The sequence below is a fragment of the Muscardinus avellanarius genome, assembly GCF_963383645.1.
Source record: "Muscardinus avellanarius genome assembly, chromosome: 4".
In the NCBI taxonomy this organism is placed as follows: domain Eukaryota; kingdom Metazoa; phylum Chordata; class Mammalia; order Rodentia; family Gliridae; genus Muscardinus; species Muscardinus avellanarius.
In genome coordinates, this window is record NC_137789.1 from 21,437,619 (window position 1) to 21,700,183 (window position 262,565).

The 262,565-nt window shown below is 42.6% G+C and overlaps 3 protein-coding genes across 3 annotated transcripts in view; 2 read left to right on the forward strand and 1 right to left on the reverse strand.

Annotated features, from left to right (window-relative positions):
• Positions 1-42,147: 42,147 nt before the first annotated feature.
• DEPTOR (DEP domain containing MTOR interacting protein) lies at positions 42,148-216,998 on the reverse strand (the record flags this gene model as incomplete). Its single annotated transcript, XM_080693525.1, has 9 exons — positions 42,148-42,276; positions 88,888-88,992; positions 92,451-92,521; positions 96,895-97,029; positions 99,279-99,464; positions 127,455-127,633; positions 159,009-159,132; positions 161,101-161,279; positions 216,868-216,998. 9 exons carry the CDS (start codon positions 216,996-216,998, stop codon positions 42,148-42,150), a joined length of 1,239 nt encoding a protein of 412 aa, XP_080549651.1.
• A 24,365-nt stretch (positions 216,999-241,363) lies between these two features.
• Positions 241,364-255,432, forward strand: DSCC1 (DNA replication and sister chromatid cohesion 1; the record flags this gene model as incomplete). Its single annotated transcript, XM_080693960.1, has 9 exons — positions 241,364-241,545; positions 244,509-244,677; positions 247,253-247,387; positions 248,924-249,014; positions 250,071-250,209; positions 250,911-250,963; positions 251,407-251,561; positions 253,740-253,888; positions 255,324-255,432. The coding sequence occupies 9 exons, from the start codon at positions 241,364-241,366 to the stop codon at positions 255,430-255,432; spliced, it is 1,182 nt and encodes a 393-aa protein (XP_080550086.1).
• A 2,749-nt stretch (positions 255,433-258,181) lies between these two features.
• Positions 258,182-262,565, forward strand: part of TAF2 (TATA-box binding protein associated factor 2) — a gene marked incomplete at both ends in the record, with an annotated part of 69,924 nt that continues 65,540 nt past the window's right edge. Inside the window, 3 exons of the mRNA XM_080695233.1 lie at positions 258,182-258,264; positions 258,936-258,990; positions 260,417-260,577. Coding sequence (XP_080551359.1) covers positions 258,182-258,264; positions 258,936-258,990; positions 260,417-260,577 — 299 coding nt within the window. The remainder of the gene's footprint in view (positions 258,265-258,935; positions 258,991-260,416; positions 260,578-262,565) is intronic.

A 262,565-nucleotide genomic window follows, 5' to 3' on the forward strand; every position in this document is an offset into this window, starting at 1 on the left:
AATAAAAGCCTAGAGCTAAATTCTTCCCTATATTGTCAAGTTATTTTTGACAAGGTTTCCACGAACATTTGGTGGTGGAAATAATAATCTTTTAACTAAATATTGTTGAAACATAATAATTACATGGAAAAGAATAAAGTTGGACCCTTACCTAATCCCATATACAAATATTAACTCAAAATAGATAAAAGACCTACATATAAATCTTAAGACTATAAACTTTTAGGAGAAAATCTGGGTCATAAAACCTCACAACATTGAAATTGGCAGTGATTTCTTGGATATGATTTCAATGGCACAGGCAACAGAAGAGTATACAAACTCCCTAAAAAAAAAAAAAAATTGTATATCCAAAGACAATGTAAACAGAGTTAACAGTTACTAATAGAATGGGATCAAATATTTCCAAATGCTATATCTGAAGGTATATTAATATTCCAACTAGAAATCCTAAAAATTAACAACAATAAAGGCAAACAATACCATTTAGAGATAGGTAAAAAGACTAACATAAATAATGAATCTCCACAGATAACCAATCTTAGTTGTCTGTTGGATGGAAAATCTTGTTTCTCTGGTTCTGGTGTGTGTTACCTATTTCTTCTTTGTAGTTAATCTCTTTGAGTATTTTCTCTAGTGCTGGTTTTGAAGACAAAAATTCCTTCGGTTTCTGTTTGTCATGGAAGCTTCTTATTTCTCCATCTAATTTGATAGAAAGTTTTGCTGGGTAGGAAATTTTTGGCTGGAAGTTGTTTTCTTTCAGAGTTTGGAATATGTTACTCCAAGCCCTTCTGGCTCTCATGACTTGGTTTGGGAAGTCTGGAGTGATTCTAATTGGTTTGCCTCTGAATGTCACTTGGCCCTTTGTTTTTGTTGCCTTTAAGATTCTCTGCTTGGCTTCCACATTGGTCATTTTGACAATTATGTGGCGTGGGGATCCTCTTCTCCGATCCTGTCTAAAGGGAGTTCTATAAGTTTCCTGGACCTGTGTATCAACCTCTTGCTCTATGTTTGGAAAATTTTCTGCTATTACTTCCTTGAAGAGATTGTTGATCCCTTTGGTTTCACTTTCTTTTCCCTCCTCTATTCTAATTATTCTTAGGTTAGCTCTCTTAAAATGGGCCCATATTTCTTCAATATCAGATTCCTGCTGTTGGATATTTTTTCCTAGATTAGAAACTATGCATTCATTTTTGGAATGATCATCTTCTAAGAGCGAGATTCTGTTCTCCATGTGGTCTAATCGGTTGTTTGTGCTTTGAATTGAGGCCTTTACTTCATTAATTGCATCCTTGATCTCTTTTTGGCTCTCTCTGAGTTCTTTTCGCAGCACCTCTATTATTTCTACAGTTATTTTCCTGATTTGATCTTCTAGAAATCTTTGATTTTCTGTTTTATCGGGTTCTGATGTTGTGGGGTTGTGTGCATTCATTGCTCCAGTATTATTCCTCTTTCCCATGATTTAGGAAGTTTGTGCCTTCTCTGGGTTCTTCCCTTGGGTCACTATGACTTCACTTAAGGTGTTCTGGATCTCGAGTCTATAGTATCTCAGACCCCACTACTCCTTTACTGGGTTGTATCACAGAGTCTCCGACCCAGAGAGTCGATAGAGGCTGCTTTAGACTGTGGGGGGTGCCAGGTTGCAAGTTCTCCTATGGTGTGATATCTCTGCCACCGCCTCTCCCCCACTGGGTCAAGTCCCAGGGAGTACAGTACTGGGATTTCTCCTCTGTGGCCCGCAATTTGACTCACTGTTCTTGAGTACGCAGATGTAGCTGTACTGGATTCGGTGAATTCTCTGCTGCTGCCGCCGGTGGCAATATGGTGCCGCCATTACGCCCTTGGCCGTGAGGCTGGCGTATTTCTTCTTGGTTTTGATTTCCACTCTGAATCCCTGCAGTGTGTGCTGAGCTCAGACACTGGGAGCTTTAGATTTTACCTGCAGCGAGAAATCCCGCCTGGCTGTTCCTCAGCGGCTCACCTCGGCTTACTGTAGCTGTCGGTGAAGTTGCTGCTGCCACTGGCAGTATGGAGCTGCTACCATGGCCTTGGGCGTGAGGCCAGTGTATCTCCTCTGTGGTTCTGAGCTCTGTTCTCAATCCGCTTTCTCTCTGGAGTCTGGTGATTTTTTTGTATCTCTGGTGATGGTGTTTTCTGGCTATGAAAGGCACTGATTTTGTGGTAATGGAGATTAGTTGTTAGCGGGGCTTTTAAGCCCCGCTTTTCTCGGTCACCATCTTCCCGGAAGTCTCAATTTTTATTTCTTTAGATCTGTGCCTTTTCTGAGTTTGAAATCATTTTGAAATGTTCTCTACTCCAGGAGCAGGAGTTAAAATTCCTGGGAAGACTAGTTGCAGAAGAGGGGTTTAGAGAAGCATCCTCAGACTATCTCTCCTGATATTTAGCCAGGTCTCATCCAGGCTGCTTTCCTGCCATGAAATGACTCCCACTATGTCATCCGGACACCTGCAAGAGGCAGACTGAATCTGGACAGCAACCCTGGGGGGAAAATGAAGGATTGCTGCCAAAAAGGAATTCAAGCTCCTTCTGAGTCTGTTTCCCATTTTCCCATGAGTAGATGACACTCCCATCTTCTTCTTCCCAAGAACCTCCCTAAAGCTTGGCCACTTAATCGGGTCTTAGGGATGAAACATTTGGAAAGAAAGTTCTGACAATAGACATTTTCCATACCAGAGACGTGTCAACCTCTGAGTCAGAGGTTGGCTTGGTCCCTCCACGGCACTCAGATGTCCCCGGTGTGGAGAGAATGAGAAAGATGCTGTGGTGGAGGGTAGGTGAGAAGGACCAGCGGGAAGGTGGGCGGAGTCCAGTCCATGATGGACAAGAAGAAACCTGAGAGACTCTTAAAACTTCTTCCAGGAAATTCTCCCACTGGAGAGAGCCGGTGAGCAGGCCGACTTGACGAGGACTCTTACAAAAATTATAGTTGAGCAAGGGTCACACTACCTCTGACTATACCCGCAAACCTTTTTACTTTTGTTTTGAAACAGGGTTTCCCTAGGTTGCTGAGTCTCTCTTAGTTGCTGAGGCTGGCTTCAAACCTGGCATCCTCCTGTCTCAGCCTCCCAAGTACTGGGTTTACAGGGATGTGCCATCATGTCCAGCTAGAAAACTCTTTAAAATTACAGTAAAAACATACATATCATTACCTCATATATATTCACAAACAAGAAAAACCTCCCAAAACTATGCACACTTCTCTTATATGCAAATAGATAATTGCTATTCTATCAATTTGATTCTGGTTTTAATCCACTACATATTTTCATAACCCAATGGACAGACATCTACCTACATTGTTTATATAAGCTGCTTCAGGAATTTTAAAAAATTAGACTTTAACTCTTCATGGGTTAACTTCCCACAAAAATTATCTTTTAACTATTATTTTTTCTTTTTTGTTGGTGCATTATGATTATACATAATAGTAGGATGCATTGTTATATATTGTTATTTGTGCATAAAATAACATAATTTGATCAATTTTTTGGTACTACCTTTATCACTACAAAAAGCAAGTTTTCTCGGTGTTTGTCCATACTGTTAATAAGTTTCTCGTTCAAACAAAACCTCCTCAACTTTTTGTCATGAAATAGTCTTTCACTGCTTGTGCAAAATCCCGATTGCATGGACATCACAGCTATTGCACATCTAAGTCATTAATATTTGTGAAGCCAGGAAGCAGCAAGGTCTCTAAGGAATCTTATGTAAAATAGGTTTGAATAACAGCATGTTCCTAAAATAAAGCATCCCACACGTTGTATGATCTTAAGGAAGTCATAGACCATCTCTGAGTAACCATTTCCCCATCTGCAAGATAAGACCATCTCATGGAGTCATCAGGAAGTTTACATAAGATAATCCAGGGAGAAAGGGGTTGGTTCAGTGTCGGCAACAATCTAAGTTCATTTGGAGACATGAGCTATTACTATTATTGTCATAAACAAATCTCTTGTGTCAAAATAGCTCCTCTAAAAAATAGGCCTGAGACAAAAATTAAGATCCTAATATTGCTTTGGAGAAGTACAATCCCAGAGCAATGGAACTGGATAAAGAAAAGAAGTAGGGCAAGAAAAATTGCAAAGTTTATGATGGGCTCTGTTCTACACTGGCCACTATTTATTTTACTACACTTTACAGAGACATAGCAAGTTGTCTTTGCATGTGGGACATCTCTAAGAGAGTTGCAAAGATGGGGTAGTCTTGAGAAAAGAGAATGGTTGGGGAATGTCTTCATCTTCCTCTCCTGCCTCCTTCTGTTTCCATTTGTCATGTTTTGCCCTATAGAAAGCGAATTTCTGTGTGCTTCCTGGTGGTGCCATCTAGCTCCTGGAATGCTCCTGAGGAAGCCAGATCCCTGCCCTGTTTGTGTTTGTTTTATTGGTCTTAAAAGGAAGGGCCAACCGGGCTCAAGTGAGGGATTATTAAGAGAGAAAAGTGGAGGCAATTGAATAGGGTACCTAAGGAGGTACAGAAAGGCTTGCTGCACCTTGAGCACCTTATTGGAGTCATCTTAATTCTTAGTTCATGGCACACTACTGCCAGTGTTCCTTGCTCATCCATTTTTCCTTAATATGATGTAATATGATAAAATGACATCTGTGAATCATCACCAAGCTAAGAATAAGAATACTGACAATTAATTACAAGTATATATATACACATACATATGTACATATATAATTACATGCAGACATATATGTGAGTATATGTATAATATAGTTTTAGTTATTTTGAACTTTAGAATTAATATTATAAGCATTTGTTCATATTGATACATGTAGTTATACTGTAATTGGTTTTCAATGATGTGTAGCAATCAATTGTGGATCTAAAATGTTTATTCATTCTCTGAACAATAAGACTTTAGATTGTCGTCATTTTTTTCTCTTGAGAATAGTAATGTCAGCCCAGATATGGAATTGATGGATCATAAGGCTTAAAAAATATTAACTTTATCAGACATTGCTACACTCTCTTCAAAGTGGTTGTGCTAATTTATACCTCCTCCAGAAATTTATAAGAGATTTTTCTCATCACATCTTTCTAATGTTTGATATTATGCTTTTAATAAAGACAACTAGAAACCAGGCATGGTGGTTCAGACCTGTAATCACAATACTTGAGAGGCTGGGACAGGAGGATTCCAGGTTTGAGGTCAGCCTCAGCAACTTTAGCACGGCCCTCGGCAATTTAGTGAGACCCTACTTTAAAAATATAAAATAAAATAGGGCTGAAAGTGTAGCACAGAGGTAGAGTGCTCTTGGGTTCAATTCCTAGTACCAAAAAATAACCAATATAGTCATTCTATCAAAAATAAAACAAATGCATTTTAGTATCATAGTTGAGTGTTAGTCATTATTACAAAACAATATTTATAATTATTTATATACATATATAATGAAATGAATTGACAAAGAAACAATGTTTTGCAATAATAACTATAAAAGTAGATAATAATTATGACTGCTTGCTACACCCAGGCTCTCTAATGTTTTCTATAGAATACTAATATATACAATACATAATACATATATGTTAGCATATATATTTTATATGTAATAGTAATATATATAATACATATATAGTATATATACATATATGCATTAGCCTTAAATTTCATATGCAAGGAAGGGTTTGAGTCACATTACAGAAAATTAAAGTCTAGAATGACCAACACCTTGAAGCCACTTACACCAGGAACTAGAACTAAGTCAGCCCAGCTCTAAATTCACAATGAAAAGAACAAGTAAGACAGTTTTAGTGGTCTAAATGTTTCTTAAGGGCGAAAAAACTAGGAATCTGGACAAGGCTTCCACACATTTCTAATCAACCCTGCAGGATTTTACTGAGAGAGGATAGGAAAGGAATAAGACACATTGCTAGGATCAGAAAGATAATTTAAAAATGGGATATTTTTATGTTTGTCTATCTTAAATTGAGTGCAATTTTTTACACTTGATCTTAGCCAAAAGACTGAGAAGCGATTGAGGGCAATTTTTTAAAAAAATTTCAGCCTCTCGATCCCCAAACTTTGACCAGTGACTTTTGAGTGGACGGGGACGCGGGCCATTTCTGAGTGAGAACATGGAGAGGCTCTAGCTCAGCATCGCCCATAAATGTGCCCACAATGATGGGAGACACTCCCTCGTCCACCCCAGGCAATGTGGTAGCCGGAAACAGCACTGAAATGTGGTTAGTGCAGCTAAGGGACTGAAACTTTAATTTTATTTTAATGACTTCTAAATTAAGGATAAATAACCAGGAGAGCTAGAGGCTATGTGTTGGACGTCCCATTTCTAGGGTTTTCTTTTCATTGTGACGATAAATGTTGCTCCCTCCAGTGGCTGCTCCATCAATCTGAAGAAGGACACTTCAGAACGGAGCTTCTCAGCTGACGCTTGAAATACAGTGCTTGTTGTTTAAAGCCTTTCCTGCAGTAAAGCCCCACCTATCCTAAGCCATACAGGAGTAGTTAGATGAGAGCTTTAATGGCAGGGTTGGAGCTGAGTCTCCACTGTTCTTATGATGGGGGAGACTGGTAGTCAAGTGTTATAAGCACAGACACTGCCCCTCCAGCACCGCCCTCCTGGTACACTGTAGTATCTCTAGGCCTGGGCGCTGCCCCAAGGAATGAGAGTAAAGCGCATGGGCTTGACCATTAACTGATCTAATTTGCACCACTGCTTAATAACTGTGATTTGGGGCAACTTACATCAGCCTGTGAGCGCCAGTCCCACTGTCTGTTAAATAGGCATAAAGGTAGACTTTGATTTCTAGGGTGGTTATGAGGACTAAATATGATAATACATAAGAACCGAGTGACATGTAGTGAGTGTTCCTACTTACTATCTACCTTATTCTCTACGCTCTTATTCTTATATTGTCATTCTCATTATGTTCATAGAAGCACAGAGGTGCAAAAGCAGTTGTATGGTAAATCTGTATGCACATGACACGTTCTGACACTAGGCTGTCTGACCTTAAATTACTTAGGTGCTCTCAGTTTTCTCACCTGCCCCTTCCAAAGAAATTATATACCTGGATGAAGTTTCAGAGAGGGTTAAATGAGACAGTTTGCATAAAGTGCCCAGAACACAGCAGGTGTTTAGTGCATCATCATTTTGTGTCCAACCTGCTGCCATTTTTTTTTTTTGCCCTTCTTCTCACTCACCATTCACCAGTCTTTCTCAAATCCATATTTTCTTCCCACCATCCTATTTAACCTGGCCATAAATGAGTGGGCAGATTCTGGCTACAGCAATGACATCTAAGCTATCCCAAGCCCATCATGGTCTGCCACGTGTCCACTGACAAAGGGACCCAGGAGTGAGGTGCAGGACATCAGAACCACTCTTGGCCAGCCTCGCAGGGGGAGTGAAGATGTCTCTTGAATCTCTAAGCTTACAGAATGGAGACAAAGTCCAGGGGCGAGTGGAGTCAGCCTCCCCCAGCACAGCTACTCCTTGAGAGAAGCAATGAGACCTGGGGATGGGACCACATCTTTTTGGTGACTATAATGGGACAAAAAGGAGCTTAAAGAGAAAAGCCTAGTGAGATGGTGGAAATCCAGGGTCCAAACTCCGGAGAAGCTGGTAAACATCATGCAACTCCAGGTGTGAGTGGATTTGTGGGTCTGAAAAATAAGATATGAGAAGCTCTGCTTCCAGGTGGAACAGGATGAAGAGACTGAGGAGAAATAACAGGCAGGTGTAATGTGGAACCTTGGAAGAGAAATAGGACAACAGTTGAAAGACCAGCTGAATTGGAATCGAGTCTGCAGTTTATACTCTAGCGTAACTTGAATTACCTTGGTTTTTTTTTGTTGTTGTTGTTTCTGTTTGTTTTGTTTTGTTTTGCTTTTGGTGGTACTGGGGATGGAACCCTTCTACCTCCAGGCTACACTCCCAGACCTATTACATACATACATATATATATATATATATATATATATATATATATATATATTTTTTTTTTTTTTTAAACAGGGTCTCTTAAGCCAGTGTGGCTGGCTTCGAACCTCCTGCCTCCCAAGCGCTGGGGGATTACAAGCGTGTGCCACCACACCTGGCAAATAACCTTGTTTTGATATCTGGACTGGGCACACCTCTAATCCCAGTACTTGGGAGGTTGAGAGAGGAAGATTGCAGGTTCAAGGCCATCCTGGTCAAAATGATGTTTCAAAATAAGAAATAAAATATGATATGGGGTGTGGTTCAGAGAGAGAATACCCTAGATTTCAATCTCTCACACAAGAGAGAAAAGGAAAGAAAGAAAAAAGAAAATGAGTTAACATAGAGTGAGTTATTTGGGCCCAACTCTACCATTAGGAATAACCGAACCACTTATGCTGAAGTATATGCTGAATAACTGAATGATTCCACTATGCTGAAATAAGTGATTGAGGTATAATTTGCATACAGCAAAATGCATGAATTTTAAGCACAGAGCTCAATGTATTTCATGTATGTAACATGCCCACATATGTGGCATCCCCTTACATGTTTAAAACAGATTAAGGCTCAGACTCCCTTGCTTACCTTCGTAGCATGAGTCTAAGCTGTTAGAAATCAAGACAAAACTGAGTGTGGTGGTACATACCTATAATCCCAGGACTTGGTAGGTTGAGAAAAAAGACAATGTGCCCCTAAGTGCTACAGGGGGCTATGGCAGGTTCGAGGCCAGCCTAGACAACTTAGCAGAGACTTTGATTCAAAATAAGAATAAAATAGGGCTGGGGGGGGGTAAGGCTCAGAGATAAAATGCCCACCCTGGGTTCAGTCCCCAGTATGAAAAGAAGGAAGGAAGGAAAGAAGGAAGGGAGAGAGGGAGGGGGGGAGAGAGGAAGGGGGAGAGGAAGAAAGGGAGAATCAAGACATGCCTGCCATAGGGAAAAAAGATGGCGTAGTGATTTAAAGGGAACCCAGGGGTCTTCTGGGGCCCTGGTAATGTTATTATTTTTTCTGACCCAGATGGTGGTTACGAGGTTAGGTTTATTATTTTGATAATTTATTGATTGTATACTCACTGTTTTTGTTTTTGTCCTAGATGTGGGTTTTACTTCTATTGAAACATTTGTGTTTAAGTTATTTTGGTGAAAGTTTTTAAGAAAGAAAGAAGGACTGGAGCTTCACTGAGAGTGTAACTCGGGAACAGAGTGGCAGAAATCATTTAAAGTCTTGAGTGTTCTTACACAATGGAATTTGTTTCTGGATCATGTTTTTCATAATTCTCTAAGAGACTATGTGCCCCTAAGTGCTACAGGGGCTACGGCAGGGTAGTTGTTCTAGACAGATTCAGCTCTCCGAATGAAGGGACAGCCACTTTGGCAGAATGACACTGGCATGTGAGAAGGGGTCTTTGTTCTTTTCTAAACCAAAGATACAACCAGAGCTGATTGGGACCACATCCATGTTTCAGATCCTGGGACAAATCTCTTAGCAATGAGGAACAGTGATTGTTGTCTTTCTTTACTGTTGAAATGAAATTAATTGCATTTATACTTCTTGTAATATTGTAGAGTTTTCCACTAGATCGGGTGCCTCAGTAACTATGAACTACTGCTTTTGAAGACTTTGAAACTGCAGCTACTTTCAAAGCTGAAAATATGGGTAAACTATTACATCATACTCAAACTGAAGTTATGTCAAGGCGTTTACAATTTAAGAATTTATTTTAAAATAAAAACAGAAATTTAGCAAACCCTACAAGAACACTAGGGGGCAGCATTTCATAACGCTTGTGAAGAATGCCGATTGTTTTTCTTTTAGAAAGCTACATAGATTAGCAATGAGCCTTAAAGAAAGCATTTTATCTAAAAAGGAAACTAAAGTCCAAAGAGTTTATTGAGTCACCCTAAGCAACCCTAAATACAAGAGCTCAAGAGCAGAAAAACAAGGTTTCTAGTGATTGCTTTCCTGAGGTCTACTAATTATTTTTCAACCCATACGGTCTTCCTCGGTCACTTGCTGAAAATGATTGATTTCTCACCAAAAGAGACATGGGCAAGACCTCCATTTCCTGTAAGCACAAATTAGGGCATCAGCGCAGCACCCAACACCTTGTCATTAAAGATAAATAGTCAATTTGGATATAATAGGAATCGAATCCAGAGAGGAAGCATGCTTCCAATGGAATTACGTGCTCATCTTCAACATCTAGGAGGTCTGAAGAGAATGGTTAGGCTAATAACAGTTTCAAAATGTTTTTAAAATGCTAAAGCTATGCATTTAAATTTCTCCCTTGAATCATACTTTACTGCATTCTCATCTCTGAAGAAGAGCCATTCTGAAGCCTCAGAGAGATAGATGGATGGATGGATGGATGGATGGATGGATGGATGGATGGATGATAGATGATAGAGATATATAGATAGACAGATAGATAGGTAGATAGACAGACAGACAGACAGACAGATAGATAGATATGATAAAGATATATGCCCTCTTTAGAAAGATAATACAATTAGGCTTTCCAAGGACAGAAAATGAGCGCTTGATATAGATCTATTTTTTAATATACCATTTTTGGTGCATTATAGTTTTACATTATAATGAAATTCAGAGTAATAGGGACACACATGCACACGGCACTTGATGAGCTTCCCTCCCGCCCTCAGCTGCTATAGTCCTTTATCTATAGAGCCCACTACTCTATCTGGAGTAATTTGCAGAATTTCTTCTAGAAGTGCCCCTAAAAATGGAGGAAAAAAAAATCTCCCTCCCTCTCTCTCTCCCTCCCTTCTCTCTCTCTCTCTCTCTCTCTCTCTCTCTCTCTCTCTCTCTCTCTCTCCATTGAGGGTCCAGCTGCTCCCGTGGTTCCAGAAGACCTCAGAAGGCAGCCGAGTGGAGAGTGAAAGCCTGCGTACTCCAACCTGCAAAAGGGTGAGGCGGCCTCAAGGCAGACACCTAGCATGGACGGCCTGGGCCGGCTAGAGGGCTTGGGAAGAGATGTGCTGGGAACCAGGGCATCTGTGTGGCCAGGAATAGCCCCAGTGAGAGCATGGCAGCCTAGGAGCAGCCCCGCCCTAGCCAGGCAGAGAGAAAATGGATCACAAATGACAACAGCCGCAGCCTATTTAAAAGCTGAAGACACAGAAACGTCCTCCCCCTTGGTCCAAGCTCCTTTATTAAGCCACAAACTGGACAACTTGTTACTTCCCCTTAACAAGGGTGCCTATTAGCCTATCTTTTCTGTTCTGCTGAATTCACTAATAGTCTCTGCATGTCCCTTTTTTTCCAACGGGGAAAAAAAGTCCCTTTGGTCGTGAAACAGAAAACAACTAGAATGGCATTAGACTCAAAAACTTCCCTTTGTTAGTTTCAGATGCTGTCCCCAAATTCTGTACCCTGAAATATCCTTATCCCTTAGAGTACGTATCTTGCATGTCTGACATGTAACCTGGGGGGTCGAAAGAAAGTCATTGGTTCCCGCCTTTTTAGTCTGAGTCCTGGAGTCCAGCCTTTAGTCCTACTCATTGCCCTAAGTGTGCTGTGCATTCATGGAAGCAAGACTCTCAGCTGCCTGCCCCCACCCCCCACCCCGTGCACAACGTAGACATGCTCTAAAAAGCCAAGTGAGATAAATGGCCAGGCGGCTAGACTTCTACCAGGAATCCCTCCCCAACCATTGTCCTGGGGCACTTCAGCGGAGATAACTCCATGTGGAACCAAGCTGAAGGGACTATACAGAACGTGCTGACTGAGGAAGCCCGGGGCATGTGAGGGTGTTTTATTTCACATTCTGTTTTAGCACTTGGATGTTTTAGGAGGAGCATACATTCAACATCACACACACACACACACACACACCCCTGCGTGTGCCTATCACCCTCATCTGATCTCTTCACACAGCTCCATATCCACCTGCTGCTGCAGCAACTAAGTTTACCACTTCTTCAGAAAAATCTATGGCCCAGGGCCGCCTGGATTTCTACAACCAGTCTCCTCCTTGTTGCAGAAAGACTGCCGTTCCTCCTGTCTCAGTAACAGAATCCACATACAGCAAGGGCCACCGATCCCCAGGCCTGCCCTTGGCTCTCCTCCTTCTGCTCTCCAACCAGCTTGCGGGGTTGAATTCAGCCATGGGCAGAATCTCCGTTAATCTCTTCAATGTTTCCCACCCTTGAAGTAGGGAAGACAGATTGCTGGCTTCTTTTCATGATTCTTTGATAAGATGAATCTTGACTTGTGTTTATCTAAGTCAACAATGTGGCAACTGGCAGATCCAAGCCTTCAGGTGGCTTCTGATTTGCTGGGACGGCTATCAGGGCAAAGAAACCACCAGCTGCAGGCCACGGGGAAGAGGCTTCTGGTTTATAAGACACTTCTTACTTCCATGTTCTTGCAAATAGAGCAGAAGTTCTTGCTAGTGGTCCTTTTAAGTTTTGTGTTCATGTATAGTAAGCCATGTTGAGTTCTGAAATTGAACTGATACACTCACTGAGAATTTAGGCAGTTATTCTGTCTTACATACCTGTCCCTTCTTCAAATGTATATTGCCAGTTGTTTTTTTTTTTCCTTTCCCTATTCTTTTCTCCCTCTCTCCCTCCCTCATCATCTCCTCCTCCTCCTCCTCCTCCTCCTCCTCCTTCTTTCTTCTCCTTCTTCTTCTTCTTCTTCTTCTTCTTCTTCTTCTTCTTCTTCTTCTTCTTCTTCCTCTTCTTCTTCTTCTTCTTCCTCTTCTTCTTCTTCTTCTTCTTCTCTTCTTCTTCTTCTTCTTCTTCTTCTTCTTCTTCTTCTTCTTCTTCTTCTTCTTCTTCTTCTTCTTCTTCTTCTTCTTCTTCTTCTTCTTCTTCCTCTCTCTCTCTCTCTCTCTCTCTCTCTCTCTCTCTCTCTCTCTCTCTCTCCCTCTCTCTCTCTCTCTCCTTTAATAAGGAGTAAGCAGTAAGCAGGAGAGTAGATGGAAACGCAAAGCACTGGTCTGCTGGATGTGGTGGTACACACTTGCAATCCCAGTACTTGGGAAGCTGAGACAGGAGGATCACAGGTTCTCAGCCAGGCTCATCCATCTAGGGAAACCCTCAGCAACTTAGAGTCTGCTTCAAATTTAAAAAAACAGGGCTGTAGGTAGCTCAGAGTTAGAATGCTTCTGGGTTCAATTCCAAGTACCATAAAGCAACAAAATAGCAACAACAACAACAACAACAACAACAACAATAACACACACACACACACACACACACACACACACACACACCTGGTCTGAATTAAAATAATGTAGCAGGGGTTGTTTCAGCTGTGATACTTTCATGGTCTCCTCCAGGACAGTCTCACAAAATCCCATCTCCTACACATGTAGCTAAGTCAGCTAATATTTTTGAGACCATCACCTTGTTGTAAGATCTTTTGTTGCCTATAGAATCAAGGGGAAATAAAGCAAAAACTCATGAGGCACATTCTATAAGGAAGAAGGCTAGTTGTGCAATTCCAGGATATGTCATTCTCCATAATGTGAGGATTTTGTCCCTTACAGTTGTGCTGTACACAACCTGCATGACCTCCAGGTGTTTGCCATGTAAAATGTAGTTTTATCTATCCTACGTCTGAATCAATCTGTGTGTGTGTGTGTGTGTGTGTGTGTGTGTGTGTGTGTGTGTGTTATTGTTGGGGATTCAACCCACCAGCATTCTACCTCCAAACCACACCTCCAGCCCTATTTTATTTTTTATTTGAAAATAGGTTTCACTAAATTTCTGAGGCTGTCTTTAATCCTCCTATCCCAGCCTCCCAAGTACTGGGATTACAGGTACACACCACTGTGCCCAGCTGAATAAATCTATTTTAAATGGCAAGGTCACCAGAGGTGGGGGCACATGCCTGTAATCCCAGTACTTGAGAGGCTGAGAGAGGAATATGGCATATCCAAGGCCAGCCTCAGAAAATTAGTGAGGCCTTGTTTCAAAGTAAAAATTTTTATAAAAAAAATCAGACATGAGATACAGCTCAGGCGTAGAACACCTTTAGGTTCAAGCCCCAGTACCATACATACATACATATATACAAACATATGGAAGAGCTGTCTGCTCCATAAATCTATTTATAATGACTCCTAGAGAGTTTTTTTTAATTTAGGACTTTATGAAATAGCAATAGAGTTCATTAAGCTTTCTTGGATAATTGAGATAATTCATAAAAAGTTCCTTGCACAAGACCTTTCGATACCTTGACCCACAGTAAAAACTAATCAACTGTTAGTAGTGAGAGCCAGAAATTAACAGGGTTTCTTGACTACAGAAATCCGGGAATTGGGGGCCAGATACTTCTCTGATGTGTATAGGGCAGGTGGGTAGATTGTCCTGTGAACTGTAGAATATTATGGGATGATATTAAAGCTTTACCCACATGGTATAGGTCAAGGTTTCTAAACCTTGTATTGCAGACATAGTAAGCTGAACTGCTCTGTTGTGGAGGGCAGTCCTGTATATTAGAAAAGGTTTAGCTGTGTCCCTGGGCTCTGCCTACTAGTTGCTAGTAGCACCTGGTTGTGATAACCAAATATCTTTCCAGACATTGTCAAATGTCCCTTGAGTGCAAAATCAGTCCCAGTCAAGGACCACTGGTGAAGAAATGATGCTTTGAATTTTTCAATAACTTCTTCCTATAAAAACAGGAAAGTAAAAGCATTCCCCAAGCTTACACTCTGAGAGAGAGGTGTCTGAACTTCGCTGTTGTTACACTTTATCAAAGCTGGTTCCCATCCACCTTACCCACTGGAATAAAAACATGAAATTCCTATGTCTGCCCTGTTTTCTGCTGTGTCTCCAAGGTGCAAATCACCAAGCAGGTGCTCAATCAAAATATCCTTAAATAAATAAAGTAACTTTAAAATTTTTCTTTTGGTAGTCACTCTCTACTAAGTAGCAGGCACAAGGTCACCACAGGATCAATAGGTTAGACCAGGTTTGTGTAAAATATCTCTCTCACTCCCATACCTAAAATAAAGAGATTCTCTCCAGAGAATCTATTTATGCAAAGCCCTGAGATCTTTTTCTGGAATACTGGTCTTCAGATGGAGGTCTGCAGAGGATGAAAAAGGATCCAAGTTTTTAGGTTCATCCATGGAAGCCTGTGAGACAGTATGAGAAACCCATTCATTCAAGATCAAACGGACATAGAAGCGGGATCCTGCATGGCTTTGAAGTCTCTGCAGCAGGTAAAGAGGGGCCCAATGCTGAAGCTGGGGTAGGAGGAGCGGATTGAGTCCATGGATGGGCAGGAGGGGGAAAAAGCCACAAAGTCACCATGGAGTCGCTGCCAAGAGCTCCTGCTAGTCAGGCTGCGGGCAGCTCCCAGGAACAGCTGGCTGGATAGCAATGTTTTGGTATTCTAGGTCACTGTGCCCTTGTTATTTCTTCCACGTGGCAGTCGAGTGGGCCTGAAAGATGTTTGTACCTTCCCTTTTGTTCTGAGACCATGCTCACCACTTGCTCGTCACATAATTATGCCTGCAAACACGAGACCAACAACAACCACTCTGTTTCATCTAATCTCTTTTTTGGACACCATCCAGGAAACACAGGCTTTTCTAACCATTCTGGCAATTGTGAACAGGTTTCTCATGGACACCGTCTCAGTGGCTCAGTGGGTTCTTGTGATTTCTGCTGGCAATTGCCCCAAGCTAAACCCCATCTGTGTCCCCGGCTTCCTCTCCTCCACCTCAATTTATTTCCCCCCAGGTGAGTCTATGGCTTTGCTTTTGTGGATGAGTCTCACCTCTACTTCTCTTTAGTAGCAGCTTCAACACCCGCCTTTCTCATCTACATATTTCCCTGCACACTTTCTTTGCCCATTTGCTACTTTTGTTCTTCAACAACATACCACTCCTCTTTCCCTCTCTACCAAAAGTGGTTCCCAACAGCCAATGGCAAAGAAAGGGATTATCTTGACAACTCAACGGAAAATAGGTAAAGACTTGAACTATCCCAATGGCCAACGAATACACGAAAGTACGCTCATTGCCACTGGCTGGAGGGAACTTGCAAATCAGTACCCCAATGTACAGCCATCACATACTCATAATGGTGGCTGCAATGAAAAGGAAGAGAGACACTGTACTGGTCTTCATGCTCTTGTACTGCAAATGGCAGAATAAGCTGGTAAAAACACTTTGGAAAATTCTGTCGGGAGAGCTATGTATGCTAAAATTATGTGTATGTAATCTTCTATAGCAAGAAGTGCTTATGCCCCACCAAAGTATTTTCTGGAATGTTCACTGTGGTGCCACTCATAATTGGCTCAAACTGGAACTATTCAAATACTTGTCAACCTAAAAAAGTGCTTAAAAGGAAACTATTATATTCTCACAGTAGAATACTAGATAGCCACAGAAATAAGTTTTGTGTGCCCTCATGTAATAACATAAACCCATCTCAAAAAAAATTTGGAGCAATGGAAGCCTGGTGGAAAAATTATATACTATCTGATACTATCTGATACTATTAGATGAAGGACTAATGCAGACAAAACATATCCATGCTGTTAGAAATGATAACAGTGGTTACCTTGGTGATGATAAGAAAGCCTGGGAGATGCTTCTTGGTTTGGATGCTGGTTGTACAGGTAGGTTCACAACATAAAAGTTCGTAAGTCCCACAGTGATGGTCAATGCATGCTTTAGTGTGCATTACATGGTATGTGAGGATCAGGTTGCCCAGAAGATGACTGAATTGGATATCCATGTAAAAGAAGCTTCTTGGGCAGGTGTTCTTGAGAAAAGGTATCTGTGAGAAAAGGAAGGCTTACATAGACAGAGAGCAGGTGGCCTATGAAATGGACCCACAGAGGCTGCAGACTATCTCACAGGGAGATCGAGAGTTATGACTGATAGGTCAGGTCCAGTCCCACTCCATGCCTTCCCCTTCCCTCATGGGACTCTGCAGCTGGGCCAGGAGGCAGAACCCCAAATGCCAGAAGCGGAGTTGGGGCAGACTCCAGCTATCGCAAGAGGACCGGCATTTTCCCACGCCACTAGCCCCCACCCCAAGACCCCGGCAACATAAATGCCCTCACTTCCTCTCTGCACCCAGGTTGGCAGACCTCGCCCAAAGGTGCCAGTTAATTAAATAAGACTTGTCTCACACAAAAACTCGGCTGGTTTTTGCCTTCTTTGTGACCTCTGACTCAGTTTCAATGTTACAATGATGTCCTTCAGGGTCATTCTACATTGGAGACGAGGGACTGGGTCTTTACATGCCCCCTTGATCTCATGTTCTCTTTTAGGCAGGGTCTTTTCAAACCTTTGAAATTTCTGTCCAGTACGTCAGTCTTTTCATTTATTCATTTATTTAGTGGTATTGGGGATGGAACCCAAGGGCATTCTACCTCTGAGCTATAGCTGTAGCCCTATTTTATTCTTTTATTTTGAAACAGGATTTCATTAGGTTGCAAATGGCCTAAGTTGCTGAGGCTGGCTGCAAACCTATAATCCTCCTGTCTCTGATTACCAAGTACTGGGATTACAAACATGTGCCACCATGCCCGGCTCTTTCTTTTAAAATATGGACTACAAAGTTAGATACAGTGGAGTATGCCTGTAATCCCAATACTTGGGAGGTTGAGACAGAAAAATTACAGGTTCAAGGCCAGTCTTAGCAATTTAGTGATACTCTCAGCAACTTAGTAAAGGTTTTAAAATAAAAAAAAAACTTTTTTAAAAAAGGGGCTGGGGTATAGCTAGAAGTAGCATGCCCTTTAACTCAACCCATACAGAGAGAGAGAGAGAGAGAGAGAGAGAGAGAGAGAGAGAGAGAGAGAGAGAGAGAGAGAGAGAGAGAGAGAGAGAGAGAGAGAGAGAGAGAGAGAGATGTAGTGATTTCACAATCCACAGAAACGCAATGCTTGCTGGAGAGACCTTTTCAATCTCCCAGACAACTGCAGGCCTAACTCTAATAAATACTCAACCAGCTCAGCCCACACCTTGCTGGAGCAGATAGAGTTATCTATATATGCGTGTGTGTGCGTATTAAATATATATAAAATATATTAATATATATAGAGAGATGTATGTATATGTATATATCTATATATGTATACATACACATATATTCATGCCAGGTAAATGAATGTTTCAGTCCAGGAGCAGACATCCTTGAATAAAAAGTTAAAAAAAAAAACACAAAGATTGTTACTTGACCAGTGAAAAGAGGAAGAAACATTTGAAAGAAGAAATGAACAAGACAGGGCAGGCAATGTATACACTGACCACACCGTAGCACGGGAACGATTATACCAACTACCAGTAATTTGCCTCCTTATCCTAACCTCTGAGCCAAGGTGGGTCATGGCCTATTTTGTGAGCAACTTACCACAAACCAAATGCTAGCATGTGTTTCTTTATTCAAACACTACTTAGTTGCAAGAGGAATGTCTGTGGTTTGCCCAGATACTTAAAACTCAGGAAGAGAGAATTTTCTTAGTAGTCGCCCACTGTGGAACCTCCGGTGTACAATGCAAAGCTCCAAAGAATGGCTACAGCTTCGAACACGTTCAGCTTTGCTGGCTACTTCTGCAGGGCAGGGCTTGCGGGAGACCCGCCCATTTTTCAGTTCTGTGGCACAGCTCACCCTGCCTGCCCCAGCAAGGCTTGGCCTGAGCTGGTTGATTATTTATTGGAGTTCACGCTGCAGCTGGAAGGCGCAGCTGCCTTGGACACTGAAGAGCTCTCCCAGCATGCACTGCGTTCCCGTGGGTTGCGAAATCAAAATCACTACTGCTGGATCTCCTTCTCTTCCTGGACTGAGCCAGGTTTTGGGCGCGGGATGGGGGTGGCCATCATCCTTACTCAGTCAGCCTCCCGCACATTTATCCAGGGAGCTGAGGAAAAGAGATTTCTCGTGAGTTTTTAGCCTTGAAGACATGCTTTACATGGCAGAGATCCTAAAAGGAGGGAAAGTAGACTGTTTTCCCATTCCAGGTTTCATCATCAACATTGTGTTTTCCAATAGTGAAGCTCACGGGGGACCCAGCAAAGGCAGCACCAGGAGCTTGGCTGATCTGGGATGGGAAGGAAATGTGCTTCTGGCAATTCTTATTCTGGGCCTTTTTCTAGTCTTCTCTTTCCTTCCTGTTCTCTAGTGTCCCACTTAAAACTCAAGGTGCCCAGGGCCTTTATGGCTCTGCCAACGACTGTTCCTGGCAGAGTCAAATGGGAAAAGTAGTGCAGCAACCAGATCCCCTGAGGATGGAACATGCTTCCTAACTGCTGCATTTGAAAGGTGGGTCATAGCGCTGAGCCCTGGGGCCGCGCATGTCTCCAGTGGAATATTACATACTAGATTACAAGCAGGTAAAGCAGCCCTGTGGCTCTTCAGTAAGGCTAATTGAAGGGCTGGGGGTGAAGCTCAATGGCAGAGTAGATCATGTATGAGGCTCTGAATTCAGTCCCCAGCATCCTCCCCAAAGAAAGATTACAAAGTGACTCCAGGATCACACGGTTTTTATCCTTGTCTCAGGTAGCTGCGTTTTGTTTTATGTAACAGTTAGCAGTTCCCGTGTGATCACTGGACCTGGCAATAGCCAGTCTATAAAAAGACTATCTTAAGTTGGGTGTGGGGGTGCACACCTGTAATCCCAGTACTTGGGAGGCTGATAAAGGAGGGTTGCAGGTCAGAGGACAGCCTCAGCAATGTAGGGAGACTCAGCAACCTAGCAAGACTTTGTTTCAAAACAAACAAACAAACAAAAAGACTGGGGGTATAGCTCAGAGGTAGAATGGCCTTGGGTTCAATCCCTAGAACCACAAAACAAAAGAGGCCAATGTTTTAATGGTTATTTACAGTTTTGTCTCCCAGAACAGCTTTTCTCTTTGGAAAAATGCTGCTCCAAATGTTCAAACAACTGCAACTAGTGAGTCACAGTACTCATATGTCTTCAACACGGGAAAGACATGTGACCCAAGATGAACCAAAATGTTTGTAATCCATCTTTTCATCACTGATATTGGTCCAGGCATGGTCACGTGATGTAGAACAGACTCCTTGGGATTTGTGGACAAGGTATTTCACACTGGAACAAATAGAACAGCATTGTTTTCTCTCTGATTGGCAAGCTATAGGAATTTGAGCCTAGAGATTCCACCAGCTGTGTCCCCTGCTTATGTAAAGCCCACGCAAGACACACCAAAAAGCAACAAGGGAGAGAAGGAGAGAGAAGAAGAAAGGAGAGAACTATCCCTGGCAACCTTTGGGTTGTATTCACCCTGATTTCCTAACAGGATGAGCAGACCTCCCAGTTTGCATAAGCTGTCCCAGTTCACACCCTGTTACCCCAGCTTAATCATTAACAGTTGCCTCTTTCAGGCACAGAAGTGTTCCAGGTGGTTGACAAGTTATTTAATCATTATCCCTATTACAGTATGATTAAGGCAATAAAGTCTGGGTTTTTTCCTCGTAAGTTAGTTTAAACTGGTTTTCTGTCACTTGCGACAACAACGAACTTTCTCACGTATCTATCATTCTTTTCTAACTAACCAAGAAATCTTTCCACTGTACAGCTTCTGAATGCAGTTGCTTATAACAGGGAGAGTCAATTTTCTTGAACTCTTTGGCACAGATCTGCTTGTGTATCTGGTGCTTGATCTGCATTCGCTTTGTGGACTTGACACCTTGGGCTCTTCCAACTTTTCCAACCACCATGGCCTGATGTTGAACAGTCAACTTCACCCCTTACCCAAGGCCAGCATAGTGCACAGGCTCCATCAGGAGGCTCCGGGACCATGGTTAGAGAAGGGAGGATCCAGGGCAGGCGTGAGGGACCACCAACATGAGTAAACTTCAATTGTGTTCCCATTGCTGCATTATTCTGTTCAAAATTCAAAGTCCTAAAATAGACGGCCAACTTACGTGTGAGGCCCATTTATTTGTTCTACAGGATAGCAACCTATTATAACTGTTTAAAATGTGGGAGAGGCGGCCGGGCGTGGTGGTGCACGCTTGTAATCCCCGCACTTGGGAGGCAGAAACAGTAGGATCGTGCAGGTTCGAAGCCAGCCGCGCACGCTAGCTTACGAGACCCTGTTTCCAAATAAAAATGTAAAAATAAGTCTGGGAGTGCAGCCCGGAGGTAGAAGGGCTTCCAGGAACTCCAGTACCACCAAAAAAAAAAAAAAAATGTGGGAGAGGCATAGACATATGTTGCTAGCAAAGAATGGGAAAGGATGCCAGGAAGCTGGGAGTGGTGGCGCACGCTTGTAATCCCAGCATTTGGGAGGCTGAGGCAGGAGGATTGAGGTTCAAGGACAGCCTCAGCTACTTAGTGAGGCCCTTTGCAACTCATTTTTTTACTCATTTTTTACTTTTTACATGGGTTATCTCATTTCAGTTTATGATAACTTTTTGAGATTTTGTAAGGATTAAATAAGGCAAATCTCAATGGTTTGACACATAGAAGTTTGTTTTCTGCTTTACATCATAGCCTAATGTGAGTCAGTAAGCGCTCCTCTGTGCATGACCCAGGGATCCAAGCCCTTCCATAATGTTCTCCTGCATGACAGAATCCTTCTCATCCAGCCCCACATAAGGAAAGAAAGTGTAAAATCTCATAGGATATTCTATAGCCAGCCTCATATACATAACCACATAACATTTAGAGAACTGAATCACATGTCCCACCCAGATGTCAGGAGAGCAGGGAAATGCACAATTCTTATATGTCCAGAGAGAGGCAAAGGTATTGGTGAACAAGCATCTAGTTAGTCCACTACAATCTCTTTTTACTGTTGTAGTGTGCTGAAAATAAAACTACATGATATTATATACTTATTATAACAAGTATAGTGATACTATGCATTTATATGCCAAACATGTAGTAAGCTTTTTACATGGGTTATCTCATTTCAGTTTATGATAACTTTTTGAGATTTTGTAAGGATTAAATAAGGCAAATTTGAAAACAGCAGGTACCGACAATTGCTCATTGCATTTTTGTACATTTCGCATTCTATGGAGAAACTGCCCCAAGAAAAGACATTAAAATAACTCTTGGGTACTGTCTTTAATTCATATAAGATGAATTATTTTGTTATGTAGTTATATGCTAGAGATTGTTGGGCATATCAAGACATGTCTGCTAGGGTCTTTAATTATAAGACACACAACTAAGTAGTGTGGTAGGGTGTGGTGGTGCATGCCTGTAATCCCATCACTTGGGAGGCTGAGACAGGAAGATAGCAGGTTCGAGGCTAACCTCAGCAACTTAGCAAGACCTTGTTTTTAAATTAAAAATACTGGGGTGTAGCTCATATGTAGAATGTCCCTGGAATAAATCCTCAGTAACACACACACACACACACACACACACACTAACACAACTGAACAACATAGATACAACTATGTAAGTAGAGTTAATACAAAAATGGAAGAGACACGACTGCTTACATTTTGTGACCTAACTCTCACAGGGTTGATCAGCACTACCTAGCTGATAAGGAGTAGAAATGAGTTTTGGATTATGTTGCTCATGACAAAAGACCTTGTGTCCTCTGCCATCTTTCTTTTTTTCCTCCCAGTGAATTTTCCCCTTTTCTAGACTGACTTTTTGCTCCATCTCCAACTCGGCAGAACATGAGCACCCGGACTTGCCCCTAGATCCCCTTTCTGTTGTCTTTGTTCAGCTCCGTGCGCCGTCCCTTGCGAACCTGCCACAGACACAGCCCTGCATGCGGACTCCTTAGGGCTTCTCCCTCTACTAACTTCTGCACCCAAGCTCATATTTATTCTGCTCCTGCAGCCTGCACACCAGAGAGAGTCCAGCATCCATTGAGCGTTGGGAGACGGCTGCTAGAAGTTGATAAGAAAACATAACAGATTTCGAGTTAAAATGGGGAAGGAAAAGGTGAGAGAGGGGCCCAGTCAGTTGATGGTCAAGGAGAAAAAAAAGCAAGAATCAAAAGAAAGTGGTTTTATGCTCTAACTCCCAGACCATGTGTGTGTGTGTGTGTGTGTGTGTGTGTGTGTGTGTGTGTGTGTGTGTGTATTTTCTTTAGTGATTCTGGAGATTGAACCCAGTATATTCTACCTCTGATCTACATTCCCAGACCAATCATATATATATATATATTTTTTTTAATTTTTTTTGAAATAGGGTCTTATTACATTTCTGAGGCCAGCTTTGGCTGTTTCATGAGACCCTTATCAAATTAGCAAGACCCTGTTTCATAATTTAAAAAATAACTTTTAAAAGGGTCTGGGCAGTCACAGAAAGTGAAGGGTCTAATATGTAGAAGCTGGAGACTAATCGGGATGCCAGAGGGACTTGAGATAATGCAGGAGAAACCTCAGCGGAGCCAGGGAGGTGGTCCAAAGGAAGGGGAGGGGAGAGGGAGGAACCGTGAAGGAAACACTTCCACCACCGACACCACGTACACATGTGAGAATACCAGGGACGATCTCAATGTCCCGTAAGGGGAAGGGGGAGAATGGGGGGAGGCCAGGAAAAGCCCACCAAGTACCGTGTGCATGTATGTCACCATCCATATGACTACATTATAATATGAGACTATAATGCACCAATAAAACTACTCAGCCATTTTTAAAAAGAAAGGCTGGGGCATAGCTCAGAACTAGAATGCCCCTGGGTTCAATCCTTGGTACCAAAAATAAAATAAAATAAAAGGAAGCTTTACTTGAACTTTATCTAGAGTCTGTAAACTAACCGAAAGGAACATTTCCCCCAAGAAAGGATCATGTGGAAGGAGAAGCTGCATGAGCTCTTTGTTTCTGCAGTAGAATTCTCTTTGGGGTGGCAGGGCCAGGGCTGGGGAAGGCTCTGGCCGGGCACGTGAGAGGCCGTCTCTGTTTCCACAAATGGTGGTCTCAGCCCTGACAAGAGCCCTCCCGTTGTCTGACTCCACAAGACTTGCCGGGCAAACCAATGCATTCTTTGTTTCTGAACTTACTCTTTCATAGTAAGAGGTTTATATCATCCCAAGTCATCCACGATGTAACTGATATGAAGAGTCATTTCAAGGAGTGAAAAAGGCACTTTAGCCCCCCGCCCCCCATTGGAATTGGCTGACAGGCGATGTGGGCATTCTGCTCCCCTTCATGTAGTTCAGGCTGGAGTCAGGACGCCCCCTGACAATTGTGTGCATTGTGTAAGAAATTGTAAATAGGCAAAGCCATTGAGGGTGGGTTTTTTTTTTTTTTTTTTTTTTTTTTGGTGTGGGCATTACTATTTTGGGCTAGATTTTTCATAGCCACTTTTCTCCTGATAAAAACTCTGTGGTAGTCAATAACTGAGCTAGAATACTGGCACAGCCTTCAAGAGCTCTTTGACAGCCAGGCATGGTGGCCAAGGCCTGTAATCCCAGTACTTGGGAAACTGAGACTGAACAGGAGGATCACAGGTTCAAGGCCAGCCTCAGCAACTTAGTAAGACCCTCAGCAAACTAGCAAGACCCTGTTTCAAAACAAAAAATTAAAATTAAAAAAAGGTTGAGGGGTAGAGTATAGGTTGGAGGTAGAACGCTGCCACTGGGTTCAGTCCCTAATACCACACACAAAAAGAGGGGGGACTTTCATTTCTAAATGAAAACTAAAACATATTCTTCCTGACCCCAATTTCATGTAAAAAAATAAGAAAAAATTCAAGAAAGAAGAATTTTCCAAGAGTTTAAAAAAAACCAACAGTTCTTATAACCTAGATTAAGAAAATTTCTCTCTTCAAGTGTGTGTGTGTGTGTGTGTGTGTGTGTGTGTGTGTGTCTGTGTGTGTAAAATGAGAGAGAGAGAGAGAAAGAGAGAGAGAGAGAGAGAGAGAGAGAGAGAGAGAGAGAGAGAGAGAAAGAAAGAGAGTGCACACATACACATGTGCATGCAGGTGAGGGCAAATTCTAGCTTTCCAATGTAGTCCTGGCCTCATGACCTAGTTATTTTGCATTTTGGAGGTCAATAATGTGGTAGAAGGTCAATTATTATAGTGGAATTGAAGCGCTGTGAGAAGCATTAGAAAGTATTTGCATTGAAAGTGATAACTTGGGGAAATGTACACAAATAAAACAGTTAATCACATTCATTAGATACTAAGCATTCCAGGTATGGTGTAATCCCAGTACTTGGGAGGCTGAGACAGGGGCATTGCAGGTTTGAAGTAAGCCTCAACAACTTAGGCTCTCAGCAACTTAGTGAGATCCTCCTTCAAACAAACAAATAAACAAACCCTGGAAGCATGTGTGTTGCATATAATGAGCACTCAATAATTATTTCTACTACAAATGAAAAAAAAAAAAACCTCTTTCTAGAAGCCTAAACTTTTGGAGATTTATTTGCCTTGAGTCATTTTTTGTTTGGATGAGTGATCCTAAATATCTGTTCTTAAAAAAAAGAGGAACTCCCTTCCTTGCTTTTCCTCTGTCTTTGCTAAGCATACTTTATTGTCTCTAAACTCCAAGGTATATTGTGCCCCACCAGATGTCATTTGGGCTTTGTTGGTGCCTTAGTGAGACCCAGAGAAAGCCAGAGACACACAGGTACACTTTCAAAGGGTGGAGTCTCTGCCTAAGGCCATTTAAGAAAGAAGGCTAGAAGAGCCAGGTGTGGTGGTGCACACTTGTAATCCCAGCATTTGGGAGGCTGAGACAGGAGGATCTGGGTTCAGAGACAGCTTCAACTACTTAGTGAGGCCCTTTTCAACTCAGTGAGATCCTGTTTCAAAATAAATAATAAAAAATAGAGCTGGGGGTATAGCTCAGAGGTAGAATGTCCCTGGGTTCTATCCCCAGTACTGCAAAAAAAAAAAAAAAATGTAGGCTGGAAATAGGCATCACCAAGACATTTCAGGGAAAGACCGGATCACTGCACATCTAGGCCCTGGGAACATAAGGACGCATCAGTGCAGTTCCCATTCTCTAGAGCTCTGGACTTGCCAGACTACTTTTTGGTGTCCCCCATAATGATTAGCATTTAATATTTAATGCAGCGATGGGGTTCAGCAAATAGCAGGTATTCATTATTGTGTTGGACCAGATGAAATGAATCGTATCTGCAAAGGAAGCTGGAGGAAAAGCGAGCATGCTCCCAGTTTTGGAGCAAAGGAGACCTTGGGAGTGAGCCAAGTGATAGTGATGTTGAGGAGAAGAAAGCGGAAAAAGCAGGTAAATTAACTCACGTGTGTGTGAGAGAAACAAGGATCTCATGACAGCTGCTGGGTGAGGGAATCAGATGCTAACTGCTCAGGAAGGGACTGGGTGGAAGTGGGGTGCCCCAGGAAGTGGGTTCTCATTCTAGACTGTTCTTTCCCACCTTAGGCACGTGTCACCTTGTCTTCCTGAGAAAACCGGATGGCCATAGGAGGCAGACGGCCTCAGTACTCAGTGACTGGGTTCCAAGATTGGCCACCGCTTGACCGGTACGTGACCTCCTGCCACTGTGCATAGAGATGCAGTCCTGGCCATAAAAGGGGGATTTTACTAGTATCTACATTATGGAGTTCTTGTGAAGATTAAAGGAGAGCATCCATAGAAAACATTTAGCAGAGTAGCTGGTACATATTTAGAGTGCAATAAGTAACAGCTAGTAGCATGCGTGCATGTGTGAACATGCTTGGGCTTGAATGCAGGCTAGGGATGGAACCCAGGCCTCGAGCAGGCTAAGAGACTCTACATCCTCAGCTCTAATATTAGCTATTATTAGTAGTAGTGATTTCTAATATTGTTTTTCATTCATAAAATGACAGCTTAAACCAGCAAATTTAAAAGGTCTCAGACATTAAAAATTGTTCTATTATTTCATACATTTCTTTCTGCTTATGGAATAAATCAGTAGTGTATGCAGTTCTGATGAGGAGAAAGCAAAAATCGGTGGATGGAGGGAAAGAAATGACTGATTATCCTGTGCTTGACAGTGCGCTCTAAGGAAGAAAGACGATGTCCTACCCCTCCCATTCCATGTCAATCATGAAATGCGCTAGAAAGTTTTTACAACTGATAAAGCTCAGACTGGCTGAGAGAAAATCGAGAGAGAGAGAGAGAGAGAGAGAGAGAGAGAGAGAGAGAGAGAGAGAGAGAGAGAGAGAGAGAGAGAGGAGGGAGAAAGAGAAAGCAGGTCTCTTCGTCCTACACACAGGCTGGTTGGAACTTCTCAGACTTCCATCTTCCTTAGAGTTCCTCAAGTTCCACTCCTTTCCTCCCTTCCTTCCTTCTTCCTTCCTTCTTTCCTTCCTTCCTTCCTTTCTTTTTCTTTCTGTTCCTACGTATCAGATCTAGGAGTCCCTTGCTTAGTAGTTAAGTAGCCTTGATAGCCCCATGCCACACAGTTAATAGGTTTTATTCTGCTTATTTGCCTTTCACAATGGAAGAAACATCCAGGTCTTTAAAAATCTGGGCTGGCAAAGTTTGGGGTACACCTATACACACACATGTTCAAAGTCCAGGTGACAGAGGCGTCTTCAGCAGCTAAGAGTGCTAGTCACCTGATGTCCTGTGCAGTCAGATCAGCCCTTGAGAGGTGTCAGCCACCCATCTCCATCTACTCTTATTATGAATTGGCCTTTGTGGCATCTCAGACTTCCAAAAATGGGCTTCATATTTAACCCCCAGGAAGCAAAAGAGCATTTAAAAATAAGACATGGCAACCTAAGAGGCAAAGAGAAGTTAAATAGGCAGGAGGCCATGCCAAAGAAAAAGAGTTGTCAAGTCCTGGAAATAAGGCAAATGAGACACTTGAGCCAAGTTCTTCACAGAGAAGTCTTTATGCAGCTCAGCGCCTCCTTCGTCAGCCCTGCACGGCAAGCAGCATCCTGTGCTGCGACCGCAGATAGCTGTGCTAACAGAAGTGCAAGGAGGTGGTGTTACTTACATAATTCGAGCACAAATCTCCAAAACCTCTATGCTTAGGCTTAGGGGGCTGACCCAAAAGAATGATGGCTTAATTCAGGTGTGTTTGGGAATAAATCTCTAATATGTTGTGAGAGTGTTACTTTAGGATATGATGTCCTACAACATTACAGATATGTTTATTTCTTTTATTGCTTTTTGCCAAGATATAAAACTTTTGGGAGTGTGGCAGGATAAGTAGATGTTATTGCACAGTTTTGTGAAAATATTCTATATAAAATTTTAATCCTTAAGGATTATGTTTCAGCTGGACGTGGGGGTGCACGCTTGTAATCCCCTACTTGGGAGGGTGAGACAGGAGGATCCCAGGTTCATGGCCAGTCTCAGCTACTTAGTGAAGCCCTCTGCAACTTAGTGAGACTCTGTTTCAAAATAAAGAATAAAGGGGGGAGAGAGGGCACCAAGCACAGTCTAAATGTATACTGTTTTCAATATGTTCCACATGTAAATAAAATTTTAAAAAATCCCTCAAAAATAAAGAAAGAATAAATACTAGAACTAGGGGTGTAGCTTGGAAGAACAATACCCCTGGGTTCTATCCCCAGTTCTGATAAAAAGAGATTATGTTTCATATAATACTAAATTTCAAAAGCTAAGTATCCGAGTAAGACAAGGACCCAATACAAAATTATTGTTTTGCCTTTTTTTTTTAACCCAGCTCCATTTTATTTTTGAAACAGAGGTCTTACTAAATTATTGAGGCTGGCCTTGAATTTGTGATCTTTCTGTTTCAGCCTCCCAAGTACTGGAATTACAAGTTTGCCATCACCATTCCTGGTACAACAACAAATCCAGAGCTATATTTTCTACTGACTTGTGAATCTCCTTGTTCCTCAGTACCTTAGAAAAATAGTGAAGTGACAGAATGGGTCTTTTTAATGTACTCAATTCAGCCAGGCAAGGTGGCACACGCTTGTAATCCCAGTACTTGGGAGGCTGAGACAGAATGATCACATGTTCAAAGCCAGCCTCAGCAATGTAGGGAGGCTCTCAGAAACCTAATGAGACCCTGTTTCCAGATAAAGAAATAAAATCAGGTTGAGGGTATAGCCTCTATATTCAATCCTCAAAACACACACACACACACACACACACACACACACACACACACACAATTGGTTATAAAGTAATAAATTATTTGCTAGAGATTCACAGACTCATAGGATAAAAAGTTTCAAGATGTCTTGTGTATTACGATGGCATGAATGTTATAAACTAGAATGGCAAACTTCTTAGATTTTTCTGTTTTAGTTCATGAGCCTTGCAGCATCTTAGAAACCTCAGTTCATTGACCATTTATTTAACAAAAATCAACAAATCTCAAAACATTAAGTGCTGGGGAAAATACTGATCAACATGTATCCTTTTATATTTTGGGTTAACCAATTATAGAAGCTGGTTAGATGTGACTTCATAGAGTTGTTGATCATTCATATTTCCTATGACTCAACAATTTTTCCCAAGTGGATACCTAAGAGAAACTCTTTCAATTTTGTCCTCAGGTGATGGCATGAGGATGTCTGGAGTAATCCCATTTAGGATAAAAACAACAGAAGTAGGAAGGAACCAAATGCCCACTGACAGGAAAACAGACAAATAATTTAGGGTCTAGAATTTATGAAGGTGTTTAAAAAATGGATGAACTTACAACTATACACAGAAGTCTCAAAGAAAATAATATAATATTGGATAAAAATAAGCAAACTATAGAGTATATAAAGCTTGATTTTTTTAGGTAAAGTTCATTTTTTAAAAAGCCTAAACAATTATTAAGGACAACAACAAAAACAGAAGAATGGTAAACTTCATGTTTACTATTGTGTTAACATGAGGGAAACTAAGGCCCGGGGTAGAAAGAAGAACAGTTAAGTATATCTTGCTGTAGCATACTGGTTCTTGAATCGGATGGTCGTTTCTAGCATGAAACCACCTGTTTTGTTTTGTTTGGTGCTGGGGATTGAACCCTGGGCTTTAGGTGTGCTAGGCAATGTTTCTGGCACTAAGCTATGTCCTTGACCCTAACTCCTCTATTTTAACACCACAATTTACTACTCCCCCTATCTATCTACAGAGAAAATGCTTTTAAGAGACAGTCCCAAATGTGATTCTTGAAGGTTGAGCTGGATTCAGGCACATGCTGTGTCTAGAACCAAAGCCCTCAGTAAGGTTTTATGAATGAATAAACACGTGAGAGAACAGTGAATAAATGACAGATACTTTAAAAGTCCTTCTGGACTTCTGGGAAGATGGTGACCCAGTGAACCAGCCCATACCAGTTCTGCTGACACCTGACACCTTAAAAACAGCCTTCTACAAAGCCAGAAAATACTATCAGTAGAGGAATACAACGACAGATACAAGGCATCAGGGAAATAAAAGGTTAGACGACTGATCAGAGAACAGAAAAGAAACCTGCTCACCTTGAGGCAGCGGGAGTCACAATGGGACCATCTTGCCTCACTGTGCCAGACTCCAGAGACAAGCAGGAAGACAACCAAGGACCTGAAGTGAGCAGCTGCAGATCATTGGAATTGTAAGCCATCAGTTCCTCCTGCGCAAATATCAGCTAAAAGTTCCAGCAGTAGTGGCGGAGTTCATCATGTCCTCCAGGGTCCAGAGCAGTGCTCAACACCAGAAAAGAAACCCGCCTGCCTTGCGGCCGTGGGTACAACAGTGGCGCCATCTTGCCTCACTGCACCCAACTCCAGGGACAATTAGGAAAACAACCAAGGACCTAAAGTAGGCACCTGCAGATCATCAGAATTGTAAATCATCAGTTCCTCCTGCGCAAACACCAGCTACAACTTGCAGCAGTTGTGGACAAGCTCACCACGCCCTTCAGAGATCCAGACTGGTGGGTACACACAGGAGAATGCCCAGTGAGGTGCCCCCAGGGACTCATGCAGTGTCTATAAACTCCCTGACTCAGAGCCTTTGCAGTTCAATTCGGTGAAGGAGAGGTTAGAGTCTACAACTTGTAGCAGTGGTGGACGAGCTTACCACTCCCTCCAGAGATCCAAAGCAGTGCTCAACAATACCATAAGTGAAGCCACATTCCCCATGGAGAATGTCCAGCATGGCACCCCCAGGGACTCATGCAGCCATGATAAACTCCCTGGCTCTGACATTTTGCAGTTCAACCCAGAGAAAGTGGAGATTGAGTCTGCTGTTGGACATAGCAGAGGCTCAGACAGACTCAGGCTCTGATCGGTGGAAAGTTTAGCCTTTGCAGTTCAATTCGGTGAAGGAGAGGTTAGAGTCTACAACTTGTAGCAGTGGTGGCCGAGCTTACCACTCCCTCCAGAGATCCAAAGCAGTGCTCAACAATACCATAAGCGAAGCCACAGTCCCCATGGAGAATGTCCAGCATGGCGCCCCCAGGGACTCATGCAGCCATGATAAACTCCCTGGCTCTGACATTTTGCAGTTCAACCCAGAGAAAGTGGAGATTGAGTCTGCTGTTGGACATAGCAGAGGCTCAGACAGACTCAGGCTCTGATCGGTGGAAAGTTTTGGGAGGAGACCGATGCTTAACAGTACACTCAACTTGTAGGATCTCTGGGATCACCACAGACCACCCAATCATGGTGAATGGAGAGAAATCAGACCAGTCCTGCACTAGATATGGAGAACAGAGACTCTTATATTGAGTTTGGTCTCAGAGGCGTACATCACCTACAGAGGCAGGGAGAAAGACCAAGACTCTACATCTGTGGAAAGCAAGGAGGGTGACCTGTGCTTAACACTAGATGCAGTCCCAGTGATACTGGCCATCTGCATGGACTGAGAAAGACCCAGAGAACCAGACTCGTAGCAGGAAAGGTGCCTCTACCAATAAAATTATAAAACATTGCAAAAAGAAATCAAAGACCTTAGAAGATGGAAAGATTTTCCATGTTCATGGGTAGGCAGAATAAATAACAAAATGGCCATATGTCCAAAACTGATCTACAGATTTAACACAATACCCATTAAGTTACCAAGATAATTCCTCACAAACATAGAAAAATCAGTCCTTAAATTCATTGGGAACAACAAAAACCCCGGAATAGCCAAAGTGGTTCTCAGCAACAAAAACCATGCAGAAGGAACCACAATACCTGTCTTTATACTACAAAGCCATAGTATTAAAAACAGCATGGTATTGGCACAAAAACAGATACACAGACCAGTGGAGCAGAATAGAATACTCAGAAACAAATCCACACACTTAGAGCCAATTGATTTTTGACAAAGGGGCCAAAAACATACACTGGAAAAAAGATAGTCTGTTCAACAAGTGGTATTGGCAAAACTGTTTAATCAAATGCAGAAAAATGGAAATTAATCCCGTTTTCTCACCCTGCAAAAAGAATCAATTCAAGATGGATCAAAGACTTAGAAAATTAGACTTTAGACTCCACGAGGAGGGCATAGGTCCAACACTGCAACACGTAGGAACAGGTAAAAACGTTCTAAACAAGACCCCAAAGACACAAGAAACTAAAAGGTGAATCAAATGTGGGATTGCATTAAACCGAAGAGCTTCTGTAAGCAAAGGAATCTATCAAGAACTTCAACCTTGAGCCGACAGAGTGGGAGAAGATTTTTGCCAACTACTCCTCCAATAGAGGACTAATATCTAAAATATACAGAGAACTAAAAAAACTCAGCACTAAGCAAACAAATAACCCAATCAAAAATGGGCGATGAACTAAATAGACACTTCATGAATAAAGAAATTCAAATGGCCAATAAATTCATGAAAAAGTGCTCAACATCATTAGTAACCAGAGAGATGTGAATCAAAACTACCCTGAGATTTCACCTAACTCCAACTAGAATGGCCATCATTCAAAATACAAACAACAACAAATGCTGGCGAGGATGTGGAGAAGTGGGAACTCTAAAACATTGATGGTGGGATTGCAAATTAGTGCAACCACTTTGGAAAACAGTATGGAGAATCCTCAGAAGAATGGGAACAAACTTTCCATATGATCCAGCAATACCATTTCTGGGTATCTACCCAAAAGAAAGGAAACCAAACTATCAAACTAATGCCTGTATATCTATGTTCATAGCTTCACAATTCACCATTGCCAAACTATGGAACCAGCCAAGATGCCCATCAATAAATGAATGTATTTAAAAACTATGGGATATGTACACAAGGGAATTTTACTCAGCCATAAAGAAAAACACAATTACATCATTTAGAGGGAAATGGATGGAACTGGAGGACATTATGCTAAGTGAGATTAGTAAGTCACAAAAAATGAGAAATTAGATGGTCTCCCTAATATGTGGAAGGTAGGGATAAAATGGGTCATTAGGAGGAGCTCTAGACAAAGAAAGAGATACTATAGATGAGCAAATAAGGCAACCTAAGCAAGGGGACGGGAAGGGGGGAAGAAGGAAATTCCCTAATACACATGATGTACTTTAACAAACATATCAGTGTCAATCACCATGCCAAACATGAGAAAGAGGGAGAGGGAGGGAATGGGGGTGGGAATTGGGTGAGGTGTGCATGTATGTCTCCACCATCTTGTATCCCATTAAGATGTATGACTACTGCCAGGCGTGGTGGAGCATGCTTGTAATCCTTGCGCTTGGGAGGCTGAGACAGGAGGATCGCACAGGTTCGAAGCCAGCCTCAGCTACTTAGTGAGGCTCCCAGCAACTTAGTGAGATCCTGTTTCCAAATTTAAAAAAATATAAAAATAGGTCTGGGAGTATAGCCCAGAGGTAGAAAGCCTCTGGGTTCCACCCCCAGTACCACCACAATAAATAAATAAGTAAGTAAATAAATAAATAAATAAAATGTATGACTACAATGCACCAATAAAAAAGTCAATAAAAAATACCTTACACACATACAAAAAGTCTTTTTAGTTAATACTGAGTCTAGTTTGAATAACCACTCACCCCTATACTTTACACCATTTTCTCCCCAACATATAATTCAACCTATTTTCTAAATCATTAAAAATTTTTAAAATCACAAGCTGACAGTATTTTTCTATATAGAATATTATCTAATATCCATCAATACTGACCTGCTTAGGAAGAAAATAATTCTGAATCAAATATAGTACAGAAAAAAAAAACCTTTTTAATGCATTTTCCCCTCAGGCAAAAGACCTTCAAAAAACTTCCATCATTAAGTAGATTTAAAAATGGCATTTTAGGGACTTCCGGGAAGATGGCGACCGAGAAAAGCGGGGCTTAAGAGTCCCGCTAACAACCAATCTCCATTACCACAAAAAGAGCGCCTTTCATAGCCAGAAAACACCATCACCAGAAAAACAAAAAAACCACCAGGCTCCAGAGAGAAAGCGGACTGAGAACAGAGCTCAGGGCCACAGAGGAGACACACGCGCCCGAGGACGCGGCAGCAGCGCCATACTGCCGGCGGCAGCGGCGAACTCAGCGGCCGGCTACAGCAAGCCGAGGTGAGCCGATGCGGAACAGCCAGGCGGGATCTTTCGGCGCAGACAGCATTTAAAGCTCCCAGTGGCTGAGCTCAGCACACGCTGCAGGGATTCAGAGTAGAAATCAAAACCAGAGAAGAAAAAATACGCCAGCCTCATGGCCGAGGGCGTGGCAGAGGCGCCATATTGCCACCGGCGGCGGCAGCAGCAGTGAATTCACCGAGTCCAGTACAGCTACATCTGCGTACTCAAGAACAGTGAGTCAAATTGCGGGCCACAGAGGAGAAATCGCAGTATTGTGCCTCCTGGGACTTGACCCAGTGAGGGAGTGGTGGTGGCAGAGATATCACACCATAGGAGAGCGTGCAACCTGGCACCCCCCGTAGTTTAAAGCAGCCTCTATCGACTCCCTGGGTCGGAGACTCTGTGATACAACCCAGTAAAGGAGTAGTAGGGTCTGAGATAATACAGACTCGAGATCCAGAGCACCTTAAGTGAAGCCATAGTGACCCAAGGGAAGAACCCAGAGAAGGCACAAACCTCCGAAATCATGGGAAAGAGGAATAACACTGAAGTAATGAATGTGCACAACCCCACAACATCAGAACCTGATAAAACAGAAAATCAGAGATTTCTAGAAGATCAAATCAGGAAAATAACTGTAGAAATAATAGAGGTGCTTCGAAAAGAACTCAGAGAGAGCCAAAAAGAGATAAAGGATGCAATTAATGAAGTAAAGGCCTCAATTCAAAGCACAAACAACCGATTAGACCACATGGAGAACAGAATCTCGCTCTTAGAAGATGAGCAATCCAAAAATGAATGCATAGTTTCTAATCTAGAAAAAGATATCCAACAGCAGGAATCTGACATTGAAGAAATATGGGCCCATCTTAAGAGAGCTAACCTAAGAATAATTGGAATAGAGGAGGGAAAAGAAAGTGATACCAAAGGGATCAACAATCTCTTCAAGGAAGTAATAGCAGAAAATTTTCCAAATATAGAGCAAGAGGTTGATACACAGATCCAGGAAACTTATAGAACTCCCTTTAGACAGGATCGGAGAAGAGGATCCCCACGCCATATAATTGTCAAAATGACCAATGTGGAAACCAAGCAGAGAATCTTAAAGGCAACAAAAACAAAGGGCCAAGTGACATTCAGAGGCAAACCAATTAGAATCACTCCAGACTTCCCAAACCAAGTCATGAGAGCCAGAAGGGCTTGGAGTAACATATTCCAAACTCTGAAAGAAAACAACTTCCAGCCAAAAATTTCCTATCCAGCAAAACTTTCTATCAAATTAGATGGAGAAATAAGAAGCTTCCATGACAAACAGAAACTGAAGGAATTTATGTCTTCAAAACCAGCGCTAGAGAAAATACTCAAAGAGATTAACTACAAAGAAGAAATAGGTAACACTCACCAGAACCAGAGAAACAAGAGTTTCCATCCAACAGACAACTAAGATTGGTTATCTGTGGAGATTCATTATTTATGTTAGTCTTTTACCTATCTCTAAATTGTATTGTTTGCCTTTATTGTTGTTAATTTTTAGGATTTCTAGTTGGAATATTAATATATCTTCAGATATAGCATTTGGAAATATTTTATCCAATTCTATTAGTAACTTTTAACTCTGTTTACATTGTCTTTGGATATACAATATTTTCTTTTATTTTTTAGGGAGTTTGTATCCCCTTTTGTTGCCTGTGCCATTGAAATCATATCCAAGAAATCACTGCCAATTTCAATGTTGTGAGGTTTTATGACCCAGATTTTCTCCTAAAAGTTTATAGTCTTAAGATTTATATTTAGGTCTTTTATCTATTTTGAGTTAATACTTGTATATGGGATTAGGTAAGGGTCCAATTTTATTCTTTTCCATGTAATTATTATTTTTCAACAATATTTAGTTAAAAGAGTATTATTTCTACCACCAAATCTTCGTGGAAACCTTGTCAAAAATAACTTGACAATATAGGGAAGAATTTAGCTCTAGGCTTGTATTTAACTCCAATGGTCTATATATCTGCCTTTAGAACAGTACTACACTGTTTCAATTATTGTAGCTTTATATGGTTTGAAATCAGAAAATATACATCTTCTAGCTTTGTTTTTGCTTCGAGATTGTTTTGGGTATCTAGAGTCCATATTCCATATCAGGATAGATTTTTTTCTGAAAAATAAATATATGATAGTTTCACCTAAAAAAAAGAAAAAAATATTCTCTGGTAAGAAAGAAAGCAAAAAGAAATATTGAAATGTTATCTTTAAGTCATCAAAAGCTTGGTATCAGACAAATGAAACTGTTATGTGAGATTATCATTTTTAATTTTGGATAAATTGCTATAATACTAGATGTCAACCACTAAGCCAAGCATGGGAGGGAGGGATGGGGAGAGAATGGGGTGGGGATCGGGTGGGGGCTGACTGGGCGATGTGTGCATGTATGTCTACAAAAGTTTGTATCCCACTATGATGTATGAATACAGTGCACCAATAAAATAAAATTAAAAAAAAAATGGCATTTTAGGCTCTATTAAAGAATTAGATATGAGTCCCATGTGTTTTCTCTGATAAGTAACTGGTATATCAGCTTATAATGCAGCCCTTTCTTTTAACAAAAATTGGCTAATTTGTTTTTAGAGACAGGAAAAGCTAAAACCCTAAACCCATTGTTTTTAAAAATGTACCATTTATTTCACTGCTATTCCCTTGTGTTTTCATACAGTAGTTTAAAGTATGTACACCTTTTGATAAAGAAAGTACAGAAATCTCAACCCAATTTTAAAATAAAGATATATATACTAAATACATTTATTAATTCATTTAACAATACCATATGCTATCTTTGACGATGAATTTTATTTTGGTTCATAGCATATTTGTCTTTTTGGTATTAAAATGAAAAAAAGACATCAATCCTAAAATTCTGCCCTAAATGGTTAAAATCCTGGTCAGCGACAGCAGTAGATTTCAACTAATTAATAAAACTGAAACGTTCTGATCATTTGTAATCAAAATGAAGCAGGATTAATACTCAACAGGAGAGGAGTTAATGTCAACAGTTTAAAACATGTCTTGAAAGCAGATTATTTTCACTATATATTTGAAAGAAAATAGTACTTGGAAATGTAAGACTCCAATTTGAACTAAAAGCAATGACATTAATTCTTGTCCTTACAATACAGCCACCTTTTACAAGATGGTGTGAGGTTGACCGTATCTAATTTATGCAGCTGCAAATCTTCATATAACCCACCATTTCTCAACTAGTCTTCCTTTGAATTTACAGTTATTTACAGAGTTTAAAAATAAAACCTCAGACTCAACCCAGAAGTCAACTGCATTTTTCTCTCTGTAACAAAACATGGCTTTTCAAATTTACACACATGATGCTAATGAGAAAAACAAAAACTACTTTCATTTCCATCATCGAAATATAAACATATCATACAAACACCTGAAAACCCCAAAGTGTTTTCTCAGGGAGCAAAGACATGTCGGAGGTTCTCAGTTTCCCGATGAGTCAAATTGCACACAAAATACATGTCCTATTTGAAGACAAAACACACCAGACACGCTCATATATATGACACAAAAGCTCTTAAAACACTGATTATTTTCAGATAATTTTGATGTTACATTTAGAAATGAGATTTTTACATTTCAAAGCCGGACAACTATGAAAATATCACACAGAATACTTACTTTTTATGATATGACTTAATGACTTAAGACCAGATCAATTATAACCATATTCCTTTATCTTCATGAGGGCATGGTACCACTTTCATTTTGTGAATACCCCAAAGTCAAAGTGGTTAGTAATTTGCATTTAGATAGTCTAAAGCTTTCAATAACAAGGTATCCTCTTGGGCCTTTATTCAACAAGTAGTGGGTACCTACTTGTGATGGATTAAAAATGGCCACAAATTCTTTGAAATTCCTCCCCTCAAAAGGTGACATTTATTTCCCCACCCCTTGCTTCTGTGCTGGCTTTATGACTTTCTTTGGCTCACAAAACAGTAAGAAAGCAAAACTATGTAGTTTCTAAGCAAATTGAGAAAGGGTCTTGCAGTTCCTATTCTTGCCCTATTGATCATGGTCTTGGGTAGCTCTGGGGAATGGCCAAATGGAGTGGAATTCGGGCAGCTCATCCATAGTCCCTCCCAGTCAGTTTCACATTATGTATGCGGGCATCTGTGTTCATTCTCCATCACCCTAACAAAATACCTGAGGTAATCAGCTTATAAAGACAAAGGGCCATTTTAGCTCACAGTTTTAAAGATTCCAGGCCATGATCAATTGGCCCCAGAACAAACTGCTCATCTCATGGCTAGGAAGCAAAAGAAAGGAAGAGGAGGGCTGGGGTCCTACAGTCCCCTTTACAGGCGTACTCCAGTGACCTAGGGACCTCCCATTAGGTCCCACCTCCTAAAGTTTTCACCACCTCCCACTCTGGGGATCAAATTTTTAACACGTGGGCCTTCAGAGGACATTCAAGATAGAAACTACAGCACCATCCATGATCTGCCTCCAACCCTCCTACACAAAAATGTGTGTGTAGACCCCAAGTGGCACTGATGGAGTGGTGGTGAGCTAAATCCAATTAATTCTTTCCAAACTGACAACCCATCGGGTCAGGAGCAAAGAAATGGTGTTCCTATAAGCCACGAGTTGGGTGGCTTCTTAGGCAACAATGGATAGGTGATATTGTACTCTGGGTCAGAAACAGTGTTAGGTAAAGGGACATTCTGGATATCAAGACATGGTCCCTGCTCTGCAGATACTTAGAGTCTAGTTAGGGACACAGATTTATGATACGGCGATTTCAAAGGAAATGTCATCAGTGCTATAACGGGAAGGGGTGGGAACTAAGGGCCCATGGGAATTCTGAGAAGGGGCATCAACCCCAGAAAACTGGGAATCTGGCAAAGGCTTCTCAAAATCAGAAGAAGGAATTTTCTGAACAAAGAGGGAGAGAGAACATTTAAAGGAGACAAAACTGCATGTGCAAATCTGAAGGGAGCGAGGCAGGATCCCTAGGGAAATGGGGGCCTTCACTTCAATTGCTGTGTGAGGAAGGTGGCGTAGGCTGGAGGAGTAGCTAAGGTAACGCTCTCATGGCCTTGAGAGATTCCCTGGCATTTGGCTTTTAATTTGAGGTTGATGTGAACCAAAGAAGGAAAAAAATCAACCTACTCTTCCTCCCTTCCTCCCTTCCTTCCTTCTTTCCTTCTCCCTCCCTCCATCCCTCCCTTTTTTCATGGGCAGGAGGAGGCTGTGTGGAGTACAGAGAGATACTTCTCTGGTGCTTAGATTGACAAAAGTGAAGCTCTATTACCCTGGGATCAAGATAATGGGTATTAGAATGTGAGCAAATAGTAGAAGCACTGGGCAAGAAGAGGATGGCATTTTTGAAAGGCATTCCTTCTTCTCTTGTCAACTGATGAAGAACCAGAGACAGAAAGCATCCAAGACTCGTCTTTTAAAGATGGTATGAAACCCCAGCATGGTGACACATACCTGAAATCCCATAACTTGGGAGGCTGAAATAGGAGGATCTCTGGTTTGAAGCCAGCCTCAGGAACTTAGGGCCCTCGGCAATTTAGCAAGACCTCATTTCCAAATTAAAAAAAAAAAAAGAAAACATACAAAGAGCTATAGATATAGCTCAGTGGTAAAATACCCCTGGGTTCAATCCCTAGTACTGTAAAATATTATTATTAATAATAATAATGTTAAGAAATATCTTTAAAGCCCGGTGGTAAGATCTCCACTTAACTAGTCGTGTTGTCTTCAGCATCTGACTAACCTCTTTACGGAAGAGTGTCTTCATTTGTACAACGGGGATGATGCTGGAATTGACCTCACTGGTCAGTAAGCACGAAGGTCAGAAAGTCTTTGCACAGTACTGTCACAGAAGGGCCCTCAGTATAAGGTCCTTACGTAAGAAATGATTGGAGGAGAGGAATAAACATGGGCTCTAATGTTAAACAGACTCATATTTCAACTCAGGATGTTATCATGTAGTAGCTCCTGAAGCTGTTTGAACCTAGAGAATGCCTTCAACCTTGCTCAGACTGAGTTTCCACATTTGAAAAACTGTGGATGATAATATCTGCCTTGCAAAGTTTTAACAAGGATTAAAGGAGATCATGTATGTGAAATGCCATGGCCCGGAGCCTAGCACAGTATGAATGCACACACGGAAAGGCAAGGACATTTCTCAAATGCACACTGACAATATTCACGTTACACATTCAACATTACTTCAAATTCCGATTCTCTGACTAAAGCTAGAAAAGCTAAGTTACCAGAAATATATATATGTATAAAATCTTTAGCATGGTTTGTCTACGCCCCAGTATCAATACAGTATGAAAAATTATCACCAAGAAAAAACTGAGGTACAGCACTCATATCTTATTCTGTTAATGAATATTAAGAAAGTAACTCATTGTTCAGAATTCATTATATAAAGTGAAAAAGAATTCACCATTCCCTGACTCCCTAATTTGGCACTTTGAGGAATTTCCTCTACACACTGACACCTAAGATGCATTCTTTTCTAAACCAAAACAAAAATCATGCATATATACAAGTGAGACCAAAAATTATAAGACGGTGATTTCAGTGAAAAATAATCTAAGTAAGCAGCATGTCATGTCCTTAGAATATATTATAATAGAAAGCTAGTCAAAATTCCAGGCTAAGAAGGCAATTTAGAGTTTCAAGTTTCATCACACGTGGGCCACTTTCTAGAATTCTTCCCTGTAAGGTGGACACTTTCAAAGTGAAATCTTGCCAGAAGGTTCGATTTTGAGCTTTATGTGTGTCTATGCAAACTTCTTTGTTTTCACAGTCAATATTATAGGATTAATTCTAGAAAGCTGCTATAGCTGGTTTATAGAACAATGATTTAGACTCAGAAAGGGGAAATAGGAGCAAACAGTTCTGATTAGTATCTCTTTACCCACCCCCACCCACAGCATGACAAAGTCCTGGGATTTTGCTTGGTTTGGGTTTTTTTTATCTGTCATAATTGGAGCATGTTATGTTAAAAGTCAACATCAAAGGTGAGGATTAAGAAACAGTCGTTATTTTGACAGCTTTAAAGCACTTAAATGCTTTAGAACTATCTTGGAAATGTTGGCTAATAAGTCATATTCCTACAAATGTTGCTTTAATTTGAAGCCTAGTAAAATCTATTAACCTTTATTAATCAGCTCTATGCTAATTTTGATGTGTGTGTGTGTGTGTGTGTGTGTGTGTGTGTATGTGTGTGTGTTTTCCATGTGTGTGTGTATATTTTTTTTCTTGGGTAGGGGTATATGGGTCTTACTTTGCCCAGGCTGGCCTCAAAACCTGGGGTTCAAGTGATTCTCTCGCCTCAGTCTCCCAAATAGCAGGGACTACAGGTGTAAACTAATACACCCAGCCTGAAAGAACAATCTAAAGTCTTTGACAGCTACTCCAATGACTCCTAAAAAGGGGATTTCACCCATGTTGCCATTTTGGCTAGAAAAGCCTTTCAACAACTTTCTGCAAACTAAGATTAAAAAAAAAAAAAAAAAAAAACAACGAATGAGAATTACAAATAGAATCTACTAAGGCAATTCTATCATGTAAGAAAACTGTGATTCTCAAATGTTTTCTGCACTGACTCTTTTTTTTTTTTTTTTTTTTTAAGATGTGCTACCCGGTTCTTCCACATTCAGTGTATTAAACTCAACTTAAGATGTGTATGTACAGGGAACAGATGCCTAGGTCCAAGGCCATCCATTCGCATGGAAGTCCTGCATCGCTTTGCTGGGTCCTTCTGGCTCTGATGGCTCCTGGGCCACTGGAGGGCTGGAAGGGATGGCTGCTCAGCTCAGCATTCCAACTCTTCCATGACTTCCATGACAATCGTCCGTGGGCCTGTCAGAATCAGATTGCTCACGGTCCTGTAGTCCACGTGCAACACATTGAGCCCATTGACAGAGACGACAAACTGACAGACCTGAAGAAATGACAGGAAGGAAGAATGTCAGTCATAGCGGTAGGTTTTACACCGACCTTTGATAAAGTGTGTAGCCCTAATGGGTGGCTACATTTATTAAAATTCTCACCCAAACCCAGCCGATGACTCCAACTCAACAGTCTCTAAAAAGCCACACTTTTTCTGGCATAATGGAAAAAGCATTTATTTTAGTGTTGCACTAAAGTCCCAACTCAGAACCTTATTAGCTTAAGCTAGGTATTTAAGTATCTGAGCTTTCTATCCTTCAGCTACAAAGTAAGGATGATACCTACCTTATAAAATTATTGTAAGAATTAAATAAAATGAAGTACAGAAAACTACTGCAGTGTCCCCAACCTATGGAGATGCAACACGTCCTTATTTTTATTATTTGTAGCACTGGGGATAAAACCAGAGGCATTCTTCCTCCATGCTATATTCTCAGTCCTTTTTTCTTTTTTCTTTTGGAACAGGGTCTCAGTAGGTTGCTGAGAGTCTTGGTAAGTGGCTGAGGCTAGTCTCAAGCCATTGATGCTTCTGGTCTCAGCCTTCCAAGTACTGGGATTACAAGCACGCGCTGCTGTGGCTGGCGAACACGTGCTTACAGTCACAGTGTTTATGACCATAATTATCTATATGGACTCAGCAGACAGGGAGACGTTATGACCCTCTGATCCCTATTATGGCTGCTACATAACTGTTAACAGTGCCTCCTTTCACTCCACAAAGTGCCCCAATTGTGATCACAAATATGGCACATTTCCCTATTTCCCATCCTTATGAAAATGAATGAGGCCAGCGAAGCTTAGCTTTTATGCTGGAGGTCAACCTGAGGTAGGAAAAAGGGCTATGGCACAATGACAAGCATCATTCAGTTCCCAGTGCCCACTCTGGGTACGCCACGGCGAGCTGGGAAAATCTGTCTTGCTTTGTTACAGAAGCAAGAGGAAATTAATGAAGTACTCAATACTCAGTGCTGAATGAACTGGACAACTAAATACATAAACAAAAAAGCATCTCGGGGATTGAGTCTGAAAGCTTTCTTGCTCCTTACAATGATTCCCCCTCTTATTAGGCAAAAAAAAAGAAAACCCAAAAAACAAAAAGCAACAACAACAACAACAACAACAACAACAAACAAACCCAGGAAGAGGGAAAGGAGAGCAAGTGGGTAGAAGGGAGAGAAGTTAAGGAGAAGGGAAAGAAGAGAGGTAGACTGGTTGATATGGATTAGTTTAGCGATGACTTCTAGCTTGGTTGTTCTCACCATTGAGTGTGTGTGTGTGTGTGTGTGTGTGTGCGTGTGTATGTGTGTGTTGGGGAGTGAATCTAGGGGCATTCTACTTCTGACCTACACCACCATCCCTATTTATCTTTTATTTTGAAACAAGGTCTTGCTAAGTTGCTGAGGGCTTCACTAAGTTGCTGAGGCTGGTCTTGAAACTGTGATTCTCCCATCCTGTGCCATCACGCCTGGCAACATCATATTCCTTTAATGATAATATCTGAGTACCTAATGAGTACTCCTACTCCCAACTATTTATCTATTTATTAATCAAGACCAATCAAAGAATTTGGAAAATATTAAAACATCTTGAAAACCATTTCCTTTTATTGTCTTCTGAGTGGGTAACAGAAATTTATTTATTTATTTATTTTATTTACTTACTTATTTTTTTTTTTTTTTTTGTGGTACTGGGGTTCCTGGAAGCCCTTCTATCTCCGGACTACACTCCCAGACCTATTTTTACATTTTTATTTGGAAACAGGGTCTCCTAAGCCAGCGCGCGAGGCTGGCTTCGAACCTGCGCAATCCTCCTGTCTCTGCCTCCCAAGCGCGGGGATTACAAGCGTGCGCCACCACACCTGGCAGAAATTTAAACATTATATTAACTCCAAAACATCTATACCCATTACTTAAATATACCAAACATTGAAAAGTATTAGGAGCAAAGTTTTTATATCCATGAAAAAGATGTAGGTTTTGGTATTCAAAGATCTGATGGATGACCTCAATCAAGTTCCTTTTTCTCTTCTGTGTCTCATGATATAAATATGTCTCATTTTTAAAGCAGTTAGGTAACCTGGGAGTGATGGCACATATCTGTAATCCCAGTATTAAGGAGGCTATGAAAGGAGGTTCACAGGTTTGAGGACAGCCTCAGCAACTTAGCAAGACCTTTAAAAACTTAGCAGGACTCTGTTTCAAAAAAAATTAAAAATAGAAATGGTTGGAACTACAGTTCAGAGGTAGAATGTTTCTGGGTTCAATTTCCAGTACTCCAAAATAACAAACAAACAAACACAAAACTAAAAGTTAGCTAAACATGGCTTTCCTTCCAGGCTCAAACTAGAAAATAAATATACAAACTTTTTCAAATATCAAGCATACACCAGTACTAGGTTATGTTAATTTCTTTCTCTTTATTTTAAATTTTTTTTTGTGTGTGTGTGGTATTGGGGATTGAACCCAGGGGCATTCTACCTGTGAGCTACACATGTAGCCTTATTTTTTATTTTTTATTTTTTGGTGGTACTGGGGTTCCTGGAAGCCCTTCTATCTCCAGGCTACACTCCCAGACCTATTTTTACATTTTTATTTGGAAACAGGGTCTCCTAAGCCAGCGCGCGCGGCTAGCTTCGAACCTGCGCGATCCTCCTGTCTCTGCCTCCCAAGCGTGGGGATTACAAGCGTGCACCACCACGCCCGGCGTAGCCTTATTTTTTTTTTAGCCTTATTTTTTTATTCTTTATTTTGAAACAGGGTCTCACTAAGTTGCAGAGAGCCTTACTAAGTAGCTAAGGCTGGCTGTGAACCTTGATCCTCCTGTCTCAGCCTCCCAAGTACTGGGATTACAAACTGTGCCACCACGCCTGATTCAAGTTCTTTTACTTAAAAAACCCTCACTGTCTTCATGGCCATATGCAAAGCAGCATCAAAAGTGGAAAGTAGTAAAAGGGGTGGTTATTCACTCAATCAACACTTGCTGATGTCATAACTCAGTATTTTCCAGTCTTCAACCTACATTACTAGGCTGCTTTACCTGTCACACAAGGAGACAAAGAGACCCTCCGTTTTCACCTTTCATGGGTTCAAGGCACATTTTGTACAAAAATCAGCAGTTTTCTATGATGGTGAAGGTCACATTCATAATGAAGGTCATGTCAGAAGGTCACAATCCATCCCAAATGGCCCACAGTAATTCACAGGGCAATTGAGCACTAATTTAATGTAGGCACTGGCCTGTGCTTTGTTTTTGTTTTTTCTTTCTGCAGCAAGTAGGCTCCAGAGCCAAGGAATGAGAGGAATTTCACCCTCTCTTAACCCGGAGGGTTGGACCTTAGACTGGGTTCTTCTTTCCTCCAAACGGAAGGTCTTTGTGTTGCCCAGTGAGAAGGCAGGAGTTGCTGGGAAGTCCCAAGATTACATGTGTGTCTGCATCGCTCAGGAACCACACTCAGCAGTTAGCCTTCGCCACAACTGCATTTTGTCTGTGGTCCTATGTGGTTTGTTTAAATTGCCCAACATTTAAAAATCAGGAAGATTATGCATACAAATCAGATTCCGGCCTCTCGGGGGCGACGTGAAGACCTGGCCACCCAGGTCTGGATGGCCTCCTGGCAGCGGGGCCATGCCCTCTTGTTTGCCACAACCCTATTTGCTAATTTTCTTACTCCAAGCTGATGGGCATTTGAGTTTGTAGTCTCTCATCTGGATCCGGCAGAGGGAAAGCGAGGAACGGAGGTGGTTTTGAAGCTTCAAGAACTGAAGGACTCCAAATATTTATCAAATGATGACAGTAAGAATGAAATGTGGCATATCCACACAATGGAATATTATTCAACAATACAATAGAACAAATTCCATGCTGCCACGTGGACAAGCTTTGAAGATGTGCTAAGTAAAATAAGCCAGCCATAATAGAGCACATATTGTGAGAGCCTGTTTGTATGAAACACCTAGGATGGCCATGATCACCCCAACAGTAGATTACTGGTTGCTTAGGGCTAAGGAGCAGGAAAGGAGTTGAGTATAAGAGTGACAGCTAAGGGGTAGGGTATTTTTTTTTTTAATTGTGGTGATAGCCGGGTGTGGTGGCACATGCTTGTAATCCCAGCATTTGGGAGGCTGAGACTGCAAGATTGCAGTTCGCGGACAGCCTCAGCTACTTAGGGAGGCCCTTTGCAACTCAGTGAGACCCTGTTTCAAAATAAAGAATAAAAATATGGCAGGGGGTAAAGCTCGGAGGTCGAATGCCTCTGGGTTCCATCCCCAGACCTGCAAAAAAAAAAAATTGTGGTGATGGTTGCCTTACTGTGACACAGACACACAGACACACAGGCACACAGACACACACACAGACACACAGACACACACACACATCTTTTTTTGGGGGTACTGGGCTATATGACCCCATATATGTGTATACTATATGAAATATATATATATATATATGTATACACACACACACACACACACACACACACACACATACATACATATATGGGCTGGAGGTGAGGCTCAGTGGTAGAATGATCTGGGTGATTCAATTTCAAGTACCATATACATACACACACATACACACACACACACACTATATATATATATATATATATATATATATATATATATATATATATATATTTCATATAGTATACACACATATGGGGTCATATAGCCCAGTACCCCCAAAAAAAGATGTGTGTGTGTGTGTGTGTGTGTGTCTGTGTCTGTGTGTGTGTGTGTGTGTGTGTGTGGTGCTGGGGATTGAACCCAAGGGCATTCTACCTCCATGCTACATCCCCAGCCCAATTTTTTATTTTTTATTTTGAAACAGGCTCTCACTAAGTTGCAGAGGTCCTCCCTAAGTAGCTGAGGCTGGCCACAAACCCGGATCCTCTTGTATCAGCCTCCCAAGTACTGGGATTACAAGCGTGCACCACCATGCCTGACTCCAATTTTACATTTTCTTTTGAAACGTGGTCTCACTAAGTTGCTGAAGCTGGTTTTGAACCTGAGATCCTCCTGTCTTAGTCTCCCAAGTACTGGGATTATAAGCATGTGCCACCACACTCAGCTGTAACTATATTAAAAAACCATTAACTTGTTCATTTTACATGGGTAAATTGTATGATATGTGAATTATATCTCAACAAAAATTTTAGTTTAAAAAAAAATGAAACTGGGTGTAATACCAGTAAGTGGTAGGCTGAGATGAGAAGACAGCAGATTCAAGGTCAACCTCAGTAACTCAGTGAAACCCTGTTTCAAAATAAATAAAAACATAAAAGGGTTGGGGGTGTAGCTCAGAGGTAGAATGCTGCTGGGTTTAATCCAAGAAAGGAAGGAAACCTGAAGGGAGAAAGGGCGGCTCTGAGGAGATACTTGTAGGCTGTAGGGAGATGCTTCAGGTTTAATTCAAAGCAGGGTCTTGTGACCCTCCTGACTGCAGGAATGTTGGGTGCTACAGAACCTTGGATGGTAAAGGCTGTGTGCTTGGGAGGATGGCATTCAATGACATCTGCTCAGGACCTGTGCCCAGGTGTTCAGAGCTGAGTAAGGGACAACAAGTAGAGCCAACTGGGCGGAAATCAATTGCCTCAGTAACTAACACTGGCCCAGCGCTGGGCTGAGGACTGAGGCACGACTGAAATGCATCTGATGTTAAAGGAGAAGAGCATGGGCAGACATCTCTAATTCAGATTTTCATAAATCTTCGTGAGTGGTGACTTGAACTGAATTTAATTTTAGAAATACACAAGAAGAGAAGATCATGTCTTGGTTTTGGTTTGTATGCATGTGCCTACGTACACACATTTCTCAAGTACTAAAGTTTGTGACTGATTTACTCTCTTCTAAAATAAGGCTGTTTCAAGGCTACCATGGGCATTAAGATAATCTCACTGCCCTACAATCTCACATGGTCTCCAGAGTGGCAGAGAACAAGAACGGGGTTAGAGCAAGTCCCAGTCCCCCCTACCTATGCTGACACCTGGGTACACTCTGGGCATATAAAGATGGATTAATCAGCAGGTCATTAAAACCTGTCAGAGGTGTTATGGGGGGAAGGGTGTTATCTTGAGCCAACTTGTATGTGAAAAACTTAAAGACTTAACTACCAGAGTCCTTGCTTTCATGAAGTTCATATTTAATTTGGGAAATAGAGTATCATATTTCAAAATGGTTGGCAAAGTTTCCATAGATAACTAACTAAAAACCTATTGTTTTGGGCTGGAGATATAGCTCAGTGGTAGAATGCTTGCCTAACATGTCTGAGGACCAGGGTTCAATCCCTAGCACTGCAAAACAAAAATTAATTAAATTAAGAAATAAGAAAATCTATTCTTTTGCAAGCACTAATCCAGGTACTTTACATACTTAATCAAAATCTTCCAAAGAGCCCTGTGGTGACTGATATCTGTGGGGCTTGGCTATCCAGCTGTCATTCTGCTAACCTCAAATGGATATCCTTTTCAGAGATCACCTTCCCTGTGCTGTGGGGAGCATGGATCAAAATACCAACCAAGCTGCTCTGTCCTCCATGGCCATCCACAGAATCACATGACCAGAGCTTAGCCAATCAGAATCAGTCTTCCTGGAACACTAACTCTGGAGCTAACAGGAGAGAAACTTCATTTGCTGTGTGTGGTACTTAAATCCCCAGATCTGCCCTGGCTCCTGTCATTTATCAACGATGGTGCTACCCACATGCTTCTGGTTGTCTTACATACTCGGTACTTTGTAATCAATTCTTTTTTTTTCTCTTAAAAGCTATATTCTTTCATTGGAAACTCATGGTCCCCATTACAATCCTTCTGGACAGGCTGAATGTTGGGGAAATCAAACTGCGTGCTCAGGGCCACACAACTAATTTCCACCTCTGGAATGTGAACCATATGACTTCACAGCTTTACATAAATACAAACTTTTTTGTATATGGTACTGAGGATTGAATCCAGGGGCATTCTACCTCCAAGTTATACCCTCAGCCCCATTTTTTACTTATTTATTTATTTATTTATTTATTATTTATGGTATTGGGGTTCCTGGAAACCCTTCTACCTCCGGGCTACACTCCCAGACCTATTTTTATATTTTTTATTTGGAAACAGGGTATCTTAAGCCAGCGAGGCTGGCTTCAAATCTGCGTGATCCTTCTGTCTCCACCTCCCAAGCACAGGGATTACAAGCATGCGCCACCACACCTGGCTTTATTCTTTATTTTTGAAACAGGGTCTCAAATTTGCAGAAGGCCTCACTAAGTAGCTGAGGCTGTCCGCAAACCGTGATCCTCCTGTCTCAGCCTCCCAAGTATTGGGATTACAAGCATGCACCACCATGTCTGGCTACATGAATACAAACTTTTTTTCCAATTAGCCCTCATCCAGTCCCCATACCATTCCCTCCCCCTCCCTCAATCCCATGCTTGCTTGGTAATTAACTTTGATACATATGTTTATGTACCTCCTGCTTTTTAAAGAGGCTCCATCGTCTGCTTTTCCATACCTTCTGATTGGTCACCTTAATTGCTTCACTATAGGGCCCTTTCTATAGCTCGACCACTTCCTGTTGCCCCTTTCCTCCTAGTTATTGCTGATTAAGGGAAGCATCTGGTTTTAATTTTCTGCGATATTTCTCTGTACATGCCGCGTTGCAAATACCGATCCCACTCTTCACGGCCCCAGTAGTGGCCTGGCTACCCGGTGGACTGATCCAGACCTCAATGGCTCAAGCAGCAGCCTTGCCTCATGGGGGGCCCCAAATCTGGTCTCGCTGGCCCCGACACCAGCCTAACCCCTCAGCTGGCTCTGATCCCAGCCTCGGAGGCCCCAGCACTGGCCTTGTCTCATGGCAGGCTCCGATGCCGGCCTCGCTAGATCCAGCACTGGCCTAACCCCTCGGCAGGCTCTGATCCCGGCCTCAGAGGCCTCAATAGCGGCCTTGCCTCATGGAAGGCTCCGATGCCGGCCGCTGGTCCCGGCACCGGCCTAACCCCTCAGCAGGCTCTGATCCCGCCCTCGGAGGCCCCAGCACCAGCCTTGCCTCACGGCAGGCTCCGATCCCAGCCTCGCTGGCCCCGTCACCGGCCTAACCCCTTGGCAGGCTCTGATCCCGGCCTTGAAGGCCCTAGCACCAGCCTTGCCTCACAGCATGATACGATCCCGTCTTCACTGGCCCCAGGACCGGCCTAACCACTCGGCAGGCTCTGATCCCAGCCTCGGAGTCTCCAGCACCAGCCTTGCCTCATGACAGGCTCTAATCCCAGCTTTGCTGTGTCTGTCGCTGGCCTCACCCCTTGGCATGCTCTAATCCGAACACCCTCTTTGCCCAACCATTTGTCCCACGTTCTCGAGGGTGCATGGTGGTAGCATTCTGCCTCTGGGGTCATTACTTCAAAGGTTCCAGGTATAATGCATCAGATCTCTGCCTCCCCTGAGTACTGGCCACTGCCATTGCCACTGCCTCCACCATTTCAAATCTTTCCCAAGTTCTTTTTCCACTCTGAATGTTGTCCAGTGTTCCTAAGCATGCGCGACGGTAGCATTCGACCTTTGGTGTAATTTCTCAAAAAAAAAAAAAAATAAGGTTGGTAGGCTCTGATTTCTGCTTCTTCTGAATACAAGTCTCCACCGCCAACGCGGAGACCGCTTTCAGCACTGCCTTTCTCCTTGGTCTCCGCTAAAGTCTCTCTCCTTACAGGTGATGTCCAAGATTCTTAACAATGTAGAGAAGAAGCAGTCCTCCTTAGCGGGGAATTTTTCCAATAATTCCAGTTAATTTGGATATGTTTTGTCTGCATCTCCAGTATCCTGGCATCTGCCACGGCCTCCTTGACCCCTCTCCGATATTTTCCTTTTTTCATTTTCTTTTCCTTTTTTACATGGTCCTTCCAGGTGGAAAGGAGGTGCCTAGGGGTGCCCCACTAGCGCCTGCCCACCTGCCCAGGGTCGGGGCCAGGGGCCCGGACCACAGGGCCCTTTCGGGTGGGGAGGGGATTGCTTTAGGGTGCCCTGCCAGCGCCTGCCCACTCGCCCAGGGCCGGGGCCAGGGGCCGGACCACAGGGTCCTACCGGGTGGAGAGGGGGTCGCTGAAGGGTGCCCCGCCAGCACCTGCCCACCCGCCCAGGGTCGGGGCCAGGGGCCCGGACCACAGGGCCCTTTCGGGTGGGGAGGGGATCGCCTAGGGGTGCCCCGCCAGCACCTGCCCACCCGCTCAGGGTCAGGGTCAGAGGCCCGGACCACAGGGTCCTTCCGGGTGGGGAGGGGGTTGCCTAGGGGTGCCCCACCAGCGCCTGCCCACCCGCCCAGGGTCGGGGCCAGAGACCCGGACCACAGGGTCCTTCCGGGTGGAGAGGGGGTCGCCTAGGGTGAATACAAACTTTTAAAGTACAGCATGTATATGCAAACTTTAAGAGAAGAGTGGAAGACAGGTGGTTTTGTTTTTCCTCATCTATTGTGTGTGAGACAGTCGTAAGTCACTCAAATATCTTGTAGTGTTGATGTTCAGTCTCCTTCAACTTCCTAAGGAGTTTATTTAATTATGATTGGGTTGGGTTTTTTTGGTCACTTAACATCCTCAATAATACATAAACTTCAGACATTACGACAAGTGTTTTCCTTGAACAAAAAGGAGAAATAAGCTTTCAAAACCTTGTTCAGATTCAAGGTAGTATTTTTAGAGTCAGGCTGTTAGGAAAGACGTCATCTCTCCCTAAGTGGTCTCAGCACCACCATGGATCCAACTGTTCCAATGTCCTGTTACTAAAAATGTACAAAATAATCTAGAATTGCAGGTCTTACTCTATAACATGCTCAGTTATAATGGACTTTCAATTAGCATCTATGGTACACCATGTTTTCCAAATCAAAACACATTATGAGTACCACAGGAAATACACAGCCTGGGGCAAAATTACTTCTCTCTCTTGAAAAACACACAGACACAAATACATAGAGCACATGACTACTTCTGCATGGGCCCACGGATTACCTCCCACTTGGACTGGGCAGGGCTTAGTTGCCATCTCTGCTGGTAATGAGAATATCCAAGTGCAGTTGTAATGCTTTTCTTCTGCTTATAATTGTTTTTATCATCTCTCTTTTTTTACAGATGGAGTTGCAATTCTCTCATTTCCCCAATTCTTAGAAAAGGAATCAGTCATGTGCTCTCTAGCTGCTCTGAAACTCATCTCTCAGGAGGGGTAGTACCACGGCTCTGCATTGTGCTTTTGTTTGGCAGCACTGGGATTGAACCCAGGGTCTTGCATGTGCCAGGCAAGTATTCTACCTTTGAGCTACATTTCCAGCTCCTTTTATTTTATTTTGATCTACATTCTAATTAAATTGCCTAGGCTGGCCTCAAACTTGTAATCCTCCTACCTCAGCCTCTGGAGTAGATAGACTTAGAGGTATGCACAGCAAAATGTTGCCTCCAGTCTCTTTGTTGGCTAATTTTCAAATGGAAAGACATGTAGCACATTCTCATTCATGACAAGAAAGAAGAACACCTTCACCAGTCATATTAAGCCCACGTAAGAATGTCTTTGAGCAAGCAGGCAGCGGAGAAGAGTCCTAAGCACCAAAAACTGGCCTTGTGAGAGTTAACAGGAAGAGGAAGACAGGATTCGGCACATTTCAGGGTGTGAACAGGTTAAATTAAACACTTAGGCAGAAATCCAGCCTTTCTCCTGATAAGAAGCCAAATCAACCAAATAATCATGCCTGTAATTGCTCGCCCTGCACCAGCGCTAGCAGATGGACGATAACCCTCCGGACAGTCTGAGTGCCCGTGGGATTGTGGCACATTTGTTCTTAGATGGCTGGAGTCCCACCCGTTACTCAACTGTTTCATCCAGAGTGGGAGTGAGGCTGGAGAGAAACAAAACACCCACGATTACATAAGTGTCTCCTCCATGCCCTGGAAATCTGCATTCACCAAGAACCATCCATCCCTATATAATTGGTGCATTGATGGGAAATGCCACCTTGACTTATCTTTGTCTCTATATTTCCTTATGATTTTGAAAGATTAGGAAGAGCTAGGTCTCTGTTAGTCGGGTAGGCAAGACTGATCAATTGAATGATAAGGCAGAAACAATATGCTAAGTAGCAAGCCACCACAAAACTTCACAATAAAGCGGAAAGCACATGTGTGTTCTGGAGATCACCAATTAACGCAGAAGGCCTTTGGAAGACCAGGTGCATGGTAGAAATTCCAGCTATGCATGTGGTCAACATTATTAAAGCCGTTTTCGTTGCTCGTTTGTTTAAGTGAAAAGCACACGCAAATATAAAAGGGTGTGGCCCTTGAACTGCAGTGCAAACACAAGGCACTTTGGGAGTGTGGATTCTCAGGTCTCACCCAAATTCTACCAAATCAGACTCACTGGGGTGGGTCCCAAGAATTTGCATTTTCATTGAGCATATGAGGTGATTCTGATCTAGTACTATGTTGAAAACAGTGCTGTAAAGTATCTGGTACAATATTTTCTACCCAAAGTTACTTAAATGATCATCTAATTAGATGTGGAAGCTAGAGAGAAAAAAGGAAAAAAAAAATTGTGGTAGTGGAGTCTCATGGAAATAGAAGGGAGACCAGTAGAGTAGAAAAAGAGGGTTAGGGTAGGGAGAAGGAAAAGGTATTGGGGAAACTAAGTGGACCAAATTATAGTATGTGCATGTGCAAATATGTATAATCATAATACACCAATAAAATAAAATAATAAAAAATAAGCAAAATAGCTTTTTATCTTCGGTAAAAATATACTTCTTCCATACCTAATAGTATATTGATCATTAGTATTAATAGCTTCATGAAAGATAAAAGATGGCATTTCCATTTTTATTAAAATTATTACTTGCTGGGCGTGGTGGCGCACGCTTGTAATCCCCGCGCTTGGGAGGCGGAGACAGGAGGATCGCGCTGGTTCGGAGCCAGCCGTGCTGGCATAAGAGACCCTGTTTCCAAATAAAAATATAAAAATAGGTCTGGGAGTGTAGCCCGGGCGTAGAAGGGCTTCCAGGAACCCCAGTACCACCAAAAAATAAAAATAAAAATAAAAATAAAATTATTACTTGCTTGAGTCAAATTCTGCTGTCTTATAGACTTCAAAACTAACAACCTGTAAAATGCCTAAGTTTAGAGCTGTTAACAGAGATTAATATCCAAGTTGCCTAAAACACAACACTAAAAATAATACCTGCTGCCACATTGGCACACATGGACCTTTAATATCATTTGTGAGCATTAAAATAAAAAATAATAATAAGGAGCCTGAGGTGAGCAAAGGAAGCCATGAGTAGATTAAAATATACTTGAAACTGGCTTGAAATTTAAAGTTCAGAAAGAAAAAAAGAAAAAGAGTGAGTGGTGTATGTTGGTTGTCCTACTTCCTTCATCCTCTCTCCAAATCACCCATCTGGTTTTCACACCACGACATCAGAGGATATGAAAGATGGCACACGGAGAGGTGAAGCGCCATCTTGCCGTGGGCGGTTTTCTGTCTTTCCTCTCATGATCACCTGTGAAAGCCTCGCCATCTAGTCCATGTCCTCGTGTGTCTGGGAAGCTCTAACAAACCATCAACGGGGTAGCTAATACACAATAAATAGTAATTTTTTTTTCCTGAAGGGTAGGGAATGTAAGATCTAGGCACCAACAGGGAAAGTGTATGGTAAGAGTTGTCAGATTCCTCATGAATGATGTCTTCTATGTCTCATGAGGCAGAAGAGACAAGGGGTCTCTTTCAAGACACTTTTAAAAGGACATAGCCCCATTCATGAAGGCGCTGCTGCCATAACCTAATCTACCAAAGGTACCATTTTCAAAGACCATCTTCTTGAGGGCTATTATGGGCACTGTGAGGCCTGACTGTGAGGTCTGGTCATGAGGTCTGGCTGGAAGAGGACTGAAAACAAAGAAACAAAGAAAGGAAAAGAAAAAGGCTCCCTGGCCATTTCCCTATGCCACCATGACCTGGTCACTCGCACACCAACCAGCCACTCACACAGCCGCTCCTGTACCTCCCCTTCCTTGCCCCATAAAAAGCCCCTAGCCTGTAAGGAGGGGCGCTCCTGACTCTTGTGGGCTCTCTCCTTGGTTAGATGACTCCTTCCCAGGTTTTATTCCTGAATAAAGCCTCTTCCCTGCTGTTGGGTTGTATTTTCTTTGCTCCCATGTTCCTCAAGAGCTAGGATTTTAAATATGAATTTTGGGGAGATGCATTCAGACGACAGCAGTCTACACCCCAAACCACCCTCTAGGTCACAACATGCTAGTCAGCAATGGGCTGTGCTATAAGAGTTAAAAACACCCCACCTGGGCCGGGCGTGGTGGCGCACGCTTGTCATCCCCACGCTTGGGAGGCAGAGACAGGAGGATCGCGCAGGTTCGAAGCCAGTTGCGTGCGCTGGCTTAGAAGACCCTGTTTCCAAATAAAAATGTAAAAATAGGTCTGGGAGTGTAGGCCGGAGGTAGAAGGGCTTCCAGGAACCCCAGTACCACACACACACACACACACAAAAAAAAAAAACCCCACCTTACAAAGCTCCTGACCTTCCCCAGGCTCTCTAGGAGGAAGATAAGATTACTTGTATCCTCACTTTACACTCTAGATGGTACCATCAAAGAAGTAAAGCAGCAGGCCCAGGTTCACATAGCTATGAAGTCAAACCAGGATGCTGACTTCAGACTTTACACTGAAGCCCTCGGCTACCCTGCCTCCCAAGTAACAGGTAACTGCCCTAAGAGTGGCATTAACGCCACATGGATGAGCGCCCTGACCTGGCATCGATACACCCTTTACACACGATACATTTCTTGAGAACCCTGCATTTGCTTTTTCCTTCTACGATCCTGAAAATGAGCTAATGCCCACTTGATGGTCACCATTACCAACCCGTTATCTTTATCCAATAGGGAAGAAAACAATAAGGAATTGGGAGGGGGGATTTTTATTCTTTGAAGAGTAACTCTGGTTAATTTATATATCTAGGCCAGATACAACTAGAAGATATGGGGTCTTCAGAATGCAAATTACCACGATTCCTTATAACCCCAAGGAGGACAAAGGTCCCACTCACTTTTGATAGCTTCTCTGTTCAGATAGAATGATACTAGGATGCAGTAAGCAGGTGAAGATTAATGGCTTTTGGATGAAACATATAAAGGTTCCTGGAAGGAAGGACAGAGCAGGACTATTTGGTGCATAACTGCCTCTCCTAACAAAGCCAGCAAGTTCCCCAAGCCGCATCATTTGTCTCGGTGATTGATTATATTACCTAATCTCTGCCCTGAAGCAGCATTACCAATTCCACTCACAAGCCTTCTTTGTTGCTGCAATCTTTGCTTCCTAATAGAAACAGAACGGCAGAGGATTAACCACACCATCTGTCCTGTGTAGGTGGGTGAGAAATGTGCTGTAAGGTGATCAGCACAGCATAGCTGTTATCACACTCAGTGAAAAGCACCCTTTCCTTGCCTGTCAGACTTGGCTTATCCACATCAAAAGTGAATTGATGAGTTTATCTCCCCCTCCCCTTCTTTCCTCTCTCTCCACTGAAGGTTTCTCCAAGGGCAAAGTTAAGAATAGAGAAAGATAGTAAGTACTGTCCTGGAGTAGGGAGTTCAGTTCTAGTCTGAACTCTGCACCCAGTAAGATGAGTCACTTTGAGCCTGCCTCAACACTTCTCTAAGCATTAGAGTCCTCCACAAACTGGACAGAAAAACAAATGATGTTTGGGGGACTTTAAAGTACATTTCAAGCCAGGCGTGGTGGCGCACACTTGTAATGCCAGTACTTGGGAGGCTGAGACAGGAGGATCAGGGTTCATCGCCAGCTTCAGCTACTTAGTAAGGCCTGCCACAACTTAGTGAGACTCTGTTTTAAAATAAAGAATAAAAAATAGGGCTGGGGATGTAGCTCAGAGGTAAAATGTCCCTGGGTTCAATCTCCAGTACTGCAAAAAGGAAGGAAGGAAGAAAGAAAGAAAGAAAGAAAGAAAGAAAGAAAGAAAGAAAGAAAGAAAGGAAGGAAGGGAGGGAGGGAGGGAGAGAGTACATTTCAGCTGGGCATTGTGGCACATATCTGTACTCTAGGGGGTCACAGGTTCAAGGCTATCCTCAACAACTTAGTAAAACCCTGTATCAAAAAATAAAATAAAATAGGCTGTGGGTACAGATCTGAGGTATAATGCCCCTGGGTTAAATCCTCAGTACCAAAATAAGAAATAAATTTCAGCTCTAAAATCTTAAGTGAAAAAAAAAAAAACACCAAAATGCTTCCACTTAGAGAATGAACAACATTTTTCCTATTAAGAATGCCTTTAGTTTACCTTTAGTTTACTGAATACTTATTTATGTTCCAAGAAGTAGGGCAGGCATTTGCTTCTATTAAATTCACATAGAGAATGCTATTCTTAGCTATGTAAACTGAGTTTTCTTTTTAATTTTACTTTTTGCAGTACTGGGGATGGAACCCGGGGGCATTCTACCTCCAAGCTACACCCCAGCCATTGTTTTTATTATTCACTTGGAAACAGGACCTTACTAAGTTGGGAAGAGCCTCACTAAGCAGCTGAGGCTGACCTCGAACCTGAGATCCTTCTGTCTCAGCCTCCCAAGTACTGGGATTATAAGTATGCACCACCACGCCTGACTAAACTGGGTTTTAAAATAATACAGATAAAAGAACATGAAATGAGAGTCCCCTTCATGTGTTTATGTGTTTTAGATTTATAAACAAAGCCAAAAGATGTATTATAAAGCCATATTTCATTAATATGGTAGTGTATTAGTACAGGTCACACATTAATATGACAGAATCAGGAGTTCAGAAACTGACCCCCATACATGGGCACTTGACTTATGACAAAAGGAGCGCTAGAAAAAGAGAAATATCTTAATCCCAGCATGGTTGCCCATACCTGTAATCCCAGTACAGGGCCTGGAGTAACATATTCCAAACTCTGAAAGAAAACAACTTCCAGCCAAAAATTTCCTACCCAGCAAAACTTTCTATCAAATTAGATGAGGAAATAAGAAACTTCCACGACAAACAGAAACTGAAGGAATTTATGTCTTCAAAACCAGCGCTAGAGAAAATACTCAAAGAGATTAACTACAAAGAAGAAATAGGTAACACACATCAGAACCAGAGAAACAAGAGTTTCCATCCAACAGACAACTAAGATTGGTTATCTGTGGAGATTCATTATTTATGTTAGTCTTTTACCTATCTCTAAATTGTATTGTTTGCTTTTATTGTTGCTAATTTTTAGGATTTCTAATTGGAATATTAATATACCTTCAGATATAGCATTTGGAAATATTTTATCCCATTCTATCAGAAACTTTTAACTCTGTTTACATTGTTTTTGGATATACAATATGCTTTTATTTTTTAGGGAGTTTGTTTACCCTTTTGTTGCCTGTGCCATTGAAATCATATCCAAGAAATCACTGCCAATTTCAATGTTGTGAGGTTTTATGACCCAGATTTTCTTCTAAAAGTTTATAGTTTTAAGATTTATATTTAGGTCTTTTATCTATTTTGAGTTAATATTTGTATATGGTGTTAGGTAAGGGTCCAATTTTATTCTTTTTCATGTAATTATTATTTTTCAACAATATTTAGTTAAAAGATAATTATTTCCTCCACCAAATGTTCGTGGAAACCTTGTCAAAAATAACCTGACAATATAGGGAAGAATTTATCTCTAGGCTTTTATTTAACTCCAATGGTTTATATATCTGCCTTTAGAACAGTACTACACTGTTTCAATTATTGTAGCTTTATATGGTTTGAAATCAGAAAATATACATCTTCTAGCTTTGTTCTTTTTTGAGATCATTTTGGGTATCTAGAGTCCATATTTCATATTAGGATAGATTTTTTGTGAAAAATAAATAAATAAATATATGATAGTTTCACCTTAAAAAAGAAAAAGAAAGAAATATTCTCTGGTAAGAAAGAAAGCAAAAAGAAATACTGAAATGTTATCTTTAAGTCATCAAAAGCTTGGTATCAGACAAATGAAACTGTTCTGTGAGATTATCATTTTTAATTCTGGATAAATTGCTGTAATACTAGATGTCAACCACTAAGCCAAGCATGGGAAGGAGGGATGGGGAGGGAACAGGGTGGGGATCAGGTCGGGGCTAACTGGGCGATATGTGCATGTATGTTTACAAAAGTATTATTTTTATCCCATTATGATGTATGAATACAGTGCACCAATAAAATAAATTAAAAAAAAAGAAATATTGGCTTTCTTCCTCTATTCCTCTTCATATACAATCTTCCTCTGACCCCAGACAAGTCCGGGAAAGCTGACTGTCAAAGGGGCGATAAACTCTCTCCTGGGCCTACACTCAGGAAAGCTGGTTTTGATTCTAGTTTGGGAAATGCAAATAGATGTCAAGCAATGGTGTTATTCATTCACAGGAAGAATGAAAAAAAATTTTTTTGGTACTAAAGTTTGGATCCAGCGGCATTTTACCTCCCAGCTACATCCCTAGTTTTATTCTGAAACAGGGTCTCTTGTTTACTAAAATGACCAGCTGAAAAAATTTTAGAAAAAGTCATGAGAAAGAATTTGCTCCAGTCTGCGAGAACTGCACAAAAATAGAAGATCTGGAAGCCACTGTAAACCATTAGCCTAATTTTAAAGTAAATAGAGAAGTCTGTGAAGGCATCTCTGGTCCTGTCCCTATGGCATTCACACCAACAACGTTATTTCAGAACCTAAACGGCCGTACGGTGTAATGAGACTCAGAGATGATCCTTCAAAAGAGACGTGGGCCGAGTCAAGATGTACTAGGAAGTAGGAATTCATCACCTCCATAAAATGTTTTATGCTTTAAAAAACATTTACGTTCATCAAGGATTACTACCGAGGAGTTTCCCATGTTGCTGTAGTTAAATGAGTTGTGTGTTAAAAGAGTTTGCACCGGACTCAGTTTATGTCCGGTGCAAAACAGCTAAGACAGCAGAACATTGTTCTTAGTGGGGGGGGGGGAGTAAAAGAGAGAGAGAGAGGGAGAGAGGGAGAGAGGGAGAGAGAGAGAGAGAGAGAGAGAGAGAAGAGAAGGGAGAGAGGAGAGAGAGAGGAGAGAAGGGAGAGAGAGAAGAGAGAGAGAGAGAGAGAAGAGGAGAAGAGAGAGGAGAGAGAGAGAGGAGAGAAGGGGGAGAGAGAGAAAAGAGAAAGAGAAGAGAGAGAGAGAGAGAGAGAGAGAGAGAGAGAGAGAGAGCAAACTTGCAGCTGTATGTTCAGCTCCATAAATCTCTTCCCCAAGTATGCAACAGACTGGAGAGTGACCCGTGTGGGAGGAGGCGCACACAACACCAGTTCCTGAACAAACAGGATTCTCCCTCCAGAGATGCAGCCTTTTTCCAGCTTTATTCACTTACACATGCTCTCTGCCTATGCGGTGTTCCCAAAGAATGGACTGCACCACTGGCCTTGAAGGAGAGTGTGAGAGCAACTATCTGTCACAAAACAACAACAATAACATAAAAGCACACAAGCATTTTTTTTTTTAAATTGAGAAATCAAAGTGCCCGCTTGTTCTACACACAATCAGCTCCCTTTGGACCCAATCAACCACTTGTGTGTTTCAGATCCAGGCTGGCCCTCGGTCACTCTACTCAGCTGGGCGAATCAATCATAGGGGCCGTCTGGTGCCCTTAAAGGAGACGCAGGTGTGGGGAACCCTAGCTCGTTTTGTAGAACTTGATTATCAAAAAGTTAGGACAAACACTGTCTTCCTGGGAATTCTGGGGAATGTGGACCAGGCTGAACGGAAGATCTGTGACCCCTACTGATGGTTTATGTGGCCTTCCTACCAGCAGTTCATGACTGCTCTAGGAACAGGTCCGAGGTCTGCTTGCACACAGGACAGACAGCACACTTTCAGCTGGGGGTTTCCCAAGGCTATAAGATGTGTTCAGTTGCTGAAAAGACGCAGTGTATGCATGCTATGGCCACAGGTTCTATGGACTTTTTCTCTTTCTAAAGCAAAGGAGAGTCAGCTCTGCTTACTCTGCGGCTATAGAGGCTCCTCAGAACGTCCCCCAATTTTGAATGGGTGGGGGCTGGTTCCAGAATCAGGGGACACATTATCTACACATGTATCAACTCCCACACAGAGCTCCACTGGCCACCCTTCCTCCTGATCCCAAATTCTTTTTACCACGAGAACCTTTCACCCAATTATCTATTTGCCTTTAAAATTTTTATTAACCCTTCAACAGCCAGAAGTTACTATATTTTTCCTGCATTATGCTAAAAATGCAAAATTAATATTCAAAAGATTTAAAAAAATGATTACTAAGGAAGATGCTGTATGTTAAGGTTATTCATCGAGCCACCAATTGCGTTATAACTTTGTTTTCATTGATACAAGGCATTCTTTTTATATTATTTCATTCATAAGGGATGATCTGTGGTGTGTTGGTGACATTATCTAACCTCTAAAGGTGACTCAACATTTCTGATTCCCCATTCAGTATTCTTTCTACATGGCAGTGGTGATCTGGTGTGTGTGTGTGTGTGTGTGTGTGTGTGTGTGTGTGTGTGTGTGTGTACACATATGCATTCATGTTGCAGGGACACATAGTAATGTCACAATGTAGTTGGTAATGTTTTGGTGGGAAAGGTAAAAGGATTAGAAATAAAACTGGCCACAAGATACCCTCATTTTGAGTAGAGTGAGATATGGATAAACTTTTACACAGCCTTTGCTGGATGCCCCCGGGGGAGGGAGCAAGGCAGCTGGTTTCTGCTCCAGAGTGCCTCCCTTAACATAGCTAAGGACTAAGAAACTGGTGCAGGGGATGGGTTGCTACCCAGGCTTCTCAGGACTCTCTCAGTTCAATAATTTATGCTTGTAAGTCAGCAGAGCCCGACACGCTGACTTGGCTGCAGACTGGGAGTATAGCTTTGTCTAGATTTAAAAATTGACACAGCCAGCCCGTGTCATCTGGGTCTTATCATCTTTGGGAGCCTTGCTCAGCAGTTACAGAGAAGTATATGGGTTTGGAGACTGAAATCCTTCCCATCTCCATTCCTACCAAATACTTGACCTTTGGCTGAGTGGGTAATATATCTTGTCAGTATTAACAAGATAGAAGCCGGGCATGGTGGTGCACACTTGTAATCCCAGCATTTGGGAGGCTGAAAGAGGACGATCGCAGTTTGTGGCCAGCCTCAGCTACTTAGTGAGGCCCTTTGCAACTCAGTGAGACCCTGTTTCAAAATAAAGAATAAAATATAAAATAGGGCTTGGGGTGTAACTTGTAGGTAGAATGTCCCTGGGTTTCGGATCCAGTACCACACACATACACACAAATTAACACACACACACACACACACACACACACACACACACACACACAAAGGATAAATCAACTGATGACCATAAAAGTAAAATAATTTTAATGTATTTAAAGGGCACCAAGATATAATGTAAGGACCATAGACTCTGGAGCCAGATGGACCCAGGTCAGCTTGGCTTCTGGCTCTGTCGCTGGGTTGCATAACCAGAGGCTATGACTCAGACTTTCAGCCTCAACAATAAAATACAGCTAATATCTAGCTATTAAAGATTACAGAAGATAATGCCCATTAACTACCTAGCACAGCGCTTGCACAACAAACACTGACTCCTCCTTCCCTCCACCCCTGTAGGATCTTCCGGACAGGACACTACGTTACATTAAGTGCCCTTCCTCTCCAGGCTAGCTCCCAGGTCATTGATATCTACTTCAAAGGCAAAGCCACTAGGTTCTTAGCCAGCACCAAATTCCTTTACTAGTTCTTTATGGGAGAAAGTGATTAATTCAAAGACCAACCCTGAGAAACTGACTTTATTTTGGACATTCCAAAATATTTCCCAGGGCTATGACCAAGCCATATTCGTCTTGGTCATATTTCTTCTGTATCTTATTAAGTAGCTGGAACAAACCATGCTGAGTACACAACTAAGGTTTGCTAGGATGCGTTCTTTTTAAAAGTTAGAGAGAAAATACTGAGCAGAGGACATTTATCTTAAACAAATTGTCCATTTTGTATTCATGCCTCAAGAAACTAGAGAGAATTAGACAGAGATCATTTCAGCTTGTAGAGACAACAGTGGAAGCAGCCTCACCCTGGAGAGAGAATTCTGCCTCTGGTATTAGTACAAGGGCTGATGCTAAAACAAAACAAAACAAACAAACAAAAAAAAAACCTCTCTCCTCCCTTGATGAGGGTAGCCTGCCCTCTGCTCCCTGGATAAAACTTACATCTACTCTCCCTCCCTTCCTTCTACCTGCACTGAACACATTTTGTGGACGGGCTATTAGAAAGAGCGTGAATGTAAGTAAGAGGACGGAGCTTTGTGGTGTCGATTTGGCTAAGTTGGAACTGATTCCCAGATTCCCTTTCCTGTACAGTTCCAGGTTCAAGTTGGTCACAGGAGAATTGTGCATACTACCTGAAAGGTGGGAGACAAGTAGCCACCATTGCTCATGGCTGTGTGGTTAAATGCAGTGAGGCCCAGACACAAAGGTGCTTGCCCTCCCTCTCGGCGGTTCCACGTCCAGTTCTTCTCATCAGCGGACGGTGCTACTGACCAGTAGTGGCTTCAGGACTCCCATCAGCCAATGAGGCCACAGCCTTCCAAGGACTCTGCCATTAGCTTCCCTGTGAACCCATCCAACAGCCTTCAGGAATCAGAGTTAAAGTTACCCACAATGAAGAATGAAGGTCTGAGAACCATCAATAACCCAGGCGCTTGGTAGAGCTCAGGGAATATGTAAGAAGTATTAGCAAAAGGAGCTCATTTATTTCTTTATTTTTATTTTTTTGTGGGTCTGGGGATGGAACCCAGGGCCATTCGACCTCCAAGCTATACCCTCAGCCCTATTTTTCATTCTTTATTATGAAACAGGGTCTCACTAAATTGTGGACAGCCTCACTAAGTAGCTGAGGCTGTCCACGAACCACGATCCTCTGGTCTCAGCCTCCCGAATGTTGGGATTACAAGCGTGTGTCAGCACGCCTGGCTGCATTTATTTATTTATTTATTTATTTATTTATTTATTTATTTATATTATTATTTTTTTGTGTGTGTGGTACTGGGGGTTGAACCCAGGGGCATTCTACCTCTAAGCTACACTCGCAGCCCTATTTTTTAAAATTTATTTTGAAATAGCTCTCACTGAGTTGCAAAGGGTCTCAGTAAGTAGCTGAGGCTGTCTGCAAACCACAATCCTCCCGTCTCGCCTCCCGAATGCTGGGATTACAAGCATGTGTCACCACGTTCCACAAAAAGGGAGGATTTTAACACAGATGCAGAGGTCCTGCCAGGTGACAACTTGGGCTCACGCTTCTCTGAGGCAAGAGATAAATGCCAAAGTGCTGGTAGTTTCCAATTTGTTCTTATTCTCCTGCACTCTATACCCTGCTCTTCATACCACCTGCTACCTGTGGTAAGAAGAAGGAAAAATCTCAGGCCCTTTAAAAAAGGAACTTAGCCTTCCCTTGCAGCACCAGGCCCCAGAGAGGAGGGGGACTCAGAACAGAGCTCAGAGACACAGAGGAGATATGCTGGCCTCACGCCCGAGGACGCAGCAGCAGCGCCTTACTGCCAGCGGCAGCGGTGAGCTCACCGGACGGCACCAGACCAATGCACTCAACAGCCCACCAGGCTCCAGAGAGGAGCGGTGGACAGCGAGTCGAGGTGAGCCGCTGTGGATCAGCCGGGAGGAATTTGGCAGATTTCTTGGCGCAGGGAGCATCTAAAGCTCCAAGGGGCTGGGCTCGGCACACCCAGCAGGGACTCAGAGCGAAGCTCATAAACAGAGAAAAAATACCCCAGCCTCACAGCCGAGGGCGTGGCATCAGCGCCATATTGCCACCAGCAGCAGCAGCAGCAGTGAATTCACCAAGTCCACTAGAGCTCCATCTGCACACTCAACAACAGCGAGTCAAACTGCGGGCCCCAGAGGAGAAATCCCAGTACTGTATTCCCTGGGACTTGACCCAGTGGGGAAGTGGCGGGGGCAGAGATATCACACCATAGGAGAACGCCCAACCTGGCACCCCCAAGGTCTAAAGCAGCCTTGATTGACTCCCAGGGTCTGAGAATCTGCGATACAACCCAGTAAAGGAGTAATAGGGACCGAGATACCACAGACTCGAGATCCAGAGCACCTTAAGTGAAGTCGTAATGACCCAAGGGAAGAACCCAGAGAAAGCACAAACTTCCTAAATCATGGGAAAGAGGAATAACAATGGAGCAATGAATGCTCACAACCCCACAACATCAGAACCTGATAAAACAGAAATTCAGAGATTTCTAGAAGATCTAATCAGGAAAATAACTGTAGAAATAATAGAAGTGTTTTGAAAAGAATTCAGAGAGAGCCAAAAAGAGATAAAGGATGCAATTAATGAAATAAAGGCCTCAATTCAAAGTACAAACAACCAATTAGACCACATGGAGAATAGAATCTCGCTCTTAGAAGATGACCATTCAAAAAAAGAACGCATAGTTTCTAATCTAGAAAAAAAATCTGACAGCAAGAATCTGACATTGAAGAAATATGGGCCCATTTTAAGAGAGCTAACCAAAGAATAATTGGAATAGAGGAAGGAAAAGAAGGTGAAACCAAAGGGATCAACAATCTCCTCAAGGAAGTAATAGCAGAAAATTTTCCAAACATAGAGCAAGAGGTCAATACACAGGTCCAGGAAACTTATAGAACTCCCTTTAGACAGGATCAGAGAAGAGGATCCCCACGCCACATAATTGTCAAAATGACCAATGTGGAAGCCAAGCAGAGAATCTTTTTTTTTTTTTTTGGCGGGTCTGGGGATGGAACCCAGGGGCATTTGACCTCCGAGCTACAGCCCCTGCCCTATTTCTTATTCTTTATTTTGAAACCGGGTCTCACTGAGTTGCAGAGGCCTCACTAAGTAGCTGAGGCTGTCCGCGAACCGTGATCCTCCAGGTCTCAGCCTCCCGAATGCTGTGATTACAAGCGTGCGCCACCATGCCCGGCTCCAAGCAGAGAATCTTAAAGGCAACAAAAACAAAGGGTCAAGCGACATTCAGAGGCAAACCAATTAGAATCACTCCAGACTTCCCAAACCAAGTCATGAGAGCCAGAAGGGCTTGGAGTAACATATTCCAAACTCTAAAGAAAACAACTTCCAGCCAAAAATTTCCTACCCAGCAAAACTTTCTATCAAATTAGATGGGGAAATAAGAAACTTCCATGACAAACAGAAACTGAAGGAATTTATGTCCTCAAAACCAGCACTAGAGAAAATACTCAAAGAGATTAACTACAAAGAAGAAATAGGTAACACACACCAGAACCAGAGAAACAAGATTTTCCATCCAACAGACAACTAAGATTGGTTATCTGTGGAGATTCATTATTTATGTTAGTCTTTTACCTATCTCTAAATTGTATTGTTTGCTTTTATTGTTGCTAATTTTTAGGATTTCTAGTTGGAATATTAATATACCTTCAGATATAGCATTTGGAAATATTTTATCCCATTCTATCAGAAACTTTTAATTCTGTTTACATTGTTTTTGGATATACAATATTTTTTAATTTTTTAGGGAGTTTACTTACCCTTTTGTTGCCTGTGCCATGGAAATCACATCCAAGAAATCACTGCCAATTTCAATGTTGTGAGGTTTTATGACCCAGATTTTCTTCTAAAAGTTTATAGTCTTAAGATTTATATTTAGGTCTTTTATCTATTTTGAGTTAATATTTGTATATGGTGTTAGGTAAGGGTCCAATTTTATTCTTTTTCATGTAATTATTATTTTTCGACAATATTTAGTTAAAAGATTATTATTTCCTCCACCAAATGTTCGTGGAAACCTTGTCAAAAATAACTTGACAATATAGGGAAGAATTTATCTCTAGGCTTTTATTTAACTCCAATGGTTTATATATCTGCCTTTAGAACAGTACTACACTGTTTCAATTATTGTAGCTTTATATGGTTTGAAATCAGAAAATATACATCTTCTAGCTTTGTTCTTCTTTGAGATCGTTTTGGGTATCTAGAGTCCATATTCCATATTAGGATAGATTTTTTCTGAAAAATAATAAATAAATGTATGACAGTTTCACCTAAAAAAAATTAAAAAAAATATTCTCTGGTAAGAAAGAAAGCAAAAAGAAATACTGAAATGTTATCTTTAAGTCATCAAAATCTTGGTATCAGACAAATGAAACTGTTATGTGAGATTATCATTGTTAATTTTGGATAAATTGCTATAATACTAGATGTTAACCACTAAGCCAAGCATGGGAAGGAGGGATGGGGAGGGAACGGGGTGGGGATCGGGTAGGGGCCAACTGGGCAATGTGTGCATGTATGTCTACAAAAGTATTTTTATCCCATTATGATGTATGAATACAGTGCACCAATAAAAAAAAATTTAAACAAAAAAGGAACTTGCTATTCAGACTGGAGATGGAGGACGAAAGAGCTCGACCTGAGCTGCAATGGTGGAAACTGGAAGGAGGTGTGAAAATGGAAGGTCTCTGCATGGGCAGCGCTAATGGGTTGGAGGAGAGAGGCCAAGGGCACAGAGAGCTCCAGGGACCAAGCCTGGCTGCCCAGAAGAACAACCCTGGCAATCACAGAAATGGAGAAGGGAACTAACAGAGGATGCAAGTTTAGGCAAGAATGAAGAAGGGCTTGGAAACCTGCCCGTGCTGATGAGAGATGCTGGCACTGCATCCAGGGTAAGATGAAATATGGGCTGGGAGCTCCCGGAGAGCTTGGTTTGAAGGTGGACTGGCTTGGAGTCACTGACATAAAGGTGAAGGGTGAAGCAGTGGGGGATGGACATGGAATCATAACAGCAACATAAAACACTGAAATACACACACACACACACACACACACACACACACACATCTTTTTTTTTGGCACTAGGGCATTCTACCTCTGAGCAACATCCCTATACATACTTAATTTTTTATTCTTGAAATAGGATTTCTCCAAGTTGCTAAATTGATGAGGTTGGCTTTGAACCTGCAATCCTCCTGTCTTAGCCTCCCAAGTACTGGGATTACAGACATGCACTACTATGCCTGGCTCGACCATGTTTTTCTAGCAGAAAAAGCAATCATAGAATCACAGCAAAACTGAGAGGAAAGCAGAGACCCACATTCACATTGCCCACATTCCCCCGTGCATAGTGGCTCCCGTTTTCAACATCTCCACTTACATGGTATAACTGTTAGAAGTGATGGACCTACACTGAAGCATCGATATTGCCCTGGGTCCACAGTCCACACTCGGGTTTGTTCCCACTGTTGTATGTTCTATGGCTCTGGACAAACATATGATGAGCATGTACCCATTACAGTGTAAGCAAAATCCACATGGAGCTGAGTGTGGTGGCACATACCTGTAATCCCAGTATTTAGGAAGCTGAGACGGGAAGGTCCCAGCTTCACTGCCAGCCTCAGAAATTTAGCATGGATCTCTGCAACCCAGTGAAACCCCATTTCAAAATAAAAATAAAATAAAATAAAATAGGGATGAGATAAATCTCAGAGACAGAATGCCCCGGTACCACCAAATAAGAAGGCTTCTGACTCTCCATAGAATGTGAAGCCCATAAGTCTGTGCTCCACCGATGGGCCCAGGATTCCAGTTTACACACATGTGCCTCTCCTGTGGGACAGAGCCTCCCCTGGCATAGCCAAGGCAGGGGACAGTCATGTACTCTGAGCTTACAAAGATAAGGTCTTTATTTTTCCTTATGAACTGCAGTCAAGGTCCTGTGGTCTCCACACTGGTTTACAAAGCTGTCACAAGTGACTGCCATAAAGACAGCTTTACCTTCTGAGGTGCAGAGGGCTCCGTGGGCCCTCCTTATCCAGATGGCTGGCATTCCACACCTTCCCTGCCCAGGACTGAGCCCCATTTCAAATCCTGCCCTGTGAACTTTCCATCGGTCAGCAGGAACTCCTGCCAAAACTGAGTGGGAATGGGTTTGGGTATAAATGAGAAGAGGGAAAGTCAATATTTTCTCTACTGTGGAGAAACATCTATATTTTAAAACTAAAGATCCTAAGCATATTTGAATTAATAAGATATTGACCTCCTGAACCAGCTGTAAACTTCTCTGGGGATGGGTGTGAAGGATATTTCGCTTGTCTTTATAAAATGCTCTACTGCTCAGAAAAAGCAGGACACAGTGGAACATTTTCCAGAGTTACAAGACCACAGCTCCTCACTTACGTGAGGTAAGTGCAGCAAGAACTGCATTTTATTCTGGTAGTTAAGGCAGGCTAGGTTTATTACATGCCGCAACCCCAGCTATCATGCTTTAGAGCAAACAAGATCAGGTCCTGAGCACTATTAGGCTCTAAGAAACTGTTCCTAGGAGGTCAAAGTCTTTTCTTTGCTTGGTTTGCTCTGTGTGAATTTTGAGATCAAGTAAAATGCATACATTTCCAAATGTCTGTAACTGATTCGTTGCAAGGAAATATCCCAGTGCCCAAAGTACACCATTCAAATCTTTCCCGATATATTTCCAAAACAAATGGTAGAACAAAGCCTTCCATTTGAACTTGAGGCATGAAAATCGACGCAGCCCTTTGTCCAACAACATGACGAGCTTGCAGCCTCATGTCCGCCTTTTAAGAGCTCAGGGACCATCTTCTCACTCTCGGCTGCGCATAAAAATCACCCAGGAGTTTGCAAATTGTGCCGATGTCTGGGCCTCAACCCAGACCAACTGAGTGTATCTATTCATATATTTCAAGAGTTTCCCGAGTGACTTTGATGCACAGTGAAAGTTGAGAAGCCCCAGTCTGGGCATTTCTTCAAGGTTCTCTGTGTTCTTGTTTATGCCTGATTAAAACAAGACGATTCTATTCTAGTATCCCCACATGGAATTCATGGCATGAAAGAGCTGGAATTTACCCTCAACTTAGCCCTGAACAATTCACTTAAGTCTTTGTTTCCTTATGTGTAAAATGGAGTTTATAGGATTTACTTTTATTTCAGGAAGCTGTGAGAACACAAGGAGAATAACATCCCCAGATATGTTTTTACAAAATCAAGGCATTATTATTATTATTATTATTATTATTATTATTATTGGAGTTGAACATAATATAAGCTTAAAACATCCTGGGTTATATTAGTTACTGAAATGACTACGGTGGTAGACGTCAGGTAGAGAAGGGATTGAAATAATATAAATTGACTGCTCAATGGGCCGGGCACTGAGGTTGATCTATTTTACACATTTCATTTAACAAGGTCAGGAATGATCATGTCCCACTTCTGGTACCTTCACTTGATGCTGGATAAGACATGACCCTCTGCAGGCCTTACTTTTGTTACCAATAAATGGAAGAGGTTAAACAAGGAAACTCTTATCCCAGGATCCATAGATAAGCTTTACACACACTTTCCTCTGGAAATAGGGTATAGGGTCTATGCCATCACTGATTTTTTTTTCCATACTGGGGGCTGAACCCAGGGGCATTCTACCTTCAACTATACCCCCAGCCCTTTTTTTTATTATTTAGTTTGAAACAGGGTCTCATAAGTTGCAGAGGGCTTCACTAAGTAGCTGAGGCTAGCCACGAACCAGGATCCTCCTGTCTCAGCCTCCCAAGTACTGGGAATACAAGTGTGTGCCACCATATCCAGCTCCATCACTGAATTTTTTTTTTTTTTTTTTTTTTTTTGGTGGTACTGGGGTTCCTGGAAGCCCTTCTACCTCCGGGCTGCACTCCCAGACCTATTTTTATATTTTTATTGGGAAATAGGGTCTCTTAAGCCAGCTCGGCTGGCTTCAAACCTGCGCGATCCTCCTGTCTCCGCCTTTCAAGCACGGGGATTACAAGCGTGCGCCACCACCTCCATCACTGAATTTTAAAAGAGGAATATGACCTCCATATAATGTTAAGAATCAGAAGAATCTTTCTGATCTCAAGCTTCTGATTGTTAGTAGTGGAAATAACACTTTGAAGACTCAAAAGACCTTTATTTATGAGTGGATTTCAAACACAGTTTTGACAATACTATCATTACCCTAATATATTTTTCATAAAGCTACTCAGAAGCACCCAGACCAAAAGCTGAGGCAATCCATCCATCCATCGTCAATGGCTCCCTTCATTTCCTAAAAGAAGGTGATCTCAAAAGACCAGCAAGTCCACAGTGGCCCTGTGGGATTCAGGACATCCTTGGTCCCTGACAATCTGGATCCCTGTTATACACTGTGACCCTGCATGCCATCCTGTTGGAAGGAGTACATCTGTGCATGGGACTGGAGGACAGATGGCCTCTGTATACATTTTTAATAATATAGATAGACTCAGTACTGTCTGTTGCTTCTGTATCTGCCATAATATATTTTCTGGACATACGCTTGACATACTTGAATTCTTTAAGAGAATAAAAATGAGAGTCACTCTTTCAAGATACATTTTGGAAGCATCTTAAACTAGAGAAAAAGAGTAAAGCAAGCCTGATGCCTAGGTCTCTGGCCCTAAGCAACCGGATAGAGGGAGATGCTATTTACTATGATGGAAAAGACTAGAGGAGAAACGGGAATGTGCAAAACAAAGCCTTCAACCATCAGCACCCAAATTCCTGCTCCAGCCAATCATCGGTACCCAGAGTTCCTGCTCTAGTCATCTGAACTAATGTCTCCTATTTCAGCTTTCTACCAATTCATTTCATCTTATAGGCTGTCCTGGGAGGACCATCAGCTATAACTGCAAAAGCAATCATATTTGATTTCACCTGGCAAAAAAAATAGTGTAAAGATTTAAGAGACACTGAGCCGGGTGTGGTGGCGCACCCTTGTAATCCCAGCATTCAGGAGGCTGAGACAGGAGGATCACAGTTCACGGACAGCCTCAGCTACTTAGTTACTTAGTGAAGCCCTTTGCAACTCAGTGAGACCCTATTTCAAAGTAAAGAATAAAAAATAGGGCTGGGGGTATAGCTAGGCAGTAGAATGTCCCTGGGTTCCATCCCCAGCATCGCAGGGAGAGGGGGGGGTGGAGGGAGGGGGGGGAAGAGACTCTGAAGCTGAAAACAACAAAAATAACAGATTTAGCCAGGTGTGGTGGCGCACGCTTGTAATCCCAGTACTTGGGAAGCTGAGAAAAGGAGGATCGAAGTTCGAGGACAGCCTCAGCTACTTAGTGAGGCCTTCTGCAACTTAGACCCTGTTTCAAAGTAAAAAAAAAAAAAAAAAGAGCTGGGGATATAGCTTGAAAGTAGAATGTTCCTGAGTTTCACCCCTAGTACCGCCAAAAAAAAAAAAAAAAAAAGACAGATTCAACACATGCTCTCATAGTCTTCACCATGGAATCCTAAAACTAAGTGAAATGTGTCATCACACAAAAATTTATATGTGAGAACCCCAGCTTTGCCTTTGGCAAAGTTCCTATCAGATGTATGTACCATAGTTAGGTATTTGCATGTAATTAATATCTTCATGTAGCATAGCTTGTAATTAAATATTTGTAGGTAACTAATATCTGCCTTATCACTAGACCCAAAGTCCCAAAGGCAGGGACCCTGTTAGCTTTGCTCTTCAGTGCCTGTCATAGGGCATCATAGGAGGTAGACACTGAGTAAATATTTGTTGAAAGATGTTTTTGCAGGTTTTTTTCTTTTCCTGGTCAATGACAGAAACTAGCCAGGTATGGTGATACGTACCTATAATCCCAGTACTTAGAAGGCTGAGACAGGAGGATTGCAGATAAAAGACCAGCTCTAGTAAGTAGTGCAACTCTCATCAAACTAGTGAGACCCTGCTTCAAAAATAAATAAGCCAGGTGTGGTGGTGCACGCTTGTAATCCCTGCGCTTGGGAGGCGGAGACAGGAGGATCGTGCGGGTTCAAAGCCAGCCACGCTGTTTCCAAATAAAATATAAAAAATAGGTCTTGGAGTGTAGCTTGGAGGTAGAAAGGTTCCATCTCCAGTACCACCAAAATAAATAAATAAATAAATAAATAAATAAATAAATAAATAAATAAAGTTGGGAGTATACCACCTAAATAAATAAATAAATAAATAAATAAATAAATAAATAAAGTTGGGCGTATATCAGAGAGGTAGAATGCCTCTGGGTTCAATTCCCAGTACCACACACACACACAAAAGACAGAAACTATTAGATCTCCACCATGTCTATTGTCTCTCTCCCTTTATTAATAGAACCTCCACCCTTTTCCTAGAGACAGCACCACTATAATAGTTTACTAGGGCTACTGCAACAAAGCCCCCCAAACTGGATAGCTTAATACAACAGAAACATTTGGTCTTACAGCTCTGGATGCTACCAGTGTGAAATTAAGGTGTCACCAGAGCCACGCTCTCCCGGAAGGTTCTAGAGGTGAATCCTTCCTTGTGTCTCCTGCTTCCTTCTATTCTGCCAGCATCCCTTGGCTTGTCGATCCATCTCTCCCTTCACATGGACATCTTTCCCCTGTGCGGTCAACATAAAGACAACACTTTATGTTGTCTTTTTTCTTGAGTGTGTTTATTCTTGTGTCTAATTTTCTTGTCTTAGGAGGACCAGTCATATTGGATTGGGGATGTTCTAATAGCCTCATCTTGCCTACCTGTGTAAAGCCCCTATTTCCAAATAAGTCACACTGTTGAGGAGCTCGGGGTCATGATTTCAAGTTATCTTTTTGGGGAGACTCAAACCCACAGCAAAACCCAGAACAACTTCTACATTCCCTATATCTCCTTGCATCAAAGAGTAGCCATGTGTGAGTATGTTCCAGCCAATGAGATAGAAGAGAATATTATGTGCAAGACCTGGGAAAATATTTTAAAGCAGGGATAGTTTCCGTCTGATTTTCTTCCTTGATGATTGGTTGGAATAAAAACCTAATTATTGGCGCTAGGCGTGGTGGCACACGCTTGTAATCCCCGCGCTTGGGAGGCGGAGACAGGAGGATCGCGCAGGTTCGAAGCCAGCCTCGCTGGCTTAAGAGACCCTGTTTCCAAATAAAAAAATATAAAAACAGGTCTGGGAGTGTAGCCCGGAGGTAGAAGGGTTTCCGAGACCCCCCCGCCAAAAAAATAAAAAATAAACCCTAATCATTACTGTTGCTGCATATTTCAGACCATGAAGTGAATGGAAAGGATGGAAACTGAATCCACAGAGAAAGAAATAAAATTAGGTGATAAAAATCAGAGAAACAGCTCGGCCCTGGGCTTTTTCCTTCCAATTCATGCATAACAGCAACAAGAAAATAGATATACATGTGCATTCATTCACACACACACACACACACACACACACACACACACACACAATCTTAACTACTTTTGGGAAGAATTTTATGTCACCCATAAATTAACCTAATTGTAACTGATAAATAGCCCCAAACTCTAGAGTCTTCTCCCAGCCACATGTCTCATCCTAGTAGATACAGTAAAAAGACCAACATGCTTGTCTATTTCCAAGATAGCTGGGTTGGTCATTGCTGTGGGTGGTGTGCCCTCTCCTCACCCTGCCCTGTTTGTACGTGGAAGTCCTGTCCCCCTGTGCATCTGCAGGTATAGTAAGGGAGTCATTTAAGTTAAGAAGGTCATAAAAGGAAACCTGGAGAGGGTTAGTGGCCTTAAAAGAAGAGACGCTGGAGAGCTGGCTCTGTCTCTCTGCCCTGTGAGGACATAACAAGAGGTGGCCATCTCTCAACCAGATAGAAGGCTCTTACAAGGCCCTGACCATGCTGGCACCCCGATCTCAGAATTCCAGCCTCCAGACCTGTGAGAAGATACATGTCTGTTGTTTAGGTCAGTTTGTGGTATTCTGTTATAGCCCTAATTAACTAGTCAGGGATAAATGGAAGAATGTGGCTTCGGAAATAGATGTTGCTGTGGTTTGAATGTGTCAGCCCCAAATTGATGTGTTGGACACTTAATCCCTAAATTTGTGTGCTAATGGTTATGTGGAGGTAGAGCCTTTGGAAGGTAATTAGGATTAGATGAAGGCACAAGTGGGGGCCCTGCATGATGGCATTAGTGGCTTTATAAGAAGAAGAGAGACTGGAGCAGTACACTTGCTCCGTGCCCTCATGTGATGCCTCTTCATGTTAGGATGTAGGAAGAAGGCCCCACCAGACACCGGCTTCCAAGTGTCTTCCAAGCCACCAGACCATGAGCTGTATAAACTTACACTGTGTACGTGTGTGTGTATTCACATTGTGTGTGTGTGTGTGTGTGTGTGTGTGTGTGTGTGTGTGTGTGTGTTACTGGGGATTGAATCCAGGGGCATTCAACTTCTGAGCCCTTTTTATTTTGAAACAGGGTCTTGCTAAGTTGCTGAGGCTGAACTTGAATCTGTAATACTCCTGTGTCAGCCTCAAAGTCCTAGTATTATAGGCATGTGACACTTCACCTGGCATAAACTTCTATTCTCCATAATTCTTTTTATTGTGAGCCAGGCTTGGTGGCGCACGCATGTAATCCCAGCATTTGAGAGGTCGAGACAGGAGGATCGCGGTTCACAGACAGCCTTAGCTACTTAGTGAGGCCCTTTGCAACTCAGTGAGACCCTGTTTCAAAATAAAGAATAATAAAAAAAAAAGGTTGGGGGTATAGGTCAGAGGTAGAATGCCCCTGAGTTCCATCGCCAATATGACAAAATTAAAAAACAAATAATTCTTTTTATGTACTGGAGATTGAACAAAGGAGTATTCTAGCTCCAAACTATACCCTATGCCCTATCTATCTATCTATCTATCTATTTATTTATTTATTTTTGTTTGTTTTATTTATTTGTTTGTTTCAAACAGGGTCTTGCTAGGTGACTGAGATTCACTGTTTGCTAAAGCTGTCCTCGAACCTGTGATCCTCCTGTCTCAGCCACCCAAATACTGAGATTATAGGCATGTATCACCACTCCTGGCTTCTTCATAATTCTTTATGATTCTCAAGTGCTTTGCTATAGCAACATAAAATGGACAAGACACACACTTTCTTATTTAACCTCACAGTTATACAGTGAAGCAATTGCCGTTGCTTTTTCAAGATGAGAAAGTGAAATCACATATTTCTAAGACTAGAAAGAACTGGAATAGTATGCTGCAGAAGGAAATAAATGAGATTACATAGACCTTCTCCCCACAAGAACCTCTTTTAGCCACTGTTTTGTTACTTTATATTTTGTTTATAAATATAAACTTATTTAAGAAACCATCTGCCAGAACACTTGGCATAACATAATAATTGCAAAAAAGCAATATAATAAGGAGATAGCTACAAAAATATTTTCTGTTTATTATGAACCAGTTACTGGCTACATTTAATTGTGACTATTTTAAGCCCCTTTTCAAAAATGATGTGTTAAGGGCTTAGAGTTCGGGCCGTTATCCTTGGTCCTAACAGAAGTGGTGTGGTTGGGATTCAAACCTCAGGGACCAGACACCTATGCCTGGGCTCCTCAGCATATGACCTAGTGCCAAGAACAAACCACAGCCTCAGGCCCTAGATGATACTAGAAAGGGGCCACAAGATGGAGAGAAATCTGAGGGGTGGGATGAAGAGAATGTGGATGACTGGCCAGGAGACGCAGAGAAGGTTCCAGACATTTCTGGAAGAGCAACATCGTGCTGGAGTCAGAGCTAAGATGAAACGAGTCAGATAAGACCTTGTGTCCTCAGAGCCAGGACAATGTGGTGGTGGCTTTCTCCATGAGTTTAGGAGCAGAAACAGGTTGGGAATAAAGGGCATGGCCAGGACTCTGGGGCAACAAGCCTGAGAAAAACAGACAGGAAAGAGAAGCTCAAGCACACCAAGACAAAGTCTGGGACTAAAGAAATCTCCAGATTTATGTTATAAACCAGACACAACCGGGCACCTCTTAGAGACACGCCCATGTATTCACAGGTGGGAGACAGGGACGGACGCGGCTGCCACAGCGGCTCTGCATACAGTGCTCTCTTCAACTTCTTACCCACCCTGGGAGGAGAACGCCACAGACATCCTCAGTTAACAGATAAGAAAAAGGGGCAAGAAGTGAAATAATTTTCCAAAAGTTACACAGGCATGAGGAGTAGAGCCAAGATTCTGATTCTAGAAACCTAACCTAAATTCTTATGGTAGAAATCAGATCAGTGGTTGCCTCTGCAGGAGAGGCTGAGAGGAAAGACACATGAGGAGCTTTCTAGAGTGACAGACCCATCCTGTGATCTGACTGGGGATTGACGCAGGTGTGTACCTCTGACAAAAACTACCAAATTATACACTTAACATCTGTACACTTTATTGTATAAAAATTATGACTCAATTTTCTTTGTTGGTGGTACTAGGGGTGGAACCTAGGGGCTTTCTACCTCCGGGCTATACTCCCATACCTATTTTATACTTTATTTTGAAACAGGGTCTCACTAAGTTGCTGAGAGCCTCCTAAATAGCTAAGGCTGGCTTTGAACCTGTGCTATCCTCCCGTCTCAGCCTCCCAAGCACTTGGGATTACAAGTATGCGCCAACACGCCTGGCTATGCCTCAATTTAAATCACAGTTTCATAAAGATCTTGAGGGTCTTGCTTCCACTAACTCTACATTCTCATAGATGGAGGGACATGGCCGAATAAAGGAAAAAAATTGCTTTTGGGGGCATAAAAATTGTCCTGTAATAAGGTATAGAGCATATATATATATTTGCATGTATGTATAAAATAGGTACAATAGATGAGTGGGTAAGCTGTAAATCAGTTGTATCCTAATTTCATAAGGAGAATTGCCTGGAAACAAACATGTCTTAGAAAGACTCCTCAGGACTGGGCGTGGTGGTGCATGTCTATGATACTAGTACCTAGGAGGTTGAAAAAGAAGGATCTTAGGTTCAAGGGCAACAAGATCTTTAGCTACTTAGTGAGATCCTATTTCAAAATAATTTTTAAAAACAGCCAGAGTGGTGTGCGCTTGTAATCACAGCATTTGGGAGGCTGAGACAGGAGAATCACAGTTCATGGACAGCCTCAGCTACTTAGTGAGGCCCTTTGCAACTCAGTGAGACCCTGTTTCAAAATAAAGAATAAAACACAGGATGGGGGTAGAATGTCCCTGGGTTCCATCCCCAGTACCACAAAAAATATAATATAATATAATAATAATAATAATAATAATAAGGAGGAGGAGGAGGAGGCGACAGCTGGGGGTATCAATATGCTTAGAGATAGAATGCCCCAGGGTTTAATCTTCAGTATAAAATAAAATAATAAAATACAATAGAAAGGCTGCTTCTCAGGGGACTAAGAATAAAAACAGGCAGAGAACCTGCCCTAGCGTGTGGCTCTCCCACTTGCTCCAATTCTTATACTTCAGTCTGGTCATGACTTTCATTCTTTTCTTCCAAGGCACCATATTCCCTCTGGGTTCCTACCACATAGAAAGTCCTGCATGTGCACACACACATGCACACTTGTGTATATACATGTGCAGGCGTGAGCACAGATACATACAGTGTGCAGACACACACTCAGCCGATTGCTACTCATTGTTTAGTCTCAGCTCAAGCCTTCTTCCCTCAGAGAGGTCAAGGAAGCATTCCTTCTTATACCCCCCCCTCTACCGTGCAAAAGTAGAAGCACTGCTTTTTTTTCCTTCGTAATTATTCTTTCAGGTTGTAATTACACATGCGATAGAAAGATTCATTTCTTAGTGTCTCTCTTCTTCTCTCAACTGTAAACCTTGAGATGGCCTAACTTAACGCCCAGTAAGTGGAATGGTCAACAAATGTTGGCTGATCAATGAACTTTAATAGCTTTGGGGCTGTCAGACCCTGCCACAGTTAAGGCTTGCTGGAGCCAGCTGGCAAAGTACGGGTTCCAAAGAGAGGCATGAGGATGAAGAATTCAACTCTTAAGAATTTGATTCCAAGAACTTTTTAATTCTAACGTGGGGGAGGCGCCAGCCTACTATCTCTACTGGCCGACCTCTGCTCCTGGGTCAGTATCTCTACTGGCCAACCCCTACTCCTGGGTCAATATTTCCTACTGGCCGACAATGGGTTCATTTCTCTTGAGGTATTTATACATTTACAGGTCAATCAATATCCTTGTGCTATCATCACCAGAATACAATAAAAACCCATCCAAAGCACATATATTATAGGTAGGTCAATCAATACCCTTGTGCCATCACCACCTGATCTTCTCTCAGACCGTTTACTTTGAAACTTCTATGGCCCCAAACCTTGTTGACTCTGGGCGAAGGACAGTCAGCTGAGTCAGAAATATTCTTTTAGGGGAAAACCTTAATGGCTTCCCACAAAGGCTCTGCTAAGGGAAGGAACGGAGCAGAAGAGGGATTGGAACTGAGCCCCTGGGCAGTGGCCCTCTCCTGCTGTCAGGGTTCCTCACAGGTCAAATAGTCCTCTCTCCCTCCCAGCCCAGCCCAACAGGCAGCAAGCTGAGGATCATGAACCCAACTGCTTCCTGTTACCTGAGAAGCAACTCTCTGCAAGGGGGGAAGGTGTGGCACTGCACCCCCAAATAACATCTGCACCCTGACCTCCACTGGAAAGGAACGACTACATCGCCAAAGGTATTTTTAAAAATCTGTTGATGGGCATGCCACGATTTGCTTCAGTGCCCAAATTGTCTTGGCTAGCTAGTTAGGAACCCAGCCTCTCTTGGTACAGGAGGAAAATTCCATGAAATGTACAGAGTTGTTGCCATGAGGAGGAAAAATCAATAAGCTGAATTTTGAAAAATTTCCCCTAGGCGAAAAAGACATTTTAAGAGAGGGGTAAAGGATAAAATAGCTACTAATTCCTTATTCTGACTCAGTTCTATTTCTATATAAACATAAAAAGAAACAAACAAACAGAAAAGAAGGCCCAGTGAGTCCACATCCATCAATTCACCACAGCAGGAAACAAGAAAAGAAGCCAGGAGTCTTGAAATCCCTCTGAGACTTGGCACGGGGCAGCATGGAAGCTGGAGTGCTGTTTCTGAAAGGATTTAATTATTCCCACAAGAAAAAAATAAACTTTCCAGAAAGGCGCAAGGATATCTTTTGTTCCTTATTTGAAAGAATGGCTCAAACCCCTTCAGAATCCGAAGTCTGAAGTTTGCTGTAACAAGTGTTTGATTAAACTAACAAAAGTGAGGATTTTGGACTTTTCCCTTGGATAACCCTGCAAGATCTCATCCTGACCTAAGTGAGTGGCTAGTGCCAAGAACAACCAAAAAAGTATTTATTTGATCTTCTTCAAGCCAGTCCAGGTGAACATGTGACCTAACTGTGCATTTTAAACAGAAGTTCTTTTTAAAGGAGAGGTGATGGCTCATGTGTCCATAAAAAGTTTGCCCAGGTTTTAAGGTTTTAATGGAAAATGACATCTATTGGGCACTATTTCAAGGTTTTGCGTTTCTTGAAATATTACAATGAGAAGTATGTAGGTTTGGAAGCAGAATGATACTTTTTTTGGTACTAAGGATTGAACCCAGAGGCATTCTACCTCTGAGACATTGCGCCAGCCCTATTTTTTTTTTTGAAACAGGTTACTGCCAAGTTGCTGAGGGTCGTCCTAAGTTGCTGAAGCTATCCTGGAACCTGTGATCCTCCTGTCTCAAATCCCCAATGACTGAGGTTACAGGACATACCATTATGCCTGTAACCAGATTTAAATCTAGCTATGACATTTACAAACCGGTTAAGCTTGGGAAAGGGCTTAATTGGGTTCTTTCCCTTGTAAAGTAGGGACTTTACTCACCCGCCTTGACAAGTTGTTAGAACAACACAAAAGATCATGCATGTGAAATGCTTGGGGACACAGTAGAGTTGTTCATGAAGTAAATTCCCGAGTCTTTCTACAGAAGTTCATTGAAGTTACTTCAATCACTTATTAAATGCCAGGAATTGGGAATATCATTAGTTAAGACAGACAAAGGCCCTACATTTAGGGAGCTACTGGAGATAGATAAATAATAAACATATAAATTCATATAATCATATTTTGATAAATGTTATGGGGAAAATGAGGTAGGTATAATGGGCTGAATGTCTCGTGTACTCTCAAACTTTGTATATTGAAATCCTATTCTCTCAGGCTGGGTGTGGTGGTGTACCCTTATAATCTTAGTACTGCAAGGCTGAGACAGAATGGCAAGTTCGAGCCCAACCTCAGCAGCTTAAGTGAGACCCTGTTTAAAAAAAAATATGAGGCTGCGGGTGTGGCTCAGAGGTAATATGCCCTAGAGTTCAATCCCCAGTGCCAAAAACAGATAAAAGAATCCTATTCCCTGAGTGTGATGGTATTTGGAAGGAGCCTGTCGAAGGTAATTGGGTCATGCAGGTATAGCCCTTAAAAATGATATTAAGGTCTTTATAAGATGACAGAGGGGAAGCTTGTGCAAGAAAGAAGACAGCCATCTGAAAGCCAGGAAGCAGCTCCAGGCACAAAGGATCACCAGGCCTTTGATCATGGACTTCCCACACAGATGATGGACATTTAAGCCACCCAGTTCTTAGCATTTCTGTTATAGCAGCCTCAAGTTTCTGGGACAGCAGGGCAAAATGAGATGAGAGGAGATGAGGGGATTGTTAGAGAATTTAAGGAAGCCTTCTCTGGAAAATTAGCATCTAACAATGGAACCAGCCATCATCCCTGTGTAGGAACAAACCTGGCATTTAGGAGGATCAAAGAGAAATCCAGCAGGGCCTTAAGTAGCACAGTGCAGGAGGTGAGGTCCCTTCTGCAGGGAGCAGATAAAGGACTCTGTAGGCCACAGAAAGCATCTGGAGTTCATTCTCATTTTAATAGGAAGCCATTAGAGCATTTTTTTTTTTTTTTGGTAGTACTGGGGATGGAACCCTTCTACCTCCGGGCTACACTCCCAGACCTATTTTATATTTTATTTGGAAACAGGGTCTCTTAAGCCAGCAAGGCTGGCTTCGAACCTGCACGATCCTCCTATCTCTGCCTCCCAAGCACGGGGATTATAAACCTGCATCACCATGCCTGGTAGCCATTAGAGCATTTTAAGTTCCAGATTCACTTAATTCGATCTACTTAACGCTCAGACAAAGGGGTGGTCATGATCATGAAGCATTTGTGAAATGTAAAAAGTCTGCCCTAAGCCAAATGACAGATGCTAGCTAAAGGAACACATAAAATAAGGTGATCACTGTGTGGTCCAGAAATGGGATGAGATTTGATACAAAAGAAAAAGAAGACATCATCAGCCATTGTGACATGATGCCAGTGTTTACAAGGCTGGTTAGACTGTGGCTAATGGAATAGCTTGGAAGAAGGAACTGGCTTCCTTTTCAAAGCGGCAGAGAAGAGGTGAGAGGGAGACTTCTTCCTACAATCAATCACTGCTTCTATCAGTACATTAGCATTCTGATACTGAAATTAAATGAGCTCACATAGAGAAGATGCCTAGCAGGGTGTGGGGCCAGGCACACAGAAGACACCCAGGAAATGACAGTTCCTTCTCTTGTCCCCCCCTTCACTGAGAGGTCTAGCAGCTGTGGGTGGGTATAAAGTTCCTAAGGATGAGTGAAAAGTCAGCAAAGGGAAAATGCAGGAAAGAACTATAGTTGCAAATGCATTGCACAGGTGATTATACTTGATACTTTCCTCATAACAGGTTCACTCTAGAATCATAAAGCCATTGAAATGCCCTCTAAGCCAGAGGTTTTATAATTCTCATTTTTTTAAGTAAAAAAACTTCCAAAGTAAGAGTAACTACAAATTCAAAGATGCAGGATATAGAGAGAATGATATTATAGCCATTGTTCTGAAGGCATAGGAGGGAAAGAGAATACCATAGACTAATGAAGAAAATTATTAGAAAAAATATTATAACTTTTTAAAAATGAGGCTGGATTTAGACAAAGCTAAAAACAAAAGTACCATCGTTTGGAGCCTCTCTTGTAACATATACTCCCTTTCTGGTTTGGGAGAGCAAATGAGCTACTAGAGCATGAAGAAAAGGAAGGGAAAAAGAGAAAAAGATTGGAGTTTTCAAACTTGAAATAGTGTAAAAGTCTATTCGGTCACCAAAATCCAATTGTATTAAAGTTGCGGTCAGGCTGGACTGCCCACCACACGCCCAGTTCTACATTTACCTGTTCCCCAGTAAGCATCTTAGTGGTCTATCCAACACCTTGATGGTCCAGTTCCCACCAGCTTAGATCAGCTCTGTAGGCATGAAGAGCATGTCATAGGCACGAAGGCTCTGGGGATTGCAGTAGGTATTTTAGCTTTAAATGTCACAGATTATCTCCTTCAGATCAAAAGAGAATTGAGGTAGATATACCACTTTCCCAGTGTCACATTCAGTCAGGAATCATCCCAAACTCTCTAGAAATGTACATTACAGTGTAGCCAGGGGCCTCCTCATCACTCTTAAGAGTTTCATTGACACCACACAAAGCACTCTTCTTTAGTTTTTGAAAGATCTTGAAGTATTAAGATGGGGAAACTGAGCTGGGCACGGTGGTGTACACTTGTAATCCTAGTACGTAGGAGGCTGAGACGAGAGGATTGAAGGTTCAAAGTCAGCCTCGGCTTAGTGAGGACTTCTCCAACTAAGTAAGACCTTATTTCAAAATAAAGAGTATAAAATAGGCCTGAAGGTATAACTTGGAGATAGAATGCCCCTGGGTTCAAGCCCCAGTACTGTGAAGAAAAAAACAATTAAATATGGGGAAACTGGAACCCAGCTTCTTCAGCCAGGGTCTTGTCCCATCCACATACTGGTGGCCCACGTCCTAAAACGTTTTGATCTCCAAAACATGGTGAAATGAAGGGAAAAAATGGTAAACAGGAGAAACTTAGTTTTGAGACAGTCTCTGTTCTAGGCAAGCGAAGCAAGAAGCAGCCAGAGGGTAGGAACACACTCCCAGGAAGAGATCGCAGATGCAGGGCTTTGAACCCACCAGAAAGCAGGAGAAAGCCATGGTGTGATATCTGGATCTGGAATGTTGACCTTAGAAACTCATAGTTGAAAGCATAGCCCCCAGTTCAGCGTGGTTTGGAGGTGGGAATGGCTGGAGGAGGTGGTTTACTGGAGAGGTGCCCTTCGGGACTGCATTTCTCCCTAGATTCTACGTCTTTCCCTTCACTTCCAAGCTGCTGGGGGCTGAGCAGCTTCCTTCTGCAATGCCCTGCTGCCATGATGTTGACCTCAATGGTGAATGCTGGAGTTTAGCTAGAGAGGAACACTGAAGGCAAAGTGGTCCCTTTATACCTCATTAATCAGAGATGCTAAAAGAAGGTCAATGAAAGCCCAGATCAGCAGATCCTTCCCCCAGGGGACCTCCCTGGGACCCCCTGGGAGTGCTCCACAACCCAAACAAATTTTCCTGAATGAAGGCAACAGTGATAGTAGAGGTTGGTGAAAACTAGCCTTCATGATTAGATAGTATCGCTGGCCTTTCACAGAACTGAAATTATTCTATTACCAATACAATTATAGAACGTGAGAAAATTTATTCAGTGTTTTAGTTAGAAAAATAACATGCAAAGTAATGACTAATGAATATACATAGCTGATCTCTATATATGAAGGGCATGGCAGTCACCATCTGTGTTAGCTTTCTGTCACTGTGACCAAAGGACCTGACAAGAATGACTTGGGAGAGGAAAGGGTGTCAGAGGTTCAGTTCATGGTCAACAGACTCCAACGCAGAAATGTCATGGCGGCAGGGCATCGCAAAAGGAAGCGGCTCAGCCCCTGGCAGCTCGGAAGTGAAGGGAAAGATGTAGAATCTAGGGAGAGATGCAGTCCCAAAGGGCACCTCTCCAGTGAACCACCTCCCCCAGCCATTCCCACCGCCAAACCACACTGAACTGGGGCTATGCTTTCAACCATGAGTTTCTAAGGTCAACATTCCAGATCCAGATATCACACCATCATCTCCATTTAACCAAACAACAGTCAAATTCAAAAGCATATCTCTATACAATGCAGAGTTTGGCCATAATCATCTTAGAACAGTTTGGGGCAATCTTCATGACACTAATAAAGACTCCAGTTGAGTGTTTCTCTTACATGATAAAATGCTACATTGGAAATTTTAAGTAAACTCTCCCCGCCGAATTTTCAGATTTTTTTTCTTTTCTTTCTTTTTTTTTTTTTTGTGGGTCTGGGGATGGAATTCCGGGACATTCAACATCCGAGCTACATCCCCTGCCCTATTTTTTATTCTTTATTTTGAAACAGGGTCTCACTAAGTTGCGGAAGGCCTCATTAAATAGCTGAGGCTGTCCGCGAACCACTATTCTCTGGTCTCAGCCTCCCAAATGCTGGGATTACAAGCGTGCGCCACCATGCCTGGCATTCAGAAATTTTAATATGCTAATTTATGCTTTGCTGATTTACAAGAAGAGGATGAAGTTTGTGGCAGTTTAAAGCTGCTCTGAACACAAAAGCCTAGGACAGGACATTCTGCTACATAATACAACTGTAGAAAATCTGCCCTGATGAGTTCTGTACTCCTTCACGGCATGCGAATCCTTGTGCACCTCCAGAGAAAACAAAAAATGTGAGCCATATGAAGTACCAGCTTACCAAATATTTAGGAAAACAAGTATGAGGAAACCCATTTATACAGGTACATACAGTAAAGAGTTAATTAATCGACTGACAATGCCCAGAATGGTTATGCATACTAATTGAAACAAATGAACTGAAATCAATTAAATTCTCTGTATACTTGGCTAAGCAAAGCAAGGTCTTTAACTGCAACGTAAATCCAATTGCTTTCCTCAAAGGAAATGTGCTTTCAGCCAAATCCTCATGTGAATGAGTGCATGCTCAGAACTGAAGCACGATGCCAAAAACAATTTATACTGGATACTTTAGGGTAGAAATAAAATATAAAATCTTTCCCACAGCCAACAGTTCCATTAGAAAATGAAAAACTCAGCCTCGGCACACTACCAGTGCTTGCCCTTTATGTTCCTACCCAACTTCCTGGCTTAGTTTCTTTGGTGCTGTGCCTGTTGGGAGATTAAGAAGGTAGAAAGGGTCCCTATACCCTGCTACCCTCCCCTATAAGACTTCCATAGCCGCCCTGGGGCACAGGACCTAGCAGGAATGTGCCTCCCCCATTTGAACGAGGTCTTCAGATCAGGGGCCAGGGGCAGAACCTAATCATACCTGCCAGACTACTCAATGTGCTACTTTGCACCGTGTGCACTACCAAATGTACACTTTGCTCCCTTGAACCGCTCTTTGTCTATCGTTTTTTCCAGGATGTAAACCAATGCCGGAGGGCACATATGAGAAACCTGACAGGTGGAGATTTAAATCACACGCATTGCTGCACTGGTTGACTGCAATAGGAGAAGGGTTGATGGGAAAGACGGAAAATATCAAATAAGCAAGTGCTGAGAATAATCTGTAAAGCTTTCCAACCTTCTGAATCCTCCCATGGTCCCATAATCAAGAGATCAATATCCTCTGTGAAATGTTTCACAGATGACATAAAAAACCGTGCCTGATAATGGTGTTTCAGAGCAGAAAATAGAAAGCTCTCAACATCCTTTTATATCTTTGTATGAAAAAGGACTGTATGTATGTGTGTGTATATATATATATATAGTATAATAAATATACATATATATCAATATATATATATTGATAAATATATATCTTGTATGTATATGTATACATACAAGAATATAAATAAATATAAATAAAAATGTTAATGGTGCTTAACTTTACTGTATGATTATAAGATTATCATACAGTAAAGTGTATCACCCATAAAGCTACCATTAAAATGTTAATAATGAGCCAGGTGTAGTGGTGCATGCTTGTAATCCCAGCCAGCACCTGGGAGGCTGAGCCAGGAGGATCGCACAGGTTCGAAGCCAGCCTCAGCTACTTAGTGAGGCTCTCAGCAACTTAGTGAGACCCTGTTTCCAAATAAAGTATAAAATAGGGCTGGAAGTATAGCCTGGAGGTAGAAAGCCCCTGGGTTCCACGCCCAGTACCACACACAAAAAAAATGCTAATAGTGTTCATCTCTGAATTGTAAAAGATTAAATGCAATTTCATTTTTTTCCCTGCTTATCGATGTTTTCCAAGTTTTCTTGACCTGGACATGCATCACGTTAGCACTAAAAATATGTAAAAAGTTGTCAAAAATCTTAAATTTATTTCATATTAAATTGATGTTTGTGTATCTCTTTGTACTCTGTCAAGTATTTCCACATATGGAATCCCATGAGTGAACTAAGGGAAATATTATGCTTGTCATTTCAGAGAGGAGGAAATTGGTTCTGAGATGTTACCGAAGTTCCTCAGAATCAAAGGGCCAGTAAATAGGAGAACCAAGATATGAATCCAGATCTCTTCAAATCCTATGACTTTTCTCTGTATATGGTTTTTTTATGGTCTAGTATGTGCTGTTGGCTACACAAACCCCCTAGGAATGTACCCTGTATACAATAGAAGCAGAAGATTGATATCAAAGATTATTGAGCTGGGCGTGGTGGCGCACGCTTGTAACCCCCACGCTTGGGAGGCTGAGACAGGAGGATTGCACAGGTTCGAAGCCAGCCTCAGCTACTGAGTGAGGCTCTCAGCAACCTAGTGAGACCCTGTTTCTAAATAAAATATAAAATAGGTCTGGGAGTGCAGCTTGGAGGTAGAAAGCCCCTGGGTTCCATCCCTAGCACCACACAAAAAAAAGATTTATGCAAAAAAAATTATATATAGTTTATATATATATATATGTATGTGTGTATTTATATATATATATGCTATATTGCTGTGTGTGTGTGTGTATAACACACATATATGCATGTTAACAGAGATTAACTAAAATCAATTAAATTTCCTGTGCACTTGCCTAAGGAAAGCAAGGTCTTCGGCCACAATGTAAAGCCAATGGGTTTTTGCAAATTCACCATTGGCCAAGGGGAGCCGTGTGAAGAATAAAATTGAGCAGTGCTTGGAGACTAAGAAGGCACAGTCTGAGAGGTAAGGAAACCTCCCCCCTTGACGTGCCCTGGTCTTCCTTTCAACCCCACTCAGAAAAGGAAAAGAAACTGACAAAAATGGGACCGAAACACTTAGGGGAAGTACAGATGGTGTCGAATATTTAAATAAGGTAGAAGTATTCTGATATGGCTGTTGGAGAAGAGAGTAGACCCAGAGCAAGGTCAAAATAATAGAAACAAAATCAAGCATGGTAGCTCATACCTGTAATCCCAGTACTTGGGAGGCTGAGGCAGGAGGATCACAGTTCAAGACCAGCCTCAGCAATTTAGCGAGCCCCTCAGCAAGTTAGTGGTCTCAGCCATTTAGCAAGTCCTTGTTTCAAAATAAAAGTAAAAAATAAAAAAGGGCTGAATGTGACTTGGAGGTAGGATGCCTCTGTGGTCAATCTCTAGTCCAAAAAACATAAAGAAAGGAAGGAAGGAAGGAAGGGAGAGAAGGAGGGAAAGAAAGGAAGGGAAAAGAAACTAAAAGCTTAAAAAATAGAAGAGAAAAGGAAATAGAGCACAAAATAAGAGCGATTTGGATCCCAAACTACAAATCATGGTCAACGCAGCCTGGAGAACCCAGAACAGACACAAGCAAGGGAAGAGACCCGCTGGCACCTTCATTCCGGCTGCGGCCGCAGGGCCACTGGGGTCCACGGCCTGGATGTGGCATGGCTTACTTCCTCGCACCACGAAGCCCCAGCCAACCGCGTCGCCAACAATCTAGAGAGGAAAACCACAATTAGCAATCAGCAGACAGTCCCTGGCAATTTGCCTGCCTCCCAAGGGAAAAAAAACTGGGACAGGATTTCTGTTCATTTCTTTCCACCCTATCAGGGGAAGGAAGACTTTGCCTCTATCGTGATACCATGGAAGCCTCTATCATGACTTGCTATGCAAGCACGTCTAGGTGCAAAATGTGGTTGAGAAGAGAAACCAGTCTGGCAGAAGGAAAACTGCTCTGGGGTGAGTACTACATAATAACTGGCCAAGTGCCTCTTTCGTAGACTTCTAGAGAATTTAACATAAGGCTCTAGTCGAAGGTTTAGAAGATCTTCAAAAACATGGTTGAAATTTCTCTCTAGAGCCAACCTCCACCTCAAGTTGGTTCTTTCCCCCTGGATCCAAATGGTACTCTGTTGATCTAGAAATGTTCACGGAAGTCTAGAATGACGATTCAATTACTAATGGTAGAAAATACGAAGTCTTGGCTCTCCTGAAACCCAATTATCTCTACCAAGAAAACAAAGTAAAAAAATTCGTGAAGTTTACAACGTACAAGTAGACGCTAATCCAAAAGTTGTTTGGAAGGAGAGTGCGCCTTTTCTTATGGAAACATTATTAGAATTGGCAGCTATGATCCTCCGGCAGCTCCTCAGACACGTCCCTGACACACATGCCAAGGCAAATACAGATGCAACACATTCGCAACCAATTCCTAGCAGTGCTGGCGTTTAAACAAAAAGCCTAGAACAGATACTTTCAAAATACAATCCACCGTTTCTTAAAAGCTGGAGACTGAGGACAAGCAGCAGTGCAATTCTGGTGGAAATTCTCAAGACTCTCGGGCACTCTGGTGATTTGGGGGTTTGCTATTTGTTATAGTTAGATATAAAATATCCCCTAAAGAGCTCATTTATTAATGTTTGAAGCTGATGCAATCAAGTCTTGGGATCTGTAATCCCAGCACTGGCTAAGTCCATTGCTAGACAGGTGTGACTGGAGGTGGGCCCCTGGGGCGTGGCCTTGGGGATATAGAAATGGTTCAGCCTCCAGCTCTCTCTCTCTCTCTCTCTCTCTCCTTCTCTCTCTTCTCTCTCTCTCTCTCTCTCTCTCTCTCTCTCTCTCTCTCTCTCACCTTCCACCACCATGCTCTGAGATCCACTGTCCCTAGCCTCACATGGACTGAACCCAAAACAGGAAGAAAATAAATCTTCTTTCCTTTAAGTTAAATGATCAGGTCTTTAGATTATGGCTATACCCCCAGCCCTATTTTATAATTTATTTGGAAGCAGGGTCTCACTAATTTGCTGAGATTGAGCCTCACTACGTAGCTGAGGCTGACTTCGAACCAGCTCGATCCTCCTGTCTCAGCCTCCCAAGCGCTGGGATTACAAGCCCGGCTCTAATTTCACTTTTAAACATAGTTTGTTGTTGTTCCTTCCCATATTAAGTCCCTAATGCCTAACACAGAAGGAGCTACAAATGTCAGCAGCCTAAGTTAGTAGAGAAAGATTTTTTTCCCCAAGGTACTAAAACAAAGGTTAAAAAAATAGAAGGAGCTGGGCTCCCCAATTTAGTGAGCCCCTCGGCAATCTAGCAAGACCAACCCTGTTGGTCTTAAAAAAAAAAGTTGATGTAGCCAATCAGAGATGAGAGGAGGAGGCAAACCCAGAGGAGTGGGGAGGTGTCAACAAGGGTACTTAGATGCTGTTTGTTAGAAGAAAACCAAGAGAATTGAAGTCAATGCATGCATACCCATGTTCATAGCAGCACAATTCACAACAGTCAAGTTGTGGAACCAACCTAGGTGTCCATCAACAGAGGAACAGATATAGGAAATGTGAACTATGCATACTGTGGAGTTTTATACAGCCATAAAGACCAAGATTATGTCATTTGGAGGAGAATGGTTGGAACTTTATCACAGTTGGAACATTATCAAAACATCATCATGTTAAGTGAAATAAGCTAGACTCAGAGTCTCACGGGTCGTAAGTTGTCTCTCATATATAAAAGACAGGGAGAAAAAGGAAAGTGAAGAAACTTCATGAAAATTAGAAGTGAGACCACTGGAGTAGTAGAAGATCGGGGGAGAGAAAGAGAAGGTACTAGGCAATGAAACTGACCAAATTATGTTGTATACAGCCAGGTGTGGTGGTGCACCCTGTAATCCCTGTACTTGGGAGGCTGAGACAGGTTTGGTGACAGCCTCAGCAAGTAGTGAGACTCACATCAACCTAGCAAGACCCTGTTTCCAAAGAAGAAATAAAATCTGGCTGGAGGCGAAATTTGAAGGTAGAATCCCTTTATGTTCAATCCTCAGTATCACACACACACAAAACATTACGGTATATACATACACAAATATGCCACAATGGAACCCACTATTCTCTATAATCATTATATACCAGAAACATTTTTTAACTCTTTAAAGTACTGGGAGTTGAATCCAGAGGTGTTCTAACTTCGAACTACAACTCATGCCCTATTTTATTTCTTATTTTTGAAACAAGAACTTGGTCAGTTGCTGAGGGATCTTGCTAAGTTATTGAGGTTGGGCTCCATGATCCTCCTATCTCAGCCTCCTATGTATGGGGATTACAGATGTGAGCCACCATACCTGGCTGTCAATAAATTGTTTTTTAAAAATAAAAAATTAAAAGATTGCCGGGCGTGGTGGCGCACGCTTGTAATCCCCGCGCTTGGGAGGCAGAGACAGGAGGATCGTGCAGGTTCGAAGCCTTAGAAGACCCTGTTTCCAAAAAAAAAAAAAAAAAAAAGTTAAAATAGGTCTGGGAGTGTAGCCCGGAGGTAGAAGGGCTTCTAGGAACCCCAGTACCACCAAAAAAAAAAAATTAAAATTAAAAAAAAATAAAAGATTTTTTCAAGACACATGGGGGAAGAAAGAGGAAAAAAAAAAAAGAAAAAAGAAAAGAAAACCAGTGGGGATGGTGGGAGCAGGAGGGCTGCCTCCAAGGGGCAGGTCATCACGAGCTGCTGCAGCTCATCAGGGTCCCAAGTGAGATGCCCTTATAACTCAGGACGCGCTAATATTGTCAAAGGCTGCACTCCTTACAGCAAAACAACTTATCCAATAGTTCCCTTTCTCCACCTTAAGATGCCCCTAAGCCTCAAATAATTTTTAGATTCAGTGTAATAGAAGAAATTAATGGCATTATTTATATTACCATTTGTCTTAAAAACTTATACTGACATCGGAGGAAGCATATAGTTAAAATCTTTTTTTAAGGGCACATAAAAAAGGGCCTTAAATGTTACTTGAATAACAAATCATGTCAAGTCCTAATGCATTTTAATGCCTTAGGGTCAAGAAAGTCTTGTTCAAAACAAAGGAAAATTAGGAAAAATTTTCAATTCAGTCCACAAGCTACACATTGACACATTAATATCCACAGAACAACTAGCAGAACGGGAGAAAAAGCCCAACGGAAGCAGACCGTAAATGTCTTCCTTGCGTACGGTGCCCCGGGGGTCAGGAGTTCCTCAGAAGTGACAGGTCTCTTAAGCACTGAAAGACAAACACAAGTAATCAACTTCCAAGATTATTATTACATTCCTTTATTAAGCAGATATTTATTGAACTTCTGTGCCCATCAGTGACCTATAATGGCAAACACGCCTGCCTCACGATATATACCAAAGTCAAGTAGACATAAACACCAGCGAACAAATAACCCTGATCCTTACTCACGGAGCCACGGAGAGGGAGGGGAGCAAATGTACCAGAGCAGGGGCAGAGGGGAGGCTGAAAATTTCCTGACAAAAAGGGTCATTTTTTTTCTAAGTTTTCCATTTCTTTTGCCTAAATCCCAACATAGATTTCTATATGTCAAAGGAAGAAAAATCTTAACTCCAGCAGTCTGGTAGCCATATTTTAAGCTCTAAATCAGAAGTCCTATTCCCTTCTGCCAACAAACTGAACACATTCCACATGTGAATACAGGACTGCAGGTCCATACTGCCTCATGCTGTGAGCTAATAACACTAGTGAATTTTTCTGAGTATTCGACATGTGCTAGGCACCATGCTAGATGCTATGAATCCACGAGCTAATGAATCCGGCTCATTATTATCCTCTTTTTATATGTGAGAAAACAAGCCTAGAAAAGTTAAATTATCTATGGCCAAGATGGCAGAGCTAATTAATGGGAGGCAGAACCGAAATCAAACTTTGAATTTGGATGCAGTGGCCACGCTCCCACGCACTGTGTTACGCTGTCCCCTCTGCGCTATGCTGTCTCTGTAAGTGGATGAAAGATTGAGCTCTGGGAGGTAGTGGTGAGGCGTGCTGTACCGCTAAGATATCTGTTCTCAAGGGCTCACTGCTCCCAGGCACAGTGGTCGCACCTGTAATCCTAGCACTTGGAAGGATGAGTCTGGAGAATCTCAACGGCTTAGCAAGACCTTTAGCATCTAAATGAGAACCTGTTTCAGCTGAGCATGGTGGCACATGCTTGTAATCCCAGCATTTGGGAGGCTGAGACAGGAGGATCACAGTTCGTGGACAGTCTCAGCTACTCAGTGAGACCCCGTTTCAAAATTAAGAATAAAAATTAGGCCGGGCGTGGTGGCGCACGTTTGTAATCCCTGCGCTTGGGAGACAGAGACAGGAGGATCATGCAGGTTCAAAGCCAGCCACGCGCACTGGCTTAGGAGACCCTGTTTCCAAATAAAAATGTAAAAATAGGTCTGGGAGTGTAGCCCGGAGGTAGAAGGGCTTCCAGGAACCCCAGTACCACCACCAAAAAAATAAATAAATAAAATAAAAATTAGGGCTGGGGTGGAACTCAGAGTTAGAATGCCCTGGATTGAATCCCTAGTACCAAAAAGAAGGGAAAGGACTCACTGCTATTACCCACAAGATGGCAAAGAGAACAGCCAATTTCTGACTTGCCTGCTGCATTAAAAACCCACTACTAAGGCTTCCCCGTCCATTCTGTGCTTATTTAGAGCTGGAGAAGGGACTACCCCTAACTTCCACAGCAATGGCGGATTAGGGGAAAGAGACCATCCAAGCCTGGGTTTATTTATTTTCATTTTTAAATTTCTTTTTGTGTGGTACTGGGGGTGGAACCCAGGGGCTTTTTCTACCTCCAGGCTATACTCCCAGACCTATTTTATACTTTATTTGGGAACAGAGTCTCGCTGAGTTGCTGAGACTGGCTTCGAACCTGTGCGATCCTCCTGTCTCAGCCTCCCAAGTGCTGGGATTACAAGTGTGCGCCGCCATGCCCGGCTTGAGCCTGGTTTATGTGAATGGTATGAACTTAAGTGCCACAAAATAATGGAAGGTGCCAGGACCTGAGAATAGCCGGGAGAGGGGCCAGCTCCAATTCCCTCTGCTAGTGGCATTCAAAGGTCAGGCGCCAGCCCCACACAAGTGGGCCGCAGTGAGGGGTGAGGCCTGCATGACTCCTGGGCCGCTAACTGGGCCTGGCCTCCTTGGCACACACCCAGGCCTGACAAGCACCTCTCTGTTAAAGGCAATCAAACGCTTCTCTGAAAATGACAGGCGGCAGGGTTATTACATTTGCTGTCAGAAAGCTTATAAAAAGTAAATGCCTTTTTGTTCACAAAATAAAAGGAAGTAACTCAAACATTCAGATGGGAATAGGACCTCTCAGTAGATGGATAGGAGAGAACAAAAGTGAGCAGTGTTTGAGAACTCAGATCTTTTTTTATTCCCTGCCATACTATCCCTCTCCATGCCCCATATGATTTCTCAGGGGTTTTATAAATATGGATATAGGAAGCACACTGTACTCGTTTTAACAGCAATACTGACCAGTTATTTGAATGGACTTTTCCTCTTTGTCACCCCAAAAAGTTATCCTTAGCTTTCTCTTTTCATATCCTTGGAAGTTTACTCATCAAGATACTGACCATCTGTAGCTTTTATGTGTGTGTGTGTGGGGGGGGGTCAGGCTAAAGGTATATATATATAAGGCATTTATATAAGCTATTAAAAATATGACCTTGTATATATGGGTGGTTAATTTTTAAGTAACTTACTTCGAATATCTGGCTATCTGCTTGAGAAAAGAAAATCACAGATGAATCCACTGGGTGCTGGGAACCCTTTCAGGGGTTAAGGAAGACACTTATTAGAATATGGGTAAGAAGTGAGATTCTAGAGCCACATCCAGCCCTGACAGAGCTGGTCCTCAGATACCCAAGGAAGGCAGCTTTCTTTCCTGCTTGCTATTCAGATCTCTTCCCTTTGATCCAAGGATGAGGAGAAATAGCAAACAGTATAATCCACCCAAGAGCACATAGATGTGTTGCTAATTTAAGTGATGAACCTTTTGCTCATGTATTATCATATGTAATCAAAATATGTATGATGGGCGCTCAATAGCAGGCAGCTTGCCTAGTATGTGCAAAAAAAGTACAGCTATCTATGTATATGTTAAACAGGGATAGCATGGCTAAACCTTTTTTGAAACACAGATCTATTGAAACACAGATTTAACTCAGAGAAAGCTGCTTATATTTCTATCCAAGCTCTGAATATCCTATTTTTTCTTTCTCTCTTTTTTTTTTCTAACTGTGGCTATAAGGATGGAATCCAGGGCTTCTCACATGGTAGGCAGGTACCAACTATCCTATTTATAAGAAGCCATTCTCCTTTTTCATTCTCTCTTGTCAGCACAAAAACACAAAATCCGGCAGTACATGGGTATCTGATGATTGATCAGCCAGGACTGGGATGGAAGCAGATTTCTTCATCCATTTATAAGTTATAACTTTATTCCTGCCACTATCTTCAAAAAGGCCAAAAAAATTTCCATCAGGAAAAAGACACCTTCTGCTATAATAGCATGAGATGACAATTTTCCCTTCAAGCCTTTTGAATGACACCTCTTAGTCCTTATTCTCACTAATGTAATGTTTGTGTTTTTCCAACAAAGATGATGTGTTCATTTGAGCTGAAGGGTCATGACCTCTCATCTCTGTATCTCCAGCATCTGATGAAGAGGAAATAACATGAAGGAAAGGAACAAAGTGCCCGGAAGGCGAAACCCTGAACTGATGGTGGACAGTGCACTAAATAAATAAAGGTAAGCATTATGAACCAATCAGTCTCCTCCTGTGAAGGAGAACAGTGAGGTCAATGGGTCTGGGGATGGTGAGAACCAGGTCTCACCAGGTCTCACCAATGGATTACAGGTTTCTGGAGTGCTGAAAACCGATTGGCTCCAAGAAGGACTGTTTCTAAGTACAAGTTCATCAGCAATAGTTCAGCCTAGATTTTTTTTCTCTCCCTGGCAAGTAAAGGCCATGGAAGTTGATTTTGAAAGTGCATGGCACCAAGGAATTCCAGGAATTGATGGGTTTGCATGGACCCATCCTTCTTCCTTGGAAACACTGGCCGCTGATAGATCTCAGTAATCTGCAAGTCTGGGGAATGACAGCTTCCCCTGCTCCATGCTTAAACCCCTCTGAGGACTAAGGGACTAATGGCAGACAGCCCTCAGCTGTCTTAGGGAAGCATCTTTCTGAAGAGAGCTGCCTTGACCAAAGTCATGCCTTTCTCTCTGGGACAGCCAACACCTAATAACTGATCAACTTGTGGGTGCCAAGGCCCATCCCCCTCATTGCAAGTCCATGCAACTTTGCAGGGCCACGCCAACCCCAGAACTCTTCTTGGGGTTCACCGTAGCTGTCACTGATACTTCACTGCACCCCTGTTTCTCCCTCTGGCCAATCCTAATTCCCTCCCTTCCCTTAGACCTGTGTTAGCCCAACAGCATGCTCTCAGAAGATTCCCCAACCCTAGTCTCTTTCCATCCCAATGCCATCTGTTTCCCAGGGAACCCGGCCTACACCTCCACCCCTGTCCCCGCCATCAGGAGCAGGGACACCTTTTTGAGCACTCACCAGACTTGGGGTTGCAGAGCACCGGGGGGCTGCTGCTGAGGGTGGGGCTACTGCTGAAGTACCCGCTGCTGCCGCAGCTGCTCATGCTGCTCCTCCGCACAGCAGACACGATCTTGATCTCCTTGCTGGGACTGACTGCAGAAAGAAAGAGGCATAGTCACCATGGGTGGTGGTGGGGGCGATCTTGGTTCCCTAGAGCCCCCGGGCTTTTAGCTGCAAGTTATGGAGAGGCAAGGCACATTTGCCAGGGCAAAAAAGCATGCTGGCTTTGGAATTGGAAAAGCAAGAATTTGAGGCACAGCTCTGCCCCTGGCAGCATAATCTGGGCCATCACCTCCCCCTGTTCTGAGCCCCCGTTTCCCTGACTCTCAAGGAAGAATAACGTTATCTCCCAGGCTTTGTGCGATGAGAGGATTATAGATTATGGATTATGTCCGCGAAAGTCTGATATTATTTCAAGAACAACCAAACCCCAGCAGTCCCTGCCAGGATGGAAACTCGGTGCTGGCGCCTCATGTGATGAATGCACAGTGATAGTAAACGCTCCCTGATTTAATATTAAACCATTAATCACTCAGAGCCACGGGTGAAGGAGCTTAAAATACAGAGCGCACATTCAGGCTATGAAAGTGTTGCGTGAGGCTGTGTGTCTTCGATTTTCTGGTTTGTTTCTTCCTGCCATGGAGCAGGCTGGCTCTCGACAACAGGAAGGTCTAAAAGGTAAAGAAAAGCCGGGCGTCGGGGCACGTGTTTGTAATCTCAGCTCTTGGGAGGCTGAGACAAGAGGATCACGGGTTTGAGGATGGCCTTGGCAAGTATTGAGACTGTCATCAATCTAGTGAGATCCTGTTTTAAAATAAAAATAAAATAGGGCTTGGGGTACAGCTCGGAGCTTGAATATCCCTATACCCCCCCCCATATATACACGAGGCAAAATTAAAATGGAGAGTACTCTGCACACTGCCTGGCAGGTGGGAAACAAAAATTAAGCACTAGATTTATGGAATTACAGTTACTACATCCTCCTTGTTAACATCATTTTTCTCAGGTCTGTTAAACCCACTCAAGAAACAGGTCAGCCCCTGTACCAATGGGATAGTAAACTCTGCATCTGCAGAAGAGCACAACCTGAAGAAGACGTAAGTGGTGTGTCCTTTAGGTCTGCCCAGGTCGCCCTTGAAGCACAAGCTTTAGGGTCCTGACCTTTAGGTCGTTTTATTTTCCCAAAACAGCTCTTGCTTCATTCTCTGATCCAGCCTGGCAATGTCTGAGGAACCAGGGATGTGTGGGGCTTGGAAGGGGCCAGTATAAAGTGAGCACTGGACCAAGACAGAGCTGATACAAGGCCCAGCTCCGTTCTCCACTTTAATGCCCAGGTAAATGGCTTAATTCCTCTCTCTGCCTTTTTCTTCATTTATAAAATGAGCATTTGAAACATCCTTTCTCTTGGTGTTATACTGTGAATTAAATGAGAAAATTCATGTAACCAGGCTGTCTCCCTACTGGGACTCAGAAATGTCTCCACACATACAGCTATAAGTGTGACCAAGACATGATTCCCTACTTTGGTACTGGATTAAGCCCAGTATTCCAAACCTTAAGCCAACAAGTTCCTTGAATGAATGCCAGGTTTTCAGAGTTCAAGATTTCAGTCTCTTCAACAGAATGACATTTACTTCAAGTTCAGCTTTTCTGGGTGAGCGGGGTCATCTCCGTGGACATCCGTCACCACCACTGGTGACCGACAATTGCTAATCGTAAACATGAGACAGTTTGACTTCTCAAGTAGCACCACAGGCTCCGGTGTCTACGTGTATGTGGTGCACAGAAGTCCTTTGTTCATCCTTAAAATAGACTTTCAAAGTTGTGGGTTAGAAAACTGAATCACTAATGATATATAAAAATTGTTTACAAATGAAAAGTAAAGAAGGTATGAAATGGAGCTTGAAGAAGCCGTCTATAATACAAGCACAAGTTTTCATAAAACATGAGCCAGGCATGGTGGTTCACAGCTATAATCCTAGTACTGGGAAGTCTAGACAGGAGGATTGCGGGTTCAAGTACAGCCTTAGCAAACTGAGACTTTGATTAACCTAGCTAGACCCCGTTTCAAAATAAAAATAAAATAGGAATGGGGGTGTGGCTCAAAAATAGAATGCCCCTGGGCTTAATCCCCAGTTCCAAAAAAAAATGATAATAATTTCATAAAACAGACTTTATGGCATTTAAGTTAGCTACCTGAAAGCAAGTTGGCTTTTAGTTTTTATTTGTATACTAAATAGGAATTCGCCAGAGAACAGAATCTCACAAAAAAAGAACTATTACTGTGCCATTTCTCAGAAAGCAAAGACAGGTGTTGACAGAAAACAATGGAGCTGACGTACCTGACATGAAGCTGGTGGATTTGCGATTGTCGTGGCTCTGCTTCCTCAGGCAGAAGGGACTGTCGTGAGTCTCCTGGGAGGAGGGGGACGTTTCACTGAGTAGCTCCATCAGTCTTCGCCGGCGACGGAAGTTCATTCTGAACTGGTAGAGAAGATTGCTGTCCACAAACGGGTGCTTGTTGGACACTGGGGAGAAGACAGAGCCGGTAAGGAATGCCTGGCATCCTGGCCGCTGCGCACCGCAGCCAGCAAACTCCAGCCAACAGGGTCAAAAGTCCCGAGAAAGAGCTCAGTTCTACAGATGCCACATGGGTCTGTGGTCTGTCCACAGGTGGTCCCAAATTCTTGCCACATGCCACACGCATTAAAATTATGCAGCCAGGTATGGCAGCACAGGCCTGAATCCCCGTATTTGGGAGGCTGAGATAGGAAATTCATAGGTTCATGGCTGGCCTCAGCAACTTAGCAAGGCTCTCAGCAACTTAGTGAGACCCTGTCTCAAAATATTTTTATAAGCTGGGCGTGGTGGCTTACACTCGGAATCCCAGTACTTAGGAGGCTGAGATAGGAGGATCAGCAGTTCACAGCCAGCCTCAGTAACTTAGTGAGGCCCTATGCAACTTAGACTCTGTTTCAAAATAAAAGAATAAAATAGGGCTGGTGGTGTAGCTCAGAAGTAGACTGCTCCAGGTTTCATCTCTAGCACCCAAAACAAACAAACAAACAAGAATAAATAAATAATAAAAAAGGGTTGGGGTATAGTTCAAATGTAGAATGCCTCTGGGTTCAATCCCCAGCAAAACACACACACATACACACACACAGCTAAATAATTCCTCTGGGAAACTCCTTGACCTGATTCTTTGTGGTATCTCTCCAGATCCTGTGTTCTGTACCTACCCCAACTCGCCCCCACCTTTATTGTCTACCTTCTCTCTGTTTCTCCTTCTAAACCCTATGTTTTTTAGGGCAGTGGTCAAAGTTTCCTGTGTACCCAGCACCCAGTAGCATTCATCCCACAGCACACCTGAACCACTTATTTTCCCCATTGCCTGTGTGTATGTGTGGTGTGGGGATTGAACCCTGGTCCTTGCCCATGCCAAGAAGTGCTCTACCACTGAGCTACATCGCAGGCCCTACTTTTTACACTTTTAATCTTGAAATAATTATAGTCAAGCTGGGCATGGAGGTGCATGCTTGTAATCCTAGCATTTGGGAGGCTAGGACAAATCTTGATCGCAGGTTCGCGGCCAGCCTCAGCTACTTAGTGAGACCTGGTTTCAAAATAAAAAATAAAATATAGGGCTGGGGGTGTAACTTGGAGGTAGAATGCCCCTGCGTTCCATCCCCAGTACTGAAAATCATCATCATCATCATCATCATCATCATCATCATCATCACAGAGTTGTAAAGATGACACAGAGGACACACATTATATAATGGTACTTATATGAAATGTCCACAGCAGGGGAATTGCTAAAGACAGTGGAGTGGTGGTTACCAGAGGAAGCTGAAGGGAGTCTAGGGGGTAGGGAGACAGTTAGCTGAGTGTAAGATCCCCACCCGCACCGCATGCTTGGAATCCAGCCCAGGGCCTGGTGCAGCCTAGGCAAGTGATCTGCCACGAAGCCCCGCCCCCCTCGCAGTCACTCTGACAGGCAAATATTGCTCTTATCTTCATTTCACAATGGAAGAATTGGGTCATAAGTCAGCTTGGTAACTTGCTGCAGGCCACATAGCTACAACTTCTGAGCCCAAAGCAACACAGGCCATATGTTTACATACTTGTACAGGCTTCAAAATCAGAAGAGACTCAAGTTACGGTGAAATGCCCTCTTCCCCCACACTCCCTCCCCAGGTTCCTCCCCAGCATCTTTTGTCACCTGCGTGCCTGGTAACAGGCAGTCTTTTTGTGACACTTAACATATGGCAATGGCGTGGGATTTTTAGATGGAGAGAGTATATGTTTTTCCCCAAAGAAAGTTACTCTGCTTGAGAGCACAGACTGTGTCTTCGTCACCCTGTTACACCCCAATCCTGGACGACCACGTGTGGTCCACGGTGGGGAGTCAGGACAGGCAGCCCCACAGCAGAGCTAACTTTGAGCCTCTGGCCGCTCACCTGTCCAGCAGTTCCACCCCAAACCAGTCTGTGGGCTCATGGTAGGTCAGGGAGGGCTTGCTGGGCCAGGGAGAAACCAGAACAGGAAAGAGGACAATGCATTTAGTTCTTCCTAGTTTAAAAGCTTTCCTTTATTTTGAAATTATACCATGACTATTTGTTGGCTGTTCGGTCATTCATCCATCTACCTAACAGGTATTGAATTAAGCAGATTACATGCCGGGTACTTCCCCCCGCCCCCCAGGGCTTTATGAAATGAAGGGAAAAAATTAAAAAGAAAAATACATATTATTGGCAATTTCTTTTTTTGGATTGTGAGATTCATTATTCTAAGAACCACTAGGAAAACAATCCAACTCAACCAACTACAAACCACATCAACCCCTTTATCAGCAAGGTAACTGCTTCCCAGCCTCCGGTGACATTTCACAAACAGTGCTACATCCTCTCCAGGTTAATGCCAGCAAGGCGAAGGCTGTCACTGAGTTTATCATCCGCATCTGTTCATGTATAGTTCTTCTTCATGTCTTGGAGATTAAATGCGGACGATGGAATGGAAATTGAAATGGAAGAATAAGTTACTAGCACCTTTAAACCCAGTGCCACTTTGTAAAACACCTTGTGCTTACTAGGTATTTTACCAGAGCCTCAGAATGTGGGGTCCCTATTATGAGTATTACAGCCAACATTTAACCTAATGATTCTCAAGGGTTATTCACAATCATTAAGAAGTAATAAACTGTCACTCTGGCCAAATTAATGATGTTGGCTTTCAAGACACTTTAACTCAGTAGTAATTCTGCATCTTCTTTTTTTTTTTTTTTTTTTTTTTTTGAGAAGGGGTTTACTGGGGATGGAACCCAGGGGTTTTCCACTTCTGAGGTATGACTTCTGTCCTTTTTGTTTTATTTTCTTGAAACAGTATCTGATAAGTTACTGAAGGTCTTGCTAAATTGCGGAGGCTGGCCTTGATTGAACCTGGGGTCCTCTTGTCTCAGCCTTCCAAGTACTGGGATCATAGGTGTAGGCCACCATGTCCAGCTATTCTGCATATTATTAGTAAATCATCCATTCTTGGACTTGTGAGATGCTTACTTAATGCAGCCTGGACCAAGAAATAAGCCAAGTATAAATCGATAGTATATCTATAATTCCTGGCTCCTTTGTGCATAATCAGATTGTTTGTGTGTGTGTGTGTGTGTGTGTGTGTGTGTGTGTGTGTGTCTGTGTGTGTGTGTGGTGCTGGGGATTGAACTTAGGGGCATTCTAGCTATATAACCAGCCCTATTTTTAGTTTTTATTTTGAAACAGGGTCTCACTATGTTGCAGAGTACCTCACTAAGTAGATAAGGCTGGCCATGAACCTGTGATTCTCACACACACACACACATATATATGTGTATATATTATATATAGCTCTGTATATATTCACTAACACCTACTATTTTCTCTTAGTATAATAAATTACAATAAAGTATTGATTCCAGTATTTAAAAAAACAAGTCCTGCAAAGCAATCTGAATGCAAACAATTCCATTAGAGAAAAAAAAAAGTGTCTTAAAGTATTTTTAATTGAAGTGCAAATCTGGCTGCTCATGTCTCCTCCAGCTTTAATTACAGACCTAGGGCTTAATTCACACTCAGCCTTCCTCCACTCGCCCTGGCTCCAACCATCTATAGCCGACTGGCAAATACACCATCTACAATACAAGGGTTAAATTTGAATAGCCTTTAATCATCACATAATGCCAAACAGATTGTAAGACCGAGTAAATTACACCCTAATTATTTTACATCCATGGCTCTTGTTTTTACTGTTATTATCATTTACAGACACCACTGCCATTGGGTTTATGAGAATTCCACTTTATATGATAGCACATTTAATGTCCCACTTCAGTTTCCAGGGACTGATTTGGGTGTTACGCCTCGGGAGCAGCCTACTTCCTTTGGTGCAATGAAGGTGACCTGTGTTCCTCCACCCAGCTGTGTGGTTGGCGCTGGTGCAGTGAAGTTCTACTTTCAGAAGAGAGAAGTAACCAGAACGTGTATCATTTGCATCGGTGTCAACCCATTATTATTAATTTTTTTCGGATATTGGGATGGAACCCAGGGACATTTAACCTCTGAGCTACACCCCCAGCCCTCTTCTTTATTCTTTATTTTGAAACAGGGTCTCACTAAGTTGCAGAAGTCCTCACTAAGTAGCTAAGGCTGTCCATGAACTGTGATCCTCTGGTCTCAGCCTCCAGAATGCTGGGATTACAAGCGTGCGCCACCACGCCCAGCTAACCCATTATTTTTTTAAAGGTATTCTTTCCCTCTCATTAAAAATTAATGTTATAAGCCTAGCGTGGTGGTGCATGCTTGTAATCCCAGTACTTGGGAGGCTGAGACAGGAGGATTCAGGTTTGCAGCCAGCCTCAGCTATTTAGTGAGGCCCTCAGCAACTTAGTGACACCCTGTTTCAAAATAAAGAATAAAAAATAGGCTGGGGATGTAGCTCAGAGGTAGACTGCCCTGGGTTCAATCCCCAGAGCCACACAAAAAAAACCTAATGTCATAAACACTGGGTTTCATACACTTGCTTTGTGTGTGAGTGTCGCCCTAGATGTAACATATATAAATGTACCTTCAAAAGTTAAAGGTGAGCCAGATATGAGACTGCATGCCTGTAATCCCAGTACTTTGGAGGCTGAGACAGGAGGATTGCAGATTGCAGATTCACATCCAGCCTCAGCAACTTGGCGAGGCCCTGCACAACCTAGCAAGGCCATGCTTCAAAATAAAATAAATTAAGTGAGATAGGGTTGAGAGTATAGCTCAGAGGTAGAATGCTTCTGGATTCAATCCCCAGTACTATGGGATTGAATCCACATTGAACACACACACACACACACACGCACGCACGCACGCACGCACGCACGCACGCATGCATGCAGGTAGTCAGCCACACTATGTCATCAATAAACCACACATGACATTCCTTTATTCCACCAGTGAGCGCCTCTAAAGTGCCATGCATGGTCCCGCGATGTACCTCAGCACTGTGATTAGAAGGTGACCCTTGCATCTGCTCACTGGAAAGCTCTTCATGGCAAAGTCACTGAGACACACCGTCTCATATAGCAACCAAACGATTAAGCTGGGTCTTTACTGAAAACCCTCTAATGCCGAGTAAGTCTTAGGAAATAATACATTGCAGTGAAGAGCACAGATTTTAGAGTGAGAGAATGTCGGCTTTGATACCAGGTCTGCCACATTTCCTGGCTAGTGTGTGAACTGGGTATCTTATTAGACATTTCAAATCTCAGTACATTTTCTGTAGTTTCTTTGTTAAGGTGAAGAAGAAGCCGGGCGTGGTGAGGCATGCTTGTAATTCCAGCATTTGGGAAGCTGAGACAGGAGGATCGAGATTCATGGACAGCCTCAGCTACTACTTAGTGAGGTTCTTTGCAACTCAGTGAGAGCCTGTTTTGAAATAAAAATTAAAAATAGGGCTGGAGGTGTAGCTAGGAATGCCCCTGGGAGTACAGGGGGGAAAAAAAATGAAGAAGAAGAAATGGGGTAATTCATGTAAAAGATGTAAAAGGTTTGCCATGGCAACTGATATTTTCTTCTTTCTTTGAATCCAGGGCCTTGAACATGCTAGGAAAGCACCTTACTACTGAGCTACACCCCCAGACCAATATATAGTGTTCTGATTTTCTCTGTCTTAGACTTCCAAGGTCGGACTTCAGCCTTGGTCCACTGAAGTTCCTATACAGAACCCATTTCCTCTGTCTTTCTGCCCATCTGTCAAAGAACATTTTGCCCTCCTCTCATGAGCAGAAAACTCCTAACCAGATAACTAGGTCAAGTTTAGCAAAAATCCTACTGAAGATACTTAAACCTCTGAAGTCAAAGGAAAGCAGGAAATGAAGGAGTGTGTGCCAAGATAAAGTAAGATTTAGTAAGCATCTACCTTAAGAAAGCCAAAATTTTTAGCCAGGTGTGGAGATGCATGCTTTTAATCCCAGTATGTGGGAGGCTGAGAAAGGAGGATAGTGGGTTCTAGGACAGCCTCAGCAATGTAGCAAAACCCTGATCCAAACCAAAAATAAAAAGGGCTGGGGGCACAGCTCAAAGATAGAATTCCCCTGGGCTTAATCCCCAGTATTACAAGAAAAAAGAATGAATGAAAGGCAGGCAAAAATCTATTTTACAGCCAGGAATTAAATAAGTATAACCCCCCCAAAAACAGATAATATTCCAATCAGAAAAATATTACTTCTTTATATACTTTCACATGGCATTCTTCTTATTAATTTTTTTTTTTTTGCTAAACAAGCAACTTCTGCTTTTTAAGTACAGGGAAAAAACAATATATAATCCGGGGGGGAAAAAACTCAGAAAATGAAAAAAAATGAAGAACCATTTATTGGTGATTCAAAATCCTAAAGTTGTTTCCAGTTCTCCATTTCTCAGATACCAGTGGTATAAAGGACCTTACTGTGATAGTAAATGTTGTGCTATATACAGCTTGATCGACTTCATTCTCTCATTAGCATTTTCATCATTCATTTCTAAACAGGGATCCCAAATTCAGTGTCCAGTTGTGATCTCATCAACAACTATCTCTGAAAACTGACAAATTTTCTTAATGCAATTTGTACTTTCTGGGACTCTCCAAGTGTTCCCTTTTGCTTTGGCAGAATTCTCTAGGGACCTGCTTAGTGTTAATGGGATATAAAATAGGAAAAGTAGACATTGCCAAAAAGCGTGGAGGGGGCATGTAAGTAGAAAGGAGCTTATTACTTAGGAAACTTGGGGCTCAGAAGCACTAAGCCCACACTTAGGGTAAAGGAAACTGATCCCCATACACTGGACCCCTTACATTGCAGAAAGCATGAGAGAAATGTCACCAAGTCTACCAAAACAATAGTGACACAGTGCACATGTGCTATCTTTTTCTTTTTTGGAAAATATGGCTACATTTTTTCCTAATATATTATTATCATGATTTTAGCAGAGACAAAGTAATGAAAGATTGACTTCCATTCCACCCACACATGTAGTCTGAGGATGAATATGAAAACTTATCATGAGGTCTACAAGTTCAGCTGAATATAAAAGACATTTTAAACTACTTATCTAGTCGGAAGGAGGAAGGTCACATACTTTCATTCCTCCTTGAAATGCTTTCTGGAAAATGGCACAACACAAGAGTCATGATGAGATACATGAACTAAGTCTAGGAGCATGATAATACTGGGGGGAGGGCTACCGACATCCACGGTTCCCTAAATAGTATAATACCAGAAAATGTTAAAAGATGGTCTCAGATTTAGGCTCACATAAACAATTTAGTATGGTTTAAAAAGAGGTCTTTAACAGCAAAGGGAATAAAGAGAATCACTATTATAATGAGGAAGAAGGGAGATCATTAAGAACGAGCTTAAGAGAGACATGATTTAAGCGTATGGATTTGTATGATGTGGTCTCCCTTTTCTTGGAGTATAACAATCCCAGAAAACCCAAGCATCTGGTGTAATGTAGAACTGTATGTTTCTTTTTCTTTTTTCTTTTTGTGGATCTGGGGATGGAACCCAGAGGCATCTGGCCTCTGAGCTACACCTGGCCCTATTTTTTATTCTTTATTTTGAAACAGGATCTCACTAAGTGGCAGAGGGCCTCACTAAGTAGCTGAGGCTGTCCGGCAACCGGGATCCTCCGGTCTCTGCCTCCTGAATGCTGGGATTACAAGGGTGGGCCACCACGCCCGGCTAGAACTGTATGTTTCAATATCCAACATTGAAACAATACTAATATTGCTTTTGTTTTTTTCCAAGGGCTTGGGAGAAAACATGGATTGAGAATGAATTATAGCAGGAAGCCTTCTTTTAATGGAAAATCTGAGCAGTACTTGAGGCCATAATGACCCATCTCCTACCATCCTAAAGGGAGGTAGTAATTGACGGAGCCCTCTTTCCTGATGCAGCGAAATTCACTGGATCAAGAAGATGAAGTGATTGTTTTTAAGGACAGCGCTTGGTGCTTAGTACAAAACTTTTCAAGAGGCAATAACAGCAATGAGTCAGAGGCTAAAATAATTACTTCCTTTGTACTGACAACATTAAGAAGAGGATGTGAAAGCAGGAAATTGATTTTAAAACATAAAGTCCTATTAGCTAACATTATTAAACTCTTCACATACACCAAGTTATAACCTTGTTAAGGCTTATTTGATTGACTAAAGGGAAGAGGGAAAAGAGGAAAGGAAGGAGTGAAAGTAACTTTAGCAAAGATAATAGAAAAGAAGAAAATAAAAAAATGCCGTTCTCATTGACTTCCATGTTTTACTGCCAGAAATGTAAAGGTATAAAAAGGTCAGCTGTGCTTTATTCTTCTATATGTATCACTAAATAATAGCTGTGGTCATTCCAGATATTATATATATATATATTTGTGTGTGTGTGTGTGTGTGTGTGTGTGTGTGTGTGTGTGTGTGATACTGGGGTTGGAACTCAGGGGCTTTTCGACTTCCAGGCTACACTCCCAGACTTATTTTATATTTTATTTGGAAACAGGGTCTCACTAAGTTGCTGAGAGCCTCCTAAGTAGCTGAGGCTGGCTTTGAACTTGTATAATCCTTCTGTCTCAGCCTCCCAAGTGCTGGGATTATAAGTGAGCCACCACCATACCTGGTAACAATCTTTTTTTAAAAGATGACAACATACAGAAAAGGGATCAGTTTTTCAGGAATGGGATTGTTTTTCATAGACCAGATTGTGCTGTAAGGCTGAAAAACAAGTCTATTTTGGCTGGCAAATGCAATACTTTAGATACATAATTCAATGAAAGAAATCTGAAACTCTATTCTAGATCTTTAGGGATTATTGGCATACATCCAAAAGGCTATTCAAAGTACCTGAGTGCTGATTTATTTAACAAGTACATATTCAGCATATATTTTGTGTGAGATATTAAGACCAGAAATGGAGGAGCTGTCTGATGATGAGGATTTTGATAAAAGCAATGATAATAGTCATCAGCTAACACAGAGCAATCAAGGCCTTGGACCAAAGCACACTTTAGGGTTCTATCATTTAGTTCTCATAACATCAGTATTAGAGAGACTGGTAGAGCCATGCTAGAAATCTTGAAAAATTAACTCAACCCCATTTTTTGACATCTTCTCTAGACTCTCCCCTGCAAAGATGTAATGCCAAGTTATGAGGCAGGTGAAAAGGAAATATGTAGAGATTAATACTTTTCAATAAGACACCATTAAAAATATTGTTCTTTCTGGACATAGTGGCGCATGTCTGTAATCCCAATACTTGGGAGGCTGAAACAGGAGGTTTGAGGATTGCCTCAGCCACATAGAGAGACTCTCATCAACCTAATAGGACTCCATTTCAAAAACAAAAACAAAAACAATATTAAAAAAAAAAAGGCTGGGAGTATATCTCAGAAGTAGAATGCCCCTGCGTTCAATCCCCAGTATCACTCCACCTCTATAAACTATAAATTATTCTGGAATCAGGGTTGTGGGATAATGGTAGAGTGTTTGCCAAGCATGAGATCCTAGGATTGGTTTCCAGCACTGCAAAAGAAAAGCTGGGTGTGGTGGCGCATGCTTGTAATCCCAGTACTTGGGAGGCTGAGACAGGAGGATTGCAGCTTTATGGCCAGCCTCAGCTATTTAGTGAGGCCCTCTGCAATTTAGTAAGTCCCTGCTTCAAAATAAAGAAAAAAATATAAGACTGAGGGTGGGGCTTAAAGGTAGAATGCCCTGGGTTTGATACCCAGTTCCACACACAAAAAAAGATAAAGAAACCGAAACGAAAGAAAAAGAAAGAAAGGAATAGAGGGAGGGAGGGAGAGAAGGAGGGAAAAGGGGGAAAAAAGAAAGAGAAAGAAAATAGTGAGAATATGTTTTGTTGATAGTAAAACTTCAAAGGACCTCACAATGAAGGCTGGGCATTTAAGACATATCCTTTGAATTTGGGATCATACCCTGGATCAATACTTATATAGTTAGATATTAAATATCTTCTAAAGAGCTCACTTATTGATAGTCAGGGTTGACTTCACTGAGTCAGGAGCCATGTAATCCCAGAAGTGGATAAATCCCGTGTATTGGATTAACTTGGGCAGTACTGGGTAGGCTGGTAGAGTGTGGCAGGAGGTGGTTCCTGGGGGAACAGCCTTAGAGATTCTAGATGATCCCTCCTCCTTCTGCTCTCTTTTTCCAGCGCCTGGGACGTAGGGCCCATGTGCTCTTCCATTCTCTGCTTCTAGCTACCCTGCTCTGAGATCTGAGGTCTCTGACCTCACATGGACTGAATCCGAAACCATAAGAAAATAAATCTTCTTTCCCCTGAATTACATTGTTAATCTTTAGATTAAAGCTGAAAGAATGCTGATGGATACAAAAAAAAAATGGTACCAAAGACCCGGGATTGTTATTACACCTAAATCTGACCCTGTGGATCATGAGTCTTTGGAACTGGATTTTGAGAGGAAAGAGGAAAGTCCAGAATGTAGCTAGAAAGTTGGATGGTAGGGCCTGTGCTCAGGAGATTATGGACGGCAAAGATGACCCCACAGGGAAATGGATTAGAGGCCGCATTCCTTACACTTTGGCAAAGAACCTATCTGAATTTTGCCTGTGTCCTGAAACTTTGTGTGGGGCCAAACTTTAAGACAATGGGCTGATTAACTTGGCAGAGGAAATCTCAGAACAGTAAAATATTCACTCTGCCTTACGGCTTTTGATGTCCATGTTCAGTGAACTGTACTCCAAATTTCCAGAGCGGAAATTAAGGCAGACAGACTTTAAAGATTTGCAGTTTGGCTAGAAAGGCATGTGTCAAGCTGCAGCCCAGAGCGAGGACGTCATGGAAGGAAGGAAGACGGTTGGAAAGAAAGAGGAAGCTGTGGCCATGATGGAGACGGCAGATGGAATTGGGACCAGGTCTGAAACACATGGAGCTGGGGCCACGGGCAGCCCAGGTGGTATTAGGGCCTGGGGTGACCCAGATGGACTTGGGGTCAGTGGCAGCCTGGATGAAGCAGGCCCAGCAGCTCTGATTTAAAAAGTCCCATTGTAGCCGGGCGTGGTGGCACACGCTTGTGATCCCAGCATTTGGGAGGGTGAGACAGGAGGATCGCAGTTTGCAGTTTGCAGACAGCCTCAGCTACTTAGTGAGGCCCTTTGCAATTCAGTGAGACCCTGTTTCAAAACAAAGAATAAGGAAATAGAGCTGGGGGTGTAGTTCAAAGATAGAATGCCCCTGGGAGCCATCCCCAGTACTGAAAAAAAAAAAAAAAAAGGTCCCATTGGCAATAATTGAGGAGGGTGTGACTACTTTTCTTTAGATGGCCCATCTCTGAGTCTACAGAGTCCATGGAATGCTGACTTTGCTGGTAAAAGGAAGCCATGCAGGCCTGGGAAGCCAGGCAGTATGTGACAAGGGTCGGAATTTCTGCAAGCAGGTCCAAACTGGGCACTTTGTGAAGTTGTGAGGGTGAAGCCAAGGTTGCAAGAAAAAAAAAAAAAAACACTGAGATTTAGAAATGCCAGAAATGTGGACCAATCACAAAGAAAGGCTGCTAGCTGCGAGTCAGAGAGCCAGACTCAAATGGCAGTAAAAACCCCAGGCGATCAGCAAGGTTGTGGGGGCAGGGCCACCGAGGCCCTTGGAGATCTCTTCTCACCACAACGCCACTGATGCTGGAAGCAGGGTTGCAAGATCAAATGCTGGCCCAACCAGCGAGGCCAGGATCGGGGCCTCCCATGAGGCAAGGCCAGTGCTGGGGCCAGCGAGGTCGGGATCAGAGTCCTCCGGGTGGCCAGGCCACTACTGGGGCCATCAAGAGTGGGATTGGAACTTGCAATGCGGCATGCACAGAGAAATAGCACAGAAAATAAAATCCAGATGCTTCCCCTAATTAGCAAGAACTAGGAGGAAAGGGGTAACAGGAGGAGATCGAGTAGTAGAAAGGGCCCTATTGAGAAGCAATTAAGGTGACCAATCAGAGGGAAGGGGATGGGGGAGGATGAAATCTCTTTAAAACTCATGAGGTGGGTAAACAGTTATATCAAAGATAATCAATTAAGCATGGGATCGAGGGAGAGGGAGGGAATGGGATGGGGATTGGATGAGGGCTTATTGGATGATATGTGCTTGTATATCCTCTCATGTCTTGTATTCCAAAGTGATGTATGATTACAAAAATAAATAAATAAGAGGACTTCCGGGAAGATGGCGACCGAGAAAAGCGGGGCTTAAGAGCCCGCTAACAACTAATCTCCATTACCACAAAATCAGCGCCTTTCATAGCCAGAAAACACCATCACCAGAGAAACAAAAAAATCACCAGGCTCCAGAGAGAAAGCGGACTGAGAACAGAGCTCAGAGCCACAGAGGAGATACACTGGCCTCACGCCCAAGGCTGCGGCAGAAGCGCCATACTGCCGGCGGCAGCGGCGACTTCACCGAACGGCTACAGCAAGCCGAGGTGAGCCGCTGCAGAACAGCCAGGCGGGATTTCTCGCCGCAGGTAAAATCTAAAGCTCCCAGTGGCTAAGCTCAGCACACGCTGCAGGGATTCAGAGGGGAAATCAAAACCAAGAAGAAATACGCCAGCCTCACGGCCGAGGGCATAGCAGCGGCGCCATATTGCCACCGGCGGCAGCAGCAGAGAATTCACCGAATCCAGTACAGCTACATCTGCGTACTCAAGAACAGTGAGTCAAATTGCGGGCCACAGAGGAGAAATCCCAGTACTGTACTCCCTGGGACTTGACCCAGTGGGGGAGGGGCGGTGGCAGAGATATCACACCATAGGAAGCGTGCAACCTGGCACCCCCCACAGTCTAAAGCAGCCTCTATCGACTCTCTGGGTCGGAGACTCTGTGATACAACCCAGTAAAGGAGTAGTGGGGTCTGAGATACTACAGACTCGAGATCCAGAACACCTTAAGTGAAGTCATAGTGACCCAAGGGAAGAACCCAGAGAAGGCACAAACTTCCGAAATCATGGGAAAGAGGAATAATACTGGAGCAATGAATGCCCACAACCCCACAACATCAGAACCCGATAAAACAGAAAATCAGAGATTTCTAGAAGATCAAATCAGGAAAATAACTGTAGAAATAATAGAGGTGCTTCGAAAAGAACTCAGAGAGAGCCAAAAAGAGATCAAGGATGCAATTAATGAAGTAAAGGCCTCAATTCAAAGCACAAACAACCGATTAGACCACATGGAGAACAAAATCTCGCTCTTAGAAGATGATCATTCCAAAAATGAACGCATAGTTTCTAATCTAGGGAAAAATATCCGACAGCAGGAATCTGATATTGAAGAAATATGGGCCCATTTTAAGAGAGCTAACCTAAGAATCATTGGAATAGAGGAGGGAAAAGAAAGTGAAACCAAAGGGATCAACAATCTCTTCAAGGAAGTAATAGCAGAAAATTTTCCAGACATAGAGCAAGAGGTTGATACACAGATCCAGGAAACTTATAGAACTCCCTTTAGACAGGATCGGAGAAGAGGATCCCCACGCCACATAATTGTCAAAATGACCAATGTGGAAGCCAAGCAGAGAATCTTAAAGGCAACAAAAACAAAGGGCCAAGTGACATTCAGAGGCAAACCAATTAGAATTACTCCAGACTTCCCAAAATAAGTCATGAGAGCCAGAAGGGCTTGGAGTAACATATTCCAAACTCTGAAAGATAACAACTTCCAGCCAAAAATTTTCTACCCAGCAAAACTTTCTATCAAATTAGATGGGGAAATAAGAAGCTTCCATGACAAACAGAAACTGAAGGAATTTATGTCTTCAAAACCAGCGCTAGAGAAAATACTCAAAGAGATTAACTACAAAGAAGAAATAGGTAACACACACCAGAACCAGAGAAACAAGATTTTCCATCCAACAGACAACTAAGATTGGTTATCTGTGGAGATTCATTATTTATGTTAGTCTTTTACCTATCTCTAAATGGTATTGTTTGCCTTTATTGTTGTTAATTTTTAGGATTTCTAGTTGGAATATTAATATACTTTCAGATATAGCATTTGGAAATATTTTATCCCATTCTATTAGTAACTGTTAACTCTGTTTACATTGTCTTTGGACATACAATATATTTTTTTCATTTTTTAGGGAGTTTGTATACTCTTCTGTTGCCTGTGCCATTGAAATCATATCCAAGAAATCACTGCCAATTTCAATGTTGTGAGGTTTTATGACCCAGATTCTCTCCTAAAAGTTTATAGTCTTAAGATTTATATTTAGGTCTTTTATCTATTTTGAATTAATATTTGTATATGGGATTAGGTAAAGGTCCAACTTTATTCTTTTCCATGTAATTATTATTTTTCAACAATATTTAGTTAAAAGATTATTATTTCCACCACCAAATGTTCGTGGAAACCTTGTCAAAAATAACTTGACAATATAGGGAAGAATTTAGCTCGAGGCTTTTATTTAACTCCAATGGTTTATATATCTGCCTTTAGAATAGTACTACACTGTTTCAATTATTGTAGCTTTATATGGTTTGAAATCAGAAAATATATATCTTCTAGCTTTGTTCTTTTTCAAGATCGTTTTGGGTTTCTAGAGTCCATTTTCCATATTAGGATAGATTTTTTTTCTAAAAAATAAATATATAAATATATGATAGTTTCACCTAAAAAAAATAGAAAAAAAAATATTCTCTGGTAAGAAAGAAAGTAAAAAGAAATATTGAAATGTTATCTTTAAGTCATCAAAAGCTTGGTATCAGACAAATGAAACTGTTATGTGAGATTATCATTTTTAATTTTGGATAAATTGCTATAATACTAGATGTCAACCACTAAGCCAAGCATGGGAGGGAGGGATGGGGAGAGAATGGGGTGGGGATCAGGTGGGGGCTGACTGGGTGATGTGTGCATGTATGTCTACAAAAGTTTGTATCCCACTATGATGTATGAATACAGTGCACCAATAAAAATAAATAAATAAATAATAAATAAATAAATAAATAAATAAATAAGTGTTGGCAAGGAAAAACAAACAAAAAAAGCAAATGCTGGCCCGACTGGATTTAGTTGCTGTTTTGGTCCTATCCCTCCTTTTTATGGCCCTATCCCTACCTTTGGGAATGCAGATATTTACACCTTGACTTTATATATTGGATGCATGTAACTTGACTTTTATTTTGATCTTCATTATCTTTTACAGAGGTACAAAAGACTTTGCCTTGAATTTCAGAGGAGACTTTGGATTCTGGGACTTTGTCAGTCCCATCTAAACAATGATACCTCACTAGTTTTGACTCATGATAATAGTAAAAATCAAAGGTAAGAAGAGAGAGAAAAAAAAAAGCAAAAAATGAAGCCCCAAACAAACCTTAAGAACTTAAGATGTAAATGGTGTAAATCTTAAGAACTTAAGATGTAAATGGTGGTGTATAGAGTTGGGTCTAGATTCAGTCCAGTAGATACACACAGGCAAGTTTAAGGGATACTGTTTTCTTTATGGAAACCTAACAAGCACAGCAATTGTATCTCTTCAAGAGCAGTGGCTTATAACTCAGACTCTAGAGTCAGATACTGTAGATCTATTTCTGCCTCTGCCATTTATAAACTGTGTATTCTTTCCATGACCTTTGTGTTTTCAGTTTCCTCACCAAAAAAAAAAAAAAAAAAAAAAAAAAAAAGCTAAGCTAGGTGTGGTGGTACACCAGCGTACCCGTAGTCCCAGTACTTGGGAGGCTGAGACAGGAGGATTGCAGGTTGGTGGCCAGCCTCAGCAACTTCATGAGATCCTGTCTCAAAATACAAAATAAAATAGGACTGGAAGTGTAGCTCAGAAATAGAATGCCCCTGGGTTCAATTCCTAGCACTAAAAATACATACATACATACACACATACATACATACATACATACATACATACATACTGAAAAAAGGCTAAGGAAACGTAACTGTGAAATCATCAGGCTGGGAAAAGGAGGACATTTGCTGTTGCCTGTGTCTGGCATCCCATTTTATTTAGGTGTCCAAACTGGCACTGCAGGGTGCAGATCGCCTTGATCTCACCTGTAGAGGAACGCAGCTCACTGAGATAAAGGGACCTTAAAAGCAAAGCACATTTGCCAGGACACCACCCCGCTTGGTGCTGGTTTCCCAAGGGTCTAGAACTGGGCTCCCCACAACAGTTGTCACCAGACACATGTGGTTCCTGGACACTTGAAATGTGGAGGATCTAACGTATGCATAAAATAAACACTGTATTTGGAAGATTTTGTATGAAAAGAATGTAAAATAGATGAGTGATATTTTTTGTACTGGTTGCATTTGTGTGTGTGTGTGTGTGTGTGTGTGTGTGTGTGTGTGTGTGTGTGTGTTACTGGGGGTGAAACCCAGGGGCTTTCTACCTCCGGGCTATACTCCCAGACCTATTTTATATTTTATTTGGAAACAGGGTCTCACTAAGTTGCTGAGAGCCTCCTAAGTAGCTGATGCTGGCTTTGAACCTGTGCGATCCTCCTGTCTCAGCCTCCCAGGTGCTGGCTGGGATTACAAGCATGTACCACCATGCCCGGCTTGTACTGGTTGCATTTTGAAATGATAAAATTTGGAGGTAGTGATTCAAGATATATAATAAAGATAAATTTAACCTCTTCCTACCACCTTTTTTTGTTTTTTTCCTATGGCTACTGAGGTAAAACCCACTCAAAACCCTCCCCTCATCACATGGAGGCTTTGGCAACTTCCAGTTTACCCAAAATTGGAGAAATAGCTGGGGTATAGATGGAATAAATTTTACAGAATATAGATCCAAGTGTGGAACACGCACCTAGTATTTGTGAGGACCTGGACCTGGGTTTGACTTCAGCACCCTTTGTTTTTTGCTGAAGTCAAAAAACAACAACAAACAAAAACAGAATGGAGATGGTAATGGTTTGAATTTAGAATATCCCCTTAGCCATCATGGACGCAAACTAGCAATTTTGGAAACAGGGCTTGGTTGTTAGGCGGGTCCCTGGGGTATGGCCCGGGAGATCATATAACCTTCCCCCTCTCCCTGCTTGCTCTCCACTTCTGGCCTCTGTGGGGTGAGAGCAGAGCTCTGTGGTTTCTCTCTCTCCCTCCACTCACCTCCCATGGACTGAACCCCCAAATCTCCAAAAACTGTGAGCAGTTAAATCTTACTTCCTCTAAGTTGTGTGGTCAATTTGTTTGAATTATAGCAGAGTGAACGTTGACCAAGACATAGATCCTGATAGGCAGGTTTTCCTTGGATGGAAGAAGAGAGGTGCAGGCCTTGCAGTGGGTCAAATGTCCTCACTCAGAGAAGGTAAGGTGCAGTGGTGTGTGGTGTGTGTGTGTGTGTGTGTGTTACTGGGGATTGAAGTGAGGGGCATTCTACCTCCAAGCTACACCCCCAGCCCTATTTTTTATTCTTTATTTTGAAATAGGGTCTCACTAAGTAGCTGAAACTGGCTGAGAAACTGCAATCCTCCTGTCTCAGCCTCCCAAGTACTGGGATTACAAGTGTGTGCCACCACGTCTGGCTTCCCAGCCCTATTTTTAATTCTTTATTTTGAAATAGGATGTCATTGTGTGTAGGGGCGAGGGTAATGGGGATTGAACTAAGGGGCATTCTACCTATGAACTACACCCCCGGCCCTATATTTTATTCTTTAGTTTGAAATAGGATCTTACTAAGTTTTACATGACCTTATTAAGTAGTTAAGGCTGGCTGCGAACCTAAAATCCTCCTGCCTCAGCCTCCCAAGTACTGGGATTACAAGTGTGTACCATCATGCCCAGAAAGGTGTGGCTTTTTAGGCAGGGGGAAGGGGGGAAGCTATATAAAATGTTAGAGATTTGGTTTAAAATGCTATGATAATTTTCTTTCTTTCTTTCTTTCTTTCTTTCTTTCTTTCTTTCTTTCTTTCTTTTTTTTTGAATACTGGGGGTGGAACCCAGGGCTTTCTATCTTCGTGCTATACTCTCAGACCTGTTTTATACTTTATTTGGAAACAGGGTCTCACTAAGTTGCTGAGAGCCTCAATAAATAGCTGAGGCTGGCTTCAAACCTGCGCAATCCTCCTGTCTCAGCCTCCCAAGTGCGGGGATTACAAGCGTGTACCACCATGCCTGGCGATAATTTTCAAATAACATATAAATAATTTTAAAGTATTACTTAAATTGAAATAAAAATTGATTCTGAATATTAATACACATTTTCCCAACTGTAATCAGGATGAGAGTGTGTGTGTGTGTGTGTGTGTGTGTGTGTGTGTGTGTGTGTGAGATCCCTTCCTAAATTTCAATTTAAGCAGTTGCAGAGTTACACTCATCAGAGTCCACATGTGGCCAGCCGTATTCCTGGTAGGCAAGGCAAGATGCTGACATTCTTGAGCACATTGATCCACTCCTGGCTGGAGGGAGGTAAAGTCAGAAGTTTTCCCAAAGAACTACGGGCCCAGAGAAGGCAGCCCAGATGCGCTGAGGTGGGAGCACCAGCTAAGAGAAGGTGCAATAAAGTGAGAAGCTCGGAATCAAGAGCCACGGAGGCTAGAGGGAGAAGTTCTAGAGGCAGACCCAAGAGAGAGAGAGAGAGAGAGAGAGAGGGAGGGAGGGAGGGAGGGAGAGAGAGAGAGAGAGAGAGAGAGAGAGAGAGAGAGAGAAGATTTGCAAGGCTGGCGTGGCTGCTGTGAGAATAACTATTATAACTGCTCGCCCCAAAGAGAGCCTGGCACCCTACAGAAATCCCTGCCCAATGCCCGCAGCCTCCCCCCTGTGGGAGGGGCCTACAGGAGCCAAACCCAAGATTGACACTAGGGACAGAGGCAGAAAAAAGAAACACGTGAAAGGAATGAAAACAATTCACTGCTTAAAGGAGAGGATCCAGCCTTAAAGGAGAGGATCCCAGCCTTAAAGGAGAGGATCCAGCCTTAAAGGAGAGGATCCCAACCTTAAAGGAGAGGATCCCAGCCTTAAAGGAGAGGATCCCAGCCTTAAAGGAGAAGATCTAGCCTTAAAGGAGAGGATCCCAGCCTTAAAGGAGAGGATCTAGCCTTAAAGGAGAATATTCAGCCTTAAAAGAGAGGATCCAGCCTTAAAGGAGAGGATCCAGCCTTAAAGGAGAGGACCTGGACTTTTTGCCCCACAGTCCACCCTTGATAGCCGACTGTCCTTAATATCTGATCTAGTTCCTCCTTCTCTAGCTTTGATGTATGCATCCATAGCCTGCCTGTACCAAGAAACCTGGAAGGTCAGTTTAGAAATAATCCCCTGCCCTCAGTGACTTTCTATCCACTGACCCTGTTGTCATGCTCCCTGGCTATAAATCTTGGCTTGTCCTTATATTCAGAGTTATCTTTCTCTCCTATTGCAATACCACTCTTGCAAGAGTCTTGCAAAATGTTTTTTTAAATTATTTTAACAGGTGTCAGAATAGTTTTTCTTTCATGCCATACAGTCTCAGGCAAGTTGCAACTGGTGACGCCCAGGACACGTCACTCCAAAATACGACAGTAGGAGATGACATCTCACCTCAAAATGTGCTTCTCTGGCAGAGGGTTATTTCAAGCTGATTATTTTGAGGAACTGCAGACACAGCAGTAGCTCTGAAAAGTTGTCCTATTCTAAGAGAAATTTACATCTATAGAGGGCTTTGTGCATCTCCCTCTCTGCACAGGGAAGGGAAGGATGACCAAATCACCAGAAACTTTTATCCAAAGGCAAACTAGATTCAAATATGCATCACAGACCTTGCCTTTGTTTCAAATGTTTTTCTTGGCTTTTTTGTTTTAGCCAGGTGTTCCCCACCATTTTTTCTTTGTTTCAGAGGAGGATGGCATTTAAGCCCAAAGCTTAAACCACCCCTTTGAGCCGGGCTTGATGGCGCACGCTTGTAATCCCTGCGCTTGGGAGGAGTAGACAGGAGGATCACGCTGGTTCAGAGCCAGCCTTGCTGGCTTAAGAGACCCTGTTTCCAAATTTAAATATATAAAATAGGTCTGGGAGTGTAGCCTGGAGGTAGAAGGGCTTCCAGGAACCCCAGTACCACCAAAAAAAAAAAAAAAAAATTTAACCACCTCTTTGAGATAGACTTGAGAGATGTATCCATGTGTCTTAGTTATTTCCCATGTATACTAGAACCAGGCGTGTTAATAAAACTTCTGCCACTTTTGCCCTTGTTAATCTTTCTTTTGTTACCGGGGTGCAGTTAGGAACTCATCAAAGGCCAGGCATGGTGGTGCATACCTGAAGTCCTAGAATTTAGGAAACTGAGACCAGAGTATAAGTTCAAGGCCGGCCTCAGCAACTTAGGGCAACTCTTAGCAATTTAGTAAGACCTTGTTTCAATTTTATTTTTTAAGTAAAATATGAGGTTGGGGCTATAGTTTGGAGTAGACTGCATCTGGGTTCAACTTTTAGTATTAAAAAAAAAAGAAAGAACTCATGAAGAGTAGAGAGAAAATTATTTTTCTTTCCCTGAACAATCTTCCCTTTAACTTTTTAACTTTGTTTTTTTTTTTTGTTTTTGTTGTTTGTTTTTGTTTTTGTTTTTGTTTTTGGTGGTACAGGGGATGGAACCCAGGGACTGTCTACCTCTGGGCTATACTCCCAGACCTACTTTTATATTTTTTTGGATATAGAGTCTCACTACGTTGCTGAGATCCTTACTAAGTAGCTGAGTCTGGCTTGAATCTAAACGATCCTCCTGTCTCAGTCTCCCCAGTACAGGGATTACAAGCATGTGCCACCACGCCTGGCCTCTCCTTTAAACTTTTAATCCACCCCAGCTTCTTCATTTGCCCTTTCTCCCTCTTCCCTCCTTCCCTCTTTATCCTTTCCTTCCTTCTCCCCCCCCCCCCCTTTCAGCTGTAAGCTGAACTCTGTCAGATGCCATGAATTCCTGTCTGGTGCTGGCAACTAGCCTCCCAAATTCTCTTTTTGACTCTTAGAACAAATGTCAAACCTACCTTCATCCACTAGGGGATGAGGTAGCTATTCTTGGGCAGCGGGGATGATAAAAAAGCTAATATACATAAAACTGCTTTGTGCATTATAAGATGTTATCTAAATATATCTTTAAAACAAAATAAAGCCAGGTGTGGTGGCACATGCATGTAATCCCAGCATTCGCAAGTCTAAGACAGGAGGATCACCGTTCACAGGCAGCCTCAGCTATTTCGTGGGGCCCTTTGCAACTCAGTGAGACCTTGTTTCAAAATAAAAAAAAATAATAAAAAAACTAGGGCTGGTTGGGCAGGTGTAGCTCAGAGGTCGAAAATCCCTGGGTTTCATCCCCAGTACTGCAAAAATAAATAAGATAAATAAATACAACAAAATAAAAAAATGAGAGTTTTTAAAAAGTGTTGAAATTGTCGAAGCGCTCTAACGAAAGCACTAAAAGAGAAAATCATACGCCACGACCCGGCAGCAGGAGACTGGTCACCCAGGGTCAGCTGCTGCAGCTGCGAGCAATTTTCCCACATGATTATCTGATTTCCATCACCCTGCGTTTAAGGCCAAGAAGTTGGGTGGCAGCGAAGGCAGCAGGGGGAAGATATCTAATATGAGAAAAGCCGTGCATAATCAGCCCATTAGCCAAGGTCACACAGGAATCTCAAGGTACTTAGTCCCTGCAGAAAGGCAATCCTGTGAATTTTATGGGAGACCAATTTATTTGTAGTTGCAACATCTGCCAGGCTGTGTGAACAGATACAATAAAAGTTGAGAAGCTGGGCATGGGGGCGCACGCCTGTAATCCCAGGACTTGGGAGGTCCAGACAGGAGGATCTCAGATTTGAAGCCAGTCTTAGCTACTTAGTGAGACCCTGAGCAAATCAATGAGACCCTGTTTCAAAATTAAATAGATGTCCACCATACGATCTGGCTATACCACTCCTGGATATCTTTCCAAAGGGGGTGAAATCAGAGATCTACAGTAACATATGCAAACTCATGTTAATAGCAGCATAATTCACGATAGCCAAAATATGGAACCAACCTAGGTCTTCATCAACAGATGAATGGATTGCAAAATTATGGGACATACACACAATGGAATTCTACTCAGCCATAAAGAACAAAATCATGTCATTCGCAAGAAGATGGAAAGACCTGGAGAACATTATGTTAAGTGAGATCAGCCAAGCACAGAAAGAGAAGGGACATATGTTTTTTCTAATAACAAATATTATTTGTTATTAGAAAAATGTTATTTGTTATTGCTCGAGCTAGGGAGTATTAGGGACACCAGAAGGACTCCAGATGATGGAGGGGAAACCTCAGCGAACCCAGGAAGGAAGGGTAGAGGAGGAAGAAGGCTGAGGTTCATTAATGGAAAAGCTACATATGCCTATGTGATGTGAATATATCATTGCTAACCTGGAAAATCAGTATCGGGAGGGAGGGAAATGGGGAAGGGGGGCACCAAGCACTGTGTGAATGTATGCCACTGTCAACATGATCCACATTATAATGTGATACTACAGTGCACCAATTTTAAAAAAAGCATGCCCTTAAAAAAAAGCTTAAATAATACAAAACTAAATAGATAAATGAATAAAATAGGGCTCCTCTCAAAATGAGAATGATTATCATCCCTAACCCAGAGTGATGGAGAGGAAGAAACGAGTATGGGAGCAGGCGGCTAGAACTGTTGCCGGCACACAGTAGAAGCTCTAGAAATGTTAACTATGATTCAGAGTTAATCAGGTCACATGCAGTCACAGGCCGTCGTTAGCCCCTGTGCTAAAACCTCCTGCTAGTACTATCCTTTGGTTCTCACAGCTTCATGCAGGAAAACAGCAGAGCATCCTCGATACAGAGGGCCTGCTTGCTGTGGGGCTGCAGCGTCTGAGAAGCGGGCTTTCAGAAGGTTCCCTAAGTCGCCAACTGGTAAGGCCACTCTGCCCACCTGCGGCACTAAATTGTGCTGTAACTGCCCCTCCACCCCGCCTGTTTGCACAACAGGGTGATTTATGGAGAACACCTGCTTTCCTTCTGAGACTCTGGTATGCTGGTAGCCATGGCTGGCCAAAGAGAGGGAGAGTACCAAAGAAGCGACTCCCATAAACCCCTTGGCTTCTGAGTGTCAACCAGGCTTCCCTGGACAGAGATACCAAGCACGCATGCACTACCGCACCTCCCTACAGGAGAACGGAGCCGGCTCTGTGCGGCCAGATAGGAAGCCTGTGCCTGGATGCCCCAGACTCCCTCTGATGGATTTTTTTCTCTTACCAATTCGACCGTGTGTCCTTTTTCCATCATAACCTCAGTGATGGGTACAACTATACAGAGTGTCCTTTTACTAGTTCCCTGAGTCTGTGTGTGCTCAAAGGACCTTGGGGGGGGGGGGACAAAGGCATATAATAGGATTCTAATTTCATAAATGTAGACATTTACCTGGTGTGGTGGTGCACACCCATAACCCCAGTGCTTGGGAGGCTGAGACAGGAGGATCACAGGTTAAGCATCCAAGGAATGGGAAAGTAAAGAGACGCAGACAGAGTTGTGCCGGAGCCACACCCACTGCACAGAACCCAGGTGAACCCAGGGGCGTTTCAGCTCTGAGCCACACCCCCAGCACCATTTTATTTTTCATTTTGAAACGGAATCTTGCTAGGTTGCTGAGGTCCTCCCTAGACTGCTGAAGCTGGCCTCAGAACGAAGATGCTCCTGTCTCAGTCTCTCAGGTACTAGGGTGACAGGCTGCACCACCACACCCTGTACAACGAGCTTCTCTCCAAGGCATGATGCCTAAAAGCTGCTGGTAAGCAGCGGAACCTAGGAAAATATCTTGAGGCTCTGAATCTCAGATTTCTTCACAGTAAAACTATAATAATAATACCAGGCTGGGTGTGGTGGCACACACCTGTAATCCAGTACTTGGGAGGTTGAGGCAGGAGGATTGCAGGTTCAAGGCCAGCTCGGCCACTTAGGGAGTGCCTTGGCATGTTAGACCCTGTTTTGAAATAAAAAAATAAAATAAAACAGGGGTGAGGGTATAATTTGAAGTTATAATCTGAGTTCAGGCCCTGTTACCAACAACAAAAATAATACCAATGTCACAGAAGTGGTGTGAAGATTTAAAAGATTACTTACACGATATATAAATCATATGTTTGAAGCAAATGCGTATTAGCTACCCAAAAATAAAGCATCCCAGTGCCTGGTATGTGGCAAATAGAAATAAATTAAAAAGCTACATAACTATACACAAAATGTCAACATATTTGCATTTGTATAAATATGTCCATATACTTCCCCGGATATATATCTATACATAATATAAATGAAAATAATCATCTAACAAGTTCTGCCTTGATAAAGCGTCATTCAGCATTCACCGGGTAAGCTGGTTAAGAGATTCATAAGTGGGCCAGAGTTTTATACCAAGCGCTCTCAATCTCAGGTAGAACTTTTATCTAGAAACTTCTGGTCAAAGCCTAAAAGCTAGCCTTCCTTAATGTTTAACATCTGAAATTAATTATTAGCCAGACAATTCAGAGTTCAGTTTAAGACACTAACTGGTGTTTATCACAAACCCTAACAGGCACAGATATGGTGGCTACATCTCCACAACCCCCAGTTAGTGCCCTAGCAATGAATTGCTGGGCTGGGAAACTGGAGGTCCCTTGGAAAAACCAGCTGTTAGTGCTCAGCTGGGCATGGTGGTGATGGTGGTGCACACTTGTAATCCCAGTACTTGGGAGGCTGAGACAGGAGGAACACACGTTTGTGGACAGCCTCAGCTACTTAGTGAGGCCCCCTGCAACTTAGTGACACCTTGTGTCAAAATAAAGAATAAAGTCTGGCGTGGTGGCGCACGCTTGTAATCCCCGCGCTTGGGAGGCGGAGACAGGAGGATCGCGCAGGTTCGAAGCCAGCCGCGCTGGCTTAAGAGACTCTTTTTCCAAATAAAAATAGGTCTGGGAATGTAGCCCAGATGTAGAAGGGTTTCCTGGAACCCCAGTACCAACAAAAAAAATAAAATAAAGAATAAAAAAATAAAGAATAAAAAATAGGCCTGGGCGTGTTGATCAGAGGAAGAATGCCCTGGGGATCCATCCCCAAGATACCTCTCTCTCTCTCTCTCTCTCTCTCTCTCTCTCTCTCTCTCTCTCTCTCTTTCTCTCTCTCTCTCTCTCTCTCACACACACACACACACACACACACACACACACACACACATCTCAGTTCTCCTAAAATCAGGTAAAGTATACTACTGTGATTAAGATTTGCTAGCAATAATGTCTTCATTTTCTCTTACACTGCATCTTTATGGCACTTCTGTGTATAGTACTATCAAGTTACATTGTGGCTGAGGTGTCATTAGTCATTCATTGTAAGTCATTTGAAAACAATTCCTGGCATCCTGTCTTCTCTTCTGTGCAGTATGAGTCAGTAGATCAGAGTATAAGAGACTAGTTTTCCCATATAACCTGGTATCACCTGGCTTTTTGTGTCAAGAGCAAAGATAACAAAATCATTTTTAACCCAACATACCTTTGTTCGCTAGGGAAAACCCCAGTCACTCCAACTAACTCCAAGTTCATACGTGCTGGCGGTAAAATCCAGCTGGGCATTGGGTATTACCACATGAGTGGTCTCAGTCAAATTCTTTAGCCTGTTGTAGTGATTTCATTCCCCATTCTATAATGTGGAGATAATAAGAGTGCTTGTCTTATAGTTAATACTGCACTGTACACTTGAAAATTGGTATGAGGAGCCGGGTGTGGTGGCGTATACTTGGAATCCCAGTACTTGGGAGGCTGAGACAGGATTGCGTAGGTTTGAAGCCAGCCTCGGCTACTTACTGAGCCTCTCAGCAACTCAGTGAGATCCTGTTTCCAAATAAAGAGTAAAATATAGGGCTGGGGGTGTAGCTCGGAGGTAGAATGCCCCTGGGTTCCATCCCCAGTACCACAAAAAAAAAAAAAAAAAAAAAGAATTGTTATGAGATAGATCTCATAGCAAGTAGTCTTACCCCAATGAAATAAAAGATTTTTTTAAATGCCTGCCTAATCATCTTTAATACGTTAATAAGGGTAAAATGCTGAGAACAGTACCTGGCATATAGTATAAAATCAATAAACAAATGAACAAAATACATACTTGTTTTATTGCTAATTGCTTCTATAATCTTCTTATAGTCCTGGCAAGACTATAAGCTATTTAAGGTCACAGACCATACATTCATTGGTAAGAACCTAGTCTATTTTACTCAGAGTTCTTTGTTTCATTTATCTATCTATCTATATATCTATTTATTTATTTATTTAGAAAAAGAGTCTTGTTAAGTTGCTGAAACTGACCTTAAACCTGCAATCCTCCTGTTTCAGCCTCTCAGGTATTGGGATTTGGGATTTTAGGCACCCAGTTTATATTCTGTGCTCTGAATGTAAGAAATTATTCTCTTAAATATATCTCATGAGCCACTACAGAGTTGTAACCTAAAGCTTGTAAAATTGCTCCAAAGAGTTTCTAGTTCCTTTAATCCCTATAATCCCACTATTATTATCCGTATAACCTTGGAATAAAAATCCTGGACCTGGATAGGAGCAGTGGTAGGGAACGGGGCTCAAAAAGAACAACTCAAGGATCATCTTTCGTATTAAAACCAGAGCTAAGCTGGGCATGGTGGCGCACGCTTGTAATCCCCACGCTTGGGAGGCTGAGACAGGAGGATCGCACAGGTTTGAAGCCAGCCTCAGCTACTGAGTGAGGCTCTCAGCAACTTAGTGAGACCCTGTTTCCAAATAAAATATAAAATAGGTTTGGGAGTGTAGCCCCAAGGTAGAAAGCCCCTGGGTTCCATCCTCAGTACCACCGAAATAAATAAAAAATAAATAAATAAATAAACAAAACCAGAGCTAGATGCCCACCTGGTTCCCAGCCCTCCTCACCATCCCAAGCCTACACCTGGCAACCACATTAATGAGTTGATTGAGCACTTACTAAGGGCCACTGAACCAAGTGCTTTAGATCTGCACCACTTATTCCTGCAATCATGCTGAGATTATCCCAAAGAATAAAGTCCACAATTGTAAATGTTGGAGCCAGGATTCCAGAGACCATGTTCTAGTGACAGCTGACCTCTAAGACAGCGCAGTGATCCCAGCTCCTGGTATTCATGCTCCGGTGGTTAGTCCTCTCTTGCACTGAACAGAGCTGGCCATGGAACCAACCGATTGCCAAGGAAATGACAGCGTGCGACTACCAAGGCTCAATTAGGAAAAAACAAACCAACAGAAAAACACTGTGGCTCCTGTCTCACACGATCTTGGATCACTCCCTCTTCAGGAAGCCGGGCTGTCGTGTCATGAAGATTCTCAAGCAGCCTGCTGAAGGGGGCCATGCAGCAAAGGGCAGAAGCCTCCGGCCAAGAGCCACAACCAACTTTAGGTAACAAGTGTGCCACCGAGGAAGTGAATCCTCCAGCCTATCCAGTCTTCAGACGCCAAAGCCCCCGCCGGCATCTTGTCTACAACCTCTGTAACAGCTCAAGCCAAAACCACCAAGCTGAGCCGCTCCCAAATTCCTAACCCCTAGAAACCACCTGGGATAATAAACATTTGTTGTATTACACCTTAAAGTTTGGGGGTAATGTGTTATGCATTAAATTTTAGGCTTTGTTATGCAGCAAAAGATAACTAAACAGTTCTCAACTAATAGATTCTATTGTGTCATTATGACAGCCTGGTAAAGAAAGTGAAAGCTTCCTCAAGTCGTTTGGATTAACTCTTCACTGTGGCAGTTTCCATCATGGTTCAGAAAATTTTCATTCTTCCCTCTCAAGTTATCTATTTCCCAAGGACAGGAGGCTGGACTTGACTACATGACTTGCTTTAGCCAGTTGGCTATGGAATTGTAAAGTTATATCATATCAAAGAAGAAGCCTGAAGGCCAAGTTGCACCCAAGCAGGAGTGCAGCTGATTTCTAGGCCCAGAAGTGAAAAATAAGTGCTTGTTGTAACTCACAAGATCATGGGGTTGTTTGTTACCCAGCAGACGCTGACCAATACACTCACCATGCTGTATGATGCCATGCTCCATGAGCCGGTGGCAAAGCTGTTCTGCCTCTTTCCTTGTGGTGGCCTCACCTTCCTGGACCAGCCAATCCAGGAACTCGGATGCCATGAAAGTGCGCTCATACTTCACCCCTTCCTCTTCCCTGGGCTGCAGGAGGGTGTTTTCAGGGCTCATCAGCCTGGGAGGAGAAAAAGGCAGAAAGAGAAATAAAGCAAACCTACACAAAAGGAAAGCAGCTCATTTGAAATCTTAAATCATAGGCTTCTGTGAAGTAACACAGCAGAGTTATCAGACAGGCAGATGTGGCTGTCGAGTGCTGCTGCAAATGTAAATTCTATCAGAACATCATGCATTTTCTCCTGATAATTTGAAAAGCAACTGGAAACACAATCTAAAGATGTATCATTCATAGATGGCATTCAAGATCGCCATCTTGAAGTTAGGTATGAGAGCACACACCTGGCATCCCAGCACTTGGGAGGTTGAGACAGGAGTATTCGAAATCAGTCTCAGCAACTTATAGAAACTGTCAGAAACCTAGTGAGTCCCAGTTTCCAAAACAAGAAATTTAAAAAGGGGGCTGGGCAGGATCGGAGCCTGCTGAGGGTTTAGGCTGGTGCCGGGGCCAGCAAGGCCAGGATCGGAGCCTGCCGTGAGGCAAGGCAGGTGATGGGGCCTCCAAGGCTGGGATTGGAGCCTGTCGAGGGGTTAGGCTGGTGCCGGGTTCAGCAAGGCCAGGATCGGAGCCTGCCGTGAGGCAAGGCTGCTACTGAGGCCTCTGAGGCCAGGATCGGAGCCTGCCGAGGGGTTAGGCCAGTGCCGGGGCCAGAGAGGCCGGGATCGAAGCCTGCCTTGAGGCAAGGCCAGTGCTGGGGCCTCCGAGGCAGGGATCAGAGCCTGCCAAGGGGTTAGGCCGGTGCCGGGGTCAGCAAGGCCAGGATCGGAGCCTGCCGTGAGGCAAGGCCGGTGCTAGGGCCTCTGAGGCCAGGATAGGAGCCTGCCGAGGGGTTAGGCCAGTGCCAGGGTCAGCAAGGCCGGGATCGGAGCCTGCCTTGAGGCAAGGCCGGTGCTGGGGCCTCTGAGGCCGGGATTGGAGCCAGCCAAGGAATTAGGCGGGTGCCGGGGCCAGTGAGGCTGGGATCGGAGCCTGCCATGAGGCAAGGCCAGTGCTGGGGCCTCCGAGGCAGGGATCAGAGCCTGCCAAGGGGTTAGGCCGGTGCCGGGGTCAGCAAGGCCGGGATTGGAGCCTGCCGTGAGGCAAGGCCAGTGCTGGGGCCTCCAAGGCCTGGATTGGAGCCCGCTGAAGGGTAATGCCGGTGTCAGGGCCAGCAAGGCTGGGATCAGAGCCTGCCATGAGGCAAGGCTAGTGCTGGGGCCTCCGAGGCCAGGATAGGAGCCTGCCAAGGGGTTAGGCCAGTGCCAGGGTCAGCAAGGCTGAGATCGGAGCCTGCCTTGAGGCAAATCCGGTGCTGGGGCCTCTGAGGCTGGGATTGGAGCCAGCCAAGGGATTAGGCCTTTGCGGGCGCCAGCGAGGCCAGAATCAGGGCCTCCCATTAGGCAAGGCCGGTGCTGGAGCCAGCGAGGTCAGGATAAGAGTGTCTGGGTGGCCAGTCCACTACTAGGGCCATCAAGAGTGGGATCGGAACTTGCAATGCGGCATGCACAGAGAAATATCACAGAAAATAAAAACCAAATGCTTCCCCTAATTAGCAAAAACTAGGAGGAAAGGGGTAACAGGAGGAGGTCGAGATATGAAAAGGACCCTATAGCGAAGCAAGTAAGGTGATCAATCAGAGGGGATGGGATGGGGGAGGATGGAACCTCTTTAAAACTCAGGAGGTACGTAAACAAATGTATCAAAGATAATCACCAATCAAGCATGGGATAGAGGGGGGAATGGGATGAGGACTGAATGAGGGCTAATTGAATGATACGTGCTTGTATATCCTCTCAAGTCTTGTATTTCAATGTGATGTATGATTACAATGCACCAATAATAAAATAAAATAAAATAAAATAAATAGGACCTAGGGAAGCTGGCAAGCTCATACCCTTTTTAAGTAAGTGTGGTTTTCAGTGTTTATTTGGAACACTTTGTAGCTATTAAAAAGAATGCGTCAGAAAAATAAATAAATAAATAAATAAATAAAAAGGGGGCTGGAGTATATCTCAGAGGTATAATACATCTGGGTTCAATCCTTAGTCCTGCCAGAAAAAAAAAAAAAAAAGATAGCTACCTTGATATTTTTTTTGTGTGTGTGGGTCTGGGGATGGAGCCCAAGGGTATTTGACCTCCGAGCTATACCCCCTGCCCTATTTTTTTATTCTTTATTTTGAAACCAGGTCTCACTGAGTTGCAGAGGGCCTCACTAAGTAGCTGAGGCTGTCCACGAACCGCGATCTTCCAGGTCTCAGCCTCCCAAATGCTGGGATTACAAGCACGCACCCACACGCCCAGCTGCTACCTTGAAATTTTTAAAGATAGAATAAAGTAGCTACACCTCACCTTTCTAAAAAGGCCAGCATTTCTTTCCTAAATACATTATCCATTTCCCATTGCACTATTTGGAAGACTTCTGCTGTAAACTTAATGTGGCCTCCCCAATTTTTTCTACATGCTGAACAGTCCCTAATGTGATGCCATTTGGAGATGGGCCTTTGGGAAGTAGTTTATGAGGCTGGAGCCCTCATGATGGAATTGGTGCCCTAGTAAGAAGAGATGCCAGAGAGCATGCTTCTCTCTCTTCTGGATCCATGGGAGGACACAGCAATAAGGCAGACATCTGCAAACCAAGGCAGACATCTGCAAACCAGCCAGCAGGCCGTCACCAGACACTGGATCTGCTGGCAGCTTGATCATGAACTTCCCAAACTATGGTATTCCTGTTACAGCAGCCTGCACTGACTAATACAATCTAAGTCACTCCTTGACAATCTTCCTATATTTACGTAGCTTGCTTCTCATGCCTACCTTCCCAAACACTACTCAACTCTTCTAGATTCAGTCCTCACATCTTCAGGGTAGGTCCCACTGGGGCCAGGAGCATTCTCCTATGCATGCATAAATCACACAATATGACATAAATTTAGGTCTTCCTTGTGGACACTAATACCACCAGATGTTACCAGGTGTGGTGGCACAGGCCTGTAATCCCAGTACTTGGGAGACTGAGACAGGAGGATTGCAGATTGGAGGACAGCCTCAGCAATTTAGCAAGACTCTTAGCAACCTAGGGAGATCCTGTTTCAAAATATAAAGTAAAATAAAATAAAATAGGGCTTGTGATCTAGCCCACAGGTAGAATGCCCCTGGTCTTAGTTCCCAGTAACACACACACACACACACACACACACACACACACACACACACACACACATACGATGCTGTTGACTACTGTCCTGAGCTAGAGGGACATCGCTGCTACCCTTTCCCTCCTGTCCTCTACTCCCACCTAGTTCTCAGCTACCTTCCTCTTGGTTCCTCCTCATCTCCCTGAACCTCAAAGGCTGGAATCATTTGCAATACAGTCCCCAAAAGGCTCTCTTCTCACTCCATAGTCTCTCAGGCGAGCTTCTCCACCCTTATAAATTCAATTATCATCCATGCCCCAAGGTTTCTCCAATTTATACCCCCAGGCCAGGCCTACACTCTCAACTCCAGTCCTTTGCATCCAATCAAACATCGTAGACGTCTCCTCAAAACCAGTAAAGGCGCTTACGTCTTTCCTCCCACCTGGGTAACCGGGCTCCTAAATGCTTCACTATCCAGCCAGAAAACACCTCCATGCCTCATCATCGCCATCCGCCGCCCAGTCCATCAGACTTCCTACATCTCTCTCACGTAGGTAGGCCCAGAACTTCTCCTCTCCAGTACCGCCTTCATCTAAAATACCTTCTTCTTTAGCCTAGAGAAGGACGGTGTGTTCTCAGTTGGACCATGCTATGTATCCACAGGTGTTCTCCACCCAGCCTCAAGGGCCTAAATCCTGAAATGCAAATTAAATTATCTTTTTTTGTTTGTTTGTTTTGGTACTGGGGATGGAACCCAGGGGCATTCTACATCTGAGATATACCCCGGCCCTATTTTATTATTATCTTTTTAAACAGTGTCTCAGAAAGTTGCAGAGGGCCTCCCTAAAGTTGCTGAGGCTACCCTCAAACCTGTGATCCACCTTTCTCAGCCTTCCAAGTACTGAGATTATAGGCATATACCAACACATCCAGCTAAATTAAATTCAAATCTGGCAGTGTCCTGCCACTCTTGAAAATACATATCAGTGGATTCTCATTTGCTTTCAGGATAAAGACCAAAGTCCTCTGCATGGCCTACAATGCACACATAATCCTGCCCTTTGTCCCGTTAAAATCACCCTCACCTCTTACACTGTGTGCTCCAGAGACACTGACCTTTCAGTCCCTCATACATTCATTGTCTCATCTACCACAGGGCCTTTAAATGTCATCGGCACAGCTGGAATGTTCTCTCCCACTTCTCACCACCCCTCTGCTTCCCACACTTACTTAACTCCTCATCTCTTACACTTCAGGTATGCTCAAGTCTCTACTAGAACCATCTCATTGTTTCCCGCCCATTTTCTGAGATTTTTTCAGATTACCTCCTAGACTCTATTGTAAGCCTAAAGAAGGCAGGGTCCCCATTTGTTTGTCAAGTTTATGAAATGGAAAACAGCACCTTGTAAAATGCTAAGGTCACTGCATCACCTTCCTTTGCCAAGCTATTTCCTGGTAAGTTTCTGTCTTCCGGGTAAAAACTGGGCTCTTTCCCAAAGCTTCCTTTGCTTTCAAACCAACAATAATATCAAACACAAACTGAATAATTCTGTTTACTTATATATTTATTTTGGTACTGGGAGTCGAACCTCAGGCAGGAAAACAATCCTGAAGTTCATTGTCTAGCTCCTTCTTCATCCATGTAAGAAATGCAGTTTTCATCCAGATGAGAAAAACGGAATGAGAGCATCACTGCGAGGGGAAGGGACTGTGCTCCAGGTCATGTGGTCTTAAACTTGTAATCCTCCTGTCTCAGCCTCCCATGCACTAGGATTACAGAAGGTGCCCTGTATGCTGTTCACTGAGAGGCTTGGGGTTTCTGATGCCCACCAGAAGGCTCATGTGTTGAAAACACCTCCCAAATGCAACAATATTCAGAGGTAAAGTAATTGAATTGGGGCTCTAATCTCATCAGTAGGTTAAGCTCACTAAATTATTTGAACAGACTTACCAGGTAGAAACTTGAGTAGGTGGGGTGCAGCTAAAAGGAGGTAGGTTACTGGGGGTTTGGCTTGGGGACTCTATCTGTTCCTGGTATCTGTCTTTCAACCTCTCTCTGTCTTTGTCTCTCTCTCTCTGTGTCTCTCCCCCTTTCTCCCTCTCCTGTCCCTCCCTCCCCTCTTCTCGTTTTATTGTCTTGAGCTCAGCTTTCTCCCATCATACTGTGCTGCCATGAAGTTTGCCTTGGATTCAGCTAACTATGGACAATACCGCTGAAATCATGAGCCAAATACTTTTTTCCTCTTCTGTGTTGTTTATGTCAGATATTTTGGTCTCAGTGATGGAAAAGTGGACGAAGGCACTCATAAATCATTTCATCTTGGGTAGCTAAACCAGAGTACCTAAGTGCCACATGGTGTTCATTTCCAATGCTTTCTGTCTTAGAACCCATCCATGCTATAGAAAAATCACTGGTCCAGGAATTTGATCTATGTTTTTGCCTGGGGGTCACCTAGCAGCTTTGAGATATCAGGTAAGCTATCTTTCTTTTTTTTTTTTTTCAGCCTCCTTTTTCTCAATAGTATAATGGTGTCTGCACACAGCTACTGTAAGGATTTTTGTGAGTTTGCATAAAATGATTTTATAATACAAAGGCAATGGGTATACCAAGCATTGGTAATCACTGTGACTATGTGAGGGTATGACTGATTTGTACCTGATGGCTGTGAACTGGTAAAAATGAAGATACTCTTAAACCCCATCCCCTCTTCCCCAAATCCTCAGAGTTCTGCTGTTTGTAAGCCGAGGGAGGGCACTGGATGAGGAAGTAAGACCCCTGGGACCCAAATGCAGCCTGCCACAAACTTATCGTATTAATTTCTCACTGTTTCAGGGTTCTCCAAAGTCATACTAAATAAGGAAAATAATACCTTCTTGATTTCTATTACTGGGTTGCTACTACCATAAAAACAATATTGGGGAGAGGGACCAAAAATCTGAGAATATATTTTTTTGTTTTGTATGATGGAAATTGAACTGTGGGTATCCCACCTCCAAGCTATACTCCCAGTCCTATCTTATTTTTTGATTTGAAAACAGGGTCTTGCTAAATAGCTGAGGGTCTGTCTAAGTGACTGAAGCTAGTCTTAAACCTGTGAGCTTCCTGTCTCAGCCTTCCAAGTACTGGGATTACAGGCATGAAAAATTATGCCAGACTTATACATTTTGGGTTTTTTTTTTTTCTGTTTTGGTATTAAATTCAGGAATTAAATTCAGGAACATTCTAACTCTGAGCTATACCCCTAAGCCCTTTCTATTTTGAAACAAGTTCTCACTAGGTTACAGAGAGTCTCACTAAATTGCTAAGGTTGGTCTTAAACTTGCAATCCTCCTGTCTCAGCCTCCCATGTAAGAGGATTACATGTGTGTACCACCATGTCTGGCTTCACAGATTTTCGTATTAAGAAAATTTACAAAGGCTATTATTGTATTAAAAATTAATTTAAAAATTCTTACTCAGCATATAACAGAACTCATTTAAACACTTCTCTTGTGTGTATGTGTGTGTGGTACTGGATACTGAATCAAGGGGCATTCTACCTCTGCACTACACCCCTATCCCTATTTTTAATTCTTTATTTTGAAATAGGATCTCACTACGTTGTGGAGGTTCTCCCTAAACTACTGAGGCTGACTCTGAACCTGTGCTCCTCCTGCTTCAGTCTCCCAGGTACCGGGATTACAGGCGTGCACCACCAAGCCCGGCTCAAAATGGTTCTTATTTTCCCAAGTCAATGCTCTTCTGCATTTTAATTCACCTTTATAAGAAGCTGCTTTCCTGGGGTCAGTAACAGCTGAGTTGGGATGAGCACAAAGAATTATTTAACCCAGTACTCAGGAGGCTGAGACAGAAGGATCACAGGTTCCCTACCAGCCTCAGCTATTTAGTGATGCCCTCTGAAACTCAGTGAAACCCTGTTTAAAAATGAAGAATAAGAAATAGGGATGGGGTGTAGCTCAGAGATAGAATACCTCTGGGTTCAATCCCTGGTACTGCAAAAAAAAAAAAAAAAAAAAAGAAAAAAAGAAAAAAAGAAAAGAAAAAGAATTATTTAAATACTATTTAGGCCAGGTGTGGTGGCGCACGCTTGTAATCCCAGTACTTGGGAAGCTGAGACAGGAGGATCACGCAGGTTTGAAGCCAGCCTCAGCTACTTAGTGAGGCTCTCAGCAACTTAGTGAGACCCTGTTTCCAAATAAAATACAAAATAGGTCTGGGAGTGTAGCCCAAAGGTAGAAAGCCTCTGGGTTCCATCCCCAGCACCACACACACACACACACACACACACACACACACACACACACAAAAACTGTTTAGCATAGTACTGTCCAACCCTTTACCAGCAGGTGAAGGACAACCTCTGCATTTACATTCACAACACATTCTGAGTGACAGACCCTGAAGACTCTGTGGGTGACTGTGAAGCCAGCCAGCCACACGGCGGCTTTCCAGCGTGACTCCTCCGTGGCTCCCACCAAGAGGCTGAGTCTGTTCCAACTTCCTTTGACCTTGGGTCAGCCTTGACACTTGCTTTGATCAACAGGATATAGTGGAAATGACGTCAGGAGACTTCTAAGGTGCAACTTAAGAGGCCAAGCTACGTCTGTTTTCATTTCCTTGGATCACCGTCCAGAGACCGCTGTGGATAGAGCAGGTGTAAGAACAAGGGTTGGAGCAGGTGTTCTCTCCTGGAGGAGAGGAGGCTACAGGAGGAGAACCCAGGAAGACATCCTAGGCCTCCCCGCACCCCCGCCACAACCCTGTAGTTCACCCTCCAGCAACTGTACGAACGAGCCCAGGTGAAGGAGTAGGAAAACCACCAGGTCTATGCACAGCATCTGCAAAAGGAATACAATGCTGTTGTCTAAACTACTAAGCTTCAGGCTGAGTTGTTCTGCAGGAAGAGATCACTGGGACATCTTCCTACCAACGGAAAGTGGCAAAAGTCTGTCAAACCTCTCATGCAGAGACACAGAAAGCAGTTCAGAAAGGACTGAGGGCAAGATGAATAAACACTGGAGGGGCTGGAAGTCCACCGCAAGAATGAGGCCGCCTGAGGCCAGACCTGGGCACCTGCACTGGCCTTGGGAAAGACAACGGAAGGATCCAGATACATGCCCGGAGAAGGAACAACACCTCCCTTCATTTCTTTGGCCCTCAGAGCATTTCAGAGTAAAAATAGAGGGAAAATAGCCTCCTTAGTTTTGCCATCATAAATGGATTATTTTCTCTGAGAAATAACCGATCTTTATAAATCTGGACCTTGTACCACTTCTAGACCCCTCTCAGAGCCCTCGGGCAATCACCTGCTCTTTTGATGGTAAGAGCCTCTGTCTATGTAGCTCAGGTATTTTTGCTGAATGAATCAATTAATTCATTTTCTAAGCACTTCCCCGCTCTGTATCATTCAAGTGTATATTAGACCTGATGCCTTTAGGGGGAGAGCTCAAGAAAATAGAAGAGAGACCAGCAGAGGAGAGGAAGGGGCCGGGGGAGGGAGGAGAAAAGGAAAAGGGAGGTGCTGGGAAATGAAATTGTCCAGGTTCTGTATATACATGTACAGATATGTAACAACAAATCCCACTAGTATATAAAATTATAATGTACCAATGAAAACAAAAAAGTTAAATAAGAATTGTAGGCATGGTGGTACATGCCTACAATCCCAGTATTTGGAAGACTGAGACAGGAGGATCACAGGTTCAAGGCCAGCCTCCACAACTTAGTGAGAATCTGTTTTTAAATAAAAAGTAAAGCCAGGCGTGGTCGCACATTGTAATCCCAGCATTTGGGAGGCCGAGACAGGAGGATCCTGGCTCACAGACAGCCTCAGCTACTTAGGAGGTCCTTTCCAACTCAGTGAGACCCTGCTTCAAAAATAAAGAATAAAAAGTAGGACTGGGGGTATACTTTAGAGGAAGAATGCCCCTGGGTTCCATCCCTAGTATCGCAAAAAAATAAATAAATAAATAAATAAATAAATAAATAAATAAATAAAAAGGGCTAGGAGTATAGCCTGGAGGTAGAATGCCTCTGGTTTTAATCCTCAGAATCAAAATACATACATACATACATACATACATACATACATACATACATACAAATAAAAATGACCTCACTGTTCCCAGGCAAGGTAAAGTACTTCTATAATCCCAGCTACTCAGGAGGTTGAGACAGAAGGATCATAGGTCCGAGGCCATCCTTAGGAACTCAGTAAGGCTGCCAGCAACTTAGCAAGATGTTTGAGAATCAAAACAAAAGGGCTGGGGGTATAGCTTAGAAGCAGAATGCCCTGGGGTTCAACTCCAAGTTAAAAAAAAATTAAATAGTTAATTAAAAAAAAATGACCTGCTTAGTACGATAAGCCTATTTGGAGATGAGATGAATAAAGAAAGTTCTGGGAGAAGAGAGTGTTGTTCAGTGTGGTAGAGTGCTTGCCAAGCATGTGCCGAGTTTCTGAAATTCTGAGTTCCATTCTAGCGAGCAAGCGAGAGAGAGAGAGAGAGAGAGAGAGAGAGAGAGAGAGAGAGAAGAAGAAGAAGAGGAGGAGGAGGAGGAGGAGGAGGAGGAGGAGGAGGAGGAGGAGGAGGAGGAGAGGAGGAGGAGGTGGGGAGGAGAGGAGAGACACATTAGGCTTTGCTGTGCACCATGCCAGGCTGCATTAGGACAGACTTCTGGCCTTTGGCTGCGTTTGAAACTCCTCTGCCCCTTCCAGCTCAGCGATTTTCCTCTGGGGGTGCGGGGAGGACAAGAACACAGGGTTACTTGGTGTCATTTTTCCTTACCAGAGACCAGACCCGCCCATCCTCCAGAGCTCCAGCTGAGCGGCTGGCTAGCTGCTGCTGCTGCTGCCAAAAGGAACCTGAGGAAAGAGAGCAGCTGGCAGGCTGGCCGGCAGCGGTTCAGCTCGCCACCTAAAGCGCACCACCTCGGCGCTTCCTTATTTCACTTCCCCTTATAATCGAGCAATGGCTGCATCCTCGTTCCTCTTTTTAGGATCTGGTCTTCCTTGGGATTTGATTTTACTATTACTATGTAGACATCAGGTGAAAGCAAGAACTTACTACTTGTCCCAATCACTTTGCCTGTACAACAGGCGGCCCTCCAAGGTGGTAGCTTTAAACAGCCGCCACTTCCATATTTCTTAGTATTCTAGGTGATGCCCGGGTTCTGTTCTGTTACGGCTCCAGCTTGGGGTGACAGGCAATTTCATGCAAAGGGTGGCCAGGATTCTTGCGTGGCTCCACAGTGTGCCTGAATACAGCTGCTCTCTCCAGGAAGGCTGCCTGGATTTCACGCACAGGGATACAGAGCTTGGGCGAGAGGAAGCAGATGCTTCCCCTCTCCTCCCAGCTTTATTACAGTATAACTCACACTGTACACTTAACACGCACAAGTCAGTGGTTTTAACACAGATATGAATTGTACAACCATCTCCACAATCCACGTTGGCTTTTCATCTCCCCAGTAGGACACCCCAAACCCATCAACAGCCAGCCCCCACTTCCCCAACTCCTCAGGCCTAGGCAAGCACTCACCAATGCTCTATCTCTATGAGGCCTAGGCAAGCACTCACCAATGCTCTATCTCTATGAATTTGCCTTTTCTGGAGAGTTCATATAAATGGAGCAGTGGTGCATCCTGTAATCCCAGTATTTGGGAGGCTGAGGCAGGAAGATCACAGGTTCAAGGCCAGCCTCAGCAACTTAGTAAGATCTTGTTTCAAAATAAAAGTAAAAGCCGGGCGTGATGGCGCAGGCTTGTAATCTCAGCATTTGGGAGGCTAAGACAGGAGGATGGAGGCTCATGGCCAGCCTCAGCTGCTTAGTGAGGCCCTTTGCAATTCAGTGAGACCCAGTTTCAAAATAAAGAATTAAAAATAGGGCTAGAGATGGAATAGGTCAGAGATAGAATGCCTCTGAGTTCCATCCCCAGTACTGCAAAAAATAAGTAAGTAGATAAGTAAATAAAAGTAAAAAGGGCTGGTAATCTAGGATGGAGGTAGAATGTCCTTGGTTCAACCCCCACTACTAAAAAAAACATATTACTTCTAAATATATTCTCCCATTTGGTGGGTTGTCTTTTTGCTTTCTTCATGATTTTGCTTGCGGCATATATTTTCAATTTTGATGTAGCCCAATTTTCCTCTTTTTTTCTTTTTTACTTGTGATTTGGTGTCATATCTAAGAAACCACTCCATAGTTTTACAGGTTTAGCTCTTGCATTTAGTTCCACAATTTTATTTGTCATTTTTTTTTCATAAGGGGTGAGGCAACTTCACTCTTATGCATACAGCTGTCCACTTGTCTCAGTACCATTTGTTTAAAATATTGTTCTTTCTCTATAGAATTATCCTGGCAATCTGGTAAAAAAAAAAAAAAAAATCAATCATCCAACCAGGTGTGGTGGTGCGTGCCTATATTCCCAGTACTTGGGATGCTGAGACAGAAAGATCGAAGGTTTGAAGGCAGCCTGGGCAATTCAGGGAGACCCTATTTCAAAATAAAAAAATAAAAAGATCTGGGGCTGGGGATATTGCTTGGAGGTAGAATGACCCAGATTCAATCTTTTGTACAAAAAAAAAAAATCTATCATCCATACCAGGCCTACTTGATGTCGAGGCTCAGAATGTCCGCAGATTCAAATGGAGGGGACATACATGTCAGCTCTTCATGGAACAAGCAACGTGCACGTATAGAAAGGGGTGCAAATGTCTGGGGCCATCTTTAAAGATGAGCTCCCATGCGGTTTTATTTTGTTTTGTTTTTGCAGTACTAGGGCTAGAACTCAGGGTAACTAATCTATCAATGAGCTATATCGCCAGACCAAATACTGTTTCACTTTAGTCAGCTGAAAGAAAATTGCAGCGTTCATAATTCATTCCCAGTTTTATCTCATCTCCTCCTATTTATGCAATATCTTTTTTAAGCTATACATTAGCTTTAAAAGTATGAGCTCTAAAATCAGACAAATCTTAATTCTGTATACTTGCTGGCCATTTGACTCTGTTTCCCCATGTGCATAATAGGGATAAAGACACAGGTGCAACATAAATGTGATAATGCATAGAAAACATTGATTGTAGCATCTAGTACATCATAAGCCCTGAACAAATTTCAGCCATGATGATGTTGATGTTGACCATGAATACTATAAAATTTTATATATGGAGCCAATATTAGGGGAAAAAAATCAAATTTCTTCCTTTGCATTAAAATAAAGAGCCAGGTGTGGTGACGCACGCTTGTAATCTCAGTACTTGGGAGGCTGAGAGAGAAGGACTGCAGGTTTGCAGCCAGCCTCAACAACTTAAGAGAGGCCCTCTACAACTTAATGAGACTCTGTTTCCAAATTAGAAATAAAATCAGAGCTGGGCACTGTAACACACACTTGTAATCCCAGCATTCAGGGAGGCTGAGACAGGAGGATCACAGGTTCAAGGCCAGCCTCAGCTACATAGTGAGGTCTTTTGTAACACAGTGAGATGCTGTTTCAAAATAAAGAATAAAAAAACAGGGCTGGGGGTATAGCTCAGAAGTAGAATGTCCCTGGGTTCTAACCCCAGTACTCAGTACTGCAGAAAGAAAGAAAGAAAGAAAGAAAGAAAGAAAGAAAGAAAGAAAGAAAGAAAGAAAGAAAGGAAGAAAGAAAGAAAGAAAGAAAGGGAGAAAGGAAGGGAGAAAAGAAATAAAATTGGGCTAGGTTAGTTCAGAAGTAAAATGCCTCTGGGAGCAATCCGCAGTGCCACAAAAAAGAATATAAAGATTCCAGCCAGACGTAATGGCACACATTTGTAATCCCAGCATTCAGGAGGCTGAGACAAGAGGATTGTGGTTTGTGGACAGCCTCAGCTACTAAGTGAGGCCCTTTGAGACTCCGTGAAACCTTGTTTCAAAATGAAGAATAAAAAATAGTGTTGGAGGTGTAGTTGAAGGTAGAATGCCCCTGGGTTACATCTCCAGTACCACAAAATAAATTTTAAAAATAACACATAAATAAATAAAAATAAAAAAAATAGCTGGGCATGGTGGCACATGCTTGTAATTCCAGCATTTGGGAGGCTGAGACCGGGGAATTGTGGTTTGAGGACAGCCTCAACGACTCCTTAATGAGGCCCTTCACAACTCAGTGAGACCCTGTTTCAAAATAAAGAATAAAAAATAGGCTTAGGGGTATAGCTTGGATGTAGAATGCTCCTGAGTTCCAACCCCAGTACCGCAAAAAAATAAAAATAATAAATAAATAAATAAATAAATAAACAAATAAATAAAAATTTAAAAATAAAGATTTTAAGCCAGGCATAGAGGCATACACCTGTAGTCTCAGTACTGGGGAGCCTGAGACAGTAGGATCACAGGTTCACCAGCCTCGGCAATTTAGCAAGACTCTGTTTCCAAAAAAAAGAAAAAGGAATCTGTATTATTTTTATGGACAAGAAAAATAATCCCATTTTAATTAGTAATTAAAAGTATGGGTGATGTTGTGAAGCATCGTAGATTTTATGAAACAAACTCAAAAGCTTTACATGCTACTGTACAATCGTGGCATAAAGCCATGCTCTGCGTAAATGGTTAAGTGTTAATACGCTTGCCCCCTGCAAGCACGTGGTAGATTGTGGTAGATTTTGATTGTACGTGGGAGCTGATTTCAACCTTTCCTGCACAAATCTGAGTCAAATTTCCCAGCTTCACATTACCCCAGCGGGAAGGCAGCAATACAATAGAAGGAACTGCTACATTTAGGTGCTAATACAGGAATAGAAGTGAGCTGATAGTGATCTCCTTGTACACTGAAAAAAATTCAAAAGAGCAGGGCAGACCCTATATAACGTGGGAATATATGTGAATGGTTTGCGGTGCAAGATCTAGGGAGGCTGTTCCAATGCACTACGGGGCAGAAAGATATTTAGCAGCTTTAAAAGAAAATCGTGTGTTCACATGATGATAAATTACTTTATATGCACAATATTTTAAATTTTTTAATTTTAAAATATTTTTAAAATATTTTTAATTTTTAAAAATTTTAAATTAAATTTTTAATTTTAAAAATTAAAAATTCATTCACTCACATACTAACAGTGTTACCTCTGGGGTTAGTCTATGAATGATTGTGTTTTTATACCTAAGAGAGTTGTCTATTATTCAAGTTCTCCCCCAAAGAGAATGCACTACACATTTGTAACTGAGAAAATATTATTAAGTATTACCAATCAAGAAACTAAATTAAGGTTAAGTTTATGTTTAACCGGATGTCTAATTCTTTTTTTTTGTGTGTGTGTGTGTCGTACTGGGGATGTAACCCAGGGGCCTTGTACCTCCAGGCTGCACTCCCAGACCTCTTTTATATTTTATTTGGAAACAGGGTCTCTTAAGCCAGCTGAGGCTGGCTTCGAATCTGCACGAGCGATCTTCCTGTCTCAGCCTCCTAAGCGCGGTGATTACAAGTATGCGCCACCACGCCCGGCTAGATGTCTAGTTCTTAACGAAATATTTACACCAATGCTCATTAATTAACTACTTTCCAATTTCCAATGTATAAATTATAGATTTTTTTTTCGCGGTACTGGGAATTGAGTACCCAGGAGCATTATTATCTCTCAGCTATATACCTCCAGCCCTATTTTTCATACTTTATTCTGAAACAGGGTCTCACTAAATTGCAGAGGGCCTCACTAAGGAGCTGAGGCTGGCTGAGAACCTGCAATCCTCCTGTGTCTGCCTCCCAAGTACTGGGATTACAAGCGTTCGCCACCACGCCCAGCTAAATTATAGGTTTAGAAGTGTGCTTCCTACAGTTTGAATGTACAATATTGATTTGATTTGTGTAATTAGCAAGAATTTATTTATTTATTCATTCATTTATTTTTATGGTACTGGGGGGTTAAGCCCTAGGGGCGATCTACCTCTGAGCTATGCTCCCAGCCTTTTATATTTTATTTTTTCCTTTTGAAACAGGGTCTCACCAAGTTGCTGAGAGTCTCAGTACGTTGCTGAGACTATCCTCAAACATGTGATCCTCCAGACTCGGCCTCACAAGTACTGAGCTTACTGGCATGTACCACCATGCCCTGCGAGAACATTTATTAAGGAGAAGCGCCCACATGAGTGTTGATATTTTGAGTGTTGTGGGGTCTATAAAACAGATATGACACCGATAAGCTGCTATATAATTTTAATGGTAAATAGGTGAGGAGCCAGTAAGCAGAAAGCTATTCAGTTAACAGGAGAAAAAACAGTATGTACTGGGAAAGGTGAGGGAAGAGAGAAAACCCAGCATTTTACACTCTTTCAACAAGTACCTTCTCTCCTTTATACATCACATCTTAAACACCGAATAGAACGTCCTCATTCTCTCATCCCTGGAGAAATCTAACCATTCTTCCAAAACAGGGGCTCCCAGTGAGGTGATGCAGGCTATTTACTCCACAAGGGAAGCTGGCTGGAATCGGCCCTGCTGCTCAAGGCCAGGCCTGCGTGGCCATCAGAGGCTTCACAGCCTTCAGGAAGGGGAGAGGGGCACCTGGGGTGGGAAAGGAGACAGTAGAACTCTGCTTCAAACAGCAGGATCACGTCCTAAGGCCTCTGGGACGCATCCCAGCTAAAGAGCAATCTTTTACCTGGTGTGGTAGCACAGGCTTGTAATCCCAGTACTTGGGAGGCTGAGACAGGAGGATCACAGGTTCACAGCCAGGCTCAGCTGCTCAATGAGGCCCTGTTTCAAAATAAAGAATAAAAAATAGGGCTAGGGTATAGCTCGGAGGTAGAATGCCCCTGGGTTCCATCCCTAGTACCAGAAAAAAAAAAAAAAAAGCAATCTTTCCCTCTATCCTCAATAGAAGAAGAGTTTCCCCCCTCCCTTTTTTGTTAGACAAGTGCTCTGTGACTGAGATATATCTTATCCTATCTATCTATCTATCTATCTATCTATCTATCTATCTATCCCATATTTCTCTGAACTTAAAGTTAATACTATGCCGGTATTGGGAAATAGCTTCAAAATGTATTTGAAAATAGCTTTGGTACTGATTTCCAAAATATAGAAAGTCAGAGCTTGGGTGAGGTGCAGGCACTCAGGCAGGGAAGGAACCCTGCAGAATTCCCAGCACCAAAAGTTACTAGCAAAACACAAGAGAGTTGTAGCCCAGGGCCTTCGTATTTTAAAAGACAGGTTTACATAATAAATAACTTCTAGCAGATAGGCTAAAATTCCCCCCAAGAATGCTAAGGATGCGGGAGGATGGTACAGGTCTTTGTCTGAAGGGGGCAGATACCACATGACCCCTGCTTAACAAACACCTTCATCAAGGCAGGAAGAAGGCTTTTGGTTGAGTAAGAAATCCCCATAATCATAATCCCCATAATCATAAAAAATGGGCCTGCACAGAGTTAATGGGCGGGCTCACACCTAGGTAAGAAAGCTATTGGTTGGGCAAAATGAAGGATAATGAATCTTTATAAAAACTATTGGGTATTCAAACACTTCAGCGACTTATTTTCAGGTCACTCCACTATGTCACTCTCTCTCTGATGTAGTGCTTTGGTCTGTCCCTTCTTTCTGCCTTTGTAATAATAAAACTGCTTAAGCTTACAGCAGAAGAGTCCTGGCTATTCTTTTCTAAAATAGCTAAGAACAAGAACCCGCAGCTACATCTCACACCATTGTAGTTTCAGCACCCAGTGGGGGCACCGTTACAGTTTTGGTGTGGCATTGTAACAAATACCACATTTTTGGTTGTTGTGCGAGCATACATTTTTAATATGCCTTCTCTTTTTTTCCCTCCAGCTAAACCAGAAGTTCCTACAGGTGAAATACTATTTTTTTTTTATTTCTTAGAAAAGTAAACCCAGAGAAGAGGTATACATGAGATGCTCAACAAATAACTTCTCAACCGATGGAAAACCAAGGAGAAACCACAAGAAAAAGTAATGGAGAATGCACTCTGTCTTGGAAAGATAATATCCCTCTTTCTTTGCTTGTTATTTTAAATTGACTGGAAGAAAAACAAGAACTGTTGAGTGCTGGTTTTAAGCTGTGAAGAGACTGATGTTCTGAAACCCAAGCTGTAATCCCACGGCCTTCAGTATTGTCTTAACAGTCATTTTCAGAACTTGAATCAGCTTCCAGGAGAGGCCAAGTGCAGACTCCAGGGCCAGGGCTACTCTACAAGGCTGCATTCAACTACGGTTTCATAACCATAAAATTACACAAGAAGGAGACGAAACAAGCACTCTTATTCTTGATTCAGAACAATTCAGCCCTCTCCAAGCCTTTCTGAACAATTGTCAAGGGAAGCTGGGTTTTATAAGGGCTCTTTTCAAAGAAATAGTTATTATTTCTTTTGGATGCTTTCATAACGATCAGAAAATAGAAGAGTTTGCTACCAAAAACAAGGAAGAAAAGAACGATAAAGAAATTAAGGAAGGGTAAGACACAGCGGTGAAGAAAAATGGAATAAAATACCAATGAGAAAACATATTTTTAAAAGAGTTCAAAAGGATAAAAACTGAACACAGGTGTTGGAAAAACCAAGAGAACTGCATACCATGTCAAGTACTGAATACCATGTCAAGCAGGGACTCCCCTTCTGCAGAGGACGGGCTAGGCGACTGCAAGACCCCCTGCCCTGCATACTCGTGACAGTCGGGTACCGCGGGAGGAGAAACAGTCGCTGTTCTCCTTAGTCAGCAAGGTATTATTTGTACCATCAGAAAACTCCCTCTCTATAAACAGCTTTTCAGTCACTACTTTGATATATCCATAGTCAGCTGATTTAAAATAAAATTCTATTCAAGTCCTATGCTCATTTTGTTGTTTGTTTGTGTGTTTGTTTTTGTGGTGAGGATGAAACCCAGGGTGTTGTGCATGCTAGGCAAGTACTCTACCACTAAGCTGTACCGCCAGCCCCTGGACAGCTGGGTTTTGATGAGGGTGACAAAGCCATCCCAAGGGGGAAACGATGGTCTTTTCAACAAATGGTACAGGGATAACTAGCTACAAAGGAAAGAATGATGTTGGAGTGGGTTGGATCTCAAGGAGAACACCAGGTGATGTGTATATATATAAATGTATCGCTTTGAAGCTGGGTGTGGTGGTGCACACTTGTAATCCCAGCATTTGGGAGGCCGAGACAGGAGGATTGCAGTTCCCAGACAGCCTCAGCTACTTAGTGAAGCCCTTTGCAATTTAGTGAGAACCTGTTTCAAAATAAAGAATAAAAAATAGAGCTGGAGATGTAGCTCGGAAGTAGAATGCTCCTGAGTTCTATCCCCAGTACTGCAAAAATAAATAATAATCACAATAAGTGTGCTACTTTGCATCTCACTATGATGTATAATTACAATGCACCAATACATTTTTTTAAACTAATAGATTACAATCCTATTTGTAAGAGCTAAAACCACAAACCTTTTAGGAAAAAAAAAAAACATAGGGGTTCCCATGACCTTGAGTTTGGCATAGAATTCTTAGATTTGACACTGAAAGCACAAATAATAAAACAGAAAAAAATTAACGGGACTAAACAGAATTTAAAACTTTTCTGCTTCACAAAAACCAGCAAGAAAATAATAATAATTAAAAAGAAGCTATGTGTGGTGTTGCTACACCTGTAACTCTAGTTACTCAAGAGGCTGAGATAGGAGGATCACAAGTTCAAGGCCAGCCTGGGCAACATAGTGAGACCTTTGTTTTTTAAAATATGCTTTAATGGGTGCATTATCGTCTCACATCACAATGTAAATCATGTTGACAGTAACATACATGCACACAGTACTTAGTGGCCCCTCCTCATTCTCTCCCTATGATAGTAATTCCTTCATGGATCCTCACTTTTCCCCCTCCATTTCCCCTGTACCACTGAGGTTTTTCCTTCGTTATCTGGAGTCTCTCTGGTATCCCAATTACTCCCTAGCTTCTGCATATTAGAGAAAACACATGACGCTTCACTTTCTGTAACTGTCTAATCTTAGTGAGACTTTTAAAGATTAAAAGAGCCAAGAAGCTGGGTGTGGTGGTGCATGCTTGTGATCCCAGCATTTGGGAGGCTGAGACAGGAGGATTGAGGTTCGAGGACAGCCTCAGCTATTTAGTGAGGCCCTTTGCAACTCAGTGAGACCCTGTTTCAAAAATAAAGAAAAAAAAATATAGGGTTGGAGGTGTAGCTCGGAGGTAGAATGTCCCTGAGTTCCATCCGCAGTACCACAAAAATAAAAAGCGCTGATGATGTAGCCCAGTGATAGGCAGAGTAGCCCTGGGTTTGATCCCCAGTGCAATAAATGAATAAATAGTATAATATATGAATCATATCTCAATAAAGCTGTTAAAATCCCTTCTGGAGCCAGGCATGGTGGTGCATGCTTGTAATCCCGGCATTTGGGAGGCTGAGACGGGGGGATTGCGGTTTGAGGACAGCCTCAGCTACTACTTTGTGAGGCCCATTGGAATTCAGTGATTACCCTGTTTCAACATATAGAATAAAAAATAGCGATCTGAGCGTCACCACATGCTTGTAATCCCAGCACTTGGGAGGCTGAGATAGTAGGATCACACAAGTTCAAAGCCAGCCTCAGCTACTTAGTGAGGCTCTCAGCAACTTAGTGAGACCCTGTTTCTAAATAAAATATAAATATAAAAAAGTCTGGGAGTATAGCCCAGAGGTAGGAAGCCTCTGGGTTCCACCCCCAGTACCATAAATATATATATATATATATATATATATATATATATATATATATATATGGCTGGGGGTGTAGCTCAGAGGTAGAATGCCCTTGGGTTCCATCCCTAATACCGAAAAAAAAAAAAAATCCCTTCTGTGGTGGTTTTGCTTATTCTTTCAACTAATGAATTGAATTCAATTAATGAACTGAATTTTCTTATGTCCCAGGAAATAAGCAATGAAAAGACATGGCCCTTTCCCCTCAGTTGCTTTCTACCAGGTGAGGACGCAAGCACTAAAACGCTCCATGCTGGGCATTCCCATCCTTTCCAGAACTGTACATGTGTATACAAGGAGGAAGGGTCTCAAGGGACTACAATGCCTAGATCTTCAGAGGTGCTTTCAAGCGGTAGGTTAAGAAGAAACCAGTGTCCCTGGCAGCCAGTTAGAGGATCCAGGATCAAGGAGCGGCAGGTGCAAACGCCCTGTGGGAGTGAGAGGTCAGGACTTGGTGTGAGGGGGCGGAATGGGGAAGGGAGGGAGGGAGGCAGAGGGAGGGAAGCAGGGCCTTGGACAGCGATCAGCACTTATCTTATCCAATAGGTGATAAAGGCTTCTTATCCAATAGGTGATAAAGAGCCAGAAATACCACACACAAAAGTGTCAAGCAGAATAGCAAAGAGGACAGCAAAATGGTCCTTTTGTACCACAATGAGTGGTTGCTTTTCACTTTTTATTATGGCAATCTTAAATGTATCAGACGCCTTCTAGATACCCTGAGCTGTGCTGGTCACTGAGACCACAAAGAATAAGGCAATGTTCCTCTCTTGGAAGACCAGGAGGAAGCAAAGTACAGATTTCCTGAAAGCTCAGATTATTTTGTTTTAAAATAGGACTTTGACTTGACCTGCTGGCTAAAAGCCAGTAAGAAGTCACCTACATCAAAGGGCCAATTACTAACCTGGGTCTAAAAAAAAGAGAAAAACAAAACAATAGCCAGGCCTTCGGGCTGGAGCCGCTGGTGTGCGGGCAGATGCTCAGCCATCACTCCAGCCTCAGGGAGCAGAGCGGTCCACAAAGGTGGGCTGTGATGGAAAGGACACACGTCACAGCTGTTTCCCAATCATCTGCCCTGGTGCAGGAAGGCAAGACAATGAGTAGTGGGGATGAGCTGGCTCTCCACCTTCGCCTCCTGTCCTGCCCGTAACACACACGGCTCCGGAGAGGTAGCGGCACAGGGAAACCATCCTAAATTTAGTCTGTGATTAAAGAACTGTGATTTTCCAGCTGCGGTTGGGTTCTAGGATACTAAGCCTCTCAAAGCTGAAGGGGATCACCCTACTTAGCAGAGCCATTGTAAAAATTAGAGCCAATCTGGTTTGAGCCTCTGCCATACTACTTAGCACATAATAGGCGGGAAGAAATGAAACGCATAGGTTTTACATCCTTTTCCCCAAGGCAACTCTTGTAGAGACTGAACAGTAGTGTAAACTGGCCAGAGGAACCGAGCCCAAGCATCTGCAGAGGAAGGTGGAATCAGATCACGGGCGAAACAGAGAAAACCCAAAGATGTCAAAGTATTTCAGAGCAAGTTTTATGTCCTAGAAAATGCCAACACTGGTGGCAGAGTTAACACTGTTTGGGATATCCAGCCAGGGTAGAATATAGAGGGCATTAAAAAAAAGGACTGTTTCGGTGGTGGCTGCACAGGCATGTTGTTTACGAAGATGGGCTGAGCTGTGCAAATGATATGTCCACTTCGTGGCCATCACATTCAACACACTTAACTTTATAGTTAGTTCAACTATACATTTAACTTCGGTAAAGTTAATATTATCTGGATTTTCTTTTTTTCCTGGCATGAAAGACTTTTTGTTTGGGGGCTCTGAAATTAATTAACAAGTGCTTTCTGTCCTTTTGGTGTTTTTCCCATTTGTAGAACAATGCTTTATTTTCTCTCCCAGGCTCTGTGTGAAGGGACTATAATTAAGCAGGGCTGTTTTCATTTAGCAAATGAAGGAAGAAAACCAAAACAAAGACTGCACCTCCTGGAATCATCTCTGCATTTAACAAGAAGTCACCCACCCTGGGAGCCTCCAATGAGGCCTTCAACGATGGGAGAGTCCTCTCCTCCTTCAGAAACTCCCAGTGGTGGTTTTCCTCAAAAACCCACTTCTGCTGTGAGCCTCCCTGCGCCTCTTCTCCCACGAGGTCCCGCTCCCAGGAGTCTGCTCTGTGTGTGTTCTCTCTTCCTCTCTTGCAGAATGCAGAGCACAGGCACACCCTGCCCCAATCCCCCTGAGCCAACAACAGTGAACAACATTTCTACTAGAAAGGACCCTGTATTTTAAAAGCTTTTCTAGCTGGGCATGGTGGCACATGCTTGTAATGCCAGTGCCTGGGAGGCTAAGACAGAACGATCATAGGTTCATGGCCGGCCTCAGCAACTTTGTAAGGCCCTCTGGAACTCAGTGAGACCCTGTTTCAAAAAAAAAAAAAAAATAGTGCTGGGTATGGTGGTGCATGTTTGTAATCCTTGGGAGGCTGAGACAGGAGGATTCTAAGTTTGCCGCCTGCCCCTGGGTTTCAATCCCCAGTATCACACACACAAAAAAGTAGGAATAGGGGTGTAGCATAGAGGTAGAATACTCCTGGGTTCAAACCCCAATAACACACACACACATATACACACACACTAATAATAATAATATCAATAAACTTTTTTTCAGATGGAAACCACTGACTATGAGAGCTAGGGTCTGTGGACTTAAAGTACAGAGGACATGGTGTGTAATTTCCACAGGTATGTTGCAAAGTTTTTTTGTTGTTGTTGTTTTGTTTTGTTTTACCCCTTTGGTACTAAGGATTGAACCCAGAGTCATTCTACCTTCATGATACATCCCAGCCCTATTTTATTTTTGATTTTGAAATGGGGTCTCACTAGGTTGATGAGAGTCTCACTACTTGGTGAGGCTGTCCTGGAACCTGCAACCCACCTGTCTCAGCCTTCCAAGTACTGGGATTACAGGTGTGCACCACTATGCCTGGCTAGTTAAGGAATTTAAATGGTCTCTTCTTTCATGTACTCATGAGAAAGAGAAGAGTCTACATCAGAAGGAAGTTTGGGCTTGAATCATCCTTCAGCAACTGAACGATTTTGAAAATGGTGCTCAAGCCATCTCAAATGGACTTTCCTCACCTGCAAATGGGTGGCGAAATATCTCCATCTTAGAGATGTGGAAGGACTGAATAAAACAATGTGTAAGAAATACTCAGGGTTGTGCTTAGAATACAGAAGTTCTAAGCCGGGCATGGTGGTGCACACTTGTAATCCTAGCATTCGGGAGGCTGAGACTGGAGGATGGCAGTTAGCAGACAGGCTCAGCTTCGTTGTGAGGCCCTCCCCAACTTAGTGAGACTGTAAATAAATAAAGAATAAAAAATAGGGCAGGGAGTATAGCTCAGAGGTCAAATGCCCCTGGGTTCCATCCCCAGACCCAAAGAAAAAGAAAAAAAGGAATACAGAAATTCTGAGTAGATGATGGCTACAATTTTTTTGTCTTCTGGATGTATATGATATTAAAATATATAAAATATATGATATTATTTTTGTTTAAATGCATATACTATAACCAGAGCCTATAACTATAACTAATAAACATGAATAGAGTAATCTTTGAAGAATAAAAATTTATCCTCTTATCAGCCTCTGAGCTGCAGTGAGAAATTATTATTATATAGTTTCATCAACCTTAAAAACTTTTTTTGTGTGTGGTACTCAGGATGGAACCCAGGGGTATTCTACCTCCGAGCTATTATGAATTTTTATTCATAATTTTTGAAACAGGATCTCACTAAGTTGCGAAAGTCTTACTAAGTAGCTAAAGCTGACCATGAACCTAAGATCCTCCTGTCTCAGCCTCCCAAGTACTGGAATTACAAGTGTGTGTCACCACACCTGGCCCTTAAAAACTTTTTAAGTTGCATTTGGTGACAACACTTTTCCAGATCTGAAGTTGTTTTCCATTCTACCAAGTTAAAAAGTAGCTACAGAGATTGAATGGCAAAATCTGTTTTACAGAAACTTGATTCATAGCCCTAAAACTCCACAGGATTAGAAACAATTAGCAGAAATGATCAGTACAGCCAGTTTTCGCCATCATCAGCAAGTGAGTCCAGTCTTGCTTGAACGGCATATTTACCATTTTTTTTTTTTTTTTTTTTTTTTTTTGCGGGTCTGGGAATGGAACCCAGGGGCGTTTGACCTCTGAGCTACAACCCCTGCCCTATTTTTTATTCTTTATTTTGAAACTGGGTCTCACTGATTTGCAGAGGGCCTCACTACGTAGCTGAGGCTGTCCACCAACCGCAATCCTCCAGTCTCAGCCTCCTGAATGCTGGGATTACAAGCCTGCACCACCACGCCCGGCTTGCATATTTACCTTTAAATCGAGTCATCTCCAAATAATTAACCAGAGCTAATCTGCAGGTAACAATCTAAAGCCGATGACTTCTGACCAGCAGGGCAGCCTGATCAGCCTATTAACAAAGCTCTAATATTACTGTCATTAATTATAGAGCAGGGGGAAGGGGGCATTTCCAAGAAACAAGGAGAATGTGATTCCCAAAACCAGACCCAAGGAGTTCACATGAGCCAAGTAACAGATACCTATCCCAGGCTCACTTAAAAATCTATTAAGACCAGGCACAGTGATGCACCTCTACAATTCCAGTACTTGGGAGGCTGAGACAGGAGGATCACAGGTTCACAGCCAGCTCAGCTACTTAGTGGGGTCTTTGCAACTTAGTGAGACTCAGTTTCAAAATAAAAAATAAAAAATAGGGTTAAGGGTAGAGCTCAGAGATAGAATGCCCCTGGGTTCCATTCCCAGTACTGCAAAAAAAAAAAAAAGTATAGTTTTATACTTGTATAGTTTTATAACTTTTTAAACATGTAAACTCTTTAGATAGTACTTTTTTTGAGACAGGGTTTCAGTATGTTTCCAACTCATAGTCTATACTCAAGTGATTCTCCCACTTTAGCCTCCAAATAGCTGAGACTGAAGATGCCCTTCAAGCTGGCCATGGTGATACATGGCTGAGTACGTGGGGGGCTGAGATGAAAGGCCCTCTGCAAGTTAGTAACTTAGTGAGATCTTAAACAAAAAATAGAAAAGGGCTGGAGATGTATCTCTAAGGCAGAATGTCCCTGGATTCAATCATATAAATACATACACACATACATACATACATACATGTAAAAGTGTGCACTCCATGGCATCATTTGCGACCTTACTTTGAAATAGCGTCTTCCTAAGTTGTCCAGGCTGGCACCCAAACTCAAGCTCTTCTTGCCTCCGCCTCCTGTGTAACTTGGGGTTAAAGGCATGTACCACAGTACCAGGCAGATAATCCGTTTTCTAAATTTCATGTTTAAGCCGGGCGTGGTGGTCCACACTTGTAATCCCAGTTCTTGGGAGGCTGAGACAGGAGGATTGCAGTTTCGAAGCCAGCCTCAGCTACTTAGTGAGGCTCTCAGCAACTAGTGAGGCTCTCAGCAACTTAGTGAGAATCTGCTTCCAAATAAATATAAAATAGATCTGGGAGTATAGCCCAGAGGTAGAAAAGCCCCTAGGTTCTACCCCAGTACCACAAAAAAATAAATAAATTTTATGTTTATAACAAAATATTTACATATAAAAAGTTAAACAGCAAAACCCATGAGGCAGTTTTGATTAACACAAAAAGAAAGATCAGGTGAATGAGGTGGTGCATACCTGTAATCCTAGCAGCTCTCGGGAGGCTGGGGCGGAAAGATCACAAGTTTAAGATTAGCCTAAGCAACTAAGAGAGACTTTGTCTCAAAATAAAAGATAAGGAGCCCGGCGTGGTGGTGCACGCTTGTAATCCCCGTGCTTGGGAGGCTGAGACAGGAGGATCGCACGGGTTCGAAGCCAGCCTCAGCTACTTAGTGAGGCTCTCAGCAACTTAGTGAGACCCTGTTTCCAAATAAAATATAAAAAAGGTCTGGGAGTATAGCCCGGAGGTAGAAAGCCTCTAGGTTGCACCCCCAGTACCACCAAAAAAAATAAATAAATAAAAGGGCCTGGGGGCTGTGGCTCAGTGCCCTGGGTTCAATCCTCAGTACAAGATGAGAGGGAAGAGGAGGAGGAGGAGGAAGTTACTGCTATCCTAATCAACAGCTACAAAATCCAATTCGTGCAGGTTGCCATAGTTGAGGACACAGTTCTCCATGGTTCACTTTTGTTTCTTCAGGTCTTACAAACAGAAGCTCTGACAGCTTTTGTTCCAGACTAGCTTCTCAAGGATGCTTGTACACTGAATAGACTTGGAAGAGAGTGTCTGTCTCTGGAGCAAAAAAAAAAAAATGACAGACTTGTTTTCTTACAGTAAAACAATAGTATGTTCCACCTGGGACCGAGGGCAGGTCTGCTTGATGATTGTTGTAAGAGTCCTGAAGCCTACGGTCCCTCTTCTTTAACACAACCCACTGGGGGTACAGGTGGCACCAGGCACTCATTGTGCTGTTCTGTAGGAACTAAGGTTTGGGAATTGAGTCAACAAAATGATAATAAAAACTCTAGCTACTGCTATTGCTGAGGGTAATGAACTGTCTTTGTCCTGACCCACGGGTATCTTTTCTTCTGCCAATATCCGTGAGATGGTAGCTGGCAAACTTGTTAGCCTGCAAGCAGGTAAAATTTCAGACTCTTAATAGTTCTTAATGCTAGTTATATTGTGCTCAAGTCACCCTGATCACACAAATAAACAACTTTAACTGCAAATGATAGCAACTTTTAACCCACTAACAGCCCATTTTTAGGACACTTCAAACAAGCCAGTAATGTTTGCTGTAAGATTCTCTGACAGCACTAATTAGTTTGGTAGCAAAAGTAAACTATGAAAATATACATATTAGAAAATACTTTATTAGCTGGACATGGTGATACATTTCTGCGATTCCAGTACTTGGGAGGCTGAGACAGGAAGATTGCAGGTTTGAGACCACCCTCAGCACCTTTACAAGACCGTGTTTCAAGATAAAAACTAAAAAAGGCAGGTACTAGGGGAGTACCTCAGAGGTAGAATGCCCCTGGGTTCAAATCCAGTACCAAAGAAAATAAAATATATTATTACAGTTGATAAAATAGTTTTAAAATATATTTTTTCATGCTTTTTTTTTTTTTTTTTTTTTTTTTTGGTGGTACTGGGGTTCCTGGAAGCCCTTCAACCTCCAGGCTACACTCCCAGACCTATTTTATATTTTTATTTGGAAACAGGGTCTCCTAAGCCAGTGCGCACGGCTGGCGTCGGACCTGCGTGATCCTCCTGTCTCTGCCTCCCAAACGCGGGGATTACAAGCGTGCGCCACCACGCCCGGCGTTTTAAAATATTTTAAAATAAAATTTGAATCAGGTGTCAGAACTCAGTTTGGAGAAAATAAAAACACTTTCATACTGGAACTTGAACAACATAGAATAAAATGTTTCAGGACTTTTTAATTTTTTTTTTTAATTTCAGCTCCAGATCTCAAGGTCTATATCCATTATTAGGCCTCTCTATCACTCATGTCTCCCATTTTACAATGGGACCGGTTATGCCTGCTGGGTATATAATTCATGGAGTTGTACAGAGGATCAAATAAATAGTGTGTAAGGTGCTTTATCAACTCTACAGAGGCCGGTCAAGACAGCCTTTGGCTGCTGTTGCTTGCCATGAAAAGCAAGCTCTCTATAGCTCTTTCCTGCTACCAGCACAGCCACTCATAGCAATCACATGTAGAGTCCTTTGTTCATTCAACAAATATTTACTGTGCCAGGCACTGAGAGAGAACAAAAGAACGATCCTGGGGGCGCATGATAGAGAGACTTCTGATAAGACGAAACACACAGAAGGGCTTTGCCCCTTTGATTACTGGTTTCTTCTTTTTATTTCTCTTCGGTACTATGGAAGAGAGAATAAAGAAAGCAGAGAGAATGCAAAGATCTAATGGCAAACAATGTCTAAACCCCTAAGCAGGATAAATGGACAACTAGAGGCTGGAGAGAGACTCCTGCTGCTGAGAAAATCAAAGCTCTTTGGAGGGAAAACTAGACAAATGTCTCCAGGAACCAGACCTAGCAGGGATGTAACTCCATATGACGCCTAATGGTAAAGAAGAACTCTCTTGTAAATTTAAAGATGAAGTCATGCTTAGTTGAAAATGTGCAATGCAACTACTCGGTTTAGTAAGGAAAATACAATATTCTCGTTCACAGTTAATTCTATTCATCAGTATATAGAGCACATGATGTTTTTTTTTTTTTCTTTGAAGTTCAGGGGATGGAACCCAGGGCCTTGAGCATGCTGGGCAAATGTTTTACTATGAAGTCACACCCCAGCTTAGCACTTGATAATCTTGAGTTCAGTGCTGTTCTTTATTTTTTTATTTTGATGCCTCATGCATTCATTTTACCCTTTCAATATATTTCAGTGCTATTCTTAAAGAGATCTACTTTGCCAACTGCTAGGAGAGATCAAGGCCTGTAGCTTTGAGTCTGTGCCATGATAACTTTTGCCCTCTAAAAGCAGCTTATACAGTCGCTTTTTTAAATTATGCAAAGGTTTCCTTTGAAAACTAAAAATATATTGCTTGGAAACATGCCTTCCATTGAGGGTGCTCAGGTACGTGTGCTCATGCAAAACACTGTAGGAAGTGGAAGGCCTTCCAGGAGACACCGTGCTGAGCCTTCCTCTCAGCAAGCTCAGTCCATCAACCGGCCGCGGTGAAGGTGTGTGGCGCTGGTTAGTGAGGGTACACTGTGCACTGGATGTGCCTAGACAGATTCCTTAAAAGGATCGAGTCAGGACATCAATGCTTCCTCCCAAGCTGGAGGCAGGAGTTGAGTACTAGGAAGCAGTCGGCCTCCGAGGCAGGGCCTGTGCTGTGTGCTCATATACATTAGTCTGCTTCCCCAGGAAAAAAAACCTACGAGTCAGTACAATCAATATCTCCACTTACTTTCAAAATAACAGTACACACTGCAATTTGTAGAAAGCCTAAAAAAACAAGGGAAATGTGTAAAAAATAAGTATAGACATTCTATATCAAGCAGGCAAATGGAGCTGTCAACTCCAAAGATCCCAAGGTTTATCCCCGGCATGTTGCAGAAGCCAAAAGCTTTGAGAGGTGGCATCTCGGTCACCCAAGGTTACGTACTGATTAAGTTACTTTTTCCCAGCTCTAATTTCACAAGCAATTCGAAGAAATAAATTTACTTGGAAATTGTGACACAGAACACTAATGACTGGAAAGCCAACGGCGCACAGGCAAAGTACAGCAGTGTCGATCGCCTCGTCAAAAGGTTTATTCATTGTCGGGCCTGGTGGCGCCCGCTTGTAATCCCCGCGCTTGGGAGGCGGAGACAGGAGGATCGCGCAGGTTCGAAGCCAGCCGCGCTGGCGTAAGAGACCCTGCTTCAAAAATATAAAATAGGTCTGGGAGTGTAGCCCGGAGGTAGAAGGGCTTCCAGGAACCCCAGTACCACCAAAAAAAGAAAAGGTTTATTCACACTTTCTATCCAACACACGCCATAACAGGATCAATGGACCAGACGCAGGTTGGCCAAGCCATAGGGGTACGAAGAGGGATGAGAGGCAGTTCCTAGCCTTTGAATTCTTGGACTAATGTAATGAACATTCGGGGTAAAGTGTTAATAGCACTCTTTGATGGGGTGCACCTATAGACGTGGCACCTAACTCATTCCAAGGTGTGAAAGGATTCCCGGGAAAGGTCATGTTCAACCTGGAGCCCAGAAAAGTCAGAGTGAACCAGGGAGTGTCCTAGGCAGAGGGAACAGCTAAAAGCACATCAGACTGCCACTTCTCTACTCCCGAATCTCCAAGGGCCTTCCCATGTGACTTAAAATGAAATCACTAATTATTTCTACTACTGCTGCTGCTGCTGCTGCTGCTGCTGCTACTACTACTACTACTACTACTACTACTACTACTACTATTATTATTATTAATATTTATTTTGGTACTTAGGATGGAACTCAGGGGAATTAAACCTTCGAGCTACACCTTAGGCCCTATTTTATTTTTTATTTTGAAACAGGGTCTTGCTAAGTTGCTGAGAGCCTTGCTAACTTGTGAGGCTGATCTTAACCTACAATCCTCTTGTCTCAGCCTACCCAGTACTGGGATTACTAGCATGTGCCACCATCCAGGCCAAAGTCACCAATTCTTACCATGGCCTTAGGGCCCTGAATGAACTGGCAGCCTTGACTAATCTACTCCTTTCGACATCCTGACCTAGGATACCCAAACACTTCCTCACCTCCAAAGCCTCTGCCTTTGCTCCAATGCCTGCCTTGGTGGCCCTTTTGCCAGCTATCTGCAAGGTTCACGCTATCCAAATGTTATCCCCTCGGCGACCCTTTCCTCCTTCCCTCCTTTTCTCCCTCCCTTCCTTCTGTCGTGTGTGTGTGTGTGTGTGTGTGTGTGTGTGTGTGTGTGTGTGTGTTTTACTGGGATTAAACTCAGGGACATTCTACCTCCAAGCTACACCCCCCAGCACTATTCTATTTTTATTTTATTGAAACAAGGACTCACTAGAAATGGCTGTCACCTAGGGTGGAGGGGTGGGGGTCCCTCTTACAAACCAGAGATCCCATGCTACCTATGTAAGTACTTTAGTTTCCTCGGCACCACTAGAAGGTAGGTACTTCCACTGCTCTGTCACAAACAACAGCAAGGTTCACAAAGTTCAAAGCATCAGACACAGGTCTAGAATTTAAACTCTGGCTCCTAACCATCATGCTACTGAATCTACCCACTCAGACCCCTAGTCCTCTACTCACCCCCACCCATGGTAGAGTAGGCTTGCTCTCTCTCTCTCTCTCTCTCTCTCTCTCTCTCTCTCTCTCTCTCAATCTTTGGTGACAGATAGATATCTTTCAACCCCCTAAAGCCTTGTAATCAGGGTTAAAAGGAGAATGGGGATTCCCTCACTAGTTATCTCTCAACGAGACCCTGCACTCATCTCTGCTTCTCTGGCTTCCTTGACAAGACTGGGCTTCCGAATTCTATAAGCCTGTCCTTTAACTAAGGAGGCAGCCACGGGCATCACTTGATGACAAACGTCAAGCTGTGTACCTTTGTTTTCACATCTGGGGTTTTGTTAAATGGACCTAAATATAGAAAATATGACTTAATTCTTTACCAAGAATCTTATGAAATCAACTTAATTGCTGGCAAAGAGAAAAGCAAATGAGTGATGGAGTTTTCTCATATTAAAAAGTACAGTTATGTAACCAGCCCACGTGGCAGAGCCAGGCTGAAGTCAACAGCATGAAAGACTATCAGTAAAGATCACAGTGCAGCTGGGTAAGATGGCGCACGCCTGTGATCCCAGTACTGGAGAGGCTGAGACAGGGGACTGGCAGGCTCGAGGACAGTTTTAGCAATGTAGCAAGATTCTCAGCAACCCAGTGAGACCCTGTTTCAAAAATAAAAGTTAAAAAATGGGGTGGGGGTGTAGCTCAAAGGTAGAATGCCCCTGGGTTCCAGATCGACACGCAGGGTTATAGATAGACATACTTCTCATAGAGCCTCTGTCCTCTCATGAACGCCTTTACTTCGTTGTCCAATGGGAAGGTGCCGTCATCCTTTCGAAAGCGGTAGAACAGTTTGACATCCTTGAATTCCTTATGTTCATCACACACTGAAACGATATACACACAGAGAGGCAGAGGAGAGAAAAATCAATTACTCAAGTGATGCATAATGCTCATTAAGAATCATCTCACAACCTAATTCATTAAGCCCACAAACATCTACTCTGTGGGTCAATGCACGTCTAGTGCTTAGCACTGTACATGCTACAGAGGAGTAAGTGTTCAGTACCATTAGCTATTATCATCATCATCATCATCATCATCATCATCAATCACTCTTATCCTAATCTATAAAGAGGTTCACAAAGTTTAACACAGCATCTGCTTGAGCATGGTCTTGGAGCAGGCTCCAGCTTCAAAGAATGTGTAAACTAGTGAGCTCAAGAGAAATGTCAGCACAAGAGCATGGTGCAGTGGGACTATGAAGGGGAAGGCAAGGCGGCCAGGGGATCCCCAATGAGTACCCGGGACTCCAACTGGGGAATGGAAGCTTCCTTGAAGGGCTTGCTAGTAATTGTTCACCGAAGCATGAATAAAACTTTCACAAGAATAAGAAGGAATGACATCCCAGTGCAAAGGTCCAGGCCAGGGTGAGAGACGGTGAAGTGATGTGTTTGTGAATGTCGACTGAATCATTGAGAGTAACCACACACAAAAAAAAACTTGTAAATAACCTAGCTCTCAGTAGGCATGGTGGCACACACCTACAATCCCAGTATTTGGGAGGTTGAAATGGGAGGATAGCAGGTTGAAAGCCAGCCTTGGCAACTTAGCAAGGTTCTCAAGAACCTAGCAAGACCTTGTTATCAAATAAGAAATTAAAGATAAAATGAGCTAGAGGTATAGCTCAGAGGTAGAATGACTGTTGGTTCAATCCTCAATAACACACACACACACACACACACACACACACACACGCACGCGCACACACATGAAATATTATTTAATAAAAGTGAACAAATGAGATATAGTATCAACATGGGTGAATCTCACATATAGCATGTTAACCAAGTTGCAAACAAATAAACATGCATTCTTATAATGGTTCAAAACACCTAAAACAAAGCCAGGTGTAATCCCAGCATTCAGGAGGCTGAGACAGGAGGATCACGGTTCACGGACAGTCTTAGGTACTTAGTGAGGCCCTCTGCAACTCAGTGAGACCCTGTTTCAAAATAAAGAATAAAAAATAGGGCTAGGGGTATGGCTCAGAGATAGAATGCCCTGAGTTCCATCTTCAGTACCGCAAAAAACAACACAAAAAATCTAAAACAGTATGACGAGTCAGAGAGATATATACAGAAAGGAAGAGTATAAAGCAGTGAATGAAAATAACTCAATGCCTCTTTAAGAAAAGGACAAGAATACAGTTGAGAAGAATACCAGAGAAAATTTAAAGTAAAATGTTTCTTAAGGTGTTGGCCCTGAGAGAAGGCAGAGTGCATCTGAAGGCACGTGGCTCGGGCGACTCTCAAGTAGTGACCTGAAGGCCTCTGCTGGACATCAAGGCTGGCCAGGCCCCTAGGGGTGACCTGCACTTCTTTTCTGGCAGATAGTGTGGACTCTAGGAGAAAGTAGTTTGCAACTGACGGGCACTTGGCTCGGGTGACACTCGGGTAGTGACCCTGAAGGCAGCTACTGGACCCTGGAGTTCCGACCGCCCCTTTGGGGTATTCGGCCACTTTTCTCTATTCCCTTCTGGCAGATCGCATGGACGCTGGAAGAAAGCAGCCTGCACCTGAAGGCAATTCGGCTTGGGCTACTCGCAAGTATTGTCCTGAAGGCAGCTGCTGGACCCAGAGTTCCAGCCCCTTTGGGGGTGTTCAGCCACTCTCCCCCCATTCCCTGCTGCTTCCAATAAACCTTTTACTCCCCTTCAAAAAAAAATGTTTCTTAAGTGGGAAAGTAAAAAGTATATTTCTTAATTTTCTTAAAAGGTGAAATGTTTAATTTCTTGAAGAGATTTAGGGTTTTGTCTTCTCTCGAGTTACTTTGACAGCGGCCATGTCACTCACCATGATGGATGATGCCCCGGTCTGCTAACTTCTGCATGAGCTTGATTGCTGTCTCTCTGTCGGAAGCCTCTTTGTGGTCAATCAGCCAGTCAATCAATTCTTTTGCAACAAAACAGTTCGGGTAGGTTTTAAGATGATGTCTTCTATCTTTAATAACCTTTTCTTCATGCAGCCTGAGCCTAGAAAGCAAATTAACAATCACTTTAGGAATTTTGATGACAAAACATTTTTTTTTTATTTTTTGTCTTTTTATAGTCATATATTATATTGGGGTAAAAAACTTGTGTGGACACACATGCACACATCACCCATTTAACCCCTACCCAATTCCCACCCCATTCCCTCCCCTTCCCTCCTTCCCATGCTTGGCTTAGTGGCTGACTTCGATATGTTTAAGTACATTGTGTGTTTTAGAGAATTTCCTTCTTCTTCCCTCCCATCCCCTCATTTAGGTTCTCTTGTTTGCTCCTCTATAGGATTTCCTTTTTCATCTAGAGTTCCTCCTATGACCCCTTTCTCCTTAGCTTTCACATATTAGGGAAAGCATCCGATTTCTTATTTTTTGTGACTGACTAATCTCACTTAGCATAATGTCCTCCAGTTCCATTCCTTTCCCTGAAAATGATGTAATTGAGGTTTTTTTTAATGGCTGAGTAAAATTCCATTGGGTACATATCCCACAGTTTTGTAATCTATTCATCTGTGGATGGACATCTTGGCTGGTTCCATAGTTTGGCTATGGTGAATTGTGCAGCTATGAAGATAGATACACATGCATTAGTTTGGTAGTTTGGTTTCCTTTCTTTTGGGTAGATACCTAGAAGTGGTATTGCTGGATCAAATGGTAGATTTGTTCCCATTCTTCTGAGGATTCTCCATACTGTTTTCCAAAGTGGTTGCACTAATTTGCAATCCCACCAACAATGTTTTAGAGTTCCCACTTCTCCACATCCTCACCAGCATCTGTTGTTGTCTGTGTTTTGAATGATTGCCATTCTAGTTGGAGTTAGGTGAAATCTCAGGGTAGTTTTGATTTGCATCTCTCTTATTGCCAGTGATGTTGAGCATTTTTTCATGCATTTATTGGCCATGCATTTCTTCTTTTGAGAAGTGTCTATTTAGTTCGCTTGCCCATTTTCTGATTGGATTATTTGCAAAACAAATTATTAAACCAATCCCAGAGAGAACTAAAAGAAGAGGAGCTCTAAAAGCATCAGAGGGCTATTAACGTATTTTAATGTCAGTTGGTGATGTCCACACTAGCAGAGCTCAGAGGCTCAGAAAGTGGTTCCAGACCCAGACCTAGAGACCATTACAGGTAAAAGTGAGAGGAAAACCAGTGTGGCCAACGCACAACTCTCCGGCCATCAGGAGAGTGAAAAAAGCTCTTGTGACCCCTACTCTGTCTCACTCCCTTCCTCGCTCTCTCCACCAGTGCAATTACTGCTTCAACAAACTCACCAACAAAAACTCAACAAAACTTACCAAACAAAGGTTCCTGTACTTCACTGCAGATTGCTTAGCGTGAGCCATATTTGCATCCATGCATTCACTTAACAAGTACTCGTGTGTACCTAGTTCCTGCCTGCTGGATATTTTGGAGCATGAGATGGATGTGTAAGAGGCTAAAGACAGACATTCTTGCCTTTGCATGTATTGTTTTCCAGAAGGGACAATAGTTAGTCTTTGCCTAGAACTTAATTATTACTCCCCCCTCTTATTTTTTTATTTTTTTTTAAGTCAGAGAACTATGTCCTCAGAGAGACTGACTTGCCTGAGACATGCAGCTAACAAGTGGGGAGATGAGATCTGACCTCTGTTGCCCTCCTCAGAATCTATCATGCTGCCTCCAGCTAGGGAGGATCAATGAATGTCTGGGAGAAACAGATTAAAGCTGTTGGGCAAACAGGACATATTTACAGGCTGAGGGAGTGTGGTGACGCTGGGTGGCACGGGCCTTCCCTGTTCCCTTCAGAACACAGTGACTGTTTTACAAAGAATCATACGCGTATTTTTCCCCTAAAGTTTCTTCCATTCGCCTTCCCTTCTTTTATCATCCCTGCATCTCTTTTTATTTCTCAAATACGGATGTGAACTGGGTGAAAGAACCACTTAACTAAAGCCGGGCGTGGTGGCTCACACGTGTAATCTCAGCATTTGGGAGGTTGAGACAGGAGGATCATGCAGGGTTGAAGCCAGCCTCAGCTACTTGGGCCCTTTGCAACTCAGTGAGACCCTGTTTCAAAATAGGGCTGGGGATGTAGCTTGGAAGTAGAATGCCACTGGGTTCCATCCCCAGTACCGAAAAAAGCAAGAAAAAAAAGAAAAAAAAACCACTTAACTACTCAGAATCTCATTTTTCTCATTTGTCAAATAAGGATTTTGAAGTGGGTGACTTATGTGACTTCCTTATGGTGAACATCTAAATTTCTTCCTAAACTACATGCATGCTCCCTTTTTCCTGCTAAAAGCACTTTTCCCCTCATCCATCACCCACTGTCAACCCATAGACTCAGATGTGATTGGCCTCAAGCCCAGCACAGGATCCAGGTCCCACCACTGAAAACATCCCATCCCTTGGCTCTGTGTCTTGTCTCAGAGACAAGTATGCGACCTAAGGCCCTTCAAGTCAATCCTGAGGCTCTTTTGAGGAGTCCTGTTAAAATGTTTCAGGAAGCTGGGCATGGTGGTGCACACCTGTGATCCCAGCGTTTGGGTGGCTGAGACAGGAGGATCTTGGTTCATGGATAGCCTCAGCTACTTAGTGAGGCCCTCTGCAACTCAGTGACACCCTGTTTCAAAATAAAGAATAAAAAATAAAGCAGGGCGCATAGCTCAGAGTAGAATGACCCTGGGTTCTATTCCAAATTCTGCAAAAAAAAAAAAGTTTCAGGAAGTACAAACCCACCACGATCCTAGAAGACCCATTCCACAAAGCTCTTCTTTTTTGTTTTGTTTTTTTTTCCCATGCATTACTGATTTCACCCCTAAGTGTCATTTCAAAAAGACCTTAAGCAAAACAAGACAGGAATTCAAAGACTTGGAATGCTAGTAATTCCATTAACAAACTTCTAAGCACCATAGTTCTTATTGGTAAAATGAAGCGATTGGTATCCACTTACATGCTAGGCACAATTTTTATTGCTTAATGGGCATTAATCTTCATGACAGCTCCCTAATGCCAGTAATTTTAAAACCATAAGTGATACCTATATAGAGCTGTAATTATGAATAAAATGAATAATTATGAATAAATGAGCCCTAATTAAAAAAAAGATATTAGTTCGCATAAGTGTGCTGAAGTCTTCACATGAATCCTTCTAATTAATTCAGTGACAGTGACGCTGAGTAATTTGTTTAACATGCTCGGAGTGGCGGAATGCAAAACATTAATTCTTAGACATGACGTCTGTCAGGAATCCAAGAATAATGAAGACCAACTTATTTAGAAATTGAAATGTGGAATGAGCTACCATATAATTTGGTGGAGGAGGAATACGTTATGAGCCAAAAGAGAAATTTTAGCTCTTGCAAAGTTTCCAAATTAAAAAAAAAAAAATTATTAGGTAGTGTTTATCTTTAGATACTACAGAATAGAACCTTTCAGTTACTATCCTTTCCTGACCTCTAAGCTTGGTACTAATTCTTAAGCACTCTTGACTCCAACCCTATGTGGTAGGTGGGAGCAGGATGGAGAGAAACATGACATAGTACCCCTTATGGCCCACCAGGGAGTGCTACATTCCATGTTTAAGAACCCTGAGAAGAAGCCGGGTGCGGTGGTGCACGCATGTAATTCCAGTACTTGGGAGGCTGAGACAGGAGGATCACAGGTTCTAGGCCAGCCTTAGCAACTTAGCGAGGCCCTCTGCAAGTTAACAAGATACTATTTAAAAATAAAATATAAGCCTGGAGTGGTTGTGCATGCCTGGAATCCCAATACTTGGGAGGCTGAGACAGGAAAAATTCAAGTTTGAGGATAGCCTCATCAACTGAGTGAGACCCTGTTTCCAAAAATTTAAAAAAAAGATCTGAGGGTGTAGCTTGAATGTAGAAAGCCCCTGGGTTCAACCCCCAGTATAAATAAACAAACAAACAAATAAATATGCAGGCTAAGGTGTGGCTCAGAGGTTCAATCCCCAATACCACACACAGGAAGGAAGAAAAAAGAAGAAGGACGGGAGGAGGAAAAGGAAGAAAAGAAATGAAAAGAATTTTGAATCCAAGATATTTGCTATATTGATGTAGATATTTTCAGACATGCTACCAGCTGTCAAAATGCTTAATAACTGTAGTACTGTCTTTTTTCTTTAATATTCAGAAACCGAATTTTAAAAATAAGTATTGAAAACCACGTACTCCAAGCTAGGTGTAGTAGCCCACACCTCGAATTCCAGCTCCTCGGGAAGCTGAGGCAGAAGGATTGCAAGTTCAAGAACAGCCTTAGCAACTCCACAAGACCCTGTCTCCAAATAGGTCAGTGGTAACGTGCTTGTTTAGCATGCATGAGGTCATGCGCTCGATCCCCAGTACTGCAAAAGAAAAAAATTGCATATTCCAGACAAACACTATCTCAAAAAAGAGATAAGAATTTTCACACTGCAAACACATGACCAGTTTTCTCACCGCAAACACATGCTTTACCTGGCTGAGTGAATGCTTAAATATTTGGTGGACAAACAGGTGTACAGGGTCACTAATGGAAATGGTGCCATGTTCCAAACAGAAGGGAGGGTCTGGCTGCTCTGGCAGGGTTCCTAGCCCACAGCTCAGTAAAGCAGCATCACGGAATCCACCTGAGTCTTTAAAACTGAAAAGCTGCTGGGTGTGGTGGTGCACATTTGTCATTCAAGCTAGGTGGGAGGTGGCCGCAGGAAGCTCACAAGTTCAAGGCCAGCGTGGGCAATTTAGGGACACCAGTCTCAAAACAAAAATAAAAAGGGCTGGGGGTGCAGCTCAGTGGTAGAAAACCCTTGGGTTTGGTTCATTGTACTTAAACACACAAAGTTATGTTTCTACTTTCAGATTTCTAAAGGTTTTGCTCTTTGCTATGTGTTTTAGAAAAAAAGAAGCATTTCCTTTTATTATTTCTTTTTTAAGTTTTCTCAACTTTTAATATGCTAATGCACTTGGATATCTCAAAGGAGAGAAGTAAGCCATATTCCACAATTTTGTGGAAAAGAAGAATTTCTGTGAAGCGAAGCTTCTCATGGAATAGTGCTCTCTAGAAGGCTCCAAAGAATGACCACTGGCTAGAAGTCATCCTATTTTTTTTGGGGGGGGGTACTGGGGATTGAACTCAGGGGCATTCTACCTCCAAGCCACACCCCAGGTCTTTTCATTATTATTAATTATTATTATTATTATTATCAATTATTCTGTGTGTGTGTGTGTGCGCGCGCACGTGCACGCGCGCGTGTGTGTTACTGGGGGTTGAACCGGGCTATACTCCCAGACCTATTTTATACTTTATTTGGAAACAGGGTCTCACTAAGTTGCTGAGAGCCTCACTAAGTAGCTGAGGCTGGTTTCGAACCTGTGCGATCCTCCTGTCTCAGCCTCCCAAGCACGGGGATTAAAAGTGTGCACCACCAAGCCCGGCTATTAATTTTTTATTTTGAAATGCAGTCTTGCTAAGATGCTGCTTACTGGCCTTGAACATGTGACCCTGTCTCAGCCTCCTACATACTGGTATTGCAGGGGTGTGACACCATGCCTGGCTTAGAAGTCATACTTTTAAATACAGCATCTTGCCTAGACACAGCCATGCACCTGTCTACCATGCCCAGCATCCCTTTCTATTTAAAACTGCCTTCTGCACCTCATTCAAGCCAGGGAGAGTTAAAAACCAGTGCGCCGGGTGGAGTCTGAGGGGAAGAGCCCCTGACCTATGGTGGTCCCTGAACTGGCCCACAGATGCAATGGTGTGAAGACCAAGACCCGAAGTGCTCCCCAGTCTGATAGACATCAACTGGCTAAAGCCAAGCCAATTGGGTCCTTGCCGATTTAAACCAGAGCTGAAGTTTTCAAACTCTTTGTACCACGGAACACTTTCTTCAAGAGAAGACCTTCCCAGCAAAACCATCAAAACAGAGCCATGTGGTATGTTCTAGTTATAAGGAAGTCAGGCTGCCAAATCCTAAGCATTTCCTGGTCGGCCATAAACTCAGACTACCTAGAACTAATGGGAACAAAGGTTAAAGAAAGAAAAAAATAAATAAAAACAGGACCTGAAGACACTGGCCCATCAGAAACAAGAAAAGCGGGGAGGAAGCCAGCTCAGAGAAGCCAAGAACTGAACAGAAAGCCTCTGGAGCTGCAAACTAGGCATGGCCAGCAGCAGTCTCTGGAATGCTTGGTTTCCTAGAGTTTTCCAGTTTCTCTTCCAAACCATGTGCAGCTTTAATAACTAGGCCACTACCCATCCCCTCAGATGGCTGAGTGAGCCTCCACTGCCTAGATCCACAAAGCCCACAGTACCCAGGCTCACAGCCGCCTTCTTCTCAGACCCCAGGCCCCGCTAAAGCTCCCTAGCCCCAGCTCCCTACCCCTCTCACTTCCCAACCACAATCACAGCCTGATTTGCACTCCAGCCATTCCAGATTTTTCTTCATGGTCTAAGATGCCAATCGGCCCCAAGCCCCAAGCCTCTGCTCCACAAAGACCCCCATGCTTAGAACACTCCCTCTTCCTACCTTCAGTAATTCAAAAGATTCTACTGCCTTTTTCTTTTTCTTTTATTTTACTAGAGAAAGAGGAGATATTGGCGATTGGACGCAGGAGCATTTTACCTCTGAACTACATCCTTAGCCCCCTATTTTATTTTATTATTTTATTTTTGAAATAGGATCTTGCTAAATTGTACAGGCTTTACTAGGTGGCACAGGCTGGTCTTGAGCCTGAGATCCTCTTGTTTCAGCATCCCAAGTACTGAGATTGTAGGTATATGCCACTGCACCCAGTATTCTATTGGCTTTGCAAGAGTCAACTTTTCAAGGGCTGCTCTGTGGACATTTTCCTATACCAGAAAGCAGCCTTCTTTTCTCTGTTTTTCCAAAATATCTCCCCATGCCACTAGAAAAGCTTTCATCCCACAGGCATGCAATTACATGCAAGGGAGAGTTGCTTGTTTCTTGTTGAAATTCTATTGCATAGCAAATAGTGGGGAATAGGTCTTCATAGATATGAAAAACAACTGGCATAACCCTGGTGTGGTGGCTCGAGCCTGTAATCCCAGTCCTTGGTAGTCTGAGACAGGAGGACTGCAGGTTTGAGACCGGCCTCAGCAACTAAGCAAGGCCCTCAACAACTTAGTGAGACCCTATTTCAAAATAAAAAAATAAATAACCAGGTGTGGTGGCACAAGCCTGTACTTGGGGGGTGGAGGGTGAAAATAGGAGGGTTGCAGGTTCAAACCCAGCCTCTGAAACCTGGTGAGGTTTTCAGCAACTTGGCAAGACGCTGTTCCCAAACAAAATAAAATAGGGATGGGAGTGTAGCTTGGAGGTAGAATGCCCCCTTGGGTTCAATTCCCAGCACCTCAAAAAGAAAAAAAAGGATAAGTAAATAAATAAATAAAATAGGGCTGGGCATGTAGCTCAGAGGTAGAAGACCCCGAAGTTCAATCCCCAGTACCACACACACAAAAAAATTAATTAATTAATTAATTAATGGAAGTCGATTGACTAATGCACTCAGCCTTGCGGGAGGCATAGACAAAATAGTCTTCAGACTAAGGGTCCAAATCAACTGGTCTTCAACATACTGGGGAGAAAAACAACTCTGTTCTAAATGCATTTTTAATCTCACTGGCCATGGAATTTAAATATCAAAAGAAAAGAAAAGCACCATCCCATCATTCATCTCAGGCAGCTGGTTCACAGGCTTTAAGCTCAAGGTGATTCTGTAATGTTCTATTCCTGTCCAGCTAACCAGCTGCTGAAATTGCATCAGACAGTTTCCCCTTCCAGCCCTAAGAAAACAAACATTACTGAGTGCAGGGTGTTAATAATACCTACAAAACCCCGGGTCCATCTGATAAGAAAGGTAGAAACTGTTTTTCCAAAAAAAAAAAAAAAAAAAAAAATAGCTTGCTTGCAGAAAACTAGAGCAGGTTGCAGGACCCAGAGAACAAAGGAAAGACTGAAATTCCATATTCTCATTGAAAAACAGTGTCATAAATTTCAGCCCAAGTAAACATTTTAATTTAAAAACACAGCACGCCAAACCTGGGGCTGACAGTGTGAGCCTTGTGATGTGGGCCACAGAGCTGACACGGGTGTGCTTTAATCCAAACCTATTGTCCTTTGCAGATGTTGTGTGTAGCCAATAACTGTCCTTGGGGACCTGAGAGCTCAGAGGCAGTCCCTCCTCACCACCCACCCGAAAGAGACCCTTGGCAACCCTGATAGCCTGGAACAAAAGAAATTTAACACACTGCATTTCCTTTTGATATGAGGATTTATTTCATAATTTAAATTTTAAATTATCAAAATATTATGGGCTAGCCAGGCATGGTGGTGCACACTTGTAATTCCAGTACTTGAGAGGCTGAGGCAGGAGGGTTGCAGGTTCACGGCCAGCCTCGGGTACTTAGTGAGGCCCTCTGCAACTTAATGAGACCCTGTTTCAAAATAAAGAATAATAAAAATTAAATCAGCTTTCCTAGGTTAGGACGACTTGAGAGTTATTAAAGCTGGGTGGCTGGCAATGAAGTTGATTGGCAGGTGAGTGGAGTTAGCTATACTATTACATCTACTTTGATATATGTTTGAAACTTCTCTTAACCTCCACTGCCCAAAGGAACTTGATGTTTGCAAAAATACCCTATGTATACACACACATATGGTTTGATAAATATTTTTACATCAAATAGGATCATATTACACATTTAATGTAGTTTTTGTTTCAAGAAAATGCTTGAATTCTCCCAGACTCATCAGAAAAGAACAAATAGGGACAGGAAGAGGAAGAGGAAGGAAAGAATACAGAAATGTAAACAGGGCACCTGTGACTTTAAAGAGTAGAAGGAACTGGTCTTAGGACACACACACACACACACACACACGCACGCACGCACACACACGCACGCACACACACACACGCACACACACGCACGTACGCACACACACACGCGCGCACACACACACGCGCACACACACACACACACACAAAGAGAAAGCAAACAACTGCAGTAACTATTTTAGAAAATAGCCATGCCACCTGAGTGTGGTGGTGCAAACCTATAATCCTAGATAATCCTAGTACTTGGGAGGCTGAGACAGAAGGATTGCAGACTTGTGGCCAGCCTTAGCAATTTAGTGAGGCCCTCTGAAATTTATGAAACCCTGTTTCAAAATAATAAAAAAAAAGAAAAACAAAAGAGGGCTGGGAGTATAGCTCAGAAGCTCTGGGTTCAATCCCCCAATACCACCAAAAGTAAAATGAAGAAAAAAAAAGGTGGCTATGCCAAATATTCCACTAGCAAATCCTTTTCAGAAGGTTGTAAGCAATGGCTCTGTGAATTAAGAACCAAGCCAGTCAGAGTTCTATACAGAGCCCTTCTAGGCTCATGTCAAGTGATTCAAAGCAAAATCCCAAGCGAGCCATGTGTCATGCATTGAGATGGTGAACGCACGCAGGAAGGAAGTGTTTTTCATTCTGAGTCTCACATATCATCTACTATTTTGTTTTGTTTAGATACTTGAGGTTGAATCCAGGGTGCTCGACAACTGAGCTGCATCCCCCAGCTGGTTTTATTTTTTTATTTTGAGACAATGCCTTGTCAAGTTGCTCATGCTGGTCTTAAACTTGGGATCCTCCGGTCTCAGCCTTTGGAGTAGCTAAGCTTTACAAGCATGCACCCCTACCTCTGGCTCATATGCTATCTTTTAAACCATGATGAAGGGTTACTAGCAGAAAAAATAACAGTGATATCTTGCATCTGAATGGAGACACACAGCATCAGAGCTGAGCCTAACAATATCCCAGTGAATCAGGAAGGTAATGTTACCTTCCTTTGACAGATAAGAAAGGAAGCCAAAAAAAAAAAAAAAAAATTATGGTGACTTGCTCAAGTCACATATTAACAAGTAGAGTCAGATCTTATGATTTCTATGTTTGGAGAGCTTTCCATGTTGTTGGCTGATGTTTTTGCTTTTAATTTTTATTATTTGTTTGTTTATTTGGGGTATTAGGGATTGGACCCAGGGGCATTTTACCTCTGAGCCCCTATTTTATTTTTATTCTGGAAACAAGGTCTCACTGAGTTGCAAAAGGCCTTACTATGTAGCTGAGGCTAGCCATGAACCAGCAATTCTGTCTCAGCCTCCCAAGCACTGGGATTACAAGCATGTGCCACCACACCGAGCTCCATTCGCTGTTAAAAGGCATAAGCACCTATCTTCTGACTTTTTTATGCTCATCTACGCTCAAAGGAAACATTCTAGTTTTGTTAAAGCGCTATAATAAAGGTGAGAATTTATGCAATTTGCACATCATGTGGACACAGCTACGAATATAAATACAGATGGAGCTCACAGATGCACCTACAAAGAAGTCATCACATTGTCCTCATGTCTGTATTGAGCTGGCATCATAGGTGTGCCAGTATTGGGAATGGCCTAGGAAGATTTGAGAAAGCTCTGATTAATATATTTCAAAAATAATTGTGTCAAAATGGCAGCAGACCTGGAGAGAGAAAGGCTTGGCTTTGGTCAGGAAGCAAACAGCTATTAAAACTTAGATTGACTTAGGTACATGTAATTAGCAAGTCAATAGGAGAGGAGAACTAGGCCTTTCTCTATCTAAAGACAGATCTACATGATAAGCCAGTTAAGATGGTAGGAGGGGTCTACCTTCATGAAAGTAGACACCTCACCATACCTTATTGGGGGAGGTACCTTACAGGGACGGGACGTTCACTACGTCAGAGTCACGCAAACAAGATGGAGGTCATGGGTATAAAAGGCTGAGTCCATGTGTAATCCCTTTAGTGTATTCATTTCGAGTCACCTCCCCATCCATTTTGGCATGGAGCTGTATTTCTATTTTCTGTATTTTTATCTTTCTAATAAACTTCTTTAAATCTTCAGCAACTGTCCAAGCTATGCATATTTATTCTTAGCTTAGGACAAGAACCCGCAGTCATTTTCTGGTTTTGGTCGTTTTTGGCTTTTGTTATGGGTTGGGGGAAAGTGTATCTGGGACCCTAGCAGGGGTCCCCGGGGAATGGTTTCCCCACACCATACTCCAAATCCGTAACAATATGATTAAATGACACTTGGGGGCAGGCAGGAATTGGTCCAGAGGGTTGCACCATTCCAGAGAGTTGGCACCAGCTCTTGTGAAACAGTTACTAACCACTTTTCAATGATGTGTGCATAAAAGCTCATGAGGACTTTTTAGTCTCTCATCTCATCCTTGATAAGAGGTAAATACAGGGTCAAGAGGAAAAGGTCCCCAAGTCAGCCTTTCTTATCGTGGGTGAGACCTGTGATTTCTTCTTCCTCCATGTGAGCTCTTTCTCAAGAGGTGTAACGTTCTGAAGAACCAGAGAGAGATCTCATCCTATCTCCAGCTCTGATCTAGTCCTTGGATGAGTCAGAAGGATGGCTCTCCTCCCACTCGCAAAGTGCATTTCCAAGAAGTTTCAAGAATGTCCCTTTTTCAAACAGGTCATTCATTATTTGTCTCCACACCACGCCCAGGACTATTAGGCCTCTAATTACCATCTTACAGGTGAAGAACAGAATGACGCACAGAACCAAGGCTGGTTCCTGTGTCAGTGGCCCCTGGCTTCTTGTTAAAGACAAAGCAACCATGCCTGGTTCCTGCCCCTGGAAACCCTCTGCAATGCAGAGATGCTGTGTCCCGAGTCCTTCCACAAACCTAGGAATTTTCAAACTATACAATACACTGTGTCCCTCCCTTCACACCTGGTCCCAAGATCAGTCAGTCATCAATAAATGGTGCTGTTCAGGCAGCAGCAAAAGGGAGAGAAGAAAAAAGTCTAGCTTCTAAGTAGGCCTGAGGGGTCAGCTGCATTCCTTAGCCAATTAACTTCCTGCCCTCCGCATTCACTATTTGCCTTCCACTCACAGAGCTGAGGAACCACAGAGCCAAGGTTGAAATCCATGCTCCGTACATTATTCACTGTGTAACTCAGGGCAAAACATTCTCCTCTTGGCGACTCAACTTTTTCACCTTTAATATGGCAGCAGTGGCTGTGTATGGTGCTGCAAGACTGTATTCCCAGCAGTGGGAGGCTGAGAAAGGAGGACCACAGGTTTCGTGACCAGCCTCAGCAACCTAGTGAGACTCAGCAATCTAGGGAGACCCTGTTTCAAAAAAAAGAAAAGAAGAAAAAAAAAATCGTGCTGGGTGTGTAGCTTGAAGGCAGAATGTCCCTGGGTTCAATTCTCAATAAAATGGGAATAATAAAAAGTGTCTCATAGGGTTATTATGAAGATTAAATGAGAGACTATGTAAAGTGCTCTAGCACACAATAAGCTCTGGAGAGTGTGAACTCCTAAGTTGTTGTTGTTGTTGTTGTTGTTGTTGTTGTTGTTGTTGTTGTTCTTCTTCTTCTTCTTCTTCTTCTTCTTCTTCTTCTTCTTCTCCTTCTCCTTCTCCTCCTCCTCCTCCTCCTCCTCCTCCTCCTCCTCCTCCTCCTTCTCCTTCTCCTTCTCCTTCTTCTTCTTCTTCTCATTCTCCTCCTCCTCCTCCTCATCCTCCTTCTTTTTGCAGTATTAGGGACATTCTACCCCCAAGCTGTACCCTCAGCCCTATTTTTTAATCTTTATTTTGAAACAGCGTCTCACTGAGTTGCAAAGGGCCTAAGTAGCTGAGGCTTTCCATGAGCCACGATCCTCCTGTCTCAGCCTCCCAAATGCTGGGATTTCAAGCTTGCACCACCACGCCCGGCTGTGAGTTATTATTATGTAACACATTCCACTGCCATATTTTGACAGAAGCACCAAGGTGAAGCCACTAAATATGCATTTCAGTGACCTTGCCAAGCAAATGTGGTCCTGAATCAGGAAAAAATCAGGGTGGGCTAGCCACAGAAGAGACAGGTTGTTCTGTTTTGTTAAAGGATTAGAATAGAAAGAGAGCCCTGCTAATGGAGGGGCAGGTTAAATCCAGAGCCTTCAAGGTGAGGGAGCCCTCGGTCACTCCCTCAAAACTAGCTGCGGCCAGCCATGAGGGCTGCTAGAGCCAACCTGTGTCAACCACACTGATAACTAAGTCACTATGGTGTTTTAATTGAGAAGCACCATCAGGCAATCTGGCTCAAATCCTCCTCCACATTACCTTTTACAGATGGGAAAGCTGAGATTTAGAGAAGTTGGGTGACTTGCCCAAGTTTTCCCTACTGGAACATATGCCTGGACCTCAGGACTATTAGCCAAATGGGTTGGTGTGTTCCCAGCTCCACTGTGGGAATCCCAGCTTTACCCAGTGCTTCACCCATGAGAGCTGGGAATCAGCCTGTGACAGCCAGTCATTTCTGGTAACACCCAGACTGTCCCCGCCCTGGAGACTTCCAACTGAACTTTAGTGCTGCAAACTGGAAACTCTTCCCTGAGAAGAAACAGTCTCAGGGACCATTTTAGACCAAGAGAAAAAATGTGTATGTATACAGAAAGACCAAATACAGAACATCATTAAATAATTAAAATACACCCCCCTCCCCCCCCACACACACACTATAGATTTTTTCTTTTCTTTTGGGGAACTGGGGATGGAACCCAGGGGCATTCAACCTCTGAGATACACCCCCGGCCCTATTTTTTATTTTGAAACAGGGTCTCACTGAGTTGCAAAGGGCCTAAGTAGCTGAGGCTGTATGCCAACCGCCATCCTTTCGTCTTCTGAATGCTGGGATTACAAGCATGTACCACCACGCCCAGGCTTCACACTAAAGGATTAAAAAAAATATATGCCAAGTGATTGAAGACAGAAGCAGAGATTACAGAGTAGCAGGCAGTAGTCCTCAAAGATCAAAGGTCAACATCATCTGCATTAGAATAACCTCAGAGTTCCTAAAAATACAGAAGGGAGGCACATAGCAGCCTTTTCTAATTGAATAGGTCTGGGATCAGCCAAGAATCTGTGCTTCTTCTTCTAAGGGAGGGAAGTTGTTTTGGTCTTGGTATTGGGGAGGGCATTGTACCCCTGAACTATACCCCCAGCCCCTTTTATTTTTAATTTTTTATATTTTTGTTATTATTTGAATTTGTGGGGTGTGTGTGTGTGTCACTGAGGATTGAAACCAAGGGCATTCTACCTCCGAGCTATACCCCCAGCCCTATTTTATTTTTATTTTGAAAGGATGTCTGGCTAGGTTGATGAGAGTCTCACTATTTATTGAGACTGTCCTTGAACTGATGATCCTCCCTTCTCAGCCTGCCAGGTACTAGGAATAGAAGTATGCGCCACCACACCTGACTTGGTTTTTTTTTTGTAATTTTGCAACAGGGTCTTGCTAAGTGGCTGAGGGTTTGCCCAAATTGCTGAGGCTGGCCTTGAACCTGCTATCCTCTGGTCTCAGTCTAAAGTACTGAGATTATGGGTTTGTGCTAAGACCCCGGACTGGAAACTGCACTTCTAACAAGTGCCTAGGTGACTAATGGTTTGGAACACCACTCTACTGAGGAGTAAGTAGAGGAATAAAAAGGAGAAGAGAAGGAGGAGGAAGCCAGGTGAAGCTGAGTCTGCAGATCTGGGCTGCTCCAGGCGTGGTCAAGGACACACCTGCCCCACCCTAGGAGCTGGCTGCCAGGTTCCTGAGAGCCCTCAGGGGAACCTGGATACAGGTCTGAGCCCTACACCTTGCAAAAAAGCATTAAAACCGTCAAGTGAACTCAATCTAGGGCCAGTCTAATGTAGTGATTTTTAAGGCATCTTTCTACCTGCTACCTAATGCTCCTTCTTCTCTGAGCAGGAGCATGTCCTTCCCTTCCAAAAGGATGGCATGGAAGGGTTTTTGTTTATTTTTGAGACAGTTGTTTGGTTGAGGAACACATGACAAACTCATTCATATAAAAAGTGATCAGTCAGCCCGGCGTGGTGGTGCAATCGGTGGTGGTGCACGATTGCTCGTAATCCCAGCATTCAGGAGGCTGAGACAGGTCGGCTACTCAGTGAGGCTGTTTCAAAATAAAGAATAGAAAATAGGGCTGCAGATGTAGCTCAGAGGCAGAATGCCCCTGGTTTCCATCACCAGTACCGGAAAAAAAAAAAAAAAGGTGATTGATCAGTTAGTTGGGGTGGTGGCACACAATTGTAATCCCAGTACTCGGGAGGCTGGCAGGTTCTAAGCCAGCCTCAGCTACTTAGTGAGGCTCTCAGCAATTTAGTGAGACCCTGTTTCCAAATAAAATATAAAATAGGTCTGGGAGTGTAACCCAGAGGTAGAAGGCCTGGGTTCCATCCCCAGTACCACCATAAAAAAAAAAAAAGGTGATCGGTTAAATCAGTAAATCAGATGGTATAAGTAATAAGAGGTATTATATCTGTTCTCATTTCTACAGGGAAAATGTGTGTGTGTGTGTGTGTGTGTGTGTGTGTGTGTGTGTGTGTGTGTGTTACTGGGGATCGAACCCAAGGGTATTCTGCCTTTGAGCTACACCCCCAGCCCTATTTTTTTTTTTTTTTTGAAACAGGGTCTTTTTATTTTTGAAACAGGGTCTGGCTAGGTTGATGAGAGTCTCACTACTTGCTGAGGCTGTCTTCAAACCTGTGATCCTCCTGTCTCAGCATCTCAAGCACTTGGATTACAGGTGTGTGCCACCATGATCAGCTTCATGAGAAAGAAAAAAATTTTCTTTCTTTTTTTTTCAGTACTGGGGATGGAACCTAGGGGCATTTTACCTCCGAGTGACATTCCATTCCTATTTTTTAGTCCTTATATTTTTGAAACAGGGTCTCAATGAGTTGCAAAGTGCCTCACTAAGTAGTTGGGGCCATCTGCAAACCACACTCCTCCAGTCTCTACCTCCCGAATGCTGGGATTACAAGCATGCACTACCACGTTTAAAATGGAAGCTGGGCATGGTGGCACACTTCTTTAACCCAGTACTTGGGAGGCTGAGAAAAGAGGATTACAGGTTCAAAGCTAGCCTCAGTAACTTCGTGGGGCCCTCTGCAACTTAGTGAGACCTGGTTTCAAAATTGAAAAAAAAGAAAAAAGAAAAGAAAAAGAAAACAGGGCTGGGAGTGAGGTAAATAATAAGATAAAATGGGAAGGCTCATGAATTAGAAAGAAGGAAGAGCTTGTCCTAGCGAATGGCAACTATGAACACTAGGGGAGCTTGGCTCAGCTGCTAGGTACTGTGTTTTGCCTAAGAAGAGTCAGGACACCTGAAGCATAGAGCTGGCATTTCCACTCTAGAGAGGGGGAGTTCTCCTGCCCAATCAGGACTAAATAAATTTCCTGATCTGGAAAACTAGGAAGCAGACTACACTTACCTCTAAAATCTCTTTCAACCCTAACTTCTCTGTTTTTAAGGGCTCCCCGATGGGCCTCTACAGTAAGTTCTCATAGGACCAAAATAGAACAGACGTTTTGGGCACATTTTGTACTGAAAAGATCAACCACAACCCTCAAGGCCAGCACAAAACAGCAAACTTAATTTCCTTTGGGCTTCCAAACAAGGATGGATATATTAAAGGGGATCTTGTACAGAGCACGCGGTACAAACACCGTCTAGGGTTACAGCCGTCTATTTTCAGTCCACAGGACAGATGCCCAAGCTGCCACAGTGACACGGGCTTTGGGTGTTGCGTGTTTATACCATGAGAATACACGAGACTTCTCAGGGTATAAAACTATTTTGAGAGTCTTCGAAAGCATTATCGGGGACATCTGCAGCTACAGTGGAGGTGGCTTTTGGTCAAGAAGTTTATAAAAACATTTTCAACCAATATACGCGTATCGATTCCCAACGGCATGCCAGACAGAGCTGCTGCTGATGGACCAGTTTCTGTAATCCACGGGCAATGTAACTGAAACAGGTGCTGTCTCCTCCAGATGAAATGTAGTCTCTCTACAGAGGTGAGGCAAACCCGAGAACGTCTCCATAAGAGGCTGAAGCTCAATCTAGCCAATGTAATTTTTTTTTCTATTTTCTTTCTCTGTTTTACCCAAATGCACCATCTTCGTTTTTGCCTGTCTCTGTCTTTATACTATTCTCATCTGAGGATATGTTCTCCTTATTTTTCTATCCACCCACCATACTCAAGTTCACCTCAACTTCTTTCTGATACCCTCCTTCATCTAGGCTGAATGAATTGAGTTTCCCTGACTCACCTAGGATCTATTTTCTACAATGCTCATAATTGCCCATGCACTATTTACTTTATTTATTTATTTATTTATTTATTTATTTATTTATTTATTTATTGTGGTACTAGGGATGAAACCCAGGTGCATTCTACCTCCGACCTACACCCCCAGCCCTATTTTCCATTCTTTATTTTGAAACAGGGTCTCACTGAGTTGCAAACGGCCTCACTAAGTAGCTGAGGCTGTCCACGATCCACAATCCTCCTGTCTCAGCCTCTCGAATGCTGGGATTACAAGCGTGCACTACCATGCCCAGCATTTTATTTTATTTTATACTAGGGACTGAACCCGGGCTACACCCTAGCCCTTTTTATTTATTTTATTTTGGACTGAGGAAGAAGAAATCAAAGAAATAGGTAAAGAAGTCAAAGAAATGTAACTTTAGCTGGGCATAGCGGTGCACACTTATAATCCCAGTACTTGGGAGGCTGACACAGGAGGATTGCAGTTTAAGACAGCCTCAGCTACTAATGAAGCCCTCTGCACTTTAGCAAGATCTTGTTTCAAAATAAAGAATAAAAAATAAGGCTGTTAGTATAGCTTGGAGGTAGAATACCCCTGGGTTCCATCCTCAGTACTGCAAAAAAAAGAAAAAAAGAAAGAAAGAAAGAAAGAAAGAAAGAAAGAAAGAAGGAAAGAAAGAAAGAAAGGTAACTTTATTTTATTTTTATTTTTATTATTTTCATAGTACTGGAGATGAAACCCAGGGCCTTCTACCTCTGGGCTACACTCCCAGACCTATTTTTACATTTTATAGGGAAACAGGGTCTCACTAAGTTGCTGAAAGCCTCACTAAGTAGCTGAGACTGGCTTCAAACCTGCACAATCGTCCTGTCTCAGCTTCCCAAGTACTGGGATTACAAGTGTGCACCAACACCCCTGGCTGAAATGTAACTTTAAAAAAAAAAAAAAAGAAGATGAAAGCGTAGTGCTAAATTTCCTCAAACCTTCACTCCTTAATCCAGTCCTCTCTCCCAACCTTGTTGTTCCCAAATCCCACAGATCTTCACTCATGATCTTAAAGTTACAGAAAACTGGACATGGTGGCACACACTTGTAATTCCAGTACTTGGGAGGCTGAGACAGGAGGATTGCAGGTTCACAGCCAGCCTCTCTCCTTCCTCTTCCTCCTCCTCCTCCTCCTCCTCCTCCTCCTCCTCCTCCTCCTCCTCCTCTTCTTCTTCTTCCTTCTTCTTCTTCTTCTTCTTCTTCTTCTTCTTCTTCTTCTTTCTCTCTCTCTCTCTCTCTCTCTCTCTCTCTCTCTCTCATCTCTTCTTCTGTGACTGGACCACCTGTGTATCTGTTTGGTTCCTCTCCTAGAAGGAATGTTCAAAGGGTTCCTCCTTCAGGAAGATCCCCTCTATTCCTCACAGACTGGGCATGCAGCAGGAGGCTGGGCTTCAGCTCCAGGTTCACCCCCTGTCAGGATGGAGGCAGGTCTGCACAGGCAAGGCCCAGGATGGTGGACACAGAGCCTAGCAAAGGACTCACACCAGGAGACAGGAGAGAACTTGGCACAGGATCATAGGATCTGTCAGTCCCAAGGTCAAGGAGCTCAAACTGAGGGTGCCTCTGGTCACAGAGAGGCAGAGGCAGCGCTCTGTGTGAAAGGGTCTCAGCACACCAGGAGAAAGGAACTACTGAGGGTCTCTGTGCAGTGAGGGACACACACGCGCGCGCACACACACACACACACACACACACACACACACACACCTGATCACAGGAAAACTGTTGAGAAGATCTAAAAGAGAAGTGAAATTTGATTAACATGTGTACAGAGAAGGTGGTTTACTCTGTGGATTGAAATGGGTCACTAATGGTTTGCAAGCATCAGAACTGCACATACCACCCAGAACTTAAGGTTTCTTATCGTGTGTGTGTGTGTGTGTGTGTGTGTGTGTGTGTGTGTGTTTTGCTGGGGATTGAACCCAGGGCCATTCTACCTCTGGGCTACCTCCAGCCCTATTTTATTTTTATTTAGAAACAGGGTCTCACTAGGCCGATAAGAGATCACTAGTTTCACTACTTGCTGAGGCTGGCCTCAAACCTGCAATCCTCTGGTCTCAACCTTCCAAGTAGGATTACAGGTGTGTGCCACCAAACCCAGCTATTTATTTATTTATTTATTTATTTATTTATTTATTTATTTATTTATAGCAGCAACTCAATAAATTGTTGAGACTGGCCTCGAGCCTTCAATCCTCCTGTCTCAGCCTTCTAAGTACTTGGGATTACAAACTAATGTCACCACACCCAACTTCATGTCTTTTTCTTTCTTTGTTTCTTTCTTTCTGTCCTTCCTTCTTTCTTTCCTTCTTTCTTTTTTCTATTTATTTATTTATTTGTTTGTTTGTTTATTTATTTACTTATTTATCTGTGGTACTGGGGATGAAACCCAGGGGCTTTCTACCTCTGGGCTATACTCTCAGACCTATTTTTTAAATATTTTATTTGGAAACAGGCTCTCACAAAGTTGCTGAGAGCCTCATTAAGTAGCTGAGGCTAGCCACAAACCTGCACAAACCTGTCTCAGCCTCCCAAGTACTGGAATTACAAGTGCCCTGCTTCAAGTCTTATTCTTGAAAGAGTACATTCACTGAACGAAGGTGGCAGCCCACACTTGTAATCCCAGTACTTGGGAGGCTGAGACAAGAGAATCACAGGTTCAAAGCCAGCCTCAGCAACTTAGTGAGACCCTGTTTCCAAATAAGAAATAAAATAGGTCTGGGGGTTTAGCCTAGAGGTAGAAGGCCCCTGGGTCATGTTCCCAGTAGCCCCCTATACACACGCAAGAAAGAATATTCCTAAGCCATGCATGGTGGCACACATTTGTAATTCAAGTACTTGGGAGGCTGAGACAGGAGGATCACAGGCTCAAAACCAGCCTCAGCAACTTTAGCGAGGCTCTCAGCAATTTAGTGAGATCCTGATTCCCAATAAAAAATAAAATAAGGATAGCGGTATAGCACAGAGGTGGAATGTCCCCAGATTCAATTCCTAGAAAGACACAAACACAGAATATGCCTGTGTGCTTGCCATCGGTTACCTCAATGGTTGTAACTGTAAGGATCTTTTTGTGACATATTCATGCCTTTCAAGGTTCTCCATTATTTTATAAGCACCCATAATACTCTGATTTTCTTTCTGTAACTCTCTGCTTTGCAATGGTGAATGGGCAGGTATTCAAAACCTGCCAGTAATTATATAAAGAATCTGAAGACTTGCCAAACCCTATTTAGAACTCCAAGAATGCCGACTATGGCTCCAAACACCTGTGGCTACTTACAAAATACAACACTCATTAGGCCAAAGAGCATATCTTCTAAAGATAGCTAGGTAACTAAAGATCTGTCACCGATCAGCCACATTCTCCTGACAGCTGGGATTTGATCTGGGGTGGCACTTGGCAAAAGCTAGAAAGTCACACTCTATTAATTGGGCTATAGCAGAGGCAAAGTAGGGGAGCTAAAAGAGGACTCTTGGGAAATTATTGAGGTTGTATAGGGCCCTTGGAAGATTTTTCTCAATTTTGCATCACCCCACTACTATACCCATCTGTAATATCTCTCTCTACCAGCACTTGTTTTATGGTGTGCTGGGAAGCAAGGCCTAATGACAAACTCTAGCTCTAGGCACCAAAAAGCAAATGATAGTTGTGTTCCAAGAATTAGCAGGCTGTGGTGGCTTTTACATGAGGCCCTGGGAGCTATTTTCACCTAAAGGTCTATGATTTATATCATAGTCAGAGCAGCCCTGAAGGATGCCAATCAGTTACCTATCTCATTTGTTCCTTCCTGAAACAAAAACTGTCCAGGCAAGTCAGTTCCCATTTATCAGACTTGTTATTTTTCCACTGTTTACAAAATAAAGTTCCAGGGACAAAGAGCTTGCTCCAATAGAAAATCAAGTTATCAATTTCTTTGTGTTAAGGGAGATACAGACGGTAAGTGGATCCAGTCCAGGAGAGGTGCTAAGACTAAAACAGTGAGCAGAACATGCATTTTAGCCGGGCGTGGTGGCGCACGCTTGTAATCTCAGTGCTTGGGAGGCTGAGACAGGAGGATCACAAGAGTTCGAAGCCAGCCTCAGTTGCTTAGTGAGTCTCTCAGCAACTTAGTGAGACCCTGTTTCCAAATAAAATATAAAAAAGGTCTGGGAGTATAGCCCAGAGGTAGGAAGCCTCTGGGTTCCACCTCCAGTACCACCACCAAAAAAAAAAAAAAAAAAAAAAAAGAACATGCATTTTAACAAAGACACATAAAGTAACCAAACAATAAGAGTCCAGGAATGCAGTTCAGAGGAAGAGCACATGTGCAAGGCCCTGGGTTCCAAGCTTACAAAGAAAAAAAAAAAAAAGGAAACCAAAGAGGCATCTGCAGTAGTTTGAAAATAGAAAAATAATGGTCTACATGCAATCAGTATAATTATTTGCTGGATATCAGCTTCAGAGAAAATAAAACAACATGTCCATATTCAGAGAATCATAATAATGAAGCCAGTCCTTCTGCATTTATTATGGTTATTTTTTGTGTGCGTCTGTGTGGTACTTGGGACTGAGCCCAGGGGCATTCTACCTTTGAGCTACATGCCCAGCTCTATTTTATTTTTATTTGGAAACAGGGTCTCCCTAGGTTGATGAAAGTCTCACTAGCTGCTAAGGCAGTCCTTGAACCTTCAGTCTTCCCAAGTACAGGGATTACAAGTATGTACCACCATGTCTGGTTTATTATGGTTATTTCTAAAGCTCTTTTGCATAAAAGTTGATAAAAAAATTTCTCCTATTTTTCACTACCATATTTTATTTATCGCAATGATTATGTCATCTTAGCGTCCTTAACCTACTCCTGACAATATTTAACACTGCCTGTAAGGGATGGAGAAGCTCTTAGTGAGACTGAACTCAGCCAGTGAAACTTTACACATTAAATCCTACACTTATGGATAAAATCCAAGCATCACATTGAGTATGCAATTTGTTCTTTTATGGCTACTTACAGTATGACTTTCATGACCTGATCATGAATTCCATCTGTAATTCATCACTATATTTGAGTTCTATATTATAGTAGATTTGTTAAACATTTACTGAAATTAATATTCCATTTATTCTGCATTTCTTGAATGTATAAGTTAAAGATTAGAAGGTGACCATTATTATTCTTTTTTTGGGGGGATAACCAGAGATTAGAGCCAGAATCATTCTACCTCTGAGCTATACCCCCACCCCTTCCTATATTTTATTTTAAAAGACTCTCACTAAATTGCTGAGGCTGTTCTTGAATCTGTGATCTTCCCAAGTACTGGGATTACAGGCCTGTACCACCATAACCGGCTTGACCATTATCACTGAAAGAAAGAAAAACATCTTGAATTAAGAAATATGTAAGTGTCAGCAGGGTCAAATGATTTAAGCTGCTAGATTCATGAAATATGTAATAAGCTGGGTGTGGTGGTGCGTGCCTGTAATTCCAGTACTTGGGAGGCTGAGACAAGAGGATCGCAGGTTTGTGGCCAGCCTCAGCTACTTAGTGAGGTCCTGAGCAACTTAGAGAGACAGTTTCAAAAATAAAAGAATAAAGAATAGGGCTAGGGCCAGGCGTGGTGGCGCACGCTTGTAATCCCTGCGCTTGGGAGGCTGAGACAGGAGGATCACGCAGGTTCGAAGCCAGCCTCAGTTGGCTTAAGAGACCCTGTTTCCAAATAAAATATAAAATAGGTCTGGGAGTGTAGCCCAGAGGTAGACAGCCCCTGGGTTCCATCCCCAGTACCACAAAAAAAAAAAATAGAGGTGGGGATGTAACTCAGAGGTAGATTGCCCCTGGGTTCCATCCATAGTACCAAAAAAAAAGTAGTAAAAAAAAAAAATCAAATCCAGATAATAAAACATTGTTTGCAGTTGAGAAAATGCATGTTTTCTTCTTATTATTTTTTAATCATTATTTTCTCCCCAATGATACTTTTGGACTGCTTATTGGTATTATATAGTTGATTCCACAGGTAATAGCAAAGTCTCTGATTCTTTTTCTTTTCTTTTTTTCTTTTTTTTTGGTAGTACTGGGGATGGAACCCTTCTACCTCTGGGCTACACTCCCAGACCTATTTTTTATATTTTATTTGAAAACAGAGTCTCTTAAACCAGCGCGGCTGGCTTCTAACCTGTGCTATCCTCCTGTCTCTGCCTCCCAAGCGCAGGGATTACAAGCGTGCGCCACCACTGCGCCACCACGCCTGGCCTCCAGTCCCATTTTTAAAGAACTTCATCACTAGCCCCCCAACCCCTACTAATCCTGGAGCGGGGCAGGACTGACGGTTCCAGTCCTCTACAATCCATTCGTCATTTAGTCTTTCTAGTGACCAGCCCCATCTAGAAGCTAAATAAGAGCCCAAGTCGCTCCAGCAGCAGAGATTCCACTGTGATCACAAGGGCTTGCTAGAATGACAAAGAATACTACCTTCACTTGGGAAACACTCAGGGTTTGGTCTTGTGAGCAACAGAGGACACAGGCTGAATGCATTCCATATCTTACTACTGTGATATGTTGTTCAATTGCCCTCCTTCATGGATTCCTTTCTTTTCTTTTCTCTTTTCTTCTTGAGGATCTGGGGGTGGAACCCAGGGCATTCGACCTCCAAGCTACACCCCCTGCCCTATGTTTTATTCTTTATTTTGAAACAGGGTCTCATTGAATTGAAAAGGGCCTCACTAAGTAGCTGAGGTTGTCCACGAACCGCGATCCTCCGGACTCAGGCTCCCGAATGCAGGGATTACCAGCATGCGACACCACGCCCGGCTGATTCTTCTCTTTCTTTTTGTAAGTCACCTTCAGTCTCTAGCTAGTGTGTGTGCACACATACATGCACACACACAACCCTTCCTGAAGGCAGGGGTTCTATTGTTTACTTCATTATGTCTTTTTCAAGACAATCAAAAGGCAATCTCATAGGTTCTCAATAAATATTTACAGACTGATTAAATTAAAAAAAATATTACCACAAGGCATACATAAAAAAATTGCTATCATAGGAAAAGATGAAAACAGTTATGTGCAGGTTTCTCTGACATTTGGTAGAGAAACCTCTGTCCTGTATTTGACAGCCTCAAATTAATGCACCTACAATAAAATGTTAATCGTGCTTTAAAAAAAAAAAAAAGTTCTCATGTACTGCCGCACAGCTTGCTGGGATCTGCTGACTAACCGGAAGGCTGTCTCTGACCCTATGTTTGTTGGTTGCCATGTGAAAAAAGAGTGTTCTGTTGCTACAACATCATAGACCCCCAAATTCAAAAGTCAAACAGAAAAAAAAATATGCTTTTGATGTTGTTATCATTACCAGTAAGAGCTTCGAGGTGGGAGGAAGAATAGGCTTATTCTCTCCACGGGCTTACACAAGGGCTATTTACTAATTTGATGGGCCTTTCATCTCTGCCGAGTGAGTCACAATAATATCCCTTTTATTAATTACCCGCCACAAGTGCTGTGTAATACGCAGGACTATCACCGGCCTTGTTGAACAACCAGAATGCAGAGGCGACGCAGAGAAATTACACCAAGGGCTTTAAGACCCACAGAGAGGGTTACAGCTTGGACTCCAAGCTCTGCCTGCCTACTTAGAGCGCTGGGAAAGCCCGTGGAGGTCTTCCTCCAGTAAAATGTGGGAAGCCCTGGCCAGCAGCTCAGCAACTTAGGCTTGGGGTACAACAATACTGAAATTACGCTCAATCCAATAAATATCTATGGGGTGCCCAGCAATACTAGAGGCCTTGGAGGACGTAAAGAACACAGCAGTGGATCTTATATATCTGGCCTTGCCATCGAGTTTGTAGTCTAAAAAGTGACCTATAAAGAAGGAGCCATGATCCATCCATTGATTGAAGAACAGCAAGAAAATATCAAAATTTTGATAATTAATTAATTAATCTTATCTTTCAAAGGCTTTTTATTTTTATTTTGGTACCAGGGATTGAACCCAGGGGCATTCTACCTCTCAGATATATCCCCAGCCTAATTTTTTTTGGTTATTTATTTTGAAACACAGGGTTATTAAGTTGCTGAGGCTGGCCTCAAACCTGCAATCCTTTCTGTCTCAGCCTCCCAAGTACTGGGATTAAAGGCATGTGCCACCATGACTGACTCCATAAAAGGATTTTTTTTTTTTTTTGCAGTAATGGGGATGGAACTCAGGGGCATTCCTTCTCCAAGCAATACCCCCAGCCCTTTTTTTTTATTCTTTATTTTTAAAACAGGGTCTCACTGAGTTGCAAAGGACCTCACTAAGTAGCTAAGGCTGACTGCAAACCATGATCTTCTGGTCTCAGCCTCCCAAATGCTAAGATTAAAGGGTGCACCACCAAGCCTGGCTCTTAAAAGGATTTTTAAATTCCCTTTGTATGTGTATATTTCTGGATACGTGATAATTAGAACAATACTAAATGTATATACTTTAAATTAATATGCCCATATTGGGGGAATATACATCAAAATATTGTTTACAGATGGAAATGGGCAAGCAGAAACACCAGAAACCCGCCAGATGACAGGTCTTTGAACTCTGCTATACATGTCATGACATGCCACACTTGCAAATCCTTTTATTTACTTATTTTATTTATTTATTTATTTATTTATTTATTTATGCAGTGCTGGGGAATGAACTCAGGGGATTCTATCTCTGGGCTACACCCCAATTTTATTATTTAGTGGGGGACCTCACAAGTTGCTGAGGCTGGCCACAAACCCGTGATCCTCCTGTCTCAGCCTCCCAAGTACTGGGATTACAAATGTGCGCTACGTGCCTGGCTTACTTGCAAGCCTTTCTACTCACTACTGACGCTCCTGTGGTGCCTCTCTCTCGTCCCCACTCTACTCCTGGTAAGCTACTTCCAACCCAGCTCCACTGTCACTTGCTAGGGGAAGGCGCTCTACCCCAGGCACACTCTTCTATACAGAGGTCCCGTTACACATTGGACATTTTTCTGCTGCAAAAATGATCATGCTGAGTTGTAAGAAATTAGTCTACTTTTCAGCTCTGGCCCAAAGCTGGCTAGAATCTCTAGCTGTGATCTTCTTGAGGGCAGGGTTCTCAGAATTTATCTCAAGGGCCAATGAGGTGCCAGATACATAGGAGACTCACACAATGTGTGCAGGAAATGTATTCCCAACTGTACAGAACATAGGAGATAAAACAACTTCAGGAATTCACAAGCAATTTGTTAGGACATGACAGCATATGTCTTAGACCAACACGCCCGTACTGAGGTTGATAACGGACCCTGGGCTCACAAAACTTCTTCTCGCATCTGATGGACTTACGTCATCAACACACTTGTTGCTACTGACAAGGGTCAGTAATCCAGCCAAACGTGCTTGATGACACCTACAGAAACCCTATAAAGGAACAGCCTTTTTGACACACGGCGTGCCAGGCTATTGCTTATGCCACAAAAAAGTGACTCCAATCCAGCGACTTTGCTCCGGGCCTGCTCCTTTCGCTGCCTGAAGATAAGGACTCCAACCTCCTCAGCGCAGGTCACCCAGACCAACTTCAGAATCTCCTCTTCCATTCCTGGACTTGTTTCCTTATATCCCCTTCCCTCTGCTTATGTGTAGCTCTTTATTTGCTAATAATTTAAAATGCTCGAATTATTTTAAAAAAGCTTGTATATTGTCTAGTATACTTGTTCAACCTAAGTCTAATAATCTAATAAACTTATTAGAACTGTGAGAAGTGTTGAGGTGAAGTGTATCATGTGATGCTCATTCATACCTAACTGGCTTTGGCAGAGCAGCCACCCAGCACCCAAAACAAACTTAACTTTACTTAGAGCAATGTCCTACTCATTTCCTGGGTGTTACGGCCTTTTGTTTAATAAACCTCGTGACGCTGTGGAAGGACACAAGTCTCGTGTGACTTGTCTCAGGACCTTGTGGCTGTTGTTCGTGACACCCATTTTTTCTTTCTAGTTGCAATTGACTGAAAGTGAGCGGAAGCTTCACACAGCCAATCAGAGTATATTTTCTGTCCTGCTTTTTCCTGTCTGTGGAGGGGGAGAGGCGCTCACCCCTTTCCAGGTGAGGAAGGGTGTTCATGCTAGGATGTTAGACTACAGTTCCTGACTTGCAGTTCAGCAGAAAACAGGGCTGTGAGGTGCGAATGCTACACGTTTAATTAACCAGTGAGGGTGACCTCATTGCCATCTGGAATGATTAACGATACAGACAAAGCCTTGCTAAAGCCAGAAAGAGTGAATGAGAAACGCAAAGAGATAGCCAGGCGCACGTGGCGGCACACAAATGTAATCCCCGTATTTGGAAGAATGAGACAGAAGGACTGCAGTTTCAAGGACAGCCTCAGCAAAATAGACTCTCAGCAACCTACTGAGATCCTGTTTCAAAACAAGAAAATAAGGCTGGGCATAGTGGCACATGTTTGTAATCCCAGTCCTTGGGAGGCTGAGACCGGAGGATCGCAGGTTCAAGCACAGCCTCAGCAAGTAATGAGACTCTCATCAACGAAGTGAGACTGTTTCAAGAAACAAAATAATAATAATAATAATAATAATAATAGTATTAATAATAATAATAATAATAATAATAATAATTGAGCCAGGTGTGGTGGCACACGCTTGTAATCCCAGCATTTGGGAAGCTGAGACTGGAGGATCGCAGTTCGCGGACAGCCTTAGCTACTTAGTGAGGCCCTTCGCAACTCAGTGAGACCCTGTTTCAAAATAAAGAATAAAAATTGGGCAGGGGGTATAGCTCGGAGGTCAAATGCCTCTGGGTCCATCCCCATATCCGCAAAAAAAAAATAATAATAATAATTGAAGACAGAGCTGGGGGTGAAGCACAAAGGAAGAATGTACCTGGGTTTGATCCCCAATACTACACATACAAAAAATTAAAAATAAAAAATTAAAGAGGGCTAGGAGTGTAGCTCAGAGGTAGAATGTCTCTGCTTTCAATTCCCAGTACCAAACACATACACACAGGAAGGAAGAAAGGAAGGAAGGAAGGAAGGAAGGAAGGAAGGGGAAGGAAGGAAGGAAGAAAAGGAAGGAAGGAAGGAAGGAAGGAAGGAAGGAAGGAAGGAAGGGAAGGAGGGAGGGAGGGAGGGAGGGAGGGAGGGAGGGAAGGAAGGAAGGAAGGAAGGAAGGAAGGAAGGAAAGAAGGAAACTAATTCTCATCCCTCCTCTGGTACCACATCAGATGGCTAAGTCAAGAGTCACAGAAAGGGGCTGGATAAGATCATCACTAAATTCTCTCCAGTTCAACAGCTTCACTCTATGGATGACCTCAAGGTGGCATGCATTCAGCCATGGCATGATCAACCCTTAGGAAAACCTGTTTAAGGTGCAACTTAAGGCAGCTACTTAGGTTTTTTGGACCTCACCCGGTCAACAAATATTCACTGAACACCTGGCATGCTGTTTGCTGGGCTCTGTGCCAGGCGTTGAGCATAGAGTAATAAAGGCACAGAGACTCTATCCTCATGGAGCAAACGATGAGGTAAACTTCCCTTTGTCTCTAAATATGAAGAATATCTCAAATCCTTGAAATTTGGTGATTTAGTATAAACTTCAAAATGGTACGGATGAGCTGGGTGTGATGGAGCACACCTATAATCCCAGTACTTAGGAGTCTGAGGCAAGAGGATTGTAGGTTCGAGACTAGCCTCAGCAACTTAGAGAGACTCCCAGCTACCTAGTGAGACTCTGTTTTAAACCAAACAAATAAATGAACAAAAAATGATATGGATCTCAGGACTTCCTCTCCAGCTTCATGCATTTTAAAAAAAAAAAAATCCATTTGAACTGGGCATAGTGGTGCATGCTTGTAATCCCAGTACTTGGGAGGCTGAGACAGGAAGACCACAGGTTTGTGGCAAGCCTCAGCTACTTAGTAAGGCCCTCCTGGGGTAAATCCTGGAGGTAGAATGTTCCTGAGTTCAATCCCCAGTACTGAAAAAAAAATCCACTTGAATATAACAGTAGAATATAGTTATATAGAATATAACTATAGAATTTCACTTTAGCTGTAAAATAATCCCTTGTCCAATTTAAGAGATCTGCATTTTAAGGACTTCAAATGTATTTCTTCATTGTCAGTCTTAGTATTAATAAAAACTATCACAGTTGCCTTCTTCAGAGCATCAGCATTATAAGGCTAAAAATGGTAGACGGAATCAAAAAGTTCCAAATCTGTCATGCATGGAGGTATGCATATGCAGTCTCAATACTTGGAAGGTTGAGACAGAAGGATTGCAGGTTTGAGTACAGCCTCAGCAACCTAGTAAGACCTTGTTTCTAAAGAAAAAATTGAAAGGGGCAGGGGTGTATCTCAGAGGTAGAACTCTGGGTTCAATTCAAGTACCAAAAATGTTCTAAATCTAAGCCTTGACTCCCTTTTTTAACTTAGTAACTGCAAGCCCGTTACTAAGTCATTTGCCTTCTCTCTGAACTGCATTTATTTTACCATCAGCAAGTTTTTACTCCATGTCTACTATGTACCCAACTATGTGCTAACCACTAGAGACAGAACAATCAGCAAGAAAGTAATTGGACCCTCACGTAAAGCTTCTCACCTCTAAACTGGAAATCTAAAAGATAATCGCATTCTTCTTAGCTCACAGGGCTAAGGATCACTATGATAAAGAAGATTCACAGAATGATGCATATAAAATCTCCTTCTAAAATATAAGATGCTGAGCCGGGCGTGGTGACCCACGCTTGTAATCCCCGCGCTTGGGAGGCAGAGACAGGAGGATCGCGCCAGCCGCGCGCGCTGACTTAGGAGACCCTGTTTCCAAATTTTTAAAAAATGTAAAAATAGGTCTGGGAGTGTATCCCGGAGGTAGAAGGGCTTCCAGGAACCCCGGTACCACCAAATAAATAAATAAATAAATAAATAAATAAATAAATAAATAAATAAATAAATAATAAAATCTCCTTCTAAAATATAAGATGTTGAGTTGGGCGTGGTGACACACGCTTGTAATCCCAGCGTTTGGGAGGCTGAGACAGGAGGATGGCGGTTCGCAGACAGCCTCAGCTACTTAGTGAGGCCCTTTGTAACTCAGTGAGACCCTGTTTCAAAATAAAGAATAAAAAATAGGGCTAGGGGTGTCACTTGGAGATCGGATACCCCTGGGTTCCATCCCCAGTACTGCAAAAATAAAATGAAATAAAAGATGCTGTTCTGAGAGTTAGGTTTTATTTCTTTGCTTTTTCAGTATTAGAATTGAACCCACTTAGGGACTGAATCCAGTCCTGGGGATTGTACCACTGAGCTACCCATCCCCAGCCCTTCTAATTTTTAATTTTGAGACGATCTTGCTAAATTGCTGAGGCTGTGCTCCAACTTGTGATCCCCCTGCCTTAGCTGCCTGAATAGCTGGCTAAGTTGCTGTTTAAATGTTACCTAGTAGAGCCGGGCGTGGTGGCGCACGCTTGTAATCCCCGCGCTTGGAAGGCTGAGACAGGAGGATGACACAGGTTCGAAGCCAGCCTAAGCTACTTAGTGAGGCTCTCAGCAACTTAGTGAGACCCTGTTAACAAATAAAATAGAAAATAGGTCTGAGAGTATATAGCCCAGAGGTAGAAAGCCTCTGGGTTCCACTTCCAGTGCAAAAAAAAAAAAGGGTCTGGAAGTGTAGCCAGGGAGTAGAAAGCACCTGGCTTCCATCTCCAGTACCACAATAAATAAATAAATAAATAAATAAATAAATAAATAAATAAATAGCTAGTTAGCTCATATTCACAGTGTGTACCACAGGTACTTACCACAACTGAGGCCAAGGGAAGGAAACTTATTCTAGAAATAATGGCGAGTCCTGGGTTCCCACCTCAGCCACCAGTGTTTCAGCCACCAGTGTTCTATGAGTTATAAACTGAGAAAGCTAATAGCATGCTCTACTCCCGTCTCTTCGAAAAGCATTTGTGCTAGCAACTCTAATAGCTTCCGTGAATCCAAGAAGCTGAATTTATATCTTTCTTTTCGTTTTTATGGCACTGAGTACTGAACCCAGGGGCATTATATATCCATGCTTCACCTCCCAGGCCTTTAAAATATATCTATATATATAGTCTCACTAAGTTGCTGAGGCTAGCCTCAAACCTGCACTCCATCTGTCTCAGTTTCCCGAGTACTGGGATTATAGGCATGCATCACCGCGCCTGGCTGGAATTATCGTATATTTCTAACAACATCTGTGAAAGCTAAAAATATCAGTATGTTTGCGTATCCTCTTACCTGCAATCACATAATCAGCTGACTCTAAAGTGGGAATTTGTGTTGGTCCCTAAATACTTACCAACTTCAACAGCACACCGGAGTGACAGACTAAAATATAAAAAGACCAAGAAATGTTCACCAGCTCATGACAGGGTTGCATAAGCGTCTCTGCCCATGCAGACACCTAAATCTGCCCAAAAGCAAATAAAGTCAATTATACAAAAACACTGTTCTTATTCCCAGTGTGTATGCCAAAGCACAGAAAAGATCAATTCCTCAAACTTCAGAATTCCTACTCTCAAAGAAGGAAAAGGGAGAGATACATTTCACTACTTGAAAAGTTAAAGCAATGTCACTTTCCACTAGGAATAAATCAACAAGCTTTATTTATATTTTATTCTATTCCTAAAACACCACCGATGTCATAAGAGTTACAAGAATAGAATAACATGGTTGGGCACAGTGGTGCAGGCCTATAATCCCAGCGACTTGGGAGGTTGAGATGGGAGAATCTCAGGGTTGAGGCCAGCAGGCAGAAACTTAGGGAGGCCTGTTTCAAAATAAACAACAACAAAAAATAGGTCTGGAGGTGTAGTTTGAAGATAGAATGGACCTAGGTTCAATACTAAGTAGCCCAATAAAATAAAATAAAAATTTAAAATAAAAAGAGTTGGAAATATAAGTGCCCTTGGGTTCAATCCCAGGTACCAAGAAAATATGTAGAACAACTCTAGATATCTATACCACAAATATAGTTTGTAGTCAAACATTTTTACCCATTAGAACTCATGCAAATGTAAGGGATTATTCTATACCAAACAAAAATAGCTTTTGTTTACACTTTGTGGGAGGTAATAATTTTTAAATAAATATCCCTAATTCAGTGGAATAGGAGACGCCTATAATTTTTGACACATAATATTTATTTACACCATTCCTGGCACCAATTTCCATGTCAGTTATGGTTCTTTGATTATAAAATACAGAAACTAATTTTAGTCAACTTAAACAAAGAGAGATTTTACTGGCAGGGTATAGTAGGCTCTTTTACAAATTTCAGGGAAGGCTGAAGAACCAATTGTTGAAAACACACACACTATACAACTCTTCAAATATGCTCTAGGATCTCATTGGGGAAATGTGGGGACTGCCGGCAGGATTTTTTATTATTATTATTTTTAATTGCATGAGGCCAGGCGTGGTGGCGCATGCTTGTAATCCCAGTATTTGGGAGACTGAGACAGGAGGATTTCACAGGTTCGAAACCAGCCTCAGCTACTTAGTGAGACTTACAGCAATTTAGTGAGAACCCATTTCCAAATAAAAAACAGAAGCCGGGTATGGTGGCGCACGCTTGTAATCCCAGCATTTGGGAGGCTGAGACCAGAGGATCGCAGTTCGCAAACAGCCTCAGTTACTAAGTGAGGCCCTCTGCAACTCAGTGAGACCCTGTTTCAAAATAAAAAAATAAAAAATTGGGCAGGGGGTGTAGCTTGGAGGTCGAATGCCTCTGGGTTCCATCCCCAGACCCATAAAAACAAAACAAAACAAAACAAATAATAAACAGAAAATAGGTCTGGGAGTGTAGCCCAAAGGTAGAAAGCCTCTGGGTTCTATCCCCAGCACCCCCCCCACACACAATAATAATAATATAAATAAAAATAAAAAATTATATGTATGTATGCATGTGGTACTGGGGATTGAACCTAGGAATGTTCTACCTCCAAGCTATACCCACAACCTTATTTTATTTTTTTATTTTGAAACAGAATTCCCCCTAGGTTGATGGGAGTCTCAGTACTTGCCAAGGCTGTCCTTGAACCTGCAATCCTCCTGTCTCAGTCTTCCAAACACTGGTATTACAAGCCTGAGTCACCATACCTAGCCTGGCAGATTTAAAATCAGATAGGTACAAGATTTCTAGAGCCATTTAAAATCTTCTAAATGAGGAAGACTACAAGAACTTGAGACAGGCTAGCGGTTTCTCTAAGCGGAGCTATGTAGTGATTCAGAAAGCACAAATTATAATTTTCTCTTACCGTATTTGTGATAAAAAGAAAAATAAAGGTTTTACAAAGCAAAATCCATTCCAATTGCCAATGCTGGAATATGTCTATCTGAAAACAGTATTATAACAAAGATTTTGGGGTAACAACATAAGTTTCTACTGATTTTGCACAAATTTAAGACATTAACCTTTTTAATCCTATGCAAAGTATCTGAATGAATGCAGAGGGGACCTCAGGTATCCAGCTTTTCCCAGTTAAAGAAAATATAGAAATGAATAAAAAAAAGTAGGTAATTTCTTCCTCAGGCAACGTTCAGTTCCCAAAAGAGGTCCTGAGACCAAGAACGAGATTACATAAAGTGTAACTCAGCTTCCTGGAAATAGGTTTCTAGAGTGATTTCTTATCTAGCAATAAGAGGATGTTTGATATCATCAACACAAATCAACAGCTGCTCAAAGAATGTTCAAAAGGAAGAAAGTGTCCTATCACAAGATAAGAAGTTAAAAGACAATAGGACCCACACCTACAATAATAGTGTGATCTTCAGTGACCAATAAAAGGTCGAACAAAGAAGACAGGAGCTGTGTGTGGTAGAGCTGGCCTGTGATCCCAATACTTGACAGGCTGGTACTGAAGGATCGCAGGTTCCAGGACAGCCTCAGACATTTAGTGAGGCTCTCAGCAACCTAGTGACATCCTGTTTCTAAATAAATAAATACGTATGTGAAAAGAGCTGGGGGTGAAGCTCTGAGGCAGATTGCCCCTGGGTTCCATCCCTAGTACCATAAATAAATAATAAATAAATAAATAAGTAAGTAAGTAAATAAGAAAGAGATGGGAGAAAATTGTTCTCTGTCTGATATGTCTGATTAAAATAGCAACACGTAGTCTGTCTGTCTCTCTCTGTCTCTCTCCCTCTCTCTCTCTCCCCCCCCTTTCTTTCTCTCCCTCTCTCTCTCCAGGGCTAGGGATAGAACCCAAGGGTGCCCTGCATATTTGGCAAGCATAGCGCTTCACTGACCCAGCCACATTGCAGGGTTTTGGCAGCAACTATATAGAAAACATCATCTGTCCATAGTTGCATACACATCATTATATCACCTTTTATATTAGCAAAATCAGAATTAGGCATCCATGATGAGAAAAAAAAATCATTAGAAAACAAATACTTTAGAATTCCATATGACAATATAAGCAAAGGCTTTCATTACCCTTGATCAAAAGCATCAGAATGTGTGCTTAATTTCCTACTATAAAATATAAGCTTTAAAATAAATATAAGCTTGCCGGGCGTGGTGGCGCACGCTTGTAATCCCCGCGCTTGGGAGGCAGAGACAGGAGGATCGCGCAGGTTCGAAGCCAGCCGTGCGCGCTGGTTTAGGAGACCCTGTTTCCAAAATGAAAATGTAAAAAATAGGTCTGGGAGTGTAGCCCGGAGGTAGAAGGGCTTCCAGGAACCCCAGTACCACCAAATAAATAAATAAATAAATAAATAAATAAATAAATAAATAAATAAATAAATAAATAAATAAATATAAGCTTTGTTGTTGTTCTGGGGATTAAACTCAGGGACATTCTACCCCTGAGTGACACCCCAAGAGTGTAAAAACAAATGACTTTTTATTTTGAAGCAGGGTGTCACTAAGTTGCAGAAGGCCTTGCTAAGTTGCCGTGGCTGGACTCAGACCTGTGATCCTCCTGTCTCAGCATCCCAAGTGCTAGGGTCATAGGCATGTACCACTATGCCTGGCATAACATAGAAGTTTTTAGGTGAGCATGGTGGCGCTTATCTGTAATCTAAGTGACTCAGGAGGCTGACACAGGAGGACTGCATGTTCAAGGATTGCCTCAGCAATCCTTTAAGACCCTGCCTTAAAATAAAAAGTGGCTAAGGCCGGGCGTGGTGGCGCACACTTGTAATCCCTGTACTTGGGAGGCGGAGACAGGAGGATCGCGCAGGTTTGAAGCCAGCCTTGCAGGCTTGAGAGACCCTGTTTCCAAATACAAAGTATAAAATAGGCCTGGGAGTGTAGCCCGGAGGTAGAAGGGCTTCCAGGAACCCCAGTACCGCCAAAAAAAAAAAAAAAAAAAAAATGGCCAAGGATGTAATTCCAGCTGTGTCCTCAATCTTCAAAGAGCAGGACCTTTTAAAGAGACTGGACTGTAATCCCAGCTCCCAATGGTCCTCCTTGTGACCTGAGTCAAGTTTCCTAACTTCTAACGAAGCTTTTGAGTTCCCAACTCCCCCCCCCCCCCAGTACTGGGGATAAAACCAACGGGGCAGTCTATCTCCAAGCTATACCCCCAGCCCTATTTTTTATTCTTGTGTGTGTGTGTGTGTGTGTGTGTGTGTGTGTGGTCCTGGGGATGGAACCCAGGGGCTCTGTCTCCGGGCTACACCTCCAATCTATTTTATATTTTATTTTGAAACAGGGTCTCACTAAGTTGCTGAGAGCCTCACTAAGTTGCTGAGGCTGGCTTCGAACCTGTGTGATCCTCTAGTCTCAGCCTGCCAAGTACTGGGATTGCAAGAGTGCATCACCATGCCCAGCTTTATTCTATATTTTGAAACAGGGTCTCACTGAATTGCAAAGGGCCTCACTAAATAGCTGAGGCTGTCCGCAAACCTCAATCCTCCTGTCTCAGCCTCCCAAATGCTGGGATTACAAGTGTGTGCCACCATGCCCAACAGTTCCTAACTCTTAAATGGAACTAATGATACTGTAAGATTGAATTATATAATTCACATGAAGTTCTAATGGCACTGCCTGGCCCATAATATGACTTTAGCAAAAATGGGTGCTTGCTATATTATTGTTATTATTTTTTGTGAAGGCTGAAAAAATGAGAATATGAATATAGCATAGTAATAAAACCTAAATCCATTCCCCAAGGAATAATTAATCCATTTATCTTGGCAGAAGGAAAATAGATGGAAGTTCAGTGTTAAGCAATTAAAAACAGTCAGAGGTTAAAAGATGAAACTTAATTTAACCATTGAACTAACATCCCCACTTATATAGTAAGATACATTTTAAAGTCTTTGTTTCAAAACATCAGAATAAGAAAAAAATCCAATTGTGGCATTAACATAAGAATAGGCCTCTTCTTAGATTTTAAGCAGGAAAACTTTGGACATAAGAAAGGTTAGCTAATCATGGTGCCATAGGCCTGTATTCCCAGTACTTGGGAGGCCGAGACAGGAAGACTGCAGGTTCAAAGCCAGCCTCAATAACTTAGCAAGGTCCCTCAGCAACTGAGCAAGACCCTCTTCCAAAATGAAAAATAAAATAAGGCTGAGGGGTATAGCTTGGAGGTAGAAGGCCTCTGGGTTCAACCTCCAGTGCAAAAACAAAACAAAACAACAACAAAAAAAAAAACCCACAAGCAAAGAAGTGGCATCCCTTACCTGGGACAGCACGCAGACCCGCCAGCTTGGAGGAACCACAGGATGAGGATGTGTTCTCAGGCAGTGAGCTGACTGGACCAGGAGCCCAGCCTTTCCCCTGTGGCCCATATATTATGTATTTATTATTATTATTTTGTACTGAGATTGAACCCAGGGACATTCTACCTCTGAGGTCTACCCTCAACCCTTTTTATTTTTTATTTTGAAATACGATCTCCCTAAATTGCCCAGGCTGGCTTCAAATTTGCAATTCTCCTGTCTCAGCCTCCCAAGTACTGGGATCACAGGCATGTGCCGCTGTACCTGGCTCCATCCCATGTAATCTTCTAGTTTACAAAGAAGAGATGGGAGTCCCAGCCACTAGAAGTTTTCTCTGGCAGAGCCTGGAACATCGAAAAGGAATGCTGGTAAAGTAGAGGAGTTACAGGCGGAGCTGCACCCAAACCCAGCTTCCCTTAGAATGGGAGACCTCCTTTCTGCAGCAGGAGGGCTGTGACTTCAACTAAGCCCCAAAGATACAACCAGGTTGGTGCCCCTGGAGCTTCCTGGCTCTATGTCTTCAGCACCTGAGTACACAATACTTGTTCCCCAGACGTACGGGCATGCGTCATTGTCACGCTTGAACTACAGAAAGGTAGAGTAGCAGAGGGACAGGCTTCCTCCTGTGAAACAGAAACACACTCTGTGTTAGGGAGTTTCTGGTTCATGCCCAATTCTTTATAGGATACAAAGTGAGGGTGGAGGCTGGAGGACAGAGAACCAGAGGGTTTTTTTTTTTTTTTTAAATCAGAGATGAAACCCAAAGGCATTCTACCTCCACACTATATCCCAGCCTTTTTAAAATTATTTATTTATTTATTTATTTATTTATTTATTTATTTATTTATGTGGTACTGGGGGGTAGAACCCATGGGCTTTTCTACCTCCAGGCTAACTTCCAGCCCTATTTTATACTTTATTTGGAAACAGGGTTTCACTAAGTTGCTGAGAGCCTCACTAAATAGCTGAGGCTGGCTTCGAACCTGCACGATCCTCCTGTCTCAGCCTCCCAAGCACGGGGATTACAAGCGTGTGATACCACGCCCGGCTCTGTTTTTTATTTTTATTTATTTATTCTGCATTACTGGAGTTTGAAACCAGAGGCATTTTACCTCTAAGCTACATCCCCAGCCCTATTTTTTTATTCCTTATTTTGAACCAGGTTCTCACTAAGCTACAGGGGGCTTCTTCATTAAGTAGCTGAGTCTGGCCACAAACCTGCAATCCTCCTGTCTCAGCCTCCCAAGTGCTGGTATTAAAAGCTTGCACCACCATTTCCAGCTCTTTTTTAATTTTTGAAACAAGGGTCTCACTAAGTTGCTGAGGGCCTCACTACATTGCCGAGGCTGGCTTTAAACCTGAGATCTTCCTGTCTTAACCTCCCGTGTCACCACGCCCAGCCCTGGTGTCCCTCCTTTGACCACCTTCTGCAATTACGGATTTCCAGTAAAGATATTCATTCACCCACACAGTACGATGTGGTGTTGTATTCACCCGCCTCACCACACCTGGGACAAAAAGGCTGCAGCCCTTGATGGAAGCTTGCACAAGGTACAAAAAGGTTCACAGTAGAACAGGGCACCTACCATATCCTGAGGATAAGAGGTTTGGCAAGAAGTGATGGACTGCTGTTTCAGAAAGTAGCACCTTTTGTTTCTATCTCTCATTCCTAAAGTATGAGGGGAGGGGAAACAGACCTTGACCTTTGGCTAGAAGAATTATCAAATGGGTATAAGGGCTGTTGGAGAAGAAAACATCTGTCTCCCGAGAAACACATTCTCACTTGGACAACCTTCCACAGAAGGGTTTCAAGTCACACTGATAAGGTCGGAATCTCCAAGCCAGGCAGCCTAAAACTGCATAAATGTCTGCCTTCTGAGGCATGTAGTTTTAAGTGATTACATTTCTCAGATTCAACCTCTGAACAAGACCAAGTATAGATCCAGGTATACCGAGTATATAGTTTTAAAAGTTTTCCTTGTTACACACTGTATTGTTAACTCTATGAAGGTCCAAGTCCCAGTATCCTCATACATCTTCATAATTAGTCCTTGTTACGCCCTATTAATAGTAGCAATTTCTTTTCTTTTCTTTTTGTGTGGTGCCAGAGACAAAATCCAAGGGCATTCTACCCCCCCCCTGCCACCCCTCTACAACCCCAGCCCTAATTCAATAGTGCGTTGCTAGGTTGATGAGTCTCACTATTTGCTGAGACTATACTCGAATCTGCAATTCCCCTGTCTTAGCCTCTCAAGTACAAGAATTATAGGCATGCACCACCACACCTGGCTAATAGTACCCTTTTCAATGAGTAATACTGAATATATTTTATTCTTTACTTTTTTATTCTTTTTTTTTTTTTTTTTTGGTACTGGGGATGGAACCCAGGGGCCTTCTACCTCTGGGCTACACTCCCAGACCTATTTTATATTTTATTTGGAAACAGTCTCTTAAGCAAGCTGAGACTGGCTTCGAACCTGTGCGATCCTCCTGTCTCAACCTCCCAAGCGTGGGGATTACAAGCGTGTGCCACCACGCCTGGCTATATTGAATATATTTTAATTGTCATATTCTATTATAGACAGCCTTTTAACAACTGATGAGACAAATGTGATGGTAAAATTTCCTTTCATATAAGCCACCAATAAAGATTGCAATGATGATAGACATGGTGGCACACGCTTGTAATACCAGCATTTGGGAGGCTGAGACATGAGGATCACGGTTCGAGGACAGCCTCAGCTACTTATGCCCTTTGCAACTCAGTGAGACATGTTTCAAAATAAAGAATAAAAAAAATAGGGCTGGGGGGGGGGGTGTGTGGCTTGGAGGTAGAATGCCCCTGGGTTCCAGTTCCAGTACCACATAAAAAAAGATTGCAATAATTTCCCAAATTATACATATTAATTTCGTAAATATGACTGCTATGGCGATGGGGACTTTCCTGTATACTTAGAAGTCCTCGAAGTAGAAACTGAGTCCTGGCCTCTAGAAGTTTTTTCTGGCAGAGGTTGGAAGATCAACAAAGGGGTAGGATGGAGTTACAGGAGACAAGGCGCCTAGGGAGAAGAGAGCTTCATGGGCCCAAGCACTCTTGGGAGGTCTGGCTTCAACCAGGAAATCTGGGGTGGAATAGGGGCAAGACAGAAGAACTGAAAATGTTCAGATAATTCCCCAAATCCTCAAAGATTTCAAAAGCCTCTCTGAATAAACATTCTTTCAAAACTGCTGAAAAATAGCCACCCTCTCTCTCTCCCTCTCCCTCTCCCTCTCCCTCTCTCTCTCTCTCTCTCTCTCCCCCCTTAAAGAAAATAAACAATCTAGCAATGAAATAACAGGAATAATCAGACTGCTTGTCCCTGGATAAAGAATGGTTCAACGAGTCCTGGTATACTGGCATCATGGATTCTAAGGAATTCCTGACCCTAACCAGACACCTTCACTGGAAAGACACAAGTGCAAATTACAATGAAGTCCTTAGTCATCAGACACTGCTCCTCTTGGCTTACAGCCCTCCTTAGAGCAAAGTCAGCAAACGGTGAACATGTAGACAAATGTGTTGGTGCCAAGCCCGGCTTCTTAGATTTCATGGATGCTTCTCAATGTGTTTAACTGGAGCTTCTCTTTTTTGCAGCGCGCGTACACGCGCACACACATACACACACACACACACACACACACACACACACACACACACACACTTCATGCTTTTTATATCGGTTCCTTGTTGGTCCTTGAGTACAAATGTTTACTCCATTTGTACACTTGCTATCTAACACTCCAACACAGGCACTGGAAAAAACTTCCTCAGTGAGAACTCAAAGGCACGAGAAATTAAAATGAGGATTAGTAAGTGGGATTGCATTAAGTTGCAGAGCTCTGTGGATCAAAGGGGACTATCAAGAATAGAGAGCTGGCAAAATGGGAGATCTTTGTCAGCTGCTCTTTCAAATTGAAGACTCTAATCTCCAGAAAACACAAACGACTCAAGCTAGGCCTGGTGGCGCAGGCTCTTAATCCTAGCACTTGAGAGGCTGAGACAAGAGTATCCTGTAGGTTCAAAGCCAGCCTCAGCCTCTTAGTGAGGCTCTCAGGAACTTAGTGAGACCCTGTTTCCAAATAAAATATAAAATAGGCCTGGGATTGTAGCCTCGAGGTATAAAGCCCCTGGGTTCCACCTCCAGTACCACAAGAGAGGAAACAAAAAGGGCTAAAAAATTCACCAACAAAACAAAAACAAAAACAAAACAACCCAATCTAGAGACAAAGGCATCTTTGAATCCATGGCATTTGAAACAAGAGTTTGGAAAGAATTAGTAAGTTTTTATGAAAAATATAATACATTTATATACTAAAAATGTCTGAAAATAAAACCACTTATATTTGGATTTATTCCTATAGTTACATTTAAGATGAGCTGTATACAAAGTCAATGCAAAAGTTACTAATGTATCGTCAATATAATGGTGCGCTGAGCTGTAGCTTAAATCTCACTAATAATAGAGAAAAATGATGCCCCCTTGGGAATCAATCTTCCAATATCCAATTTATAGACAGGAAAGGGAAAAAAAGTGACAAAATACATTGACTTTTGTCATCTGAAAGACCTTTCCTCAGCTGGGTTATGTAAGTGAGGAACATTTTGCAACTTTCCCAGAAAGTCTGCACCTTAACTATCCTTAAGCAGCTTTGCCTATACAAAGAGATAACTCACAGACAGCTTTGGCTGCGACTCTCTCTGGGTGGAGGTGTTTCTTGGAAAGACATCAAAACCCAAGTCATGTAAAAATCATTCCTTGAAACTCGAACTGGAGCCATTCACAGCTTTAGTCATGTGTTGAGGTTTTTATTTTACTTCTATTACTGAGCAAAACTTGAATAATAAGACTGTATCTTCCAAATAAGTAGATGGTAGGACAAGTATGTGAGTCATGATGGTCAGTCAGATCATCAGCATGGTGAGGTATTTTATTTTTATTTATTTGTGTGAGTGTGTGAGTGTGTGTGTGTGTGTGTGTGTGTGTGTGTGTGTGTGGTACTGAGGATTGAACTCAGGGCCATTCTACCTCCATGCTACACACCCAGATTGATTATACATTTTTACTTTGAAACAGGGCCTCACTAAGTTGCAGAGGGCCTCATGAAGTTGCCGAGGTTGGCCGTGAACCTACGGTCCTCCTGTCTCAGCCTCCCAAGTACTGGGATTACAAGCATGTGTGCCACCATGCCCAGCCCAGGACCTGTTTTTTAGGATACATTATGTGGAGAGCAGTAAGGTCCAAGATGCCTCCCAATGTCTCCTAATCTTTCCCTGTAGCTTTTCAGTAGGTACTTTTTTCCCCATATAAGCTCATTCCTCTCCCAACTTTAAAGTATTTCTCAATTTTTGCCTTAATCACAGCATACCCTTTTCTGGCTTCTCATCACTGAGCCCTCCACCTTTTCGTCCAAGTGGTATCCTGATTGACCCAAGACAGTCAGGAGAACACCATCCTCTACAAGACTAGGCGTAAGACAACCGAGGAAAGTCATTGATCGACCTCAATATCCTGTGAGCTAGGAAGGTCTATTTTGGTTTCGTTTGTTTGTTGTTTTGGGTTTTGGTTCATTTTTTGTTTTCTTGTTTTTTTATTTTTGGTACTGGGGATTGAATCCAAGGGCATTCTAACTCTGAGCTACACCCCCAGCCCCATTTTATTTTTATTTTGAAATGGTCCTTGAACCTGGGATCCTAGGATGGTCTAATATAATCAACACTGAAGACTTTTCTTGATGGTTGACAGCAGCCCTTCCTTCAGCCTTGACTGTTCAGTGGTCATTATAATGGTCACAAAAGAGGTCTTCATTGAGACAAAGCTAACACACAGAGGAGAGTAGAATCAAGAACATTTCAGAGGAAAAGACGTGGGGTTCTGATCAAGCCTTTCCTAAAAGCTAATGTGTTGCATAAGCAAGAAATCTCTTATATTGTTTAAACTACTCTATATATTGTCCTTTTGAATTAGGACTTCAATGCATGTTTTAATCTATCCAGATTTGTGACTTGAGCCAAGAGGAAAGGGCCTTAATTCTTGACATTTTACAGGGTTACTTCCATGGTCATTTGTACTTATTAGGAAGTGTGTGTGTGTGTGTGTGTGTGTGATACTAGAGATGGAACTCAAGGGCATTCTACCTCCAAGTTACACCCCCACCCTATTTTTTATTCTTTATTTTGAAACTGGGTCTCACTAAGTAGCTGAGGCTGTCCGTGAACTGCGATCCTCCTGTGTCAGCCTCCCAAATGCTGAGATTACAAGCGCGCACCACCACGCCTGGCTTTGTACTTACTAGTAATTCTTAGAGGCCGGGATTCAAAACCAAAAGCCAAGGTACCATACTTAGCATCATGAGACTTGGGCAATTTGCTTGTACATGAATCCCTTCTATTTTAAAGTGGATATCTGAGAATTATTGTAAGGATACGAGGACACGATATACACAATAACACATAAAACAGGACCTGACACTTGGCTGTCAGATAACTGAGTAGCTCAGACAGTCACTTGTTCATGGTCCACCTGTAGAAATATACACCTGATGACTCTCCTCAACAAAGATTATCATCTCTAACTTTTTGACCCAAATTTCATTAAAAGTTCCAAGAAGATATCTGTGCTGGACCAAAGAATTGACATAAAATTGTTGGGCTTGAGGGTCATTCAATGTCAACGCAGCCCAGAACCTAATGGCCTATTCTGACCAGGTTTCCCACAAGGCAGAGTCTGCACCCTAGGTTCATGGGCCGGGTGTCTCTTTCTTTTTGTTTTGTTTTGGGGTTGAAACCCAGGGGCATACTACCTCCAAGTTACACCTCCAGCCCTTTTTATTTTGTATTTGGAGGTTGTTGAGAGTCTGACTAAGTTGCTGAAGCTTGTCTCAAACCTTCAGTCTCACTAAGTAGCTAAGGCTGGCTGCGAACCTGTGATCCTCCTGTCTCGGCCTCCCAAGTACTGGAATGCCACCATCCCCAGCATGGTTTCCTTTTATATGTGTCCTTGACCACAAATGGCAGAGAACATCTTCAACCCTCCCCATGCTTAGATTTTGGATGTAACTTCAGTGTTTCTTAGTATTTCTTTAAAAAAAAAAATATATATATATATATATAATTTATTTTGCGGTATTGGGAATGGAACCCAGGGGCATTCTACTTCCAATACCCTGAAGCCCTATTATTTAGTTGTTTTTTTTTTTTTTTTTGGTGGTACTGGGGGTGGAACCCAGCAGGGGCTTTCTACCTCCGAGCTATACTCCCAGACCTATTTTATATTTTATTTGGAAATAGGGTCTCACTAAGTTGCTGAGAGCCTCACTAAGCAGATGAGGCTGGCTTCGAACCTGTGTGATCCTCCCGTCTCAGCCTCCCAAGCGCGGGGATTACAAGTGTGCGTCACCAAGCTTGGCATTTCTTAGTATTTCTATTTATTTCATTTACTAAATAATTAATATAGGAGCCTAGGAAATATTTATTATATATCCAGATGTTAAAATAAATGTCATACAGCGTATGAGACATGAGACTCATGCAGCATATATTTCTCTTTCCCCATCCTGATATCCTCCTAACTCCCACTCTCTGTGTGAATTTGATTTTATTTAATAAAGAGAGCTTCAGGGCAATATCAGAATCAGAAATCTACAGGTAGAAGGATCACAGGGAGTCAGGATGAAGACAAACGACAGAACCATCCATCGGTAGCAGTCTGAGGATGCTGGGTGGAAAGACTTAAGCCTTCCTCAGCTGCTACCTCTGTCCTCCACAGCAGCTGCCATGGGCTTTCCCAAGCTGCAGCCCTAGCACTTGACCCTTCTGTTGCTCCCTAGCAACAGCTGATATCCCCAAACTAGGATAAAAATGGGTTTTGTTGCCACAATTCACCCACACAGAGTGAGTTTTAAGGCTCCATCTCTCCTCCCCTATCAAATCTTCTTCTTTTTTTTTTTTTTTTTTTTGCGGGTCTGGGGATGGAACCCAGGGGCATTTCACCTCCGAGCTACATCCCCTGCCCTATTTTTATTCTTTATTTTGAAAACGGGACTCACTGAGTTGCAAAGGGCCTCACTATGTAGCTGAGGCTGTCCAGGAACCGCGATCCTCTGGTCTCAGCCTCCCAAATGCTGGGATTACAAGCGTGCGCCACCATGCCCAGCTTCAAATCTTTTTAAAATCTACAAAAAAGTAACTCTCTGTGCAGACCTGAGTCCTTTCGTGCTCTCTGTGGACACGAGGGGATGGAACCGTTCCAGCAAGTCCTGCGGAAAAGAGCTCAAGTCTCTCCAGCTGGCCTGACCACGGGAACAGCTGCTTGCAGGCACGCTGCCTGACCCCTGCTCTGTCTCTACTATGTCCTCGAGTATTGACTGGTCCATAAAACGTCACTGAGAGAAGCCATCAAGTTCAGTGAAGGATCTCAGATCTGGTAGCTTCCTCTCTGAGACAGATTTCCAGGAACACAGAAAGGTGTGATCATTCTCTCAGAGAGGGGCTAATTCTCGCTTCCTTTGTCTTCTCCTCACCACTAAACTCAGGGAAACTCACTATTTAAGAGCCAGAACCTAATAAAGGGAGATAAGTTCCTGATCAAAAAGAATTTGAAAGAGCCAGGCATGGCATATGCTTGTAATCCCAGCATTTGGGAGGCTGAGACAGGAGGATCGTGGTTCACATACAGCCTGAGCTACTTAGTGAGGACCTTTGCAACTCAGTGCAACCCTGTTTCAAAAATAAAGAATAAGCCAGGCGTGGTGGTGCACGCTTGTAATCCCCGCGCTTGGGAGGCGGAGACAGGAGGATCGCGCAGGTTCGAAGCCAGCCATGCTGGCGTAAGAGACCCTGTTTCAAAAATATAAAATAGGTCTGGGAGTGTAGCCCGGAGGTAAAAGGGCTTCCAGGAACCCCAGTACCACCAAAAAAATAAATAAACAAAAATAAAAAATAGGGCTGGGGGTGTAGCTCGGAGGTAGGAAAAAAATACTAAAAACACAGGAGAGGAGAACTGTCTTCCTTCGCCTTGTGCTCTCTTCTTTTGAGGTTTAACTTATTTTTCAACATGATCCATAACTTAAATATCAGCATCAGTCATTTCAAGAGTAATCACAAATAAACCATTCTTAAGCAACACTGAAGTCATTTAAAAAGGAGATACATAGCCAGGCGTGGTGGTGCATGCCGCACTTGGGAGGCAGAGACAGGAGGATTGAGCAGGTTCGCAGGTTCGAAGTCAGCCTTGCTGGCTTAAGAGACCCTGTTTCCAAATAAAAATATAAAAAATAGGTCTGGGAGTGTAGCCCGGAGGTAGAAGGGTTTCCAGGAACCCCAGTACCACCAAAATAATAAAATAAAATAAAGAATAAATAAAAAGGAGATACACAAGAATAGCACAGGGTGCCAGTCTACAAATATTTATTGAGCCGGCAGTAGGTGCCTTCCATTTTCATGATGTTTCTGCCAACTTCAAAGAACTTTTGCAAGCTGTCCCTCGGCGTACGCAGGAAGTCTTTACGGAGGGCTGCAGGTGTGCCAGGATTGTGCTCTCTGCTCTCCTGTCTGATTTATGAAGCAGAAAAATACATTGACAGTTGACAGGACAAGGGTCTGTATGTTGAGAATGTATGTATCTGAGCCAAAGTTAATCAAACACTCTACACGCGGCTACAGTGCATTGACTTCAAATGTGGCAAAGCTCCATTTCTCAAAGCCCCCTTCCCATGATGTATTTGAGCAGGCAGTCATCTTCTGACTCCAAGATTATCTTCTCTGCTGTTTAGAAGAATAAAATCGTACTGTCTCCATTTTGATCCTTAAATTTCTGCAGTAGATCCCGGAGAGGCAATTTTCCCACTGTTCTCTCTGTCACAGTGTCTAGCTTCCAGATTCATAGTCACCATGAAGGGCTACCTTGAAAAATTTTATTAAGGTTCTAAGGAACCTAACAGTTCTTTGGGGATTGAACCCAGAGGCATTCTATCTGTGAGCTACAACCCCAGACCTTTTTATTTTTTCATTTTCTTTGTAGGTCTGGGGATAAAACCCAAGAGGCATTCAACCTCCGAGCTACACCTCCTGCCCAATTTTTTATTCTTTGCTTTGAAACAGGGTCTCACTAAGTTGTAGAGGGCCTCACTGAGTAGCAGAGGCTGTCTGTGAACCGCGATCCTCTGGTCTCAGCCTCCCTCCTGAATGCTGGGATTGCAAGCGTGCGCCACCACGCCCAGCTTTTTATTTTTTATTTTGAAAGTGTCTCACTAAGTTGCTGAGGGACTCACTAAGTAGCTGAAGCTGGCTGTAAACCTGCAATCCTCCTGTCTCAGCCTCCCAAGGACGGGGATTATGAGCATGTGCCACCATGCCTGGCTTGAGTTCAAAGCTTTAAACAATGAATAATTTTTCCTTTTCTTATTTTGTGCTTTCTAATTTCCTTATCTCATACTTGATTCATGTTTGTGACTTGGTCTTTGGCTTAACAGGCATTTTTATGTATTATCTGTGCATTGCATGAACATTTGCAAAGCAAATTCAGGAAAGCAATTCAATATCTAGTGAACATATTTTTTTTTAATGAAAAAGGCAACCGCAAGCTTGTAAGAGTTTGGAAAGGCAGTCTGTTATGAAAACAGCAGAGATATCAAACAATCTGAAAGAATTGCAATTTCTTACAACTTAGCTAAAATTCACTGCCTAGTAAATTGCTTTTAGGGAACCAGATTCAGTGCCTGGATAAGATGGTTGTTATTAGCATATTTACTCTGGATAAAAGAGAATAACTGAAATGCTTGGACCGTTTTCTCCCTTACTTAAGCATTCTTCATTACATTCTTAATTCTCTTCTCCACCCCCTACCACGCTCACCAACAGTGGAAACAATAAACCAACTGCAATTTATCTTCCCATTAAAATGGTACGAATTCTGAATAAGTGAAGTTTGAATTCAAGTTTTAAGACCACATGGCACAAAAGAACCAGTCTTGGGAAGAAAATGAGAATCTGTCTTGTCAAAACATAAACACTTCTAGGAATGAACTAGATTTTTCCCAACAGAATGGAAAGCCATTTGTCTGCATTTTTATTTGCAAAAGTTGTCACACTAGAAATGTGATGTTCTCATACACATGATTCTGATTTAAATTTGTTTTAGGTTTCTATTTTTTAACCCTCTATGTCACTAGTTGGGGTCATCGTTGTTACAGCATGGCATCCTGCTGGAGAGCGGAGGCTCAGAGCCAGGTGCGGTACTGCACATCTGTAATTCCAGGACTTGGGAGGCTGAGACAGATGTATTGCAGGTTCAAAACCAGTCTCCGCAACTGAGCAAGGCCTTTAGCAACTTAGTGAGACCCTGTTTCCAAATAAAAAATAAAAAGGGCTGGGGGTGGAGTTCAGAGGTAGAATGCCCCTGGGTTTAATACCCAAGTGCCAGAAAGAAAGAAAGAAAGAAAGAAAGAAAGAAAGAAAGAAAGAGAAAGAAAGAGGGAGGAGGGTGGGAGAGAAGGGAGGGAAGAAAGAAAGAAAGGAATAAGGGAGGGAGGAAGAGAGAGAAAAGAAGGAACAAAGGAACGAAAAGTAGGTCAACTCTACCACTTTCTGACTAAGTAACCTGTAGCCAATTATGCTCCGTTACATAGTTTTTGCATTTGTAAAATGAAGGTAGAACAATATATATTACATAAAGTTGCTATAAAGAAAAAAGGCATATACACACACACACATATATACATATACATATATAGTTTTTGGCAGGTAATATGTGCTATGTAAGTGTGAGTCTGGGGATGGAACCCAGGAGCATTTGCCCTCCGAGCTACACCCTCTGCCCTATTTTTTATTATTTATTTTGAAACAGGGTCTCAATAAGTTGCGGAGGGCCTCACTGAGTAGCTGAGGCTGTCCGTGAACCATGATCCTCTGGTCTCAGCCTCCTGAATGCTGGGATCACAAGGTGCACCACCACGCCCGGCTCTACAAATGTTAGTATTTCAATTTTTAGTCCTACCATTGTTACAAAGAAAGAAGTGGTATTATTGATCTTACTTATTTTTATTGTTGTTTTGGGTTTTCTGTTTGGGTAGGGAGTCCTGGAGATTAAACACAAGGGAACTCTACCACTGAGCTTCTTGTATTTATTTATTTATGCATTTATTTTTTTTTAAACAGTCTCACTAACTTACTTCCCTCTGGCCTCTAACCTGTGATCCTCTGTCTGATCCTCCCAACTACTGGAATTAAACCTGTACTGCCACTGTAGCCTGCTGCTCCTACTTTTTTTGTGTGTGTGTGGTACTGGGGGTGGAACCCAGAGGCTTTTCTACCTCCAGGCTACACTCCCAGACCTATTTTATACTTCATTTAGAAACAGGGTCTCACTAAGTTGCTGAGAGCCTCGCTAAGTAGCTGAGGCTGGCTTCGAACCCGCGTGATCCTCCTGTCTCAGCCTCCCAAGCGCGGGGATTACAAGCGTGCGCCACCACGCCCGGCTGCTGTTCTCTCATTTTTTTAAATCCTTTATTACAATCATCTTTCTTCGTAAGTATCTCCAGGATTAGTCCGCAGAGGAAACATGAGGTAGAACTTGGGTATCCTAATTAGTGTCAAAGCTATGCCTGCGTGATCAGATTTTAAGATAATAAATTTAGTATAAGACCCATAAAAATAACTAATGATTTGAAAAGTCATAATAGAAGACACCATTAATACCAATTATTCCTAAAGGGTTACCTTAAAATTAGAACCATTCTGAGAAGATTTTCTTGAGTATGGCACCTTTGCTTTGTGATAATATCATCGACAAAACACTATAATAATACATGTGTAAAATGTCACTCTCACTTGACATAATAACAATAATGTTATGGTATTTAATTAGTGATTTAAAAAAATCATTGCATCCTTTGGACAATCAAACCTGAAGCAATCAAAAATGAGGCAGCAATCTGTCTTCTACCAATTTAGTGTCTCATCTAAATGCATTTTTGCAACAGGTCCATTGAAATGTAAGCCAATAAGTACCAACTGATTGATCGATTGATACCAATCAATTCACATATTTAATGCATACGAGGTAGTAGTTTTAAAAATATGCATAGAATTGCATGACCCTCATACAATTGGAGTGAGAAAATTTTTAGTTAGTTCCAAAAGAGACTCTGTAGCCATTATTAGTTACCCTCCGGTCTCCCTTACACCACCACTGATGGCCGCCAATCTACCTTCTGTCTTGATAGACTTGCCCATTTTGGACATTTTATATAGTTGAAGTCATGCAACATTTGTCTTTTTATGCCTAGATTCTGTGACTTAGTTCATCTATGTTGTAGCATGAATCAGTACTTCATGCCATTTTATTGGTGAATAAAATTTAATTGTATGGATAGCACATTTTGTTTACCCAGCCACCAGCTGGTGAACATTTGTGCTGTTTCTGTTTTTATTATGAATAATTCTGTCATGAACATTTGTGGACTCATGCTTTCATTTCTCTTGACTATATACCAAGAAGTGTTATTTCTAGGTCCTATAATAACTCTGTGTTTAATCTCTCTCTCTCTCTTTTTTTTTATCTGTAGATGGGTGCTGGGGACTGAATCCAGGGGCACCCTGAGAGGAGTGGTATACAAATGCATTCTTTCTTTTTTTTAATTGGTACTGTGGGGATGGAACCCAGAGACCCAACTCCAGGCTACACCCCCAAACCTATTTTATTTTTTATTTGGAAACAGGGTCTCACTAAGTTTTGGAGAGCCTCACTAAATTGCTGAGCGTGGCTTCAAAACTGCGATCCTTTAGTCTCAGCCTCTCAAGTACTAAGACTAATAAGCATGTGTCACCATGCCTGGCTTACAAATGTATTCTTAAAATACAAAAACATAGCTATGTGAGTGGTACACACCTATAATCCCAGTACTTTGGTTGCTGAGACAAGAGGATCTCAGGTTTGCAGCCAGCCAGTGCAATTTAGCAAGACCCCTTGCAACTTAGTGACACCCTGTTTCAAAATAAAAAATAAAATAGGGCTGGGGGGGGGGATATAGCTCACAGGTAGAATGCCTCTGGGTTCAATTCCTAGTATCCCCCTCCCCCCCCAAAAAAGCACATGGAAAATAATTAGGCAAGAAAGCAAAGTCTTTTCTGACATGGAAAAGGCAGGAAGAGAAGCCAGGCGTGGTGGCGCACACTTGTAATCCCAGCTCTTGGGAGGCTGAGACAGGAGGATTGCACAAGTTTGCAGCCAGCCTCAGCTACTGAATGAGGCTCTCAGCGACTTAGTGAGACCCTGTTTTCAAATAAAGTATAAAATAGGTCTGGGAGTGTAGCCCGGAGGTAGAAAGCCTCTGGGTTCCACCCCCAGTACCATACACACACACACATACATACACACACACACACACACACACACACACACACACACACTCAAATAAAGTATAAAATAGGTCTGGGAGTGTAGCCCGGAGGTAGAAAGCCTCTGGGTTCCACCCCCAGTACCATACACACACACACATACACACACACACACACACACACACACACACACACACACACACGGCAGGAAGAGAATTAGGCAAAGGGTCCTGCACTCAAGCTGGAAGAGGAAGCAGGAGGTGTTGGCAGCTCTGTTATCCTCCTGCAATCAGCTGCAGGAAAAATGTCAGCACTGTGCAGCCGCCCCGGTTTCACATCTGGAGCATATGATAATCCTAAGTCTTTTTACTTTTTTTTTTTTTTTTTTTTTTTGGTGGTACTGGGGTTCCTGGAAACCCTTCTACTTTCAGGCTACACTCCCAGACCTATTTTATACTTTTTTATTGGAAACAGTGTCTCCTAAGCCAGTGGCTGGCTTCAAACCTGCGCGATCCCATCCTCCTGTCTCCGCCTCCCAAGCACAGGGATTACAAGAGTGCACCACCATGCCCGGCGTCTTTTTACTTATTAATTTACTTTACCTACTTCCTTCCTCTGCCATACCCCATCTGATCCAATGCCCCAAAGTTTATGTGGGAGAATATTATTCCCATTCTGCAGGGAAGGATGACTGAAGGCTACAGAGCTCCACTGACTTGCTGGAGGGAAAACCAGACAGGGAACAGAAGTGGGCCAGGAAGCCCAACTTCCTATCCCACCTCCCAGTCTCCAATTTCCTTTGCCCTTATTGCTGTTGAGCCAAAAAGTCCTGCAAAGGCAAGAGAAGGTAGAAGGTGAGCCGCTGGTTTGCATGAAGCAACCAGGGACTGGAGCCTACTCATCACAAAGTGTCTGAAATCTACAGAGGGCAGCTGGGGACAGAAACCCTGTTGCGACAGTTACAAAAAGCACGGCCAACTTCCTACCCTTCCAGGATCAGAAAGCCAGGCACACAACCATGTCAACCCCTAAATGCTAAAGACTAGTTGACTCCTCGCTAACAGCTGTATATTGCGCTCCACACAGTGCTCATTCAAACATTTATTGAAAATTTACTTTGTGCTGGCCATAGCTCTAAGATGGTAGAAATAACACGTGCAATGGTTAGAATGTTTCACAGTAAAATTAAATGGCTAACATTTACTAAAACTTTCCATGTAGCATCTCGCTTAATCAGCTCAAAACTCCTAAAAGATTAGTGTTACCAGAATCCCTTTTATTTTTTATTTTTTATTTATTATTATTATTTTTTTTTTTTTTTGGTGGTACTGGGGGTGGAACCGAGAGGCTTTCTACCTCCGGGCTATACTTCCAGACCTTTTTTATACCTTATTTGGAAACAGGGTCTCACTAAGTTGCTGAGAGCCTCACTAAGTAGCTGAGGCTGGCTTCGAACCCACGTGATCCTCCTGTCTCAGCCTCCCAAGCGCGGGGATTACAAGCGTGAGCCACCATGCCCGGCCTCAGAATCCCTTTTCTAAACCAGATGTGGTAGCGCTTGCCTATAATTTCAGCTACTTGGGAGGCGGAGGCAGGAGGATCACAAATTCAAGGTCAGTCTAGGCAATTGCCTGAGATGCTTTCTCAAAATTAAATGAAAAGGTCTGAGGGACATAGTTTAGTGGTTTAGCGCGGGCCTACCATGTGCTAGGGTCTGGGTTCAATATCTAGTACCAATAAAATAAAATTTTAAATTTTTTTTGCCAGTTGGTGTGGTGCATGCCTGTAATCCCAGTTCTTGGGAGGCTGAGACAGGAGGATCACAGGTTCACAGCCAGCCGCAGCTACTTAGTGAGGCCCTCAGAAACTTAGTGCGACCCTGTTTCAAAATAAAAAACAGGATAGGAGGATCCACGTTTCAAGACTAGGCTCATCAACTTACAGAGACTCTCAGCAACCTAGCAAGACCCTTTTTCAAAAAAAAATATATAAAGGTGAGGAGGGTATATCTCAAAAGTAGAATGCCTCTGGGTTCAATCCCCAGTTGCACAAGAAAAAAAGTAAATTTTTTTTTTTTTTTAAATTTGGTCCTAGGGATGGGAACCCACGGGCATTCTACCTGAGATAAACTCCCAGGTCTATTTTTTATTCTTTATTTTGAAACAGGATCTAAGTTGCAGAGGGCCTCACTAAGTAGCTGAGGCTGGCTGTGAACTTGTGATCCTTCTGTCTCAGCCTCCCAAATACTGGAATTACAAGTGTGCACCACCACACCCAGCTAACTATTATTTTTAATTAGAGAATCCCCTTTCTATAGAACAAGAAAGAGAGGTTAGGTAAATCGTCACAAAGACACAGAAACTAATACATGGTGGAGACAGAAGAACCCGGCAGGCAGCCTGTTTTATATCCTATGCTCTTAACAACCAACCAATTCTTCCAATTAGATCTTAGCTGGAAGGTGTAACAGAGAGACCAATAATACTAGCTAATTTCGGTAACCACTGGTACAGTGCTTACTAACACAGGAAGCCCAGGGGCAAGTTCCCACAACCACCCAAGAAATATTTTTATATTCATAGCCATTTTACAGATAAGAAAACCAAGGTTCAGAGAAGTGAATTAATGTGTCCAAGATCACAGCTACAACGGCTAAGGCAGATACGGTGCTTAGTGTAGGGGGACACTGGTCTAAGCGCAAAATCATCTAAATCCTCAGAGTAACACTAGTACGGTCAATTCCATGATTACACATCAATTACTCATCATTCTTAATGAAATAACTTGTCCAAGGTCCCACAGGCATTAAGTGAGGTTTAGAGTCCTCTAAACAAACTTCACACTGACTCTTGGCTACATAGTGTCTGAGCAGAAATTCACACCCAAGTCTAGCTTGGGAGAACCTATCTTTTCACCAACATGCCAGTACATGTTCTCAACCTGTCACAGGCAGAGGTTCTAGATCGCAGGTTCAAGACCAGCCTGAGCCACTTAGCAAGACTCTCAGCCTAGTGAGACCTTTTTTTAAAAAAGAAAACCAAAATATTTTTTAAAAAATGGCCAGGGGTACAGCTTCAAGGTAGAGTGCCTCTGGGTTTAATTCTCAATACCCCCCCCCCACATCCCTACACACACAAAGTTTTAGATTAAACCAGGAAAGGTTTATTTCAAATTATAATTAGAAAATACTTTCAATGAAGGAAAACAAATTTTTATTCCCGTTCATTTTAACTGTACATTTAAAAAAAACAGCAAGGAATAGAAATGCGCAATATGCCTTTGGTAACAAACTCAATCTGACTTCTAATATTTACTTCCTCAAACTAAATACCGCAGACCGGGTGACTACCAAACCTTCAGGGATCATTGCAAGATATTCCTCCAGGTCCTGAAACAGCCAGCTAAAGCAAGGGAAATTCAAGCCACGAACTCTAAGGAACTGGGGCCTGCATTTTTCTGGCGGGGCCAGGGGCCCCACGGCTGAAAACTGCAAAGCTGGATTATTTTTTTCCTGGCAAACCGACTGACCACACGAAGGTGCAGCTGCGGAACCAGTCAGACCATAAACACCATCCTTAAACACGTGTTCAAGAAAAAGGGACAGAAAGAAATGCTGGGGATGGCGCGGGGAGGGGGGTTGGGGGGGGTCAGCGCTTGTCTCTGGGTGTGGTGAGACCTAGCAAGTTCTAACTCTTGCTGCAGCCGGGGAGCGATCAGTGTCGTCCACAACCCAAATCGTGTATGCTGGGGAAACTGGCCCCGCAGGAAAGCGCCCATCAAGGCCCCTTTCACGCCCCCTTGCGGAACTCGATGCAGAAGACCATGCGCCCATCCAGGGATAGGTACAGGGCGTCCGAAAGGTTCTCAGGGTTTAGCCTGCACAACAGCCCTTCCAGCGAAGTGTAGTGAGGACCCCACTTTACAGATGGCAAAACTGAGACTCGGGGAGGGAAGCACGACCTGCTAAGCAAAAAGGAAAACCGAGTTGACGGCGATCACAGAGCTGCCGCCTTCTACCTGGGAGCAGAAGAGCTGCGTTTGGCTCGGCGCCCACACCGACCCCTCCGGCTCCCCGGGAGGACCGGGCGTGCGGCTGTCAGCAAGGCGGCCTGGCAGCGCCCGGGTCCCCGCCGGAGGCGAGCGCGGGGCGGGTGGGCTGCAGCAGCCGGGCTGGGCGCAGCGATCGCCGCCAGCTGCGGGAGCCTGCGGACCTCCGAGTCCCCGCGGGCTGCTGCAGCCGGGCGCGGGCAGCGTGGACCAGCCACGCGCCGGCAGCTGCCCGGGCTCCCGCCACTCTCCAGCCACGAGCCACGGCGCCCAGTGCCTCCGCCAGCCTCTGCCCCCGGACTCACCGCAGCTGCTCCCCGGTGACCAGGACCTCAGCCATGCGCTCCAGCTCCCTTTGCTGCGCCCCGCCACTCCCGCTGGAGCCGCTGTCGCTGCTGTCGCTGCCACTGCCGCTAGACCTGCTCCCCTGCTCCATGGTCCCGGCCGCGCCGCTGCCACTGCCTGGGCTGTCCGCTGCAGATTGTGGGATTCACATCAGCCTGCCCTCGCGGAGGCCTCTCGCGCCATCTTTGTTCCGGGCAATCTCGTTGCTCTGATGTGATTGGCTGGAGAGGGAATCCCTGTGGGTAAGCTGAGACCGTGGACGAGTCAAAGCCCTGGAACTCCAGCTTGGGGGCGTGGCCAGGCCCCGCGTGGCCAGGGGCGGGGCCGAGGGAGGAAAATATAAACATCTGGGCGGGGCGCGGGGTCCGCGCTGTGAGTGCGGGTGGAGGGTTGGACGCCAGGGCTCTCCTTTCTTTACCTGTAAGGCTCGTACTGTGGGACCCTCCTGCGTTTTTTTTTTTATTATACTTTCCATATCCAAAATGAGAACAATATACCCAAATAATGAACAATCGGATGCACGAGTCACATGCAGGGCATGGAGAAATTAAGCATTCCTCTGTTCAAACCCTCTCACCAAAGAGAAACTTAAATACGGTTAATCAATAAAAAAAAAAAAAACCTAGTCGGGCACTGTGACACACGCCCGGGGTCTCAGTACTTAGAAGGCTGAGACAGGATGATCGCAGGTTGGAGGTCAGTGCAGAAAGTAGTGAGACCCTGGTCGCTTGCTCATTCTCCCTCTTCTCTCCTCTCCTCTCCTCTCCTCTCCTCTCCTCTCCTCTCCTCTCCTCTCCTCTCCTCTTCTCTTCTTTTCTCTTTTTCCCTTTTTTGCCTCCAAGCTACACCCTCAGCCCTATTTTTTATTATTTATTTATTTATTGTGGTACTGGAGATGGAACCCAGGGGCATTCTACCTCCGAGCTATACCTCCAACCCTATTTTTTAGTCTTTATTTTGAAACAGGGTCTAAGTTGCAGAGGGCCCCACTAAGTGCCTGAGACTGGCTGTGAACCCTGGATACTCTGATTCATTCACTCATTCTTTCTTTCTTTGTTCCCTTACATCTTTCTTCTTTCCTTCCTTCCTTTCTATCCTTCATTTTTTCTTTCTCACCTTTCTTCCTGTTTGTCTGTCTCATTCTCCCTCCCTCCCTTTCTCTTAGTTACCTCTGAGATACAGCCCCAAGCCCTTTTATATATTTCCTTTTATTTAAAACAGGGTCTCTACAAGTTGCTGAAGCTATCCTTGGGCCTGTGATTCCCGTGTCTCAGCCTCCCAAGTACTGCCATCTCGGGCATGTGACCTCATGCCAGGCTGTGAGACCCTGTTTCAAAAATAAAAAAGACTGGGGATGTAATTCTGTGGTATAATGCCACTAGATTTAAGCCCCAATGCCACAATAAATGTAATTTTTTTAAAAAAAGAACCCTATCCTAGGAATGAGACAGACCTGGGATCCAGCTACACTCCTGTAATTTCCTAACTAAATGTACTTAATCCTCCTGTGCAATAATTGTAGGAACCACCTGTTGGTGTCAGTTGCACTAAAGATGCCTCAGATATATTGTTACTTTGCTCAGTTATTGCGACAGATCATAAATAGGTATTGCCTTCCTTTTACTTCAGGAAGAAGACTTGGAGAGGGGTGAGGTAACTTGGCTAAGGCAAGCAGGTAATAAATTTCATTCTGGCTTCAAAGTTGTGTTCTTAAAGGACTGCCTTTTGGGCTAAGAGTATATATAGTTCAGTGTTAGAGCGCTTGTCAAGCATGTGCCAGGGTTGGGGCTAGATAAGACATACTGCTAAATAAACACATAGGGCTATAATGGCCTCTGAAACTCAGTGAGACCCTGTTTCAAAATAAAGAATAAAAAAATAGGGCAGGGGGTGTAACTCAGAGGTCAAATGCCCCTGGGTTCCATCCCCAGACCCTCAAAAAAACCCAAAATATATATATGGATATAATTTCTCAATTGCAAGTATGTGGTAGAAGTTTACAGGATAAAAAGTGAAAATAAGAGGAACACTGAAAACTACATATATACTATATTTCTATTATGTATGTTAGATTATAGGCATGCTATACATATACATATGTATATATACATATGTCAATATGTATGTACATGTGTCATGCATATAACAATGCACATTAACATGTATGTATGTTATACATGTGTGTGCATGTGCCTTATATATGTATACATGCTATATACATATGCTATATGCATATACATGTTATACTGTGTATACATATGTTATGGATATATATATTTTTGTATATACATATGTATCAATACATGTGTATATATGCTATACATATACATATTTTAATATATACATAGATTATATAACCAATTCAAAAGTACTTAAAGTTCTTATATCCACTTTTCTACAGGCTTGTTTTTTATTGTTCTCTTTTGTCATGTTTTCTTTTTCTTAATTGGCACTGGGGGTTAAACCCAGGGACATTCTACTTCTGAGCTATACTCCTCACCCTTTTTAATTTAATTTAATTTAATTTAATTTTTCATGTCTGGGGATGGAACCCAGGGGCATTTGGCCTCCGAGCTACACCCCCTGCCCTATTTTTTATTCTTTATTTTGAAACAGGGTCTCACTGAGTTGCAAAGGGCCTCACTAAGTAGCTGAGGCTGTCCTTGAACCGCGATCCTCTGGTCTCAGCCTCCCGAATGCTGGGATTACAAGCGTGCGCCACCACGCCAGGCTTTAATTTTATTTTGAAACAAGATCTCACTAAGCTGCTGAGGCTGGTCTAAACCTGGTACCCTCCTGTCTCAGCCCCCTGTCTCAGCCTCCTAAGTACTAGGGTTACAAGGGTTTGTCACTGCACCTAGCTATTTTCCTCTTCTCAAAGGAAGCTCATCACATGCGCCTTTCCACCCTTCTACAAGAGCATTTTGTAACAATAGCTGAAACTTTGTACCAAGTCATTGGGCATTATAGAGAACAAGAACCTTGCTTATACTGTTTAATTTATCCTCATAAAAAATCTTGAGAGTTACGTGCCATTTTTCTTATCTACAAATGAGAAAGCTTGAGCACAGAAAGGTGAGGTAATTCGTCTCAATCTCACACCTAGAAAGTTAGACAATCCCTGAGTCTTTAGTTCTGCAATTCCCAAGGCTCTGCCCAGCTCTGCTGGCCATGCTCATATCCAATCCTGGGTTATTGGGCAACTCTATTGCCAAAGAAATTATCTAAGCTGATTAGCTTTTTAAATAGACCATGATGGAAATGTAGACAAAGAGAGATCTAGTTCCAGGTAAGTGTGATTCTAAGAATCTGATTCTGTGTAAGGTATAAAAATCATCTAATAGCTGCCAGTTACTGGTGTTTTAATCCTATAATTATTACATAGGATATCAAGAGTTTGCTTGGGGCCTGGAATATCAGTGGAAGAGATTTTGCCTAGTATGCACAAGGCCTCGGTTTTAATCCCCAGCACGCACAACACAAACACACACACACACACACACACACACACACACACACATTCAAAACCAAAACTTACCTTTTAAGGGATTTTCACTCAAATGTGCAATTTCTATTCTGATTCTGACATTGATTAACTTTGCATTCTTATGCTAGTTACTTAATTTTTGACTCTCAATTCCCTATTGATAAAATAAAAAATAATAACTCCTACCTTATAGGGATGTTCTGCAACTTAAATGAAATGACATATAACGTTTCTATTTTTTTACACCCCCTGCCCCATTTTTTATTCTTTATTTTGAAACAGGGTCTCACTGAGTTGCAGAGGGCCTCACTAAGTAGCTGTGACTGTCCATGAACCGCGATCCTCCAGTCTCAGCCTCCCGAATGCTGGGATTACAAGTGTGCGCCACCACACCCAGCTTAAAGTTTCTATTATGTAAAGTTTTATAGATTAATTTCAGTAGCAAAATTTTCAAGTTTTTGGTTAAGAAAAAAGAACTATGAGCAGGTATGGTAGCACCTTCCTGGGATGCCAGCTCCCTGGGAGGCAAAGGCAGGAGGATCATAAGTTCAAGGCCAGCCTGGGCAATTACACTTGTCATAAAAATTAAAAAGTCCAGGAATGTGCCTCGGGGCTTTTCTGGCATGTGTGAGGCCCTACATTCATTCTCCAGTACCAAAAATAAATTACCTTAACATGTGAAAAAAAAAAGTAAGTCAAAAAACCCGGACACCACTCTTCCAATAATGTGAAAGAATAGGGCTTATTTTTCTTGCTTGACAAAAAGTTGTGTGTGTGAACTCTTAAGGGAAATGAGAATGGGTCCACTTTTATTGTTTTAACCTTTCATTTGCTATGAGATACACCATGCACCACTGGTTAAGGACAAAAACCCTTTTTCCTAACTTAGGAAAAGACTAGTGAACCGACTCCTGAGGACGTGTGGGCACCACTGCCCGTAATGGTGGGGCCTGAAGCAACTGGTCAGAGAGAGGGGCACGGAGAGCAGTCCAGCCGCGTAAAGATCTTCGGAAGAGCTGAGAATTCTCACAGACCTTGCTTTGATTCCTAGCTCCACGTGGGCAAGTTCATTATCTTCTTTTTTTTTTTTTTTTTTTGTGGGACTTGGGATGGAACTTAGGGGCGTTCACCCTCCAAGCTACACCCCCTGCCCTATTTTTTATTTTGAAACAGGGTCTCACTGAGTTGCAGAGGGCCTCACTAAGTAGCTGAGGCTATCCACAAACCGCGATCCTCTGGTCTCAGCCTCCAGAATGCTGGGATTACAAGCGTTCGCGTCTGTCTGTCTGTCTGTCTCTCTCTCTCTCTCTCTCTCTCTCTCTCTCTCTCTCTCTCTCTCCTCTCTCTCTCTGAAACAGGGTCTCCTGAATTACTGAGGGTCTCCTTAAGTTGCTGAGGCTAGCCTCGAACCTGAAATACTCTTAGCCTCACAAAGATTAATGACATGCCTCACCATACCCAGCTGTCCTGATTCTTTAGCTCTCACAATTTTTAATCTCTCTTTTTGAATGGAAGAGGGATAGCTTGAAAATATAATGTCTAGATATTTCTTTTGCTAGGTTTTTTTTAAGAGGGGTCCTTTTCTTTATATTATTATTATTATTATTATTATTATTGTATTAGGGGTGGAACCTAGAGGCTTTCTACCTCTTGGTTATACTCCCAGACCTATTTTATACTTTATTTGGAAACAGGGCCTCACTAAGTTGCTGAGAACCTCACCAAGTAGCTGAAGCTGGCTTCAAACCTGTGGGATCCTCCTGTCTCAGCCTCGGATTACAAGCATGTGCCAACACGCCCAGCAAGAGGGGTCCTTTTCTTTAAAAAAAAAAAAAATGTAGGCTGAGCGTGGTGGCACATGTCTGTAATCACACTATTTGAAAGGCTGAGATAGGAGGATCACAGGCTCAAGCCAGAAAGGAGTAACTTAGCAAGACCATTAAAAAAAAAGAAATTCAAAGAACTGGAACTGTAGCTCAGAGGCAGAGCACTCTGAGTTCAATTCCCACTGCCTGAAAAGCAACAACAATAATAATTTAAGCTGAGCATGGTGGCGCACACCTGGAATCCTAGTACTTGGAAGGCTGAGAGAGGAAAATCACAAGTTCATAGCTAGCCTCAGGAACCTTGTGAGGTCCTCTGCAACTTAGCAAGACCTTGTTTCAAAAAAAAAAAAAAAAGAAAGAAAAAGGAAAGAAAAGGGAGGGAAAATAGGACTGGAGGTGTAGCTCATAAATAGAATGCCCCTGGGTTCAATCCCCAGCACCACAATAAAATAAAATAAAATAGTAATAATTTTAAAATAAATGTAAAGCCAGCTGTGGTGGCGCACGCTTGTAATCCCTGCACTTGGGAGGCTGAGACAGGAGGATTGCGCAGGTTCAAAGCCAGCCTCAGCTGGCTTAATAGACCCTGTTTCCAAATAAAAATACAAAATAAGTCTGGGAGTGTAGACCGGAGGTAGAAGGTCCCTGGGTTCCAGCTCCAGTTCCAATAAATAAATAAATAAATAAATAAATAAATGTAAAGATAGCTAAAAAAAAAAATTCCCTTGATTCATTAGTCACGCTGATTATGAACAATTTCTGTCATGCTTTACTAAATTATGTTTTGTAGTCAAGGCTATAAAACATTACAAGGACGCTGTGGTCCTCTGGTTCTCCAGTACCACTCTGCTCACCTCCTCTATGTCTCCTTGATTTTAACCTTGGTTGGGTTTGATGCTTAATATCCTGGCATATGCTGCCACCTACTGGCTTCTTTCCCAATGACATGAAATGTCTGTGGCTGCCTTGCAGGGAAAGGGCTGAGGGATTGCTGGGAAGTTGTGGGGAGGTTGCTGTTTGTCCTCTTGTTGGGTGAGCTTTTAGTGGTCAGGGACAAGGGGTGCTAGATATTTTCATTTCCTTGGTACAGCACCTCAAAAAGAATAGAATTGTCACGAACCCTGAGTATCTTTCTCAGGAGGTAGTTTTTGCAGTTTTAATGTAAGCCTGAAAGGTCAGAAGTACAGTTACTGCCTATGTCAAGAAAACACCAAACTTTGTTCTGTTCCAAACTTTACCAGGAAAAAGTTTGTCTTTGCAGGAGATTATTTCATTTATTAAGTTGCTGGATATCTTGAATATTGTTGAGCCTAGACTCTAACCTGCCGTCCTCCTATCTCAGTTTTCCAAATATTGGGATTGCAGGTGTGTGCCACTACACCCAGCCAATATCTGTTTTTTATTTTTTTTTATTTTTGTGGTCCTGGGGATGGAACCCAGGGGCATTTTACCTCCAAGCTACACCCCCAGTCCTATTTTTTATTCTTTATTTTGAAACAGGGTCTCACTGAGTTGCAAAGGGCCTCACTAAGTAGTAGCTGAGGCTGTCGGTGAACCACGATCCTTCTGTCTCACCATCCAAAACACTGAGATTACAAGTGTGCGCCACCACACCTGGCTCAAAGCTGTTATTTTAAACAGAGACATTGAGAGAGAGAGAGAGAGAGAGAGAGAGAGAGAGAGAGAGAGAGAGAGAGAACAGAGACATTGAGCATTGAGTTAAATGAGAACTGAGAGATACAGGCAGACAGAGACAAAGAGACAGAGGGAGAGGGAAAGAGAGAGAGAGAGGAGAGAGAGAGAGAGAGAGAGAGAGAGAGAGAGAGAGAGAGAGAGAGAGAGAGAGAGAACAGAGACATTGAGTTAAATGAGAACTGAGAGATGCAGACAGACAGACAAAGAGAGACAGAGGGAAAGAAAGAGAGAGAGAGAGAGAGAGAGAGAGAGAGAGAGAGTTAGGAATTGAATACAGGTGGTTTTTCTATATCTCCAGTTCCTTTCCCTTTTTCTTTTTTCAGAATTTTGTTGGTGCAATATAATTATTTATCTTGTAAGATTCAAAATGATATATTCTTATATGCACACAACATCTCCTGTGGTAGTTTCCTCCTAAACACATCCTGCTAATCTTCTGACTCCATCTTCCAAATACGTTTATTACAGGCATGCACCACCATGCCCAGCTTATTTATTATTTATTTATTTGTTTATTTATTTATTTATTTATTTATTTAATTTTTTGTGGTACCAAGGAAGGAACCCAGGGGCATTCTACCTTCAAGTGATATTCCCAGCCCTATTTTTTTTTTTATTCTTTCTAATTTTGAAACAGGTGTCACTCATTTGTGAAGGGCCTCGCTTAGTAATTTATTTTCTTTTGAGACAAGATGTCTCTAAATTTTCCAAGCTGGCCTTGAACTTGCAATGCTCCTGACTTTGCTTCCCCAGTAGCTGGAAGTACAGGCATGTGCCACTACACCTCACTTGGGAATTTTAAAATGGAATAATAATAAATTGTCTTGATGAGCTCTTCTTATGAACCTGGCCATGTTCAAAACGTGTTATATGCAGCCAGGCGTGGTGGCACACACTTGTAATCCCCGCGCTTGCAAGGCTGAGACAGGAGGATCGCACAGGTTCGAAGCCAGCCTCAGCTACTTAGTGAGGCTCTCAGCAACTTAGTGAGACCCTGTTTCCAAATAAAATATAAAATGGGTCTGGGAGTATAGCCCGGAAGTAGAAAGCCTCTGGGTTCCACCCCCAGTACCACCAAAAAAAAAAAAAACCCAAAAAACGGGTTATATGTATTAGACATTTATTCCTAAAAATAGCCCTGTGAATCGGCCGCTAGGGCTCACACAGTCTTCCATCGTAGAGTTAGCAGTGGGCCTGGATTTGAACCCGGCCTCTGGCTACAGAGGCCTCTCTGTTGTTCCTCCCAATGCTGCTTCTCCATAAGTACAGATCACCCAGTGCCTCTTCCCAGAAGCCAGTCACTCTCTTTGATGTTCTTTTCTGGGATCCTCCTTTAAGTCCTTGAAAGAGTTATTATCTCCAGGCTCCTGAGAGCTCTAACTCTATTGGCCCAGGAGGATGTGCAGGCAACATCTCCCTCGCAGGACTGAAAGAGAAAAGGAGAGAAAGCTTTGCAAGTGCTCTGAATGCTCTTAGTTCTGTCTCTACGCAGGCTCCGATGATCAGCCAGTGCTTTCTAACTAGATGAAAGAAAGGGGAAATTACACTGGTTCTCCGAGTGCACTCTGTTCCCACACTTACCTGTGTTGGACAAGTATGGAACAGATTTCCCCTCTTGGTTTTCTGAGTGTGTATCTTCTCTGTGCACTCATATTACAAATAAACCTGGCACCCTGCCCCTCTTTTTATTTTAGACAAGGTCTTGCTAAGTTGTGCAAGCTGGCCTCAAATTTGCAATCCTCCTGCCTTAGTCTTCTAAATACCTAGGATTACAGGTGTGTACCGCTGTACCCAGCTCTCCTCCTTCTTCCTTAGTGGGGTTCCCCCTTCATCCAAATTCTAGTCACAGAAAATACACTTAAATAGTTATGCAGGGCATCTGCATATTAACATATTATTTTATTCTCAAATGAAAAATACTGTATACTGGGCACAGTGGCATAGAGCACTTGTTATGTGCTAGATATTACTACACATGTTTTGCAATTGCTAAGTTATTTCGTTAAAACATTTCTATGAGGCTTTGGGGGCTCAGAAAATGAGACCCCAAATGAACGTCTCAGAAGCAAAGCTTCTCTCTGACCTTCTCCCTGGGTGAAGACCCTGCCCAATCCTTATGAGCCAGGACCTTTGAAAACTGTGAGTAAGCACCTCCCAGGGGCTACTTCTTCTGATCAAAGGAAAGAAAAGAGAAAGATAGGGGGCAGAATGCCATCTCTAATTTAGCTAATTTGCATCTAAATGGATGGCCCTTACAAAACTCTCAGAACTACTACAAACTTGCTTAGAGAGCAAATCAGAACTGGGGGAAAGAAGAGCTGCTTGGTTGCCTGAACACTCTAAAATTTGGACAGCTACCGTGTTGTTTCTGGCCACGAGAGGGGATTTTAGAGCCCCTACTCTACATGATGTGGCCAGAAAGAGAACCAAAAAAAAAAAAAAAAGAGCCCTGCACCACTTCAAATTTAATATGCCTGAGAAGGAAGGTGTCTGCTTAGAAGACACCTCCCTGGACCCACGTATATGCTGACTCTGGGAGTGGTGATATTCCTCCATGGAGTGACTGATAACATCTCATACTTGGCCTCCAGAGACTGGGAGCCACCGGCACATATTCTGCAAAAAGGAGGAAAATGTGCCCTGTGTTTCAAGGGAAGCCAGATGGTCAGCGAGATCATGACCTGTTCCGGGAGATGACACATCTGGTAGAGGTAACGCCTCACCGAGTCCTTGGGATTAACCCTCAGGAGGCTTGGCTGAGCTTAATAGTGAAATGATGTTAGAAAAACTTAGGTTTGTCCATTATAGGGATACCGTCTTAGTCTTGAACACCCAGGAAAACAGAATAACCAGAGGCAAATACATGATTTCAGGAGAACAGTATAAGCAGAGTCAAATGTGTTATTTTAGGGGTAACAAAGAGGTGTACTACAGCTACCTTTACACTCACAGAAAAAAAAAATTAGATATGACACCAGTGCCCAAAACCTCAGTTAAGTCCTTATAAGACGCTTTAAAGTTAAACCTGTCACTTTTGAGGTTTTACAGGTCCAAGGTTACCAGATACTACAAAAAGTGGAGATTTCTATTCCTGTGAACTCCTGGATGATCTGAGTCCTGTTCAAAATCCTATAAACAAAAATAAAATACTGTTTACGCTGAGTTATAGACAAGATGTTTTGTTTATAGATGACTCTACCAAATATGTAAAAACAGAAATACAAGCAAGGTCATAACAAAATAATTGTGTGTTGTTCTTCAGGCTCTGTGACAAAAGAACTTTCACGGTGTTATATATAATGTCTGTTGTAAATGGTTTGGCTGCCCGGCCTCCAATTTAAAATGTTAACAGGTGTATGGGAAAGAGGGAACGAGTTTTGGGAAAGAAATGTTATGGCAAGTTATATACCCGAGTTACTATATAATGTCTTAATGTGTCTGTTTTTTATGCAGATGCCCACCAATCCACCATGAATGACTCTGAACCGAGATAGCCAGGCTTTTTTCAGCCCTTCCAGCTACAGATGGTTATGAAAATAAAACCTCAGCCGAGCGTGGTGGCGCACACTTGTAGTCCCAGTACTTGGGAGGCTGAGACGTGAGGATCGTGGTTTATGGCCAGCCTCAGCCACTACCTAGTAAGGCCCTCTGCAACTTAGTGAGACCCCGTTTCAAAATAAAGAATAAAAAATAAGGCAGTGGGTATAGCTCAGAAGTTGAATTACACACTAGGTTTCATCCCTAGTACTGCAAAAAAAAAAAAAAAAAAAAAAAAAAAAGAAACACCACCTTTATATAAAGGATTTCTTCTTCCATGGTCCTCTAGATCATCTACGCCCTGACACCCTGACTGCAGTACTCCAACCTCCCCCTCCACCAGCTTGAAGCAGAACAGTCATCGCCCCATTTTCCTGACAGCAATTGAGGTCACTTCATCAGAGGGAAGACAGGAGGCAGGACAGAGGACCTGGGAAGGAGGGACTTAAAAGGGCCATTTGCATCACCTTCTGTGAGGTGGGGGGAGGTGAGCAAGGAAGCCAGAGATGTGCCAGGAGATCAAGGCCATCAACCCACAAGTTAACAATTCAAATTAGGGATTGAAATTGGTTAAAAGATATTGGTTCCCCCATGCCCAGTTCTGACCAATCATAAAAGAGCAGATGGGAACTTCTGTAAGGGTTAAAAGCCCACTTCCCAAGGGCCTTGGTGGATGCTCTCTTTTGGGGACCCCCCCCTCCTTTGTGTGGAGGAGCTGTTTTTGTCTTTTATCTTTTCCTGACTTAAAATAAACTTTATATTTCTGTACCCTTCTCTAGTCCTTGGATTTCATTCATTGAAATCCACTGGACAAGATGCCCATGAGAGGAGACACTCCTATTTCACAAGTACTGGGGCTATCGGCATGTGCCACCATGCCTGGCTACAACATACCCTTTTGTCCAGTATGTTTCTACCTGGCTCCCATACTTCACAGAACCCTAAAAAATGTGTAGTTCACCCTGAATCTTTGGGTCTTCAAACTGAAGTCTCCCAAGTCACATAAAACTTTGATTAAATAACTATGTCAAGTTTTTAATTAATTTATTTATTTGTGTGGTCCTGGGGATGGGACCCAGGGGCCTCTTCCTCCAGGCTACACCCTGACCTATTTTATATTTTATTTTGAAACAGGGTCTCACTAAGTTGCCGAGAGCCTCACTCAGTAGCTGAGGCTGGCTTCGAACCTGTGCGATCCTCCCGTCTCAGCCTCCCAAGCGCCGGGGTTACAAGTGTGCACCACCACGCCCGGCTCTATGTCAAGTTTTCATTTGCTAATCTGCCTTTTGATACAGGAGTGTGGGCTGTGACCCTTTTTGATGGCTGTGGAAAAGGTATTACCTCTTAGTTCCTTGCAAGGCAGTGGCTAATCTTTGAACACTGGGTTTGCTCTCTAGTTTGCAGGAAGGAGAAGCCAGGGTAATTCTCATTCACACTCTCTGCATCTGTGATTTAGATCCTTCTAAATAGGTCCAGTACAGCTCCCAGGAGGACCACCTTCCCTTGGACCAGGTACCCTACCTTTCTCTAGCCTGAGAATAGTTGAGGTTTCCTGCTGTTGCCATTCTCTTAGCTGTTTCACTGTTCCTTTTTTTGGCTTCTCAGATTTTCCATTATCCATAAAACCAATTTCCTGTACTACATTCATCCCCATGCATTTGCTTATTTACAATTTTATTTATTTTCAGTGCTGGAATAAAACCCAGGGCCTCACACTTGCTGGGCATGCAGTCTTTCACTGCGCTATACTCCTTCTATAAAATGATTGGAAGCCGGGCGTGGTGGCGCACGCTTGTCATCCCAGCATTCGGGAGGCTGAGACCGGAGGATCCCGGTTCGCGGACAGCCTCAGCTACTTAGTGAGGCCCTCTGCAACTCAGTGAGACCCGGTTTTAAAATAAAGAATAAAAAAATAGGGCAGGGGATGTAGCTCAGAGGTCGAATGATCCTGGGTTCTATCTCTAGACCTGCAAAAAATAATAATAATAATAATAAAAATAAATAAATAGCCAGGCGTGGTGGCGCACGCTTGTAATCCCCGCGCTTGGGAGGCAGAGACAGGAGGATCGCGCAGGTTCGAAGCCAGCCGCGTGTGCTGGCTTAGGAGACCCTGTTTCCAAATAAAAAATGTAAAAATAGGTCTGGGAGTGTAGCCTGGAGGTAGAAGGGCTTCCAGGAACCCCAGTACCACCAAAAATAAATAAATAAATAAATAAATAAATAAGCAAATAAAAAATAAAAATAAATAAATAAATAAAATGATTGGAATATTTTGTCTTTGGAACTGACTGTTATCATTGTCTCTATCTTACATCAAAGAGGACGAGCAAAGCAAAGTGTAATTCACCAAGGTCATACAACCAATGAGTGTAGAGTGAGGCTTCCGACACATAGCAGAGTATAATCAAAATAATAATCACTGTACATTAAAAATTACTTCTATTCCACCCCGAGGGGATGCTGTATAAACCAACAGTTCTAAAACTTCTTGATGTTAGAACTCATTCACATTCTAAATTACTGAATGCCCCAAATTGCTTGTTTATGTGAGTTAGAGAGAAATTCTTTTAAGTAAATCGAAGGAAAAAAAAAATAAAAACATTTCACTGCATTTAAAGGAACAACTATTAAAAGAATATGGGCTTTTCTTCAGAAACAATGGAGGCCAGAAACAATGAAACGACATCTTTAAAATGCTGAGAGAAAATGCAATAAAAATATAATTCTGTATTTCATGAATATGATCTTCAAGACTTTAAGTGAAATGAAAGTATTTTTTTAATGAATGCATCTTTTTTTTTGTGGTACTGGGTATGGAACTCAGGGGCATTCTACCTCTGAGCTACACCCTCAGCTCTATTTTTCTGTATTTTGAAACAGGGTTTCACTGCATTGCTGAGGCTGTCCATGAACCCGGATTCTCCTGTCTCAATCTCCCAAATGCTGGGATTATAAGCATGCTCAGAGCCGGGCGTGGTGGCGCAGCTTGTAATCCCCGCGCTTGGGAGGCGGAGACAGGAGGATCGCGCAGGTTCAAAGCCAGCCGTGCTGGTTTAAGAGACCCTGTTTCCAAATAAAAATATAAAATAGGTCTGGGAGTGTAGCCGGAGGTAGAAGGGCTTCCAGGAACCCCAGGACCACCAAAAAAAAAAAAAACAAAAACAAAAAAAAACACGCTCGGCTTCTGAAAGCATCTTAAGATAAAATGATGCTCATAGAATTTGTTACCAGGAAATCTCACAACAAGAAATGCAAAGGAAGCCCTTCATGCTAAGGGGAAATAATACCAGAATAGAAACTCAGAGTTTAGGAAGGAATGAAGAGTATAACAAATGTTATGTATCTGGAAAAATAGAGATTTGTTTTTCTCTAAAAATACACATGATCACTTAAGGCAAAATTATAACACTTGGATTAATTATTTGTTTGTTTGTTTATTTATTTATTGCAGTACTGGGAGTAGAACCCAGGGGCATTCTACCTCTGAACTACACCCCCAGCCCTATCATTTATTCTTTTTTTTTTTTTTGGTGGTACTGGGGTTCCGGGAAGCCCTTCTACCTCCGGGCTACGCTCCCAGACCCATTTTATATTTTTGAAACAGGGTCTCTTACGCCAGCGCGGCTGGCTTCCAACCTGCGCGATCCTCCTGTTTCTGCCTCCCAAGCGCGGGGATTACAAGCGTGCGCCACCACGCCCGGCCCATTTATTCTTTATTTTGAAATAGGGTCTCACTAAGTTGCAAAAGGCCTCACTAAGTAGTACCTGAGGCTGTCCTCGAACCACGATCCTCCTGTCTCAGCCTCCCAAATGCTAGTATTACAAGTGTGTGCCACCACATCCGGCAACACTGTTGGATTTATAAGCAGCCCAAATTAGCATGTATTGGCTCATGAAAACAAATTGTTATATTTTCAGCACATGTATAAACCAGTTGAGGACATACTGGTAGCTTGAGGTTGACCATGGTGGGAATATTTACACCTGGAAATCAACAAACACTAAGTAAGCCTCCCCTCTTTTTTTATAGCCAGTTGCCCAACATTAACCAACAATAAAACATTGTTTATAGTGTGCATAGATATAATACGTATAATAACTATAGCATAAAGAGTGAAAAGATGGTCAGAATTGATCTGGATGAATGCAAGTTCCTCACGGTATACATGAGCTGAAACTGTTAACTCTAAGTGTACAGTGAAAAGTGAAGGATGCGTATCCCTAAAGAAATTACTAAAAGAAAAGACTAAGAAGTCAGGAGATATATTATAATAAAGTTATGTAAAAATCAAATAACTCACAGTTGAATAAAAGAGAAAGGAGACAAGAACAAAAGAAAAAAAAAAAGTGGAGGAAACCCAAATAACAAAATTGCATTTCACCATAAAAGGCTACATGATAGGCCCCAAAACAAGACTCAATAAATCTAAAATATTTGAAATCATAGAGTATAAATAATATTAAGTTAGAACCATGACATTAAATTAAAAATCAATAAAATATCTAAGAAATTACAAATATTTAGAAATACAATCCACTTTTTTTTTTTTTTTTTTTTTTTTTACAGTACTGGGGATGGAACCCAGGGGCATTATTCTACCTCCAAACTACACACCCTGCCCTATTTTTTTTTTAAGTCTTTATTTTGAAACAGGATTTTACTGAGTTGCGAAGGGCCTCACTAAGTAGCTGAGGCTGGCCACGAACCGCAATCCTCTGGTCGGTCTCTGTCTCCCCAGTGCTGGGATTACAAGCACCCACCACCATGCCCAATTTAACAATCCACTTTTTTTTTTTTTTTTTTTTTGGTGGTACTGGGGTTCCTGGAAGCCCTTCTACCTCCGGGCTACACTCCCAGACCTATTTTTACATTTTTATTTGGAAACAGGGTCTCCTAAGCCAGCGCGCGGGGCTGGCTTCGAACCTGAGCAATCCTCCTGTCTCCACCTCCCAAGCGCGGGGATTACAAGCGTGCGCCACCACGCCCGGCTACAATCCACTTTTAAATAAACTATAGGTTAAAGAAGTAATTGTAGTCAGGCAGGGTGGTGCATGCTTATAATCTCAGTACTGGGAAGCTGAGTCAGAGATCAAAGGTTTAAAGCCAGCCTCAGCAACTTAATGAGACTGTCAGGAACTTAGTGAGCTCCTGTTTCAGAATAAAAATAAAATAGGGCTGTGGTGTAATTCAGAAATTGACTGTCCCTGGTTCAATTCCCTGCACCACAAAAAGTAAATTAATTAATTAATGACAATGAAAATAAAAAAAATATTTTTGCTGTATTGGGGATTCAACCCAGAGGCATTCTGCCTTCGAGCTATACACCCAGCCCTATTTTTTATTCTTTATTTTGAAATAGGGTTTCACTAAAGCCGGGCAAGGTGGCGCACACTTGTAATCCCCGAGCTTGGGAGGCTGAGACAGGAGGATCACAGAGGTTCGAAGCCAACCTCAGCTACATAGTGAGGCTCTCAGCAACTTAGTGAGACCCTGTTTCCAAATAAAGTATAAAAAATGGGTCTGGGAGTATAGCCCGGAGGTAGAAAGCCTCTGGGTTCCACCCCAGTACCACCAAAAATAAATTTAAAAAAATGAAACAGGGTTTCACTAAATGCAGGGTGCCTCACTAAGTAGCCGAGACTAGCCAAGAACCTGCAATCCTCCTGTCTCAGCCTCCTAAATGCTGGGATTACAAGCATGTGCCACCACGCCCAGTTTCAAAAATATTTCTAAGTGTAATAATGTAAGATAACTTTTTAAAATTTGTGAGAAGCTGAGTGGGTGGCACATGCTTGTTATCCCAGCACTTGGAAGGCTGAGACAGGAGGATTGCAGGTTTAAGGCCAGCCTCGGCAATTTTTTGAAACTCTGTTTTCAAGATAAAAATTAAAATAGGACTGAGGTATGGATAAGAAGTAGAATGGCTTCAATCCCTTATAAGAGGGGATTCAATCCCTATAACACACACACACACACACACACACACACACACAATTGTGGTATACAATTAAAGCAGAACTTTAGAGAAAAATGAATATCTTTAAATAAGTGTTTTATGTTTGTTTAGGGGGGTTGGGCTTGTTTAGTTTTTTCTTTTCTCTCTCTCTCTTTTTTTTTTTTTTTGTGGTACTGGAGATGGAATCCAGGGGCATTCTACCTCCAAGTTACACCCCCAGCACTATTTTTTATTCTTTATTTTGAAAAAGGGTCCCACTGAGTTGGAAAATATAGGAGATTAAATCCAAGGGCATTCTACTTCTGAGCTACACCCCTAGCCCTTTTAATTTTGAACCAGGGTCTTGCTAAATTGCACAGGCTGGCCTTAAAAATTGTGATAACCTGCGTCAGACTCCCAAGTATAGGGATTACAGGTGTAATCCCTATGCCTGGCTTAAGTGTTTATATTAAAAAAAGGAGAAAAGCCAAAAAAAAATCAATAAAATGCTAGCAACAGCAAGCCCAAAGTAGAAGTTAATTTTGGGAGATATTAGAGATTAAACCCAGGAAGATAGATAGATAGATGGATAGATTGGTTTTGTTTTTGAAACAAGGTCTCACTAAATTGTGGAGGACTTTTGTGGACGTTACTGAGGTTGGCCCTGATCGTACAATCTTCCTGTCTCAACCTCCTAAGTACTAGAATTATAGGCATGTGCCACCCCCCTCCAGCAAAATGAGCAAATACTTAATAAATATTGTTTTTATTTCCCTAAGGTGCATGAGAAAATTTTTAGGGGAGATGAGAATGTTCTGCATCTTGTTTATGGTAGTAAGTTCACCAGCATGTACATTTGTCAGACTATTAAATTGTATATTTAAAATGGATATAGTTTGTTTTACTTAATTTATATCTCAATAAAGTTGGTTTTCAAAATAAAACACAGTGTGTCTTGGGAATTTGGGGAGTAGCAAGTGTTTGGGGTGGGAAGGGGGCCGCGACGGCATGGTGAAGAGGGTGGCCGGCAATGAGAAACAGAAGACAAAGATCTCAAAGATCTTAGAACCTGGTGAAGAAGGAAAAAACTTTATTTGGAAGCAATAAACTTATTTAGTGCAGGCAGGAAGAACAGCTTCCAGAAGCACTGATGTAAAGATGAAGCCCATGTTGCCTTTCAAAAGCTCAGCTTACCTTAGCCAGATCTGTTTCTAAACCAGTGTCTTAAAGCATCAGCAGGAGCATGGTTATGGCTTAACTCTTGTCGACCACTTCTGCTAGCCATGAGCAACATCCTTGACCCTTGTTAAGAGAAACAAAGGTCAGCTTTCTGCTCTTTGCTGATGCTGAACATGGCTGTGTAATCTCCACAATTCTTGGCCTCCCAAGATACTGACACCCTCACTAAGAAATGACTGAGGGGCCAGGCATGGTGGCACCTGTCTGTAGTAATCCTAGCATTTGGGAGTCTGAGATTGGAGGATCATGGTTTGCGGACAGCCTCAGCTGCTTAGTGAGGCCATTTGCAACTCTGTGAGACCTTGTTTCAAAGTAAACAATAAAAAATAGGGCTGGTGGTGTACCTCGGAGGTAGAATGCCCCTGGGTTCTATCTCCAGTACTAAAAAAAAAGAAAGGAGAGAAAGAAAGAGAGAAAGAAAGAAAGAAAGAAAGAAGGAAAGAAAGAAAGAAAAGAAAGAAAGAAAGATGGGGAGGGAGGGAGGGAGAAAGAAAGAAAGAAAAAAGAAAAAGGAAAAGAAGAAAGAAAGAAAGAAAGAAAGAAAGAAAGAAAGAAAGAAAGAAAGAAAGAGAAAGAAAGAAACTGAGTGCTGGGCGTGGTGGTACACACGAGTAATCTGAGTACTTGGGAGGCTGAGACAGGAGAATCACGGGTTTAAAGCCAGCCTCCACAACTTAGTGAGGCTCTCAATAACCTAGTGAGATCCCGTTTCCAAATAAAGATATAAAATGAGGCTTAAGGTGTAGCTTGGAAGTAGAATGCCTTTTGGTCCAATTCCTAGTACCAAGAAGAAGAAAAAAAATAGGAAAGAAAAGCAAAGGTTGGGCAGCCTTCTCTATCAGAAGGGGGATGGATGGATGGATGGATGGAAGGCCTTAATAAAGACTTGTTTTTTTTAAGTCTAAAGGAGATTAGAATCTGTGATGGTGCCGAGGCAGGTTGGAAAAGAATTTCCAAGCTGAAATATAGGGCTACAGATAGGTTTATTTAGAAAGGCAAGAAAAACACATTCAAGGGAGAATGCAGGCCATCTCCAGGGTGAGAGAGATGGAGAAATGCCGGGGTAGGGGCTGGCTGTTCTTTTATAGGGAACTTTGTAAGTGGTGAGCAAAGGTGAACAGGTGGGCATGGAGGGAAAGGTGAGGTGGTGTCAGTCTGATGAGGCCCATTCATTTGGTCATGCAGTGCAGATCAGGTGATGGCAGGACGGTTCTTCTTAATTTTCAGGTTGACATTACCCAGCAGTCACTGCTCAGCTGGCTCTGAACACGTCTGGGCTTGGGGATGCCCATGTGGTACCATGACCCAGGCACGAGTTTGAAAGTCACTCTCTTGTCGGGGCCCACTCGGCAGGACCGAGGTGGCACCCAGGCTTGTTGCCAGCGTGGACTCAAGATGGCGCCTGGGCTTGCAGCCAAGTCACGAGGCTCACGAGGCTGGCGGTGCCCTGAGCCTGCACAGTGAGCCCTATCAGGCGCCTTACGGATGATTAGTGACGCAGCGCCTCGTGCTACCACCTGCCCGCCCAGGAGAAGGTTAAAAGCGCGCATGCCCTAGCGGGGGGAGCTAAGAGGGTTGGTGGAGTGATGAGGGAGGAGATAGAAGACTGATGTTGTTTTTACCTGAGAGGGCGTTGAGAGAGCATTGAAACTGGGGTAATAAAACTGCTTGAGGAAGATCGTGTAAGAGTCGTCACTGCGTGCGACACTCTCTGAAGGGGCTGAGGCTGCTGGCTGCTCCTGTCCACCGCCAGCCAGATGACAGTCCCAGATGCAGGCCAGCAGGGAGTGCTCCCCCCACCACCATAGCCCGTGCCTGGCTTCCCAGTGCTTGATGGGAAGTTGGGGCCCAGCTGACCCAGGCTTTGGTGGGAGGGTGATAATGAAATTTTCAGATTTATTTTATTTTTGGTACCGGGACTAAACTCAAGTGCATTCAGCCTTTTTTATTTTTTACATATTTTACAGAAATTGAGGGACCATTGGCCTTTTTTTTTTTTTTGTAGGAATACAGTGGAGGAGAGTATAAGAATCTCAGACCTTCCTTGTATTTTAAAATTTGTGTGTGTTTAATCCAAAATTTTACTATATTAGTTTTTGACTAGTAAAATTCAAATCAATTTTATAGTTAGTACCCATAGCCCCACATGCTTATGTTCATGTCTAAGTGGAACATTCAGCCTTTTAAAAATTTTATTTTGAGGCAGGGTCTCATTACATTGCTGAGGCTGGTCTTGAACCGGAGATCCTCCTGTCTCAGCCTCCCAAGTACTGGAATCACAGGCATGAGCCACTATGCCTGGCTGAGTTTTTAGATTAAAGCGACCGTCACTCCTCTGTTTTTCTCCTGTCTATTCCTTATTTCTACTTCCCTGTTCCTCTTCTGTCTATTTCTTCTATCTACTTTATCCCCCCCCCCAGCTTTGATAGATGGAACAAGGTTCCTGTTTTCCTTCGTAGAGGCGAGGCGCCACAGAATCCGTTGAAGGATTTTGAACAGAAATGCTGTGATCTGCTTCATAGTGTCATGATTTGCATGATCACATTAGTGCTTGACTCAGTAAAAATGTCGTAAAGATTTCTTTTCTAAGGCAGTGGAGACTAAAAGAATAAAGCAGTCGGCTTCATGAACCATGAGGCAACACTACCATCTAGTGGAAGAAAATCCCAATGGTTTTATAAGCAAATTCTGAAACAGCAACTTAAGGAGGCTCTCAGCATGCAGCCAGATGCTGTTTCCTCACTGAAAGCAAAATAGGGCGGGTAGGTGTAGCTCAGAGGTACAGTGGCCCTGGGTTCAGTGGCCAGCAAAACACAAGCACACACACACACACACACACACACACACACACACACACACACACAGAACACAATGTGAAGTTATCATTTATCATTTAAGCAATTGTTTGATCCCAGGGCCATTGATCCCAAGGCCTTTCTACCTCTGAGCTACACCCTAGCCTTATTTATTATTCTTTATTTTGAAACAAGGTCTCAGCAAGTTGCCGAAGCTGGCCTCAAACTTGTGACCCTCTTGTCTCAGCCCCCCGCGCAGTAGGATTACAAGCGTGCGCCACCACCACACCTGGCTACACTATTGTATTTCTCATAGAATGGAATAAACATTACTATAAATGAAAACTTCCTTATTTGAAGTTATTTTGAGCAAACATAAGATTGTCAGGTTTGGGGGAGGCGGATGGTAACAGATACAGAGAAGACTGAGGGCTCAAGCAGGAGGGAATTTATTGAGGTACACAGGGTGGGAATGGGGCTGGGGATGACGATGGGGTGGGTGATTCAGGGATGCAATCTGTCTGAAAAGAACTTCAAGTCTACCCATTGTTAGGCAGTGTCATCTTTATAGGAAAATAAAGAGGCAGATCATCTATCAGATACCCAGAGAGAGGGAGGGAGAGGGAGGGACAAGGGGAAGCAGATGTTCTGGGAACAGTTGAAGGCTAGGGAACAGAAACATGTTCTGCAGTTTGTAGACCAGGCAGTGTTCAAGGCTGCGATGGTCTGTGGGCAGAATGTCCTAAATAAGGTGGAGGGCTGGATGAGTCAAGCATGAAAGGGTGAGAGAGGGCTCTATATTACCCTTTTTTACAAAGGTGATGCAGTTTCTCCTACCACCTGTAGTTTTTTCAATTAACATGAATGTGTGTGTGTGTGTGTGTGTGTGTGTGTGTGTGTGTGTGTGTGTAGGGAGGGATACTGGCTGTGGAACCGTGGAACCTAGGGGTATTTTACCTCTGAGCTATACCCTCAGCTCTTATTTTTTGTTTTAAAACAGGGTCTTGCTAGGTTGAAGAGAGTCTTGCTAAGTTGCTGAGGCTGACCTAGAACCTGTGACCCTCCTGACTTAACCATCCAAATGCTAAAATTATAGGCATGTGCCACAATGTCTGGTGATTTTATTTATTTATTTATTTATTTATTTATTTATTTATTTATTGCGGGTCTGGGGATGGAACCCAGGGGCATTCGACCTCCGAGCTACACCCCCTGCCCTATTTTTTTTTTTTTTTATTCTTTATTTTGAGACCGGGTCTCACTGAGTTGCAGAGGGCCTCACTAAGTAGCTGAGGCTGTTGGAGAACCCTGATCTTCTGGTCTCAGCCTCCGAAATGCGGGGATTACAAGCGTGCACCACCACGCCCGGCTGATTTTTTTTTTTTTTTAAATGATGCGCTGGGTATCTACCCCCAGAGCCTCTGCATGCTAGGTAAGTGCTCTGCTACTGAGCTACAACCCCAGCCTTACCATTCCATTTTAAGAGAAGAACCTAGGTTTAACTTCCTGCCAGAATATCAGGGTACTAGTAATAATTTGATATAACTAATTAGAAAGTAATTTATTTAATAATTTGTAACTATATTGCCATTTATTAAACCACCTGTATATTTCAGAATAAGGATTTTGCAACTAGAGAAATTGCTTTAGGTCACAGATCTCTGAGGGCTGAGTTAGAATTCCAGCCAGGCCTGTGTAATGAAAATGTTAAGAGTTCTCCCTCTTCCACACCGCGGCTGGTTGTAGGGAATGCTTTCCATGTAAGCGTGCAACTGTAGATGTTATCTTCCTAATTCTGAATTCTCACCAGGCAATCACCTTCCTACTCACATGCTGGTCTATCGGTTTCCTTACATGTCCGGATGTTTGGTTGGTTGTTTTTCCCTGGTAATGGGGATTGAACCAAGAGGCAGTCTACCTCCGAGCCACACCCCGGTACTTTTTTTTTTTAATTTTTATTTTTTATTTTTATTTTTTGCAGGTTTGGTGATGGAACCCCGGGGCATTCTAACTCCGAGTTACAACCCCTGCCCTATTTTTTGTTCTTTATCTTGAAACAGGATTTCACTAAGTTGCGGAGGGTCTCATTAAGTAGCCGAGGGTGTCCGCAAACAGCGATCCTTTGGTCTCAGCCTTCCGAATACTGAGATTACAAGCGTGCGCCACCACGCCTAGCTTATATTATTTATTTTTTATCTTGAAACATAATCTTGCTAGGTTGCTGAGAGTTTTGCTGCACTGCTGAGGCTGGTCTTGAACCTGTGGTCTTCCTGTGTCAGCTTCCCAAGTACTACAAGCTTGCATCAGGCGTCATGCCTACCTGAGTTTGATATACCCCCTGCCCTGTTTTTTTTTTTTTTCTTTTTTTGAAACAGGGTCTCAAAAAGTTGCGAGGGCCTAATTGAGTACTTGAGGCTGTCCACGAACTGCCATCCTCCTTTCTCAGCCTCCCGAATGCTGGGATTATAAGCGTGCACCACTACACCCAGCTCCAGATGTTTAAAAAGAGATCGTTAATAAAGTAGTAATAAATAAGCCAACCTTTCCACCTCCAACTAAAGCACCACTCATCCCACTGGATGTGCAGCTCTAGTCTCTCCCTCCCCTGCCACCAAAAAGCTGGAAAAACAATAGAATCTGTTTATTTCCTTTGAATGCAATTCCTCATCCATCCCCACACACCACATTATTTTCCTTCAAACAAGGTTCTGACTGCTACCATCGTGTGTGTGTGTGTGTGTGTGTGTGTGTGTGTGTGTGTGTGTGTGTGTTTCTGGAGATTGAACCCAGGGATAGTCTACCTCTGAGCTATACCCTCAGCCCTAAACTTTATTTTTTATTTTGAAACAGGTAGTCACTAAGTTGCTGAGGCTGAGTGCAAACCTGTGATCCTCCTGTCTCCGACTCCCAAGTACTGGTGTCACAGCGTGCACCACCATCCCTTAAGTGGCAGATTCTCCCAGAATGTTTCAGCTCTAGGGCAGCCCCACGGGGGGGGGGGGGGGGGGGGCTGCGGGTATCCCTGGAAATGCGGAAATGCTCACCACACAAAGCTTATCCATGGATATGTCAGGGTAAGCTTTTTTCCTCTTAAAACTTTGTGTTCAGGTAACTGTAAACTTTTGATTTAGAGGACATCACATCTTACAGTGAGGAGTTTGCTTGTCCCTCCCCTGGAGACTGCAGGGCCTTCCCATCCCCAGAAAGGCTGCTTTCTTCTCGACAGCTGTCCCAGCGCCCCACCTGCCGCCTGGCACACAACAGGAAGTCAACGAGTGGACCAGTCGTTCAAGCTGTTGTCTCCCAGATAGGGTGGTCCCTGGGCCCGGACCCCAACACTCGAGAAGCCCCATCGGATGCCACCAGCGTAAATCTGCACAAACGCCGCGGGAGGAAGCTTTTAGAGCCATAACAGGCTAGGCTGGACTCAGGCTTTGCCAGCTTCTGGCTGTGACACAACGTTTTCCAAATACCTCCTCGTTTGCAAAACGGGAAGACCAAGGTCTTGCCTTCCAAGGTCGTCTTAAAGCCTTAATGAAATTATACTCGCAAAGCTCTAATCAGAGGGTCCTCCCAGGATGGAAACAGGAGCATTGTGGGGAAACTTCGCAAGGGCTGGGCCAGGGCTCCGCGCAGGCCCTGCAGGCTCTCGGCTCCGCTCCCGCGAACTTCCCGGGCGGGCGCCCCCGGAGCCGCGTTTCCTCCCAGCTCTTGGGGTCCCGAGTGGGGCGATCGCCCCGATGGCCGGGACACTGAAGCCGGGAACTTCCCGGGAACCGCGGGCCGCCCCGCCCCGGAAGCTCGTCCCCCGCGCCTTGGCGCGCTTTTGAAACCATCTCTATTTAGCTGGGTTTTGCAGGCTCCTGCGATTTGGGGGAGCTCGATTCTCGTCCACCTTCCCGCGCCTGCCTCCCGGTGCTGCGGGATCCCCCTACCCAGCCATGAGCAGGACCCGCGAGGAGGTGGACGCCACGCTGCAGGTCGCCAAGCTGAACCCCGGCGAGCTGCTGCCCACCGTGCACTGCCTGGGCTTTGGCCCCCGGGCCAGCGGCGCGGCCGCCGGAGACTTCTGCCTCCTGGAGCTGGAGCCCGGGCTGTGCCAGCAGCTGGAGGCCGGGCACAGGTGAGCCGGGGCTGGGGTACCAGGCAGCCTCTGATGATCTGAGCTGGGAAACCCAGAAACCCAGAAACCCAGGGAGCCGGGTCAGAGAGATGCTGCTGTCTGGCCAGGGGCGCACAGCTTACCTTGTGGGCTGATCTTCACCCCCGAGGAGAAGCCCACGCCCTGCTAGGTCCAGCTGAATCTGGAGGTGGATGTTAGCCCAATAAGGTCAGAAAGTAGAACCCCAGTGAAAAATTGAAAACATTGATGCCAGGGGCTCCTCAGAACAGTTTGTCATTCTACTTTAAAACACAGTAGTAGCCTGGCCTGTAATTCTAGTACTGGGGAGGCTGAGACAGGGGGATCACAGGTTCGAGACCAGTCTCAGCAACTTAGTGTGGGCCTTGGCAACTTAGTGAGGCCCTCAGCATCTTAGTGAGACCATGTTTCCAAATAAGATATAAAATAGGGCTGGAGGTGTAGCTCCGAGGTAGAATGGCCCTGGGTTGAATCCTCTCAACTCCAAAAGAAATAAATAAAAGGCCTTGGTAATAGGTAGTATTTATAGAACTCTTGCATTCGACTTCAGGATCTTTTATTCAAACAATGAGTAGGCCAGTATAGGGAATAACTTCCAAGCCTGCATTAGGGACCTGACACAGTTGGGATCACTTAGTAGAGACATGAAGCTGGTTTTTTTGTTTGTTTGTTTTGTTTTGTTTTGTGGTACTGGGAGTGGAACCCAGGGGCTTTCTACCTCCGGGCTATCCTCCCAGACCTATTTTTTATATTTTATTTGGAAACAGGGTCTCACTGAGTTGCTGAGAGCCTCACTAAGTAGCCAAGGCTGGGTTCGAACCTGTGCGATCCTCCTGTCTCAGCCTCCCAAGCGCTGGGATTACAAGCATGCGCCACCACGCCAGGCAGCTGTTGTTAATTCTAGGTCAAACCACAAATTTGCTGCCAAGATTTTGGATTAACAACAACAACAACAACAACAACAACAACAACAACAGAACAGAGAGAGGGTAGAGTGTGTTGTTCAGTGGGCAGACCTCTTGCTTACTCTGTAGAGCCCCAAAGGCCATGAGTTTGATTCCTATGGATCAAACAAAGAAAAAAAAAAAAAAACGTCAAAAGTTGATTGTTCTTGAAGGTAGTTTTGAGAAAACCAAAGAAAGCAACTAGCTGTCTGTCCTCAACTTGGTGCAGTCCCAACTTCCAAGTTTATTTTCTTTTCTACTATTCTTCCAACATGTGCATTGTATTAGGTAATTTTTTTCTCTTGTAGGGTTTTTGTTGGAGCCTTTAGGCAGTTTTTCAGTTTTTTCACTTGATCCTATCCTGGTTGAACCTGTTCTCGTTGACTCTCCAGTCTTCAATACTAAGTACAAAATAAGTTTAGGAGAGCTGAAGAACGCTCCTCATCCGTTTCCAGCCAGCCAGGTTGATGAAGATCGACCTCCTCTCAAGTGTTAAAGCTGCTCTTGTGCAATTATCCTTGCTCTAGCTGACAAACACGTGTTTTTAATTGAGGGTTGGTATGAAAATATTTTAAAGTGGTAGTTGTGCACTGTAAAAATGAATGGTAAAGAGTCGGTACTTGGACCTATTAAAAATGATTTAGCAACAGGAATCCAGAGTGAGAGGAACTCCTGTATGGAGTCATACTTCTGGTCCAACTTCTACACAAATTCTTGGCATTTTCACTCCACAATGCAGCCTTTTTTTTTTTTTTTTTTTTTTTACTAAGGTCCCAGTGTCTTTGCAACATAGCTGGTGGTTAGGCTAGCTCATGCTCCCTTGATTGCTCAGAAAAAACAAGTATGACTGTGTGTGTGTGTGTGTGTGTGTGTGTGTGTGTGTGTGTGGTTCTGGAGTTTGAACCCAGGGGATTCTACCTCTGAGCTATACTCCCAGCCTTTTTATTTTTCATTCTGAAACAAGGTCTGGCTAAATTGCTGAGTCTGACCTCCAGCCTGTAGTCTTCTTGTCCCAGCCTCCCAACTAACTGGGATTACAGGCCCTTGCCACCATGCCCAGCTAAGGATGACTCTTGAGTGGCCACCAGGGGGCAGCATGCTTATCCTCTGGAACTTAGTAGAAATGCAGTTATCTTAGGTCCCATCCCAGACCTCTGTACTTCATTTTCCCTTTTAGCAAGATTTCCTCCAATGTCTATATGTAAGCATCAGAAATACCACATGCGCCTGTTTTAGAAATTTGTGACATCTTGACTACAGCCACTAGATGCTTATTTCTGTGATTTTCCCAGCAGTTTGCCCAAATATGCCACATGATGACTTTTGGCTTTGGCCTCTTTGGGTCTTTGTCTATTATTTTTCTTTTCTTTTTTTTTTTTTTTTTTTTTTGGTGGTACTGGGGTTCCTGGAAGCCCTTCTACCTCCGGGCTACACTCCCAGACCTATTTTTACATCTTTATTTGGAAACAGGGTCTCCTAAGCCAGCGCGCGCGGCTGGCTTCGAACCTGCGCGATCCTCCTGTCTCTGCCTCCCAAGTGCGGGGATTACAAGCGTGCGCCACCACGCCCGGCTGTCTATTATTTTTCCTTAATGAGGTACCAGGTGCCCATATGGTTCTCAACTTGGCCCAGTGTTTGTTCTTTGGAATCCATTGCTATATTACAGGGGTCAGACTTTTTTCTTCTTCGTACTAAGGCTTGAACCCAGGGACATTCTACCTCTGAGCTACACCCCAGCCCTTCTTATTTATTTATTTATTTTTTATTTTCAAATAGGTTCTTGCTAAGTTGCTAAGAGTCTCACTAAATTGCTAAGGCTGTCCTCGAACCTGCAATCTTCCTGTCTCAGCCTTCCAAGTACTGAGATAATAGATGTGCCACTGGATGGTGCCTGGCAAGGCTTAATTTTAAAATCTGCAAGCCAGAAGACTTGGGAGCTGTTTAAAATGGAGATGTTAGCATGGCAATAAACCATGTATTTTCCTCTCTCTTTTCTTGCAGTCTTGTAATCCGTGGTGATAAAAACGAACAAGCCGTGCTGTGCAGTAAAGACAAAACATACGACTTGAAAATAGCAGATACTTCAAATATGTTGCTTTTCATTCCTGGTTGTAAAACTCCAAACCAGCTGAAGATGGAAGAAACACACTGTAGCATTATTCACACAGAGGTACTGTTTTTTCTGCTCTGATGTATACAAGCCCAAGGGTGATAACACATGTCAATCATACATTTAGTTAAAACCTTTAGGTAACCAGACTTGGTGGTGCTCACTTGTAATCCCAGTATTTAGGAGGCTGAGACAGGAGGATTGCAGGTTTGTGGCTAGTCTCTGCAATTTAGCCTGTTTAAAAAAAAAAACAAAAACAAAAGATAGGGCCGGGGGGTTTGGAGGTTGATGCCCATAGATTCAATCCCCACTACCAAAGGAGGGGAAAAAAAGAAAACAAACGAACAAAAAATCTTTAGGTATAACATGTGTAATCCTGGTGAATATAAGTTATCCAATGACATTTGAAATTTTTCATGATTATTATTTTTGTTTCTGTGAAGTATTGTGAACTTGCCTTTATTTTTTCAATGTCTTAGACAAGTCAATCTTTATAATTAATGTGGTAAGTTTGCTATTAAGTGACTCATTTAAAAATTTTATTTATTTTTGAGGTATTGTGTTGTGTATGTGTTTTGGAAGGAAACTCCCTCAAACCATAACTAGTGTATTTGGTAGTAGTTACAAGGTAGAGAAATGAAGAAATTTGAGTTTTTGAAGAAGTGTTTTTCTTAGCTTCGAATGTGGCTTACTTCATTAATCTGTAGCCAAGTCTAAGACATTTTTAATTATTTTGGAGAATACTAATGGTGGTTAGCGAACAAGTCTCCATCCTGTCTTGGTGGTTACTCATATAACAATCAAACACAGCGGTGGTTACTCATAACAATCAAACACAGCCTTTAATTTTTTCACAATGATTTTAGGCCAACTATTTTTTTTTTAATTAGAAATGGAAAGGAAAGGAGGGAAAATGCTGGGAATCTGCAGTGATTCATATGATGTTGCTGGAACAGAGAATTTCCAGTAAAATTCATATTAATGACCTTTGTAAGGTTATATGTCTTTCATTTTAATTAACAAGGAATAGTGACAGGTGTTCATAAAAGATAAGGTGTTTTTTTTTTTTTTTACTCACCTGATTTGTAGGTGTTTTTGTGAAAGGCAATAATATTTATGAGTACCTTTAAGCCCTTACTTGTTCTGGGAATTCTGTAGTATGTTGAGACTGGGAAAAAGACCCACTGACTAAAGCCATAACACTTGGTCACACTTCAGATGCCTAAAAGGGCTAGTTAAGGATGTAAGTGATGAAAACAGGCTGGGTTGACAAGTGAGTGATTCTTCAGAGTGGCAGGTAGTGTTTGGGTCTGTGGCAAATTGGGGACCACAGGCTGTAAGTAGGTGGGTGGCTATGACTCAGTTGACTGGTAGGCAGGAAGGCCCAGCATAGCCAGATCTTATGACTTATATTTTCCCAGTAAAGCTTTGGGGGTTAAAATATCTTAATTTTTTATATCAACATCTAATTTAAATACTAGGTCAAACCTCCCTCCTCCCCTGTACCATAGAAAAGCATATGCAATCATCTGTGCATTGGAGATGCCAGATGGCTGCTGCTTTGAACTCTGGATGGAGTCAGTCTTTGTAATAGGGTCCTCAGGCTCTTCTTTTGAAGGCCTTGAGTTCATCAGCATCTCCTTCAGGCTCTTGCCTCATATGTCAGTCAAGCCTTTTCCTATTTTGAGAGTAGAAGCATCCCTGTCCTTCCATTTCAGAGTAGGAAGGCATCCTGAAGGTCCTCCAGCTCAGCTTTCTCTCCTTTCACGGAACCTATTCAATGCTAGATACTGGGCTGTGTCTGAAGATACAGAGGGGGAAATAACAAACATTCCTCTATTATATAGCCTGTATCAACAGAATTTCTTCAAGTGGTAGGTCTCTTCCTGTATCACAAGTACAACAGTGGAATTAATTGTAATTCTAAGTGGCAGAAAGTTCTAGCATTGGACAAAAGTCTCCCTCCCTTAACTTTTGCTTAATTTTTTTTTTTTTGGTGGTATTGGGGGTTGAGCCCAGAAGCATTCAACCTCTGAGCTATACCCCCAGCCCCAATTTTTTTTATATCTTATTTGGAAACAGGGTCTTGATAGATTGATGAGAGGTGGTCCTCAAACCTGCAATCCTCCTGTCTTAGCCTCACAAGTACTGGAATTACAGGCATGAGCCACCATACTGGGTTTGCTTAATCTGACATCATAGGCAACATAGAACAAGGGTACCATCCCCCTTTCCCTTTAACATTCCTTCATTGTTTGAAGACAATGATCATGTCTCTATTTTCTGGGGTTTTTTTTTTTTTGGCCCTACTATATTAATTTTACATTGTTTTCCTCTTAGTTTGCAGAATCAGACTGATTTGGTCATCCTTTTACAGGCATACTTCAGTTTCTAGAGTATACTTAGAGTAACTACTTTAATTATTCTCACTTTGTTGGTATCATCTTCTTATATTCCCTGAAGGTGTCCATCCATCCACTTGGGATGACTGGGTGGGTACCTTCCTGATAGCAGAATAGCTTTGCTCTCTTTTCTTAATTCTTGATAATAGAAGATGGGTTAGTTGGAATTTTGTATAAAACTGTTTTTTAGAATGGCTGGCTGCTAAGAGACTATGATATATTATAATTTCTAGATCTTTGGTTTTTCTAATAATTATTGGGAATTAAGAAGATGCAGACCTAAATTAAAGAAGCTAAAGAAACTTCTGATGGAAAATACCTATGAAGGGCCTGACAGTCAAAAAGAAGGAGATTCAAATCGCCCCAAAGTAAGACTATTATTTTCAGTTTTTTATTTGGAATTAGAAACTATAATTAGAATGGTGACACTTTCACTTTTTAAAGCTTGTGTTGTAAAAATTTCTAACAAAAACTCATTCTCATGGGTATCTTGTTGAGGATTATACCACCCTGATCGAGCCTGATCTCATCTGATTTTGGAAGCTAAACAGAGTTGGGCCTGGTTTGTTTCTGGGTGGATAAGGCATGAAAATACTGGATGTGATAGGCGTACAGTATACACATCCTTACATAAATAAATAAAGTGGTATCATGATTTTGATGTGCATTTCCCCAATAACTAATAATGTTGAGCATTTTTTCATGTTCTTATTGACTATTTGTATGTCTGTGTAAAAATGTCTAATTACCTTTCCTAGTTTTTGAGTTATCTTTTCATTATTGAATTGTGGGAAAGCTCTTTAAGTCCCTTATAAGATATGAAAATATTTTCTCCCATTCCATGGATTGCTTGTCTTCCTTTCTCCTCTGTCTGTCTGTCCGTCTGTCTGTCTGTCTCTCTCTCTCTCTCTCTCTTCTACCTCTGGACTACACCTCCAGATCTGTTTTTTAATTTGGAAACAGGGTCTCCTTGAGTTGCTGAGAGTGTCACAAAATTGCTGAGGCCGGCTTTGAACTTGCAATCCTCCTATCCAGCCTCACAAGTATTGGAGTTACAAGTGTGCACCACACTGCCTGGCTGATTTTTCTTTACTGTGGTAAAATATATATAACATAGAATTTACCATTTAAACCGTTTTTAAGAATAAGTTGCATTACATACGTTCGCAGTGGTGTACAACCATCAGCACTATTAATCTCCAGAACTCAATCATCTTCTTCGACTAAAACTCAGTTCTCAGGAAACAGCAACTTCCCATTCCTCTTTCTCCCCTCTTTTTCTCTGTGGATTTAACTACTCTACTGCATCATCTGTGTGGAATTGTACAAGGTGTACACTTCTGTGTTGACAGTGCTTTGAAGTTTATCATTTGGGCCGGGTATGGTGGCGCACGCTTGTAATCCCGGCATTCGGGAGGCTGAGACAGGAGGATCGTGGTTCGTGGACAACCTCAGCTACTTAGTGAGGCCCTTTGCAACTCAGTGAGACCCTGTTTCAAAATAAAGAATAAAAAAAATACGGCTGGGGTGTAGCTTGGAGGTCAAATGCCCCTGGGTTCCATCCCCAGACCCACAAAACAAAAAACAAAAAAAACCCCCAAAAAACCCAAACAAACAAAAAAAGAAGTTTATCATTTTGATGAAGTCTGGTTCATCTATTTCTTTTGTTGCTTGTGTTTTTTTTTTTTGTGTGTGTGTGTGTGCCATATTTAAGAAACTTTCACCAAGTCTAATACATACAGATTTGCCTCTATGTTTTCTTCTAAGACATCTATGGATTTGGTATCATAATCATACATTAACAAAAGAATTGGAGCTAATCTGTTTTATATATTTAATCCCCAAGATTCAACAAAAAATATAAAAAAAAATACTTCAAAGCGTTCATTTTTTGTTTGTTTCAGTATACAACTGAAGATTTGCTTGATCAAATTCAGGCAAGTGAAGAAGAGATAATGACCCAATTACAACTTCTAAATGCCTGTCAAATTGGAGGTAACATTACTTCTAGCATCACTTATAATAAGGGAATGGTATCATGTGAGAGGAGCTTTTGAACATCTTCACACTATTGCATGTTTATTAAATTTCTCCCCCCCCCCCATACTGGGGATTGAGCCCAGAGGTAATCTACCATTGAGCTATGCCTCTAGCCCCTATTCATTCATTCATTCATTCATTCATTCATTCATTCATTTAATGGTACTGGAGATTGAATCCAGGGATATTCTCCCACTGAGCTATACCCCTTGCACTTTTATTTTTATTTTATTTTATTTTATTTTGTGGTACTGGAGGTAGAACTCAGAGGCTCAGTGAGGTAAATTTATGATATACAAATCATAAAAAAGGTAAATTTATGATATGCAAATTATATCTTCTTGAAGTATTGGAGGCTTTGTGTGTGTGTGTGTGTGTGTGTGTGTGTGTGTATGTGTTGCTGGGGGTGGAAACCAGAAGCTTTTTACCTTCGGGCTACACTCCCAGACCTATTTTCTATTTTATTTGGAAATAGGGTGTCACTAAGTTGCTGAGAGCCTCACTAAGTAGCTGAGGCTGGCTTTGAACCTGTGTGATCCTCCTGTCTCAGCCTCACAAGCGCGGGGATTATAAGCATGTGCCACCATGCCCAGCTGCACTTTTATTTTTTATTTGGAAATAGGGTCTCACTAAGTTGCCCAGGCTGGCCTGGATCCTGACAACTACTCATTCTCCCTTGTACCGGGATTACAGGCACATCACCTCACCCGGTGTTCCTTTTTATTTTTTTATTTTGAGATAGGGACTTCTGAGTTGCCTAGGCTGAACTCAAACATGTGATTCTCGTGCCTCAGCCTCCCCAATAGCTGGGATTAGAGTAGTTGCAGGGCTGAAACAGAGTTCAAGGCCAGCCTTGGCAACTTGGCAAAAACATCAGTACTTTAGCAAGACTCAGTTTCAAAATAAATACAAAGAGGGCTGAGGATATAGTTCAGAAGCCCCTGGGTCCAATTCCCCAATACCAAAATGAAATGAAATATTTATTGGTAAAAATAACTTCTGGAATTTTAGGTTATTGGAGGATTCTTGAGTTTGATTATGAGATGAAGCTTCTGAATCATGTAACCCAACTTGTGGACTCTGAATCTTGGTCTTTTAGCAAAGTTCCTTTGAATATATGCCTTCAAGAACTTGGACCATTAGAGCCAGAGTAAGTATTTTAATTACTAATCCCTAACAGACAAGATTTCCCTAAGTGAAAAAAAAATTCTTTTCCAGACTGGAACTAAACCCAAAGCATAGACTATTTATATTTTAGGGAAATAAGTTAAATAGACAACCAAAGATGATTTTGGAATTTGAGTCAGTAGCGTGAATAAATATGCATCTTCGCCGGGCGTGGTGGCGCATGGTTGTAATCCCCGCGCTTGGGAGGCAGAGACAGGAGGATCGCGCAGGTTCGAAGCCAGCCGCGTGCGCGCTGGCTTAGGAGACCCTGTTTCCAAATAAAAATGTAAAAATAGGTCTGGGAGTGTAGTCCGGAGATAGAAGGGCTTCCAGGAACCCCAGTACCACCCCCAAAAAAAAATAAATAAATAAATATGCATATTCTTCTTTTTCGCCATGAAAATATAAACAAATAATTCTTATGTCTAAGCTACTTTATAATAATAATAAAAATTAAGTATATGCTCACATAATCTTGTAAAAATGTATATAGCATGAGTCATGCATGGCCTGTAGTAGCTTCACTGTCTCTTATAGTTGGTCCCTAGTTTAAATAAAGTATTATTTGGTATCCAAATAATTTAATATTTCAAATCTCCAATTTATATCTCAGTTTCTAGTTAGTAATAGGTTTTAGAATATAGTGCGTAAAAATGTTGATAATGGATATTTTAAACTTTTCAGGGAAATGATAGAACACTGTCTTAAATGTTATGGAAAGAAATATATAGATGAAGGTAAGGTTTGGAAAGTATTCTAATGGTTATTCATTTACTTATTTATTTATGGTACTGGGGGTGGAACCCAGGGGCTTTCTACCTCGGGGGTATACTCCCAGACCCGTTTTATATTTTATTTGGAAACAGGGTCTCACTAAGTTACCGAGAGCCTCACTGAGTAGCTGAGGCTAGCTTCGAACCTGTGCCATCCTCCTGTCTCAGCCTCCCAAGCGCGGGGATTACAAGCGTGCGCCACCATGCCCAGCTTCTAATGGTTATTTTAACTTTCATATGCTCAAATGGGTATACCTTTCTGAAGTCTGTCAGTGTTAAAAATAAGCGGGACTGTGGGAGGTGAGTGGAGGTGTAGACTTTCTTTCAAGAAATAACACTGAAGAAAAGAAAACATTAGTAGGATACTTAATTGTAAAGGGATAACCTGAAACTTCGCTTTTTTGTAGGTGAAGTTTACTTTGAATTGAGTGAGGATAAGGTATGTAAAGCAACAGCACAGATGCTACTTCAGAATGCGGTCAAATTCAATCTTGCAGAGTTTCAGGAAGTGTGGCAGCAGAGTGTTCCTGAGGGAATGATAACCAGGCTTGATCAGCTCAAGGTAACAGCAACAACTGCGGCTTCCATGACTCAACAGGTGGCGATTTTTTTTTACTAAGGGAGATGATATTATTGTTGGATCTAAATTTGGAGCTCATTTATTTTTCCTACAAACCCTTGGGAGTAAAGTATACATACATTCAATCCATCACAGAGTCCTTTTTTAAAAGCCTCCAATACCGGGTGTGGTGGCGCACTCTTGTAATCCCCGCACTTGGGAGGCTGAGACAGGAGGATCGCACAGGTTTGAAGCCAGCTTCAGCTACTCAGTGAGGCTCTCGGCAACTTAGTGAGACCCTCTTTCCAAATAAAATAGAAAATAGGTCTGGGAGTGTAGCCCGAAGGTAAAAAGCTTCTGGTTTCCACCCCCAGCAACACATACACACACATACACACAAAGCCTCCAATACTTCAAGAAGATATAATTTGTATATCATAAATTTACCTTTTTTAAAAAAGTCATTTTAGGGCTGAAGGGATGGCTCGGTGGCAGAACATTTGGCGTGCACAAAGCTCTGAGCGTGATCCCCACCAAAAATAATTAATTAAAATGATGTTTACCAAATTTACTCAGTTACACCGCTATCCCCATAATCTAGTTTTAGAACATTTCTACCCCTGCAGTGGGATTCTTTGGGCCCATTTACAGTTAATCCCTGTTCCTACCCTGTCTGTCTCATTTCATTCCATTTTTCTCCATTTCCAGTCCTGGTCCAAACCCATGGTCTCTACAGTAGCAACAGCATCCCTAAGCAGACCCCATCTCTTTTCATTTGGCCCACCTCAGTCCATTTTCTGTGGTGCTACTAGAAAGACCTTTTAATAACTCCAGGCAGATAAGAGAAGTATTCTGTTTGAATCACTTTAAAGATTGCCTCTTGCATTTAAGATGTAAGATCCAGAATTTGGTTTTGGCCTACAAAGCTCTTCATGATCACCCCAAAGCTCGATCTCTGACTGCTGTCTCTCTGGCTCACTGCTTACCAACCTTTAAGGTCAATAAATACAATACAATGAGTTCTGAATACTTGAACATAGAGGCCTTGGGCTCAGAAGAGACAGCTGACTGGAAGGTATAAATATTAGTCATTTGCCAATGAGTGCCAGGCCTCTGGTTAATATGAAGCCACCCAGATGGTGACAGTGAAGCTGGTGGTGGGTTAGGATAGAGGCCCAGGAACATCAGGCAAGGTGGGAAATACTACGACGATGTCAGACGGCTAGAAATGTAATGAAAGGAGTCATCAACATTAACAAGAAAACAGAGAGTTAGGAAGATAAAGCCAAGAAAAGGACCCGCTTTTGGGAATGACAGTTACTGGTTGATCTTTAGAACTAAAGCTGTCTGAGGATGGGGATGTAGCTCGGTGGTAGCCCTTGGCTAGCAGGAGTGAAGCCCTGGGTTTCAGCTAAGCACTGGGAAGGAAGGAAGAAAGAAAGTAAGAGAGGGAGGGAGGAAAGGAGAGAGGAAAAAGGAAGGGAAGGGAGTTAGTCTTGATAAACTGGTGATGGGAGGAACCAGTTTGCAGAAAAGAAGTAACTGCTTAAAGAGTCTCAAAGGCTTTTATAAACCACTGGATAGTTACGTAAGTTTCATGTATCTGCCATCTTAAATAACTTGGGATAAGCTATAGCTCATGGTAAAAGAGTGAATCATGTTTAAATATTAGATCACTAATTGCCCTTCTTCATTACTTTCTTGTTGTTCTAGAGACTGAATCCAGGGCATTCTATCTCTGAGCTAGACTCCCAGCCATATTCAATTTTTTTGATTTTCAAACAGGGCCTCACTAAGTTGCTGAGGCTGGCCTCAAACCTGTGGTCTTCCTGCTATCTCAGTCTCTCAAGTACTGAGATTACAATTGTGCACCCCCATACCCAGCCTTTTCATTACTCTGTGTGTGTGTGTGTGTGTGTGTGTGTGTGTGTGTGTGTGTGTGGTACTGGGGATTGAACCCAGGGGCATTCTACCTCTGAACTATATCCCTAGCCCTATTTTATTTTTATTTTGAAACAGGGTCCTACTAGTTTAATGAGAGTCTCACTACTTGCTGAGGCTGTTCTTGAACCTGTGATCCTCCTGTCTTGGCAGTACTGTAATCCCAAGTACTGGGATTGCAGTCATACATTGCCACACCCAGGCTTATTACTTTAACTTTGTTCTTTTTATTTCTTATAGGGTCTAGCATTGGTGGACAGGCACTCAAGGCCAGAAATTATATTTTTGCTTAAAGTCGATGACCTACCTGAGGGAAATCAGGAGCGTTTTAATAGTCTATTTTCTCTAAGGGAAAAGTGGACAGAAGAAGATATTGCTCCTTATATCCAGTAAGTAATTTCTTAAAAATAGATTTTGAGAGCCGGGGCTGGTGACTCAGGCTTATAATGCCAGCAGCAGGGAGGCTGAGACAGGAGGATCGCAGTTCATGGACAGCCTCAGCTACTTAGTGAGGCCCTTTGCAACTCACTGAGACCCTGTTTCAAAATAAAGAATAAAAAATGGGGTTGGGGGTGTAGCTTGGAGGTAGAATGCCCCTGGGTTCCATCCCCAGGACTGCAAAAAAAAAAAAAAAAAAAAAGAACAAAAAATAGATTTTGAGGGTTGTTGTTCTTACAAAGAGTGGCATAGAGTTTTAGATTTATTATCAGGACACAGTTATTTTGTCTATTCCCTGAGGATGCTGCTTTTCTCCTAAACCTCACATAGCCTTTCCTATTGTCCTCCATGATTACTGTTCCTGGAGGTGTGGTATGTGTTGCCTTACTCCTGACCCCTCTAGAGCCCGTTCTCTGCTCTCTTTCCTGCAGAACTGCAGCTCCCAGACCATTTCCCTTCTGTTTACCAAGCTCAGATTCTGTGGCCAGTCTCTCTAACTCCCAATCATTCATGCAAAGTCTGGGAATCATCCTTGTTCTTTCCTTCCCTCGCCTTCCAGTTCAAACTCAAAGCAAATCCTGACAGATCATCATGTACTTGTCTCTGATTTGGTCTCCCTACTTCTGTTTATGCCCCTCTGTCCTCAATATAATACAGTGACCCCTCCATGCACCCACCACCCAGCTTTCTTAGTCATTGACTCATCGCCTCTATTATTTCAGACTTAAATCACATTATGCTTTTTCTATTATTTAAAACCCTCCCCGTGGCTTCTCGTTATATTAGAATTAAATAGCTTCCCTCCGTGTCCTTCATGGCTTTCCATTATCAGCCCTATTTCCTTTCTTTGCCGTGTTCTCCCATTCTTCCCTCTCTCTTTATGTTCCAGTCATAGCCTTCTCTTTGAGATACAGAAAAGGAAGCGAAAGTCCAGGAAGGCTACGTAACCTGGACAAGCTCACACAGGTGGCCTAATGAACAGGTTCTCTGATTCCAAACCCCACTGCATCACATTGCTTATATTTCTAACCTGGAAGTTGTGTAATATAATGGAAATAATATGGACTTTGAAGCCATCAGGACCTGGTGCTAAAATTTGGCTCTGTTGTTTACCATCTGTCTAAGCCTGATTCCTCTTACTTAATGTAGGGTTAAATAATACATTCCTTCCACTCTTACTGTGATGGTTAAATGAGATAATACCTGTAATATACTCAGTTGAATTAAGACTCAGAACCAATCCTCAATCTGTTTCCCCCACAGACATCTACCCTTATACCTCTTTGGGTGGATTTGAGGAGAGAGAGAGTTAAAATAACAAATATTTGAGTATCATATTCTCTAAAATATTCATGCTGTTTATTAATTTATTTTTCATTCCCACAGAGACTTGTGTGGAGAGAAGCAAACCATAGGCGCATTACTCACTAAGTATTCACGTTCTTCAGTGCAAAATGGTGTGAAAGTTTATAATTCAAGAAGACCCGTTTCTTAAAAAGAACATCTATCTTTTGTTTGGAACTAAGTTGCTTTATAAAGTTGCTATCTGCAAGAAAAAGATATTGCTGTGTATTTTTGTTCCTGACTTTTAAAAAACCTACTTTTTGAAGGCATTTTTCTTTTTCATCTTAATGCTTTTTGAAATGACTATTCATTATTTTGGAAATGTAATAGATTATTTCTATATCCTTCAAATTATATGTGTACTATATACACAGTGTAAATAAGGACACAAAGTATCATTCCTATATTTAAGATGTCTAACAGGTCTACATCCGTCTATTTATAGAGTATTGTTTTTCCATACCTTTCATTAGGATTTGAAGTTCTTGATTTAATACATTTGAACGTTTTCTAGAGAAGTAAATAGTAGTGGGTCCATGGATGAGATTTAGCCACATGCCATTTCTCAGTTCAGTTTTCTTCTACTTTCAATCTTCTAGCAAAACAGGAAATCAGTTATTTATATTGGTTGTTATCATTGATGAAGTTGGCTTGATAATAATTGTTCCCCTGGATCGTATAGACATGCACTTTGGACAAATGAGTTTGATCTTCAATCCTATATGAAGAATACTAGTAGAGTAGTTTTTGTTCTGTCAAAAGTAAAACTCACTGGGAAACTACAAGTAATTTGGAGTTTTGGAATACTTGAAAGTTTCTTTATGGCTTCATTTTCTTAATCTGTCTTGATTTAGAGAAAAGTTCAAATTAATTTTAATGTAGCCAGTGAACTTGCACTGGGACAGTTGGATTCCCAAGTTGATTCCAATCCAAAGCAAAAAAACAATGTTAATTGATAATCCATCATTAACAAATTTAACTGTCACTGAAGCTTACCGGTTTTATTCTCATGCATGTTGTTGAATGGAATGCTGAGAAGAACCAGACCAGAGAAGAAGCAGACCAGAAGTGGATCAGGGCACAAAATTTTATTAGGACATCTGTCAGCAAATGGGCTGAGGCCAAAGTGGCATCAGCACCAAAAGACAGGGTGGGGGGACTACTTAAAGGAGAGGGGTCTGCAAAGCCTTGAAGATCTGCAAAGCTCCAACATCTGCAAAGCCTGAACATCTGCACAGCTTAGGAACCTGGGCTTGTGAAATCAGAGGGGATCAGTTTTCTGGAACTAGATGAGACCATCTTGTAAAAGCAGGAGAAGTCAGCTGGATTAGGTTTGGGTTATCTTTAGCACAGCACAGCCCTGCAAAAAAATAAAAAATAAAAAAAAAATAGGAGGAAACAGGCAAAGGACAGTTACTCCATGGAAGGGTGGGATTGCAGAATGCAGCCAGTTAATGTTAACTAGGATTTATTATTTTCAGAATATATTGTCCTAACACAAATTGCAAAATGCTGGCTTCAAAATATGTCGTTTTCAATAAATCTTTCTTCATATATATGGATTGTGACTTTTTTTGTGGTACTGGGAATGGAACTCAGGGACATTCTACCTCTGAACTGCACACCTAACCCTATTTATTTATTTATTTATTTATTGTGGAAAAAATACTGGGGATGGAACCCAGGGGCTTTCTACCTTTGGGCTAGACTCCCAGAACTATTTTATACTTTATTTGGAAACAGGGTGTCACTGTGTCACTAAGTTGCTGAGAGCCTCACTCAGTAGCTGAGGCTGGCCTCAAACCTGTGTGATCCTCCTGTCTCAGCCTTCCAAATGCGGAGCTTACAAGCCTGTGCCACCATGCTAGGCACCTAGCTCTATTTTTTTTTTTTTTGCGGGTCTGAAGATGGAAACCAGGGGCATTAGACCTCCGAGCTACACCCATGCCCAATTTTTTTTTTCTTTATTTTAAAACAGGGTCTCACTGAATTGCAGAGGGCCTCACTAAGTAGCTGAGGCTGTCCACGAACCACGATCCTCCTGTCCGAGCCTCCCAATTGCTGGAATTACAAGCGTGCGCCACCATTCCCGGAGGACTGTGACTTTTAACATATATCTACACACTATACATCTCTACGTAGTCTACCTTTATATACTTACTGAATCAAAAGTGTCTAGTGAGGACTCTGGGATCTAAACACATATCTTACAGCTTAATTCACTGGGTGCAAATGAGTTTGTGGCGTCTGTTTACACAGCAGGCCAGAGGCACAGAGTTTCTGGTTTAGGAGGTGCCCGAGGTGTTTGCCTGTTTTTTTTTTTTTTTTTTTTTTTGCAAACTCCGCTTTTCATCCTTTCAATGTGTGTGAGGTAGACTTTTATTCTTCAAAGACCTTAAGTCTCCTCTTTTCTTTCCAGTTCTCCCTCACCCACTATATTTTTTTTATGTGTGTGCCTCTTTCACTTCTTTTAAAGCTCTCTGATCCTCAGGTGTCTAGGGAAAGGGAAAGGCAAAATCCTGGCACTATCGCGCACGCCCCGCCCTTCATCAGGCCCCGCCCACAACCAAGCCCCGCCCTCTAGACCAGGACTTCCTGGTTCTGTCCCGCCACCTCCCACTTCCGCTGACGCCGAGGTCAGAGGTGACAGCCAAGATGTCGGTCCCCGGTCCCTTTGAGCGGTTGCAGAGGAGAGCATCTTTGTGGTAGGAGCTCGGCGCCGGCGCTGGAAGAGACCGATCGGAAGCCGGTTTGACGGGCGCGGCCGGGCCTGGGTGCCCAGGTGCCCGGGGCTGGGCGAGGCTGTCGGACCGCGGGGACCCGGGGCCGTGGGGTGCGGAGACCAGTAATGCCCGGCTGCCCCCGCCGAGCCGGGAAGCCGAGCTCCGCGGGACCGCTCCATGCCGCCCACAGGGCTGGAGCCCTCCAGAATGAACAGGAAGAAAGGAGACAAGGGCTTTGAGAGCCCGAGGCCATATAAATTATAAGTATTCTTTAATGTCCCCTTCTGTTTTTTGTTTTGTTTTCATTCTGTCCTGTGTTTGCATGAAACTGATGACATGGTGGGCTTGGGAAACTTAGTGGGATAGTAGGATCCACTCACTGCGATGGAAGTAGTGGGTGGGGAATGAAATTTTTGGATGATCGTGTTACTTATTTAGCACATTCAGTTCCCCCGAGTAGGTAATAAGCCATGTTCTAAAAGTACCAAGCTATGTGGATGAGTGTGTGCGGTGTACGGTACTGGGGATTGAACCCAGGGGCGTTCTACTTCCGAGCTACACCCCAGCCCTTTATTTTTTTGTTTGTTTGTAATCAGGATCAGAATCTCGTTAGGTTGCTGGAAGGCGCAGCTAAGTTGCTGAGGCTGTTCTCGAACCTTTAATCCTCCTTTCTTGGCCTTCCAACTACTAGGATTACAGGTTTGTGACATTGCACCAGGCCTAAGCAGTATTTCTTTCAAAACAAATTTATTTACAAGGCTTACTAGGTTTGAAACAAATTATCCCAGTTTACAGGATTTTTTAAGTGAAAGAGAGACGGTTGACTTTGAAAAAATTCATGATTAGAATATAGTTCTCATTCATATTTGGGTCGGTTATGCTTTCATATAATAATAGGAAGTATTTTTTGTTTTTATATTTTTTAATATACAACCCACCAGGTCGTCTGCATCAATAACATAAACTTCCAAAGAAAATCTGTTGTGGTAAGTTTATTTGCAATAATTATAAATAATAACGTACCTTTCCCAGTACTTTATATTCTTCCAGCTAATGGTTTTCAAAAATAGGTTAAGAATTAGAATTTAGGTCTGTTTGACTCTGAAGTCCTTCTGTTGTATATTTTTCCTCAATCTCTCTTAACTTTTTTACTGTTTCTTCACTAAAGTGATTCAAATTTGTTGTGGAAAATGGAAACTTGTAGGATCAAGCATTTTAGATTTGTGTGTGAAGTAACGATAAAGCCCACAATGAGAGCTCTCCTGTGAAAAAGTTAAGATTAGTACACTCACTGACTTGACTTAGCTTCTAAGAGCCCACTTTTGTCTTCTGATTCTTGGCTGATTTGGTTTAGATGGTATTGCTTTGTAGTGATAGAATATCTGAAATCTTGTAAAGATTCTAAAGCTTAAGCCAAGCTGGGTGTAGCGGCACATCCTTGTAATCCCAGAATTTGGGAAGCTGAGTCAGGAGGATTGCTGTTTGAACACAGCCTCAGCTCCTACTTAGTGAGTCCCTTTGCAACTCAGTGAGACCCTGTTTCAAAATAAAGAATAAAAGTAGGGCTGGGGCTGTACCTAGGAGGTAGAATGCCCCTGGGTTCCATCCCCAGTACCACAAAGAGAGAGAGAGAGAGAGAGAGAGAGAGAGAGAGAGAGAGAGAGAGAGAGAGAGAGAGAGAGGAGATTCTAAAGCTTTTACTAAATCCACTCTGCACATTTATAGAATTTCTCTTGTAGGATTCCTCACAGATTATTATCTGCTTCGTATTTCATTTTAGAATACTTTAGGTATATTATGTTGTGTGAATTGTGCAGGAAATGTATGGAGATTGGAGAGTCTGTGTAAGAGGTTATGACAGTTATCTAGGAGAGAAGTGATAAGCCCTGGAAAATGATGATAGCCTTAGTGAAGATGGAGTAAAAACAGTCGACATGACTGACTCAGTTACATAGATTGAATCCTTAGTGTATATGTAAGGCGCTCATCTAAGGTGTGTGTGTGTTAATTCACTCGATTAAGTCGATTTCTTTCGCTCACCAACCTCTTGGCTTTGATTCTTTCCGCCCTTTCACTTTGTTATTCCTCCCTGATTGAGTTCCAGTCTGTCTAGAAATTCTTGCATTTGAGAATAGTGGGTCCTTTTACTTTTTTTTCTTCTGATAGATGACTTAATTTTCACTGATAGTTCAATGTGAACCTCCAGGACTGTGATATTTCATACATAACTTCTGCCTGTCCAATCAGTAGGACAGTCACATTTGAAATTAAGATACTTGGAGAGCCCTTGTGTGTATGTCCCTATTAGTGATTTTACAGTGTAGTATGTATGTAAGCGCTCAATATCAAGGAAATAAGTTTGAAAACTTACCAAGCATTATAATAAAATTGCTATTTCTTTTATCTTCTCAGGGATTTGTGGAACTTACTATATTTCCTACGGTTGCAAACTTGAATAGAATCAAGTTGAACAGCAAACAGTGTAGAATATACCGAGTAAGGATCAATGATTTAGAAGCTGCTTTTATTTATAACGATCCAACTTTAGAAGTATGTCACAATGAATCAAAACAGTAAGTCATACACTATAGAAGTTGACATTTCTGTCGGTCTTTGTTATTGTTCTTTCATTAGATTTGTCATTTTTACCACTCTGCTCATTTAGGTCAAGTGATTTTGCTGCTCTGTATAATATAGTAAGTTGCTAAGTTTTTTTTGTGTATGTGTGTGTGGTACTGTTGATTGAATCCAAGGGAGTTCTACCACTGAGCTACATCCCCAGCCTCCCTTTTTTTTTATTTTTTATTCTTTATTTGGAAACAGGGTCTCACTAAGTTGCAGACGGCTTCACTAAGTAGCTGAGGCTGGCCAGGAACCTGTGATCCTCCTGTCTCTCTCCCAAGTACTAAGATTACAAGTGTGTACCACCACACCTGGATAAGTTTTCCTTTTTCACACTACAGTGGTTTTTTTTTTTTTTTTTTTTTTTCGGGTCTGGGGATGGAACACAGGGGCATTTGACCTCCGAGCTACACCCCCTGCCGTTTTTTTTTTTTTTTTTTTTTGGTGGTACTGGGGTTCCTGGAAGCCCTTCTACCGCCGGGCCGGGTTACACTCCCAGGCCTATTTTTACTTTTTTATTTTTTATTTTTTATTTGGAAACAGGGTCTCCTAAGCCAGCGCGCATGGCTGGCTTCAAACCTGTGCGTTCCTCCTGTCTCTGCCTCCCAAGTGCGGGGATTACAAGCGTGCGCCACCACGCTTGGCTCCCCTGCCGTATTTTTTATTCTTTATTTTGAAAGCAGGTCCCACTGAGTTGCAGAGGGCCTCACTAAGTAGCTGAGGCTGTCCGCAAACAGTGATCCTCAGGTCTCAGCCTCCCGAATGCTGGGATTACAAATGTGCGGCCACCACGCCCGGCAACACACTCCAGTTTTAAAAAAGTATTATCTGGGAATCTTAAGTTACTTTTCTTAGTAATTTTTCTATTTTATTTTTTTTAACTAGTTACTTTGTAAAAATTAATAGTAATTTTTGGTGGGCTGGATGGTCACAGCAATCCTCAGATTAGGCACTAACTTAAAATATTCTGTAAAATATTTTGACTTATTATGTCTAGACCAGGAGTAATGGTACGTGGTTGTCATCTCAGGAACTCAGAGGCTGAGGCAGAAGAATTGCAAATTCAAGGCCAGCCTGGGCAACCTACACAGACCCTGTCTCAAAATAAAAGTGCTAGGAACTGGGCGTGGTGGCTCATGCTTATAATCCCAGCATTTGGGAGCCTGAGGCAGGATTGTGGTTCAAGGACAGCCTTAGCTACTTAGTGAGGCTCTTTGCAATTCATTGAGATCCTGTTTTAAAATAAAGAATAAGAAATAGGGCTATGGTGTAGCTTGAAGGTAGAATGCTCCAGGGTTCCATACCCAGTACCACCAAAAAAAAAAAAAAAAAAAAAAGTGCTAGGGATGTACCTCAGCGGTAGAGTACTCCTGAGTTCAGTACTTAGTGTCTTAATCAAAAAATTATGCCTAATACTATTAATACTATTTGAGGGAATACTAATACTATTTGAGGGAACTTGATTTTTAAAACTTTGGCAGCATTGAGTTATATCATTTCCTTGATTCTCTGTGTTTTGGGGTAGGTTTCCAAAACTTGATTGTAAACTCTTTTACTCAAGCTGATATTTTAACTAGTTTAGTATGTGTATTCTAAATTCTGAAAGTATATTGAGAAGTCTACTTATTTCCAGACTCTTATGTTTAGTAGTTATATCCTCTTTAATTTAGAAGGGTGGATGGGGAGAAGTAGCCACTTGTCAAGTTAAGGATGTATGACTTTAAAGTTTCTTAAATGAGCCGGGTGTGGTGGTGCACACTTGTAATCCCAGCATTCGGGAGGCTGAGACAGGAGGATCGCGGTTCGGTTCCTGGACAGCCTCAGCTACTTAGTGAGGCCCTCTGCAACTTAGTGAGACCTGGTTTCAAAATAAAGAATACAAAATAGGGCAGGGGGTGTAACTCGGAGGTCTAATGCCCCTGGGTTCCATCCCAGCCCC